The sequence below is a fragment of the Paramisgurnus dabryanus genome, chromosome 12, assembly GCF_030506205.2.
Source record: "Paramisgurnus dabryanus chromosome 12, PD_genome_1.1, whole genome shotgun sequence".
Classification (NCBI taxonomy): Eukaryota; Metazoa; Chordata; class Actinopteri; order Cypriniformes; family Cobitidae; genus Paramisgurnus; species Paramisgurnus dabryanus.
This window is the reverse complement of record NC_133348.1, coordinates 2427771-2716128: the sequence shown is the minus strand read 5'-3', so window position 1 is coordinate 2716128 and position 288358 is coordinate 2427771. Positions and strand designations below refer to the sequence as shown.

At 37.6% G+C, this 288358-nt stretch overlaps 12 protein-coding genes across 17 annotated transcripts; 6 read left to right on the top strand and 6 right to left on the bottom strand.

The window, feature by feature from the left end:
* Positions 1 to 24566: 24566 nt before the first annotated feature.
* On the top strand, positions 24567 to 31797 carry angel2 (angel homolog 2 (Drosophila)). The gene is made up of 9 exons (XM_065256164.2): positions 24567 to 24764; positions 25210 to 25688; positions 25774 to 26003; positions 26399 to 26468; positions 28043 to 28464; positions 28548 to 28656; positions 29770 to 29818; positions 30051 to 30217; positions 31233 to 31797. The coding sequence occupies exons 1-9, from the start codon at positions 24715 to 24717 to the stop codon at positions 31394 to 31396; spliced, it is 1740 nt and encodes a 579-aa protein (XP_065112236.2). The 5' UTR covers positions 24567 to 24714; the 3' UTR covers positions 31397 to 31797.
* Positions 31798 to 53365: 21568 nt separating this feature from the next.
* vash2 (vasohibin 2) lies at positions 53366 to 86875 on the bottom strand. The gene is made up of 7 exons (XM_065256163.2): positions 85918 to 86875; positions 80726 to 80814; positions 80383 to 80439; positions 79139 to 79213; positions 73062 to 73443; positions 61370 to 61494; positions 53366 to 56309 (listed from the first exon to the last, which is right to left on the bottom strand). Exons 1-7 carry the CDS (start codon positions 86230 to 86232, stop codon positions 56240 to 56242), a joined length of 1113 nt encoding a protein of 370 aa, XP_065112235.1. The 5' UTR covers positions 86233 to 86875; the 3' UTR covers positions 53366 to 56239.
* A 2279-nt stretch (positions 86876 to 89154) lies between these two features.
* On the bottom strand, positions 89155 to 98003 carry flvcr1 (FLVCR choline and heme transporter 1). Its single transcript, XM_065256159.2, has 10 exons — positions 97022 to 98003; positions 96376 to 96520; positions 94833 to 94973; positions 93832 to 93899; positions 93022 to 93125; positions 92681 to 92791; positions 92216 to 92321; positions 91907 to 92018; positions 91735 to 91799; positions 89155 to 91387 (listed from the first exon to the last, which is right to left on the bottom strand). Exons 1-10 carry the CDS (start codon positions 97685 to 97687, stop codon positions 91319 to 91321), a joined length of 1587 nt encoding a protein of 528 aa, XP_065112231.2. The 5' UTR covers positions 97688 to 98003; the 3' UTR covers positions 89155 to 91318.
* A 477-nt stretch (positions 98004 to 98480) lies between these two features.
* On the top strand, positions 98481 to 99832 carry spata45 (spermatogenesis associated 45). Its single transcript, XM_065256162.2, has 2 exons — positions 98481 to 99431; positions 99741 to 99832. The coding sequence occupies exons 1-2, from the start codon at positions 99209 to 99211 to the stop codon at positions 99758 to 99760; spliced, it is 243 nt and encodes an 80-aa protein (XP_065112234.2). The 5' UTR covers positions 98481 to 99208; the 3' UTR covers positions 99761 to 99832.
* A 65-nt stretch (positions 99833 to 99897) lies between these two features.
* Positions 99898 to 102490, bottom strand: tatdn3 (TatD DNase domain containing 3). Its single transcript, XM_065256160.2, has 10 exons — positions 102287 to 102490; positions 101698 to 101730; positions 101533 to 101606; positions 101304 to 101385; positions 101144 to 101206; positions 100839 to 100948; positions 100647 to 100702; positions 100455 to 100567; positions 100115 to 100195; positions 99898 to 100032 (listed from the first exon to the last, which is right to left on the bottom strand). Exons 1-10 carry the CDS (start codon positions 102341 to 102343, stop codon positions 99901 to 99903), a joined length of 801 nt encoding a protein of 266 aa, XP_065112232.2. The 5' UTR covers positions 102344 to 102490; the 3' UTR covers positions 99898 to 99900.
* Positions 102491 to 102554: 64 nt separating this feature from the next.
* nsl1 (NSL1 component of MIS12 kinetochore complex) lies at positions 102555 to 105530 on the top strand. Its single transcript, XM_065256161.2, has 6 exons — positions 102555 to 102766; positions 103037 to 103115; positions 103386 to 103513; positions 104800 to 104854; positions 104936 to 105003; positions 105120 to 105530. Exons 1-6 carry the CDS (start codon positions 102596 to 102598, stop codon positions 105354 to 105356), a joined length of 738 nt encoding a protein of 245 aa, XP_065112233.2. The 5' UTR covers positions 102555 to 102595; the 3' UTR covers positions 105357 to 105530.
* Positions 105531 to 105999: 469 nt separating this feature from the next.
* Positions 106000 to 110257, top strand: batf3 (basic leucine zipper transcription factor, ATF-like 3). The gene is made up of 3 exons (XM_065255729.2): positions 106000 to 106169; positions 107125 to 107229; positions 107383 to 110257. The coding sequence occupies exons 1-3, from the start codon at positions 106095 to 106097 to the stop codon at positions 107560 to 107562; spliced, it is 360 nt and encodes a 119-aa protein (XP_065111801.1). The 5' UTR covers positions 106000 to 106094; the 3' UTR covers positions 107563 to 110257.
* A 4331-nt stretch (positions 110258 to 114588) lies between these two features.
* atf3 (activating transcription factor 3) lies at positions 114589 to 118311 on the bottom strand. Its single transcript, XM_065256158.2, has 4 exons — positions 118186 to 118311; positions 117182 to 117429; positions 116247 to 116354; positions 114589 to 116142 (listed from the first exon to the last, which is right to left on the bottom strand). The coding sequence occupies exons 2-4, from the start codon at positions 117419 to 117421 to the stop codon at positions 115885 to 115887; spliced, it is 606 nt and encodes a 201-aa protein (XP_065112230.1). The 5' UTR covers positions 117422 to 117429; positions 118186 to 118311; the 3' UTR covers positions 114589 to 115884.
* Positions 118312 to 131813: 13502 nt separating this feature from the next.
* On the bottom strand, positions 131814 to 137345 carry pex3 (peroxisomal biogenesis factor 3). The gene is made up of 12 exons (XM_065256153.2): positions 137121 to 137345; positions 136627 to 136758; positions 136472 to 136553; positions 136335 to 136378; positions 134565 to 134686; positions 134409 to 134475; positions 134273 to 134327; positions 134052 to 134199; positions 132997 to 133067; positions 132769 to 132897; positions 132560 to 132656; positions 131814 to 132468 (listed from the first exon to the last, which is right to left on the bottom strand). Exons 1-12 carry the CDS (start codon positions 137191 to 137193, stop codon positions 132385 to 132387), a joined length of 1104 nt encoding a protein of 367 aa, XP_065112225.1. The 5' UTR covers positions 137194 to 137345; the 3' UTR covers positions 131814 to 132384.
* Positions 137346 to 137735: 390 nt separating this feature from the next.
* Positions 137736 to 141991, top strand: adat2 (adenosine deaminase tRNA specific 2). The gene is made up of 7 exons (XM_065256154.2): positions 137736 to 137975; positions 138449 to 138553; positions 139188 to 139338; positions 140265 to 140371; positions 140467 to 140539; positions 140635 to 140749; positions 141055 to 141991. Exons 1-6 carry the CDS (start codon positions 137886 to 137888, stop codon positions 140712 to 140714), a joined length of 606 nt encoding a protein of 201 aa, XP_065112226.1. The 5' UTR covers positions 137736 to 137885; the 3' UTR covers positions 140715 to 140749; positions 141055 to 141991.
* A 3158-nt stretch (positions 141992 to 145149) lies between these two features.
* aig1 (androgen-induced 1 (H. sapiens)) lies at positions 145150 to 199448 on the bottom strand. 4 transcript variants are annotated; one of them, XM_065256157.2, is made up of 6 exons: positions 199233 to 199392; positions 193831 to 193986; positions 183046 to 183147; positions 150179 to 150294; positions 148445 to 148608; positions 145150 to 145823 (listed from the first exon to the last, which is right to left on the bottom strand). In XM_065256157.2, exons 1-6 carry the CDS (start codon positions 199371 to 199373, stop codon positions 145789 to 145791), a joined length of 714 nt encoding a protein of 237 aa, XP_065112229.1. In that variant the 5' UTR covers positions 199374 to 199392; the 3' UTR covers positions 145150 to 145788. The 4 variants fall into 4 exon arrangements, 3 of the variants coding, with proteins under 3 accessions (XP_065112229.1, XP_065112227.1, XP_065112228.1); XR_010528667.2 differs by lacking the exon at positions 145150 to 145823 and having other exon boundaries at positions 148470 to 148608; positions 183046 to 183106; positions 199233 to 199448; XM_065256155.2 differs by lacking the exons at positions 145150 to 145823; positions 148445 to 148608; positions 150179 to 150294 and adding an exon at positions 182282 to 182870 and having other exon boundaries at positions 183046 to 183106; positions 199233 to 199448.
* Positions 199449 to 210241: 10793 nt separating this feature from the next.
* hivep2a (HIVEP zinc finger 2a) lies at positions 210242 to 288063 on the top strand. Of its 3 annotated transcripts, none has more exons than XM_065256151.2 (9): positions 210242 to 210704; positions 213650 to 213702; positions 268590 to 268749; positions 276689 to 281800; positions 282295 to 282446; positions 282920 to 283095; positions 283313 to 283414; positions 283727 to 284637; positions 285816 to 288063. In XM_065256151.2, exons 4-9 carry the CDS (start codon positions 276944 to 276946, stop codon positions 286557 to 286559), a joined length of 6942 nt encoding a protein of 2313 aa, XP_065112223.2. In that variant the 5' UTR covers positions 210242 to 210704; positions 213650 to 213702; positions 268590 to 268749; positions 276689 to 276943; the 3' UTR covers positions 286560 to 288063. The 3 variants fall into 3 exon arrangements, with proteins under 3 accessions (XP_065112223.2, XP_065112222.2, XP_065112224.2); XM_065256150.2 differs by lacking the exon at positions 210242 to 210704 and adding an exon at positions 212822 to 213224; XM_065256152.2 differs by lacking the exons at positions 210242 to 210704; positions 213650 to 213702 and adding an exon at positions 242729 to 242897.
* Positions 288064 to 288358: the final 295 nt, after the last annotated feature.

Here is a 288358-nt window from a genome sequence, read left to right as displayed (position 1 = left end):
ACAGCTTGTTGCTTTTGACATCCTGATTGTTTCGCTCTGCAGAAAAATGCATTATGTGCAAAAGTCAGTAGCATTGCCACCTGGCACATGTAATACGTGTTTTTAGTTTTCTTCGCAGATCCTTGTTAACATGGATCTTTTTGACAGCATTGTTCTGTGTACCAAAATTTTTCAAAATGCAAAGGAAAAAACACTTTACTACATCCTTTTCTTTACCATATTACATTTCGTGTAAATGTAGCCTTGGTGCCAGATATACTAAACGGGGCAAATTAGCATGAGAGCACAATTCCAAAAAAGCGTCGATGGGAGTGATAATATATAAAGAGGCGCAAATTCACTCTTTCCCCGGACTTTGATGATCTCATCAATTAAGAGAAAACATTCGCATAAAAAACGTGTCTCTGATTTTTTATGTTAATCTGCAAAACTGTGATTATCCACTAGGCGCACTAACCCAATTTATGAAAAAAAACGAAAGCATTATTTACTAATTTTTAAACATACTGTGTACGTTTTGATAATCTGATCTCTAACAAAATTTCTTCACAAAAATGAAATTATTTCAGCTTTTTGCTAAAAAAAATTGTATGTTTAAAGAAAAAACATATTTAAGAGTTTATAAGCAGTATTTTTCCCGTTTTCTTTGTTTATTTTTTGTTTAAAAGCAGAGGGTCTGTTCTTTCATGTGATATATTTGTATGTTTCTATATTTTTTGATGGCGCAAAACCAATCACATCATCTCCTATAAATGTTGCGTCTAAAAGGGAAACTCCTACAAATGCTTATGCAATAAGGTCATTCACAAAAATAACTAGACCACACCTTTTCATCTGTAATTATCTACTGCGCATCTTTAGTAAATCGCAACAGTCGTTATTTAACGACAAAATTATGGTTTGTGCTGGCGTAAGCTGTTAGTAAATCTGGCTCTTAGGACGGTTTCACATTTGGTGCGATTGCCTGGTCCGAACCGGAGTTCGATTGCTCCCCCCTCCCCATGCCCCCCATGGACTGTATTATTTTTTTTGCATCCGAACCGCGGTACGCTTGCATCATCAAGCTGCAGCCGACGCATTCTCATGTTGCTTGGCAACCGCTGTAAACGAGAAGACGACAAACGTGATTGACGAACTGCAAGCAGAGATATGATTTCTGAATGCCACCGCAAAAATTTACGTCGGCGGACTGACCGTTGTCATCGAAACGACTTTAGTATGTTTGGGGCAGACAGACGCAAGTGCGTTTCTGTATTATTTCTTTGAAAACAAAACCAAAGGTTTAAAACAATAAGAACAAAAGTCAAGCAAGCATTCTATGCATTTTGTTGTCAAGGTAAGTGCACGCACACAAACACACATGTCTGTTTTGGTGAGATATTCCATATAATACGCAATTAACAGTGGTTCACTTCCGCGATTTGGTACGATTGCGCTCACATTAGCAGCGAACCGATCTGGAGTTCACATGAACCGGACCCCAGACCACCCTTTTTAAGCGGACTCGAGTACGTTTCGCGGGTGCGCACCCGAGTTCGGAAGACAGCGTTCACATCATCCAAATGTACCGAACTCTGATGTCAATCGAACCCGGGTGCGCACCAAAAGTGCTAATGTGCAAACGCCCTTAGTGAGCACATTGGTTCAACAATGCACAAAGAACCCATTCAAGTGGGGCATCACTTAGTATAGGCAAATGTACAACAAGAATATATTTTATACTTTGTACTAAAAAAAATAATTGGAGTGATTCAGAAAGGACAAAGAAATACAAGACCTGACAACAATATTAGATCGCCACAAGGAGAATGAATGACTACAACACACATGTCAACAGGGAAAGAGCAAGGCATTCTGGGTAAATGGCAGTATTCTTGCAGGATAGGACTCTAATGATTTCTTTCTCTCTCTCCCACTCTTTCTATGTCTGTCTCGGGTGGAATTGTGCAGTAATTCCTGCAGAGGTGGGATAACGTTGAAGGTTTCAGATGAATGGTTAGAAGTGGGCTGATTAAGCTGTTTCATCAGTCTGCTGTGATACTGCGCTGACAGCTCTAAGAGCTTTTCCACTGAAGCCTTGTTATTAAGTTTCTTCAGATAGCTCTAGTGTCTGTGAGCGACACTTTACATTATTCGCAGGGTTCACTATGCTGATGAGTTAGTGTAACATGGGTCGGGTCACTGTGTTATTTCACTTACCCTAGTGTGTCATCTCAAAGCGACTATTTTTTTTATGTCTTACGCTGATGCAGCTTTGCTGGTAGAGGCACTAGCAACACCAGAGTCATGGGTTCAAATCTTAGGGAAGTATTAGATAAAAGATTTCCAAGGCAATGTTGGAGGTTTCAAACAATATCTAATTTATTTACATTTGTGCATTTGGCAGACACTTTAACTCAAAGTGACTTATAGTGCTTGCAAGATACAAAACTGGGGATCAAACCCATGACATTTTGCTAGCACAATATGTTACCAACTGAGCTGTAGGAAATTAAATGCTTAAATTAGGACTAAAATATGTAAAATATTAAATATTTATTATTTATGATATAAAATGATATAATGTAAATTTAAAAATAATATATAAAAATAAATTAATATATATTATTTAACTATTACGCCGCCATTAACGAGTTATCTCATCAATTAAGAGTTAATATTTACCTAATAAATATGCCTTTTTGACGAACTTCTATGAAAAGGTTTAATACCGCTTTTATCCACTGCTTCTAACCACCGAATTTATCAAAAACTGAAGCAAAAAATTATGTAATGAAATTTTTAACTGCATTTATGTTTGATAATCGTTCTGAGTCTGATCTCTAATATAAGTTCCTTTAAAAAAATGCACATTTTTAAGCTTTTTGCTCAAAAATATTTTTGAAGAGAAATATCCACATTTCATTGGTTAAATGAAGTGGAAAAAGTAAATATATAATGAAACATTTTCGTCCCAGTTTTGTTTTTGTTTTTTTGTTTGTTTGAAGAAGATGGTACGTTATTTTATTTGATATATTTGTTTGTTTATATATTTAAAGAAAAAAACTTCCTGCAAGGAATTTTGTGAAACTTTTGTGAAAATCATAAAAATGCTGGCGGGCAACTTAAAAAAAAAAAAAAGACTGGCGGCGAATGAGTTAATTAAATTATGAAATATCAATTCATTAATAAAAAAAAATATTATATATATATATATATATATATATATATATATATATATATATATATATATATATATATATATATATATATATATATATATATATATATATTATTAATGAATTGATATTTCATAATTTAATGTATTTTTTTAAAAGATGCTTTAAAAATATCACCTATATTAGTTTATATTAGCAAATATTAGTTTCCTAATCTGTATTTATATCTTGTTTTCCAGTAAAATTATTAAACATCTTATGCTTTAATGTGTTTACGTATACAAATATGTGTGTATTTAAACATCCTGATAGTTGTGACATCAATACCATGACAATAGCAAGACCCATTTTTACAGCTTAGTTACCATTAACTGTCTCAAATGATTGGATAGGCTTTGCTTTTTAACAGTATGTCTACATAGCACTTCAAAAGAGCAAGAAATATCCTGTTTCCATGTTTCCAAAAGAGTTTCCATGTTACGTCTTTTTAATGCTTGGAATCCAGTTTTATAATAGAAATATCTTAACCTGACATTACAGAAATTATGAACAGATGAAGCAACAAAACACTGTTTATGTCACTTTGTTGTACACTGACACACATACGCATACCCGCAAACACACACGCGGGTACGCACTCACACGCTGCACTACTAAAATGTGGAACAGCTTCAAACAGAAGATATAAGACTTGTTTGAAGACAGGCTGGCTTTGATAGGAAACATCCCACCGATAAAATCACAAGGGGAGAGATTGGAGGCCCTGCCAGCCTATCTGGGCATAAGAAGTTGAAAAAGAGCAGCGCTGATTGATTATTTTGAGGAGAAGAAGAGATAAAGATGTAATTGAACATTTTCATACACACTAAGGAATAAAGATCCTTATGGCTTTGGCAAAATATGACAGATGTGGGGAATACAAATTTTTTTTTCTTTAAATTTAGCTTACACTTAAATTTGATTTAGTGCATTTCCTCAGCTTAGTTAAGCCCCGCCCTTATGCATTCAAATGTACTTTTTTATTATTAAAGGGGCCATGGCATGAAAATCTAACTTTTCCATGTTTACGTGCTTTGATTGGATCACCAGTGCTTCTATAAACCTAGAAAAAGATCAACCCAGTAACTTAGTTTTGGTAAACCGTTATCTGCAAGCACATGAAAAAATAGGTTGTTGAAATTTGGCTCTCCTTATGATGTCATAAGGAGCTCTTATTATAATAATACCACCCCTTAATCTGCACTATCCAACCACAGCACTGCCATTTAGTGCAGAATGAAAGAGAGAGAGAGAGAGAGAGAAAATAATTCACAGCCCAATTGAGTTTCAATTGCAACAAACCACCATCATTGTGATCAGTGTTTGCACTTCATCCTCTCATTTGCATTTTAAAGGACACACCCAAAAAGGCAAATTTTTGCACACACCTACAAAGTGGCAATTTTAACATGCTATAATAAATTATTTATGTGGTATTTTGAGCTAAAACTTCTCATATGTGGTCTGTGGACACTAAAGATTTATATGACATCTTAAAAAAGTCTTGTGACATGACCCTTTTGAAGTTATTCTGTACTGTTTTTTATTACTAAGAAAGAGGTGATCGAACCCACATTTCACTGCAAGTTGTATCCTGTGTATAACTGTGTTTGTGACAAATAAAAAACTTTAATTTTTATATTAAAAAATAAACTTTTTCCAACATTCACACTGCATATTGTAAAATTCACCTTTTGACGGATAATAAAACTCACCTAATGAATTTTTGCTATTGGATACAAACGTGTCATTGTGTTTCTCTTACAGTATACAGTAAGGCATAACCAGCGTACTTAACATCCCACATGAGCAGAATGAAGCTCTGAATTCCCGAATCAATACAATGTCCAATGTGCTGAGAAGCAATAGATACATTTAATGATAGTAAGACATTACGCTGAGTGCTACGGCCGATCGTCTAAGCACATTGCAATTTGTCAGTCGGTTGTTAAATGCAAGCAATTGCAGAAAACTGCCTTACACAAGAGTACCCAAAGTACATTTGTGTGTGCTATACACAGCTCAACTTGTCCAAGCACTGTGCTAGCGGCACAAAGGTCATGAGTTTGATTCCCAGGAAACACACAAACTGATAAAAATGTATAAAGGAGTCTGCCAAATGCATTAATGTAAATATACCGTATATATAATGATAAGGATAATGATCCACTAAGTCACAGACTGACAGAGAATTCACTAAGAGGCTCTTTATGATCCCTTAGAGACAACGGATTTGGCTTTTAATGGACACACACCTTATTTAATGTAACCCTTGACTATATTATTACAGTGTCAATTGATTACAGCACTCAGATGGGTGCAAGCAGCTTGTGAATTGGGTTAATGTCCTCATCCTGTGCGGGTTACACAAGGGAAACCTTAATCGAACATCCCGGCACATAAACATCTGTCTCAGGACAGGACTCGAGGACTGGCTGGCATCCAAATAAAATGTTGATTATACCCTACAAACTGAAAGTGGTTTCTAATAGCAGTCGGGAATGCACAGTCAATCATAAACAATGCTGTAGTTGACAATCAATCTGACTGTCTTGATTCTTGGCTGCTTGTTGAATGTAATGTAATATAATGTGATGGCATGCTTCCATTTCTAATACTGAAATTAACATTTGTCACTTAACAGATTTTTAGATTAGTGGCTCACTGCCGATATCCCGGAAGCAGGGTTAGGAAGTCATGAATACAGAAGCGTGCATGTGCTGCAATCAATGAAAGAGATGAAGTTCAGTTTTTTATGCAAATTCATGGCCAAATGCTATTTGAGGTTTTGCAGGGGTTAATGCATATGACCCTGCACTTTTGTCTATCTGTACAATCCAGCCTGATCTCATGGGAATGGTGAATAGATGCCAAAATTAGCTCTGACAGTTTTAACCCCTTAAAGGTCACATTTTTCCTGTGTTTTATGATTGTGTTCATGTTGTGCAATATAACGTGTTTATGTTTTGTGTGTAAAAAAAAAACACAAACGGACTTCAGAAATACGTAAAGAGTTCTGATTGTGTTGTTTGTTTAGTGTGTTGTGATTCGACAGCAGTTTAGCTTAGCCGGAGCCATTTGAGCTTAGCTGGCGGAGTGGGCGGAGTTTAGTCAAAAACTCTTCTATAGACGTCATTCAACCGGGAAGTAGAGGGCTGTAGTCCTAACTGGCCATTCGCTGTAGGCTTGGAGAGGGGGATTCTGTCAAAAAATATCTCTCTTGGTATTGTTTTTTAAGCTTTATAATTATGTTGGTATTATTTTCGCTCTAAAAGCAACATTACACACTATCTAAAGTTTGAAAAAGGGATCAGGAAAAACGGGACCTTTAACTGGCGCTGTGCTGAGAGCAGGACACCTGAGTTTACTTCAATATTATGCATGCAAATTTTTATATATCATGAAAAAAACGATATGGGGCACTTTCCCGGACAGGGATTAGACAAGTCCTAGACGAAAATAAAAATAAGAGCTGTCCAAACTGAAAATAACTTGCACTGACATATCTTAAAATACATCAGTGCCATTTGTTTTGCCTCAAAATGCACACAAGTAATGTTTTTAGTAAGGCATGTTGGTTAAAACAGTAGTTATATTTCCTAATTGAACTAAAGTCTAGTCCTGGCTCAAGCTAATCCTTGTCCGGGAAACCACCTCTAAATCGTTGGAAAGGTCAAAGAATATAGTTTTCATATTTCAAAATGTTTCAGTAGTAATAATAATGCAGTGACAGTAATTTATTAATTTTTGACAAGGGTATGCAGCAAACCGTTGACACTTAGTGGCCATTGTTGGAAAAAACACTAAAAGTGTAACACAAACCTTATTTTTTGTGAAAATTTTATGAATAAAATATATAGTTTATTACATTATTTTTATTTATTGCAATAAATGTAAACTGCTATAACAATTTTTTTTTTAAATATTTTCACCTCTAGACACTTCCGTGAAAAAACTTAAAGTGACAGTAAGTAGGATTTTCCCCCATCTAGTGGTGAAATTGTATTTTGCAAACGAATCATGCTCTCTAGCGTCTTGCTTTTCCAAATGCGTGTTGCAACTACGTTAGCTGTTATGTACTCACTGATCTCCTTGTCCGTTTCAGCTGGTTCACGTGTTCTGAACGAAAAAGCATTGTGGAAACGCGTTTTGGTAGGCTAGTGCTTTTGTCCCTCTCTGCTATTATAGTTTATCAATATGGCGGAACGACATGGAAGCCTTCTTGGACTTACCCGTTCAATGTAAGTAAAGAGAAGAAATTTTTAAGCTTACAAAAAGCCAGATCATTGGCAGAGGTCATTTGACACCAATGAGGACATATTTATGAATAAAGACATTGATTTTCACTAATAAAATACTTTAAAAAACTACACATTGTCCTTTTAAAGTGTCTTCTTTAAAACAAGACCGAGATTAGGCTTATAGACCAAAAAATGCAAGAGTTATAATTTTAAGGTCTATATCACCTTTTCATATCCATGCCCCCCCACACACACTCAAAAAGGGCTGCGCCATTTAAGGGGTTTAAACGAGGGGTCTCCAACCTTTTTGTGAGCAATGGCTACCACAATGGATAAAAAAATCTGGATGGCTACTTTTTAATATAGTCTACTCAAAACACATTGGAGACCACTGTGTTAAAATTAAACACCACTTTTATAAGCTTCCACTTTTATCAAAATGTATCATTGTCATTTTTTAATTACTGTGCTACAGAGCCAATTTTCTAAGGAAAATCTATAGGATCTATACTGAGTGCTGCAGTATTGGAAATGTACAGTACACTGCAAACTCTGTTAGCGAGAGCTCACTCAGCATCTTTCTTTCTGCACCAGGAAACAGCAGAGAGCTGACAGCACCTGCAAGGTACATCTAAGGCGATCAGTGTTTCTCTGCAGAAACAAATGCTGTGACAGGTGTTCCGGCTGGCTGGGCAAAGCTGGCCTCAGCCCGAACGCTCCGGAGGTGAATGTGTGGAAGTATCAGAGATTCAGGATGTGTGAAGCTGAAGCCAGCGTGCACATGTTATCCTGATTATTGTGCGATGCTGTAAAGTGGTTCTTAACCGAATTGAATAGCGGAGAATAACAAAGCATAACTGTGACTTGAAAGTGACTGCAGTAGTATTTGGATTTAAATACTCATGAGAATGACACGCTGCTTAAAATGCAAGTCGTGAAATGGGGCAGTAAGTGCTAGAATAGATTTTGCTAATTCCTTAAGAAGATTAAAATAGTTTGAACAAAAAAGTTAATGCATTTATAAATACTGAATCTGTATATTACGCCTTGCAAGGCCAAAAAGCCATGTGGCTGAGGAGGACTTTATTCAGACATTACAGTAGGCATAAAAGCAGTATTTAGAGTATTTAGACTTTAAATAATTTTTCCTACACAATGGGATGTTTGGATTGAAACTGCTTAGTAATTCAAATGATTGCTTGTCCATCTGGTGAACATATAGGATTTAAAGGGATAGATAAAAAGATAAGGCCTAGTTTATTCACCCTAATGTTGTTCTTAAACTGTATTTTTCTTTATTCTGTTGAATACAAAAGAATATATTTTGATATATCATGGTAAGCACACAACTACAGTAGTGATCATGAAGTGGAGCCGCGGTAAGGTCCCTACTATTTTCTAATTTGACTCGATCACAGACACACAAATCGTGATGTCGCATCCTTTTTGTTTATCCGGGGTAGCAGCTGAGTTTTGCATGGGTGTTTGATATGCTGGAATTTATTGAAAAGTCCTAACCGGGTCATGAGTTGCATGCGGTAAGTTATCCAGTCAGTGTTGTATAAGGCGTTGACTCGTGACTCGCTCCTCCCGCAGTTCGTAACTCCTCCTTCTGAATTTTTTCATACGTTATCGGAAAGAATCGGTAAAGCAGATCTGTTTTTTATAAATCTCATAAAACTAAAGATTCTTAAGGGATATGAAGAATGTAATACTACTCTATATGTAGGCTACTCAAGATTAACATCAGATATGCAGAAACAGTGTGTGTTATGGACGCTTTAACCTGATGAAGTGTTGTAAAAGATCAAACTCATGAGACGCATCACCACCACCAAAGGCACTGGTCCAATGCATGTTTTCAAGGGGAAAAAACTAAAACACTATACACAATATTGCCCTTTGTGTGAACACAAAGTCGGTTCTATTGGAGCGTGTTTAAAAGCAGACCAAACCATACGCTCTTATGTTTTCAAAAAATCTGTGATTTGGGTCAGAGGTTGGCAACGCGCCTGGTCGTAACGCCATTGTGGCTCTCAGGAACTGCTGTTCAATGGTGAGTAATTTGACAGCAGGTTGAATTTTGTTTTGTGGAGATAACAACAGGCTATGAAGATGATTACGGTCCACAGACTAAAAGCACAGCTACATGCTGGTAACTCCTGTGGGCTTTGCAAACTCTCAGATCAGAATGGAGTCTAAGGACTGCTGTCTGTAAAAGAATAGTAGGCTTTTGATTCAGTCATATACTGGATGCTATCATACAGCATTTTATGTATTCATACGCCACATATTTATACACAGGGTTTGGGAGCAAAACTAATGCTTAATTTTAAACTTTGTTGCATAACTTATCTTGCACAGGTTGTACTACAAACATGAAAAACACAAGATAAGCAATCCAGACAGTAGACGACTCCGGGCCAGATATGCACCAGATCCGTGCCAAAGTCAGCAGCCGGTTTGTAGTTAACTTGTATACATTATAGTACACATTTTACACAGCAACAGTATTTATATACGCTTCAGCTATGAAATACAAACTATAAAGTAATCTACTTCTTGTTTAGTTTGCTTGTTATTAGAAATAAAGTACTCTAAAAGGACTTTGTTGTTATTGATTCTTAGTGGAGTTTACCGGAAGTTACGTGTGTTCCACGAAAGCCGTTTGTTTATGTTGTTACTAGCTTCTGCAACCGTCTATAAAGACACTTGTATAATACAAGACACTTACTAATACAACACAATATATATATTATCTAAACTCCACACTCATTTTACCATCCTTCCACTTCCTCCCATTCAGGTCTATAATACATGTCCCAATACACGTGATGTCCCCTGAACGAGTGATCAATACCTGAAAGGAAAGAGAGATAGATTTTTCCCCTGTTCCCATCCATCAGTGTCTCCAAAACGAATACATCCATCTGTAAGCATATTGCTTATCGACCCTGGGTAAACACAGATACAAAGCAAATGCACAATTAACAAGACGCATTATGGTGTTGTAGGAGGCTGTTTGTCATTTGACAGGTGATTCTTGACTGAAGAATAAAGATTATACCTGTGTCCAACTGATTTAAAAGCTTTCGTAACTACTGTACTTTGTAAAAATGAAAAAACCTCAAGGCTCAATTCTTCTTTCGCAACACTGGCAAAACTAGATAAACATCTAGGCACCAATTAACTCATTCCCCGCCAGCCATTTTTTGCAAAGTTGGCCGCAAGCATTTTTTTTTTTTGCTTTTCGCATAAGTTTTACAAAATGCCTTCCAGGAAAAAAATTTTCTAAAAATATATAAACATACAAATACATCAAATGAAAGAACAGACCCTCTGCTTTCGAACGAACAATAAACAAACAAACAAAACAGGGAAAAAACGTTTTTTTTTCCCTCAGCTTATAAACACTTAAATATGGGTAAAATACAATTTGTTTAGCAAAAAGATGAAATTATTTGCATTTTTTAAAGGCATTTTGTTAGAGATTAGATTCAGAATGATTATAAAAACATACATAGAGTTTAAAATGAGTAAATAACGTTTTGGCTTCAGTTTTTTCATAAATTGGGTATTGCAGATTAACATAAAAATTCTTCAGAATTTTCAGAGTTTTTTTTATGCAAATGTTTTCTCTTAACTCGTCAATGGCGGGGAAAGAGTTAAAAGGCTCAAATATCATATGTGACCCTGGACCACAAATTTTTGAAATGTATACATTACCTGAAAGCTGAATAAATAAAAATAAGCCTTTCATTGATGTATGGATAGGACAATATTATAAAAGTTATAATACTCGTTCTTTATATGTTTCCACATAACATAATAATAATAAACTTGTCCCAACTATGGCCTAACACAAATGCAACTGTGGGAATTATGTTGGTGACTGAAAGCATCCAAAATAAATCAAAATATGTTATATTTTATCATCTGAAGTGCAGTCAGCCTTTGCCTAGAAATTTCCAAACCGTACATTGTGTCATTTACTTTAGACTGAATTTTTAGGACTTTAATCTGGGCTCTTATTGACATTTTTTTCTGTAATATTCAGTGCAAGTCATCTATTTAAAAACTATATTTTAAAATAAATTTTTGTTTTCTAATAACAGAAATTAATCTGTTTGGCACAGGTATAGTTTTTTCTACAAACATAATTTCATGCATTTAACCATACACCTTCAGATTAAAAGATTTTTAAAATCATAGTTAACATTTTAGTCAAGTGTGTCCAAACTTTTGACCTGTATTTATATAATCGCCTTTAAAGTTGTCAAAATGAAGTCCTTAGCAACACATATTACTAATGATAAACACATTTTGTATTTATTTATTGTAGGAAATATACAAAATATCTTCACGTAACATGATCTTTACTTAATATACTGATTGTTGGACATAACAATTTATATTTTGACCCAATACAATGTATTGTTGACTATTGCTAAAAATATCTGTGCAACTTGTGGTCCAGGGTCACATATTTATGTTCAGTGCTTTCAAACTAATTGTATTTGCCTTAAAGTCCATATGATGATAAACATTGACAGTATTAAACGGATAGGTTACCTCAAAATGAAAATTCTGTCATCATTTACTCACCCTCATGTTGTTTAAAACCTGTATGAGTTTCTTTTTTTCTGTTGAACACAAATAAGATATTTTGATAAATGATGTATCCATGATATTTAATATAAAGTCAATATGTACTGTCAACTGTGAATCAAACCCACAACCTGTTGTGCTGCTGATGCAATGCTCTACCAATTCAGCTATACAAACACCTGCATTTGTTCTCAAGTTTCTCAGAAAACTGACAGCTTTACTGGTAGAAAAAAGCAAGCATCTGCCTACTAAAATGTTAAAATGATGCGGACTGGGAATCTAACAGATGTGTTGATAGCCTCATCTCACATTTCTGATACATGATGTAGTCAAGGCTAGCACGACAGAAGGAGGCTATAAATGAGAGACTTAGTCACTAGATTAACTTCCTAGTCTACTGTCACTCTTTGGGGCAATCACACTTTTGTGCTTTTTTTTCTTTTCACATATACTGAGAATTAAGAATTCTTGGGATCCTTTGATTTAGAACAGACTGTTGTTGTAGTCACACATCTCATGCCTTCTGTGTTGCCTGGTCTTGCAGCGCGAGATAATGATAGAAAAACAGTGCCGAGCAGCATTGTGGCAGATTGCCTGTTAGGTTTGTGCCTGTCAGATTTTGTCTGATAAAAGTGAAAAGGAAATTAAAACATCTTTAATAGGCATCATGTTATTGCTTGTTCTATCTGCAATGCATCTGTCTCTATAATAGTGTAGTGTATCAGAAATCTTTTCATAGAGGTTGAAATGAAATTCTGAGAACAAGATGCTTGTCTGAAACAGCAAATGTAACCTGATCTGAAACTGACATGCCGGGTGCATTGTGCCCATGGGCATCTGAACCATGGGTGGGACAAGACCAACCTATTTTTCAAAACCAATGATATTAGAACCACTCATTTTTTCTCTAAATTTAGCGCATATGTCTGTTGACTTGTCAAAATGCCGTCAGTCAAATCCATCCCACGACAGGAATGCCCTAATGAATTAAACTTCAGCTACAGAATTGACTTCCATGCTGCTGCTTTCTTAAATTCATTCCATCACTCATTTAGAGTCCATATCATTTTAACTCCATTTCGTTGGCCGTGACTCAAGCTAAACAAAGCTTTCAGCCAATACATGCAAGTGTTTAATTAAAAGGCACAATAATACAAGAAAATGGCATCTACTCCAGTAAATGTTTTGGACCCACCCACATTTTTTTTTTTTTTTTGCTTCTGATGCCCATGATGGTGCCTGATGTTGGGTTATGTAAATCTTCTAAATGCCCTCCAGTTATCAGATCATGCAAAAGTATTTAAACCACAACTTACACTTGCACAATAATGGCCTTAAAATTGAGAATTGCATGCAAGTCTTTTTTTTACATTCAAATGCCACTAAAACCTTATGAATATACACGTTAAATAAACATAGCTTTTCTCTTCCACACAATGAAGAATGCATTATGGCTCCATAGTATAATAATACCTGAAAATTGAGACAAAAGGTTGTGTCTGAAAGCTGAAAATGTTACCTTAGCCGGCAATCTACGGAAATAGGCATGTCCAAATTTGCATTCTGCAGAAGAGACGTGGCAGAAATAAGACCCACAAAAAATATACAAAAGCTGCCACTGGGGAGATACTCTTTCAAAAAGTACATGTTTGTACCTAAACAGTGCTTATTATACCTCTGAGCTACATATTTGTACCAAAAAAAGAAAAGATACAAATGCTGTCACTGGCGGTACACCTCTGTATCTAACCAAATGTGTGGTGTGAAAAAGTGTTGCCTGCCTCCAGATTACTTATGATCAACAAACATATTTAAATATCAGTTAAATATAACACAAAATGAAGATTTTTTTATTATTAGGAGAAAACAAAGTCCAAAACAACATGGCTCGGTGTAAAAAGGTATTTGCCCCCTGAACCTAATAACTTGGGTCACCCTTAGCAGCAACAATTGCGATAACTTTGTTCGATAACTTGCAATGAGTCTGTTACAGCTCTGTGGAGGAATTTAGGTCCACTCTTTGCAAAATTTTTGTAATTCAGCGACATTGGAGGGTTTTCGAGCATGAACCGCCTTTTTAAGGTCATGCTACAGCATCTCAATAGGACTGAGGTCAGGACTTTAACTAGGCCACTCCAAAGTCTTCATTTTGTTTTACTTCAGCCATTCAGAGGTGGACTTGCTGGTGTGTTTTGGATTATTGTCTTACATACGTTTGCTTCAGGTTGAGGTCACGAACTGATGGCCGGACATTGTCCTTCAGGACACACACCTTCCAAAAAGTTTGACTTTTGTCTCGTCAGTCCACAGAGTATTTTCCCAAAAGTCTTCAGTGGATTATCAAGATGTTTTTGGCAAAACTGAAATGAGCCTTTATGTTCTTTTTGCTCAGCAGCGATTTTGGTCTTGGAACCCCATGCAGACCATTTTTGCCCGGTCTCTTTCTTATGGTGGAGTCATGAACACTGACCTTAACTGATGCAATTGAGGCCTGCATTTCTTTGGATGTTGTTGTGGGGTCTTTTGTGACCTCTTGGATGAGTCGTCGCTGCACTCTTATAGGCTTTTCACACCTGAAATTGTTAACCCTGGGTAATTCTAAAACCAGGGTTAACGGAATCCTGGGTTATTTTTTTAATGTTTCACACTGTTCAAATTTAACCAGGGGTTAAGAGATAACCCTGGGTATTCATAAGTTGACGTTTCACACTGTGCATTCCTAAACCCTGGGTCAGGAGTCTCCAACCCAGCTCCAACACACCTGTCTGTAATTATCAAGCAACCCTGAACACCTTGATTAGCTACTTCAGCTGTGTTTAATTAGGGTCATAACATTCTAACCCTGCTTCGTTTCACACTGCATGCGTTTGGCACCGCAATGCGGGGTTAACACCACAAATGCGGTGCTAACCCTGCTCCGGAGCAGGGTTTCATAACCCTGGGTAAAAAGCGGTGCTAACACCGCTTTCAAATTACAGGTGTGAAACGCTCCTTAACCCAGGGTTAAAAGCAGGGTTTAGAATGAAGATAATCCAGGGTTAAGCGCAGTGTGAAAAGCCCTTTAGAGTAATTTTGGTTGGCAAGCCACTCCTGGGAAGGTTCTCCACTGTTCCATGCTTTCGCATTTGTGGATAATGGCTCTTTTTCTCTTTATCTTGTCAATTAAGAGAAAACATTTGCATAAAAAACATTTGCATTTCTGATGAATTTTTATGCTAATCTGCAATACTGCGATTATCCACTAGACGGCGCACTTACCCAATTTATGAAAAACTGACCCCAAAACGTTATTTAAAGGAATAGTCCATTTTCTTAAAAGAAAAATCCAGATAATTTACTCACCACCATGTCATCCAAAATGTTGATGTCTTTCTTTGTTCAGTCGAGAAGAAATTATGTTTTTTGAGGAAAACATTACAGGATTTTTCTCATTTTAATGGACTTTAATAGAACCCAACATTTAATACTTAACTCAACACTTAACAGTTTTTTTCAACGGAGTTTCAAAGGACTCTAAATGATCCCAAACGAGGCATAAGGGTCTTATCTAGCAAAACGATTGTCATTTTTGACAAGAAAAATAAAAAATATGCACTTTTAAACCACAACTTCTCGTCTAGATCCGGTCGTGATGCGCCAGCGTGACCCCACGCAATACGTCATGACGTCAAGAGGTCACAGAGGACGAACGCGAAACTCCGCCCCAGTGTTTACAAGCGTGTTGAAAGAGGACCGTTTCTACGTTGTTGTATGTCAACTGATAATAATTAATGTCTTTGTGTCAGTTTATTGTTTACAATGGTCCGCAAATGTGCGTTTTATATATGTAACACGTGACCTCCCTACGTCACTACGCATTTACGTTAGGTCGCGCTGGACCGGACCTAGACGAGAAGTTGTGGTTTAAAAGAGCATATTTTTAATTTTTCTTGTCAAAAATGACAATCGTTTCGCTAGATAAGACCCTTATGCCTCGTTTGGGATCGTTTATAGTCCTTTGAAACTCCGTTGAAAAAAACTGTTAAGTGTTGAGTTAAGTATTAAGTGTTGGGCTCTATTAAAGTAAATTAAAATGAGAAAAATCCTGCAATGTTTTCCTCAAAAAACATAATTTCTTCTCGACTGAACAAAGAAAGACATCAACATTTTGGATGACATGGTGGTGAGTAAATTATCTGGATTTTTTTTTTAAGAAAATTGAATTTTCCTTTAATAATTTTATACTCTGTGTATGTTTTGATAATCATTCTGAATCTTATCTCTAACAAAATTCCTTCACAAAAATGCAATTATTTCAGCTTTTTGCTAAAAAAAAATATTTTTAAAGAAAAATACCCATATTTAAGAGTTTATACGCAGAAAAAAAATATAGATAGTATGAAATGTTTTCCTGTTTTGTTTGTTTGAAAGCAGAGGGTCTGTTCTTTCATTTGATTTATTTGTATGTTTATATAGTTTTAGAAGAAAATTTGCCTGGGAGGAATTTAGTGAAACTTTTGTGAAAATTAAAAAAAATGCTGGCAGGCAACTTTTCAAAATGGAAGAGTTATGTGATTTCTTGATTGTAACTAGTAACTAGACCTGGGTGTGGCTAGAAAAGCTGAACTAAGGTGTGATTAACCACAGTTATTGTTTTAACAGGGGGCAAACACTTTTTCAAACATAGCCATTTTCGATTTTGTTTTCCCTTAAAACCCTTTATTTAAAACTGCATGTTGTGTTCACTTGTGTTATCTCTGACTAATATTTAAATTAGTTTGGTGATCTGATGTGTGACAAATGCAAAAAAAAATAAGAAATCTGGAGGGGACCAACACTTTTTCACACCACTGTATGTGCACATAAACGGTACATATTAGGACTTTTTAAAGGGAACCATCCCATTGACAGCTTTGTACCTATGAACATAAAATATAAACATGACTAAAGATCAGCCGTGTGAAAGAGATGCATTAAATAATACAGATCAGGCAGAGGCTCGATCTCCAACCGGCTGAAGAGTCACACTTGATTACTATACAATCAATATATCTGAGCCACTGGTGGACCGTCTATGCAGTAAGGTCATTATTTTTTCATTCAAGTCACATTTTACACTCAAGCTTGATCCTATTATAAAGTGAAATGCGGAAGACCTTTGCCCATAAAACTACTAATCTGGCTTTGTGCCTTCATACACCTGTTTCTCCAAAGACAGAGTCATTATAAACCTCTAGGCTTACAGAAAAACAGAGCCAAGCAGTTTTCTATTGCTTTACATAAACGGAGAGAGCAAAATTGCTTTAATCTTAATAACTCTGAAATGAGAGCACTATACTGTACATTGAAGAGAAAAATTGTGTGAAATCTCTGTTAAATGCGCAGATTGGCGGTTAATCATGTAATATGCATCCTTTGCAATTTTTTGTGAAAATTAGCTGATTGGCTTAATGTTTTTTTTTTAAATATCACATTAAATTTTCATTTTCACTGTTATTGCTGTAACAAACTAAACAGTTTTTCTTGCTTTACCAGTACATAGTTGGGACATTTGCGGAGTCTCTATTGAGATTGTATGCCTGTCAGTGTTGACCTTTTTGCACATTGTCTCCTAGAGTAAAAGACTTTAAAAGCATTTCACACATCAAGCTAAATAAATACTTTGACACTTCCTTATGCAGCCCACCTAGCTTTAATATGTGAATGTTAATATTTGATATGCGTGCGGGTCAGAAGGACCAAGGTGAACCTCAAGACTGCTGACAGTGACAATTGTTATATAAAGGAAGCTGTTAATTTTTCATCCCCAGGTTTTTGTGTGATCTTTCGTTTGGATAAAAAATCTTACACCAGAACTAAAGATAATAATTCCTGCTGAGATGTCTTTTTTTCATATTAGACAGCTCATTTCAACAGACTGTTTCAGTTAACTGTCTCCTAATTATAGTCTTTCAGTCAGTATTACCTCCAATTACAACACAACACCTCCTCTTCCAACGTCCCTGCTGCGTCACCCAGATCAACACATTTTTAACGCCAAATTACACCCACCACCCAAGCCAGGGGCGTCGCTAGACCCCTTTTACTGGGGCACGTGCCCCAGTGTAAATCTTTTGTGCCCCTGTGTAAATCTCAAGTTTACATTTTAGCAGTTAACTAGTTTATTCCTTTACAAAGACAATCGCGGCAAAACGGATCTATATGCAATGTAGTTACCCAATTCACGTTTGAAAAAGCGACGCAACAGTCGCACTGACGCGTGCACGCCTCAATTCATCTCCGCGTCCGCGCACGGACATGAATGAAGGCCGCGGTATACTTTTTTTCCGCGTCCGCGTCCGGCTCGCGCGCGCACGCGTCCGCGCAGCTTTTCGAGTATACTCCCCGCGGCTACACGCGGATGGCCGCGTTCGACACTATACGCAATACAAATGATTTCTTATTCAAATTATTACTCTACCAGGCTGTCAGGGCAGCACTGATTTGGCAACATTTACAGTACATTAAAACATTATGGTAGGTGAAGAAAAGTAACTCATCCACCATTGCAAACACAGTTTAGAACAAACAACAAGACAACAAAGAACAGGAATCAAACAAACATGCTCCAGAGCTTTCTGTTCTTGGAAGAAGTTAAAGTTAAAGAAGAAAAATCATAGTGTGTGTGCAAATGCTGTCTGTTTCCTTTGTATAATTGTTTATAGTGGAATGCACTGTCTCAATATTTTCACGCGCATGCGCTGTTGTACGCGGACTGTACGCGCACTGTCCGCGCGGTCTCAAATTTTGGGCTGCACGCGGACGGTCCGCGCGGCCGGCCGCGGACCCTCTCGATGACGAAAATGACGTCATGCGGACGGCGCGCATACGCGGACGTCCCTAGTATACTTTCGGCTTGAATGGGTGCGCGGACGCGGACATGAATTGAGGCGTGCACGCGACTGTTTTGCCGTGCGCAGCCGCATACAAAGTACACGCGATTGAGTTGGTTTATGAAAACATGGCGAGACTAAAGTAAGTTTCTAAATAATAATGAAAATCTCATTGACGCATGTGATGGACATCAGAAATGTTTTGTGCAAAGCAGGAAAAGGGAAGGAAAAATGATAGATGATGAATTTAAGGGAGTAAAGACACATAACATCCTACCCTGTCAGGGCTTAAACATTAGAGGGAAAATTTCAGGAAAACCTCTGTCAATAGTCTATAAAATTGCATTGTTCACATACAAAAACTGTGTTATACTGTTCTGTATTTTCAGATATGAAATTAATATTTAGTTCACTAGCTCTAGGTCATTACATAATCAGTTAGCAGTAACTAAGATAGATTTTTTAGTAGTCATAAAATGAAAATATTCTTAAAAATAAAAAAAGAAGTTATTAATCATTGTTATGTAAAATGCAAATGTGCATAACATTTTTTTCTCTCCAGCAATTATTTCCAAACATTTTATGCCTTAAGACATGTTAATTATGTTGTATATATGTATATATGAAGATGATACTTAAATATTTTTAAATAAATGTTTGTCTTTCCCAGTACTTGTTGCAATGTTGGAATAGTGGGTTAAGCAAAGGAAATTGTATCTTGCACACCGCAGGCTTTCAAGAAAAAGTAAAAAAAAAAAAAATGGGGGGCCTGTGCCCCAGTAGAGCTTTATGTCTAGCAACGCCCCTGACCCAAGCATTTTATATTAAGTAAATGAAGTTATGTGAATTTATTTATCTACTTATTGGTTAGACAGCTTCAACAAATAACGATTGCAAAGAAATGTACTTATGCAGCAAATTCACAGATGAGCAAAAGCTAATGGGCCGTAGCAGGGGGTATGGTCAATCTCTAAGGCAGATGGCTGGTCTTGATCTGCAATAAAACAAAAAAGTTACGTTTTTGGGACCATATCGGCACAAAAACTGATGCTCCTGTAGGCTGACAAATTTTAAACTTAGTAGGCCAAGCTTGGCACACATGACTAGACAGTTTATCTATAGGTATGTATGTTTTATTCATCTTTATGTTGAAACGTGAAATGATTTGTTGGTAACTTTATTAAGGAGAATTCATGCTCAATAGTTCTGTCACAAATTTAAGTAGAGGTGTAATGTTGTTCTTTTCCTTTTCCTAAAAATTTTCCTACAAATAATTGGTTGGTAATATTTAGTAGTTGATATCAAATTATTAGTAGTCAATACTAAATCACACACTTGGTCAATTGTTTAACCTTTTTAAATGTTATACATTTTATTTAACACGTCATGCTTTTCTCTTAAGTAGGTACATTAAAGCTTTACCTGATAAGCCAATAAAATATATTTATAAAAGACTAGACTGACCTCTAGTGGTTACAAACTTCAAAGACATGTTCCAAGGTTCTTTGAAAAAATTGATTTTGACCCCTTCCCATTATTATATTTCTGCTTTTTAAATCTTTAGATGTATTTTAGTCTTAATGTTATGGTTTTAACATTATATATTCTATTGTGTCATCATGAGTTGCATGCAATAATACGAACATTAATAACAAGAACATTCCCACATGAAACAATTTTTTAGAATACTTCAGTTTTTATTATAGTTTTACTATATATATTCTACTATATATTAACTGTCATCAACTTCGTGTTTTGTAATAATAATTACACTTTTCAATATTCTGTATACTATTATGAATTTATAAATTACGACAAATTCTGTGTTAATAACGTTAAAAACACTATTGTATATAGTAATTTTATTACAGTTTACTATAACAAGTACTTTTTAATTCATCGCATTTGTAAAGTTTCGCACAATAGGGATTGTTAATGTACGTCACCGCAGTGTTGCATTATGGGACGTGGGCGCCATGTTTAGAGGCACCGCAGACCGCTATGCCATTTAATTGTGGGTGTGTTAAGCTAAAACTAGGTAAACTTCAGGGGCGTTGCTAGACATAAAGCTCTACTGGGGCACAGGCCCCCCAATTTTTTTTTTTTTTTTTTTTTACTTTTTCTTGAAAGCCTGCGGTGTGCAAGATACAATTTCCTTTGCTTAACCCACTATTCCAACATTGCAACAAGTACTGGGAAAGACAAACATTTATTTAAAAATATTTAAGTATCATCTTCATATATACATATATACAACATAATTAACATGTTTAAAGGCATAAAATGTTTGGAAATAATGGCTGGAGAGAAAAAAATGTTATGCACATTTGCATTTTACATAACAATGATTAATAACTTCTTTTTTTATTTTTAAGAATATTTTCATTTTATGACTACTAAAAAAATCTATCTTAGTTACTGCTAACTGATTATGTAATGACCTAGAGCTAGTGAACTAAATATTAATTTCATATCTGAAAATACAGAACAGTATAACACAGTTTTTGTATGTGAACAATGCAATTTTATAGACTATTGACAGAGGTTTTCCTGAAATTTTCCCTCTAATGTTTAAGCCCTGACAGGGTAGGATGTTATGTGTCTTTACTCCCTTAAATTCATCATCTCTCATTTTTCCTTCCCTTTTCCTGCTTTGCACAAAACATTTCTGATGTCCATCACATGCGTCAATGAGATTTTCATTATTATTTAGAAACTTACTTTAGTCTCGCCATGTTTTCATAAACCAACTCAATCGCGTGTACGTTGTATGCGGCTGCGCACGGCAAAACAGTCGCGTGCACGCCTCAATTCATGTCCGCGTCCGCGCACCCATTCATGTCCGTGCGCGGACGCGGACATGAATTGAGGCGTGCACGCGTCAGTGCGACTGTTGCGTCGCTTTTTCAAACGTGAATTGGGTAACTACATTGCATATAGATCCGTTTTGCCGCGGATTCCTTTGTAAAGGAATAAACTAGTTAGTTAACTGCTAAAATGTAAACTTGAGATTTACACAGGGGCACAAAAGATTTACACTGGGGCACGTGCCCCAGTAAAAGGGGTCTAGCGACGCCCCTGGTAAACTTGAAGAAGAACCGAAGAAATTTAGGAGTTTGAAAGAAAAAGAGAAGGGACCCTATCGGGAGAAACTAAGTGCTACTGCCAAAAAACTTTATTTGGACAAATAAACAACAGATCCATGTGATTTAGCAGCCCATGACTGGATTACGGATCCAGACGCACTACCTCCGCTCACATATCTGTTATTATTACCTTGTTTTTGGATTGAGTGCATACACTTTGCAGGAGTTTAAGAGCTATAAATCCCTTCAAGCTCATAGTAAGATGACATTCTTCTTTCGGAGTTTTATGACGGTTGGCAAACCAGCTAAAAGATATATGCCATTTACTTACAATGTATACGTATCTTAATGAATCTATAAAAAAATGTCCGTTTTATTCTGTGCAATGAATCAACACATGTATATAAGATGGCTCTTCTGTTCTTGGCCAAGTTATTAAAACAAACAAAATGCTAAATATTCAGCTAACGTTATGTTATTTCAAAGAGTCACAAGCAGTGGGTTTGAGCAGTTGCATTTAATAAAAAATATTTGTTATAATCGTCAAAATTGTCTAAAGATTTATTTTTATAACTCTTGTGGTTATGTTGATCAGAAATGAATGAATAACGTTACATAATTTACATTTACAAGTTAGTTTGACAGTGTTAGCATAAAACAAGACAATTTAAGTGGTTCTGCTTTTATTAATCACAAATTACTGAATGACTGAAAATGCAGCAAACACACTCTATAGCTGATGCAGGGATTTTTTTGAAAAGTAAAAGTTTTTTCTCCTGATTGCGGCAGGCAAACCACGCGATCCGGCGTCTTTTCGTCAGCTCCTCCACCGGCTTCCCCCAAATAAAAGCTGAAAAAACGTATTCCGTTGTTCAGTTTCCTCCCTGAACGATCGTGTGACCTGCTGTGGCAGTTCTTGATCGAGCAGTACTAACCAAACATATCCAAGTTTATTAAAATCTCGACAGAAAATACAAAAACAACCTCAAACACACTAACTCAAATACAGCGGGATAGGAGGCGATCCTGCAAATATGGCGGATTACTCATAATGCCACACGGCGTGACGTCAACTCCACATTCCCTATATACTGTATTTGTCCCATATTACAGCACCCAACCATCCACATTTCAGTGAAGCCAGCCAGGCAAAAGCTGAAAACCGCCCGCGTGCATTTCACTGTCACACTAACATTCATTTCAACAACCATCATAGCTCGTATGATCGAGATATCGACACTATAGGCTATTTAACGCAAATTATCAGGTAAGCAATAACAATATATCTGTAGATCGCGTCGGTTGGATGATTCAATCAAGCCCCACGGTGCGAGTGCATGGCAGTTGATCCTAATAATATCGTTACCCAGGATTTCTAAAATACTGCACAAAACACCTAAAGACCACGGCAAATTCACATATGCTGAGTCCCAATTCGCATACTATCCGTCCTAAATAGTATTCGAAACTAGAATTAGTACGTCCCAAAACGTAGTATGTTGAAATGAGTATCCCAAAGATACCCGGATGGTCTACTATTTCCGGTTAGATTTCGAAGTGCAGATCGATCCACACTCTAACGGCTAATATTGCCCACAACCCATTGCGTGCGGGAGGGAGGAGCTTTGTGGTGATGTAAATATGGCAGCCAGACGCAGCAGCGGAGATGCCCCCTCAGCTTTTAAGTGTAAGAATTTAAATGTTTAACCCTAATTAAAGTTATCTTTCATTGTCTCGTAATATTCGGTTGATGTTGTGAAAATAAAGTACCATGGCTGTAGTACTGTGTCATCCACGTGTCTTTTTTATGTATTTCTTTTTATGTTTCTGTCTTAGATTTATACCTTACTATAAACCCTTATGAAAAAAACACCTTTTACTACACTAATCATAGTTTAACCACACTGACTTATTTGTAGTAATACTGTGGCTGTACAAATGTTAACTTTATTAAGAAATATGGTTACTAAACTTTTACTATAGTAAAAGCATGGTTCATTTTCATCGCGGTATTTCTGATTTGCAAACATAAGTATAAAATAACCATAAAATACGTTAAACAATAGTTATACTATAAACTTTAACTATTTTGACTTTAAAATAAGTAGCTTTCATTTCACATGTTGCACATGAACATCATAACCAGCCGCCTCACAAACGACCTGCGTTTGGTGTGCGTAACTAGGCAACCACGTTGTCGTTCACTTTTCATGACGTCATCGAAGTACGTCCCAGAACGTGCATACTCTTTTGCTACACACTCAAAAGTACGTACATTTTCCTCACAAAAACAGTACATACTTTTAGGTCGTAGTATAAGTAGGCGAATTGGGACCCAGCAATAGAAATAGCTTGAGATTAAACTTTCTGTGTATGTGTGTATTTTGTCATAACGCGCTTTCCGTTGCGACGTCATATTTAAACGCCATTGCAGCTGTTTTGATTTCACTCAGCGCTGCGGCTGCACAGATAGGGCGGCCTATGACATCAAAGTACAGCGAGAGCGACTCGAAAGCTGTGCATTCGACTTGATCTCGCGGTATATTGTCATACTACGGTCGGTCTGCGCAGCGCCATGTGAAGTCGATCTGACCTGTTTGTTTTGCTAGCATGTAGCTATCCACGCTAGACGTATTTCTTTACTGAAGAATAGTGGGTTTTTTTTATTTAGTAAAGAGGTTTTTATTCAGCAGAGATTATGCTTAAGAAAAGTATGATATGAGGATATTACATGTCTCGATACAGATATGTTAACTATGACAGACCCGGTGTTTCCTCGGAGTAAGCTTCTTTCATATCTGCTGCTAGCTAACGTTACATTGTTTTTGTGTTGAACCCAAATTTTTGATTTTGACAATATTGTACTTCGTTATGATCCTTGTGTTTTAACGTATAGCTTTTTGTCTTTAAAGTTATTTGCTTAAAACCTTTCAATTTTAATGTAATAGGTTTTTGGGGGGTAGGGCCAAAAACACAGTTAGGTGAACTCCTAACCTTTTCATCTTTGGTTTAGGCTAATGTTGTAATTTTGCTTAATGCATTTTTTACCAAAACAAACATTGGCCCATTGAAGGTCCCTTTATAGATTAATTAATATAAATCTTCAATATTTCTAGCAGAATTACATGGGTCCTACATGTGGTGTTACCATAGTAAAACCCATGGTATTTTTCCCTAGGTGTTAGTATTGTAGTACAGAGAATAAGATTTATCTGTCTTCTCACAGACATCCCATGTTTGGCCGTTACCTGAGCACAGCGGGTTCTCCGCCAGCTCGGACTGTTTTAAGCCACTGGAGACACTGGTATCAACCTGGTTATTTATGGTCGACACGACCACCACACGTTCAGCATCGCTCTACTCCTTTCAGCAGTGCCCGACACCCCTCTTATAATAGGCAACCGCGGCCTCCTGGTCCATATAACTGGAGCTCCTGGAGACATTCGGGTGTCCTGCCACACCAGACTCATCCCAGACAAAGCGTTCATTTTTCTGGAGGTCTGATGGACTGCTCTGCTAAAGAGCCTCCACAGAAAAGGAGAAAGAGCACAGAAGGGGAAAGATCACCAGGGGAAAGATCTCAACGCTCACCAGAACGTTCATTTACAAAAGGCACCCGGGGTCCCAAAGGAAGTCCTGAGTGGCTTCGGAATGTGCCTACTGGGAAATTTCCTTCAAGCCCAAAAAGTATTCCAGGCACACCAGGTGAGGCAACCCGATTAATACAATTTAAATTGACTGATGTGTGTTGTAATAAAAAGCCAAATTCACTTTTTCTTGTCTTTTACAGAGTTGAGGAGAATTTGGGAGGATCTTTCTTGCCCCCGTAATGCTAGACCCTCTGCAAAAGGGGGAAAACAAAAATGTCCTTTTGATTTCTCCGTAATGTCGTACAATATCCTCTCCCAGGACTTGCTCTGTGATAATGCTTACCTTTACAGACACTGTAATCCCCCTGTTCTGGACTGGCAACACAGGTTTTCAAACATAATCAAAGAGTTGGAGCAACGCAGTGCTGATGTAAGTGACTGAATATCCTTTATTGTGCACTTGCATTATTTTAATTGGCCTTTATATTGGATTTTTCACATTCATAAAAACTATTAAATTGCAGGATTAGCTTTTCTGGTAAAGGTGTCACATCTGTTTTTTTATCCTTTCTATGCGTACAAACTGCACACATCACAAAATGCCATCTAGGATTATGTGATTTTATGTCATGACTTTGTTCACACAGCATTTAAAAGCTACCCCAGCAATATTACAACTCCATGATCCAGGAAATAATGTATACATACGCCCTATGTGTATATGAGATATGACATAAGGTCGTATTTAAGTAAATGCTGTTACATTTACTGCCAAGGCTTATTGTGCAAATGTGCTGATATTTCTGCAATAACTTTTCTGTGCAGATAATGTGCCTGCAGGAGGTGCAAGAGGACCACTACAAGGAACAAATCAAGCCTTCTCTTGAATCTTTAGGTATTTTTAGTGTCATTGTTTTAGGATTTAATTTTTTGTGTAAGAATTTAGATTTAAAGTTTTAATTCTTTATAATTAAATAATGAATCTCTTTTTATCAGTATGCATGAAAATCTGATATTCATTTATATGGGTTATTATATAATTGAAGGTACTTGTTGTGCACAGTCATTATTTTGTTCTGATTTTTCATTGTGTTACCAGGGTAACAGTGTTGACATGTATGTGTGACACAGTGTGCGTTTTCCTGTTTCCGGTTTCAGCACTAACAACATAAACAAACAGCTTTCGTGGAACAAGTGTAATTTCCCATAAATAACGCAAAGGATCAATAACAACAGAGTACTTTTAGAGTACTTTATTTCTGATAACAAGCAAAATAAACAACAAGTAGATTACATTAGTTCATAGCTAAAGCGTATTGGCTGCCAAACCTCCCTTCAAAAAGTGGTGATCCACTGTCTCCCCTCGTCTTTAGGAAACCAAAGCATTTGTTATTTTCGACAAAGTATTTGTTGCGTTCCAGAGTTCAGTTTAGACATTAGTCAGACCATTAAACAAACAAAATCGAAATTTAAGTTCTGTTCAGACTAGGGGTGGGTAATAAATCGTCTGCGATTCTCGTGCGTATCTCATCAGTAAATCGCCATCACCTGCTTTCAGATGGAGCGGCATTTACTACACAGAGCCGTATTTCACTGAGAAGCTCGGCAAAATCGCATAGTGGTGATTTGTCCACGATTATGAACGCAATTTTGCCTAGCTTTTTGGTGAAATACGGCTATGTGTAATAATTGCCGCTCCATTTGAAAGCAGGTTATGGCAATTTACTACTAATCACGAAACCAGCTTTACTGATGAGATACGCATGAGAATCGCAGGCGATTTGTCGCCCACCCCTAGACCAGACACGTAACTGTAAGATTTTTTGGTTCAACTTAACTTATTCCCAACCATTCTTTTTTTAAAAAGTTGCCCACCAGCATTTTCTTCTATAAATATATAAACATGTAAATATATTAAATGAAAGAACATACCCTTTGCTTTCAAACAGACAAAACGGGAAAAAGTTTAATCCCATCTTCATTTGTTCTCTGTTTATACCATATTTTTTTAAAAATTGAGTAATAGCAACATCTAGTGAATAATAGCGTAATTACAGGTTACCATAAAAACTCTTCAGGTAAGCGTCATTGGTTGGGAAATGTTTTCTCTTAATTGACGAGAAAACCTGTTAACGGCGGGAAAAGAGTTAAAAAAGTACATAACCAGTTTGCCTTAAAGTTATTGCGGAGGATTTTCTTTTTCCGGGTGGATCATCAAGACTATTGGTCCTCCTAGTTGTCAATTAGAAGTGTTGCGCAATTGTATTTTTTTTTAAAAGTGGAGAAGGCAGTTCTTTTCTAAAATTCGAGAAAATCCTCCGCTACAGCTTTAATTTTGGGTAAAATTAATATTAGTTAATATTAGTTAGCTAGTTAGTTTTTGTTTTAACAGTGTGCACATATATGATCACAGATACATGATAATAACACAGTAACACAGTAGAGCATCTTTATCTGTCATTGAAACAGGCTACCACTGCGAGTTCAAACGGAGAACAGGTGTGAAGCCTGACGGATGCGCCGTGGTCTTCAAACGTGAACGCTTCTCTTTGGTCTCCTGTCATCCCGTGGAGTATTTCCGTCGTGGAGTCCCTCTCCTAGACCGTGATAATGTGGGCCTGGTTCTGCTGCTTCGACCCATCGACTCCAGCTGCTCTTTTACAAACGTCTGTGTGGCCAACACACATTTACTGTACAACCCCAGACGTGGTGACATTAAACTGGCCCAGCTGGCTGTGCTCCTGGCAGAGATAAGCAAGGTGGCTCAGTTACCTGATGGCAGCTTCTGTCCTGTGGTGCTTTGTGGGGATTTTAACTCTGTTCCTGGGTCTCCTCTATATCACTTTATTAAGGAAAGCAATCTGGAATATGATGGCTTGCCGACTGCGAAGGTGGGAAACGGTTCCTAAAAATATAGTTTATAGTTATAAACCCTGGAAATGTTTTTAAATTTATGTTTATTTTTATTTTGCAGGTGTCAGGGCAGGAGGAGAACGCAAGAGGGCAGCGTATTCTCACTGTGCCAATTTGGCCCAAAAGTCTGGGCATCTCTCAGAAGTGCCAGTTTGAAAGCCCAAGCAAAGGTGTTGTCACAATTTATTTCTTCACCATGTATCACCAAATGTAATATAAACAGACACTGATTTGTTAAGAAGAGGTGGCAAAACATTTTTAATTTGACAATTGACGGAGAGGCAATACTCTTAAGGTATCAGAAGTAACAGATGAGGAAAATCACACACAATTTGTCATCATTACCATCGATATTCATAATATACACAGGGTTCCCATGGGTCAAGGCACTAGGAAGTTTTTGAAAATATACATACATAGATACAGGTAATTGAAAGTGCTGGAATCTATTTTATGCAAGAAGTTTTCTGGGGGAAAGAATCCATATTATTCCCTGTTTAGTGTAGGATAATATCATAAAATTTCTAGACTGTTTAAGCACACGTGCTAAATGGTTAGCTTAAAATGCTTATATCTTCTGAATGCGAATGTTGATTCATACCCAAATGCTTTTTTGCATAGTTGTGTTTGACACATGAAAACATCTCTGGTTACGTATGTTATTGTTCTTCCCTTAGAAGGGAACGAGACGCTGCGTCTCACTTGCCATACTTCCTGCATCCCTGTAACACCGTCTTTGACAATATGTCAGATAGCGATATTCTTTCTGGCTCCGCCGTCACCCTGTCTTTGTCGTTAAGCCTCACCATTGTTTAAATTTGATATACACATTCAGACACACTTACCATTGGAGACATCCCCAAAGTGTCACTGCAGTGACGCAGCGCGAGTTCCTTCAAAAGGGAACTGTAACAATGTATCTTAAAAGGTAACACGATGTAACCTTGCTCTCACTTGAAATGTGTCCCCACATTTAGTCCTTGAATTTAAGGGTATTGGACCTGGAAAGTCCTTGAAAGGTCCTTGAATTTGAAGTTAATTAAGGTGTGGGAACCCTATATACAATGCCAGGTGTCATGTATTAGAAAATCTGAACATTCATATTGAGAAGATTCGTAAAGTTCCCTTTAATGCAGAATATGATATTAACTATAGATATCTTCTGCTAAGTTTGACAACTAAAGTATATTAAAAGTGCACAGTATTGCTATGTTGAATAATAAGCAGCAGTAACATTTTTGAATGGGTTGAAAAGATTTCATGTTATATAATTCCTTTCACAGATCCCGAAGTGAAGGATTTGGAGCAAGAGGCTTTAGCAGAAATTGATGGGTAAATTCATGAGCCTGTATTCATCATTCATGACAAAGACAATTGCAAATATATCTTTCTCCCTTTTCTCAGCATTCTGCATATTTAAAGCAAATTGACTTGACAGTAGGCGCTGTTCTGCAAATTTAGGAAAATGATTTGATGGCTAAAAGCAACTGAAACGTTATTCCCTGCATGTCAGTCTTTATTTACAAACATTAAACATTGCGTTCTCATGTGATCTGTTTTGTAGATTTACCAAGCCAAGCATTCAGCACAGTTTGCAGCTGACCTCTGCATACTCCCACTACCTAAAAGAGAGCGGTCACCCTGAGATCACCACCTGTCACTCAAGGACAGCCATCACTGTCGATTATATCTTCTACACCGCAGCCATGGGAGATGTGATGGCTCATCCAGGTGTGATTTATGTCTCTAAATGTAATTTTTTCCACTTTAGCTGCTGTAGTATCTATGTGACCTTGTCGAATGAACATGTATTTGTATTTTTATTTTTAATAAAAGTACTCTTGTAGAAAAGATGCCGGTAGACTACTAATGAAGACGTTACGTCACCACTCTTGTAAACATGTGAGCTGTGATGCTGCAGTTTGATGCAGTGCAGTACATTTCACAGAAAATAAAAACTGCTGCTGGTTACAATGGCTCAAGAAACTTCACAAAACTACTGATCATGGTCAAAAAAACTGTGCTTTGTTAACCCCAACAACACACAGACACATTAACATGAGATCATTTTAAATCTTAGATTTTAAATTTGTCATCAAAATGCACAAAGTGTTTGTGTTTTGTAATGCGGTCACTCAAAAAAACAAATATTTAACAAAAAGGGGTAGGCTATAATAACACAATTTTGTTATTTATATGGCTGAATGTGCATACCATAATCTTTTTTTTTTTGTTTTTTTTTTTTATAAGTTTCTTTTTGTATTTCTATACCATTATAATTTTTGTTGCTATTAATGCTTATTAAAACACACCCATCCTAGATTATTATGTATTTACTTATGATTGTTATTATTATTATGATGATTATTATAATTACCATTATTTTTTTATATTAATAATAATACTATTGTTAATAACAGAGATATTGAATAGTGTTGGGAAGATATTTTATTTTGTATAAGGACAGTAACGATTCAAATGAATATTATAACACTAAATATACATAATTAAAATACATAAATAATAAACTATAATCATTATTATTATTATTATTATTGGTATTATATAATTGTCAATGTTGATAAACACACTCATTCTAATAATTATGTATCAACTTATTATAATTATTATTATTATTACTATTATTGTTATTATTATCAAAAATATTATGCTTTTTTAGCCTACCATAATCCAAAAGATTGCACATACACATACTAATTTGTTTTTTTTATTATTTCTAACCCAGAATGCAGTGTGTCACCAGAGATGGGTCTACAGCTGCTGGGCAGACTTGCCCTGGTGGGGGAAGCTGAACTCGAAAAAGTCAATGGCCTTCCTAACCAACACAACTCTTCTGATCACCTGCCTCTTCTGACATGTTTCCGTTTACACCCTCGAACAGACAACTAACAGATCTGCAGTGTTTACTTGCATCATACAGCCTTGCATTGTGTGACCTCATCAACAGTATATGAACTTGCAGTACGGTTCAGTCATCATCATGTGGTTTTTTTACAGACAAGTGACCTTCATACAGTCAGGAACTTTAAAAGAAATTGCATCACATACCTTTATCCTATGACAAACTTGAAGCAGAAGTGGAGCTTGTCTATAATGGGACAGTCTCACGCACACTTCACTTCAACAAATAGGGACATTTTATTTAATAAGAAAGAAAGAAAAATGGCAGCTTTCAGACTAAGAAAGTAAATAAATATGTTTATATTTTAAGTTTAGACTGATTTTACAGTGCATTTCTGTTTCACACATTTTAAAGACAAAGAGCAAAAAATAAATAATTTTATCTTTAATGAACTGTTGATATGCGTCTTATTTGTTTGTGATAAACATATTATTATTGATATTGGGGACATGTCCAAGTTCAATAGTTAAAATATCATTGAAATGAGGTTTTGCTGCAAAATCGAGACATTATCCATTGAAAAAGATGTTGAGTAGTTTTAAGTCTAGATTTTACTTAAAGCTAAGACAACCTGACAGATTTTCTTTTCTCACTATGTCTGATAACGCCACCTCATATGTGAAGCAAGAAGACAGTCTGATGATTTCTTTGTTGCATCCTAATGATTCATAAAGGCACTAAGCATGACTTGTTTCCCTCATAACTTTCCAACATGGCTGTCTGTCTGAATGAAATATTACAGTACAAATAGGTTTTGAAAGTGATAGCTGCAGTTCAATGGGATTTGCAAAGCACTTTGTTTTATCAAAATCCAGTCGGTCATGCGTTCAGTCAATGGAGTGTTCTTTAACAAGTCCTGAATATTTGGTGTGTGTTTTTGGAAAGCTCAGGAGATTTTTTTCCCTAAAATTTGCAGCAGATCTATCCCAGAGACATTGCTTTTGTAAGCGGATTAATACTGGCACATTTCTTCTATGCTAATGAAAAGGCTTCACTCAGGATAGATTCTTTATATTGCTGTGCACATGGCCATGAGATTTATGAACATAGGCGCTGGCCTGTGTTACATCACACCTTGTTTAATCTTAAATCCCTTATTTTGCAACCTGCTGTTTGTCATAGAAAGAACCGCCTATATCCAGATGAAAGCCTGCATTTGCACTTGCCATTCATTGCACTTTTAGCCCGTGTAACCTAAGTTTTGTTAGAAACCCCTGGTCAGAGCCTGACTCCACCCACTGGCAATATTTGAAAAATGCAAGAAAAATGGGCAGATCCCAACGGAGATAGAGGGGACGAACTAAGTGTGTGGTGAGATCGTAACAAGGGCGTGGTGAGCTTGAACCTGCTTACGTCACGAGTAATTTTTTGGACCCAACATCCAATTGGAAAATTCAACTGCAGTAGCCACCGTTCAACCTGAAGAGGGCAGCACTCAGACGTTTTTACACCATATATTGTAGTATTGAAACACTTTATATCCAAATGTCAAAAAGCTTACTAAAATCAATGAACAGCACTAACAAAGCATAATTTTTACAGATCATTAATTTAAAAAAGTTGGTTTAGTTACTCTTTAAGCTTTACAAAAAAAATGCAAGGAAGAATTCCTCTTAAACTGAGCATTTTATCTGGTAAAGTCATCCAGTATTTATCATATCGCAATATACATCGCAGAAAAACATATAACATTGCAATGTAAGTTTTTCCCCACTATTGTGCAGGCCTACTGCGCGCTAAAGATGGTTTCAGATGTTATCAACCATATATGTATAATAAAAGTTATATTTGTTACAGCGGAGTCTCTAACATCATCACCTGACGGCTATCTTACCACAGGCAGCTCGTTCACTCGTAGCATTGAGTTTTAATGGTGCAGGTACTTATAAATGGACAACTTCAATTGTCTATCAATTTTCAAACGGTTTGGTTTCTTACAAACGTTATTAACGTGGCTATAATTCTGGATGCTTTAACAGGTTTCACAGGGTTTTTTTTAGTATACGTATGCAGTGTCATAGGTATATATTTGACGTTTATAACAAACCAAACCGTTTCCCCTAGCAACAATGTCTTTATTTTCATTTTAAATTATTTAATTTTGTGTTATTTTTGTTAATTTTTCATACAATTTATATTTGGATACACTGCTGTAATATTTTTATTACTGTCAATTATTCAATAATAAAAAAACAAACCGTTTATAAATCGGTAGAAAATAAAGCAAGTTATGGTCGTCATGTAGCTTCGGGTAAACTCGGCAAAGAATCAATAACATCGAAGTCCTTTTAGAGTAGTTTATTATTGCTGAACAAGCAAAATAAATAAGTACTTACCTTAGTTCAAATTATAGCTATCAAAAACTACACCGAGCTCTCGGTACTGTTTTAAAAATGTACTATATAATGAATACAATGTTAACGATAAACCTCCCTTCACATAAAATAGTGGTTATCCATGATCACCATCTTTAGGAAACCAAAACATTTGTTATTTTTGATGAAGTATTTGTTGCAGAGTTCAGGGCTGCGTTCAGCCCCGACAAAACGTTGCACAACGTTTATTAAACAGAAACGGTGATGCATTGAACACCCTGTTGTGATGACGCAAGAGTTGCAACTACGGTAGCTGTGAGGCCATTCTTTGTGTTCTTTTTTAAATGTTTCTAAAGCCTGATGAAATCGTTATAAATGTGTGTTTAATACTGTAAAATACCCTCGATGTTACAGTCACTGACCTTGCCGTCCAGAATGAAAGACAACATTCCAACTTGAACCCATTGAGCGAGCTGTCTCTTTACTACCGCGTGGTTTTATACATCTTGCCGCTGATTGGGCCGACATTTCTGACACACCCACCAAACAAGAGAAAACGCTTCTAAAACCTGTTGCATTCCGTTGCACGCCGTTTCCAGGAAACATGTCGTTCAACCCGGAAACCGTAGCAAAACGTTGCGCACCGGTGTGAGATTGAACGTGCCCCAGTTTAGGCCCTGTCCCTAAATGGCACACTCCGGACTTGTGGTCCTCCTCAGAGTCCACACTTTGATGACATCACGTAGTCCAGACTTTAGGGACCCTTGATGTGAGTCCACGTGGGTGCACCGGAGTCGTATTTTGGGACAGACTCGAGCATCACCCCGGAAATAGGAAGAGAGGTTGCCCGTCAGTGTGAACTCCTCCCTTCCGTCGCCTGATTGGTCTGATTGACCTTTCGCAAGGACTTCTGGGTTGGCAAAGTGCGCGAAGCCTGCTGCAGTGCGGGCTTCGCTGAAGACCGCATCAAGGGGGCAAAGGAGGCGCTGATGAGCACACTTCAAAGCGTAAAAATGACAGATGGGACACCCTACGGACTCGTAGACTAAGCGGGAACGCGCAATTTAAGGCCACAAGACCGAAAGTCCACATGAAGTGCGCCATTTGGGACAGGGCCTATGTCTCTAGTCAGACCAATAAACAAGCTGCCCACACGCATGACAATGCACGTGTGTCCAATGAAACCGCCACGTGACACAGACGCGTTTCAGGGAATTCTCCTTATTATGGTGCGTTCCAGGCAGGTTTTTAAACCCGTGAGTTACGACTTCAAAACCACGACTCACGACCCTATGCGTTCCAGGCAGCCTGTAACTCGTGTTTTTACAACCTTCTACTGGTGAAAGTGCTCTGGAACGGCAGTCAAACCCGTGACTTCCCACCCGTGAACTCGTACTAGATCGACGTACTCCCAGTTCAAAGTCGTGAGTCGTGGTTTTGAAGTCGTGAGTTACGGGTTACAGGTTGCCTGGAACGCAGCATTAATTCCCCCATTATGACGTCATATAGAACGTTCACTCAAGCGTGGTAGAACGATAACTGTCTGGATTATTCTATCATTCTGAGGTAAGTATCAGAACAGTAAAGGTGCAGAAAACAGGTGTTGCGAGACACTCGTGTAAGTTATTTGCTTTAATTATTGTAATCATTTAATCTTAATTATTTGACTTAATTATTTACCTATGTTAGACACAAATAATATAAATAGTTTTTAAGGTAATTTAAAATATTTTTGCTGTGCAGTGGGCTGGGAAAGCGCCAAATACGGATGATGTACTGAATCCAACAGGTTTTTAAAAGCTGTGTACTACTGTGTAAAACGTACTTATGATCTTAAGCCGTTTTTGTGAAAACATACAAGGGGCACTGCTAGTCGGAATTCAGACAGTAATTATTTGGAGGTTGTTAAATGTTAAGTGAATTGTGTGTCAACACTTGTCTCTTGAGGTGTCTCCCCTCATCCCATCCTATCACACGAAGACAAACAGGACGGCCCAAAGACGTAACTGTTAACTTAAGTTGTGAATTTATTTGTGAAATAACACATAACTTTAGTTATTAATCGTGGTCATAAAGTTAGCCAGTTAACGTTATAAGGTCACCGAGTTAAATGTATCATTTCAGAAATAATGTGAAGTCCGCTGAATTAAGGATTAGCCTTTTAAAACGAGTTATATTGGCATCTGCGTATATAATCAAGTTTTGATGGCTAATTACTTTATGTTGTAGTGTAAATGATGGGGATTTTCTCAGGCCGCTGTGAGGCAATTTTTCCTTTACCGCTGGCGGAGCGCGCGGATGCAGCATTCGCAGTGATGCCAGGTCCCATTATTAAAATCCTCTTTTGACCTTTTATTTAGTATTTTAGCAATTAATGAGACACTTTAACAAATTTATAAAGTGGCGAGTTGGTGCAGGTTGGTGTTAGCGATGTCTCTGAATTATTTACTTAGCCAATTTTGATATGGTTTTTTTCCGTTTAAATATCTGACAACACTGGGTGAACTGACAGAGTTAGCACATCACTTAGTGCGACAGGTTATTGCTGTTATTGGTACTTTAATGTTGACTGGCAGGCTTTACAGTCGAGATCAAAATTTAAGAATATTTATAAACACTTTATAAATTTGTTTGGGTGGTTATTAACGCATGTTTCTGTGGTGTGACAAACTCAAAACACATATTTAATATCACTTAACTTACACAGACTTTAAATGGATAAATATAGAAAAGTTGCTGAAACATGCCTTACATGCCATTTTTGCCAACAGAATAGCAATTGCCAGTAATTGAATTAAGAGGTGATGACAGTGGGAGGTGGAGGGACATATACACAACATTTTTTCCTTTCAGGTTTGTTTATTATACTTTGTATCTTGCGTAATTATTATAAAGATTGAAACATTTAATGAAAAAAAGCTAAACAATGAACTTTTTCCCCTACAGATTTATTGTCAGCATTTTAATTCAGAGGTGGATTCCAGTGGGTGGAGGAGGGCCAATATACACAATTTTTTTTCTTTCAGGTAATAACTTGTTTGTTTGTTTATTATACTTTGTTTCTTGCGTAATTATTATAAATATTTGTATATGTTTTTATTGAAACATTTAATGAAAAAAGCTAAACAATGAACTTTTTCCCCTACAGATTTATTGTCAGCATTTTAATTCAGAGGTGGATTCCAGTGGGTGGAGGAGGGCCAATATACACAACTTTTTTTCTTTCAGGTAATAACTTGTTTGTTTGTTTATTATACTTTGTATCTTGCGTAATTATTATAAAGATTGAAACATTTAATGAAAAAAAACTAAACAATGAACTTTTTCCCCTACAGATTTATTGTCAGCATTTTAATTCAGAGGTGGATTCCAGTGGGTGGAGGAGGGCCAATATACACAACTTTTTTTCTTTCAGGTAATAACTTGTTTGTTTGTTTATTATACTTTGTTTCTTGCGTAATTATTATAAATATTTGTATATGCTTTTATTGAAACATTTAATGAAAAAAGCTAAACAATGAACTTTTTCCCCTACAGATTTATTGTCAGCATTTTAATTCAGAGGTGGATTCCAGTGGGTGGAGGAGGGCCATTATACACAACTTTTTTTCTTTCAGGTAATAACTTGTTTGTTTGTTTATTATACTTTGTTTCTTGCATAATTATTATAAATAATGTATATGTTTTTATTGAAACATTTTATGAAAAAAAAGCTAAACAATGAACTTTTTCCCCTACAGATTTATTGTCAGCATTTTAATTCAGAGGTGGATTCCAGTGGGTGGAGGAGGGCCAATATACACAACTTTTTTTCTTTCAGGTAATAACTTGTTTGTTTGTTTATTATACTTTGTTTCTTGCATAATTATTATAAATATTTGTTTATGTTTTTATTGAAACATTTTATGAAAAAAAAGCTAAACAATGAACTTTTTCCCCTACAGATTTATTGTCAGCATTTTAATTCAGAGGTGGATTCCAGTGGGTGGAGGAGGGCCATTATACACAACTTTTTTTCTTTCAGGTAATAACTTGTTTGTTTGTTTATTATACTTTGTTTCTTGCATAATTATTATAAATAATGTATATGTTTTTATTGAAACATTTTATGAAAAAAAAGCTAAACAATGAACTTTTTCCCCTACAGATTTATTGTCAGCATTTTAATTCAGAGGTGGATTCCAGTGGGTGGAGGAGGGCCAATATACACAACTTTTTTCTTTCAGGTAATAACTTGTTTGTTTGTTTATTATACTTTGTTTCTTGCATAATTATTATAAATAATCAGGGTTCTAAATTAACTTTTTTGACCACCAGCCAAAGTGGCTGGTAACTTTCTAAAGTTACCAGCCAAACAGCATTTCCACTAGCCAAATTTTTTCCGGTGAAAATAAGATAAATTATGAGTGCCACTGAATGCAACAATGATTCGTTTTTTCTTTCGCGTGCATGCGACAATCCTGACAAAACATGACAACATTTTTGTGATGAAACATAAGTAGTTATAACGGGGCACCTCTCGTCAAACTTTTATGACCCCCTCCCCCACCCGGTGACAGTTGCTATCTGACAGGTCGTTTTTATGACCCTTTGACAGGGGGGCGGGACCATCAATCAAAATCTGGACAAGTTGTCAACTTTAGACAGAAAGTATTTAATGGGTTTATGACGGGTCATTTAGAGTGATTGTTTTTCCTGAGTGTGTTTTATGTTAAGCGTATGGTGTCATGTTTAATGACGGATCGTGTTTCGACATTTACTGTTTATTGACATTTGATGTCAGATCTCAACCATCCTCCCACCTTTGCTCGCCCCGTGCGCTTCTCAATACTGACTTTCACACCGCGGGTGTGTTGTTGAATCTAAAGTTTTGCAACAGCATAAGTTTATTTAAAGGCAATCACTAATCATATATATATATATATATATTAGATGTACCATGCTACGCTTAAAGCCGATGTTTTCTATCGAGCTATAGTTTCTGATCAGACACAAAGTCTGAACTAAATAAAATTTTAAACGGTTCACGAAGTCCGGGAATCTTTTCATGACCTGGTCTACAGTTTCACGCGTATTAAAGATCCGGCGGTGTCTGACAAAGCGTCGGGTGATTGTTCATATCTGTCATTTAAAATAAAGTTAATAAATGTAATTCTGTCCACTATGGCAAAATAGGAATTTATTTTAGATTTAGACAAATCATGAACAATGCTACGATTAAAACATTTGTTTGTAACATCACAAGTTATTTAATGAAATATTCCGTATACGTGTATAGTTTAAGCAATGATCTGAGCCATAACCTTCGGAGCCGGCAATACTACAATCTTTAGACGAAAGTCTAAACTAAATACAATTTTAAACGATTCATGAGTTCCGTGAATCTTTTCATAACCTGCACTATAGTTTCACGCGTATTAAAGATCCGGCGGTGCCTGACAAAGCGCAGGGTGAGCGTTCATATCTGCCATTTTAAAATAATGTTAATAAATGTAATTCTGACCACTATGGCAAAATAGGATTTTATTTTAGATTTAGGGGAATCTTTAACCAGGTCTCTGATTAAGACATGTGTATATGTGCACAGATGGTGACAGAGAAACTTATATATGACGTTAATAAACTTTTAAATGTTTTTAAGACGTATTCACCCCATTTTTGGGGGTTTTATTTTTAATTAAAGGCTTCTTAAAACATGTGTGAATATGTGTATATTATACAAAGAGTCTTATATTGTCTGCTCTGACAAAAATAAAGTATTATTCTAGACTTAGGGGAATTGACTGCATGTGTCTTATAAATACAACTTGATAATACGTTTGTTTTGTAAAGAGACTTCTTTAAAGTCACGCAAGAATAAAATATTTTAGTTGTAACTGGTTAAACTTAAAGCCGATATTTTCTATCGAACTAGTCTATTTTCTGTACAGACACAAAGTTTTCTGATGCTGATATTATGTCAGTGTGTGTTTGTGTGGGGGTCGTGTGATGTAATCTTTGCAAAGTTTATGACCGAACCTTTATTGGGGAGCGACAAGAGATCCCCCGGAATCAGTTTGGATCGAGCAGAGCTGTTATACTCAAGTCTATTGGTATGTATGTGTTTCGCTGTGTTCGTTCCAGTATTTTGTCTGATTTATTTAAAAACTAAAAATTCGATCTCTGGTATTGCAGCGAAATTGTCTAAACTGGTATTAACTATTCCTGGTAAATCGCGGAGAAGAGTGGCCAGAACAAAAAAGTCAGACCGAGACTAGAACCTCCCGCAGCTTAACACGGAAATCTTGGAACAAAAGAGACGCCGACTGGCTCGTGTTGTCCGGTGTGTTTTTATTTAATCCTGTTACAATAGATTTAAACAAACTGGTTTGGTTTAATATTTTCTAATAACATGTGTTATATGTTTTAAAGGTTTGGATATCAGAGGCAAAGCGAACGTTGTGTGTACTATTGCAAAATATATAGCGGATCTCCACGGTACGTTTATCTTGCATAAGAAAATTGTTTTATTTAGATATTTGTCCTAATAACTTGTTTTTATATGTTTACAGGTTAGGATACAGACCACAAAGCTTTGGACGTATCTTTAAAAAAGATTAAAATCAGAGACTTTTTGGATTTGTCTGGGGACATTTTAAACATTTTGTGGCAAATTGGATTTAAAACATTTAGGATACTGGATACCTAGTTTGATTTGTCCACAGAGTTTGTTTAAGACGTTTTCACCGCATTTTAGGGTTTATTTTTAATTAAAGGCTTCTTAAAACATGTGTGAAAATGTGTATATTATACAATGAGTCTTATATTGTCTGCTCTGACATAAATAAATTTTTATATTAGATTTTAGATCAATTGACTGTGTGTGTTTTATGTCAAGCGTATGCTGTTATGTTTAATGACGGCTCGTGTGACAGCTTGTGTTTAGGCATTTGATGTCAGATATCACCCCTCCTCCCTCCTTTCGCACAAGACCTGCATTCTTTCACAGGGGTGCGTGTTGTAAAGCGATTAAAGATTTCTAAAACTCAATGTTGGTAAAACAATCCCCCCATTACGGTGTCAAAAAAGTAAAATGTTTATTTTAGATTTAGACAAATCATGAACAATGCTACGATTAAAACATTTGTTTGTAACATCACAAGTTATTTAATGAAATATTCCGTATACGTGTATAGTTTAAGCAATGATCTGAGCCATAACCTTCGGAGCCGGCAATACTATAATCTTTAGACGAAAGTCTAAACTAAATAAAATTTTAAACGATTCATGAGTTCCGTGAATCTTTTCATGACCTGCTCTATAGATTCACACGTATTAAAGATCCGACGGTGCCTGACAAAGCGCCGGGTGAGTGTTCATATATGCCGTTTTAAAATAACCTTAATAAATGTAATTCTGTCCACTATGACAAAATAGGATTTTATTTTAGATTTAGGGGAGTCTTTAACCAAGTCTCTGACTAAGACATGTGTATACGTGCACAGATGGTGCCAGAGAAACTTATATATGACGTTAATAAACTTTTAAATGTTTTTAAGACGTATTCACCCCATTTTGGGGTTTTATTTTTAATTAAAGGCTTCTTAAAACATGTGTTAATATGTGTATATAATACAAAGAGTCTTATAGTGTCTGCTCTGACAAAAAATAAATTATTATTTTAGATTTTAGGACAAATGACTGCGTCTATCTTATAAATACAACTTGATATATACGTTTGTTTTGTCAATAGACTTCTTTAAAGTCACGCAAGAATAAAATATTTTAGTTGTAACTGGTTAAACTTAAATGTACTATTATCTATTTAACTATAAGCTATATTTTCTGAGCAGATATTTTTCTGTTTCTGATGCTGGTCTTATAACAGTGTGTGGGAGATGATGGCTGTTCACAGCAGGTGGCGGGTTGTAAACTAGGGTCTTTTTAAAACTGTAGTGGTAAAAAATGTAATAGCACATTGACAAAAATAAAGCATTTGGTTGTAACAAATTATTTAATGAAATATTCAGTATGTGTATAGCGATGAACGGTGTCAAAATCACCGGGGTCCCAACAATACTATAGTCTTTAGACTAAAGGGTATTTATTTTAATATAAATAAAATCTTAATCTTTTCGTGCACAATATTCTGATCACGCCATTAGATTGTGTACCAGCGTTTACAATAGAGAACATACGCGGATGAGTGTTCATATACACCGTTAAGAAACTTTTTTTTTAAACGATTAAAGACATTTTCAAATCATCTTATGGGGTTTGTTTTAAATTAATGACATCTTAAAACCAACAGGGAATATGTGTTTATTACACAATAAAATGTAATTCTGGCCGCTCTGACAAAATAAGGGTTTAATTTTAGATTTAGTGAATTCTTTAATCAAGGCTCTGATTAAAACACATGAATGCGCGAACCACAGTTGCCAGAGAACGTACGCCGAGGCGCTCTTATGGCGTTAAGAACCTTTTTATTGTTTAAGACATTTTGCCCCCATTTCCTGGTTTTGTGTCCGCTGTGGATCCCAACCTCTATGTGTTTATTATACAACAAATGCAATTCTGTCAGCATTTCTAATTTAGAACGCCTTTGATTTAAACATGAGGGTTTTAAAATGAAACGGCCATGTGACTTTTATGACAAAAGCTATTCGATCTTAATTTTTTGTTTTAACATCCAAAAGTTTTATACACAGTCCATAATTAAACAACTAGGTGTGTATGAGTAAGATTATATCTTATGTCACACGAGCAGCACCAAATCGCGCGTGTGTCTGTGTGTGTGTGTGTGTGTGTGTGTGCATCCAGGCTGTTTATGTGTGGGCGTGTTTATGAGCCTGTGTCTTTGCAAGGTGTGTGTGCGTGTGTGTGTGTGTGTGTGTGTGTGTGTGTGTTTGCATGGGGGTCTATGATGTCTCTGTTTGTTACTAAAGTTTTGATATTAAGTCTGTGTCCTCATTGACAATAAGTAAGGGTTTTTAGATGTAGGCTTTATTACACAGATACTGATTAAATCATGTTATGCATTATTTGCGATTTAAAGAAACTTAAAAGGTTTAAGACATTTTATCACACATTGTGGTGTTGTTTTTTAATTAATGTAACCTTAAAACCCTCTGTTATCCATTTAGGGAACAATAAAATGTTAGCAAATATTATTTATCAAAGTTGACGATGTTATAAGCCAGGAGGTCACTAACGTGACAACAAACATTTATTTAAAGACAAAACATTTTAACAAAATTGCCATGGCTTACAGAGACACACTAGACTTAATAATAAAAATAAAAATATACTATTCGAACATCCTAACCTGGTATTAGGTTAGATTAGGTTTTAAGGTCAATCAGCGTCTTTAGCTTTACAACTTACAGCACAAAACCCCCAATGACAGGATTTTTATGAAGTGGAGCAGACCCTTGGTATGCCTGTGGGGTTAGGTACAACTAAGGTCAACATCTATCAGTGCATAATAAGCAAACATGAAATTATATTTTAACTATGGTTTGTTAATGATGTTGCTAGGTTCGCGTATTTTTTCTGAAACAAACTTTTCTTTTCAAACTTAGTTAGGATACACATGTTTGTCGCCTCAAACACCTGATCAAAGTTTTTCTTCGCTAGCGACAACTAATGTCTGAGATTTTGTAAATTCATCAGATGTTTCTTACTTGTGTATTTTCTTAAACAAGCTTTTTCTTTTCAATCTTAGACAGTCTTCATACGTTTGTCTTTCGATAAGTTGTTCATAGTTTTTCTTCGCTAGTGTCAACTCATGTATGAGATTTGTAAATTTCATCATATGTTCTTACATATGTATTTTCTGAAACAAATTTATGCTTTTCAAACTCAGGTAGTCATCATACTTTTGTCTCTACATACATTTGTTCAAAGTTTCTTGTAGCTAGTGTCAACTGATGTCTGAGATTTTGTAAATTCAACAGATGGTCTTACGTGTGTATTTCTTAAACAAACATGTTGCTGTTCAAATTTAGGCAGTGTTCATACGTTTGTCTTTTCATAAGTTGTTCATAGTTTTTATTTGTTAGCGTCAACTAATGACAGAGATTTTGTAAACTCATCAGATTCAAACAAAACTCATTCATTTCTGTAGTTTATGTAACACCTTGTCAAACTCTTAAAGGTAGTACTATCTGTTTAAAACAACAATGCAAAGTATTTTAGATTTACTTGATAAATCTTTTACATCAAAACAAACTAGGATAGCAATATGTTTGAATCTGTAACAGGTGATACCACCAATACCGTGTTGTACATAACAAAGTCTGTAAAATAATAAAGATTGATTAGGTTTTTATTTAGTAAACCTTTTAACACAAAGTGTAGAGTCTTTTGTATGTAACAACAAAGATGCGATGAAACAATTTATATGTGTTTTAACAAACGCATCCTCTCTTGTTTTGCGTTGTTTCATCGCATCTTTGTTGTTACATACAAAAGACTCTACACTTTGTGTTAAAAGGTTTACTAAATAAAAACCTAATCAATCTTTATTATTTTACAGACTTTGTTATGTACAACACGGTATTGGTGGTATCACCTGTTACAGATTCAAACATATTGCTATCCTAGTTTGTTTTGATGTAAAAGATTTATCAAGTAAATCTAAAATACTTTGCATTGTTGTTTTAAACAGATAGTACTACCTTTAAGAGTTTGACAAGGTGTTACATAAACTACAGAAATGAATGAGTTTTGTTTGAATCTGATGAGTTTACAAAATCTCTGTCATTAGTTGACGCTAACAAATAAAAACTATGAACAACTTATGAAAAGACAAACGTATGAACACTGCCTAAATTTGAACAGCAACATGTTTGTTTAAGAAATACACACGTAAGACCATCTGTTGAATTTACAAAATCTCAGACATCAGTTGACACTAGCTACAAGAAACTTTGAACAAATGTATGTAGAGACAAAAGTATGATGACTACCTGAGTTTGAAAAGCATAAATTTGTTTCAGAAAATACATATGTAAGAACATATGATGAAATTTACAAATCTCATACATGAGTTGACACTAGCGAAGAAAAACTATGAACAACTTATCGAAAGACAAACGTATGAAGACTGTCTAAGATTGAAAAGAAAAAGCTTGTTTAAGAAAATACACAAGTAAGAAACATCTGATGAATTTACAAAATCTCAGACATTAGTTGTCGCTAGCGAAGAAAAACTTTGATCAGGTGTTTGAGGCGACAAACATGTGTATCCTAACTAAGTTTGAAAAGAAAAGTTTGTTTCAGAAAAAATACGCGAACCTAGCAACATCATTAACAAACCATAGTTAAAATATAATTTCATGTTTGCTTATTATGCACTGATAGATGTTGACCTTAGTTGTACCTAACCCCACAGGCATACCAAGGGTCTGCTCCACTTCATAAAAATCCTGTCATTGGGGGTTTTGTGCTGTAAGTTGTAAAGCTAAAGACGCTGATTGACCTTAAAACCTAATCTAACCTAATACCAGGTTAGGATGTTCGAATAGTATATTTTTATTTTTATTATTAAGTCTAGTGTGTCTCTGTAAGCCATGGCAATTTTGTTAAAATGTTTTGTCTTTAAATAAATGTTTGTTGTCACGTTAGTGACCTCCTGGCTTATAACATCGTCAACTTTGATAAATAATATTTGCTAACATTTTATTGTTCCCTAAATGGATAACAGAGGGTTTTAAGGTTACATTAATTAAAAAACAACACCACAATGTGTGATAAAATGTCTTAAACCTTTTAAGTTTCTTTAAATCGCAAATAATGCATAACATGATTTAATCAGTATCTGTGTAATAAAGCCTACATCTAAAAACCCTTACTTATTGTCAATGAGGACACAGACTTAATATCAAAACTTTAGTAACAAACAGAGACATCATAGACCCCCATGCAAACACACACACACACACACACACACACACACACGCACACACACCTTGCAAAGACACAGGCTCATAAACACGCCCACACATAAACAGCCTGGATGCACACACACACACACACACACACACAGACACACGCGCGATTTGGTGCTGCTCGTGTGACATAAGATATAATCTTACTCATACACACCTAGTTGTTTAATTATGGACTGTGTATAAAACTTTTGGATGTTAAAACAAAAAATTAAGATCGAATAGCTTTTGTCATAAAAGTCACATGGCCGTTTCATTTTAAAACCCTCATGTTTAAATCAAAGGCGTTCTAAATTAGAAATGCTGACAGAATTGCATTTGTTGTATAATAAACACATAGAGGTTGGGATCCACAGCGGACACAAAACCAGGAAATGGGGGCAAAATGTCTTAAACAATAAAAAGGTTCTTAACGCCATAAGAGCGCCTCGGCGTACGTTCTCTGGCAACTGTGGTTCGCGCATTCATGTGTTTTAATCAGAGCCTTGATTAAAGAATTCACTAAATCTAAAATTAAACCCTTATTTTGTCAGAGCGGCCAGAATTACATTTTATTGTGTAATAAACACATATTCCCTGTTGGTTTTAAGATGTCATTAATTTAAAACAAACCCCATAAGATGATTTGAAAATGTCTTTAATCGTTTAAAAAAAAAGTTTCTTAACGGTGTATATGAACACTCATCCGCGTATGTTCTCTATTGTAAACGCTGGTACACAATCTAATGGCGTGATCAGAATATTGTGCACGAAAAGATTAAGATTTTATTTATATTAAAATAAATACCCTTTAGTCTAAAGACTATAGTATTGTTGGGACCCCGGTGATTTTGACACCGTTCATCGCTATACACATACTGAATATTTCATTAAATAATTTGTTACAACCAAATGCTTTATTTTTGTCAATGTGCTATTACATTTTTTACCACTACAGTTTTAAAAAGACCCTAGTTTACAACCCGCCACCTGCTGTGAACAGCCATCATCTCCCACACACTGTTATAAGACCAGCATCAGAAACAGAAAAATATCTGCTCAGAAAATATAGCTTATAGTTAAATAGATAATAGTACATTTAAGTTTAACCAGTTACAACTAAAATATTTTATTCTTGCGTGACTTTAAAGAAGTCTATTGACAAAACAAACGTATATATCAAGTTGTATTTATAAGATAGACGCAGTCATTTGTCCTAAAATCTAAAATAATAATTTATTTTTTGTCAGAGCAGACACTATAAGACTCTTTGTATTATATACACATATTAACACATGTTTTAAGAAGCCTTTAATTAAAAATAAAACCCCAAAATGGGGTGAATACGTCTTAAAAACATTTAAAAGTTTATTAACGTCATATATAAGTTTCTCTGGCACCATCTGTGCACGTATACACATGTCTTAGTCAGAGACTTGGTTAAAGACTCCCCTAAATCTAAAATAAAATCCTATTTTGTCATAGTGGACAGAATTACATTTATTAAGGTTATTTTAAAACGGCATATATGAACACTCACCCGGCGCTTTGTCAGGCACCGTCGGATCTTTAATACGTGTGAATCTATAGAGCAGGTCATGAAAAGATTCACGGAACTCATGAATCGTTTAAAATTTTATTTAGTTTAGACTTTCGTCTAAAGATTATAGTATTGCCGGCTCCGAAGGTTATGGCTCAGATCATTGCTTAAACTATACACGTATACGGAATATTTCATTAAATAACTTGTGATGTTACAAACAAATGTTTTAATCGTAGCATTGTTCATGATTTGTCTAAATCTAAAATAAACATTTTACTTTTTTGACACCGTAATGGGGGGATTGTTTTACCAACATTGAGTTTTAGAAATCTTTAATCGCTTTACAACACGCACCCCTGTGAAAGAATGCAGGTCTTGTGCGAAAGGAGGGAGGAGGGGTGATATCTGACATCAAATGCCTAAACACAAGCTGTCACACGAGCCGTCATTAAACATAACAGCATACGCTTGACATAAAACACACACAGTCAATTGATCTAAAATCTAATATAAAAATTTATTTATGTCAGAGCAGACAATATAAGACTCATTGTATAATATACACATTTTCACACATGTTTTAAGAAGCCTTTAATTAAAAATAAACCCTAAAATGCGGTGAAAACGTCTTAAACAAACTCTGTGGACAAATCAAACTAGGTATCCAGTATCCTAAATGTTTTAAATCCAATTTGCCACAAAATGTTTAAAATGTCCCCAGACAAATCCAAAAAGTCTCTGATTTTAATCTTTTTTAAAGATACGTCCAAAGCTTTGTGGTCTGTATCCTAACCTGTAAACATATAAAAACAAGTTATTAGGACAAATATCTAAATAAAACAATTTTCTTATGCAAGATAAACGTACCGTGGAGATCCGCTATATATTTTGCAATAGTACACACAACGTTCGCTTTGCCTCTGATATCCAAACCTTTAAAACATATAACACATGTTATTAGAAAATATTAAACCAAACCAGTTTGTTTAAATCTATTGTAACAGGATTAAATAAAAACACACCGGACAACACGAGCCAGTCGGCGTCTCTTTTGTTCCAAGATTTCCGTGTTAAGCTGCGGGAGGTTCTAGTCTCGGTCTGACTTTTTTGTTCTGGCCACTCTTCTCCGCGATTTACCAGGAATAGTTAATACCAGTTTAGACAATTTCGCTGCAATACCAGAGATCGAATTTTTAGTTTTTAAATAAATCAGACAAAATACTGGAACGAACACAGCGAAACACATACATACCAATAGACTTGAGTATAACAGCTCTGCTCGATCCAAACTGATTCCGGGGGATCTCTTGTCGCTCCCCAATAAAGGTTCGGTCATAAACTTTGCAAAGATTACATCACACGACCCCCACACAAACACACACTGACATAATATCAGCATCAGAAAACTTTGTGTCTGTACAGAAAATAGACTAGTTCGATAGAAAATATCGGCTTTAAGTTTAACCAGTTACAACTAAAATATTTTATTCTTGCGTGACTTTAAAGAAGTCTCTTTACAAAACAAACGTATTATCAAGTTGTATTTATAAGACACATGCAGTCAATTCCCCTAAGTCTAGAATAATACTTTATTTTTGTCAGAGCAGACAATATAAGACTCTTTGTATAATATACACATATTCACACATGTTTTAAGAAGCCTTTAATTAAAAATAAAACCCCCAAAAATGGGGTGAATACGTCTTAAAAACATTTAAAAGTTTATTAACGTCATATATAAGTTTCTCTGTCACCATCTGTGCACATATACACATGTCTTAATCAGAGACCTGGTTAAAGATTCCCCTAAATCTAAAATAAAATCCTATTTTGCCATAGTGGTCAGAATTACATTTATTAACATTATTTTAAAATGGCAGATATGAACGCTCACCCTGCGCTTTGTCAGGCACCGCCGGATCTTTAATACGCGTGAAACTATAGTGCAGGTTATGAAAAGATTCACGGAACTCATGAATCGTTTAAAATTGTATTTAGTTTAGACTTTCGTCTAAAGATTGTAGTATTGCCGGCTCCGAAGGTTATGGCTCAGATCATTGCTTAAACTATACACGTATACGGAATATTTCATTAAATAACTTGTGATGTTACAAACAAATGTTTTAATCGTAGCATTGTTCATGATTTGTCTAAATCTAAAATAAATTCCTATTTTGCCATAGTGGACAGAATTACATTTATTAACTTTATTTTAAATGACAGATATGAACAATCACCCGACGCTTTGTCAGACACCGCCGGATCTTTAATACGCGTGAAACTGTAGACCAGGTCATGAAAAGATTCCCGGACTTCGTGAACCGTTTAAAATTTTATTTAGTTCAGACTTTGTGTCTGATCAGAAACTATAGCTCGATAGAAAACATCGGCTTTAAGCGTAGCATGGTACATCTAATATATATATATATATATATGATTAGTGATTGCCTTTAAATAAACTTATGCTGTTGCAAAACTTTAGATTCAACAACACACCCGCGGTGTGAAAGTCAGTATTGAGAAGCGCACGGGGCGAGCAAAGGTGGGAGGATGGTTGAGATCTGACATCAAATGTCAATAAACAGTAAATGTCGAAACACGATCCGTCATTAAACATGACACCATACGCTTAACATAAAACACACTCAGGAAAAACAATCACTCTAAATGACCCGTCATAAACCCATTAAATACTTTCTGTCTAAAGTTGACAACTTGTCCAGATTTTGATTGATGGTCCCGCCCCCCTGTCAAAGGGTCATAAAAACGACCTGTCAGATAGCAACTGTCACCGGGTGGGGGAGGGGGTCATAAAAGTTTGACGAGAGGTGCCCCGTTATAACTACTAACATAAGCTTTCTTAATTTCTCTGTCGATAGACATAAAGCTTTACTGGGGCACAGGCCCCCTATTTTTTGAAAGCCTGCTGTGTGCAAGAAGTGTGCAACACTTCTATACAATGCCCTTTGCTTAACCCACTATTCTACAGTGCAACAGTTACTGTGAAAGATAAATATGTATTTAAAAATATTTAAGTATAATCTTCATCATACCTAACATTATTAACATGTTTGGAGGAACACATAGCATAAAATGTTTGGTAATAATGACAGCAGAGAAATATTTTCTACAATATACAATGATAGCAATGATTAATAACTTATTTTTACAAGAATATTTTATGACTGCTATACTAAATAATCACAGTCATAGTTACTGCTAACTGTTTATGTAGTGTCCTAGAGTTAAATATTAGTAAACTAAATATTAATTTCATATCTGAAAATACAGAACAGTATAACACATGCATCTGTTGATTTTCTAAGCAACAATGCAATCCTATAGACTTGACAAAAGGTTTTCCTGAGATTTTTCTCTAATGTTTGAGACCTGACAGGGTTAGGATGTTTGTCTTAACTCCTTTCTGCTTCCCTTGCCCTGCTTTGCACAAAACATTTCTGATGTCCATCTACAAAAGCCAATAATGATCGAGTCAAAATAAGGTTAGCATTATTATTTAGAAACTTACTTCTCGTCATGTTTTCATCATTACTCATTCGCGTTGCGTCCCCTTTGGATTCAGTTGCGCGCGCGGATAAACGCAAAGACGCGCGTGGACATGGATACATGCGTGCACGCGTCAGTGCGACTGCTTTGTCGCTGTACAAGCGTAAATTGGGTAACTACATTGCATATAGATTTGTTTTTGCCGCTATTATCTTTGTAAAGGAATACACTAGTTAACTGCTAAAATTTAAACTTGAGATTTACACCTGGGCACGAAAGATTTACACTGGAGCACATGCCCCAGTAAAGGGGTGTGGCAACACCGCTGTCTTTTAGTCTATCCTCCCTGCTCTGCCCGTTCGTTCTCCTTCTTCCTTTAGTTTTCTGGTGGACGCGCTCAGTTCATTTCCATGGTTTCTCGCGCTGGTTTCTCTGCAAACTGCGCGCAGCCAATTGGTGTATTAAACACCATCACGTAGCATTACGGCACAGTGTTCATGGGAAATGTAGGAAGTAACGCCAGAGGGATAAATGACCGAGAACGAAGCTTTATGTATCTTGCATGCAATACCTCATGCATCACCGGCCAAACTGGCTAGTAAGTTTTTATTAACACCCGCCAAAATGAATTTTAACCCGCATTTGGCGGGTTGGCGGGTGTTAATTTAGAACCCTGTAAATAATGTATATGTTTTTATTGAAACATTTAATGAAAAAAGCTAAACATTGAACTTTTTTTCCCTACAGATTTATTGTCAGCATTTTAATTCAGAGGTGGATTCCAGTGGGTGGAGGAGGGCCATTATACACAACTTTTTTTCTTTCAGGTAATAACTTGTTTGTTTGTTTATTATACTTTGTTTCTTGCATAATTATTATAAATAATGTATATGTTTTTATTGAAACATTTAATGAAAAAAGCTAAACAATGAACTTTTTCCCCTACAGATTTATTGTCAGCATTTTAATTCAGAGGTGGATTCCAGTGGGTGGAGGAGGGCCATTATACACAACTTTTTTTCTTTCAGGTAATAACTTGTTTGTTTGTTTATTATACTTTGTTTCTTGCATAATTATTATAAATAATGTATATGTTTTTATTGAAACATTTTATGAAAAAAAAGCTAAACAATGAACTTTTTCCCCTACAGATTTATTGTCAGCATTTTAATTCAGAGGTGGATTCCAGTGGGTGGAGGAAGGCCAATATACACAACTTTTTTTCTTTCAGGTAATAACTTGTTTGTTTGTTTATTATACTTTGTTTCTTGCGTAATTATTATAAATATCTGTATATGTTTTATTGAAACATTTAATGAAAAAAAGCTAAACAATGAACTTTTTCCCCTACAGATTTATTGTCAGCATTTTAATTCAGAGGTGGATTCCAGTGGGTGAAGGAGGGCCATTATACACAAAAAAAATTATTTCAGGTAAAAACTTATTTGTTTATTATACTTTGTTCCTTCGTAATTATTATAAATATTTGTATTGAAACAATTAATAGAAAAAAATGCTAAACAATGAACTTTTTGCCCTACAGATTTATTGCCAGCATTGTAATTTAGACGAGGAGGACCATTATACACAAAAAATGTTTTCTTTCAGGTAATAACTTGTATCTTGCGTAATTATTATATTTTTTTGTTTGCTTATTCAAACATTTAATGAAAAAAATGCTTACCAATGAACTTTTTGCCCTACAGATTTATTGCCAGCATTTTAATTCACGGGTGCCTTGCTCAACGGCACCACAGTCACAACTCATTGGCCGTGAAACTCAAACTGGCAACTCTCAGGTTAAAAGCCCGACTCTCACCACTAGGCTACAACTGCCCCAGCTGAATTGTTTTAAATATTTGAATGTTTTAATTGATCCATTTAAAGGAAAAGTAGAAAAGTTGCTGAACATTTATATTTTTTCCATACAGATTTATTGCCAGCCAGTGGCGGCTGGTCAATAGGGGGCGCTGGGAGGAAAAGTTGGCCAGAGAGGAAAGCTACTTTTTACATGTTACCAAACAGTTAAATAAATAGTGAAAAAAACGTTTAATCCTACCTTCAGTGGTTCTTTTGTAATCAGCTTTTGAATATGGGTAGGTTTCTACAAAAACACCACATTTTGAGCAGAAAGCAGAGATAATTCCATTTTTGTGACGGACTTTTCATAGAGATCCCATTCAGAGCGATCTTTTAAACAGACACGGACATGCAGCCGCTTGCCATAGGGCAATACTTCCGGGTTTAAAAAGTTGCGGAAGGGCGCCACCTGGTGGATAATAGCGGTATTGCGGAAAGACGGAAAATCTCGTCATTGGCGGGGAAGCGTTTTCTCTTAATTGACGAGATATCTCGTCAATGGTGGTGAAAGAGTTAATTATTTAAAAATAATGCACACCCAAGGTGGTAATGCAGCACAACGTGATGTGGGCATTATTTCAAATAATTTAAAGGACTGGAGTCAATTTTTTTCGCTTTTACCACGGTCACCACAGACATTGCTCTGGTGGTTATTTTAAGGCATTTGACAGGTCCGGTGTGCGTTTATCAAAAAAAAATAATGCATACCCGTGAAACATTTCTCAACCAATCAGAATAAAGCATTCAACAGACCCATAGTATAATAAGTAATAACATCTGCTTGACATCTATGCTAAGCACACTGAACAGCCAAGCACAGACTTATACAAAAACAGACGTTTATTAAAACAGGCTACAGAAGAAAATAAATGCATTACAGATGTATTTGATCGTTAGGGAATGCAGGTGTCCCCAAAACGCTAATTTATCACAGAAACAAGGACTTATGTACAAGCTGTGGGTTTAGGAAAGAACAATTGAGGGTCACTGTAATTCATTAACTTCAAGTCATTAAAACGGTACATTTGTAATAACAGTCTGAACACAAAACTGAGGCTTAGTTTGATCAGAGGGTTAACATTCATAAGAAACACCTCCTTTTAAAAATATATTTACATTAATTATTTGTACAATTCATCAACATTGATTGTGTTTTCAGACAGGTCAAGCTTGCATTAGAGCATACAATTTCACAAAAGCATCTCATGAATATTAAATTCACCCACGCAGTAATGCTTAAAACAAAACGTGTATATCGTCTTGAATGAAGGTCACCTATGTGCTACATTTGATCAATTTAATGTGCTCTTTCGACATGAAAATAACCAAAGCTAAAATAGTTATTGAACTCTTTAAAAACAGACTAAATGTCTTACCATAGCACCTTTAAGGAGAGATCATTGCATTTTCCTTTCACCTTTTTAAACGTCTGCATTCACAACTTCACATACATTTGATTAGATACCAAACAGCAAGTTATAAATGGTCAAATTTGTAACGGTGTGATGTTCTTCAGGGCCAAGTAACCAAACACTTCTTTTCCATGAAGTGTCGAAATACTGTGGTATAAAACAGTCATAATTAATTATTAATTAATTCAATAATTACTTTAATCATTATATCAAACCTTCAGTCTTACATGTCAAGTTTAACGGTCTGGCACTTGTGTGGTTCAATAGCTTCTGATAGAAAGCTGGTACCAATAACAAGGCAGAATAAGATATAATGTAGTAGTTCAATCAGTCAACAGCACCTATTAAGTAACGTTCAGAGAGGAACCGTTCATACACCTTCAAAGAAACTGATATCAATGTAACTGCTACAATTTTAAAGACAGGTGTACTGTCAAGGTGAACAGATCCATAGACCTGCTCCATGTGCATAGCTTATTCTCATACATCTAAACTAAACAAGGCGGGGATGTTTTAACTATTAAGTGAAATGCTGTTGATCAAGAGATATGAGATGTATACTTTTAAAATAAAAAAGTGGCACAATAAATCATGACAATTGATGTCTCAAGTCTTCGACCATATTCTTCATAAAGCATTGATTGTTATAATAGCAAACAGATGTTTCGTATTAATGTAAAATTAAACGGCAAATGACATAATATTATAGAATATACTGACATGTCATACAACAGCGTATCAACCACACCTCTTACAATGTCAGAATAAATGTACAAAAGCTGCCGACGGGACGGTACCCCTACATTTAAATGGTGCATATTGGTACCTCATTGATGTACCTAATGGTGCTTTCCATTGCATAGTACCCCACGGTTTGGTTTGGGTCAGGTCTGGTCAGCTCACCTCCCTTCGGCTTGGTTAGCTTTTCATCGAGTTTAGTAACACTTCGCAGTGGGAGGGATTATAAGCGTGTCGTTATATTTGCGCTGCCTACTGCTGTGAAATCATACAAGTGAGAGTATTGTTGTACATCCCCATCCATTCATTTATTTCTCAGTCTGCCACAAAATTAAAATTGACCACCACAAATAGATGTTTGCAGATCACGTTTATCACTACCTTTGTCTCACATGATAGTTTCTGTACAAACACCCGTGACCTCGGGCGACACGCTCCGCTGAGCCTCATTTAAGCTGCATTTAAGCATATATGCGGACGTGTGGATGTTTTTCATCGCTAAAAGGGAGTTTGGGAACTTATATAGCAGAGCAAAGATGACAACATGTTTGGTCGAGACAGCGCAAGCTAGCATGAAGGTAAAGCTAATCTTTTACATTATAGCGATGACGCTGGTAGTGACGATTCTCTCAGACCAATCAGTGATCTACGTTGTTTTACGTCACGTTTTGGTAACAGATCCGGTCGCTTGGACCCCGATCGAGGTGGAACTAAAAAAAGTATCTGGTACTACGCACTGAACCCAGTGGAAAAGCTCACAAAAGTAAGCTGACCTGAACCAAACCAAACCGTGGGGTACTATGCAATGGAAAAGTGCCATTAGGGCACTTTAAGAAGTATTGTCCTAGTGACAGCTTTGTAACTTATCTTTTGACCATGTAAAGAATTTGATAAAAAAAATACAAAGAAAATCATAACACACTGCACTTGCTAAAAACCAGTTAAAAACAACAACAAAATCTTACAAAATAAAAAAAATACTTCATGTAAAAACTGTAACTGTGATGTTTTAAAAACTTTCATTGTACGTTTGATTTGTCAATAAACCATGTTGCATTCATATTACAGGAGTGTCGTGATTGTGTACAGATAAAAACACGTAATAATGCAGGTACAGGACTTTTGGGCAAATGTTCTGATCCATTATGTCCTCACACCTCTGGCAAAAAAAGCTTCGGTCTTCACCAAAAGCGCCAACCAGTCTATAAATAATCTACCATCACACCACCAAGGTTTATATCTCTGCCAAGCACAATGCAAGTTTTACTCCTGCTACTCACATTTTCTATTTGCTTTTATACTGTATTTAGTTGTCTCTTATAAATGTTAAAAATGATTTGGGTATAAATGTTTTGTATTTTATATCAATCGAAGTTACTGTGAAATGTAGTTTTTGGCTTACTACTCAACTTTCTAAAATTACTAAGAAATATATTTCATGCTTGACTTAAAACCTTGTTTTAAAAAGCTAAAATACAGTTCACAATGTGCATTAAACAGAGTTCGAAAAACTGAGGGAGGTGATGGAGATGAGGCTGGTGACTCAGATTCGGATCTGATATCCATCACTTAGGGTGCTGAGCTCCGCTGGCTTTCTGTCGAGCGCTGCTGGCCTGCAAAAAAAAAAAAAACACACTGATGTCAGTTTCATATCAGATTAGGAGATTATTGTTGCGTAATCACACAGCTTCACCAGCAGGTTTATGGACCAAAATGTTTGAGAGGAGAATCGAGTTTAAAGGAATAGTTCACCCAAAAATGAATCATTTGCTCGTTCTTAACCATTTTGGGGCACATAGCTAAATATGTAAAAAAATAATAATAATAAATTGTGATTTTAGAAAAAAACTGCCAGGAGGTGTTTAAAACATGGCTATGAAGGGATTTTCCTAAAGGGACTTTGGTGATACCAAAATAAGAGAATAGAGGATTTGTAATACTTCAGGCTAGGCTGAATGTTTAGAGCATTGTGTTAGCAGTGCAAAGTACACAGGTTTGATCACAGGAACATGCATACGAATAAAATAAATGTATAGACTGAATGCACCGCAAGTCGCTTTGGATACATGCATCTGCCAAATGCATAAATTTAAATATATTGTAAATGTACATTATAATCAGTGACGCAACAGAAATCTATTAAAGCATTTATTCAGGACTGGGCATCATAAGACTCATTAGATACTCATTAAACACAACAAATCTCTGAAATAATTGACATAAGAATGACTTTAATAATGATTTGCACCAAGATAAATTGATAATGCTTGTGTTTTATAAATAAGACCTAATGATTTATGAGATGAAACTAGTGATGTGTGACATGCATGCAGATTCCAGTACAGGCATAACTTTAAAAATAATTGGCAACTAACTAACTGTTCTTTATGTATGGATATCTTCAGTAATGATTGAGAAAAACCTTCAGTAACATTATGGAGATTTCAAGCAAGCATAAAGCAAAATTTCTTTACAGTCACTCGTGGGCACATTTACATTTGGCAGATGCTTTAATCTAAAGCGACTTAGAGTGCATTCAATATTTTTTATCAGTTTGTGTGTGTTCCCTGGGAATTGTACCCCTGTCATTTGTGTTGCTAACGCAATACCAACTGAGACAGAGGAGGTGGGGTTGATATCGCAGACAAACATCCTGTATAGAAATAGCTCAGACTACAGATAATGCACTTTGACAGAGAGAGGACTCAGGAAAAGGGCAGACGCAGCTCTGTTGTACCAGAACTAAATTTTTGTTCCCAGTTGAGCCCTGTTAAAAGAGCAGGTTTACTGTTGAACGTCTGCAATGGTATTTTTGTTTTTATATTTTTAGGGACTTTTATGCCTTCATTGGAAAAATCGTAGGTTGGACTTGAACATGCACTTCCACTGGATCGACCCTTTCTTCAAATGTCAAAAGCATTCATGTTATTGCTGCACCTTGGCTCTGATCAGATGGTATTTGGAAAACTTGTTCCCATATGACTATGACCAACCGAAGCACCTTTAAAATCTCAGCTTGCCCATCTGAAGCAATCGATTTAAAATGGCAGTTGTTGCAATCCCACATGGGCATGCTTTAAAAAAAAATGTTTGCTTATTGACAGCTCTTGCCATATTGTTCACTTTTCTTCAAGTTTGTCAAATTCTTCAAAATATACTTTCCGAGAGTTTATTTCTGTGACAGATTTTCATAATTCATATGGATTGGAGAGCGATTTCTTAATTCTTCCCACTAACAATATAGACTAAATATCATAATCAGATCGGGTAAGTTAAAAGCAAAATTTAAAATGAAACTCATGGCAAGTGATGTGTGTGCTGTGTGTAATTGAGGGTGATACTGACATTAAATGGGTGTTGTGATTCACCAGCTGCCTTGCAAACTCGCATGTGGAACTTAATAATTAACATCTCAGAGTATGTGAAGGGAAGGGGGTGAAATGAAACCGTAAAAATAGCTCAGATTGGAAAGCAGAAGCTCCAAAGATTTATAGTCTAAACTTTGGTTTAATTTCATTCCATGTGCAGCTGAGCTGTTTTGCTGTTGCATTGCATTGACTAATAAATTACAGGAGGACAGAACAATAACGCTTGTTTTGTAAGGTGTCAACTGCAGCGCTTACAAGAATAACTTGCAATTAAATAAAGCTGAATAGCTGAAGTTAAACAAACAATAATTACAGCATACAGACGTAATTTGATCTCGTAAGGTGTTTTAAGGGGTGTAAAAGCACAGAGAAATTACAGTTTACAATAGACAGCATGCATACCACTGTCAAAATGTAATACAAAAATAAAATTATCTTGCCAAAATTATACTTATATATAAGGAAATGAGGAAAATGGCATTCACATTTAGATGTACTTGATTTAATAATACATAGCCTAAAGGCGGGGTGCATGATCTCTGAAAGCCAATGTTGACATTTTCAATAACCTAAACAAACACGCCCCTACCCCAATAGAATCTGGACCTTCTTTTGGTAGACACGCCCCACACATATGCAACCCAGGTAATGAATGTCTGTTAGTAGACACACCCCTTACTGCTGATTGGCTACAAGTGTGTTTTGGTAGTCGGCCCGACTCTCATTTCCAAAGTGTTTTTTAAAAATCATGCACCTCGCCTTTAATCTTCAAATTAAATGACATTGCTTTAGGTCAAAGGCTTAAAGGGATAGTTGACACAAAAATGAAAATTATGATGATGTCATCATTTACTCACTTTCATGTTATTAACTCAATTCACGTCAGCCATTTTTTGAAAAGTTGCCCGCAAGCATATTTTGTGATTTTCACAAAAGTTTCACAAAATGCGTTCTAGGAAAAATGTATTCTAAAAATATATAAACATACAAATATATCAAATGAAAGAACAGACCCTCTGCTTTCAAACAAACAATAAACAAACAAACAAAACAAGAAAAAACTTTCATCCTATCTATTTGTTTTCTCTGCTTATAAACTCTTAAATATGGGTATTTTTCTTTAAAAATACATTTTCTATTTAGCAAAAAACTGAAATAATGGCATTTTTGTGAAAGAATTTTGTTAGAGATCAGATTCAGAACGATTATCAAAACATACACAGAGTTTAAAATTAGTAAATAAGTTTTTTATAAATTGTGTAATTGCGGTATTGAAGATTAACATAAAAATGAATCAGGATCACGTTTTTTTGTGTAAATATAACTCGTCAATGGCAGGAAAATAGTTAAAAAAAATAGTTCTGATGAACCCAGAGGAAGATATTTTGAGGAATTTTTGTAACCAAACCAAACAGAAGCACCATTGACTTCCATAATATTCTTTTTCCTACTATGAAAGTCAATGGTGCTTCTGATGTTTGGTTACAATCGCTCCTCAAAATATCTTTCTTTGTGTTCAGACCAAAGAAATGTAATCAAGTTTGTAACAAAATGAGATAAAGTAAATGATGACAGAATTTTATTTTTTGGGTCAACTATCCCTTTAAGACCTTGTCAAAAAAACCTAGTCATGCATGGTCAAAAGACAATAGTTGTGGCAAAAAAATAGTACATTATTAATAATCATGACTATCATTGTACTAAATTATAATACTGAAATACAAATACTCTAGTACTTTTCAATCCTGGTTGTATTAAAGTATAATGTGACATCATCAGTTTATCTTGGTGTGATATTTTTGTGATACCCGCACTCACCCCTGCTGTTATGCTTGACTCAGATCCTATTAAAGTGAATGCCAACCCATGTAATGCCTGAGGGCAGCTTGTACTGACAGTAATGCAGTGTCACATTAGCTAAATCTGTTTGAAACGGCAGTCTTCATAACTAACCAGCTCTTACCAACGGAGTTATTTCCACAACCTAAGGACCTTGTATCTATGTCTGGCTACCACAGCTGACTTTTTCTCAACAGAAAGAGCAAAATTAACACTGTTAGAAAATATGATCATATACCTCAGCTGTCACTGGTGTGCTACCCTTTAAAAGATCCTAATATGTACAATTATGAACAGATATTTATACATTTGGTACTAATATGTGCATTTGAGGTACTAATATGCACTCTTTAGTTACAAAGATGTACTTTATGAAAAGGTACCGCCCTAGTGATAGCTAGGGTACATATTTTGACCATTTTTGTGCATACGCTACAGTACTGTTCAAAGATTTAGGGGGGCACATGACTGAAATGTTGATGATCTTAATCTCTTAATCTAAATGTTTATGCAAAATGATTAGAGTTTAAAGTAGATGAAATATAAATAATGTATGTATATGTGTATCTTTATTAAAAAGATAAATCTCATTGCTTGTGCTCCCTGTGCGATCTTAAAACAACTGTCATTGCTTTGTTTGCTAAAGATGGTGTGCTGTGCCGATACTCCCAAAGGCACCACTAAAAGGAAAGGGGTCTGATTTCCTCAACACCACATACAAAGCAGGCCGGCGTCTCGCTTTGTAAACTGATCTGCGGGCTGAGAGCGGCCTTGTGCACTTTTCTAGTACTCGTGTTGTGCTGCTATAGAAACTCTTAATTCGTAAGTCAACTGCCTGAATGGGAGACGCATGCCTGAATAGTAACCCGAGACAAAGGCAACCGCTTGCAGCTTTGCAACGCTATCATCAAAGCTCTAAGGGGAATGAAAAGTGTTAAGACCTCTATGTGAACTTGACACATGAATGGACAGTATGTGTAATGTCCAATGACGGGTTCAAAAGAGCACAAATCTCGAAAGTAAAGGTGCTGACAGTGATCTGCGAGTCTGTCATTTTCAATAAGAGCTGGCAGAGCAACAAAATTTACCTTCATGCAAATGCACAACAATGCAATGTGACAACAGAAGCAAAGACAGTACAGCTTGTGTATATGCCTTATAATTAGGGATGGGATACAATGGTGGGCCATTAGCCAAGTAAAGTTAACTTATCTAATTCTATTTCATAATCACCGGAAAATGAGGATTAATTGTGTCAACTTTAAATAGATCCCAAGTAATTATGATTTAAGCCTTTATGGCTTGATGTAAGTGATGGGTTTACTGTATTTGAACCATTACGATTGCATTTGTATTTTTATATATACATTTTCTTGGCAGTCTCTTTTCTACCAAGTGACTAAAAAAATTTGATATATTGAACCGAATATCTCTCTATATTGGAAATCAGAGTGTCTATTACTCACGATTTGTCTCTTCTGTGGATGTGTTGCCGTCTTTGGGGACTGGTGCCTGGTCGACGGTGCGGTGATAAAGATTTGCCTCGGGTTCTTTCTTTAATTGGAGACTGAGCGCTGGATGACTTGAGGATCTGCAATTAAACCCAAATAGACATTTAGACATTTCATATATTTTTAATGAGCTAATATAAAGTACGTTTCGGGGATTTGAAAAATGTCAACGTTATCACATATAATATAAAAAAGAAAGATTCTGCAGATGTTCAGGTCACTAGTCTCGAATAAGGTCTTTAACTCATTCCCCGCCAGCCTTTTTTTGAATAGTTGCCCGCAAGCATGATTTGTGATTTTCACAAAAGTTTCACAAAATGCCTTCCAGGAAATTTTTCTTCTAAAAATATATAAACATATAAATATATCAAATAAAAGAACAGAACCTCTGCTTTCAAACAAACAATAAACAAACAAACAAAGAAAGAAACAAAACACGTTTCATTCTATCTATATTTAAAAAGTAAAAGATTTGTTAGAGAATGATTATCAAGACATACACAGAGTGTAAAATTAATAAATAATTTTTGCTTTAGTTTTTTTATAAATTGGGTAAGAGATATTATTACAGAAAAAAACTCATCATGAACACGTTTTTTTCATGCAAATGTTTTCTCTTAAGTGACGAGATAACTCGTCAATGGCAGGGAAAGAGTTAAATTAAACATAATACAATGTTTAATACAATACCTTTTTGGGTACATTACTGTATATTAATGATCTAAATTGTTCTTTATACTAAACAATAGATCCTTGGGCTGTGGCGGCTGGTCAATTGGGGGCTCAAAAGTTGTCCAGAGAAGAAAACTATTTTAACATGTTAAACAAAGTTAAATATATGGTGCAAATTAATACAAAATAAAATCATTTAGGTTTACTATTTCACTGTAAGTCATGTTATCATTTATAAAAAAAAAAAAATCAAAATCAAAACGGAGTTAGTTGTGTGTGTGTCATGTTTGTGTGTCTGGGGCGCACCCCAAACGAGTGTCTATGTAGGTCAATAAAAATAAAATATGTGACCTGAGGCTGAGCTCTAATTGGCTGGTTTCGGATCCGCCCTGGGGCGCAGGACTGTACGCCCCAAACCCTACCACTTATGTTGTAAGCGAATCAATATTGTTTTTATGTCTTGTGATTGGATCGTTCTCAGAGTCTTATAACCGCGTTTGTGATTTGATTTGTTCATATTTGCCTGTTCAGCACAAAGTTTGCGTTTTTATCGCCTCAGCTGTCTGTCACTGCGAAAAAATAATAATTTATTAATCTGCTTCATGAGATGTTAAACATGTAAAGTGATGCACAGTCTCTGGTCATCTGTTCTCTTCACAAATAGACACATTTGAACTAGAATGCTCATCTTGTAAGTTCATGAATAGAAAAGGGGAACGCAAACAATTATTCGCATTAAAACATGACAGATATGACAGATAATTGACTAAGACAGGATTTTTAAAAGTGAAAAAGTATAATCCAAACTCTGGTGTGTTTGTGTGTGAGTGTGTGTGAAGGATTACCGTACCTTAATTAGTTAGTTACTGATAATAAACTCACATTATACTTATACTCAGATTTATTTCATGCTTTAGTTGACTTCAACAGTAACATTTTTAGCATTTTAGCTAAGCACCAATGATATTTATCACTTGATAAACGGCTATTTACAGACCTGCATTACTACAGTAAAAGTTTAATTTCAAGTTTGTATGCGCCCCCCCCCCCCCCCCCCCAAAAAAAATTTTTTTTGCACCAGCCGCCACTGTCCTTGGGGTATATTATTGTACTTTAAAAGGTACAACATTTCAATGTGTTATATACCCAGAAAGGTACAAAAAAGAACCTTAAAGAGGATACCACCCCAAAATCTGTTGCAGGTGCCAAAATGCAAAGAGTGAATTGTGAAAAGAGAAATGGATAATGAAGATTGCCTATCATCAGCCCGACAGGGGGCCAGTGCTGAAAAATAACACGACTATAATCAGTATATTAAATAGGTAAAGCTTGAACACTTGCACACCACGGGGAGTAAAAGCTGAATCACTCTCACTGCGTTTTCTTATTACGAGTTACTGCCGTACAGATGTATCTAGAAAAACTCCACATTCCGTTCATTAACTTGATGATGCTCATTAACTCCATTACGCCACAAGTCAACAGATTTCCAAAACTCTCAATCGTCTATAATGTTTTTCCCAAATAAACAGCAAACGCAATGAAGAGTAACTTGTAAGGATGCATTGTAATGTTCTCAGTTGTATCCTGCAGATGCTAAAGCAAATAGGATCCATTTGAATTGATGTTTGACTTTTTGATAACATGTTTGATTAGGTGTTCCTCCCTTCCTTCATTCCTTTCACGTGCTTTCAGATCTAGCTAAAACAGAACAGACAAAAACATTTTGAAGGGCAAATCCAAAATGTCTCATTATTTATAAATCCAGAATTCCTTACAGACATCTAGAGCAGAATTTCCACTCTTTTCCGCGATGAATAGAAAATGTGTCACAGCTGACTGCGGTCATCCATGTGTAATACTTCTGACCTAGATTTAACTATCTACATGACAAATGTGTCCTACGTTACAGGCATACACCTGATCTCTAGAAAGTCGACTGTCCGAACTTCGTCCAAGGACAAAGACGGACTCTGATGATCCATGGATAAGTCACTCGGGATTGCACAAAAATCGTATTAATAACCTAGATGCACAACAGCACTGCAAGGCATTTGGTATGTGTCTCTGTTTCCACACAAGAAATTTGACCTTATTTAGCTCTAAGAGTTTCCATAAGTCCACTCAGGGTTCCCACTCTTAATTCAAATTCCCTGACTTTTCCCTGGCTAAAAAGCTGAATTTCTATGGCCTGTGTCCAGGATGCAGTAAGCCTGGATAATGTAGTGTACACCGTGAGTTTATAAAAATGTAGCTTAAATGTGTCAAATGAATAAACAGTTCCAATAAACAGCTGTTTAAATTGTAGTCTCACTTGAAATCAACAGATGCTTGAACCTGGGAATTGTATCCCTTAAGTCACAAGTTAACAAGCGGATTACATTGTGATAAATGGAAACTTAAATTTTAAGCAACAAACAAAAACCCTGATATTCCATGACTTGGACGAAAAAATTAAATGAAATTCCCTGACTTATAATGTCTGGAAAAGACCTTTTAAAATTCCATGATATTCCAGGAATTCCATGACCTGTGGGAACCCTGTCCACTGAATGACTTTTTGTGAGCAACATTGGTTATTTGATACCACAAATAAGCTATTTTTCTGGTTCCATATTTCTAGGCTCAGTGGACAAAAATGCTTTGCTCGCGTACAGCTTGCGACGCAAATTTTGGATCCTCCGAAAGCTAGACCGTCTCTTTTCAAATCCCTTTGTGTTCTTCAGAGGCTGCAACCTTTAAAGACCGAGTTTTCGCCTTTAAGATCGCATCCTTAGAAGGTCGCAGCCTTCAAATTGGGACACAATTATAGAGTACAAAACTAAATACAACCATGAGGTTGGTCAATTTTAACACAATCTCATACCAATTTATAAATATTTTATGAGGTGGTTAAATTCGTACCACCACATTTGTAAGTTTTTGTATGATTTGCTTTTGTTCCTGTGATGTTGGGGTTAGGGGTGGGTTTTTCTTATCTTTTTTAATAATCGTATGTATTTGTACGATCACACAAATTGGCAACCCTGTTACCATAATTTGTTATTTTTGTGATTTCGTTATTTTCAAGGAATAAACATTGAAGCTGCGATCCGAATTCATAATTTAAGCTGTTGGGTGCGATTTTGCGTGAAATGTCAGTGTGATGTCACACTGATGAACACACCTACACAAAGTAACCTGCAATGTTTTTCAAAACATTGATGGGGATAGAGAGGCAAAATTTACAGACAGCAGGTTTATTTATATATAGGAAAACACCAACATTTTTCAATATTTTACTATGTTCTCAACTTAGACAAATTAATACATATCTATCTTTTTTCAATGCGTGCATTTTTAATCTTGGTACAGCACCTTGTTAATGTGTTAGCATTTAGCCTAGCCCCATTCATTCCTTAGGATCCAAACAGGGATTCATTTAGAAGCCAACAAACACTTCCATGTTTTCCATATTTAAAGACTGATACATGAGTAGTTACACAAATAAGTATGGTGGCACAAAATAAAACTTTTGTTTGGAGCCATAGGAATAAATGGGGCTAGGCTAAATGCTTACACATTCAAGAAGTGCTGTACAAAGATTAAATGCATGCATTAAATCATCTAAGTTGAGGTAAGAACATAGTAAAATATAGAAAAACAGTAGTGTTTTCCTTTTATCTTTGTACAGTGTGTTGTGAATGTGTTAGCATTTAGCCTAGCCCCATTAATTCCTTAGGATCCAAAAAGGCATGAATTTTGAAGCCACCAAACAATTGGACCTCAGGTGCAGTAAAATTGACGGAAGTCACAGGAGTGGGATGGGGAGTAGTCAGGAGTGATGATGTTACTGCACGCTGAGGCTGTGCTTTTCCACCATACCATATAGTTCTCATTTTGTAGAAGCTTAAAAAATCGACACGTTTTATTTTGTGCCAACATACTTACTTGTGTAACTTCTCTTGCAATAGTCTTTAAATAGGGAAATGTTTTTTGTGTTTATATTAGAGTATATTATGCTTTATATATTTTATTTTGGTCTGGTGTATGGAAGTTACTTTGTGTGTGAATAAAAGTCGTTACAATTTCCTTGGCAGTGTGAGTGCAATGTGTGGTGTCAAACCTTTGAGGCTACTCTTCCCTAAAATCATATTTTTTTTTTCAATTTTATACACAATTGTATTCTGTTAGCTAGACAAAAAACAGTACAGTAACCATTGTCAATAAAGGGCTAAGACTGAAAGGTGGACATAAGAGATATTTCAATGGTCCCCTGCCATAGTGACAAAACATCTAAACATTTCGACTTGCAGTGCTTACACAATGCCAAAGGGACGATGCATTTTGGGGGCACTGACTGTTAAAATGAGAAGGATATTTAGTTTTGACACATGAGTGAACTATTTTGGGAGAGGTATGAGCTTTTGCAGGTGAACCATGGTGTTGTGCCGAACCATCCACTTTATTTTGACAAACGCACCAAGAGTGTTGAGAACGTCCGGTCTGTTTCAAGAAATGAGGCAAAACAGTTGAGAAGGATATTTGCCATTTTTGTGGCACTGACTCTTTATATGGGAAAGGAATTTAGTTTTGAAGCATGAGTGAACAGTTTTGGGAAATATATGAGCTTTTGCAAGCAAACTATAGTGTTGAGCTGAACTGTAAGACTGTTTTGCCAAATTATCTTAGAGTTTTGATAATGTAATTTCTGTTTCAAGAAATGAGCCAAACCAATGGAGAAAAACGTCTCGGTTACGGATGTAACCCTCGTTCCCTGAAGGAGGGAACGGAGACGTCACGTCGTGACCGACGAATTGGGAACTCGCTTAGAGAGACCAATCTGCTTCGAATACTACTAAAACGCCAATGAACTTGGCATTGAGATATTTGCATAATGCTGGCGCCGCCCCGCCAGGTGCGTATATAAGCAGCAGGTGCAAATAGGGAAATTAGCTTCTTATTCGCTGAGAAAGCCGGAAAGTGTGACCGGCCGTAACAGCAGGTGGCAGCACCTGTGGCGACGGGACGTGACGTCTCCGTTCCCTCCTTCAGGGAACGAGGGTTACATCCGTAACCGAGACGTTCCCTTTCAGTCGGTCACTACGACGTCACGTCGTGACCGACGAATTGGGAATCCCTATCAAAACGCCACTAGGGGCTGACCTCTTCCAGTGACTGCGTAAAAGCCCTCCGGTTCCACTTAAGGAGGAGGAGGTAGGTTTTAAGGCAGAAGGCCGGGCACTAGATGTTCCTTTAACCCCACAGAAGTGCCAGCGACTGGGAAGCGCCCTACCTGAGCGGGATAGGAACGCTGCGGAAGCCACCACCCGTCTTAAGGGCTAATGGTGGGCGAAAGTCAACCGTAGTTGAGGAAATAAGACAGCCGTGGCTGTGTAAGCAAAGCAGTGCTCTGCTAAGGGAAACGTGGGCTAGTAGGATTAACCCCACGGAAAAATACTCACAATGGAACCCGGTGGGACACAATGTGGAGCCCGAGCCAGACACGTAGGTTCGCGAGGATACAGCTAGTGAAAGGCTGACTGCCAATGCTCCGCAACAAAGGCTGCCAAGGCAGCGGAGGAAGAACAATTCAAACCATTACGCATTTTTGTTCTGAAGGCCTTCCATACTGACACAGTTATGAAGCATCAGTTGGAGGCTGCAAGCCGACCTGCGAGACTGTTCTCCGTGCTCCCCCTGGTGAGGAAAGAACACGAGAGGATACAGGCTCGATACGAACACTGTAGAATTTAATGAACGTATTAGGTGTCGCCCAACCAGCAGCTCTGCAGATGTCTGTTAGCGAGGAACCACGAGCTAAAGCCCAAGATGAGGCAACACTCCGTGTGGAGTGCGCTCTCAAATTAAAGGGGCAAGGAATACCCTGAAGATTATAAGCCAGGGCGATAGTATCAACTATCCAATGAGACATCCTCTGCTTAGTGACAGCTTTCCCTTTCTGCTGGCCACCATAACAAACAAAGAGCTGGTCTGAGGTCCTGAGGCTTTGCGTGCGGGCCACGTAGAATCGCAGTGCGCGTACGGGGCACAACAAAGCCATGGTTGGGTCTGCCTCCTCCGGGGGCAGCGCTTGCAAGCTCACCACCTGATCTCTGAAAGGAGTGGTGGGAACTTTGGGCACGTAGCCTGGTCTGGGCCTCAATGTTACACTCGAGGCAGCAGGACCAAACTGAAGGCACGAATCGTCAACAGAGAATGCATATAAATCCCCTACTCTCTTCACTGAGGCCAAAGCTAGAACGGGGGGGCCTGAAGGGCTTTCAGCACCATGGACAGGTCCCAAGGAGGAATAGAAGGAGGGCGCGAGGGGTTTAGCCTGCGAGCGCCTCTTATAGTGTAATAACCAAATCATGCTGGCCAACTGATCTGCCGTTGATAAGTGAGTGAGTGACGAGCAGAAATAGCGGCGATATCAACTTTAATGGCGAAGGGACAGCCTACCATCTAACCTATGTTGAAGATATAAAGCACAATGTTAATGGGGCATTCTCTGGGGTCCTCGCGTTGCAAAGAGCACCAGGTGACGAAAAAGGTTTCATTAAGCGCGTAAGCCCGTCTTGTGGACGGTGCTCGAACCGCGTCGATGGTGTTAGATACTGTTTGCGATAAATCACCTAAACCTTGCGCGCGCTCAACGACCATACATGGAGATCCCACGGGTCGGGGCGCGAGTGCCAATGTGCCCCTTCCTAAGAAAGAAAGTCCTTCCTCAGGGGAATCCGCCAGGGAGGGCTGTCGCGAGGAGCATTAACTATGAAAAACCAATTCCCAGTCGTCCAGTACGGACGATTAATAAAAGGCTCTCCTCGTCCTGCCTGACTTTGCACAGTGTCTGTGCGATTAAGCTCACTGGAAGGAAAGCGTATTTGCGCATCCCCCGAGGCCAGCTGTGTGCCAATGCGTCCACGCCGAGGCTGCCCTCGGTTAGTGAATAAAATAGGCGACAGTGGGTATCGTCTGGCGACGCAAACAGGTCTGTCTGCGCACGACCGAACTTCTTCCAAATTAGCTGGACCGTCTGGGGGTGGAGTCGCCATTCGCCGGGGCGCGCAGCTCGAGAAGCGCGTCCGCTGCTGTATTGAGCGAGCCCGGAATGTGAATGGCACGAAGGGACCTCAGATGCTTCTGACTCCAAAGGAGGAGATGACGAGCGAGATGCGACAGGTGACGAGAGCGCAAAACCGCCTTAACGGTAAATAACGCAACAGTCGCAATGTTGTCGGTGTCGGCTAATACATCCTTCCCTCGCATCTCCACAGCGGAGCGTACAAGTCCCAGATATACAGCGCACCGCTCGCGGCAGTTGGGGTGCTATGCACACCCCTGAGACTGCAAGCCCGTCATACGTGGCGATCATCCCGTGCTAAGGGCATACATGCTACAGAATGCCAGGAGACCTTTCAGGGGCGCATTGTCTATCGGAAATGCCGGGTCTACCACGGGGAAGTTGGAATGACACGCAGGTGTAATGTTTACACGGTGTATGCCGGTGCGCCACGCTCTCCTTGAGACTCGATCGTAAGCCAACGCTGAAGCGGTCTCATATGAAGCAGCTCGGGCGGTGTCACAGCCGCAGCATGCTGTCATATGTCCAGGAGCTTCTGAAATTGTTTCAGAGGGACCGCGTACTTCCCTCGAATTAAACCGAGGCAAGTCAGAACTGACTGGTTGCGCGCTCTTGTAAAACACGCCATTTAGTCGATCGAGTCTAGTTTCCATACTGAGAAAAAGGATCCTCTGCACGGGGCAAAGTACTCTTTCCCAGTCGACCTGAAGACATAAACGAGCGAGATGCCGAAGCATTAACTCTGTGTTCGCGCACGTCTGCCAAGAACGGGCTATTATAAGTCGACGTACATAAAAGCAGAATGCGAACAACCCTCTCTCTGATATTTTAAAGCCGTGACTAGCACATGGAGACACGGAGAGAGAGAGACAGCTCGAATGATGTACTTAGTATTAATATGCCCACCCCACGACGCAGAGCGAAAAACGGTCTAAAGCGAGGGGAGATGGACACATAAAGTACACGTCTTACAGGTCTAAGGCTGCAAACGATCTGAATATTGAAATACGAGCCTCGGCGTTATCGTCCAAAAGAACACCTTTGTAGAGCCGGTGCGTAAATCAAATCGATCGTAACCCGCCGCGTATTTTGGGTACTATGAGATAAAGGCTGGAAAAACCCTATCATCATCATCATCTCGGTAAGAGGGACCGGCTCGATACATCCTTCGCCAACAGGACATCGACCTTTGCACGCAGTACATGTGCATCGGGCGCTTTCACCACAGTGAAACGAAAGCCCGAGAATTTTGGGGGTGCCGGATCTTGTAACCGAGGCGGATTGTGCGTAAAACCCAACGAAACGGGCTGGGAACTGAAGCCAAGCACCCAGGCACCGTACGAGGAGAATTAACGACACTACCGAAGTACCCGCGGTGGGGCAGCGAAGCGAGACAGGTGGGACTGCCGGTGCGTCTGCTGTGACAGCATAAGCATCTACAGTATGTGTGTGTGACACTGACCTGAGCCCGCTGAGGGTGACGGTCGTCTGGTCTCCTCAGCGGAGAGCACAGACTCCGAGGAGGGTGCTGGTGGTCCCGTCTCCTCAGCGGAGAGCTGGAACTCCTCAGGACACCCGCTGGCGATAGAGGAGAGGGAGGAAGAGCACGTAAATGCCCGCTCACATCTCTCTCGATCCTCTGGAGACCTGGAGAAGGAATAGGAATGCACTCTTTTTGTGGTTTTGTGGGTGCCGGCTGAGAAGCCGGCGGAACAGAACAAAACGAAACCAAAGATTCTCCACCCGGCCCTCTACCGGTGGAGGGAGCGATGCCATCACCGTCTCCCGTAGAGTGATCCCATCCGAATCCAGGTCGCCCGTCTCAGGGCCGCTTCGATTTCCGTTTACCACGGGAAGCGGGTGGGGCGGGCGGGGCGGGCTGCCGACGGCTGTTCCCCCTCTGTGGCCTGGAAGATGTTCTAGTGGGGGGGATGGAGGCAGCCGCCGCAGGGCGCCCTCGGCGAGGAGCAGACGGGGCCGCCGGCGCTGGAGGGCGAGATGCAGGTCGCTTGCGCCGGGGCATGATCTGAGCGATCGCCTCCGTCTGCTTCTGGGCGGCGGAGAACTGCTGGGCAAAAGACTCCACCGACTCACCGAAGAGACCAGCCTGGGACACGGGAGCGTCTAAGAACTTGTTCTTCTCCGCATCCGACATGTCCGCCAGACATAGCCATAAGTGGCGTTCCTGGACCAGCATCGTGGACATGGCACGACCAATCGCCTGCGCTGTCACCTTCGTAGCGCGAAGAGCCAGATCAGTGGCAGCCCGGAGCTCCGAAAGGACAGGCGAGTCGTGTCCTCCCTCGTGCAGATCCCTCAAGGCCTTCGCTTGATGAACCTGCAGCAACGCCATTGCGTGCAGGGCTGAAGCCGCCTCTCCACATGCCTGGTGGGCAGCGCCCGTTAAACCGGAGGACTGTCTGCAGGCACGAGAGGGGAGGGTTGGGCGGTCCTTCCAAGAGGGAGCGTGAGCTGGACACAGTTGCATCGCGACAGCACGCTCCACGGGAGGGATCCCCGTGTAACCCTTAGCGGCTCCGCTGGTGAGGGAGGTGAGGGGGGAGGGCTGAAACGGCCGTAATCTCATGGAAAACGGCGACTTCCAGGTTCTAGTCAGCTCCTCGTGCACCTCGGGGAAGAAAGGCACCGGTGGAGAGGGTTGTGACACCCGGGCAGCTCCAAAGAACCAATCATCCAGGCGGGACGGCTCGGGCTGAGGGGGGGGAACCCACTCTAACCCTACGGTCTCCGCCGCTCGAGCGAGCACGGCCACCATCTCTGGATTGAACTCCGGCGTCCCAACCCGACCAGAGGGAGGAAGGGCGTCGGGGTCCACGTCAGGGGGAGGAGGCCCACCCTCGGATGCTGCGGCGTCGGTGGACCCGGAGGGAGGCACAATGGATTCTAGAGACATCGTAGAACACGACGCTGAAGTCTCCATAGGCACATCAACCGGCTGTGGATGAGGAGGCTGAGAGCATGAGGACGAATCCCCCGACCGGCTCAGCACAGTGATGCGGAGGTCGTCCTTTGAGAGCTTTACAGCCGCACCGTGGCGGCGTTCAGCACTCGCATGACGAGGGTTGCGCTTTTCCCGGAGGAAAGACAACCGTCTCCGCAAATCCACAAGGGACATGCTCTCGCAGTGAGAACACTTACCCCCAGCGAACGCTGCCTCTGCGTGCTCGATGCCCAAACACGAAAGACAACGCTCGTGACCGTCCTTCGGACCCATGTATTTGCCGCACCCAAGATCGCACGGACGAAAAGCCATCCTGAAAAGGACGCTGATGTCCGGATATACGAGAGAGTGGCTGCCTTTAACAAGGCACAAAGCTCTCTCGTATCACTCTTTTAGGGAAATTCACTCAGATGCTTAGTTGATGAGCGCACAGGAAGGCAACGCACACACTAAACTCAAAAACAACAAACAGATGTAGAGCCGTGGAATAAGCGAAGCGTCCGCTGTGGTACTGCTAGTACAACCAACTTCAGCAATCAGATCCCAACAGAGTAGAGTAGCTTCTCAGTAGCAGATACTGCAGGCTTTCGAAGCGAATAAAAGCTAATTTCCCTATTTGCACCTGCTGCTTATATACGCACCTGGCGGGGCGGCGCCAGCATTATGCAAATATCTCAATGCCAAGTTCATTGGCGTTTTAGTAGTATTCGAAGCAGATTGGTCTCTCTAAGCGAGTTCCCAATTCGTCGGTCACGACGTGACGTCGTAGTGACCGACTGAAAGGGAACTGTAATTTGTCTAAGTTGAGGTAAGAACATAGTAAAATATTGAAAAGCAGTGGTGTTTTTTAAACATGCCAAAATTCCCACTTTGAGTTCATCATCGAAACAAAATCATAGAAAAACCAGAAACGAAACTCTCATCCCCATGAGTGATGTCCTCACCTTCATCCTCATGTCACGGCCGTGCTTCTCCAGCTCTTTGCGCATGTCTTCCCGAACCTGCTTACCGGCATTGATCACCAGGTAGTTCCATTCGATTGGTTGAAAAACATGTGGATTGTGGGGCACATACAGGCCGATCTTCACCTTCTTCATGGTGTGCTGATAACGGCGGTACGAGTCCTCAAAGTCGAACACCAACTCGCTGAGCGTACGGAAAGTCAGGGATCGGTCCATGAGGTCAGCACGACGACTCATACCCAGGGTGCCGTAGCGGCCGTTGCAGTAAACGCCCAACACCACGTGATGAAAGTGGTGACCAGAGAACTGGGTCTTAAAGCTGATGGGGAAACGTTCAACCGAGGTCAGACCGTTGGTTAGGTAGCTAGTGAGAAACAGTCAAGGTTCTTTCTAATAGTCCATTTTAATTTCATTAAACTATGAAATTCATTCAATAGTAAGTTGATTTAAGTATGATGTGTAAAATCAGGAAGAACTTCTTGAATATATTCATTTAAGTCAGCTCCCTGATAATTGAATTGATTGTAGAGACACTATTTGAGTTTTTGGGTGAAATACACCTGAATAAAAATACAGTAAGCTAAGTGTTTGCCAACACTAATTCTATATTGTGAATCATATCATTGATGCATATTGGCATAGTTTATTGTGAAATCTCAATACAACATGAATCGTTACACCCCTACCAGTGAGTGTTCAATTCACAATAGTCTAGCAACCAACCCAGAACAAATCATCAACCAATCAGCGACCCTTAACCACACTTAACTAGCATCCATCTACAACAACCTAGCATCATGGTAACAACTTCTGCACGAGCAAGGAATGCTTGCTTCTCAAAAAAAGTTCACAACTAGTTCCCAAAACTAATGTTCTTTCCTTCTGGGCTTCTCCCCGTCTCTGCTTCATCTCTTCTGTAGTGTTATGTAATAGTGATCAGTGTTCACTGCGGCATGGACACATATAAGCAAGCACCAGCTTGTGAATCTATCAGCAGGGTTCATACCAGACCTCATCTGCAGCCAGGAGAAAACCTCCACAGCTGTGATGACGAAGAAACGCATGCTCTTACCGCATCAATTACAGCAGCAAAGACGCCTTAAAGGGACACTCCACTCTTTTTTTTTTAAATGGGCTCATTTTCCAGCTCCCCTAGAGTTAAAGTCTGATTTTTACCGTTTTGAAATTCATTCAGCCAATCTCCGGGTCTGGCACTAGCACTTTTAGCATAGCATAGCTTAATCCATTGAATCTGATTAGACCATTAGCCATTGTGCAAAAAATATAACCAAAGAGTTTCGATATTTTTCCTATTTAAAACTTGACTCTTCTGTAGTTACATTGTGTACTAAGACTGACGGAAAATTAAAAGTTGAGATTTTCTAGGCAGATATGGCTATGAACTATACTCTCATTCTGGCGTAATAATCAAGGACTTTGCTACCGTACCATAGCTGCAGGAGGCGCAATGATATTACGCAGTGCCCGAAAATAGTCCCGATATTGAAAGTTACAATGCATATGTGAAGTGCCGTTTTTGTGTGTGTCCTTTTAAATGCAAATGAGCTGATCTCTGCACTAAATGGCAGTGCTGTGGTTGGATAGTGCAAATTAAGGGGTGGTATGATCCCCTTTTGACATCACAAGGGGAGCCAAATTTCAATGGCCTATTTTTTCACATGCTTGCAGAGAATGATTTACCAAAACTAATGGCGCTTTTCCATTGCATAGTACCCCACGGTTTGGTTTGGGTCGGGTCAGCGTCAGCTCACTTTTGGGGGCTTTTCCACTGGGTGCAGTACGTAGAATTCCAAGCGACCCGAGCTGATACCAAAACATGACACAAAAACACTGTAGATCACTGATTGGTCTGAGAGAGTCGTCACTACCAGCGTCACCGCTATAATGTAAAAAATTAGCTTTACCTTTATGCTAGCTTGCGCTGTTTTGAGTAAACCTGTTGTCATCTGTGCTTTGCTGTAAGTTCCCAAACTCTCTTTTAGCGATGACAAACATTCACAGGCTAAGAATCAGGAACACCATAACAGTTTTTTTCCAGACTTGCAGTTTGCGGCGGCATATTCGCGATGCAAATGTCCGCATATATGCTTAAATGAGGCTCATCAGAGCGCCGACCGACACCACAGGTGTTTGTACAGAAACTGTCACGTGAGACAGTGGTAGTGATAAACGTGATGTGTAAACATCTATTTGTGATGATCAATTTCAATGTTGTGGCGGACTGAGAAATAAATAAACGTATGGGAATGTACAATGACAGTCTCACTTGTATTGTGTCACAGCACTAACCAGTGCAAATATAACGACACGCCTATAATCCCTCCCACTCTGAAGTGTTACTAAACTCGATGGAAAAGCTAACAAAGCCAAAGTGAGGTGAGCTGACCTGACCAGACCCAAACCAAACCATGGGGTACTATGCAAAAAAAAGCGTAAGTTACTGTTTTTTTTTCACATTTTCTAGGCTGGGCACTGGTGACCCAATTATAGCACTTAAACATGGAAAAGTCACATTTTCATGATATTCCCCCTTTAATATAGTCCCCTTTAATAAGTGGAAAGATCCTTTTGGCATAACAACTATTTTGAAATCTAAGCACTGCGTAGCTTCAAGTTCAAAATGACGAAATTATGCTTTATACTTTGCAACCACCTCTTAAATAAATCATAATCGTCACACTTGTCAGTAAACAGCATGTAGTTTTGCCGTTGGGTTAAGCATAAGCTGCCAATTCAGCCAAGGGCACAGGCAACAGATCTGTTGAGCCTGTGCGTCTGACAACACAACGTTAGGTCTGGATCTGTCTTACTGCTTTGCCATCTGCCTTTCAAAGACAATCACAAGTGTGCCCGTTCACAAATTCTGCTAGTATACCATAACACAAGCATATCTGTTTAACATTCGCCCATCGCAGATCCCACACTGATCAGTCATATGCAGACTACCAACACAAGCAGAATATTCAGTAGAAAGTTTTCCTGGAGCTCAATTGCATTAGCAAAACAAAGGTCATGGGTTCGTTCGAACCCTAGGAAATACAAATACTGCCATTTGTGGAAAAAACTAGCAGCTCTTTGCTGAGTTTCCTTGTGCTTCTATGTAAACAAAAATACACACACCCCAAAACCGCACAAGTGATATAATGAGAAGACACTATAGGATCACATTACCCATCAGCAAGATAACGTGATCCACTGCTGTGAATTTCTTATCTGCAAGTTGTAGAGAAAACCAAAATTGGCAGCATGGTGTCACTTTTGATTTATGTCTACTGAATATGCAGACAGCTAGCAAGTTACGACTTCACAAAACAATGCACGTCTATCCTAAATACAATGTGAACAAAGACTAACCAAATACTCCCTGTCCTTGAGATACACTAAATGAAAAACTGCTGATCTGATCAATGAAAATGAAACGTATGCCCTCTCAGCACAAGCCAATACAATGGATTACAAAGCTGAATCTTTTACTGGTACTATTTTCCTCTGTTTTTTCCTACCTAACCAGCCCATTCTACTAGCCTAACCGCCAGCATGCGAAGAGATAACAATTAGCTATTTCCCTGTATCTTATTCCAAAACTCAACCACCATCGTAACCTTAAACTTCCAGCAGGGAATAGACGTAATCTTCACCTCTGCGTTTTCTGATACTCTATTACAGTCACCTGGGACCGTACACCATTAAGTCTCTCAGCCATTAGAGAAAATAATCAAAAAGCGGCAGATTAAAAGACTAGTTTAGTACACAAAGACAATCACTAAGTGAAGTTAACTGGAACTCTTCTTTCAATTCCTGACAGAGCTACAAATCTGAAAACGGAGAAACAATCTGTTCTTGACTAATGATCCATGAATTGCCGTAGTACATACCAAAGTCTCTTTATCTCACAACAACCCCATGAAAGGCGGCACACTTGGCAAAGCAGATCTCTAAAAGACTTCTGCCCAACCCACATAAAAAATTAAGTATTTACTACACTAAACTGTAGCATACTGTATGTAGTATATAGTACATTCTAGTACACTATAAATTACTACAATTTGATAAACTGTAGTGAATACCAACACAATCTGAGGGGAATTTGTGATCTCATTCGTATGTTTTTGTATGATTTGCTTTCACCCGTGACGTTTGGTTTAGAGGTGCGTCTTCCTCATAATTGCACGTTTTTGTTTTGTATGATTTGCATACAAATTTATACAAATTAAGCACCTCGTAAAATGCGTATGAATTCCTGTGAGATCAGGTTGTGAATACTAATAATTACTGGTAATGGTAAAGACCAGAGTACAGTTTGTTTTTTATGTGTACGCAAACCGTACGCGCCTTGCAAAGCATAGTTTATTTGACTCGTACATATACACAGACGTTCTCATGTGCATTGTGACAAAATGAAAGGCATCTCCTGGGCTAACAAGCTGCGGTTTCTTCTTTGTTTGTGGGTTAAACTGGCCAAGCTGCTTCTTCATTGACGATCGTACTGCTATTGTGGTAACGCGCTGCCGTAACATGGCTGCAGCAGGCGCAATGATATTACGTTAGGGTGGCCATTCATGCCAGTTCCGCCGGACACGTCCCGAACATGTTTTCGGGTTCGTTCTCCGGAAGTCGCGTTGCTCGATCGCATACGTCATCAAGGTTTAATATTTCAGGTTTAATTAAAGAAAAGCAACCGTTACATTTCAAGGTAAAAACGAAACTACAATGATTGTATGTCTTAAAAGAAATAAATCTTAATTTTCTAAACGCAACTTCGGGAGAACGAATCCGAAAACATGTTCGGGACGTGTCCGGCGGAACTGGCACAAATGGCCACCCTATATTACGTAGTGCCCGAAAATAGTCCCCTGCTATTGAAAGTTACCAAGGGGACTATTTTTGGGCTGTGCGTAATATCACTACGCCTCCTGCAGCCATGTTAAGGCAGCAAAGTCCTTGATTATTACACCAGAATGAGAGTATAGTTCCTAGCCATATCGGTCTAGAAAATCACAACTTTTAATTTTCCGTCGGTCTTAGTACACGATGTAACTACAGAAGAGTCAAGTTTTAAATAGGAAAAATATTGAAACTCTTTGCATATTTTTAGCGCAATGCTAATGGTCTATACCGATTCAATGGATTATGCTAAGCTATGCTAAGAATGGTAGATCAGCTGAATGGATTCCAAAACAGTAAAAATCAAATGTTTAACTCTAGGGAAGCTAGAAAATGAGCATTTTTTTCAAAAAAAGTGGAGTGTCCCTTTAATAAGTACACTAAAATTCAGTGGTGCGCATACTATTCTGATAACAAACTTTGTGTCATGCGCACTGTACACGAACACTCGCGTAAAAACAGAACTATACTTTGCGTTAAGTTCAAAAACAGTATGTAAGAATTTTATTAGTTTACTACTAATAGTGCTTCTGTTCGAACCCGGACGGCATTAACCTTGTGTAAACCCGTGACCTGAGTCTGATAGAGAACGCTACCTCCCGCTGATACTAAATGGCACAGATGCATCTACTGCATTTTGAGGAAAACTGACTGACTTTAAGAGGAGAATCTTGTATGACTCCTTGTTTCCTAGCAACAGCTGAATATAGGAGCCTCAGGCTGAGTTGAAAGGGTGGGGGATCATAAGGAAAAGAGCGATGTGAAGCACATTGCCTTTGAGAGATCTGCTGATGGAGTCCTCCATCTCAATAGTGCAAAATGAGTTTTCGGCAACAATTATGTACAGTGTGGGGCAGATGGGGGTTTTCCAAGTAAATGAACTTTCCTGCGTGTGTTTGCTGGTAGTAATTACATTAATGAGCATTAAATTACGGTATACCATAGGGAAAGAAGAAAGGCATGGTTTATTTTAAAGCCAGTGGTTTATGTTAGGATGCTGCGATGTGTTTAAGTTTATTGCATACTGGGCAAGTTAAAATGGCTAAACCCGACTTTCTATCGTATTCTGACGTCTAGATAAAATCCTATAACAGTGATGCAGGCCTGTGGGATTTCACCAGTGTATTAAGAAAGAAAGTGAGTTGCAAGGATACATTCCAAGGATAACTGCTTCAAGGCATTTAATGGGAAGTGATTCCCGTATCATCTCTCTGGCGGTCTCCATCAACCTGAAGGACAGAAAAACAGATTAGAGAGTTGTATAGTACTTAAGTATTTTTACTTTCTACATAAAAGTACATTTTCAGTTATTCTTATTTTATCAGTGTTTTTCTTTGGAAAACATACATTCCAAAACATATTATCATAATTTTTACTCCACTACATTTCATAATTTCAAGTTTTTGGTTTATATTTAATATTTAAGTACATTAAACATCTAGTAATTTTACTTTTACTTAAGTAAAAAAAATCGTACTTTTACTCAAGAAAGTAAAAGTGCACAATTTATATGTAATTAGGCATTAAATCAATTTTAATATGCAATATATAATGAATACACAGTATGATTCTATGCTTTAGAATGTAGTGAACATTTTTTAGTAAAGAAAAGTAAAAAAATTTCCAAGACAAACACAGATTTTCCAGATAAAGCACAGATGCTTGGAAAATTTTACTTATATACATAAGTATTATACACCTCTGGATCAATGTAACACACTGACTGATTTAAATAGAAATAAATATATGATACACTGTTGTTGTTATAAAGTAGCAACCACTCGAAAACTGTTGTCTAACTATGGGGTGGTTTCCCGGACAGGGTTTAGGTTAATCCAGGACTGGGTCTATATTAGGACATTTAAGTAGTTTTTACAAACATACCCTACAAAAAAAAAAATGGTGTGCATCTTGAGACAAAAAATGGCAGTGATATGTTAAGATACAGTATGTAAGGGCCAGATGGTTTTAAAGTAAGGCAGCTCTAGTCTGGGACTAGAATAAGCCCTGTTCAGGAAACCGAACTAAAAGTCTGGATAAAAGGTCTTAAAGGGTTTTCACGTTTTCCATCTCAGGTTTCATACTGTTCATATTTACACACTGTTTATTTGTAAACCCCGATAACATTAAATATACATGAATGGATGAATAACATTGACAAATACAGCAAACCCCAGCAAAAGTGGTGCTAATTCTGTTTCAAAGCAGGGTTTTATAACACAGGGTGAAATGCTGTTGTACCTGGCTTTAACCCAGGGTTAGGAGCAGTGCTAAAAGCCCTTCAGTTTTTTTGGAGAAAAAACAAAAGGGTATTTTCAATAGTGCAAAATTAGAAAAAGAGTACAAGAATAACAGGAAGAAGAGGGGTATTCATTGCCAGGATGATGTCATGACTCACCCGCTCAGAGGTCTCGTTTTCTTTATCTCAAAGAACTGAGTTCCAGTATGGTTGTATCTGTTGGCAGTTAAGGAGGTACGTGAGGACGTGAAGTTTTTTCGCCTCATTTAGGAAGCGCATTTTTCCTGTTTTTTTCATTGTGATTCATGCGTGTCTAAGCGCACAGCTGCTAACAATATCCTGTTAAAACCTTCATGCTCATTTCCCTTTACAGATGTATTTCTGGGAGGAAATTTTGACACTGAAATATTACTCACACACACGATGATGAACGTAAATACCCACAGCAGCTAAGAATGAAACCGTACTGTAGTATGAACGGCGTGTGCAGGGTAAAGGATACTGTAGGTTTCTCATGTAGTTCTGGACGGCGTGCAGCCAATCAGGCACTGACATGGATGGCTTAAAGTTTGGAACCGATGGCACGGGATGCTAGAAAAAATACAGAGATGGAGATAGTGAAATAACAGCAGTGTTTAAATCATGTAAAAAAGGGACAAACGGGTTATAAGCCATGCCAATGGGTTTTAATTTAACCTGTGCTAGGTAGTTTCAACCCAAAATGCTGGGCTATTTTTAAACCCATTTTTGGGTCAAATATTACATTTTTCAGGGTTAATTTAATCCAACTGCTGGGTTTGTCACTTTTTAAACCAACGCTGGGTTGAGTGTATTGTTTATACTGCTTAAAAAGATCCCAAATTTTAAGGATGAACTGGATGTATCCTCCACACGCCCAGAAGACAAATGTTTATTATGGATATTTTGTATAAACAATCCCTTAATAAGGAAGAGACATGGATCCAAAACATAGACATCCAAGCAAGCAAAAACTTAGACAGTGAAATGATGGCCATATAAAGTACTGTGCAAAAGTCTTAGGTCACCATGCCAGAATTAGATTTGTTGTTTTAGTGATCATATATAATTGTTTCTCAGTCTCTTTAATATAATACATCCAGGAAATACAGGAAATGTGTATACAGTATTAAACACTGTATAAAAATGTAAACTGATGTGTCAAGTGTTTAGGGTAAACTCCCCATCCACTTGAGCAATAGCAGGAAACTGCAGGATCTCTTAAACCAAAATAAAATTAAATCCTAATTTCCAATTTTGAAAAAAGAAGTATTTTTACTTCATTCTGCTCAAAAACGTTCAAGAGAGGTCACACTGAACACTGACAAAGACTAAAAAAGGCATTTAGTCCTGTGTTTTTTTTTATATTTCCTGTATTTTCTGTTTGTATCTTGATAAAATAGATTGAAAAATAAATATGGAAGGACATTAAAACTTCTAAAACAACAAGTCTGGTGATGGTGGCCTAAGACTTTTGCATATAGTCTGGCTGTGAGTAACATCCCAGCAAGCAATTTGGGCTAAAACCAGGCTAAATTTGGGCTGTCAGTGAAAATCTAATAGACGTCTACCATAGCCCAACAATAGACGACACGTATAAGTTTAAAACAAAACAAATGAAACCTTGAACACCTGTTGACTTTGCCTACATGTTGGAATATAATACATCTTCAAGTTATTTTGGCAAAAATGGCATGTAACCAAATTCAAGGCTATTTAGGGTAGAAGTGGGTTACTCATGGCCGGTCTATATTGGGTCTATAGTTAGCCATCATTTCAACGTCTTGGTTTTTGCTTGCTGGGATACATCTACCTTTTAATAACCTTGAATTTGGTAATAGTTCTTTATGTAAAAAAGATGTATGATATTCCATCACTTGAAGATGTATGATATTCCATCATGTTAGCAAAGTCAATAGGTATTCAAGGTGTTTGGTTTCATTTCTTTTACATGTTTTAAAAGTATACGCATCGTCTATTCTTGAGCTATGGTTAGACGTCTATTAGACTTTCACTGGCAGCCCAAATTTGCCTTGTTTTAGCCTAAATTGCTTGCTGGGATGTCACAATCTAATCCTTTAAAATCCAGCAGGAGTTTCACAATAATAAAAACATAAACTTTAATGACACATCAATCAGATTGAATCTGATGCTTGAAATGTCGAAACATCGAAACATGACTGATTATTGGCATGTATACAATGTCAAACACTTTTAACTGTATAGCCCGTCAAGAGACGAACAAAAAAAAAATGTCTTTCACACAAACCTCGAGATAATTAAAAATATATATTTTTACAACACATTTTTTTACATAAAGAACTATTATAAGTACATATTTTTAATAAGCTCTACCATCAGAGTCGGATGAGGAAATGAGAGTTAAAATCCAGTTTCCTCTTTATCTCTCTCTGCTCAATGCCGAGGAATGAAAGACTGTAGTTTCTTAAAGAAGAGAAGTGTTATCTTGTCTTGTGCTGACTTTTGCAGCCCGATACAAAAACAGAAATACTGCAGCAATGCTATGACAGCAGAATACCAACGCTGTTGATCGGAGGTGCTATATCTGAGCTGCTATATTGAGGTGTTATAAATGTCACATGATCCTAAAGCTTCATTAAAACGTTCAAAAAGTTTGTGAACAGTGTAATAATTCTTTGAAGAAACCCGCACCCCTATTTTTGGACTGTGACCCATCTGTTCTCAATGATCTTATCACAAAACTGGTAACTGGTTTAGTTTAAATTCAGTGTTTGATGCATGGTACATTTTGAAAACTGTGTCTAGATGCAAAATCACTCTGAATATTGATTTTGACAGTCCGAGGACTATAAAATCTCCTCCATTGGCTTTCATCTCAATTGGGTCTATCCTACCCTGAAAAGAGGTCAACAAAAAATAGGACACCCTTCACAACCACAGAGCTGTTAGATGACCTCTGACCACTCATGGGACTGTACCGAAACTTGAGACTGACTATAGATGACACTACAACCCTCCCAGAAAATCTGTCTGTATATAGATGTGTACCATTTAGTTATGTTAGGATTTTATATCTTTAAAGTAGTTAGTGGTATATAATACTAACAAATGCTAGTATTTTTTGGGTATGCACCAAAATATATACTCTATAGGCTGATTCCATTACCGCTCTGTTTCACTTGATTTATCTGAAATTTTGTTAATGGTTTTGATTTTCAATGAATATGAACTGGATGCATACAATCAACAAGCCAACGCTAAATGCCAAATGATACTTGCTACAGATTTTATATTGTTTTGCCAAGTATTCATTCATTTACACAGAGAAAAACAACAGACATTATACAACAGAGTGCCTTCACACAGTTATTTAATAAACTATCAGTTTGTTATATCTGACTTTTTCATGCTATAGCCTAGTGGTTTGGTTGGTGTAAAAGTTAAAGCGCTAGTTCACCCAAAAATGAAAATAATGTCATTATTGACTCACCCTCATGTCGTTCCAAACTCGTAAGACCTCCGTTCATCTTCGGAACACAGTTTAATATGTTTTAGATTTAGTCCGAGAGCTTGTTGACAAAAATTACGACTTTATTCAGCACTTGGGAAGTGTATGCGCGAGACTAAAGTGACGGGGATGATGTATGACACGGCTGACGTGTTATGTGGTGCGCCCCAGCTGTTTTTTTTTTTGCTTTTTTGTGCGCCCAGGTTTCGTTTACAGTCGGAGGGAGATGCACGCTGTAAGTTTGGAAAAAACTTTGCAAACATGTCTGAGGATAACATGTCATCCGCGTCACTGCAGTCATGTGACTCTAGTCTCGCGCATGCCCTTCACAACAGACGCTGAAGACAAGACAATGCTGAATAATGTCGTAATTTTTGTTACTTTTGGACCAAAATCTCATCTCATCTCATTCCAACTGACCCACTGATGTCACATGGACTACTTGATGATATTTTTATTACCTTTCTGGACATGGACAGTATACCATGTATAGATTTTCAGTGAAGGGTCAACAGGACTAAATATAAAACATCTTAAACTGTGTTCTGAGGATAAACAGAGGTTTTAGAAGTTTAGAACGACATGATGGCTAGTCATTAATGACATTATTTTCATTTTTGGGTGAACTGGAACTATCCATTTAAAACACTAAACAACTGGATTGATTATCCCAGCAAATCTAAATAATGGATTATGTCAATCTCTCAAATCCAAAAGACTATAGACAAACACAACAAAAAGGTGTTTTATGTTTTATTACATAATTTTCCAATATTGTTTAAGATGGATACCGCTGGTATGCGATTTGTTTGCATATAACTGCAGTGTCCTCGCATCCAAGGTTACCACCACAGGACAATCTGAGAGTTCCTGTAGCTCAATTGAGAAAGCGTTTTGTTGTGGCTGTCGCAAAATGTCTTGGGTTCGATCCTAGTAAACATATACTGATAAATTGTATTGCTTTGGATAAAAGTGTATAAATGTAATGTACTGAATCTTTGTCAATGAAGGCACTTGTGTTTTCCTCAATAAGACTGTGACTCTCTGTCCATCAGGATTTAAGCAGAGCGTCTGGCTTACGCTCCAGTTGTCCGACTGACTCCTAATCTGTCTGATCTGATGATTCAACTCTATGCACCTGTTCAACAACTGCTGGTGAGAAATAAATCACTATAACATCTGGGGGGACAAATAAACACTTTTGGCCATTTGGATGCATTTGTTTTGCACTCATCAGCACAGGAAGGAACAACTGTGTTAAATAAGAAAGACATACAGCATACAGCTGCTATAATCATACAGCTTAATGCTATAAATACTGCTTGTTTGAACACTAAGGAACTACATAGTCTGTAATTAAGAGTCACTTTATCCGCTAATGTCATTTTATTTATTTTTTTAAAACTATATCAAGGGTCGCCAGACCTTGTGTTTAGAGGTCATGGCATTATTTTGACCAAATTCTACAATTCCCCTATGAAATGTCACACATTACGATCATTTCTAACATAATCTATTTGGTCTCTCTATAGATGTGTATATAATAATCTTATCTGAATAAACAGAGGAATCTATATGCAGCTGTCATAGGTTCGATCAGATTTCTTATTTGCCTGGTTTGTAATTAAATTATACCACAAGGGACAATGTGACACATTGTTGAATGCCATAGGGATAAGTAGATCTGTCCACATTGGAATCTGGGTCACATAGCTAACAGTTTTATGATGCCCTTTATTTATTGAATACCTTTCCTAAATGACTCGGATCTTTCGTTGGCCAACTTTGAGGTTCAATTTGATCAACATTCCTGCAGCATTCTGCACCCACGTACACTCTTTAAAAAGGGGGTTCATGAAAAGATCTTTGTGGGTATGTACTAAAGGTTATTTATAGTGGAAAAAGGTATTTTGGAGTTTTTAAAGGTAAGAAAATATGTTTCTTTAAAAACTTTAAATGAATGTCTCTTTTGGTAACCAAAAATTGGAACCTTTTTGACACCTTACCGTAATTTTCATAATACAACTATACTGTTCAAACAAGTACTGTGGTACTACAATATTGCCATACCATGGGTAACTATGGGATTACCATAGTGTACATGTCCAAATAAACCATGTTATAACACCGTGTCTTCTTTACCAAGGCAAAACAGTTGGCAAAAATGCTCTCTCGGTTCAACTTACTTTAGGGAGGTGTGTTGCATTCCTTATTCTCTCAACCATGTCTTGTCCATCAGGGTGAACTTTGGCTACATGAGACCACATTCTGTCCCAGGTGACACTGTCTATAGGAAATCCCGTCCTGTTTACATAAAAAGGAACCCCTCCGTCCTTCTCGTCTTCCTCACCGGACGACCTGCCGGCGCTGTTTGCGCCATTGGACTGGGAGGATTCGGCAGACAGACCGGTACTATGACGGTAGGTACTGGTGCTTTTGGACCGACCGGATCTGCTGACCTTGGCCGTGGAGCCGCTGGTTGCGGTGTTCGGTCCGGTCATTGTTTCAGAAGTCTTTAACCGGGGAGTTTCCCTTGCTTATCCCCAGATCACTTACGCTTGCACAGCATTCATACAAAAAGACGTGTTGCACCGCATGCTTGCATATTAATGTACCGAAACCACCTGGCCCAGTCCAGCTCACCTGTGAAAATTCGGATAGCGCTGACACTGATCCAGTTAACGACCATTTCTGGAAGCTCTGGCTGATTCAGTTCATATGAATGTATTTACAGTAAGCAGCCACGGAGGTGCCCAAGGTTGTACAGTACCGCATATTGTAGCCGATCTGCTCCAGATCTCCAATGTGAAACTGCTGTGTGATGTTCCCGTTAAAGGTCTGATAGTCCAACAGAGTGTCTAACAGTCCGTCTGAGGGACTATGGTCCAGTCCAGTTGAGGGTCTTCGTCTGGACGAGTTCTGCCACAGAAACTAGCCTAATAACGTTACTTCTTTATCCTTTGCACCGTGGACGCGCCCGACTCGGCGGATAACGGGCGGAATAATCTGAAGACAGTTTATAACGTTTGACTATGTACTAATTTTGAACCGCCTATGTTATTCGGAGGGGTGTAACCGTACCCTCTAATGGTCTCAACAAATGGTTACTCTCTCTCTGTAATGTTCTGTGTTATTGTATCTCTGTGAGCGACAGCCAACCACGTTGCGACATTTTTCATTGGCTAAACCAACAAAGCGAGGCGGGTTCAATTCCATTTAAAGGCAACCGAATGGTTTAAATTGCGGAAGTGGGCGTGACCCTGAGTTTTGTAGCCAGTCTGTTTTATATTTAATTTGTTAAATTGTAGGCGATTGTGTGTATCATACAATTAAAAATAATATAATATGTTTAAATAAAAGTAATAAAGATTTTGAATCGAGTGGATTTTGCTCTCTGGTAAAATATTTGATAACTTTAAAAAACAAACATACTTTAAATAAATACATAAATAGAATATTAAAAAAGCTCTATGTTGTGATCAGTGAGATCTTACTCAATCTTAATTACATATTTATACGGATTCATACCAAAACCACACATCCGCAATTCACATAATCACATGTACAGCAGCCTATTCGTTGTTTCTTTCGTGATGCTTTTATTGTATTTTATTTTCTTTTATATTGTCCTATATGTAAAATAATTATAAAAATTGACGTTATTCAGCAGTCAGGAACAAGCATTTCTAAACGGCTGAAAGAAATATGAATTTGTTCCAATAGATCACTAGAGGGCGCCAGAGGTCTAAATTTGAAACCCTGCTATGGGAATCCAGTGGTGAGGCCAGTGAAGGCCACACATTTTAAACTGAGTGGACCTCGGGAAAAAATATGGTGGACCTATGCCTACTCTCAAATTACATAATTTTACAAACGGATTAAGGAAAAGGGAAATAGGGAAATAAGAACAAATCAAGAAATTATAAGTATACACAGAAAAGAACAAAGTTACAAAAAAAGTCTCTAACTGTATTTAGGAACAGACATAGAGACAAATGAATAATAACACTGTCTTAATTTTCTATAAATTAAACAATTAATCTTATTTAGACCGAATCGGATCCATACACTGACACACATTTCTTATTTTTAGATAATTTTGTGTCCTGTCAAGCGCAAAGAGATTCTGTGTTTGTGTGCTTTATGAAACGCGTGTCTGTGCATGCGTTTACGAATATTAGCCACTGCTTAAATTGTTTAAAATGTCTTGAATGTTAACATTTGCAAGGTTTAGAAACACGTGCAAATGATAAACATTCTATATAAATAGTTATTTAGGCTATTTCTTAATGTTGCGTATTTGAGCGATCATTATTAAAGATATAACGATTTATGCCACCTGGCCTTAGCCTTGTCACTGGTTCTAATAAAAGTTAGATGTTTTTCAACATTTAATCCAGTTGATCCAACACCCATTTCATTGTTGCTAAAAAAAAAATTATTTTGTGTATTTGGTAAAATACAAAGTGTTTTTGCGTGGTTCATGGCTAAAAAACATTATTTTCCACATACCATAAATTTTTATAGCTCCAGATTTTACTCTCTTCCTAAAAGACATGAACTTGATAAGCTCGGTTTCCCTGATTGGCAAGCTAATCTGTATGTTGTGATTGGTCTGAAAACCTCTGACCTCAGCCGAAAATGTGACGCTCCTTACCATGTTTTAAAGATTCGCGCACAATGCAATGCTAACAAGAGTGAGTCTGTGAGTCCAAAGTGAGAGGAATTAAGATAATGTTGGTCTTTACATCATAAATCCCAGGAAGTAAAATGTTGCCTACAATCCGTGTGTTTGTTGCAGTCCAAGAAAAGAGATTTATGTTGGAGACAATAACTTGTACCTTTTGCATATCGTTAACATGTACTAATACCCAGTGTTGGGAAAAGTAACTTTTTGCGTTACTTAGTTACTTTTCATGGAAAGTAATGCTATCATTACTTTTGCGTTACTTTTTCTTATTTGGCTGAGGCTTGATCCCTTTCAGGCCTTGCAGGTGGTTTTATGATCGCAAAAATGTCAAGCTCTGGCCTGCCATATCCGTTTCTGACTCAAACTGTTTGGTCCATAGTTCTTGAAATGGATAAAACGTCCCATGCATGTTCAGGCGCACAGAGTGCCTAAATCTACGCTAATATATTCAGTTTAATTTATTTTATTATTAAATTTAATTAATTAAACTGAAAAGTAACTCACATTACTTTTTTTTAAAAAGTAGCTCAAATATTACCATGTACATTTAAAAGTAATGCGTTATGCACGTTACTTTTAATGGGTTACCCCCAACACTGCTAATACCTACACACCAAAGGAAATGTAAAATTATGAATTGGACCATTGGTGCTCTTTAATACTTTGTAATAAATAACAATAAGTGGTGGTTATTCCCTTCCCTTCATCCAAAGAAATGCATCAGCCACACAGCAAACTTTAGCCTTTTATTATTTACAGAAATTATGGAACCATGAAACATTCCTTCAATGTTTGGAGTGTAATGCGAATAATTGGAAAGTCTCAAGTTTTGCTTCTTCGTGCTGCTGCCTTAAAACATATGTGATTCCATTTACATATGTTTAAGCTTACAGTAAATTTCCCAGCATCATTTACAATCAGCCACATAGCCGCTTTTAATAAGCGAAGAGCACTGTATAGCAACAGTAAAAATCTAAAGCAAAAATGTATAAATAAGAACAATTTACAAAAAAGGCATTTTTTTCCCAATAAATATGCATCTAAAATACAACAGTTAGTTACTTAAAAAAGCAAAACTAGGTTTATAAAACACTGGAATTAAAATTAATGTGATTTTTTTACCACATATAAAAAAAATCTTACTATCATAAACCTAACCAAGTCACATTCCTTTAAACTAACATACGCTTATGGGTTGGTTTGATTTGTGCTATTTATAAACCAGTAAGACAAGCATAATCTGATACTCCAGTCTTTGTTACTGATCAGAAAACGTGATAATTTATCACTGCAATGAAAGCTTAAAAGCAGTTTAGTAGCACGAGCACTTGATATGCCTTTACATTGTTTTGTGCGTTACCATTGTGCATAACTCAGCATTTTGAGTTTACAAAATACTTTAAATGGTATAGGGACACCTAAAATGTAAATATTACAATCAGATGCACCCGTATAATGGTACCACACTCGGACAGGTCCACTGAAACAACGCAAACACACAAATACACTACTGTGCTGTCTTTCTCACACAAACAGGATTGTACATATAGGCATTACCAGTATCAACATCCCATATTTGGTCCATAGTTCTTGAAATGGATAAAACGTCCCATGCATGTTCTGTTATTAAAATAATTCTTTATCCACATTTTACAGCCCAGATTGTTTGAACTGTAAACAAACATCACTGGCAACTTTACTACATTACTGACTATTACTACATTACAGCAAAAATGAGATTTCAAGTAGGGATGTTCATTTCAGTTCATTTTCCCGACCGAAAACCACGGCTTGATAACCGAACATTAACCGTTAACTGATGCAATTTTAATATTAAATTGTCATTGAGTAAACATACAGTTGACGGCTGTCTAAGACACGGTAAACAATACAAACATTTAATTTTAATTTTAATGTGCAAACAGCAGCAACAGATCAACATCAGAACCAGGATTTACGGCACATTTAGTGTTGCCAGACATATGATAATGTCCAGAGGATTAATATCCAAAGATGCCAAATTGTCTCTTTTCATCTACCACAGTGATTATTTCTAAAGCAGGACACATTTCAAAAAAAGTTATGCTTTTGCATCTTCTTTTTTTGTTTGTTTGTGCAAAAAGAGAGATGTTTTGTGAACACGCGCTCGTCTCTGTGCAACTTTCAAACTATACTCAAGTACGCACACATATGCAATACAAATGATTTCTCCTACAAATGATTACTTTACCAGACCAACAGGGCAGCACTGATTTGTGTCATTTACAGGCCATTCACAAATTAAAGGGGACATTTTACAATACTTTTTTAGGGATGTAAAATAAATCTTTGGTGTCCCCAGAGTACATATGTGAATATTTAGCTCAAAATACAATATAGATAATTTATTATAACACGTTAAAATTGCCACCTTGTAGGTGTGAGCAAAAATTTGCCTGTTTTTAATGCAAATGAGCTGAGCTCTGCTCTTTATGGAAGTGCTGTGGTTGGATAGTGCAGATTAAGGGGCGTATTATCCCCTTCTGACATCACAAGGGGAGCAAAATTTCAATAAGCTATTTTTTCACATGCTTGCAGAAAATGGTTCACCAAAACTAAGTTATTGGGTTGATCTTTTTCACATTTTCTAGGTTGATAGAAGCACTGGGGACCGAATTATAGCACTTAAACATGGAAAAAGTCAGATTTTCATAATATGTCCCCTTTAAGGATAGAAAAGTGGTGAAATGTCTGTAGGGACGTGTCGACACTGTTCGTCTTTTAAAACGTATAATATTAATCGGTCATAAATTCTTACCTTCGGTTAACCGGTCAATATGAACATCCCTAATTTCAAGTAATCTCAGGAAAGTCTATAATCTGTTTTTTGTGATGTTTCATGTGCTGTTTATAAACATTTACAGTGAGGTGTCATGAGGTAAACTGGATTCCAGTTTGGCAGCACAGGGTTCTTTCTCTTCAGGAACCTTAAAGGAACAAAAACACATGCAGAGTTGAGATCTAACATGTCCAACATTGCTGTGCCTCTTTTTATATTCATTTTTTATATATCATTTTGTATAACGCCATTTAAAACAACACTTTATTTTCAAATTGTACGTGAATATTCCCTTTTGATGAGCTTTGTTTGGTCTCAGATATCTCACTACTTGGCTTTTGTCTCTTTTGACTTTAATCTTAAAAACACTGATATATATATCTTTACATTATCAGATACACCTTTTAATTTCACAAAAGTTACAATGATTAAAAGAACAATGGTCTTTGTGAATGTAACATCTAAAGACGCATAAAAAAGAGATGTTTGACTTACTGCTTGCCCTTTGTCAGTGTTGCCCACATTGATGTTGTGCCTTTTGAGGTCTGATTTAATCAAAGCTGTAAAAACAACAAGATACATTCATACAGTCGTTCATCGATAATGCTTGCATATCAGTTGGAGATTTGGAGATGTAAAGTAGGTGTCCTCTAAAAAAAATAGTAACCTGTTAGAATGATGCCTAGGAAGGTCCAAGCGCACAAGAAAATGTTTCCGATGAGTGGGTTGTAATCGGTGATGAGCTGTCCTTGGATGAGAGTAAAAATAATCCCAAAAACCTACAAATAAAAAAGACAGTACAGTAAAAATCTATGACTCATTTATAGTGAATGATTCATTTATAAGGAATGTAAACCTGTTAGTCAACAACACAGAGGGAAAAAAAAGGCAAACAAAAAATGTTCATCAAATATAGGCGTACATGACTTTAGCATCTTATATAACCGGCTCACTACATGTAATGAATCTAATGTACCTGTGCGAATGCATTCAGAAGACCAGAGGACGTGCCCTCAGACTCCGGGTAGGTGATTTCGACCCCAAACTCAAAGCCAATGGGAAGATAACCGGTCATAAAAAACCTTACGGAAACAAAAAAGGAAGTAACGTGAGACACGACACACTGAGTAAAAAGTTAAGCTAACATAAAGCATGCACAAACATGTTTAATTACGTCGAATAACAATAGCAAGTTAAAACACCTGACTCCTGCTGTGGCTTTGAAAACTCAACTTGGACAATAGAAAGCACTTTATCATTGAACTTCTATTAAAATGCTTCAAACAGATCTGTAACAAAATGTTCTAAAACATTTATATTATGTATTAAAATAAATATTGTTAAGATCCCTTCATGAACCGGGTGTTCATATGAACAATGTGTGAGAGACGAACGAAGGAACAACATGTTTGTTTTTACAGTAAGGCTCAAGCAGGCTTACCCGAGAACTCCAGCATTTATGAAGATCACAAGCAAATATCCCAAATCCAGAGTGAATGTGAACACGACCATTCCAACGAAGGACAAGATGTAGACGATCAATGTGGTCATTCTAAAGAGTGAGAAAAATTCAACAACTTAAGGTCTGAGTTTAATGAAAGTGAAAAGGGTTAATCCTATTTGAAAGTATTTTACTCAACCAAGTGTAAAAAGATTTAAAGATTACCAGCTACTAATCCAGATAATCTGACACATATATGAAAGTACAAAGCCATTTCTAGTAAATTGAAATGAAAATACTGGAAGAAAGATTCCTATTAGTAAAGTCATCAACACACATACTTATAAGTTTTAGTACGATCCAGCCAGAGTCCACAGAGTATTGAGCCAACCATTCCAGCCACCACCAAAGTCAAGCCAATTCTACCAGCATTTAACTCTTCACCCTAAAATTAAAGATGTAGATCATAGGAGTTAGATCATATACTACAAAATCTGCAGCTTATTGTACAGTCGGCCATTGCGTTACTGTATATTCAGCAGAATGGACCTTAGTCAGGACTCAGGACAGCTGCCATATTTAATTCAACATCTAAATAAAGCAACATCTAAATATTTCATCTAAATAAGCAAGGTCCTGAAAGAAGCAAGAAGACAAAAAGTACATGCTGAAAACAGGTAAGACAGCTTAAGATGATTTTATAAGGTTGTTTAAAATGCTGGAATTTGTGTCCTCCAGCTATTTTTTATGTCAAGATTGTGGGACTGAATGCTTACAAAGGCAATTGCACAGGCCTCATTGTGAACTTTCAGCTTTGTCTACATTTTGCTTTTACAATCACTACCAGAGATAGGAGCAAGGTAAGTAATGTCACATGGTGTGTGCAGCAGTCCCCAAAATATAAGCCTGGTGGGAAAGCCTGCCAAATATTATGTGTGTACAGAACCAAATGTCTTTTAAATTTGGACTCTTTCGTGAGTACCAGGCATGCAGAAAAGTGGCTAATGGACTGCAAGAGCCAGCACAATAAATCAGTGACCATCCCGTAAAATAAGTACCATGGTTTATCTGCTCAAAGAGTCTCAGAGCCATATACAATGGTCTAATTCATGTCAGTTTCACTGCAGCTGAGTTTATCAAAGTTCACTTACCGGATAGTGAGTAATTATCATTCGATTTAAGAGGGTAGATACGGAGTAGAATGTGCCCGTCATAATGCCTGCAAGAGGTTTAGAAATGTGACATTTTTAAAACACTTGACTGTTTGCTAATGTTTAAAAGACTGAAGAATTAGTTGGGTTTTTAGCTGCATTCATTTTAAAATAACATGAATTATTAAGGGGGGAAAAAAATTCACTTTAAGGGAAAGTTCAACCAAAAATGATATTAAACCCATGATTTACTCACCCTCAAGCCATCCGCGATGCATGTGTCCATCATTTTTCAGACAACACATTTTCTGTTATTTTAGAAAAAATGTGCATTCATTCTTCACAACATAAATCAAAACAGCTCCACGATGATAAACAAAGAGTGATCTGTGCTATTTTGTTGTAGAAATTTCCATATTTAAAACTTTATAAAAGAAAATAACTTCCTTCCGGTAACGCCGCCCTCTTAGACTTCTCTGTATTCAGGAGAGAGTATCAGCGTCGTGACGTATGACAAATTCGGAGAGCGGGGGCACAGAGCAGCAGCCCAGAACCCTCCATGAACTGCGTACGCTCTCATCTTGAATGCGGACATAACTAAGATGGCGGAGTTACCGGAAGCTAGTTATTTTCAATTATAAAGTTTTAAATTTGGATATTTCTTCAACAAAACGGCACGGATTACCCTAAGAAGGCCTTTGTTTATCATCGTGGAGCCGTTTGGATTTATTTTGTGAAGGATGGATGCACATTTTTTGGACTTGAATGACATGGACCCCATAACTTTACATTTGATTAACTGAAACATCTAAGACATTTTCTTAAACAACTGAAAATGTGTTTGTCTGAAAAATGATGGACTTATGCATCTCGAACAGCTTGGGGGTGAGTAAATCATGGGTTTAATATCATTTTTGGCCGAACTATGCCTTTAAAGGTGTTTTTCTCTATTACCATGCACACATATAGACTAAGAAAAGTTAAACAATTAGCTTTTTTACCATAAGAAATGAGAAGCAGAATGAATGGCTTGTTCTTGAAGAGGTTGATGATGGACTTCTTGTATGAATAATCTTCATCAGGTATTCCGCAGAGTACAGCTTGGGCCTTGCTGGGTGGAAGTGGAGGTTTGTCCTTAATGACTGACAAAAAGAAGGTGAGAACATCGGGTTTACTCCTAAACCAGGTCTGAACTTTTGTGAATTACAGAAAGAAAACACAAGAATGTGGTGAAAAACATATCACATGTGCACTCTGAGAAAAAGGTACAGAAGTTGTCACTCAGGCAGTACCTTTTCAAACAGTACAATTTTGTACCTAAATGTGCTTATTAATGTGCAGATATGTACCTCAAAGGCAGGATTTAAATTGGGCTAAGTCAAGAAGGTTATATGATTCTTATAACGTCCTTTTCTATAAGTTTGATCAATTGTGCAGGATGGCATGTGCAACAAATGCATGTAGGGTATCAGATTCATAGATTTGCATCATTTAATGCAAATTCAGAAGCTCTTTATAAAATATTTTGGTTCAACCTCTTGCACAGCTTTAAACATGTTATTGAAACACACAAGTGGCTTTGTGGTCATCAGTATTAAACATGTTAGCCCTCAACCACCCCCCCCACACACACACAACCAATCTCAATGTAACCAATGCTGAAAGGTATACATATCTGTACCACAATTGTACATTTAAGAGTTTTGTTGCAAAACGAGATAACTCCGTTTTTAACATTTTTGTCAAAACATGTTTATTAATATGTTATCATGTTAGTACTTTGTTTTATGGTGCTACTTAGCTGTATTTAGTTATGAAGGTTATAAAGGTTTAAATCAAAACAAACCAACTGCAGTTGAATTGATATTAATTGGAATGCACAACCAAAAAACGAGATTTCTGAAAAATAAAAAAACTCTCTCGTTTTGCAACGAAACTCTTCATATAATAAGGACCATTTTTGTAGCTTTTATTCTGAATCTGAAGTGTGCATAAGGTATCACCACATGTTTCCTGTGTGATCCCAATGACTTTTTAAGTAGGAATTTACATGGGATTCACATGAAAGTGTTCCACAAAAACACACATTTGCACATGTAAATTTTATATGGCTTGTCAAATTAACTTTGAAAATCATTTTGAAGGATGAGCTGTATAGTTGTATTTTTTTAATACTCTTTAAAATATTGTTGCCCCCACATTGCTGCCCATGTGTATAATAGTGTTTGTTCTAATGATCAGATGACCTCATATAAATAAAATATGCATTTTCTACATTAGACACTGCTGGTTTTAACTTATAAATACACCTCTAGTGTGTTCCATATCAACCCATTGATTTACTTTTCTCTGTATTGCATGCTCTAATAACAGTATGCAAACTAAGGATGAGGTCAATTTGCATCACATGCTTAGATAAGGAAAACAAACATTCATACAAGTATTAACAATCGTCATGTCCCCTAGTGCATAAATTCTTCGTTAGCCTCTGTCTTTCAATTGTTAGAGCAAAGTTCGAACTTCACACGCAATGCGGACACTTACCAAATACAGTTAAAAAGAAGAGCAGAGTTGAAATTGCAGCTGTCCCATAAAACATTATGCTGATGTTGTGGCCCATGAGCTCTTTGTCATCTGCAGTATTGGGAACCAGAACAGGTGGCAGCAGGAAACCAATAGCCACACCAAGCTGAAAGGAAAACGCAGAAGACATTAATAAGGTTTCTCTTACACATTATTTAGCATATACATACAATCTTTAGGCAAAAGTAATACAAGTATTTCAGGTCATATTTATATGTGTATTTGAATAAGAAAGCTTTAGGTTTGTTACCACTAAAATGTACCACATTAATATAGTTTCATACATTATCACTGTTAGTTTGCATTTAAACCATTATTAAATTCCTTGTTTTTGGATTCTATTCTAGTAGGATGGTGTTCTGTATGATCTTATTCTCCCACCAATAGGACCCAACACATTACCAGGGGGACCCATTATAGTTTCTATTAAAACCAATGCAGTTCCCATTATAACCATTAAGTCCATCAAAATGTCTGTGATTGTTTCTATGGTTACCACATTAGTAACGTGTAAAGTGTGTGTGTGTTCCATAGGTGATGCAAATGTAATATTTAACTAAATTATCGCTATAAGACACGTCATTTCACGTGCTTTTATGATACACACCTGATTGCCTAACACAGCAGTGGCACACGCCGTGGAAACTTCACTGGGCCCGAACCACACCGATGCGATTCTGGAGGGGAGTCCCAAAATAAACACCTGTGCCACAGAACATATAATCTGTGCGGTCATGGTGACCCAAAAGAGATTAGGACCCACGCTGGCGCATTTCACCCAAGCCCCCACTGCATTCAGCCCGGCCCCTAATAACGCTGTCATCCTCAGTCCCTTTTTATCCAACAGCCATGTAGCGGGGAAGATCAAGGGCACGTACGCGACCATATAGACCACGGAGAGCCAGTCAACCATCACGTCTGATACATTATAATAGTTCGTGAAGATGTTTGCGATGATGCCGTATTGGATCCACTGAAAGGCGTTGACGAGCGAATAAAGGCTGAACACCGCCAGTACAGCGAACCTCGACAAGTACCGTTTGGTTTCCAAAGGTTTATTCTGGTCGTCGGGTAGCATCGCGTCTTTTTCATCCGGTGCTGGAAGCTCCTGCTCCAGCACCTTTGGATCCAAAGTTATATGAACGGAGCCATTGGAAAGCGTCTTGTAGTGTTCTGTATTTCCTCCATCAGGCGTCTCGCAGGCAGTGACACTCCCGCCAGGTGTTTTGTCGGGCAAAATATGTTGTTCTTGAAGCAACTCTCCCGCTACCATTATGATTATGATGACAAGTACAGTTTAGATGAAACGAGCTGGCCGCGCGCTAGATTGTATCCGACACATTTGTAACGCTATTGAACATTTCCTGGATCCGTAAGTGTTAAAGAAGTATATGTGTCAAACAGTTTAAGCACGCACTTGATAATAACTCAAATGCAATTGTCAATTAATAGCACCACCCACGTTTTCGACTACTACCGGCTTGTACATGTGGAAGATTATGATGGCGTGATGTGCGCAATCCTCTTCTATTCGCTTACTATGCATGCTTGCCCGTCACTACTGTAAGCGGTATTATACGGACGGTTGGACCAATGGGATTGCAGATGGGGAGGGGCAAAGAGGGCGAAGCCTAGCTTCCGTCTGTTCCCTCCCCCTCTATTATAAGTACGCTTCCATCGTGGAGCATTGAAAGCGTTAAATCACTCACATGGCGTGATGAAAAAGGCAAGAAGCACATTTTCAAATATTTTTAATTGATTTATGCACCTATTATTGAACACTACATTTACATTTGTGCATATCACATCCAAAGTGACATTAGAACATAATCTTTATATTTGTATTTTTTTATGCACGTATAAATACTGTGGTATACTTGTTTTATAGTTAACTATACAAAATTATAGTATATTATAGTAATTACAACACTTTGGTGATGTATATTAGTACTTGTAACGATGGTAAATAGAAACTGTAGGCTATTATGCATGAATATTTGCTATGTTAGGTTCATAACACTATCTAGAAATTTTTCTACATTAAAAATATTACAGTTATACTATTATACAGAATTTTTTTATCTGGTAAGTATTATCCCTATCCTTTTTTATTTTTTAAATCATTATACATATTCTTCATTAAGGGTGTCATGATTTCGATTTAATAAAATATACATAGAAGAAAAGCCATAGGCCAAACAAAAAAGGCAAGGTTCAGGGACTGACATATATTATATCAAAAAGGAATTCAAAGACAGAAAGAAAAATAAATAAATAAAACCTCCTCACAAAACATCAAATGATAATAATAAAAGGAGTAAAATAAATAAATTATACAAAATATAATCCCTATCCTTTCGAAAACGAAACATCGTTAATGACGTCATCCTAAATATGGCAATTATATAGTGGTATTTGTAGTAAACCTAACTTACCACTGCCTCAAGTTCAACTATAGTAAAAACTAGTAGTAGGCTACAGCTGGATTTCACAGTCACATTTATCTTCTCGAGCGAGAACCTATTGTGAAACGATCTAATGAAAAATCTGAATAGATTTTACTCATAAAGAAAGCGTTTCTGTACAGTAATGGCAGTCTACTGTAGGCTACTTATTAAAACAGACTGCGAAGCTTCCAGAACACGTGATGTTACAGTTTCCAGTTACACGTGTTATTGTTGAAAGGCACGCAGCATCCGTGGTCACTATGGTGACTTCGGTCTAAACAACTACTGCGTAGTCCGCGCGTTCTTCCGGCTTAAGATTGTTTGGTTTATTTGTGATACAATAACAAATGTCAAAATCAAAGCAAGATAAACTGTACGAGTTAAATATGCGCAGAGAGACCTGGTGTGGCGTGGAAACAACCAGTAAGTTCTGGAATCTACCTGAAAGAAGACACTTCCGGTGTCACCTCCAGGATACCCATGGCTCAAGTTCGACTCCCGAGCAACGATCGTCGTGGATGCAGAGCAACAACACCAGACATCCAGAGAGGAGACACTTTGAAGAAAGCTGTATGATGTCCTTTCATTGTGTAATCTTGTTGGACTAGGGCTTTCAGCACGATTTATATATTAACATCCTATATTTAACAATTTTATTGTAAATGTATACATTTTTAAATAAACATGAATTAGTGATTAGTTATTAAAATGTACAAATATAATGTACTATTATTTCTAGTCATTATAGTTTTACCAAGAAAATCTAGCCCTTCTACTAGGCCTGTATATGTTGAAATCAAGAAATATCAAGAACTGTTTTTGGAATTTTTGGCAACTTTTATTTTGAGAACATTAAAACATTTTCTTTTTTTATTACAGATGAATCTCATCTGGTATGAAGAACTGCATTCAACCACATTTCTAAGTAAATGTTTGCCTTCAGGCAGTAATAAATGTGGATAATCAAACAACAGTGCTTAATTTGATTTTTTATAAAATATTTAAATGCACACAGATCATTGTCACATTCAAGAACATTTTAGGCTTTTAACTTTGGAAACAATCGAAAGGCATTTTGGGTTGTAACCTCCATGACTCTATCTAAAGAGACTCCCTTCAGTTTCGCAATGTATTCGCAGCCGATCATTATGTTTTGTGGCTCATTTCTAACCTAAAGGAGGTAAATGAGAAACACATTAAGATTAACACATGTCTGCCATGCAGAATATCAGCTTGCACAGGTCATAACTTACATCTTTGTCAAGTCCCAAAGCTGGTGAGTCGGTCTCAAGGCAAATACGTTCCAGTGGAATTTGTTTGATTAATTTTGCTCTCTGCATAACAAGAGTCAAATATATTAGCGTAAATAAAAGATAAAACCACTGTCTGATTCAGACATGCATTATGCACATGCAAGTGTACAAGATGTCCTTATATGTTTAATTATTGGCAACGACTTGAAACAGGGTCATTTCAGATCGTACAAAATGTTTTATGGCATACTTATCATGCTTATGATAAGTCTGCCTACTCTGCTCTGGCAGACTTGCATGAATAGAAGTGCTGGCGAGTAAATAAGAATCCTTATCTGACCTGTTCATTTCTGACAACCGCAGGCGGAAAGGAGAAGCAGAATCCAGCCTGAACCCCTTCCATGGCAACTGATGGCTTTCCAGCAAAATTATGTAATAATGCTTGTCTTATCCCTAAAGATATAAAACAAGACTGTAATTTTCAAGGTCAAAGTGAACAATGACGTGTAAATTACTGCCTGATAGCTCTTACCTTGTTCTTTCATTGTGGTTATGGTAACCTTAGCTGCAGAACGGGAATGTACATTCCTTTCAAGACAAGAGAGAGAACAGAGCATTAAAGAGGCTACAAAATTGTACTGTAAATTTAAGATGTCCAATATGTGTTACAAAATATAGCAAATCTTGTTCAGCTTGTTACTTTTTAGTACATCACTGTACTCACACTGGCAAATCCAGTTCTTTAGATATTTCAAGTTGTTTTATAAAGACTTTTATCTGTTCATCACGCTCTTGAGTGGTTTGAACAAACCAGGGGGTAAAGTCAAGACCAATCTGTGGAGAAATATTAGATTCACATCTTTCGATTCATCCCATATTCTTCTTATGTAACAATAATATGACACGGTCAAAAACGGAATGTAAACAATGTAACTAAAGTAAGTATTGCATGTTTTGGTAAGTATTTGATATGTTGGTTTAAATTGTTATCATTTAAAAAAATGTTTAGGTCATGTTTTCATACTCTACCTCCCCCACTGCAACAATATCATCTCTATACTTCTGGAACAAAGAAAGAGATGGCTCCAAGTCCTATCAAAACAGAGCAGCTATTTTCATTATCACCAAGCGGTCGTTAATGGAAATGTATAGCATATGAAGAACAGCAAGCAATCTTTATAATATTCACCTGGATCTTGACACTATGCAAGTCTTGCCCAGATCCTTGAAGGGGATGAATGCCAAAACAAGGGAAGACAAATCCAGGATACCTAACAAAAACAATAAATATTAACTCAGTGTTTTGTTAGCTGTGTAAGTAGAAGCTCATCTTTCACAAAAGCTGCATGGGGGGAGGAAGATTCAATAAACACCTCAGTACAAAGTGCCCCCATTAAAAACTTTTACTGCAAACTTACACCTTTGACAGTTGAATAACTTTCTCAAATTCACCGGCTCCCTCTGTAACTGCAACCAGAGCTTTTACTCCAGCCTGAAAATAAAAGAAATTAAACAAAATAGGTTATAGTTGCAAATTTTAACCCTTAAACTTTTTTTGGTGTATTTTCTTGACAAAGACTTACCTTTTTGGCTCTCAGTATTACATCATCCAAATCCTAGAAAACCAAAAATATCTTAATATATAAACAAAGACTTTCTAGAGCATGTTATGTAACAAATGACTTGGTGTGGCAACAAACCCATTGACTGTAAATAGTTTATATAAACACTATGATACAATTACAGAGGTTTACATAAAACACATATAATCATATCTTTGTTTTGATTGGTTAAAGATTCAAGCTTATAATGTATGTAACACAGGGTGATTTTAGGTACATACAGTACTGGTACAGCTAAAAAAATTAAAATGTAATGGTAAGGCTACTGTAAATAATGTTAAATAGTTTTTGTCATAACTATGGGGTTTGCCAAAATAAGCAAAGGCATGTTTAACATGAGGGGATTTTCAGTATTTTCTAAACAAATAAATAAATACATTTGTGTATCTTTAACATTCTAATGCAACTTACCAGTACAATTTAACAGAAACAGTTATGAACTGTAGCACACATTCGAAAAGCCTTTAAGACTTTAATAAAAACGTATAGTGTTTATTGCCTTCAGATAAGAACTACACAATAAAGTTGATGACTTCGGGAGCTTTCTTACCTGTGTGAACTCATTTGCTGACATGTGACAGTGACAGTCAATGAACCCTCTAGCCATGACGTCACTGCTGTCAAAACAACCCAAATATTCCTATGTACATTTTGTTGTGCAAATGCAACTTAACTTTGTTCCCAACCGCTTGCTCGTTGTTTTAAGGCAAATGTTTGCTGCGTTGATCCTGTTTTACCGTATGACTGTTTAGTTGTGTAAGGTGGAACGTTTCTTTCGCTGAAGTGTTTCCACTCAGGCTCTATTTCGTAGTAGGACATTCCGCTTCCGTTAGGTTTGTTTTGAAAATAAGCGGCAATAATGGAAATAGATGATCGTGTGAGTGAAGCAGATTTTAGAGTAAATTTCAAGTCAAAAGCAGTAGTTCGAGAACAGCTTGAAAAGTATAAAGACTTATTTAAAACGTTGCTAGATGGCCAAAGTCAAATTTCCGAAGAGGACAAGGCCAAACTGCTGAAAGAAATGGTTGTGGTAAGTCTGATAACATAATGACAGATTAATATAGTTACATTTATCATTCTTCAACTACATGTATCAAATATGACATTTTGATTGAAATGCCAATATTACAGCAGTATTCGTTTCTATTACGTGTTACGAGTTACCTTATTTGTAGTTATAATACTGTTACTAAAATTGTACAGTAATATGGTTACCATGCATATGGTTATGGTTGCATTATTAAGGCCTGACTTCTTTTTGTTTTCATTTATTCACATTTTGGTCTCGCTTATCTTATAGAACTTTGAGTTTGCAGTACAAGAAAATATAGTTATTGGTGGCTTAACATGGGATGAGGCATCAGAGGAATATTGTGAAGGTAAGTTACTCATAAACACCATACAAATAAATCATACAAATAAGCAGTTCATTTCCTAGATGTTTTTCCCCCATAATCAAGACAAGAAATTATAAACCCCCCTCCCCCCCACTTAAAAAACAATAATGAAAACATAATGTATAGTTGATACACCTAATGTTCAAACCACAGCTTTGATGATTTTTTTGTCTACAAAAGTTTTGCATTACAAAATGCATATATGTGTGAACTATTGTTTTTATATATGACTATTTTAATTTCAACATTCAGACAATGAGAGCAAGTTAAATGACACATTGGATGAGAAGATTGTTGAAACTGCGTTGAAACGCAGCTCATACCCGAAGCAAATACGCAACCAAGTTGTGCGCTCACTGAGAGCAGAGAGAAAGCTTATGGTAAGATTTCTTTCTCGTGAAAGATCTGGCTAGGATCAAGTACAAAAAAAAATATTTTCATAAAGAAACAAAAAACTCATAGATAGATAGATAGATTCGCGATTAATCTATAGCAGAATAAAAGTTTTTGTTTAGTACATATATGTGTGTGAACTGTGTATAATAATTATTTATATATAAATATGCACACATGCATGTATAATTTTAAGAAAAAAAATATTTAGATATTAAGTATTTATATTTATATATAATATAAGTCATACATAAATATACAAATGTATACACCCATGTAAACATTTCTTAAATATACATGCATGTGTATGCAATTATCTATACAAAGTTATTATACACAGTTCACACACACATATATTAAGTAAACAAAACCTTTTATTCTGCTATAGATTAATCTCGATTAATCGTTATGCATCCTTAATTCTATTTAATTATTCTATTTATAATTGTATTCATATACAGTATTTGTACCCAATTCATTTTGTTTAATATTATTGAAACTATTTATGCTGTTCATTTCTTCCTTTTGTTAGGTGTTCAACTTGTGGCCACTAGATGTCAGTAAATATTGTGATAAAGTTTTTTTATTAATTGCATTTTTGTTGAACATTACACAAAAGAAAGACATACATCATGACATAACATAACATTTATAGAAGACGGAGACAGATAACTGACCTTACTTAATTAACATAACAATAGAAGATAAAGGAGATAAAGAAAAAAAATAATAATAAAACATTTTCATTTTAAAGTCTACAAGATCTAGAACAATATAATCTATTCAAGATTTTTTCCACTGTAAGAGGTGTTTTCATCCTTTTTTTATTTGTAACATTTGTTTTAAGAGACTCATAGAAGATTAGGGTATTTTGGCTTTATGCAAATGTAACTTCCCTAATAGAATAATCAATTTAAGTGCAAAATCAACAGTAGATGAGCCAGAGTTACATTCCAGAAAATTATGAAGTTAGGTCTGTCATAAATTTAATGGGAAAGAGCACAGCAATAACTTGTTTCGGTTTTAGAGAAAAACTCAACTGGAATATCCCCTGGTGTTGTAAAAAGCCTCAATTGGTATTGACTGAAAATGTTTATTTCTGAGCATTATATGGTCAAACTTTTGTCTTTTCTGTATAAAAACACTTTATAATTTAATCCTATAAACCCCTTTATTAATTAAACCAACTGCAAATAAAATGGAAATGTAATGTTTCAGAATGGATATACAATATGTTTAACAATATATGTTTACCCTTCATCTTTTATTGTAGGGTTTGTATGAACAGGCAGTGAAGCCAGAAGACATAAAACCAGACCCTGTTCAAGGTTTGTTCCCCCTTCCCCTTTTTCTGCAATTAGTTCTTTTACAAAAAATTTACTGCAACTTGTAAACATATGTTTTCACAGAAACTATCATGAAAAACGTATCCACCACTGCCCCCACCATGTTCAAACAAACCAGTGCAGTTATGAAGGTACCAATCTGTGACATTCATATGCATTTTTACCCCCCCCATGCATAAGATTTAAGCATTTTACTACAGCAGTTACTTGAAAGCCATATTAATAAAAACACTGGATCTCTTTTCAGTCTCTAAGAAGTCTGAAGCAGGCTGCCGACGGCTTGCGTCAAGCACTAAACGTGCAGCCGGTTTTGGAGTCGGTGGAAATCTATAAAGAAGTTTTGGGAAGTTCAGAGGGAGCTAGCTGTCCAGATCTTCACCACAAGCTTCCCTCTACCATCAAAAGAGCTGCGTCTGATGCAGAATACAGTGCAGATTTTGTACCTGCTCCAAAAATTATTCACAATGAGACTAGTGATGAATAAATACAAATGTAGCGTGTGTGTGTTTGTGTGTGAATTAACTGTGTGTGAAAGAGGTGTGTAATCTTTTGTATGCTCAAATCTTCAAGACAGATATGTTGTGCATGTGGTTTTCATTGAATTAGGTGTTACTATTTTCTGTTTCCTCTAAATCCAATAAATTACACTTTTGGAGAACCGTGTCTATGATGTGGTCAACGTTCACACCACAATGTGTTTTTGGTCAACCAGAGTTGGTTTACCAGTTTACTGACTCCTGATTCTTGTAACTTCTTTGTCCTTATCCAACCAGAATTATTCATTAAACACTGAATCACTGTCAGATGATGAGCAGTAAAATCGTGTGGTTGCAATAACGCCACAACTTAGTCCATCTAAATTCACAGCTTTTAGTTAGACTGACATTGACACCGAGAGCACCACGTGACTTCAAAGAACATCCTTTGCAAGGTTTTGCAAGAAAGTGCAAATAGGCGCTGCGCAGACTGACCGGCGTATGACATCAGAGTACCGCGAGAGCGGTTGGTCTCTAATCGCTCTCGCGGTACTTTGATATCACACAACGAACGGTCTGAGCAACGGCGCAAGAAGTCGAACACACTTGATGTGAACCAATAAGACGATGTTTTACAGACCGTTAGGACAAGTCACCTTTTAGTTTTGCACAATTGCTTTAACTTTTCGTCTAGTCTCGTGAATGTAAGTGTACTGTAGTTTCTGTCACGATCTGTTTGATCTGTCATGTCACTTTTCAATGTGACGAGTAACTTGACTCAAAATGCTGCTGCATCTTTACGGATGTGTAGAAAAAGCGAGGTATGTTACACAATATTGTTCTTCTTTTGATGCTTTTGCACAACATTCTACAATTTACCTTTTATATTTGTCAGAATATTGCATTTCTTTGATTTGTAATCTATGATTTGTGCATATTTTAGTTTATCTTTGTTTAATATGGTGATTTATGTTTTAAATCCACTTTAAATTGTTTTATTATTTAGCATTTACTAGGGTGAATTGTAGTATACTGCAGCATATTAAAGCAATTACTACACTTCAATGTATACTACAGTATTATGATTTATTAACTATAGTAAAAACAGTAGTAAATACTGTTGTATACTTTAGAATTTACTATGGTATGGTTCACAATCACAGTAAAGATTACAGGAATTATACTACAGTTTACTATAGTAAATATGTACTTCCATATTTCTGTACTGATGAAAATTCAGAAAGTACTTCTATCACTGGTTACGCTTACCCTTTATAAAAACTAACCATGGTTTAACTAACTACAGTTTTTTGTTTCAGATATAGCCAAGCCATAGTAACCACAAATGTACTACGCTCTAAAAATGCTGAGTTATTTTCAACCAATAGTTGGGTCAAAAGTGACAAACCCAGTCAATGGGTTAAATAAACAAAAAAATATTTGTATTATTAAAACAACTCAGCATTTTGGGTTGAAACAACCCAGCATAGGTTAAAATAAAACCCATCAAGTTGTGTGTCATTTTTAGACCCAACGCTGGGTTGAAAATTACCTAGTTATTTTTAGAGTGTATTTTCTTTAGCCTACTATATTATAATTTTATAGTTTAACCATATTTTATTAACAGTGAGATTTGAAATAAAACAAATTATAATAAATGCACCAAAAACATGGTTTATAAACATTTACTATAGTAAAACCATGGTTAATTTTCCTAAGGGTCCACACACAGTGCAAACTGTGGTCCTCTGACAGGACAATGCTATTATAATTTAGAGCTCTGATGATGACGACAAAAGGTTAAAAAGAAGAGAAAAGAATCGAGTGGCTGCACAGAGGAGCCGGAAAAGACAAACCCAGAGAGCCGATGAGCTTCATGAGGTTTGCAAACCGTCCATTATGTAACACGTAAACAATGCTGATTTGTTTATTTTCTGAAGATGCATGTCAAGTTTATTTTGGTGTCTGTGGGCAGACATTAAAAAACACAAAATGACTGATGTTGATGTGGTTTCTCAAATATTTCCTAATCAGGAATATGAGTGTCTGGAACAAGAGAACAGCTTGCTGAAGAAGGAAGTTCAGTTGTTGATAGAGGAACAGCAACATTTGACAGAAGCCCTCAAAGCCCACGAGCCCCTGTGCCCTGTCATGAACTGTGGTACAGCCTCAACTACAAGGTGCACAGTGCCATCTGAGTTTATGTCTAGATAGGGCCAGGCCACTTACATCTGATCAGTTTTTTTTCTATTTCAAAGCGAGTCTTTAAACTCTTGAGTTCAGGATATAAGTTAATTCTAAGATTAATTGGTTGGTGGTTCAACAGTTAACATTGCCATAACAATTTGAGAGAAAAGTTTTACGTAAGTATCTGGATTGTCCCGCTAAGCTTTGGCTTTAATAGCAGCATGTGCATGTCCAAAGAGCATCTCATGTGCTTCAGGTACTGTAAATATGGTCATTCTTAGTGAAATGATGGGCAAAATCTTAAACATTTTAATTGTATTTTACAACACATGTTTTTGCTTTAAACTTGGCAAAATCCTAAAACCATATTTGTAATGTGGACTTAAAGGAAAACACCACAGTTTTTCAATATTTTACTATGTTCTTACCTCAACTTATATAAATTAATACATACCTATCTTTTTTCAATGCGTGCACTTTTTATCTTTGTACAGCGCTTCTTGAATGTGTTAGCATTTAGCCTAGCCCCATTCATTTCTATGGCTCCAAACTAAAGTTTTATTTTGTGCCACCATACTTGTGTAACTACTTATGTAACAGTCTTTAAATAGGGAAAACATGGAAGTGTTAGGTGGGTTATAATTTCATCCCTGTTTGGATCCCAAGGAATGAATGAGGCTAGGCTACATGCTAACTTATTCACAAGGCGCTGTTTTAACAAAGATGAGATAAAGTTGAGATAAGAACATAGTACAATATTTAAAAACGGTGGTGTTTTCCTTTAAAGGGACACTCCACTTTTTTGAAAATATGCTCATTTTCAAGCTCCCCTAGAGTTTAACATTTGATTCTTACCACTTTGAAATCCATTCAGCCAATCTCCGGGTCTGGCGGTAGCACTTTTAGCATAGCTTAGCATAATCCATTGAATCAGACCATTAGCATCGCACCAAAAAATAACCAGAGAGTTTCGATATTTTTCCCATTTAAAACTTGACTCTTTTGTAGTTACATCGTGTACTAAGACCGACAGAAAATTTAAAGCTGCAATTTTCTATGCAGATATGGCTAGGAACTATACTCTCAAACTGGCGTAATTATCAGCGACTTTATCGAAACTTTTTGGTTATTTTTTAGTGCGATGCTAATGGTCTAATCAGATTCAATGGATTATTAGTGCTAGCGCCAGACCCAGAGATCAGCTGAATGGATGTCCCTTTAAGGTTTTGAACCCCACTGTATATTCAGAATACAGAATTTAGTTGTCTTATGTTGTTATACCCATCGAATGTACTACTGTGAATGATGTATGAGCTTCTGCTTTATGAGTGATATCTGACTAAAATGTGACAGCAGTTTTGTTGTGCCTGCATCAAAACTAACAATAAGAGATTAACACAATTGTGACCCTGCCTGTGAAAACTAAAGTAATTTTTTGTGATTTTCTCTTCATAAAGAATATTCTGTAATATATAACCTTGATATCTTTAATATTGACTGAGTAAGGTCATGTCGAAGATTGAAATCAATGATGTGAACTTAATGCTCCCATCTCATAATTAGAGACTTTTGCTTTAATTTCACAGAGTCACAATTAAAAGCTCAGACATCAGTGTTATTTAATGCTTGTTATTTAATTTGTTTGGTTTATTGCTGGTTTTTATAAACCATTTCATTTTTTACATCTCATTTCATTTTTTACGACACTGTTTAATCCTGTCCTGTATAATATTAGTTTGTACATACTGTGACGCAGATTCAAATTCAGTGAATTTCTATTTACTCACTGTGCGTGGAAATGGGTGGTTGCGGTAAGATGCTGGTCAGTTTTTTTCCAGATTGTATCACTTCCTCTAACCTCCCTGTACTTACCTTCCTAACCAGTGTAGGGTGCACACTTCTACATTTCTCTTCCAGTTTTCTCTTCTCTTCTGAAAAGTCCTAGAGCTCCACATGGCTCAGCTTACTGGCATTTTAACATTTCAAATATAAAAAGAATATGCTGGTGAATGTCAACGTGTTAAAAAGCTGTTTAATACCATGTTAAGTTGCAGTATATTGTTGCTGAAAAAAACTAATATTTATAGTATTTTTTGTACCTAAGGCTGGATATTGATACCTCAAAGGTACATTTTGGTATTTAAAAATGCATACTTTGTTAATATAAATCACCACAACTTTGTTAAATATAATGTATTAGTTTTGTGTAGGATGAATAGTTTGGACCGAAAACAAATGTATTGCTTTTTATTTTAAATTTAAGACAATTATTGTTTTATGTCTTTTTATACTGGAGAAATAGCAAACATGTATAAAGTTAATAATATATTTATGTGCATTCAGCCTTTTAGAAATATATGGTATAGATATTTTATATGAGAAAATATTTTTATAACTTTCTAAACAAAAAGATTTGTGACCTTTTGGCCAAATTAATTTATTTGATTATTGTGCCCTCTAGTGGACACCATGCATATCTATTTTATGTATGTACTGTATTTTAATTATTTTAAAATAAATCTTTTAAAACAAAGTGTTTGCCTTGTGTGAAGGTCACCGGTTACTTTTTTTTAGAGTTCATTTGAAATAAAATCACCATTTTTTTGTGTACCTTATTAACAAAAACTGAACATAAACAACCATTTATACACACCAACCTAAAAATCATTAAAATCACATACTAGTGCTTTAAATGTACACCTCTGTTTTTATATTATGTAAAAATTTACTAAAGTATGCAATTTTTCACTTAAAATAAAATTCTCTAAATAAAATATATATAAACTCTGCATTTATCTTTCAAATGAGAAACATACAGACATATGTAAACATATATACAATCTAGATAAATGTTTATATATGCCAATATTTCCATATTATAATTAAAGTACAGTGTAAAAACTAAAAAGTTGGATAAACTTTAAGATAGTTACTTATAATTATTGGTAACACCTAAAAATGTGAGTTGTTTCAACTTAAAACGTTTACTTAAAGTATTTTTCACTTAAATATATAAGTTGAAACAACTAAATTTTTTAGGTGTTACCAATCTAAGTATTTTTTAAATTAACACTTTTAACAATAAAATATTATATTCATTATTATATTTTATGAAAACTGGTCATAGCATTTTAAAAATGTTATATTAAGTTTATTTATTATTTTCGCTATTCCAGCATCTATGGCGTTATTCATGGATAGATTTATTAAACTTTTTGAGATATTTTTTAGGTGTTAACAATTTAAGTAATTTTTTTTTAGATAAGTTTATCTAACTTTTTACTTTTAACAGTGTATGGTAGTACTATATGTCTACTGATCACTTCACAGAGTCTCTATGAGGAAATGAAAAACATTGTTATTTAATATTTAACATTCTCCTTTGCATTAAAAATGTTTTTAAAAGTGCGGGTGTAGCCTGCGTTGCTGTAAATGTCAAATTTATTGTAATGTCCTTCAATTCTTTCTTCCTGATCTGTCAGTTCCTGGTAGCAGCTGTAGGTGGTTACCCTCCCAGCTCAATCTCTTGGAACGCCTAGAGGAATTTTTTGAAGAATTTAAACTTTGAACTTCCACTGAACCATTACTTCCTTGAGCTCTCTTATAAAAAAAGAACATTTTCATTGTATTGAAAAGGATGTGGTCTAGACTTTATTTTTTTATTTGATCATTGACCTATGCATCTTGCAAAAGGGAAGTTAGTCTTAAATTGAAATGTTACCTAAAATACCTTTGTTATATCTGAGTAAGACATTCCTGATATCTGTTGCAAAAACCTGTCGGTCATGTCATGCTGTTGCATGAATAACAAACGAATGATGTCAACGCTTTGTATGTAAATGTTAAAATCATTAATAATCTGTTACCGAAGGTTATGACCTTAATATGTGAAATAAAACAGTCAGGGTTGCAACACCCTAATTTGACATCTGTAGATTCCATTGCAACAGTTTTAAATAGTTGCATCAGAGTGTGAAGTTTCCACTGATTGCATTTATTGCCAAGTGCCATGACCATGTTAGTTAACATCCTGGCAGGGCAAAGTGTATAGTTGCATCATGATGGATGTCAGGTCACTGTGTTAGGATTGGGGTCACTTCCAGCTGTATGATGTCAAAAGAATACATTTACATAGAATCAGTTTCAGTTTATGTCACTTCTTGTTTATTGACTCATTGCTTTGTATGAAATCATTTCTTTAACCTCCTAAGACCTGGATGTCCACATATGTGGACATCACTTTTTTGTTGTTTGCACCGTAATATTTAATTCTGTTATATGGACAATTACACTGCTTCATGTTCAATAAAAAATATTTGATTATTACATTCGTTGGTTCTTCCTAACCCCAAAATAGCTGCAAGAAATCAGAAAAAAGGCAAACCAAAGCTAAGATTTTGCAAATTTTATATTAAGAAATATTTGAGTAACAGTTTACTTTAAAGTTGTATTAGTAAATGTATTACAAAATATTAACTAACAATGTGTAATATACACTGGAAAAAAGATTTGTTGGTTCAACTTAAGTTAGTTGAGTAAGTACACTGTAAAAAAAAATGCAGCATGAAGTTAAAACATCTTGGTTTTTAAAGTCAATTCAACTTATTATTTTAACAGGTTTTGACCTGTGAATAATTGACATTACTTAAAAAAATAAGTTAAACAACTGACAAAAATGCTGAATTTTTTTTTTTACAGTGAAGAAAAATTTGAGTTCATTCAACTTAAAAATATTATTTGACTCATTAGTTTGTAAAGTTTGTTGTCAGCTAATATTTTTAAGTTAAATTAACTCAAAATTAAGGCAACTAGGTATTTAAGTTTTTTAAGTTGAGCCAACTATTCTTTGAACAGTGTAATCATTTTTGTTATTGTTAGTTAATGCCATGCACAGTTGATCATGTTAATTAATTGTGCATCAAGTAAGAAATAATTGACGACGAGCCGTTGAATTATAAGAAAATAATGCACGCCCAAGGTGGTTATGCACTGATTGCCGTTGAATCGCGGGTATGCATTATTTTCGAATAATTCAAAGGACCGGAGCAAATTATTTCGCTTATAACCACGGTTACCAAAACTATTGCTCAGGTGCTTATTTTTAAGACATTTTAAAGGTTAGGTGTGCGGTTATTGCACATTTAGTAAGGAATAATTGATGACGAGCCGTTGAATTATAAGAAAATAATGCACGCCCAAGGTGGTTAGGCACTGATTGCCGTTGAATCGCGGGTATGCATTATTTTCAAATAATTCAAAGGACCGGAGCAAATTATTTTGCTTATAACCACGGTTACCAAAACTATTGTTCAGGTGCTTATTTTAAAGACATTTTAAAGGTTAGGTGTGCGGTTATTGAAAAATAATCAACACCCATGGAACATTTCTCAGCCAATCACAATACAGCATTCAACAGCCCCATAGTATAACTAATGTTAAGGTTACAACTTTTGTTTTAAAAAATGTATTTGTTTATGTTGAAATGAGCATAACATTTAATAATGGTGTAGTACTGTTCATATTAATGCATTACATATTAACAAATACAACCTTAGTGTTACCAATATTTGTTACTTTCATAATGTGTCTTTGATAAGATAACATTGTCAGAATAAATTGTTATAAATGGGTCCTAGTTGTCAGTTAGGCAGTCCACTTAAAAAATGAAAGTTAAATCCTAATATGTACCACCATATGTAAAGATAGATATTTGATACCAATTTGTACCTACTCTTCGGGTGCCATGCCAAGGTGTACTTTTTGAAAGGGTACCACACCAGTAACAGCCAGAGACCATTTTTTGACCATTTTTGTTTCTGACAGTGTTTGTAGTAATATTTGAACTGGTTTAATACAACTTTTAAAAGACCATTGCCGTGTTTACCATTGTTTATCAACCATAGTTAACGTCATTCATTTTATGGCTCAGATCAGATAAAAACACATTCTTTAGGTGACGAATGCATGTTATCTAACCTACAGTATGTTTTTGTCGAAAGGTGGAAGTTGTCATTGAAGAATCATTTCCAAGATCCACAAAACCACATATTCATATGACATAATTCCACATCAGCAATGATGAAGCAACATTACAGCTTCTGTCGGCCGATTGCAACATAATCATGCTTTTTATTGATGTGATACGAGCAAACAAAACAAGATGAAACTGAACTTGAGAACAAATAAAGAGGTCAAATACAACTATTTTTATGATGTATTATACAGAAAGGGTGGAGTCCAAAGCAATGACTTGCAATGAAAGATTACGGGGCATTGTCCTATAGATGTTTCACAGTGCTTGTTTGTTGAATTCATATTACAGATATAAACACATTTTGTTAATGCTTAGTATTGTAGCATTTATCGTTAAATCTTACCAAATAGAGAAATACAATGGAAACTTAAAGCTTTAGTCTGTTTTTTTCTGTTTTTATCCAGCAGCTGTGAAGCAAATTGTAATGTTGTTGTGCTAGGTGATAACTAATGATAAACTCTACTTGTCCCACATGTATAACCAAATATGTAATTCCTTATCAGGAACACGGTTGAAATTGCACTTTTAGTTCCTTAAGTGTGGGTTATTATCTAGTGCTGCTAGGCAAACCTGGGCATTTCCTAGCAATTCATCAAAACTTTCCCATAGAGGAAAAGCCTTGACAATGAAGTTCAGTTGCACCTTGGTTGTTTAGTCACACATTTCTGGAGAATTTCAGTTGGAGGCCATAACAGAGTTTTAAACTCGTCTGATATCCGCTTCTTTTATTAATTCATACTTGTTTAGTGTATTAAAACCACTAAGCTGGTAAAAAATGCTGAATCATTCTTCTCCGGCAACATGGCTTTGATTCACCCTTTGCACATTGAGTCATCACCTCTATCAAGTTTTACATGTGTGGACTTGTCTTACCACTTGCTCATATTTCTGAACACAACAATAAACAGTGCTGTGTGTTTGTATGTGTCATCCGTCTGATTCAGTCTGATTCTGTCATATTGTTTTTGATGTTTTTACCACGTAACATTTGTGTGTAGCAAACACTGACACCAACTAAATGTAGTATACGTTTTTATTAATAAAGTATCAAAAACAAAACAACATACAGTCAAGGTATAAATGAATGTTACAGCACAGTATCTTCCCATTTTGGATATAGCATTGTGACAAATAAAGCATGGTTGAAGCACAAATAGTAAGCATAGCTTTGTTTTCAATACACGTTTATTGTCAGTAGTACACGTTTTGTGATTTGGCATGCCTGTCTGAACAATCACAAAGAAAGGCTACCTGACGCCAGCGCCATTTGACCTTTCAATACGTGACTGATGATAAATATAGTCTATTCAGAAACATTACGGGTGAATTGAGTGAAAAATATCAGGATCGGTTTCGCTGAAATGGACTTATTTCATACACCTTTGAGTTTAATGTGGTAAGCTTGTCACATGGCTTGATCGGATGTCTCGTGGTATGTGTTTCTTCAAAACAGACACCAGCGACGCGGCGTGACACTAAAATCGCTTGACACATGATCTGGGAACATAGCCAGGCAATTAATAAGAGCTTTACTTCAAGTTTTTCTTTAGAATAAGGTTTGTGCATCTAGACAATAACAACAACACGCAGCTACAGTATAAGGTAGGCCTATGTGAAAAATGCAACATCAGAAAATAAGTATACATGTCCCTTATTAATACAAACAAAAACACCCTTTGTACAGTGCATTATTGTTGAGGTGATAGCACAGGCATATAGTACTGAATGTTCAGTCTCTGATACTGTAAATCCTGCTCTATTATACAGTAAAGTCCACTTTGTGTTAACATCCCATTCATTCTAGCTATTTATTTAGCATGAGTAAATTTCCTTTGACATAGACCATATCCTGAGAGATTAGCAGCTTGAAATACTTCACGTGGCATTTTGTGTTTATATTTAACAAAGATAAATATGTTACAACTTCATCCATCACCCTGTTTATGTCTTTAGCATTTACTGATAAATGAAAAAGATACACGCATTTACTATAGGTTCTACTTGTTGTCAAACACACCACCAGGGTTTCATTCGACTAACACAATGATAAATAAATGACATCATGTTGCTTCAACATGACATAACGCTACAAAAACCATGTTAAGCATCTATGGTTAAATAAGAATAAGAATAAGTGAAAACGTATATCACTAGTCCTTCATCACTTTAGTGCTTTAGTTAGCAGTCCGTTTCAGTGTACATCAGACCGACCTTGTTTGGCATGACAGGTACCCGCATGTCTTTAAGTCCTTTATAACACATTCCAGTGTTCATTGGCAACCGCCGAACCTTTGGCTTCTTGCCTGTACAGTTTGTCAGAGATGCCCACAACTTGTTGCTATTGTGGTGTGTGTTGGTCCGCTTATGGTAAGGTTAAGACCTTGAAGGGTGGTCTCCTTGATCTGTTGGATGAAAAGCTTTCGCTCGTCCTCAGGGGTCTGACCGTTCTGAGCGCGGACGATACAGGTGGGCCTGTGTAGGTTCAGCATGTAAACTAACTGTTGCTTTTGGTTCTTCAGCTCCTCGATTTGGGCTTTCAGCTCGGCATTGATGGACTCAAGTTTCTCTGACTCCTATGTTAAAATAAAACAAGAAATAAATATAACTGTGAAGTTCAAGTTCGATGTAAATTTATGAAATGCTGTTGAGCTTTAAAAAATAAGTAAATAATTGCTACCTTTTGTAAATGGTCGGTTTTCTCCTTTTTTTTGTTTCGGCATTTTGCTGCTGCAATTTTATTTCGTTCCCTTCTTCTCTTTTTTCTGTCGCTCTCTTCAGGAATAATCTGAAAAAAAAATTGCACATTATAATCCACCCACATTGTTTAATAAATAAATAAATAAATAAATAAATATATATATATATATATAATATTTTTTTGAGAGGCTTAAGCTCAGGTCATCAATTCACCCACAAGAAAAAAATATTGTATTGTACTATACCATACTGTAGTAAATTTTACTGCATAGAAGTTAGAAAAAATGAAAAGTATAATTATATACATGTATAAGTGGTTACTAGACTATAATAAAGTATACCACTATGTACTTAGGCTATCTATATAATATACTATAGTAAACTGTAGCAAATTATACTGTACTATAGGCCTATAGTAATTAAACTATAGTATAATTATATACACATATACATTTGGTATGTTAGTATACTATACTATGGTATACCACAGTTTACTTTACTATATAATAGCCTATACTATAGTAAACTGTAACAAATTATACTGTACTATAGGCCTATTATAGTAATTAAACTATAGCATAATTATATACACATATAAATGTAGTATGGTTAGTATACTATACTATAATTATATACATACGTATGTGTTGTATGGTTTTATACTATGTAAAAATAAATACAGCAAGTAGATAAAATGTAGTCAATACTGTACTTTAATACTTTAATATTTACAAGTAGTAGTAATAGTAGGTTACAAAACATATTTTTTAAAGTTTACTACAAAAAACACTTATGTATATTACAGCATTTTTATGTGGTAAGTTAAGTCTGTTGTGTAAGTTTTTCTTTACCATTTGGTTATTGTAACTAATACGAAAGCAAAAAAAAAAAAAAAAATCAATAAATGATCCGTACCTCCCGCTTCATGATCGGCAGTTCTGTGGGTCTCTCGGAGTTGTAACACCGATCTGGTGAGATCGCGCTCATGCCGTTGGACAGCCGCTTGTTTTGGATGGCGTATCGCAGCTCCTCTTTGACTAACGGTGTGAAGTTTGTGAAATCGTCCAGCGTGAGAGATCCCGGAGGGGAGAGGCAGGGTACCAGAGCCGAGGCACTGATCTCAGACGGACCCAAACCAGGATACTGAAGCATCATTCCGATATCTAAAACATTAGCAGATTTTAAATCTAAACGCGCGCTTGGTTACAAACTCTGCACACTTTTCTAACAAGCATTGATTAATGCTACTGACTTTCCTCTAACTTTTTTATACCACTTTTACATACTTACTACATAATAAACTCGTATAAAACATAGTCTAAAATACATTATTTATATTCAATCACTATTTAAAAGTGAGCTTGTTGATGACATAACATCATTAAATTAGCGTTCTTTGTTAGACCAGTAAAAAGTAGCCTAAGTGAAAATGCAAAAAGTTTTCGCCATCAGGCTGATATTGAAATAATTAACTTAGTTATTCAAATATTTCACAAACTTGAGATGAAATTCACACAGCAGCATTGTTTATCACGTCCTGAACTAAAGCTATTAGCCATAGCAACCATATAGAAAATGTACGAATCTTTTAAGCTGAAAAACCTTTTCGAAATCGGTTTATAAACTCATTCATACTGTCGCTTAGGTAATTAACCATGGTTTTATTATAGTAAAAGTGTTTTAGGCAGAATGGTTGATATTTGTATGACTATAGTTTTACTACAAACTTCGTAATTATTGTAGGCTATACGCGGTTACGTGAGAAGATTGAAAAATCGCGAATTTACTACAAATACACGTTTAAGCGTCACTGTAATAAAACCATGGTTAAATGCGTAGCCTACGTGGTTGTACCTCAGTTTGCCCTTAACTGTTAAAATAAACATCAAAAGCAACATCTGACAGAATTTTTGACTCACCTTGTTTTGACGGAATGGTCCACGCGTGTTGTGATGCTCTGCTTTGGCAGGAGTGTGATCTCTCGCTCAGCTGCTAAAGTTACAGTTCTCGCCGGCTCGTTGCATCACCCGCTTATATGCCGGGCGAGATACGATCTACTAGAAAGAGGCGGTCCCAGTGACGTCATCCTATTTATAGCAACAGGGAAGCTGTCTTAGCGATGATGCAATTCGGCAACCCTCTCTGCGCACCATAACTGGGCAAGCTCTGCCCCCCTTACAATACTCTGTCATGTTAACCTAATGCGCAAATAAAGACATAGCCGTCTAATGACATTGGATCTCTGGTATGCTCTAATGTCATCTATAGTATAGTCATGAAAAAATAAAACGTGGGATGAGAGAGAGATTGACAAGCTGCTTGGTCAGAATGAGACCAGCAAATCTGACAAAAGTAAATCTCTCTCAGTCTGTAAAGACACAGTGTAAAGTTTGGTTAATGGAAAATTGTGTGAAGATGAAGAGATCACAAGGTAAATGCTGTCTCCATGTCCTTTATTGTGTTTAATTCACTTGTCTTTTATTAAGATCAAGTTCAAAAGTTTTGTAGTCAAGTTTAATCACTTGTTTTTGTGAACTTTCCTAACAATTTCACAATTTTTTTATTTAAAAATGTATATGGTTACTTAGTAAATATTTTTCATGATTCATCAATTTAAATAAGCTACAAAATTCTGATATGATACTGAGGATATACTGATATACACATTTGTCTGATAAAAGTTTTTTTTATAATTTGTTGATATCAACAACACGGTGGTTAGTTGATGAGTTAATATTGTTATATTATGTAGCAGTTATATTGTTGATAAAGATGGTTTTGGGCCAGAATTCACAGGGACACTTCTTCATCATTTTAATTTGTCCAATAATCTGATAATGTTATGTGGTTAAGCAATTGCTTGCACTCATGGGTTTTGTTTTGTCCATTAACTGTGTTTTGTGCTGGATGGAAATTAAATTGAATAATTTTAAAGTGATTTCAGGGAGTGAACAGTCAACAGTGTCGGCATTCCTCTCCTGAATGTGAATTATTAGAGCTTTCTTGCTCTAGTTGGGTCGTACCCACCCCACTTGTCTCTCCTACCTCTATGTTTCTGGAAATTTCCAGTGATCTCTCTTAAGTTCTGGTGTAATCACCTCAGCCGTAAACACTCCCTTATTACACACAATCTTATTTGTACACAAAAAAAGTTACAAAAAAGTTATGTCTGAGCTTGAGTTTTATTTTTCACAGGGATAAATTGACTGTCAGGAAGTCATGGATATTACTATAAAAAGTAAAAATTACCCAATTCTGGGTTGTGCCAACAGCTAGGTAGTTACAACCCATGGTTGGGTAACAAAAACCCAGCATTGGGTAATTTTTAACCCAGCGGTCTAATATTTACCCAGCCATTGGTTACAAACAACTGAATTTGACTAATTGTGAACATGTTTAGGTGTTAATTATTTTTAATTAAATTTGTTGTTGCTGCTCTGGCATCCACAAGCATATAATAACTTATATGAAGAAAAATATGAATAAATTATATAAGTTCTATATCATTTAATATTTAGTTTTTGCTTGGTCTTGTTTTTTATTGCTTGTTTATTTATTAAATTAAGGAACTTGTTGAATTAAGTGAATTTGTTGTTCCTTTTTTTTGTTTATTTACCTATATGAAAATATACAGAAATAATGATGTATGTTATAGTATAAAAAAGTCTAGGCAGCTTTTTTATAGAATTTGTTGTTGTTTTTCTTGTTTGTTTATGTGCTTTTGTCAAAACACACACACAGAAAACAACTTTCAATAATCACATTTATAGAAAGTTTAATTTAAAACTATACTTTAATTAACTTTCATATAACTTTTTGTTATTAACCATAATTATAATAACATGATATTAATTTAAGTACAATGATCACAAAGATGGCATGTTTGATGACACGTTAAATTGTGCCTTTTATCCTTGTGGGGTTAAAAGTAAAAGAAATGAAAGAAATAAGTATTTTAAAGTATATCAATGTTTTGTAAATTAATATTTAAAAGTTTTAGTCATCATCTCATAAGAGATCATCTTCAGGTTATGTTTTTTAGATCTTGGCATGTCTTTGGGCTTCTGAACGATCTATATCTTAAAACATACTCTAATCTTAATATAGCAGTATACACCATCTAATTGGACTTGGATCGAGTTCTGGTGTAGCGCCATCATATAAAGTTAGATAGTCATATAGTTGTTTTAAGGTCTGTGGCCATCGGGTGTTGTCCGAATGATTCAGGGACATGGATAAAGCTGTTATGACATCAATATTGACCTGTTAGTTATTAATACACGATGAGGTTTAAGGAGGACAAAAATTTGGGGACTTAATAGTTTCACTAAGGGTCACACACAGTTTCATACTTTTTATCAGGTCTCAACAATTTCCTGTTAAGTTTCTTTATGATGCAAAACATAATTTACAATCTTAAGTTATGTGTCTTTCAGTTTTGTTTTGACACATTCACAACAAGTTGTCTGACCCTTACGAAATTTATGATACCATGATAAGTATAAACACATAGTAAAGGTTTTAGAGGAAGATTGTGATTGTTGTAAAAAAATGCTGGGTTATTTTAACACATAATTGGGTCAAATCTGAAAAGGTAAATCGTAATTTCTCCCCAAGGCTTTATGTTAATTTTGAAAATTGTGCTACATTGTTAATGTTTCACTTTTCTTTTTACCATATATTAATATTTTAGGTTTAACCCATTACACACATAATTACATACTTTGTCTTTTGTGTTTTGACAAGGAAATAATTATTAAAAACTTTAATAATTATTATTACATTGCATTAACCTTTCTATAATTATTCGTATTGCTGTTACAAAGATTAGATATAGTAGATATTGTCTAGTCACCTTGCACCATACTGTACCATTTATTTACTATTTACTGCAATATATAGATCCAGCTGAAAAACATGACTCCTTATTACACTTACAAAAAAAATTTTTTTGTTTTTTTTTTAAACACTCTTGCTTCAATATCTTTTCATTTTAATGTTTCTAGTTGAGGCACTGTGAAAAAACATTGAGTGGTTCGACTAACAGTTAGTGGTTCAAGTTCAATACAAGAATTGTTCAAAATGTAACAAAATACATTTGATATTTTTCATCTAAACGTTCATTTACTATTGATGTTACATAATATAATTTCAAAGGCCTTTGTGCCACATAAATAGGCTTATGGGCTTAGTTTTTGAAAAAGAAACAAAGACTGTCCAGACTTTTTCTTTAAAAAACAGCAGGCGTGTTTGACTTTTTGCAGAGCTGCGTGTGACGTCAAGGGTCGCGAGAAGCTCGTGCTTTCGAATCACTTTCGCGGTACTTTGATGTCATACCCCGTTTGTTCTGCGCAGTGCCGCATAAAGTCGAACACACCCAACTACTTAAGTATTCTTACAAGGCGGACGGGAATGCGTCATTCTTCCGGGAAATGGAGATCACAATAATCCTGACACTGTTTTTCTTTATTGGGTAGGAGGTGAGAGAGCAAATCACTTGTTCCCAAAACACCATCTGTACTAAACGAAACACATATTGCTGGAATTTAAAAAAAAAGTTCGGGATCGATGTTTTGGTTTGCACTTTCGGTCTGACACATCTCTGACACTTCCAGTCAAACGTTAGTCATCGAAAACGCCTTCTGCTTTCTCTTTGTATATGACATTAAATATACATAGCGATTAAGTGCGTATAGTACTCTAGCCACAGGACTATGCTATGTAGTATAGACTAGGCCTACTATGTACATGCAGTCAGTATCTTTTTTTTTAAGAATTAGCACGGTGATTACCATGATAAGATTGGGATAGTCTGTGGGCTACTGCTATTGTTACTTACACAAAATTATAAAAAAATATTTCTAAGGTTTCTCACACATTATAAGTAAATCACATTGTATAGCTTTACAGGTTTTATAGTATTGTACGTGTTGAAAAGAAAGAACTGGTCATCTGGTACCATACTGTACCAATTATTTAAAATTTACTGTAATATACAATAATTCTTCGGAAAGTTTAATAAAAAATGGTATCTTAAACTTTAACTTTTAGTTTTTTCCCACTTATTTTAACATCCTACATATAGGCTACAATACAGTAGTTATTTTTATTGTTAATTCAATAAAGACATTATACGTATTAATAAAAATGGTCCTAAGTAGGCATTGGCTGGTTACCGTTTTTTAAGGTATAGCGGTTTCAAAACCACTACAATTTTATGTGATACCGTTTTCAAGGTATAAGCTGTGTTTACACAAAATTAGTTAAATAATTAAGTCATGTAATTGATTTGCTGTTTACATTAAATATTATATTATAATTTTATAATTTTTGTAATTTTTTAAAAGAATATTTTAATGTAATGTTTTATTTTTACCTGAAATACATGTCCTGTATTGTGTCCAGTTGAAAAGTTGTTGTTTGTATATGCAGACATTTGAAAATAACACATTTTAGTGTTGCAATGGCAATACTGCAACAACGTGAAACCGTAGTATTTTTGCTTAAGGTTATCATACCTCCACAATCTATTACCGGCCCATGCCTAGTCCTAAGGCCTTCTACATTTCTGAAGTAAATTGCTTACTTTAAAAAGTTTGCTGTAGTTGCCAATAACTTAATGTAGATTTAAATTTATGTTATTTATTGGGAACAGTAAGTTGAAAGGTAGATGAAAATTAAATAAATTGTCTTTACAAAATTAAACTATAAAATAACATTCTGGGAACCAGAAATCCTCATCAATCATTTTTCTGTTTTTTTTTCAGATGTTGGTTCCCAGAATGCTTTGCATGAGGCTGTTATTTTAGTTTTATTCTGTAAAGATAAAATCTGCGTCCGAAACTGCCTACTTCCATACTATATAGTAGGCAAAAGGCAGTACTTCGCCTATATACTATGGAAGTAGGCGGTTTCGGACGCAGATAAAGACTTTTTTTTTGCATGAGGCTGTTATTTTATAGTTTTGTTTTGTAAAGACAAAGACTTGATATTTTTTCATTTTCATTTAACTTTCAACAAACTATTCCCAATAAATAACATAAATTTAAATCTACAGTAAGTTACTGGCAAGTAATACTGTAATTTCAACAGAAATGTTTACAGTGTATTATTGTTTTTGGTTTTTACTGAGATTAATTTGACCTTGAGCACTTGTTTGGGAATTTGAGTTGGCGTTATGTTGGTCCTCTTTTATCATGGCCTGGCATCTTATCTTTTTTTCGGGTTGCCTCTACAGATTATACTTTAAAATACAATGATACAGTTATATAAATTATCATTTGAATTCAAATTGTGATATTAACAACTAAGCTTATTACAAATATTTTCAGACAAAAGTAAATGTATTTGTTGTAAATGCAGTAGTGTTTATTGGGACAAACCCTGGGGTTTACTTGTCTTTGGATTTAATTTCCTTATAGATAAAAAGCCTGAAATGATCTGATAAGCACGTCGTACCATTTCACAGATTTGTTTGTTCTTCTATAATAATAAATATAATAAAATAATAAAAGTTTGACTGTTCAGATATATAAGATGAATACTTTCCGCCTTATCATTAGACTAGAAACTATTACTACCATGTTGTATAACTTAATTCATTTACATTTTATATCTAGCTGACGCTTTTCTCAGAGAGCATTTAATTCACACACTCATCATATAATCCTTTGTAGTGTGTTATCGAATAATGTTTTCTTTTAATAAGCTAATTTTGGAAAGATTATGTCGTATCAATCTACGATTAAATGACTCAGCAGCAGTGGGGCCAAAATAATAAGTATAGCATCACTCGCTCAGTATAAGGGGTTGACACTGCTTTCTCTAAATAATAGTTTATAGATTCTCTCTTACATATGTAACATAGACAGCTGAAGGACTCAATAGTTATTTATAAAGTCACAGTTAACCAAGTGCTACCTTCACGTTGCCCTCGCCCGGTACACCCACCAGGGCACTGTGTACATGTTTACACGGCTGCGTCCATAGCGACGGACTCCCGCCCAAAGGACTCTCGGCCCAGACAAGAGGAAAGCCGTAGCCAGGATTCCCAACCCCGTCACAGGCCGTGACCTCATTTCTCTGGCCAACGTTTTTGTTATTTCTGTCCTATGTGCAAACAGTTTGTATAGGGTGGGAGTAAATACCTAAAGGTCATTCCTAACTAAACTACGGATGCCTTACGTAATTCATAAGGAAACCAAATTAGACCACGCTTGGAACATATGTCATGAATCTCATTCAGTAAAGAGACTTCCTCTTATTTGGGCCACTCATTTTGCTTTCTGCCGTTCCGTTTATAATGAAACTTCTACGTATGGTAAAGAAAATGACTTCCTCTACTACTGGCTTCCTGGAGATGTGAAAGCAAATTGGTAACCTACACGTTTACCCTTTTGTCTGACCAAGGAAGTTTCTATAAAATTTCACATACAGACATTCCAGTCACCATCTGAATAGGCCGTTTCCTTGGGCAAATCACAATTCATTTCCCATTCCTTGCCGACCATCACTTCTTCAATTTGCAAAGAATTCAAAGAATTTTGTTAAAGACATTTTACTGGCATGCAAAGCTTAACAGGCTTTCTGGTATTATTTCAAGCAAGGAAATGCTGTGAAACATCTCAGGCCTATACTGTAAACCCTTGCACTTTACCAGCCACGTCACGTTTGAAAAGTCATGTGACTGCCTGTAAACGATCCATCTCAGAGTGATATAAAATTGATACGGTGAGCACAGAGCTGCTTGGAAGCCTCTAGCCAATCGGCTTGCTGAAAAGAGGTGACATCATCTCACCGGTCAGTGGTGTGACTGCAGAATGCATCATTGCTGCATAGGATTAATACTTAATGATAATCCCTTGAGATCGGCCAATCAGGATGGTGGAGAAAGAGCATGGTCAGGGCATGTCCACAACAATCGATGTTGTGACAGATTAAACCCTTTATTGCCGTCCTTGGGTGTACCTGTGTTATCTCTGTAATGTCTAAATAATATGATTTTATATGAAGCAAGGTTAGTGCATACACACAGTATTCATTTGCTTGTCTTAAAATGAGCATGTTTTAACATCATATACATTACATTGATTACTGCATTACTATATATATTTTTTAAAGTAGTAATATTTCTTATTTAAAATGCTGAATGTGACAAGACTGTAGAGTATAAAAAATGACAAAACATGTACTATATGCTCTTTACATTACTTGCCCGCAATTAAACATTGTTGCAAGGCTATTAATATGTTTTGACCAAATATTAGTTCATACAAGCTCATGTGATGGTGACTTCAGTCTATGACATCATGTTGAGTCAGACATGGAGAGTGTAACATATAGGAGGACTCTTGAAATGCAGGTAGAGGCAGATGAGTCAGAATCTGGAAACCTGAGGATCAACATTGCAATAAAAACACCCAGTGCCATCTTTTCCTTGATCATTGTTTATCTGACATACATACAAAAGGAATGCATCTTGAATCAGCATAGATCAGAAATATTTTAATATTTTGTCATCTTGTACTTACCTTCAATTTTTTTTTACCTGTACACTGTAACCAACTGTTTAACCCAACTGTTGGGTTATTATAACCCAATGTTGGGTAACTACTACAACCCAGCATTGGGCAATTTTTAACCAAGCATGCGTTCTATCCAATATTTACCCAGTATGGGTTAAAAACAGCCCGGCTATTTTTAGAGTGAAGCTTAATTAAATTGTCTGTGCTTGTCTGTTCGACTTTATATTACATTTTTGACTAGTGACAAGTTGCTAAAACGTATAAAAACAAGATAAAATTTCTTAATTTAATTTGATAAGTTAGAGTAACATGAAAAACATTGATATGATTTATTAATCACATCATTTTAACAATGATATTACGCAGCGCCTGAAAATAGTCCCATTGGTAACTCTTAAAAGCAGGGGACTATTTTTGGGCACTGTGTAATATCACTGCGCCTCTTGCAGCCATGGTACGATAGCAAAGTCCTTGGTTATTTCGCCAGAATGAAAGTATATCCTAGCCATATCGGCCTAAAAAAACACGCAACTTTTAACTTTCCGTCGGTTTTAGGACACGATGTAACTACAGAAGGGTTAAATTTTGAATAGGAAAAATATTTGAACTCATTGGTTATTTTTGAGCGCGATGCTAAGGGTCTATTCAATAGATTATGCTAAGCTATGCTAAAAGTGGTACCGCCAGATCCGGAGATCGCCTGAATGGATTCCAAAACAATGACTGAGCAAAAAATGACTTTCTTACTTAGTATTCTTGTCTTGTTGTGAGTAATATCTAAAAATTCTTAAATTAAGATGCTTTTTTTTGATGAGCAAATAGACCTAAGAAAATAAATCTAGTTTATAGACAAAAAAATATACAATTTAAGTGAATTTGTACAGAGCCCCTAAGGGGACATGGAGCAAAAATTAAATAAAGTTTAGTTTCACGTGCACACGTGAACCTATCACGTGCGCACGTGAAACTTCCGCTTGCGCACTTGAAATTATCCTACGAAAAATAAATCTAGTTTATAGACAAAAAATATACAATTTAAGTGAATTTGTACAGAGCAAAAATAAAAAAAAATTTAGTTTCGCGTGCGCACGTGAACCTATCGGGTGCTCACTTGAAACTATCGCGCGCGCACATGAAACTATCCTAAGAAAAATAAATCGAGTTTATAGACAACAAATATAAAATTTAAGTGATTTTGTACAGAGCAAAAAATAAATAAAGTTTAGTTTCGCGTGTGTACGTGAAACTTTCGCGTGCGCATGTGAAACTATTGTGCGCATGCGGAAGTTTTACGTGAGCATGCAATAGTTTCATGGGAGCACATGAAACTAAACTTAAGATTTTTTATACTCAAATGTCACCTTTGGGGCTCGGTAAATTTGTGCTTAAAACACCCCATTGGCAGATAATTTTTCTTGTTTTAAGCACAAATTCACTTAAATTGTATTGTTTTTGTCTAAAAACTAGACTTATTTTCTTTGTCATTTTGATTCAAGAATTTTTGATATTTCTACTGAAAACAAAACAAAAATACTAAGTAAGAAAGTAACTCTATAGGGAGCTGGAAAATGAGCATATTCTAAAAAAGTGGAGTGTCCCTTTAATATTCCAATATTTAAAAAAATTAATAGATTATTGATTGATCAATACGTTTTAAATTTTATAACTAAACATTTTGTCCCCTCTTTTTTTTAAAAGCAAACTGTTTATAATTTAGAAAATAATGCAAAATTGCTCAGTCATGTAGTATTATCGTAAACCATAAACAAATAAATAAAGGTCATATGTTATTGATTACCAGAAGATATTTCCCCTCTATATTCCTGCACTTGATGTAAACAGTTTCAGTAACAAGGTCATGGGACTGAATCAAAGACCCGCATCATGTGATGAAGGGGAATTTCCTGTTTACAACAAAGAGCATGTTGAGCACAGAACGAGTCATGTGACTGGAGGTATTACAGTGCATCAGGAACGTGCACTGGAAAACACCCTCATAGTTATTCAGCACATTCGAGAGGCTTATGCAACAAGCCAATTCTCGTTGTTTACTGTTACTATATATAGCTTATCTTTTGTTAAACAACAGTAATTAACATTCAATCAGGTTCTAGCCTCCTAACTCATAATCAATGGAAACTGTTGTCATTTTTCCATAACATTTAGGTAATAAATTCCCTTACCTCATTCTGGGCAAACAAAATAATTGGTCTGTAGGTTCGGCAGTCTTATTAACCACAAGCTGACCGATACAACTGCAATCTGATATTGCATCACTCAGATTATTTACTTAGTCAAGGTACTTTTGTTCATCCCCAAGTTTGGTTGTTACAGAAACTGAGAGTCACACGTTTAACATCTAGACACTTCCTTTTTTGTTAAGTTTATGTGAAAATGTAGAGTAGCTTACAGTTACAGGTCATCATGTTATTAAGTGTAAAAATTAAGGCCAATAGATTAGAACCAATTTTTGCCTTATGGTTGCAGTATTTTAGATTCATAAACAATTGTGTTCTTGCACGCCTATATTAAAGGTGCTATAAAAGGTTCTTCACCGCAATGTTGTAAAAGAATGTTTTTTTTTTTGCTTCCCCAAGAAACTTTCCCTCCAAAATTTTTTAAATAACCATTTATCTTATACTTTTTATACTCTAAAAAAAATATGTCACTACAAAGAACCTTAGTAAAACAGAAATCTTTACTAGAATATCTTGATTTATAGTGATGGATTCCTTTTAACTTATAAAATAAAGTTGAATTAGCTTAACTTATTTTTTTACTTTTTTTATAAGTTACATCACTAGTCAAGATAAATAATAAAAGTTGACTCGTAAATCCAAGTTGATTATTCTTAAAGATTGAAATGTAATTTTTTTACAGGGTGATATTTTGAATCCAGTGTTGGTTAAAAACAGACAAACCCAGCCGTAGGGTTAAATTAACCAGAAAATGTTTATATTTGACTCACAACCCAGGATAAATTACAACCTAACGGGTTGGGTTTGTCGGTCAGGTGCCTTTTTGACCCATGCAACTTTTTCGATAGGCAATGGCTACACCATCACACTGTTAACCCAGATATTTTCTTTACTTGAACAATGAAGTAGACATGACTTAATATTTTGTGTTTTGCACAGATATTAAAAAAATCTTAGTTTATTTAACTTTTAAGCGTATACAATCCATTAAACGGAAACATTTAAGTGAAATTAACTTAAAATTATCAGTACATGTTGTAAGGAATACCCATAATGCCTTGTGCCTAAATATTTTGAATATTTAAGCTTTTTCACCGAATAAGCTAATAAAAACTTAATTAATATTTGTTAATTAAATGTCATAGAGGTTTAAGCTATTATATTTATAATGTTGTTTTGTTGTAAATTATAATTTTGTGAAATCACATTTTATTGTATTTCTCTCCACAGTACTGACAATTCATGTAAAACATGCAATTTTGTGTTTGTTTATGTGTTTATGTTTATTCACTGACTGATCTAGTCAGTAATGAATTTAGTTATAATGCAATTTATAACACTAAAAGTAACTGGGTAAACTAAATGGAGATGTTAAACAGAGCAATTGATATAACAAATTATTTCAAGTTAAATCAACTTAAAATTAAGTTTACTGAACTTGCTGAATTAAGTTGGAATTACTAGAAATTAAGTTAAACATACTCCTGTTTTAGTTCATATTACTTAATTTTTTAGGGCAATAACTTTCCTCCATTTTTTTTTTATAAATTCAACTTCCAGTGCAATACAAACTCTACATCCATGCAGACCTGCTTGCTGTGTTTATATCAATCTTTGACATTTAACATTTAATTTTCCCATCACTACAAGAGAGCTACAAAATCAAAATAGAACCTTTTTTTACCATGTATACACTGTAAAAAGTGAAAAGTTGGTTCAACTTAAATGACTTCAATCGGTAACACCTAAAATATTCAAGTTGTTTCAACTTAAAATGAAGTGTTTTCACGTAAACATGCAAGTTGTAAATATTCATTATTATATTTATGAAAACAGTGGCCATATCATTCTTAGAATTATATATTAATAAAAACAAAATGTATTTATACTTTTTGCCATTCCAGCATCTATGGAGAGAAGCGGTTGTTTTATACACAAATAAATCACACAAGTCCAATTCAAATAATGTGCATGATTTTTGGCTGTTGGAGGAAATCAGAGTACCCAGAGTAAACCAAATCTAAACATGCAAACTCTACACAGAAAGGTGTGCTTCAAAGCAGAGACCTTCTTGCTGTGAGGCAACAGTGTTACCCACTGAGCCAATGTGCCAGCCCCAGAACTAAATAATAAATTCATTTTAAAAAAATCTAATTTTGTGACTTTTTTCTTTTTACATTCGCCAAAAATGATTCACCCATATATGCACAAAGATCGGATTTGGACCGACTGTATAAACATAGTCGTAGTCTTATTTAAAAGTGTCAAGTACGTATTTAGGTTATAAGGAAGTTTCATCAAGGGTGATATCTTGTGCAAGAGCCGTCTCGCATCATATGCTTTCCTCATGTTCAGCCCTCATACATTCTGTGAACTATGTCAGATATTACTTCATTTCTTCCTGTTTTAGTATTTGTCAACACAGTGAATAAGATGTTTATTGTTTGAACCTGATGTCACTGAACTGTTGTCCAGTTAACATAATACTGTACAACTCTAAACATGTGTCGCCCTCTAGAGGAATCTGTGAGAATTTCATTAAAGGGATAGTTCACTCAAAAATGAAAATTCTGTAATCATACTCACCCTCATATGTTGGCACAAACCTGTATACATTTCCTTGTTCTGATGAACACAAAATAAGATATTTTGAGGAATGTTTCTAACTAAATCGATCAGAAGCCCTATGACACCCATAGTGGGAAAACTAATACTATGGAATTCAATGGGGCTTCTGGTCAGTTTGGTTATGAGCATTCCTATATCTTCTTTTGTTTTCATCAAAACAAAGAAATGTATAAAGGTTTAGAACAACATGAGCATGAGTAAATGACGACATCATTTTATTTGATCCCTTTAAATAGACCAATAAGTGCACCAATACACATCTTCTTCAATTATTATGACAATGCTCTCAATATATTGTGGTACTATTCTACCATGATATTGCACATTATTAGTTTTATTAGTTTACAGACCGTACACTGTTTTCTAATCAAATAAGGTCTTTTTAATTAATAGGTCCAGTATTAATACTCACATATTTTTTGACATTCATGGGTCATGATACAAAAGGAGTAATATACTACAACCTGCAAAAGTTCTCATCCATAAGAAGCATCCGAATCAAAGTCTACACAATGCTCCTAATAACAAAAACCATATGCAGCGCTGTAAACCAGAACTACTGTAAAATAATGTTAAAGGAACACGCCCACATTTTGGGAATTTAGCTTATTCACCGTATACCCCAGAGATAGATAAGTCCATACATACCTTTCTCATCTCCGTGCGTGCTGGAAGTCTGTCTGACGTAGCCCCTGCTAGCTTAGCTTAGCACAAAGACTGGAAGTGAATGGCTCCAGCTAGCATACTGCTCCCAATAAGTGACAAAATAACGCCAACATTTTCCTATTTATGTGTTGTAATTTGTATAGTCACATCGTGTACAATAACAAGGTCATATGAGCCATCTTTTAACAGTATACATACTAGGAACTATATTCTCAGAAGGCGAAGCACTGCTACTTGGATCACACAAGTAGCAGTGCTTCGCCTTCTAAGAATATAGTTCCCAGTATGTATATGGTTAAAAGATGGCTGTGTCTCATATGACCTTGTTATTTGTACACGGTGTGACTATACAAATCACAACACATAAATAGGAAATGTTCATGTTATTTTGTCACTTATTGGGAGTAGTATGCTAGCTGAAGCCATTCACTTCCAGTCTTTGTGCTAAGCTAAGCTAGCAGGGGCTGCATCAGACAGAGTTACAGCACGCACAGAGATAAGAAAGGTATGTATGGACTTATCTAACTCTGGGGGATACGGTGAATAAGCTAAGTTCCCAAAATGTGGGCGTGTTCCTTTAAACATCAGCAGTTCAAATATCATGCGATGTTACTGTTCAAATTTAGTTAGGGAATCTAGGGGCAGTTATTTTAGAATTAAAAATAATACACCTTCTCTCCTTTAAAGTTCACAATGCAGGTTTAAATACATGGATCACCAGCCAGTGAGACATTCATTTGCACAATAATAAAGTGAGAATGTTATGCTACAAGGATTAAAAATAAATAAAAATTCATTACAGCCTGTAAAAACTTGGCATGCCTGGGACGACATCGACAGTTATTTGCAACTATCCTGTTTTGTTAGGAAGGTTAAGTCAAACAGACAGCACATCTGGCAGGACATAAGAAGTTACTCCATACTGAATGCCTACTAAACAGAGGATGCGATCAGCAAACTATGCACTCATCTCTTGGGTCAACCATGTGTTGCCATTGGGCCTGGTCGATATCAGGACATGGTGTCTTTTCTGCACGGCACGAGAATCTCTTCATAAAGTGAATTTGGAAGGAGTCAACGTCTTACTTGCTTTATCCCACACTCACTTCTGAAGATCCTGGGGTGTGCTAAATGTTTCATACACATTGGCGGCAAACTCTTTTACCTGGTCTATCAACAAAAGATCCTAAAATATACAAAAAGTCACATACAGTTTGTATGAAAATGTATTTATCGTGCAACTTATGTATAGAATGAAAATAAAAACAGTCTCTCACCTGAACAAAGTGACTTGGTATTTCACTGCATATTGAATGTATCTGTCCGTTAATGATGGGAATGATTTTGGCAAGCGGGAGGCTCACAGGTGACAATCTGTAATAAAAGCACATCAAAAACAGTTCTGACTGAACTAAACTAGCAGAGACGTAAATCCACATAAGAACATAATAAACATAAGATATCTTTCGGATTACTGTGCACATACACTAAGCAATCAGGTGAGTTGCAGGTGGTGGCGTCTCCTTGTGGGGGCCGGAAGAACTCTGCCAAGTTGTCGAGGAATCGGACAAAGCCTCGACTTAAGCACGTACTGAGTACAGTACTGAAGTCCGGACTGGAAAAACAAATTTGACATCAATGAATGGCCAGCCAGAGTAATAAAACAATAGGGCTTACTAATGGTTCACACCCTAAAGTCTGAACTTTATCTTACCTTTCAAGCATGTCTCTCGTTTCATTGAGCAGTTTTATTGTTGTGATATCATTCTCAGTGAGACCACAGGCCTAAAAAACACAATGGTATCAGATTTGTCCTTCATTGCTTTTGTCTAGATGCAAATTTTTATTAAAGGATTAGTCAATTTTCCTAAAAAAAAAAAAATCCAGATAATTTACTCACCACCATGTCATCCAAAATGTTGATGTCTTTCTTTGTTCAGTCGAGAAGAAATTATGTTTTTTGAGGAAAACATTACAAGATTTGTCTCATTTTAAAGACTTTAATGGACCCCAAAACTTAACAGTTTTAATGCAGTTTAAAATTGCAGTTTCAAAGGACTCTAAACGATCCCAAACGAGGCATAAAGGTCTTATCTAGCGAAACAATTGTCATTTTTGGCAAGAAAAATAAAAAATATGCACTTTTAAACCACAATTTCTCGTCTTCCCCCTGTCCCGTGACGCGCCAGCGCAACCTCAATTAATATTTCATCACGTCAAAAGGTCACGCATGACATATGCAAAACTACGCCCCAGTGTTTACAAGTGTGGAGAAAGAGGACCGTTCCGACGTTTTGTAAGTCGAATGATACTAATTAATGTCTTTAAGTCAGTTTATTGTTTATAATGGTCCGCAAATGTGCGTTTCATATATGTAACACGTGACCTTTCCACATCATTACACAATTACGTGAGGTCGTGCTGGCGCGTAAGGTCCGGAGGAAGACGAGAAGTTGTGGTTTAAAAGTGCATATTTTTTATTTTTCTTGCCAAAAATGACAATTGTTTCACCAGATAAGACCCTTATGCCTCGTTTGGATCGTTTAGAGTCCTTTGAAACTGCAATTTTAAACTGCATTAAAACTGTTAAGTGTTGGGGTCCATTAAAGTCCATTAAAATTAGAAAAATCTTGGAATGTTTTCCTCAAAAAACATAATTTTCTCGACTGAACAAAAAAAGACATCAACATTTTGCATGACATGGTAGTGAGTAAATTATCTGGATTTCTTTTAAAAAAAGGGACTTATCCTTTAAGGTCAGTGACTTACCTGTGAAGCTAGCGTGTTCTCTTCATCAGGCATCATGTACCAGGAAAGACTTTTGTGCTTAGAGGAAGTACTGTCTTCAACTATGTGTCTGATCCGAGTTAACTGTTCCTCCAACTCTTGCAGGGATAAACTCTGCCTCAGTGACATCCTAAAAAGAGTCAGAAGTTAACTGTATTGCTAAATATTCAAGATCAAAAACACGAATCATCCAATCAACGTACGGTCCAAGAACTTCCTGGACAGCTTTCTTCACCACAGTTATCAGTTCAATGAGTCCTGTAAAGGCAGAAATTAACATCAGTAACTCTAACTATATACAGGATTGACGCTCTTACACGGGGGAGACATTGTACTCACCTTCTCCAAGAAGGTGTTGAATACTTGACAGATATTGTTGCTGAACATCAGGAGGGGCTAAAGGGGTCTAAAATAGCAAAAGAAATTGATCAGGACCCCTGAAACATAAAATACAGACTAAAAGATTGTGATTTGCAGTGAAAAGGCTTGGAATACCGCTCCGTTCTTTGTCACAGAGTTGTCCAGGTACAGATAGCCACCAATTATGTTGAGCTGAACTCGCAGCAAGACCACCAACATACAAGTGCTATAAATAGCCACAACGCTGCGAGTAAAACCTGAAGGGTAATGATAATTATTGTAAACAATAAATGGACGAGACATCATTGACAGTAACAGAAGTGGCAGTCATACAAGCACACAAACAAGACTCTTACTCCACACCTTTATTAAATGAACTTATTTTGAATAGTATTTGCACAAGCAAATTTTTTTTAAGCAACTGCAGTGCACATTTACAGCTTTTCATTTGTATGCAAGTGCTGCAAAAAGATTAATCGCGACTATTAGAAATCACGATCATTCTCTAAGTGAAGAACTTCTATTCACTTCAGTATTTTTATTACACTTTACAGCCATGTATATAATATTAGGCTATATATATGTTATGTATTATAAAATATTTTATAGTTTTGTAATATTCACAGCTCCCATTCTCTTTTTAAAACATTTAAAATCATTCCGCAAAATTCTGCATAGATTTTGCAAAAGAAATCAGCAGAAATAGCAAAAATAACTCCTTATACTCCTTATCCACTCCGTATACTCTGACTCCACCCATATCAAGCAAACACATTGCTTGATTCTAGACCGTCTGCTTTGTGCTTGGTCTTTACTGATTAATCGCGACGATTGTCTTTAACTAACCGTGGGGCGCACATATCGTTATCATGATAAAAATACGATTAATCGTGCAGCCCTAGTTTGGAGTATAAAAGTTATTGCTTACACCATATATGTGTGTGTACTGTTTATAATTTATATTTATATAAATAAACACATGCATGTAAAATTTTAAGAAAAACATCTATTTATTTATTAGGTATTTATAATTATATATAGAGCTGCATAACGATTAATCGAGAATAATTGTTTGCAGAATAAAAGTTTTTGTTTACATCATATATGTTTGTGTACTGTGTATAATAATTATGTACATATAAATACACACACATGCATATATAATTTTAAGAAATTTTTTATTTATAGATTAAATATTTATATATAATATAAATTATATTTAAATATTCAAATGTATATACACATGTAAATAGTGGTGATGGCACAGTGGATAAGACACTCGCCTTTGGTGTTAGAGACCTAGGTTCGAAACCACTGTGACACACCATTGTGTCCCTGAGCAAGACACTTAACCCTTAGTTGCTCCAGAGGCGTGCGACCTCTGACATATATAGCAATTGTAAGTTGCTTTGGATAAAAGCGTCAGCTAAATGAATAAGTAAGTAAGTAAATATATACATGTGTGTGTGTGTGTTTGTGTGTGTATTTATATATACTGAATTATTATACACAGTACACACACATACATGATGTAAAAAAAACCTTTTATTCTACAAATGATTAATCGTGATTAATCATTATGCAGCCCTAATATAATATAAAATATACTTAAATATAAAAATGTTTTTACCCATGTAATTAAATATATACTTGCATCTGTGTGTATTTATATATACACAATTATTATACAAAGTACACACACATAAACAAAAACTTTTATTTTGCAAACGATTAGTCGCGATTAATCGTTTTGCAGCCCTAGCTCTCATTATAATTTTTTATTTTTATAGCATATTTTTTGTATTGTATTGCAATGCACTACATTTAATTTATTGGCAATATCATAAAGATAATTTTATCACGTTGCATCTGATCTAATATAACAATGAAAGCTCTCAAACTCACTGATTATCTTTAGATCCTCCCAGATTTCAAGCTTATTGGCTGGCCTATGTGGAAAAAACAGGATAACGTTACTGTAGGCTAATATCAATTAATGATATAATGTAGATAATCATCTATAATGTACATGAATGACTCACTTAGTCTTAAGCAAAGTAGTGAGGGTCTCCGAGTTGAGATGATGTATGATCGCTTCTCTTAGAGTAGGAAGCATTGATAACACTACAAATAAAAATACATACAGTAAGATAAAGTAAACACAAAAATACAGTAATCTGTATGCATTTCATTTTACCTGTCATGTTACATGTCCTCTGGTTACTTTCAAAATGAAATTGTCTCCGAGCTTGAGCAATATATTCAGCTGCCTCACGCTCTTGTATATCCTGAATTTTTCTCTGTGCATATTTACCAAGTAGATAAACACCTGGGTTAGAAAATAAAATGCAAAGTACATGTTAAAAAAAGTGACATGCATTATACCAGATCTATTCAGTATCAACAATTTCTGTTGCTTTAACTACCAGTCCATTTTAGTTTTCCTACACACTTCACCAATATGTAAATAAAGAAAACTAGGTGACAGGTGAACTGAGATTGATAAGATAAAATGAATGAATGAAATTTAAATGCATAACACTACAGTAACAGTAACCAAACACAATTCATGCAGACATTTAAAACAAGCAACACTTAAACATTCAGCCATACACTGAATACATGTGACATACAAGAATTTGTGATGTACATAGGCTTAAGCAAGCAGGTGATCTAAATGGCCCACGTTACCTCCAACAAAAACTCCCGTAAAGATGAATTTCCTCTTATGGCGTTTGATGAAATTCCATGTCGAACTCAACATTTTTAAAAAACCTACACGTAAAAATGAAAGCTAGATGTAATAGCGTGTTAATTCGTAACTCATCAACTAGCACGTTGCTACATAGCAATAAGTTCTCATGTTAGCAACGGACACAGGCGAAATGAAGCTCACCGATCCAATCGATTCATCGAATGTGCGGTTTTCGATTTCACGCTGCGCAGACCGACCGGCGTCTGACACCAAAATACCGCGAGAGCATTTTAAAACGTTTCGAAGCGTATCGCCCTTCGCGATACTTATGCTGCGTTCCAGGCAACCTGTAACCCGTAACTCACGACTTCAAAACCACGACTCACGACTTTGAACTGGGAGTACATCGATCTAGTACGAGTTCACGGGTGGGAAGTCACGGGTTTGACTGCCGTTCCAGAGCACTTTCACCGGTAGAAGGTTGTAAAAACACGAGTTACAGGCTGCCTGGAACGCATAAGGTCGTGAGTCGTGGTTTTGAAGTCGTAACTCACGGGTTTAAAAACCTGCCTGGAACGCACCATTAGACAGCAAACGCGCATCATGAAATCAAACACGCTCCTCCTTCAACACGTGCACAGATATGACAAACATGTTTCTCGTTCCTGGTTTGCGCTGCTTTCGTGAGTGTAATTTTCACATTTATACGTTACGATAACTAATTAACTTTAATACTTTTAAGTAAGCACGTTGATAGGGAGATGGAGGCAGAAAATGATCCCGGGAAGAGAGACTTTCTACAGCCATCTGATAGTGAGATTCATACATGGATGTCAAAGGCGTTTGGCATGGTATGGTAATAACACTGTGATGCTTCTTGTTTACCTTCTTTCATATATATTGTGTTATTTTAAGTTTTCACTTATCTATATTACACTAAGTACAGTGCTTAGCACAATTATTAATTCTAATGTAAATCATACTTTTATTTGAGCTGTCTTCCAAACTGTTTTATTACAGTAATGTCCATAAAAAAACATTAATCTTAATTTATCTTATTTTCAGCATTTACTACTATATTATCCAAATAAAAAGTTGTAGTTAGTGCACAATGAACATGAATTACTGTAACATTTACAAAGATTAGTAAATGCTTATAAACTATATTGCTCACTGTTGGCATTTACTTTTAACAAACTTAACCTTGTTGTAAAGTGTTACCGTCACAGTTTATTATATTTGTATGTTATAATAACTATGGTGTCATGGCAAAATATTATGGGTTGTTTTAAAGAAACTATTTAGTTTTTAATTATTTTTAAAGGCATTGGAGGCTCTTGACAATGGAGAGGTTCCAGTTGGCTGTCTGATGGTTTATAACAATGCAATTATAGGAAAAGGAAGGAATGAGGTGAATGAAACTAAAAACGTAAGTATTATCATACTTTACTTCCTAATAACATAATTTATGATTTTTAAGGCAATATTGTTATGTTTTTATATAGGGATGCAACAATAAATACAGATATACACTAATAATAGCTGGCCAATAACTATTCTGAATCGCACAGACTACGGCTTTTGATCAGTAAATCCTTATCGATCTGAAATCAATAAAAGCAACACTCGTCAAACATAATCATTATACATATTCTATACTATCATGAAAATACCTGAAAAGGTTTGAAGAACAGCAATATAAATATATGCTTAAGCCATTTACTGGAGCTGCGTGCCATAGCTGCGTGTGTATGTTTTTTTCTTCTGCGTCCCATATTAAGTTTCTGCACGAGAGCGCCCTCTGGCTTTTGGATGTAGCGGCATTTCACCATAATTCATTTAGAAGCATAGCATCATCGGCTGATTTATCGGTTTGATTGTTTTATTGTATATTTGCGTTATTTACTTACTCTTGACCTTGGCTTTTTTAAACACGATGCACAACCAAGTGATCTACAGGAACACATGTATGTTGTATAATGTAATATCCTTATCATTCTTGAATACCTCTTTTTTTAATATGTAACTCTCTATAGCCTAATTTGTCATCTGCTTTGCTCAAGGCTACACGTCATGCGGAAATGGTGGCACTGGATCAAGTGCTCGATTGGTGTCGTTTTAGAGAAAAGGACTCAAAGGAGGTTTGCAGACAGACTGTATTGTATGTGACAGTGGAGCCGTGCATCATGTGTGCGGCTGCTCTGCGGCTGCTACGTATCCTTAAAGGATGATGTTTCCTATGGTTTGTTAAGAGGATAGTTCACCCAAAAATTGAAGTTCTGTCATCATTTACTTAAACCATTCAGAAGCCCCAATGATTTCCATACTAGTGTTCCTTTTCTTACTATGGGAGTGAGTGGGGCTTCTGATTGGTTTGGTACAAACATTTCTCTCAGAATATCCGCCTTTGTGTTCATCAGAACAAAGACATTTTTACAGGTTTGTAACAACATGAGAGTGAGAAAATTATGACAGAGTTTTCATTTTTGGGTGAACTATACCTTTAAAGAATATGGGAATGTTGTATTTAAAGGGATAGTTCACCTTAAAATGAAAATTCTGTCATAATTTACTCATCCTTCTCATGTTGTTCTAGACCTGTATGATTTTTTCTGATGAACACAAAAGAAGATATTTTGAGAAATGATGGTAAACACACAGCAGATAGTGACCATTGACTTCCATAGTAGGACAAAAATATTTAGGAAGTATTGTGATAAATGATGAAGAAAATATTTTGATAAATGATGGTAAGCACACATTTGACGATACCCATTAAATTCCATCATATTTTTTTATTTCTACTATGGAAGTCAATGGTCACTATCTGCTGTGTATTTACCATCATTTCTCAAAATATCTTCTTTTGTGCTCATCAGAAAAAAAGAAATTCATACAGGTTTAGAACAACATGAGGATGAGTAAACAATGACAGAATTTTCATTTTAAGGTGAACTATCCCTTTAAATAAAAAACAACAGTATACATGTATGCATTTGTGTAAAACATTTATCTAAATTGACCAAAGCACATTCACAATTTATTTTTTATATTTAAACCCATGATCTTTGCATTGCGCAACGCAATGCTCTACCAGAGCAACAGGAACATACGTGTAGATTCATTTAACATTTAGACAGACATACCTTTCGTTGTATATGGGTGCAAGAATGAACGCTTTGGAGGCTGTGGCTCAGTCCTGGATGTCTCCTCAGATGATTTACCAAACACAGGCACTTCATTTAAGGTAAAATACTTCCTGCATGAAATGCTGAAATATATTTCTTGTCATAAAAATTGGGCATATTTTCCATGAAGTATCCGTTTATTTATTTCATACAGTGCATCTCCGGCTACAGAGCAGAAGAGGCGATTGAAATGCTCAAGACTTTTTATAAACAGGAAAACCCAAATGGTAAGAGAAATGGTCATCTCTTGTATATAGATGTCATTAATGTTTTTTTATTGAAATTTCTAATGCTAATGTTTTTCTCCCATTTTTTTTTTTAGCTCCCAAACCTAAAGTGAGAAAAGATTCAAGTAGTCCACCAGGTGGCGATGTAGCCATTGAGATAAAACCTCAAGAGTAGAGAGAAACAAAAGCTCCTTTGAGCTAAATTGAAAAGTAAGGTTTATTTTTTTGTCAAATATATGTATCCCTGTCTGTGAAATCCAAGCTAAAGTCTTATAATCTATGAGATTAGGGGCGTCAAAGTTTGATTTTATACGTTGACATGACCTTAGTCAATGTTAAACATATCAAGGTTATATTTTAAGAAAATGTCGTTTACATTATTTAGGATGATTTTATGTATAAAAAATGGCTTTTGGCTGGGTTTTCACGGACTGCGTCCCATATAAAGACTTCATACTTCACAAGCTTTTGCCAGTGCCTGGACCTAAGTGATTTTCAATTGCCCTTCTTTGTAGATTGGAGAGGAACCAGCGACCACATTGCCTCATTAGCTGGACCACATACTAAATCTCTGAATTTCTGCGTACTTGTTGGCTTTTCTGTGCGGCTAGAAGCTGTGTGTGATTTGTTAACAGCGCAGCGAGGTGATAGACTGAGTCTGCAATGTTATAACAGCACCAGTCGCTCTCTCCACATGTCCTCATTTAACCCAGAACGTTGCTTTTGAAACCTCGATGATCTCAGTCCCGGGCTCATCAAGCAGATGCATGGACAGATCCTGGAGGAGTTTCCACTAACCTCATATCGAAAGAATTTAATTTGAAAGTTCACCTGTGGTGCAGACTTGCAGAAATGCATTCAGGATGTGCTTGAACCTTCATCACTTCCACTTGTCGTGAAACTATTCGTGTCGTGTTGCATTTGTGGTTATGAAAGTTTACTGTAGCACACATGAACAATACCGTAATGGTATCTGAACCCCACATTATTAAATTGCCATGTAAGGGGTTATTAGTGGCTGGAAGTGGGATGCTTGTGGGTGTGTATGAAATAGAAATCAAGCGGTTTTGGAAGTAGATGTGAGGTGTTTGAGATGGTTAGATCTGTTCTGTTGTATTTCAAAGCCTGTCATCTTGCGTGGTTAAGGGTTCGTGTTTTTAAAATTCACCCTCATCATTCGGTCACTGCTCTGTTTTTGTCATTTGAGATTGTATGGATCTTATTGTGTTTCGTGATGAATGATCTGACTTTTACTTATGTTCTTATTAAAATGATGAATAAATTAAACTCATTGTTATGGTTTTGATAACCTGGCCACTGGTTTCACACCTGGTCTGGCACACCTGACAGGTGTCACACCGAGGCCGTTTTACGCCGTGAGTCAGTGCGAAGAAGCAAAACATTGTAAAACAAGCTGTGTCCACCTACGCTCTCCCTGTTTGCATGCAAAAACGATATGCAAGATCTCATTTTATTTAAAGTATGGTTTATAGATATGTCGTCATAAAAAAAAGTTGAATATATCAGAAATACCTGTAAAGAAGCAATTTCGTAGGGTCTTACTCATTACACGTGCATCCAAATCATTTGCACTGTTAAAATTCAGTTTTGCTCACCTGTCTCACTCCTCTTTTGCCCAAATCTTTGTTTTTTTAAGTTTGTTAATGCACGTTAGGGAATCGTTCAGTTTGGCACATCTGCTTGCAGTAGAGGTGGTGTTAATGAGGAGAATATGAAGTGTCGTACCAAAATTAACACGCACACACACAAACACCACACATCCCTCCAAAAACACACACAGCACCTAAACTGAGTCGAGTGTTGTCGGGCAGAATTCTCCAAAATGTATCTTAAAGAGGAAAATGTCTCCGCCTCCGAGGTGTGTTGTTTTCCTTTAAGACAATAAGGAATTCATTAGGATGGAGTGTGAACGTGACTAAAAAGCGAGAATATTATGACAGTATTGGTTAATACTTAGATTTATGATTACTTTCATACCGCCTTAAGGGCTTTGGGTCTCACAGTTCACAAACTTTTCTGACATTACAGGGCTCCAGACTGCCCCCAAATGGTGGCATTTTGCCCCTAAAATTTGAGAGAGTGCCACTGAATTTTACATCCAGTCGCACTTGTGCAACAAGTAAATTTGACCTTTTTTTCCCAAAAGTGCACAATAAAATGTGACACTGAATTTGAAACAGCACGTTGCACTTTCTGCATCTATCATTAAAGTATTTATGTGAATATTTGGTTAGCATGTTGATTTATGGTGTGTGCCCCTAAATTTTCTGGTTGCGCCCCTAAAATTTTCAGTTGGGGGCCACTGTGCTCCTAGTGAAAAAGTTAGTCTGGAGCCCTGCATTATAAACAAATGAGTTACTATCCTCTAAAGTAACTGATGGAACATGGATGACGTGAAATCCAAGCTTCACTCCCATTGGTAGTCCCTCCAAAAAAAGGTTTTTCAACTTTGTTGTCTCGCTGGACACGTGGTCGGCAATGATCACTGTTGCCAGCGTTCCATACAAATGAATGGGATCGTGTCACTTTGTCGCTTGTAATGTGAACGGGGCATAACGTGTAGATGTTTGCTTTATAGGGACACGGTTAAGCAGGGCCTGCTTGTTTGCATTCGTCTGTTAGTAGGTGACTGTTATTTCTCATTCAGCAGGTTCTTTTTCTTTAGGTCTGGGTTGCGTGTCTTTCTCATTAAAAGAACGTCCGGCTCCACACAAAGGAATTGTTATGTTTGGGCAACATCTGTGTCTTTAAAAGTAAAGGAGAAAAAGCCAGAGAAAATATCAGACAAACATTAAATCACAAGTACAGACATTTTTCTTTGTAATTGAAAGGTACTTTAAAAGGCGGTAAAGGCGTGTGCGTGAAAGGAGAAAAATGAGCATAAAATAGCTACATAAAAATTCAAGATCTGATTTCACTTCTGCTTTTCTATTTACTATTAGAGCTTTGCAGGTAGTTTTCATTCATATTTTATTTTCAATTTAGTTTGTTAGCAAACAAAAATTTATTTCAAAATTAACTGTAGTTTAAAACTCATAAAATATACATTTTGTTTCAGTTAAATGTAAAGCCATTTTAGAGAATTGTTTCTGAACACATTATAAATGTAAGAAAGTTATTGCTGCATCTTGTGCAAAAACTGAACTATGCACTGGCTGGTTTATTTATAACCCATACACTGAAAATAATTCAATTTACTCAATTATTTTAAGGTAAGTGGTTGCAATCAATTTATTACGCTAAATTTAAACAAAAGTTTTTTTGTTTTATTTTACTAAATTTTTTTTTGTTTAAATGTAGCTTAAATAAATTGATTGCAACCTTTTACCTTAAAAAATTGAGTAAATTTAATGATTACAATTTTTTCTGTGTAATGGGTAAATATTGGACAGAACACATGCTGGGTTAAAAATGACCCAATGTTGGGTTGTTATGCAACCATGGTTCATAATAACCCAGCAGTTGGGTCAATTTTAACCCATTCTGTCCAATATTTACCCAACGTGGCTTAAAAATAACCCAGCCATTTATAGTGTGTAGTACCAAATTGTGGAGTTAAATCGTTAAACAGTTTTTCCACATTTCTGAGTTCAGGATTATTTGGGCGGGGCTTAACCGATGGCTCAATGATGCACTGGAGCCACCGAGCATGGCCCCGCCCCTAACACAATTGCGACGAGCATCCATTCAGGTTGTAGCTGTATTTCAAAGTTAATAAAGATGCAGAGTGGGTGTGGTTTCAGCGTCAACAGTGGACACGCCCCCAGCATTTAATTGAGAGCAGCGAATCCTGTCTGTTTTTCCAAGATTTTGAGAGCTTATTTTATTGGCTTGGCTGGGTGGTTAAACGGCACCTAGGGTCCGATTCACGATTTTACATTTTATTTGGTGTGTAAGTGTGTATTAGTAAATGTTAACGGTATGCAAAAGGTACATAACCCGAAGTAAACGATGACGTGAGTTATCGTCTCCAACGTAAATCTCTTTTCTTGGACTACAACAAACACACGGATTGTAGGTAACAGTTTACTTCTGAGATTGGTGATGTATAAAGACCGACATTATCATAATTCATCCCGCTTCTGACTCATTCTGTTAGTTAACTCTGTTAGCATTGCATTGTGGCCGAATCTTTCAAATACGGTAAGGAGCGTCACATTTCCGGCTTAGGTCAGAGGTATTCAGGCCAATCACAATGTATAGATTAGCTGGCCAATCAGGGACACAGCGCTTTTCAAATCGATGTGTTTTGTACAAAATCTGTGCGTTTCAGAAAGAGAGGGAAATCTGGAGCTACAAAAATGTACGGCATGTGGAAAATAATGTGTTTTTTTAACCATAAACCACACAAACACATATTATACCAAATACAAAATAATGTTTTTTAGCAATGAAATGAGTGCCCTTTAATAACACATTTTTCTGTGGTGTGACAAATTGAGAACACATTAAATAACGGACTTTACACTGACTTTTACAAAATGTATTCATTTAGATTATATTATGATAAAACCACTGGGAGCAACAACAAAAAAAATCGCCTGAGAAAGTTACTTTTTTATAATTTATCATTTTATTAATAAAAAGAAAAAACAAGTGAATAAACTTAAATAAACAAGGTTACAGTCATATCCACATGATATGAAAAAATACATCCCTTTAAGATAACCAAAAAAGGCCTATCAATTATTTCATTGTCAGTTTCTCATGCACCAGTATCTGCTCAACAACAACCTGTCTTCAGAAAGATCACGTGACCTGCTTCCAACAGCTTTATCAACAGCCCATTTAAGCAAATGATCTTGTGCTCATCGTCAGCTGGCATATGCTATAGTGGTAAATATAAAGCTGTTGCTTATTTGTTTTACAGGGATGAATCAACAATACCTGACACAAGTTGCTTGTGATACTGGCCTTGGAGTACAGCATGTGTACAGTAAATATCATTCAGTGCTCGCACAAAACTTGAGGTATTCTGAAATATTGTAACATTCATACCATAAATTAAATACATGAAATATTTGCTTCAGCAAATATTCAAGCCAATACAGGTCTGTGCTTTTTTAGTCCAATGGCTGTAATGAAAATGAGATAAAAGGCTCAAGGGACCAAGAGAAAATTAAATATGTATTCGGGGTCTACGGTTGATAACACAACTCTTGATTATTGGTTTGAACCCCTGGGTCAAAATGATACAAAAAAGTGTCTGGGTAACTTTTACAACAGGTTCATTCAGTTTTGGCTTTGTCTGATTCCAGTGAGCCTGTAAAAAGAAATAAAAATTATCTTTATGTCTGATTATATGGATTTTATCAGACATACATTTTATTAATTTATGCATTTGGTAGATGCTTTCATCCAACATGACTTAAAGGGACACTCCACTTTAAAAAAAAAAGGCAAATTTTCCTGCTCCCCTAGTTTTAAACATTTGATTTTTACCATTTTGGAATCCATTACCGATCTCCGGGTCTGGCGCTACCACTTTTAGCATAGCTTAGCATAATCCACTGAATCTGATTAGACCATTAGCATTGCGCTCAAATAAAGATCCAAAGAGTTCCGATATTTTTCCTATTTAAAACTTGACTCTTCTGTAGTTACATCGTGTAGTGCCCGAAAATAGTCCCCTGCTATTGAAAGTAACCAAGGGGACTATTTTCGGCAGTGCGTAATATAACTACCCCTTTTGCAGCCATGTTACAGCAGCAAAGTCTTTGATTATTACGCTTTTTGAGAGTATTGTTCCTAGCCATATCTGCCTAGAAAATCGCAACTTTTAATTTTCCATTGGTCTTAGTAAACGATTTAACTACAGAAGAGTCAAGTTTTAAATAGGAAAAATATCGAAACTCTTTGGTTATTTTGTAGCGTTATGCTAATGGTCTAATCAGATTCAATGGATTGTGCTAAGCTATGCTAAAAGTGCTAGCGCCAGACCCGGAGATCAACTGAATGGATTCCAAAACTGTAAAAATCAAATGTTTCCAGGGGAGCTAGAAAAAGAAGATATTTTCAAACAAAGTGGAATGTCCCTTTAAGGCCAAAGTATGGTCCACTTTTTATGCGTAGGCTACGTGAGGGTTCATGCATGTGTGCATCAAAATGCAAGACATCATCTGGGCTCCTGTACATACTACATTCTCCTGTGCGCGCATACATGCCCTACACGTACAATGTACGCAGGGTTTTAAAAAATTTGGCGGTGCATGTACAGTAAGCGTGCAACCTTCTGATATTTTGACCTTGAAAGTGCTTTCAAACTACACTGATTTATTGTGAACCTCTAAATATGTTCTTGGATTCTCAATGATTTCTTCTTTCATCACAATGTTTTTCTGTTATAGGCTACTATTAATGTTGGATATTGCAGTGAGATGATGAGATCAGTAGTCTGGGCAACTGCATTTCAACAAGCCGTTAAAACTGTGAGTCATCGTGAAAAACAGTGTGATGTACTATCTACGGTTTCTGGCTAGTTTTGCCGGAGGAGTCGATGCTACCTTGGGCGTAATCATGAGATGTAGTAAAGGTGATAGGAATATAGATCAGCTTCATAGGAGAGATCCTGAAATGGGAGTATTTGTACGCTCGCCACAGCCTGATTTACAGTTCAGGGTCAAGCAGGTGGGAGGAGGAGAAACCTTCGCCGTCTGCTGCTCTCAGACTGCTCACGGGCTCCGTTCCCATCTGCTTTGCACCGATTTGGGCGGCACTACACCCACAATGCACTGCTCCCAGGCTATAGCGCTAACAGACGGAGGAGTGCACGTGGGTGTATCAGGAAGCTGTGAGTGATGTATATGTACCCGGAGAGAAGTGCATAAGTGTCTCTAGCCATTATTCTGGCGTGGGTTGGAAAGCATAAAATATGTAGATAGATGTACAATTTGAGAGAACTGTACGCTTGTATACAGATGTTGCTTACAAAATGATTCCCAAAAAGGATGTAAACACAGCTTCACTTAAAGTCAATGTATCACAATCCGAAGCCCCATTGACTTCTATAGTATTCTATGTTCCTGGATTTCAATGGGGCTTCTGATCGGTTTGGTTACAAACATTCCTCAAAAGATCTTCTTTTGTGTTAATCAAAGCAAAAATAAATAAACAAGTTTGTTACAACGTGAGGGTGAGTAAATGATGACAGAATTTTCATTTTTGAGTGAACTATCCGTTTTTCCTCAGCTATATATATGTATACCAGTGGCGGCTCGTGACTGCTCATCCGAGGGGCGCAAATTCAAAATATGTGTTAGAAGTGTCATGTGTGTTGCTTGTGTTTTCAAAATATGTGTTTGTTGCGTCATGTGAATATCACGTGGTATGTCAAAATAAGTGCTTGCGGCACACGGGTCAAAACCATTTATGATAAAAGAGACGCTCACGTTCACAAAATACACGCAAGACACTCCTTTAACAGTAAACTCTGATTACGCATGAGATTATGAGAGTATCTGGCAAACGCGAGCGTATCTTTTATTATAAACCCTTTAGACGCACACAAGACACGTGATGCACATAGGATCACTCGACACGCAGAGCATATTTTTGAAATTACGAACCACACACATGACGGGCTACATACATGTTGTGACGAACTTAACATCGTGCGCCTTTGCAAAAAGAAGTCACCGGCCGCCACTGGTAAATACTATATAGTATATTCAATCTTTGTATGTTGCATTTTCAATTTCAATTTGTGACCCAGTCTGTGAAAACTAGTAATTTTTTGCAATTTACTGTTTTCTATAAAATCATCCTACTTAACCTAAAGAACATACTGTGAAAATATAACCGTGATATGTAAAATTTCATTTAAGTCACGTGGGTTACATAGGACATCTTTTTTGTTTCAGGGTGAATTGTTTATTTAAAACTTACTCTTTGAGGAATCCCAGATGTAGTTGTTCAGAATCTCTCCCAGGATATAATAGACATTGATCAGTACGGTGAGGCAGATGAAGAAGAAAACTCTGGCCGTTGGCCCAATGTGCTCCAGCAGAGGATATACCCACACCCCTGTCATACTGTGTACCCAGCACATCCTAAGAGAGCCAGAGAGAAAATCTGTTACCTTTGCACCCGCTGTCTAACACCATGTCCTTCTGTCTAAAAATCTGTCATTTAAAAACCTGCAAAAACAGTCAGGCTGTCAATGTGTCTACCATCCACGTCTGTGAACCTTAGACGCTGCTGTTTTTCTCAAAACGTGGTTGAGCTTCAATACATTTTTTAACAGTCAGCCAGTCTGTTTAAGTAATAAATTGTATTTGTTTAATTTCCTGCACTTACAATTTGATTTTAATTTTTGAAAATATTTTCCAGCTCCCCTAGAGTTAAATTTGATTTTTACCGTTTTGGAATCCATTCAGTCGATCTCAACCACTTTTAGCATAGCTTAGCATAATCCATTAAATCCGATTAGACCATTAGCATCGCGCTCAAAAATGACCAAAGAGTTCCGATATTTTATTAATGACATACGCAGTGCCCGAAAATAGTCCCCTGCTATTAAAATTTACCAAAGGAACTATTTTCGGGCGCTGTGTAATATCACTGCCCCTGCTGCAGCCATGGTACGGCAGCAAAGTCCTTGATTATTATGCTGGTATGAGAGTATAGTTCCTATTCATATCAGCTTAGAAAATCACAACTTTTAATTTTCCGTCGTTCTTAGTACACGATGTAACTACAGAAAAGTCAAGTTTAAATAGGAAAAATATAGAAACTCTTTTGTTCATTTTTGAGTGCAATGCTAATGGTCTAATCAGATTCAATGGATTATGCTAAGCTATGCTAAAAGTGGCACCACCAGACCCGGAGGTCAGCTGAATGGATTCCAATACGGTAAAAATCAAGTGTTTAACTATTTTCAACAAAAGTGGAGTGGGATGGTACCTTTATAAAGGTCCTAAATTATACCATTCAGGTACAGATATGCTTACATTTGGTAGCAATATGTATACCTTTGAGATACTTATATGTAGGCCTACTTTAAAAGTGTACCACCCCACTGACAGCTTTTGTATCTTTATTATTGTACAGATGCAGAATGTCTGCATTTGTATATGCATTAACAGAGCTTCAGGAATGAGGGATCTCTCTCTGGCCGTCCCTTCAAGGTAATCCGCATGTAAAGCTGCCTATGGATTTACCATCGGCATGCGTGACTAAATGAAATGCATTGCTTAATCAGCTTAATTTAGATAGGAAAATAAGAAAGATAAGCGTGTTTTGATAATCTTGAACTTTTGGTGATTTCGACAGACGCCAGAAAACCTGTCTGAGTGCTGTCAGGCGAGCTTAGTTTTTTTCACATTTCCAATGAATCCGTTCTATTCAAGACTAATAAAATCCCGATTATTTTCCAAAGATTTAAAGTGTGTTGAAACAAGGGGTCAACGCGGTTCAGCTCTGCTCTGCGAAATCTAAGCAAATGTATTGTCTATTACAACATAAGGGAACGATTTAAGGGTCAAGAGGATCAGGCGGCCACAAATGGAAGTTGATTGACACCACGCACAGTCAATTTCTCCCGATGATGATGTCTACAGGGAGTCATTTGTAAATGAACCCGGCATATCGAGCACGAACGTGCTAGATAGAGACATTTACCATACAACATATCCCACGGCAAACGTGCACACCGCCAAGAGTCCAAAAGACCTGCTGGGATATCGATGCCGTGTTGTTCTCATCTCAATTATGATGAAAGGAAGAACCGTCGTGTGCTGAAAGGGACAGAAACAGAGCAGTTAGCTTTACAAATCACTCTGCAGATGATAAAACCCAGCTATCATCAGCATTTCAGGCAAGTGACTGTCGCAAAGCCAAATTCCTGCGTATGTCAAGCGTGCTCTGTTTGCGAACTGTCTAATTGTGGTTTTGCTGTGGATTGATAGGTCGTAACTCTTATACCCACAGTATCTGTCTCCAGTTGCGATCACCTCATTTGTTAGTCTAATGTCCTTGCAGACAGGTCTTAAATGATACCAGATTGTAAATATATCTACATGCATTCCCTCATGTATGCTTAGCATTCTGACCTGCTGCCCGTATTTTTATCAGTCATGCTTATATATTATTTTGTGTTTTATGTACTAAAAATGTTTAACATAAATATTGCTTACCAACTTTATGTATTTTGCATTATTTTGATTTATTCTTTTAAAGGCGCAGTGTGTAATTTTTAGAAGGATCTTTTGACAGAAATGCAAAATAATATACAAAACTATATTATTAGTGGTGTAAAAAGACCTTTCATAATAAACCGTTATATTTTTATTACCCTACAATGAGATGTTTTTATCTACATACACCGAGGGTCCCCTTACGTGGAAGTCGCCATTTTGTGCCGCCATGTTTCTACAGAAGCCCTTAAAGGTGCAGTGTGTAAATTTTAGCGGCATTTACTGGTGAGGTTGCGAATTGCAGCCAATGGCTCAGTCCACTGCTCACCCCTCGCTTTTGCAACGCACAGAGAAGCTACAGCAGCCGCCTCCAGAAAAACATCTCATTGTTGGAGACAAATTAGGGCTCTGTTAGGGCTTCTGTAGAAACATGGCGGCACAAAATCGCGACTTCCACGTAAGGGGACCCGTAAGGGGTGTATGTAGATAAAAACGGCTCATTCTAAGGTAATACAAACATAACGGTTTATTATGAAAGGTCTTTATACACCACTAATAATATCGTTTGGTATATTATTTAGCATTTCTGTCAAGAGATCCTTCTAAAAATTACGCACTGCACCTTTAACAGAAAAACTCTCCAACGATGAGATGTTTTTCCGGTGGCGGCTACCGTAGCTTCTCTGTGCGTTTCAAAAGCGAGGGGTGAGCAGTGGACTGAGCCGTTGGCTGCAATTCGCAACCTCACCACTAGATGCTGCTAAAATTTACACACTGCACCTTTAACAATGCTTTTTGTTGGATATTTATAACAAACAGAGTCGGTCATCGTGGCATCATGTACAAAACAAGCAGACAATCGACAACTGCACCTGTCACAAAAACATGAAGATGTTTTCTACTAACTAAGATTCCTTACATCTTAGGTAGTTTAATGTGAGTATTGAGTTCTTAAAAAAGAAAACTGTTGTGACAGTCACAGATGTTTTCCTTAGCAGATGGTTTATGTGTCGTTTTTTAAGTCAAGCACGCTGCACACACAACAGTGAATTGAGTTATGCAGCATTTTCCAATTTAGCAACCACCATAATTTTATATTAGTGAAAATGTAAGTACCCTTTGTTGAATCGCTCAACTCGCCAACTGGAACCAAAAATCTATACCTGAATGCCCTGTAGTAAAAGCATCTTTCAAATGCCTACATGTAAATGTAATTGAACACCTGCATTTTAACCAAAAATCGAAAGGTTACACAACCAAAATTATTGATTTAATAAGACGTGAGAGGGAAACTGCGTGTGGATTGAAGCTGTTGGAAAGCACACCGGGCGAGCCAAGTTTGGGCGGGCTTGAAATGATGTTTCTGAGGCTTCTTCTGCTATTTAATTATGGGAGTAATGTTATGCGTGAGCTATGATCATTTTAACTATTACCATCGGTATACAAGCCAATACAAACACATAAAGAGTCAGATAGTGTCATAAACTTGGTTTATGGTTATTTAAACTGGGAGCCGAACAAGTGCTTTATTTTATGAGACTTAAATGATGTAATATCAATGATATCATGTGCCTCATGTGTGAGAAAACATTTATGGCTCATCAAACTTTGAAGCTATGGTTCTGCAATGTCAAAGGGATAGTTCAACCAAAAATGAAAATTCTGTCATCATTTTCTGATCCTCATGTTGTTGTAAACCTGTATGAATTTCTTTTTTCTGATGAACACAAAAGAAGATATTTTGAGAAACGGTACCCAACCTACTATAGAAGTCAATGGTTACAATCAGCTGTGTGCTTACCATCATTTATCAAAATATCTTTGAACAACATGAGGATGAGAAAATGTTGACAGAACTTTCATTTTTGGGTGAACTTTCCCTTTAAAATCCCCTTGCCTTCTGCAGCTTTAATATGAAAAGACGGTTATAAATAACACACTTTGAAATTCCAGTTGGTGATGCTAACGGTGCTCAAATTACAAAATTCAGGTTTACTTTGACATTAGTGAATGCTAAGAATTGTAAACAGGCATTCAGTGGGTACTTTTATGGGCACTAGCTATTACGGGCAGAGGCGTGGCTATGGATGGGCAAGGGTAGGGAGTGCATAATACGGGATTTACGGGAATCAAACCTGGCACTATAATAAAAAAAAACTTTAGTCCAACAATTCTGTAACTTCCCACCACCACAAATGCAACGTGCATGTATTCAAATGAACTATAACACCGTATAGTGTTGTATATTATTTACAATAGTAAATAGTTTTTCCTGGAAACATTTACATTCGCCCCACATATCCAAATGCCCTACAGTAGGATGGCATAGTTATGCAACTCAAATGGGACTCTCAACATTGCACGCCCATTCCCCCACTAGTCACCAGATGGCACTCATCTTACATATCAAAGCCCTACTGTTTTTGCCTCATTTGACCTCATAACTGCTGTAGAAAAGAAAGACTTATGAGCCTTACCGAAATTACATGACGATAATCAGATACGCTTTGAACATGCCACCGCACGGAGATGTCAGCTTTTAATTTAAACCCCCTTCGCAGCACACAATCATGTTTCCACACTAAATAAAACACAGAGCATATTTATTGGGCTTTTCAACCCGGCCATTTAGGTCTCTTGTGTGTTAAATCTTGGATGTCTGATAACGCAGGCAGGTCTCAACAGATCTGAGGTGGGGAAGTTTATCATCGTTTTTGACCGGTGTCGGAAGTAAGATGTACAGTCAGCGAGAAAGCAGCTATTTTAAATAAACCGTGCAGTTTGCATGTGCAAGCTCCATAAGTGTCATTGTGTTGTGAGCCAAACCATAGCTGGTGTTTTGGTTACCAGTTATGAGTCAATGATTATAACATCCAGGATGTTATACTATGTAACCATTGTTAATAAAACAGCATACAATCATCTCTGATTCTAATCATTAGTACTATTAAGAGCACCATATACTGTACAAATAGAAATACTAAATCCATAAACTGTATTAACAATTGTTCTTGGTAGCAATTTAAATCAAATAGTTCACTAATGCAAAATGTCCATTGAGTTAATACATTCTTATTAAAGCATGCATCTAAAGATGTTTTTCTGTTCTGTCGTAATTTTTTCACCCTCAAGTTGTTCCAAACCAATATGATTTTTTATCTTCTGTGGAACACCAACAATGTGACTGTCAGCCGGAGTCCCCATTTGGTTTCCTTTTGAGTTCCGTTGAAGAAATAAAGTCAAATTGGTACGGAATGAGGATGAGTAAATGATGACAGAGCTTTTGAGCTGTTAATGCACCCAGTGCACCGGAAAAAGATTTTCGACACAGTTCACTTTATTAAAACAATTCATTTGGATTTAACATCAGTGTAGCAGACTTCTCGTTCAAATACAAATCCATTATGGTAAACTGACATTTTAAACTTAATACTTGAAATAGTAACTCTTTGGCACTTGATGTTTTTATTCAGTCAAGTGGCTTAAATGGATTTAAACCCCTTGGTCCAGTTTACTTAAAGGATTAGTCCATTTTCTAAAAAAAAATCCAGATAATTTACTCACCACCATGTCATCCAAAATGTTGATGTCTTTCTTTGTTCAGTCGAGAAGAAATTTTGTTTTTTTGAGGATTATGTTTTTTTTCTAATTTTAATGAACTTTAATGGACCCCAACACGTAACAGTTTTAATGCAGTTTAAAATTGCAGTTTTAAAGAACTCTAAACGATCCCAAACCAGTTATAAGGGTCTTATCTAGTTAAACGATTGTCATTTTTGACAAGAAAAAATTCTCGTCTTCCTCCGGTCCTGTGACGCACCTGCGCAACCTCACGTAATTGCGTAAGGCAATGGAAAGGTCACATGTTACATATATAAAACGCACATTTGCGGACCATTTTAAACAATAAACTGACACAAAGACATTAATTAGTATCAGTTGACATACAACAATGTTGGAACGGTCCTCTTTCTCCACACTTGTAAACACTGGGGCGGAGTTTCACATATGTCATCCGTGACCTCTTGACATGAATACATATTGCGTGAGGTCGCGCTGGCACGTCACAGGATTAATCCTTTAATGAAAACATAATAATACACACCGTTTAATTTCTTAAAGTCGCCATGAAACGGAAGTATTGATTGCCTAATTTTCCCTGTGTTGACGTATATCCGAGTGAAACCGGCTTCTGAAATGAAATAAGGCAGGGCTGGATTTGAATTTGTCCATCGAGATCTGACTGGATCTTCGAAGTTGGGCCGTGTTGCTAATTGCTAATCCCAGCGATCTTCTCTTGGACCATATGACCGGAAGTAAAGAGAGATCGTTTTGAGGAGGGGAGGAGATTTTTTTGCATTTTTGATTAAAGATTATGAGGGCACTTTAATTTTTCAAAAATAATGAAGCCCACAGATAAGTAATTTGTAAAAAAAAAACACAATATTCCAAACAAATAACAGTTTTTCATTTTTATTCATGGCGACTTCTAGAAAATTTTATTTTCTACTAACTTGGGCTGGATCCAAAAGCTACAGAGTGGAATGACATATTTTTGTAGGCAAAACCCGGAAGCGGGTTAGCATTTTAGCATTTAGCACTTTCGTTTTCATCTTTCCAAAGTTAATGTTTCTTTAATGCCCTTTTTTAACTCCCTAAATAAAATCTTGGGTTAGCATAAGCTAAAGACATTTTCAAGTTTTATTCTACGACGTAAAACACACCAGTACCAATACCCCACCTTTTAAAGCTTTAACGGTGTCTTTTAACTCTTTCCCCACCAGCATTTTTAAAAAAAAGTTGCCTTCCAGAAAATGTTCTTCTTTAAATATATAAACAAACAATATATCAGATGAAAGAACATCTTTCAAACAAAAAAAAACGTTTCCTCCTACCTTCATTAGTTCTCAAACATGGGTAGGTTTCTTCAAAAACACCAAATTTTGAGCAAAAAGCTGAGATAATTCCATTTTTGCAAAGGACTTTTGATAGAGATCAGATGCAGAGCGATCTTTAAAACATAAAAAGAGTTCTTTCACTTTCACGCGAGGCGCTACTTCCGGGTTGTATCAACCCAGTCTCACCCCATTTCGTCAATATTTGACGACACTTGACCATTCGTCATATGTTGACGTGAAGGGTATACCTTTCGCGTCATTTTTTGACGAACTGGGGACTTCAATACTATTACGTCCGTTGCATTCTCTTTCCTATTTTATTACCATTTGCGCGTCGGTTTAGGGTTAGATTTACATAATGACATCCCTACCCAAACCTAACTCTAACCCCAACGCCAGGTGACAACTGCTTCTAACCCCAACGCCAGGTGACAACTGTTTAATTTCGCGTACACTGTTTAATTTCGCGTACACTGTTTAATTTTGCGTAATTAAAAATGGGGTGAGACTGTGTTAGTTGTATAAGTTGCAGAAGTGCGCCACCTGGTGGATAATAGCGGTATTGCGGAAAGACGGAAAATCTCGTCATTGGCGGGGAAGCGTTTTCTCTTAATTGACGAGATGTCTCGTCAATGGCAGTGAAAGAGTTAAAGGGCGGTTGCTAACAAGTGTTTTTTACTAAGATGGGACTACAGACTTTGTCAGGGACTTTAAACATCATCACGCATGAGGATCTTGAAAACAACTCCACAATGGCACAATTCCCAACAAAGATTCATCCACAGAGTATTTTCTTATCAGGGAACATGTTTTTAAATGTGTTTTATATAAGTTTGAAAGAGTTATTGGAAGCTTGATGTGATGACGTTGATGTCGAGAGACCATGGAGAAGTTTCTCTTAAGGTTAGTAGAAAAACCAGCATACCAGCAAGACCAGCACATGTTGTGTTTTGGTGCTGGTTTAGCTGGTGGTCACCAAAAACACAACATATGCACAACCAGCATGGTCATAAGCATACCAGCACCAGCATCCCATGCTGGACATACCATCATGTTGTGTTTTGTGACCACCAGCTAAACCAGAACGAAACCAGCATGGACCAGCATGTTTTTTTTCAGCAGGGAAAACATTTGTTAAACACAGAGCTTATTTCTGGCGATAATCCAAAAATCTATGGGAAAAATGAATGGGCTTTTTGGCGAGGAAACCAGTATGCTGCTAACTTCCGAATTGGCCTACAAAAATACATCATCCCTGCGGCACTCTATAAAATGCCTTCGGAGGCTGCATTTCAGGGCAGGAAGGCATCAAGGCACCTTCAAATCCAATGTTTGCTTTACTTCCTGTCTCCTGAGATACCTTTACAAATAAAACTAAAATAACACCCTCATGCAAAGCATTCTGGGAACAAACATCTAAAAAAAGAAAAGGTTGATGATTCTCAGAATGTTTATTTGTTCATTTAACTTTAAACAAACTGTTGCCAGTAAATAACATAAAATTAAATCTACAGGCAAACAGCTGCACTGTAATTTTTTTTTGTGTAGAAATTACAGTATTACTGGGTATTACTGAAAACTAGCTGCCAGTAACATACTGTAGATTTTACATTTATGTTATTTACTAGCAACAGTTGTTCAAAGTTAAATGAACATGAAACATTTTCAGTCTTTGGGCTCTATCTTACACCCGGCGCAATGCAGCGCAATGCGCGACGCAAGTGTCTTTTCCACCCTGTGCAATTATCATTTTCATGTTTAGCGCCACGTTGTTTAAATAGCAAATGCATTTGCGCCCCCTTTTGCGCCCATGGGTGTTCTGGTCTGAAAACGAGGTGTGTTCAGGCGCATTGTTGGCGCGATGCTATTTTGAGGCAACTAAAATAGACTACGCTTTTGGCCAACAAAAACCTGCTCTAAAGTCTAAAGTCAGTGGCGCAATATGTTTTTTGTTATTTAAAGAGCGCATTAGTAATATGCGCCTATAAACGGGAAGACAACGCGGGTTTGCTTATCACAAGGTACATCAATGCGCAGCAGCACAAAAACACTTTTAAATATGAAAGATTAAAGGATTGAATGTAAAAGATTATTACTGAGTCTCTTGGACATAAATGAGGAATAATTATGAGACGTTAGAAGGCACAAAGAGCTGCTTCACCTGTAGCCTGGTAAGTTAATAAATGCTTTGCTTTTATTTGTGGATATGGTGAGATGAGAAACATTTTAAGTATACTTTGTAAAAAAAATCCCATGGCGCTGTTCTAGTGCTGAAACGCTTCGGCTCTCCGCACGTTTGTAAATGTTTGTAAAAACAATCTCTTGTTTGTATTTTTAAATTACAAACCTTTTCTTGCATATTTGCAAATTATTTTATGAGATTACATTGATTATGTAGGATATCAATACATTTACAGCCATTCAAAGCCTGCTATTTGTACTTCTATGACTGAAAGAAAAGGCTTTTAAAGGTTTTAATAAAAAAAAAAAAATGAAAACAACACATTTTTAATATTTTTCTTAAACTGGTGGTCTTCTTCCTCCACTTAGTTTTTCAGTTTACAAGGTCCATCATCTAAATAGGGATTACGCACAGCGCCAGCGCAACTGGCTTTTAAAGGGGATGAGAGCTGAGACTCTCATTGGTTTATTGCAAGTTACGCCCAAAACACACCCATTACTCATTATGAAAATATGTACAACCCCTTTCGACCATGCGCTCGGCGCACAAACCATTTTTCCTGTTGTTAAATTTGCAAAAGTGGAATCGGACACGCCCATTTAGACCATGCGCCGTGCTTAGATCGTTAAAATAGGGCTATTTATCTTCTACAGTAAGTTACTGGCAACCAGCCGCATAATTACAGCAAATTTTTACACTAGAGGAAATTGGTTATGGTGTAGAGAGTTATTAATGGTTAAAGCATTTCTTTAAAAGATTACCATGCTGACGACAAAGCATTTGCTTAGGGCTTTACCAAAGAGTTATTTTATTCCATATAATAGCAACTACAACAACAACATTAAGTCAACAAACAGCGAAGATTAAGCTTTACTGTAGCTGAACAGGTAGAGCATGCTGTCACCAACACTAAGAAAGCCAGATTCCTAGAGATTGCATGAACTGATAAAATGTAAAGACTGAATGGATTGTATGTAAAGGTATGTAAATGAAAAATGATGTTAGGCTAGTCAAAAAAAAGTTGAATATTTACCATATCTTTTGACTCATAATCTCCATTATTTATCTCTAAACAGTTGTGTGTTCGCCATTCTTCGTGTGCGTACACGTGTTGGCCTCTGTCTAGTTCACCCTAATGATTTTTCCTTCATCTAGTTCTCTCAAATATTTACGAAACATGTTTGTGACAAGTCTGAGAGATTTGAGTAAACCTTTTCATCTATTCCCACTAGCTACTGTCAGGGACTCAAAGTTGGCACTAGGATAATAGGCAGTTGCTCTGTTCATTATGGTGATTATGGTTTAATTGCTATAATGCCAAACCTCTGCAGAAAAGACAACATGCCTCTGGAGATCCGGAGATATGTTTCAGCACGCGTCAAACTTTAAAGTGTTCTCAATGGTGCATGCTCACCCACATACATTCCATCTTTCAAATCGCAGCGAGGGGTACTCATTAATGGCCCGCTTTCAAAACCCCCTCATGTTCCTCGCCAATGACTCTTAAGCTTTTCAGACTGATCCTTAAAGACTGTGGCCGTAAGCACTTGTGCAGAGATTGGCGTGGGCCTGAAGCTGCATACCGGTATTGTGACTAGCGCTACCACATTCAGTATACATGGAGATGACGGCAAAGACAGCCAACAGTATTTTAATATGAAACACATCAAGGGGGGCAACATTATTCCAAAAAGTTCTCTTTTTATTAAAGAGCACCTATTTCCTTGCTAAAAACTATGTTATTTTGTGTATATTGTATAATACAATGTGTTCGCCTGGTTCAAAAAACATTATTTTTCACATATCGTACATTTTTGTACCAATAACAAATACTTTTGAAATCAGCTAAACAAACACGCCCCTAACCCAATAGAATCTGGATCTTCTTTTGATAGACCCGCCCCACACATACGCAACCCAGGCAACGATGCCGGTTGGTGGACACGCCCCTTACTGCTGATTGGCTTCAAGTGTGTTTGGTACTCGGCATGACTCCCTTTTTTTTAAATCATGCACCCCGCCTTTAAATTTATACGGCTTGACTTTTCTTCTGACCTATATCACAATGATTTTTGGATTCTTTGTGCATGACTCGTGTTATAAGAAAATGTTGCATTATTGACATAAATCATGACCAGGCCCATACGAAATCCATGCCCAGATTTAATGCCTGTCATTGACAAGCACACATACCCCGCGCTTAAGCGTGTGTGTGAGCAATAGCCATCATTGACAACAGGCACACATATCCAGTGCGTGTTTGTGAACAGTCACTGACAAGCAGTACATAAACCTTGCATGTGCTGTTTGCTGTGACCGTTTATAATGACTATTTGATATTTCAGATGAAATAAAACGTACAGCGGAGGAAATCTCACTTGACTCTGTTTGCACTCAGCACATGATCATTATTTACAAGACGAATGCTCTTGTTATGTTTAATTTAAATTTAAAATTGCTTTTAAAAATTTATGAAAATGTCTTAATACGTGCTAAATGCATAATGAGAACATATTAACACAAGCTTAATATATAAACAATAATATATGTTATTATAATTATTCTATACAAAATATAATTATATCTTGACATGCACATTATCTGGTTAATGTTGGTCCAGTTTCATTCAGAGAACTGATTGGTTTGGTGTATTAATTTTTATTGTAAGCCTTGAAAAAGTAATTAAATTCTCTAATATCTTAACTTTATGTATGTGCACAATACATTAAAAACTGAAAACTAACAGAACTTTTTCTTCCTTACCCAGAGGGTACTGAAATTTTATGACATAGAAGGAAAATTAATTTAATCAGTTCTTCCAGAAATATAGTTTGCTGCATGGCTTAACCCATTATTGTACTGTTTTCATATAATTTGAGGTGAATCTGTCTCCAAATGTAATAAAATATAATTGTATTAATTATTATTATTATTGGATAATTAATTTCATTTCTTAAACACCTGGAGGAAACTTAAAAAACATTATAAACTGAAGAATATTCATGATGCTGTTATAAAACTATATGACAGAGTATTAACACTTAATGACATTTTAATGACAAATTACATTTGTACCACTGTAGTTGAGGTCAAGAAAAATATTCATGATGCTTTTATAAAACTATATGACACAGTATTAACACTTAATGAAATTTCAATGACAAATTCAATTTGTACCACTGTAGTTGAGGTCAAGAAAAATATTCATGATGCTGTTATAAAACTATATGACAGAGTATTAACACTTAATGACATTTTAATGACAAATTATATTTGTACCACTGTAGTTGAGGTCAAGAAAAATATTGATGATGCTGTTATAAAACTATATGACAGAGTATTAACACTTAATGACATTTTAATGACAAATTACATTTGTACCACTGTAGTTGAGGTCAAGAAAAATATTCATGATGCTTTTATAAAACTATATGACACAGTATTAACACTTAATGAAATTTCAATGACAAATTCAATTTGTACCACTGTAGTTGAGGTCAAGAAAAATATTCATGATGCTTTTATAAAACTATATGACACAGTATTAACACTTAATGAAATTTCAATGACAAATTCAATTTGTACCACTGTAGTTGAGGTCAAGAAAAATATTCATGATGCTGTTATAAAACTATATGACAGAGTATTAACACTTAATGACATTTTAATGACAAATTATATTTGTACCACTGTAGTTGAGGTCAAGAAAAATATTCATGATGCTGTTATAAAACTATATGACAGAGTATTAACACTTAATGACATTTTAATGACAAATTATATTTGTACCACTGTAGCTGAGGTCAAGAAAAATATTCATGATGCTGTTATAAAACTATATGACAGAGTATTAACACTTAATGACATTTTAATGACAAATTATATTTGTACCACTGTAGCTGAGGTCAAGAAAAATATTCATGATGCTGTTATAAAACTATATAACAGAGTATTAACATTTAATCACATTTTAATGACAAATTATATTTGTACCACTGTAGTTGAGGTCAAGAAAAATATTCATGATGCTTTTATAAAACTATATGACACAGTGTTAAAACTTAATGACATTTCAATGACAAATTCAATTTGCATCACTGGTAAAAAGTGGTCAGTTATGTTGTCTTGGTAAGTCAAGTTGTCATGACAAGTTATGATGTATTGGTTAATGTCAAGTTGTCTTAACAAACAATGTCATCTTTGATTGAATGAATGAAACTTAATGACAGTTGTCATAAGCGTGCAAAAAATATCCTTCATGTTCATGACACGTGTCATGTCATGATTTTGAAGGTGTCATGTCAGTCTTATGAACACCCCTTTAAGTAAAGTGTTACCATATCTTTTTAAAACATTTAAATTGTTCTGCAGATTTTTCCAAATAAGCAGATTCCATCTGGCCATGATCATGACATTAAGTCTTTATCGATTGATGATTGGTTCTTTCAACTAGAAGGCGGGATTTGTGTAGCCAGAACAGCTATGTTCAGCGTTGCATTGTCCACATTCATAGTAATAGGAGTGCTTACTCTTGTATATCTTATATCTTTGGTGTTAAGCAGCCGTTTAAATCCTCCCACAATGCAGTCAGAGCATGTTGGATGCCCCAGCTAAGTTTTGAGGTTTGGATTTAACCCAACAATTTGTGGCCTTAGTTACTGTCACATTATCATCTGTCTGTTTTCTGCAACTCTGACCTTGAACTGAGGACATCCCAGAGGAAAATATTATAGCTCGGTGGTTGATCTTTCAGAACACAGGGGACTTAATGGAGTCCTCAGTAATGCTTAATATAGACATCACCTTTGAGGTTTCTTCTTGGGTTTCCTTAGATGTTGTTGACATACAGCAAAAGTATAGAGTTACAAAAATATTGTGCACAGTATAGCTCATAAGTTCATATTAAAATCTCTGACTGTGCATTGTATATAATGTTCGTTGAATAATGATATGTCATTTAAATACGTGCAATACTGCAGCTCGTTTAGTGTTATGTATATAGTTACATGCCAGTCATTGCGTTAGGTTTAGGGCACTGGTTGTGTTTGCCTCTATATGAGAGCTCAGCTCCCCTCATCTGTCAAAGCCACAGAGCTCCATGGAATCCGAACAGGAGATATAAGTGCTAACTCGGTCCAGGGCCGCCCGATAGAAAGCTCACCAAGGGTTTAGTGTGACAGAGAGAGAGTGCTACCAAGGTCAGGTGTCGCCTTTCCTTGTCTAAGCCTCCCAGGTCGGTTGTAATATACTCCCTACGGCTCCCAGTCAACAGGGACTCACATGACCTCTTACCTCTTTTGCCATTGGCAGCTGCAAAGTCTCCACTAAACACCACCCGGACTGCATTTCTTCTCTCCCTGCGCCGCAAACAGCCACCACCACATAGGCAGTTTAGGTCCACGCTCAGCTGCATACATATCTGTAGATTTAGCCTGACGCTGCATTTTTTTCCATGCAAGGCGAGCTTAAATATGATCCAGACGTGTTTTATTTTAGCTTGTGTTTGTGGGACCCTGTCTTAATTTAACATGGCAGCTCTTATTGTCTGACCACCAGGACAGAGAAGCTCTCATGGTCTTGTGGTTTTGGCCAGTGTGCCTGGAGTGTCGGTGGAAAATCCCCTTTAACCAAACGGCACAGAGGACTGTTTAAACAGGACGGTAAATGGACACACCCACTCTAGCGAGAGATTGACTAGTTAGTTACAAAGAAAGGGCAGCACTTCAGATTGATGCTGTTTGAGTGTCACACATTTCTTTAATATATCAGTTGTTTCTCCAAGACAGCGAAAATGGAGAGCAAATTTGCTTGTCTCCAGCATTTCATATGCAGTATTTCGAAAGACACAGAGATCTTAGAAATGTCTCTATTAGCGTTTCAGAAGAGATCTAAGTCTGCAAAAAAAAGTCAATTAATAAAGTTACATATCGAGGGGTGAGAACCAGAGGGGCGTAAGTCACAATTTATTTACTTTACAGGAGGGCGAGACATATTTCTAATTTCATTATTTTATGGCGGAAGCTAGTTATTTTCATTTGTAAAGTTTTAAATATGGATTTTTTTCTTACAAGTACTTTATTTATCCCTGTTACCATTTGGAGTAATTTTTTAAGTTGATCCAACTTTTACTTTTTATAGTGTATATTTATCTCCACTTCACCCGAGAAAATATGACACTTAACCGCTGGAAATAAAGACTTTCTTATTTAGTATTTTTGTCTTGTTTTTAATATAAATATCTAAAAAAATCTTAATTCAAGATGCATTTTCAATACAAAAATTGAAATATAAACTTGAAGTGAATTTGTGCTTAAAACAAGCAAACAAATTTGCCAATGTGGTAAGAAATACAACTTAAAATAAATTTGTGTCATTCAATTTGCCATTAAAATGTCATTTAAGTGTTAATACTCTGTCATAGTTTTATAAGAGCATCATAAATATTTTTCTTGACCTCAACTACAGTGGTGCAAATGAAGAGTTTGGTTCCAAAACGCAATAAATGCCATTTTTGAAAAAATGAGTTACTGCCAAAATCAGTATTATATCAGGTCAGTACTTAAAAGTAAATTCTTAATTTTACGTGAAATCCAATATCCGCCGTGTTATTCTGTCATCTTTTCTCCCTTTTTCCCAAAACGCAATAAACGCCACTCCTCCTTTTCTACAGAATGCAATAAATCTGCTTAATAAAATTACAGTTTAAGATTCCACACCATGTAAACAAACAATGGCGGCGCGTTGAGTACACAGAGTCCTAGTTTTCCTCATCTACTTTGTACTTCGTGATCAACAAACAAACAAAAACAAAATAATACTTAGCATTGATAAACCTGTGGTTTTCTGTGACGGGAAAGAAACGTAAGCCATCAACATCTAATAATTTACGCGAGAGGCACTCGGGAGATGATCGCTTGTTCTCCCGACAGCATCAAGCTCTGTCATGCTAACACATTGACTCCAGGGGATCTTATGAAAAACTTTACATTATCTTACTCAAAGTCAATGAAAATCGAGCAGGACCGAAACAATTTACAGCTGATCGCTGTCAAAAAAGTTAAGCGACGACGTCAAGTATAACCACAGCAATGACAGTAAGTGTTTTGATTAATGCCACTAATGTTTATTTTTTTATCAGTGTGTACAACTGTTCAACTAAATAAATATTAAAAGGCAAAGATGAATGCACATTTAAACATTGATTATATAGATTTATAGAATTTTGAAAAAAAAACTTGTCATGGATTTACTGCATTTTGTGGAAAAATAATCCGTTTTTATAATAAATCTTTGAAAATCAAGTTATGGATTTGAATTTTTAATGTTATTATAACCTAAAGATGCCATGTGAAAGTTTGTAACAGAAAATAGTGTTTTTCATCTTGTTACTTTCTTGGTATAGAAAACGCGTTTTTACCGAAATTTGTCAAAATGGATTTATTGCGTTTTGGAACCAAACTCTTCAAATATAATTTGTCATTAAAATGTCATTAAGTGTTAATACTCTGTCAAATAGTTTTATAACAACGTCATTAAAATTCTTCAGTTCATAATGTTTTTTTTTAAGTTTCCTCCATGTGTTTAACAAATAAAATCAATCATTCATTCAATAATAATAATAATAATAATTTAAATTAATAAAATTGTATTTGATTGCATTTGTAGACTAAATCACCTAAAATTTAATTAAAACAATACAATAATGGGTTAAGCCATTGGGTCCATAGCTGAAAAAACAGTTAATCATATTAAATTAATAAAATGTTTTGTTCGTTTTTTTCTTCTATGTCAGAAATTTTAGAACCCTCTGTGTGAGGAAGAACAAGTTCTGTTTTTTATGTATTGTGCACATACATAAAGTTAAGTATAATCTTTTGCCGTGTCTGTTGCATTTTGTTAAGGTATTTAAAATTATTTGACATCCAAAATCCAAAAATTGTTGTTTAGTTAAAATCTACATAATTTTTTTTTAGCTTCATACTCTTAATGTATTTCAACAACTGACTCATTCTATTTATCCAAAGCAATTTAGGAGAAACAACTGAGACAGAGTTGATACTTGAACGAAACACAACGAGTACTTCATTAAAATCTCCTAAGCAACTTATAAACAGTAAAAAAATTTCTTTTGGTGTGTGCTCTTCAGTTTTGCACAAGACAGGGTCAGCGTAAAATAAACAACTACATTTTGTGTGAGATTTCACAAACTCATTATGCGCCGTTAATTGCACCTCACCAGCCGTCTGCTATATCAAAACTGGTGCGAACACAGATGTTCCTATGTGCAAATTAAAAGCAGGAGTCGCCCTACTGTCAAAAACACTCCAGGAATTTTAGAGTTAGAGAGAATAGTTTTGCAGTCCCTCTGAAATGCAACTTTGCCAACTTTGTTAAAAATATGCAAGCGACGAATCTTTCAGTGGGTTGAGATGGGTAAATATTTTCCCAGTTGTTAAGGATGAGCTAGTGGTCCAGCTATGTGCTCGTTTTAATGATGGGGTTTGGATGGAAGACATTCACCTAGTAACTTTTCCAGGCTTAACATGGCAACTTAATCACTGACGCGAGCTAGACATTGTACACCGCTATAGTGAAATATTAACGTCCAGAAAAATGGACCTGCAATTATTGATCTTTTCAAAGTAATCCCCTAGCACTTGCGAAAAACCAAAGGAAATAGCTCAACACAGAAGACTTCAAACCGGGGAAGGATTATTTCCCCGTGGAGAATCAATATCATTAAAAACAGTTGTTTTTCTCCTCTTTGAATTAGTTGTTTAAGACTTTGAGGTCATTCTGTGCAAACCCAATCTGTCTCTTGGTCTTTGCGAAAAAACACATCTGTTTCCTTTGCGCCATGTAAAAACCAGTTTGGACCACGTAGAATCACATTTTCTGTCAGCTGAAACCTCCCTGGTTACACCAATGATACGCACATGCGTGGATGAATATATTTTGGCTGAATATAGGGTCTTTTAGTTTGCTTGTAAGAGTCACTGCTCTTTGGTTCTCATGTCATCACCAGAAGGTTTTCTTTCTGACACAAGCTTTGAAGGTATTCAAGAAATCATCCAAGCCATTCAGGCAGAGCTCAGGAAACAGCCACCCATCACAGTCTAGACACCAACTTTAATAGAGTTTATAGCTCTGAGACACTGACGTTGCTGGGAGTATCTCATGAGAAACATACTATAGCAAAATATATATATATTACAAGCTTTGGGGTTTAAAGGAAACAATCTGTTGAATGTGTGACTTGAAAGGACTTGGCAAATTTAGGGGCTGTTTACACGTTAACATTTTCAGCCAAAAATGGGGAAACTTTTTTTGTGTTTTGGATGGCCATTTACAGTGAAAATGCAAACTTCGGGGTTCCCGCACCTTAGTTAACTTCAAATTCCAAGTCCAATATCCTCATATTCAAGGACTAAATGTGGGGACACATTTCAAGTGAAAGCAAGGTTGAATTGTGTTACGTTTTAAGATAAATTGTTACAGTTCCCTTTCGAGGGAACTAGCGCTACGTCACTGCGGTGACACTTTGGGGACGCCTCCAGGGGTAAGTGTATATTAATGTGTATATCGAATTCAACCAATGGTGAGGCTTAACGACAAAGACAGGGTGACGCAGGACCCAGGAAGTATATCGCTTTCTGAAATATTGCCAAAGATGGCATTACAGGGACACAGGAAGTATGGCAAGGGAGATGCAGCGTCTCGTTCCCTTCTCAGAGAACAACAGTTACATACATAACATGAGACCTTTTCATGTGTCAAACACAACTATGCAAAAAAGCAGTTTGGTATGAATCAACATGATATGTATGATATTATCCTACACTACACAGGGAATAATATGGATTTTTCAAGAAAACTTCTTGCATAAAATAGATTCAAGCACTTTAATGACCTGTATCTATGTGTGTATATTTTCAAAAACTTCCCAGGGCCTTGAATTTTTTTCCCCCAGATTTACAAACTTTCAAGGATTTTAAGGAGCTGTGGGAACCCTAAAATTTTTGGAAACCGGTTTCAAAAAGTACGATTTTAAAATTGACGCTGTTTTAATTTCCGTGTAAATTACAAAAATGCAAATCTGTAATAAAAACGGTGACGTCACATGCGTATTACACATTTAGAGGGCGTGTACACCAAGACGTTTTATTTTCTGTGGTTGCCGTATGTTTTCAATTGTTTCCAATGGAAGTGCTGCGCTTTTATAAAATGGCAACAAAGGGCGGTTTTGGTTTGAAAAATGTTCAACTTTGAGTGAAACGCTTAGCTTGTCAATGTCACTTTTCACTCAAGACTTCCAATCACAGTGGAGAAGCGACGGGACAAATACCACAACAACCAGTGCATCGTACAAAGATTGAATCCGAAGTATCATAGCAACAAAGCACTCACTGTAGCTAAGAAATGTTGGCAAGTGCATTTTCAGAGGCAATCGCGTCACTGCGCCCATACTGACCATTGCCCATCATTCATAACAATACCAGTGACGCATCTTGGTAATATTAAGTATCTTTGGTCCACCTAGTCTACATGCATGCAAGAGTACTTGACAACCATAACAACAACAGCGGCCTAGAGGACTGTTTGTGCTACTCAAGATATATTTAATGCTTCTCCAACAAAGTTTACAAAATGCAGCTTTATAGTCCAGGTAATATAGCTACCTCATTGTCCATCCAAACAAAATTGCTTGATGCTTTTGCCATCTTGATTGTTTTTTTATTTATCGCTCTGTAGAAGAATTTGTATGTTCACATGCATGTAGTGTTTGTTTACAAAGTAACAACCATCGCCAACTACAGGCCTGGCATGCATAAATGTAGCATTTTAGTTGTTTTTGCAGATCCACGTAAAAACAGGGGTTGTTTTGACAATGTTGTGGTGTGTGTGCAAATTTACCAAAAATTGACTAAAATCTACTTATATTTAAAATCTACTAAGTGCATTTCAAGTTTAAATAGTTACTATCTTTAAAATATAGTTAAAATATAGATAAAGGGCAATATTAACCTCTTCCATCTGTCAATATAAATATGGGTGATTCTCACGAAATCCAGATTTAGAAGGTGTCCAGCATCAGATTTTTTTTTTTTAAACCTTGAAGCCAATTTTTTTTTGCACATATAAGATTAAGGTCTGAACTTACTATAACCATTACTTTAAGAGGATTGAAAAAATACTTCCTATAGAATTATTTACAATTTTTAGATTATCATTATCAAAAATGATCATGATATTACATTAAATATATGCATTTACAAACTCATGTTTCGGTAATGAGAACTAAAAAGTTGTCTAGGTACTATGAGAAACAAAATTTTAACTTTTAATTGGAGAGAAAAAATAAGAACTGCTTACCTGGTAGCATTCTTGAGTGTCACAGTCAATTATGTCCCTTCCAACATTTTTTTTTAAATGTTAGTTCCTTGAGGGCTTAAACAATGATTGAAAATTGTTGCGGGGGATGAGAAAATTGGTCTTGGACACATTTATATTCCTTATTATTGTCTCAACATTTACCAATTATCACCAAATACCACATGTTTCTTTACTGTAAATGTTTATAGTATAACATGCACTGAAGCTTTTTATTTTTTTAGATTTTTTAATTATAAATATTTCCATGTCAAAGAACCAAATCCAGTCTTGGACACGTTGCGGTAATGAAAATGTACCCCTTAAATGTGGAAAAAAAATTGGTTTGTATGATGTCATTTGAAATCATGTGCAAAATAGTACATGAAGATATGTTTTTAACTGTATGCTTCTTATTTCGATATTTACTTTTGTATCAGAATGTTTCATGACACCTCATAAGTCTAATTTCGCGAGAATTACCCACATATGATTATGATATAAATATATATGAGCTTAACAATGGAAAAACGGTAACTTACTCTAATTGATTATCCATTAAAGTCCTGCTCAGCAAATACTGGCTCAAACAAGTAGTGAACAATATGAACACTGTCTCGAAACATCTGCTGTTTGCATTTAATTCACCTGCTATATTTACAAGTCTCACTGGGATACACAAGTCTTTAAGCGTAACTAGTGCAGACAGAGTACACTCTTAAAAACGCTTGACGGCAAATTTGGCCGCTACGCTTGGGTCCCAGAACCAAACGATTTTAAGCAGGTGTAAAAGCGTTTAAGATGTGGCCGACATCATTTAAAGCAAGCATCATTTAAGACTTGTTGGGGTTCCCGGAGAGAACTAAAGACCCAGAGCTTATTTTATACCGGGAGCTTCAAGCTGAGCTTATGACTGTGAGCTCTGCAGAAGATCGTAATCACAAAGCTTTCCACTGAGCTTTCCACTCTCAACGCTGTGAAACAACCGCACCATGTGTGTAACCATTGTTTCATCCCAAACAGCAGAATGCCGCTGGCATGGCTTCCTGGCACCTAGAGATGACCAGGATTTGGCAGAATAGCAAGAGGACATCGGGAGGTCACACCGCCTCTTTGTTTTTTGTTCACACCAGTGCAAAATCTATGATTATTCCACTCCAACATTACAGACATAAATGTAATTAGTAAAGAAAAACCTAAATATTTTTCCATTTCTGTTTTCTTGATAAGAGGCAGCTGTGTTTCTGCATACAGACAAAGGCCTGGACTGCACTGGCAGCCTCTAGAAAAGATAATCTCTTGTTATGACAGGCACTTTTGGCTCTGTGATTTTGGTACAGCTGCAGGGATCTTCTCTGGCAGGCGTGGATACAGTACTGGCATGACGGGACTGTGTATTTTCCTGTGCCAAGAAGTGTGTTGGTTTGGTAGCTGATCTTCGCCCATTCACATGATGGGAAGCTGATCTAGGCTTAATTTGTCTCTCAACACTATAATGCAGGTTCAAGTCATCTTCCATCACGGCTTAACTCCCCTTAATCCATAAAGAATTAGAACCGGACCGCTGTATTCAGATCGTATTGCATTTGAGGCAATCTACCTTTAATGTGGCATGTAATAAAAATATCAGGTATTGAATAAAACATCATGTTTTATCAAAACATCACTTCATAGGCTGTGAACCTATGTTGCATAAGACTTTAGTACATTATGTCCCCAGTAAGTGGCTGGAGTCGTGCCAGAAAAAACACGCAAATCCATCCTGTCAATCTGGAGCTTTAGCAAGTGTTGTGGTTGCCAAGCAAAACAATAAGACTAACACCACAGCACGATGACAAAGAAAACAAGAACCGCCACTCCGTAATGCGGCATGCTGTACATAGTTAAGTCACAAAAAAGGGAGTTTACAGATATGTAGTGAAATGCATGTTTTGCGGTCTAGTGTTCGAACATGTACTCTTGAGCAATGCAGTTCGTTGCATGCACGAGCCCTGTATTTAAAACACTAGTGAGCTGTCTATGTAGGCAACATTTTAGGGCATAATGGGCATGCTCCTGATGCAAAGGCTGTTTCCTAAAATGCTTAGTTTGGGCTAATTTTATACCAGCATGGACTGTGTCCGACTCCTTTGCAGAAAAAGCTTTGATATAAAATAAAAACAAAAACAACATGATCTCAGATAAAGTTGTGTTATAGTTATGCAAAATTTGATCCATGGCACAATATTCAGCACCATGCCTTAAGCAGGAATGTCTTTTTCGTGACACTCGCACAAATTTCTATAAATAGTTTCTTGTGTCTGTGGCATGACTTTCTTTTTGGTGTCATTTTATGTGATCAGGACCCTGACCCTGGGCTTATTTCACAATAACAACCGGCTGCCTATACATTATCCTGCTTATTACATGGCAATTATATTATACCTCATAAGTAAGGTAAGGAACATTAAGGGCCCTATTTTAACGATCTGAAACGCAAGTGCAAAGCGCAAGTGACTTTGTGGGCGGATCTTGGGCGCTGTTGCTATTTTCCCGGCGGGAGAAATAACTCTTGCGCCAGGCGCAAATCAATAAGGGGTTGGTCTGAAGTAGGTTCATTATTCATAGGTGTGGTTTGGGCATAACGTCAAATAAACCAATCAGAACGTCATCCAACATTCCCTTTAAATGCAAGTGCGCAAGTTCCATGGCAGGTTGCTATTATTATGACGGATTTTCCAGGTGCACGCCAGAAGCGGTTCACAGCCGAGGAGAACCCCGCCCAAATCAGCGTCGGTTAAACAGGCGTGGGAGGAAATAGCCACAATTGTCTCATCAGCTGGCATCCCCAGGACGTTGCGCCGCAAGCGCTACAATGATGTCAGGAGACGGGGGAATCCCAAGCTTGCCAGCATAAATCGGGCACGCAGTGTAACGGGAGGTGGATCTGCCTCAGTCCCTTACGCCAGCAGAGGACATCGCTGCGTCCACCCTCACCGCTGAAAGCCAAGAAACGCAAGCAGTCCTACCCCAAAGTACACTTACAAATCAAGTTCACATACATTAAGGTTTCTTTATTATTAATTATTATTTACATAAAATAAACGTAATACAGCCCCACAACAAACTTATGAAAATATTTTAATCGTTATTTGCATGATAATTTTTTTTAATGCAGCCACACAATAAATAAAAACTATCACCACGATGCTCACCACAATGATTTCCCTTATCTCATGTGTTAATATTTTTATTGTAACAATTTATGATTTGCAAAAATAACTGTTGCATCTGTGTAGATTATATAAGCAAATTGTGTGCGCGTTGTGCACGCTATACATTATGGTCAAGCATGCGCCCTTAAAATAGCATAATGAACAACGCGCAACGCGCCACTGACTTTAGACTAGTTTTTTCTGGTCAGTGGCGCAATTGTTTTTTGAAACTGCAAAATAGCATCAGGGATGGTTTGCGACGCAACACGCCTCCTTTTTTTCGCTGAACCGCCCAGGGAGCGGCATTCCCTAGTTTGCCGACGTGCGTCTGTGGAGGGAAAAACCTGCTGTGCGCCGATGCAAAATACGAATGATACATGCATCACTGACAAAGTCAATTGCGCTGGGTGCAAGATATGGCCCTAGATATTGATTTGAAATATTTTATTTGCTCATTTTTAACTAATGTAGACCTTCCGTAGGGAAAACCTGCTTACTTTTGGTTTTAAGATAAGGTTTGATAATTTATGAATTAAAATACATGTTTTTTATTATTGTGTAATATTAAACTCTACCTATCAAAATGATTTGCAGCATCGAGGTTAATGTGTGTTATTAGTTTTTGAGTGGGTGTTGTCTTAGAATAACACTGCGACTGGCCAATCAGAATCAAGCATTTGAGAGCGCTGTGTAATAACTAATGTTAACAAATACAACTCTATTGTAAAGTTACCATTATTTTTTTTATTAGAATATTACATGTTTTTGTTATATTTGCATCTCAATTGTATATAGAGTGTCATTTGAAGTAGTTGTGGATGGTTCAAAATAAATTATACTTCATTTAGTATGCAGCCGCAGAAGGCAGCTACCTGTGTAGGTAGTAGTTCAAGGCAGGTTACTAGATTTTAAAACGGAGCCACAGATGCACAACAGTGCAAACCACCGTACAATGCTTTCCAAAACAATTCTAAAATGCTTTGTGTTCCTCATAAGATCAAAGCATGCATTTTCCGACGGCGTGTCACAGGATCAACAAGTGATTTTTCAAGGATAATAATGGCGGTGCAAAGTAAACCTAGTCTGTCGTAGAAAACACCACAAAAATGATAATTTATTTGGCCTGACTCTACATCATTGCAAACAAGGAATGGCACGCCACAGGACAAAAGATTTTGCAGGGAAACCTCAATGGCCATAATGAAGGGGAGCCTTGTTTAAACATGTCATTATAATGAATCTGCATCTTGCAGCAATCTGCTGAATTACAGTGTGGGTTTGTATGGTACCAGTACCAGTTGGCAACGACCACTAGGTAACAATCCATCAAAATATTCACTATGTCTTCTTATGGTTTAGTTGGTAGAGCATTGCACTACACTGTCAGAAATAAACATACAAAGATGTCACTATTAATTATGGTCCATCTAAAAAGTCCTAATATGTATCATTTATGTACAGATTTGTGCCTTTAACGTACTTTACCAGTATGTAAAAGTACTAATATTCATTCTTCAGGCATTGTATCTTTATTTTTTATATTGTAGTAATGCAAATCTTGTCATCATTTACTCACCCTCGTGTTGATCTAAAAATGTATTTTTGATAAATGATGGTAAGTACATAGACAAATGAGCTGTGAACATGATGTTAGACTTCAGCAATAGTAAAATGGGTTATTAACTGTATATCTTTCTCAACTGAAATCTATTCATGCACCGCAAGGGATGCTTCCAGCTTCATTTATTATAACAGTTTGGTTTTGACGCATCACATTCACATCCGGTGTAGACAGTTTAAGTGTTTAATATATAGTGTAGAAGAGCTAGGAAACGTCTGATACATATATTACAAACACATCTGGTTTTTATCCTCCTGGTGTCCTAAAGACAGTCTGGGTAATACCATTGGTTAGGCAGAGACAAGTCTGTCTGGCACTTCTGAGGTTTATCTGACAGTGGTAAACCAAACATGTTATTAGCTGCAGAGAAAACACCACTGGAGTGCCTCAAAAGCCAGGATCACTTTAACCCAGCTATGGACGGCGACGACGATCAATTTTAGTCACATATTTACTCGGAGGATACGTTCTTGTTACTGTAAGTGGCGCAACGCTTATCCTGACAGTCTAAACATACTGGTCCTCGCAGCGGGAGCGCCCGGTTAGAGACGATTTTCTAAGGAGAACACACTCCAAATTGGTCTGTGGGCAAAGCTATTTTCTACTCTAAACAACATCCCACAAATCCAGCTGAAGGAATTTTAGAGAAATGCCACAAACAGATCGAGAGACAATTTAAATTAGGGCCTGCAAAGCCTAGTTGCTCCCAGTGTGAATTATGCTTCACAGGCCAAAGGAAGCTATATCGGTTATTGTAAATCATAACTGGAATTCTGGAAGAACTGGAATTGCTCGGGTGCTCTTGTAAAATGTCTTGAATCTGTTGAAGCAACGTATGCTAAAGTCTAGGGAGGCATATATTGAAATTATCGATGGCAATAGTTTGCAATAACTGAATCATTTTAAAAATAGGCAAAAAAGCTTAGTTTCTACTCATGAATATCAGTCATGTGACCTTGCCTGCCGCCATCTTGAGTACCTACTGAGTACCAGTAGGCTACTGACAAGCATTGGCTAGCTTGCTACGATTTATGGATTTCTTATCTTTTACTGTCTATGATTTTTATGGATACGGGAAATGGCTACAAAGGGAACATTTCACACCTCGATTGTCATGGAAAGAAACGCTACTTTAAAAAATATCTTTGTTAGGGTGTGATGCCTACTCGATCCCTGATGCGTTCTTCCAGCTGATGTAAGCTGCTACTGAACTTCCACTATTTTTACAACACTAAGAAGGAAACTTTGCTCGAAGTATCACCTAGATCTCTTCACATGAACGTGAGCATTGAGAACATTGTTTGTTTACACAGAGTTTACTTAAAGGTTTTGAACAACGGACTTTGGCTGTTATGGTGTCCCCTCGCTGTCTTTGCCAGACATAAAGAATCGATCTCCGAATGCGAATGAATGAATCTCATATGAGGCTCCTTTTTCAACTAGAAGGTCAATATTGTTTTTCACTTGCGACAAAACAATTAATTATCCGTGCATTTATATGGAATTATGCTTTAGGAGCTATCCATCTTTACTCTCCTCACGTTGCATTCGGAGATCGATACATCTTATGGCAAGATGGCGAAAAAATAGCTGTCAAAGGCTGGGTATTGTTTAAGAACTTTCGATCCGGTGCCAATTTCGATACCTCCGTTTTGATACCGGTTCCTTACGATACTTTTTTCGATACCACCTGATTTAAAATCCATTTAAACATGAACAAAAATACATTAAACACACAACTTTTGTACTCAAGTGTACTCAACATGTGTCCGAGGAACACGTAAAACTTTTAGACCCGAACCAGCTCGGGTCATGGGTCAGAGCTTGATCTAAGTGGACCCGTGAAGACCTCTACTTCCAAGGTCATGCCCTGAAAAGGCAATTGCTATGTATCATGTTTGTTTTCTCCGAACAATTAGTAGCTTGAATAAAGTCCGATGGAGGACTTGGGGTTGTTTACCACAGGTAATCAGTCATAAAAGCCCCTGTGCACAATGACCTGTATCTTTCAAATCTACTGAAGCTGCTGAATTAAATATGAGGAAAGTTAATGCTAAGAGCTTAAGCCGAGCTTGCTCAAGCAATTCGTCATTCCAGTCCAGAAAATACCTTCAACTTGAAAAGTTTGAAGTTCTCTGGCTTTTTTATGTACAGGAATATTGAGTTGTGCAGCAGTTGTTTCAAGGCCGGTCTTTTGAAAAGGGCTCTCTAAGGATGTGTAAGATGTTTATTTGTGGTACACATTTCAAGCGAGATGCTTTGAACGTGAAGGCTGCACAGCAGGAGTCTGCTGGCATCAGCATCTGAGTACCACACGGCTTCTCTGACAGGCCTCTCTCCACAGTAATTGCACATTGGAGATGGGATTATTGTCACAGATACTTTGACGCAGGTAAACTGCCTCACAACAATGCCGTGAAAGTCTGGTACAGGCCTTTTTAAGTGCTTCTGAAGTGGCTTGCTCTGATTGTTATTGCCATATTAAGTCTTCTTGATAGGCTTGCCAAATATACATCAGCGGCTTTGAAATCTGTCTATTCGCTGACATGAACAACTCTCTTTTCATGTGACATCCTGCCGGCACTAGTACTGTACAGACACCGTTTTCAAATAGCTCTAGTGATGTGATTTATATTCACAAATATTTGCATGTGTCTACATAAATTTAGAAACTCCCTAAAAAGTTTCAGGTTTCTTTGTAGTTATTTGCCTTAAAGCAATACAGTAGCAAATATGGAAGTCTGTATTGTGCGATCAAATCAAATGACTTTAAAAGAGATGCTTTGCCCTATTTTCTCAGAAAAAAATCTCTTCTTGCATTGTTTTAGCAATAAAGGATAAAGGCCTTATACTGTACAAAAGAGAAACCTCAGTTAATATCTCAATTATTTAAACTTAACAATGAGATTGAATGGAGTGCAAATGGAAACGTTTCCTGCATCTCATATATATCTACTGAGAAAAAGACCCAGAAATCGTACAAATATCTTTATTATGCTGCGTTCACACCAAACGCGAATAGAGCCTCTGGCGCAAAAGATTTCAATATTAAGTCAATTTTAAAGATGCGTTTATTCGCATCTGGAGGTCTCATGTCGCGAATGAGGCGTTTAGCGTGGCACTTGATGCATGAATGACGCGAATTGAGCATTGCCGCTTGAAACATGCGAATTGAAAAATCTGAACTTTGGGGAAAATTGTGCCGCGTTAATCAATCAGGAGCTTGCTCTAGTAGTGACGTGATTACAGGAAGTGAGCAGAGTCGCAGAATCCCTTGCCATGACGCGAATTTCCATGTGAATGTCTCAAATTACTAGAATTTGACGTGCGGCTTTCACGCACGAATGAAGCTAAGTAAACTTACTGTGGGTTCACACCAGACGCGAGTTCAACGATTTGCGCGAGTAGATTACATACAAAGTCGATGCAAAGATGTGACCAGACGCATGCTCACGTGGGGCGATGCAAATGACGCGGTATGGGCGGCGTGTTTGGCGCAAAAACACGCGCAATTCGCCTCAAACGGGTCTTCGCCCATCTAGGGTTGCCGTGTGACAGAAATTTCCCACCGGTTAATCGACGCGTCACAAACCCGGTGATCCCGTATGATGGTGGGAGGCGCTTATAAATGCGCATACAGACGGTCACATTTTACTTTCACTTTTGAATTACGCAACTGTTTAAATGCAGTGCTTGGGTATGCTGCGTTAAATTGCGTATGAATTTGCGTGCAATGCGAGTGCAACAGCTGGTTTAATTAAGTGCTTGAGTCAATGTGCGCAGAACCCGCCAGTCCCAAGCAAAGCAACCGGCTACTTCTCCATAAAGCGCTGCTAGAATGATGGGTTTATTATTTGTCTTGATGAAAAACACAACAACAAAACGATCTCGCCTATATTAAACATCATATATGTATATTATAACAAAAACGATTAAGCACGCGGCTTCTGCCATCGTCTGGTCGGTCAGCTCGCCTCGCACACTGACAGAAATATATGAAACCTGACACCGGCTGCTCTGTGACGTGACGCGAGTTCAGCACCGCTAAATTCAGGCAGCAGACACATTCAGTTGTTAGTGTGTTTGCGCTCTCTAACGAAACTAAATGATTTAATTACACAAAAATATCAAAACGACGGTGAAAGACGGTGTCGCGGTGGGCAAGTGATCTAACCGGTGAGAGGCTGAAGCACCGGCAAGCACTGTTTCACAGACTATCGCGGCATGCCTACGCCCAACTTGAAAATATTCTAATTGAGCGATAAATTCGCATGACACAAAGTCAAATCCCGCAAGAAATCTAGAGTGAGTACCGCGCGTTTGGTGTGTACGCATAAAAATGTTTAAGCGTCCAACTACGCGTTTTTGCCGCCTCTACCGCGTCTGGTGTGAATGTACAGTTAGAGTTTCAGAAGAGATCTCAACAATGTCACAAACTGAGCTCAGATCTGCCAAGTCTGCAATCAAAAGTCGATATTATTGATTTCAATATGAACTGAAACATTTCTCATCAAATATACCCAAGTCCTCATTATTTTACCTTTACTATCTACATTCATTTTACAGCTCCATACTCTTAATGTATTTAAACAATTGTCTCATGTTTGAATTTTTTTTTTTCCTAAGCAACTTTAGGCTAAGTTGGTACTTAAATAAACAAAACTTAGAACTCCATCGTGAGCTACGAAAGATCAAAGCTGAGGGATACATTTTTTCTGGGTTGCCGTGATGGCCTGACTGATACAGTAAATGCTAAGTCTAGAGAAAACACAGTTGAGATATAAGACTCTTGACTGATTGTACTTCCTTGTTTGTCAGACTTAGTCACAGTTTCTTTGTCAAAGCGGCCTGTGAACAGAAGACAGTTACTATGGAAGAGTGGGTAAACAAACAATTGTGGTACCATGGAATGCTTCAAAATATTTACAATGGAGTAACCGTCCTTCAGCCGTCGCATAGCAGACGGGATAATCTGGAACGTTTCGCATATCTCAAATTGTTCTCAGCTGTAAGGTTCTCCCCTCCCGTGGGTCAACCCTTAGCAACCAAGTGTAGTCAAATCACAAGGACTCTGTATTTCTGCTAGCTGGAGAAAAACATCCTCTTCGGGGAAAATTTGGTATTATCAACTAAATTGAGATCAAATTGACCAAAACAACACGCATGCTGTTGCAAATGTTTTGGGAAGTTTTTGCCACACAGCTTTCTTATACTATGTGGTACATCATATGTGACCCTATTCGTGAAATTCAGGCTAAAGTCTCAATTTAATTATAAGATAGGAGCATCAACGTTTGGTTTCACTTATTGATTTCAATCTTTGATAAGACTTTATTCAGTCAATATTAAAGAATTTGTTCACAGAATTTTTTTACATTATTAAATTATATCAATGAAGGATGATGTTATGTAGAAAACAGTAAATCACCAAAAATGGCTTTAGCTGGGATTTCACAGACTGGATCACAAATGTTCTGACTGCTCCAAAATCTAGTGACCTGCCAATGAAGGCAGCGTTTTAAAGCATCAAAAATTTGCAAAAATGTAAATGTAGATTATAATTATTATTAGTGATGCACTGATATTAAGTTTTTCCACCGTTAGACGATTATTCAGACTGATATCGGCCAATAACGATAGTTTGGTGGTTATATTAACTTGCATTAACTAAATTCTGAAGATTATTTTTATTTTATTTTATTTTATTAAAGGCAGGGCCCATGATCTCTAAAAGCCAATGTTGACATTTGAAATCACCTAAACAAACACGCCCCTACCCCAATAGAATCTGGACCTTCTGTTTATAGACCCGCCCCACACATACGCAACCCAGACAACAATGTTGGTAAGTAGACACGCACCTTACTGCTAATTGGCTACAAGTGTGTTTTGGTAGTCGTCCCGACTTTCCTAAAGCGTTTTTCAGATATCGTGCACTCCGCCTTTAATTCATAAAATGACCATTAATATTGAATAGGGGTGTAACGGTACGCAAAAATCACGGTTCGGTGCGAACCCCGGTTTTGAAGCCACGGTTCGGTTCATTTTCGGTACAGTAAGGGAGAAATGCAAACATTAAACTGCAGGTTGTTTATTACTTTAAACTTTTTTTTACAATTTGTTTACACTTTTTTAAACACTTTATTAAAGTATAAAATATATATAAAATGAAAAAATAATAAATAAAATACTACTGCAAAGTTATTTTTTACATTATTTTATAACAGAAGGTAACTCTTATCTTAACCTTCTCTTAAACTTTTTCTACTAAAACCTTGAACTAACAAATTCAATTCCTGAATACATTTATGAACTATTAGCCTACATTTTTGCCACTAAAAATTTTCTGTTTTGATTTATTTTGGATTGTTTAACTCACAGAATTGAATTGGCTATGTACCATCTCTGTATAAAAATAATATTACTGCTCTATGTGTAACTGCATAGCAAGCAACATGATGATATACTTATTATACACTCATTTTGAGATTAGTGAGCTGCATACATAGCCATCTTTGATCTTTTGCACGTTTCTCCTAATCTTTGCTTGTGTCATCAATGTAAGCTGTGACTTTACTTACGAACCCCTCCGCAGCTGAGTAACAGCTGAGTAAGCCCGGGTTACAGCTCTTCTCTGTCCCGACCAGCTGATCGCATTGTGACAATGATATGATTGACGTGATATGCAGATGAAAAATCTGATCACGCATTCCTTATTCTTGCTGTCACAGAAAGCGCGTCTCATGAATGCGTAGCAACGAAAGACGTGCATCCTCTCACGCACTTTTGAAAGAACAAAGCAGCGCGTTGACACGCGTTTAACATGCGCTTTTAGATACGACACGTAAACGTTTACATCAATAATCAAACGGATATACAACTAAGTAAATAAAAATCTTTCTGCGGGCCGAATTATGTTATATGTTTGACAGAAGACTTGCGCTGAACGCGGAGACTTCCGCCACTTAATATGTTCGTGCGGAAACGCACGTATTATGTTCCGCACAGGCGCACACAAAATACTTTCGGTGCACGTGCGCACCGTGCCGAAAGCCCTGAACCGAAACGGTCCGGTTCGAATACACGAACCGTTACACCCCTAATATTGAACATCAAACTAGTGATGTTTCTTTACATTTCCTATACACAAATCACAAATTCATTGCATTTTCATGTATATAATCCATATATTGGCCATGACTATTGGCTGTTTTTAAAATATCAGCATATAGTGTTAAAAATGGCTACCGATACCGATTATTGGCTAATATATTGATAAATCTCTAACTATTATTATTGCCTGGCTTCACAGACAAGGCTAAGCTAAAGCTAGGACCAGGCCTTAGTTAAATTAAGATGTTTAAGCATCTTTTATTAACATGCCTTAGAAAAAGAAATTACTGGTTTTGAGGCTTATAGTGTTGTTAGCTAAGGAACATGCTAAACTTTGCATATCATACATAGTTTGGTACATTGTCAGAAAAATGGTCCCTAGCTGTCACTGGGGCAGTACCCTTTAAAAACGTCCCAATCTGTAGCATTTAGTTACAGACAAGTATACTTTTGGTTCCTATGTGTACATCTGAAGTAGCCTGGCTCTGAACTCCTACTGTACGTGCTTCCGCTTAATATTCATTTCACTTCAGTACTACGTCTGGGACCGCTGTGTAGAGTTTCGTTTTCTCCTGCAAAAATCTGCAGGTCCAATCAGCGAACAGAGGGGTGTGGCTAAGAAAGATGAAGTTGAGGTCGTGCGTCAGTTTGAGTTGTAGTTCAGTAATGGCAGCGGAGAAAAACGTGAGAAAAGCTATTCGGTCCGTTGTTGCAAAACTGCCGAATATACAGAAGTTAAAGCCGGAGCAAGAACCAGGTTTGCTAAGTTTTGTTGGTCTGATTATTCTGACTTGTTGTTTCCGGCCGGTTTCGGTGCATGATATACGTCACGACCGCACGTTAGCGATCGCCTATGGCAGATCCTGAGTGACTCTGGGCAGATCCAATAGTTTTAAACTTCAACAGAGGACCCTCCTTAGCGGAAGTAATTTGCAATGGAGCGTGGCCAGACTCTCTGTACAAATGAAATGAATGTACGAAAGTCTGGTTGAACCAGGCTACATCTGAAGTAATATTACTTTATGAACTTTTGGGGTACAAAGGTCTAATTTTGCCCCAGTGACAGCTACAGTAGGGTCAATTTTTTTGACAATTTTTTTTGTCAAGTGTGTAGTGCCTTTTTAAATCAGTAACTTAAAAGGTTGCTATAATATATCTTGCATTAATGACAAATGTTCAAAGGTCTAAAAACCCTGCAGTCTTTTATCAAATTGCATGTGCTTTCACAATTCCACTTAGCATTACAGATAGACACAATTTAAGATTAGGCTCAAAGGTTACATTCATGTTGATTAATAACTGTTTCCTTAGCAACAGTTATATACAGTATCTTTACATTGGCCCTGGGCTATACCCAAGTCAAGTAAATAAATCCTGTGGTTAGCGACGACACAGACAGCCAAACACATTTCCAATAACAGCCTCATTCTGCATTGTGTTTCAATATACAGTATTACAAGCCTCGAGGTCCCCAAACCTCTTTGCTTATGGCCACATCAAATCATACAAGTTGGAAAGACATTTTCTTTAGCAATAAACTATCTATGCAACACATCATAATGTAGAAAGTGAATTTTGGTTCCATTATACATAAATGGCAGCGCTCACTGCTGCAAAAACAGAAACTATTAGAAAATGGTGTCTGTGGGGTTTGTAATTTGATACTGGAATTGAACATACCAAATGGTTACAAGTCATCAATCCACCTGTCATAAAAACAATACCTGATACAACCTGATCTCAGAGCTTTGTTCCACCAGAGTGAAATTGACAATTGGACACACCAACTATTTTCACATCTGACGTCAATATGGCCCAGGAGAATGAAAAAAAAAACAAAGTGTGCTTGTTTGTTCCTTTCTGATAATCTCTAGACATGTGTTTCTTGTGAAAAATCATTGTTCTTTAATAATGACATTTTTTATTGAAGGATACATTTTGTACAAATATACATATTGTAAATTTTACACTCACCATGCCATGATTTAGCCACTGAGGTATAAAGTTGTCCAGAAGTCTTGGGTAAACCAGATCTCTGTCATACAGGTACAGAGACCAGAACATTGTCACCACAAACTACAAAAACAAAAATATTTTAGTTACATTTAACACATGATTTATGATAAGAACGTCTTCTACTACATTACTAAATGCTAAAATAATTTTGAAAGTCTATATCAGTGGTTCTCAAACCGGGGCCCTGTGATGGTGCCAGGGGGGCCCCGGTTTACTGACATTTTATAAAATAAATTAATTGATTAAAAATTCTGTTTAATTAAATCTTAGACAGCACTACATTAAATAATTTAACATGTTTTGTTTAATATAAATTTTAAGTTTTGGAATGTTTCATGTCATAAATTTTCTTTGGGGGGCCATTAAGTCATGCACCGTATACTAGGGGGGCACACACTGAAAAAGTTTGAAAACCATTGGTCTATTTTGTCATTAGTGTTGCACGATATTTCCCCTATAGTAAGATTGTCCTATCGTCAGCTTGTGAGATTGCCGGTACACAATAGTATCGGGGGACAGGCAATAGTTTACTTATTTATTTATTAGTTCATTTTTTTAAATTTATGACAAGTCACTGGATTGGTAGAGAAAAAAGAAAATAAGCTCAAACTGGGGGCTGCAAGATGGTGCCAGGGGGACCCCAGTTTTGTGTCATTTTATAAAATACATACATTTGTTATGAATTATGTGTAATTTAACTTAAAAAAAATAAGGCTACTAACCAACAGCACGCTTTGTATGTATGTTTTGTCTAATTAAAATGTTACGTTTAAAAAAAAAAATTCATACATTTTCTTTGGGGGGGCTGCGAAGGAATGCACCGTACAAAAGGGGGGCCGCACACTGAAAAAGTTTGAGAACCAATGCTTTAAGGGTAGCTGGCAACACTGTCATGACCGCAACCTTTTTAAACCTGATGCCATTAATCCGAGTGCGTCACTGATGCCCAGGCTCTCAAATTTCCTATGTGCCAGGGAGCACGAAAAACACACTCACTGGTTTTAAACCCCTGCATGCCTCTCTAGTGCACGGAAATGGCAGAGGCACGCGTATTACAAGCTCATGTGCAAGGAAGAGTCTGAGTTCACGGTGAGAAGGAGTTTGTGTCACACGTTCAGGTGCGAGCAAGAGTCCAAGAAACGCGCAATACAATTTCAGGTGCAAGAAGGAGTCAGTGTTGTGCACATTGCAAGCTCTCTTGCGCAAAGAGAAGCCCACAAGCCCTCTCATGCAAGGAAAAGCATCTAAAAATGTAAAACTATTATGAAGAAACAGGCCATATTTCTGACTATTGTCGATAGGCAAAAGTATCGTCTATCGGCACAACCCTATTGGTGATGATGTCATCTTAATTGTAATAAGAATTGCGACTAAATTGCATCCTTACATAAACACAACATTTTGAGACCTCTCATTTCCAGCAAAGATTTTAAATCCGTGCCTGAGATTCCCTGCAGGTTTTCCGACAGACTGCCACATGGCGGCCCATCTCATTATGCCGAAAACTTGAACTTGTCTAATATCCTCTTTGATCCCCACATCTTAAGGACACAATCTCTAGTGCAAAAACCACGAGGAACATTAAAACCGTCGATGAGAACAGCTCATATTTTTCTATCAGCATACTGTAATTAATCCCTAAGAGCTGAGTTCTTATTTCTTTCATCCAGTTTGTACTCGGAGCTACAGATGTCTTGTGTAGTAAGGACAGCGTTAAGGACATCACACACTCTGTTAAAAAACAAGTAAAGGAGCATTTAAAGAAGTTTCAAAGCAAGAAATATCCTTTGCCATAATTCTGAACTGCTCAAAATTATTTGCAATAATGGGCATCATATATAGGCGTGACAGTTTCTTGTTTAGATTGGGCGTCTTTAATTATTTTGGTATCCAGGACTTTTGCAGTGCCCAAATAAACAGGCGGGACTGAGGATAAATCTTGTAAAAGAGAACTATTGTGCTTGAACAGAATATTTTAAATAAACTGTGAAATTCATTTCGAAAGCATAGAGAGCAAATTAAATAAGTTCTCTGTCATACATGTGGTTTATTGGATTTTGGTTTCTATACTCTTATTATGCAATATCATATGCAATGCAAAACCTAAATATTATCCAGCCAATAAATGCACCAACAGGGGGATTTTATAAATGCACCTGCAAATTTATAGCTTAATGCACTGTAAGTCGCTTTGGATTAGTTTTGGTCAAATGTAAATGCGGGAACCAAATATGTTATCAACAAAACGTAAAATGAATACAAAATTGTAGTATTAGTGTATTAAAGGGACATTACACTTTTTTAAAAAAAATATGCTAATTTTTCAGCTCCCCTAGAGTTAAACATTTGATTTTTACCGTTTTGGAATCCATTCAGCCGATCTCTGGGTCTAGCACTACCACTTTTAGCATAGCTTAGCATAATCCATTGAATCTGATTAGACCATTAGCATCGCGCTGTAACATGGCTGCAGGAGGCGCAATGAAATTACGCAGTATCCGGAAATAGTCCCCTGCCATTGAAAGTTACTAAGAGGACTATTTTCGGCTGCTGCGTAATAATATTGCGCCACCTGCAGCCATGTTACAGCAACGAAATCACTGATTATTACGCCAGAATCAGAGTATAGTTCCTAGCCATACCTGCCTAGAAAATTTCAACTTTTAATTGTCCGTCGGTCACACGATGTAACTACAGAAGAGTCAAGTTTTAAATAGGAAAAAAACTGAAACTCTTTGGTTATTTTTTAACGCGATGCTAATGGTCTAATCAAATTCAATGGATTATGCTAAGCTATGCTAAAAGTGGTACACCCAGACCCGGAGATCAGCTGAATGGATTCCAAAAAGGTAGAAATCAAATGTTTAACTCTAGGGGAGCTTTTTCCAAAAAATATACGCACATATAGCGTAGAGAAGCTACGATAGTCGCGACAGGGCAAACGTGTCATTGTCTGACAAAACATACAGAAACATGGTGACGCGAAATAATGTAAGGGGACTAAATAAAAAATGGCTCATTCTGAGGTAATAAAAACAATACAAGTCATTTTATAAGGTCTTTATACATCACTGATAATATAGTTATGTATATTATATTGCATTTCTGTCAAGAGATTCTTCTAAAAGTTACACAATGCACCATTAAAAATGTTAAAGCAACACTAAAGAGTTTTTACTCTTTGCTCCCCCTACAGGTTGGAAGCGGAATTGTCCATTACCACTGTCGTAAATAATTTAGCCTACTGCAGCAAAGCTGGCTCTGATTGGATTGTAGGTCTGCCGTAAAGCAAGTTTTTGTAGATTTCACTCAAACTACAGGACCGCGACCCGACGGTTGGAAACTTCCTTAGTGCGGTTTTGGCCGATAGAGGGCTGCAAAGCAAATGTGAAAGTGCCGTCCACCCTGTTTCGAGAGGAAGAATGATTGAAATTTTTTTGGGAACGTTATTTTAAGGTTAAAAAAACTCTTTGGTGTTGCTTTAAATACTGTAAAAGCATTTTAAATAGTGATCTTATACTTATAGACCCCATACTGTATATACCAGTAAAAGGTGCCAGTTGGTGACCTACGGCTAACAAAGGATGATTATCACTTGAACACATTACAGCTTGTTTTCCAATATTACCGTCAACACAGACGATGGTCATTGTGATGGCTGTAAACTGAGCTTCATATCCAGCTCTTAGACCGAAGGCCAGGGCCAAGTCAAGCATCAATTTTGTGTTCACATCCCGGCTGTCTGGCCGCTACTTTTCTTACACGCCAACAAGAAAGCATCCTCTGTCTGTCATCACCGCTTATTTACACCGAGCTATTTACACTGTTCAGAATGAATTATTACTTATAACTTTGAATTATTTATTTATTATTTATTACCCATCGCTCTGCTTAGTCTATTGCTATTGAGAGCAGGCTTCTGTTATCTGTGATACTCGGCAATGATACGGGGATTGCCCGTGTCTCTTTCATTAAAATAAAATGAGCAGAGTCGATTTTCTTTCCGCTTAACGTTTAGGTCACTTCGACACTGTTCTTTGACATCTTAAACTTCCCGCTTACATTGCGGCATGCATTATTAAAAAAATCTTTAGCCAGGCGGAGACAAAGCGAGACATTTGCGACCACAATTTAAATATTTTCCATTCAATTATCTGATGGCCACACTCATACACACACAAAACCTAGTTTCCTTTTACACTTTGGGGAAAGCGAACTTGTACTGTAACACAGCTGGTTATGGGGGTAACGCCATGCTACCAATGCAGATAGATGGTATTTGAGCTTGGTATTTGCAACGCAAATTGACTGTACTTTTAAGATAATGTGTGATGGTGTCTATAGTCCCCTTATGCAAAGCAACATGTGTGAATGCATCTAGATATAGCACAGATGCTGTCTGACCCGACCTGCAGGCTTATGACTCTTTCGTCAGCTTCCCTATTGTGCCTTTAAGGTATCAGATGATTCAGTGTTTTGATGGTCTAAATACAGACCTAAAGGCACCTACTGTCTGTTTATGTCTGATGAATAAGTCGAAACCTACTTTTCTGGTTGTCAGACCTACAACTGACAACTGTACAACTGTGTTTCCTCAGTTAGGACATCTGTGTGAACTGGTGGGTAGCTGCTTTCATCCACTATAAATCACTCAAAGTTTACCAGCTGGTTAAAAGAAATTATATATAATATAATATAATATAATAATGACTATAGTATATTTACATTTTTAGGCACAGACCTGGGACCTATGTAGAATTAAAATTGAGATTAAAATAATACAATGTGATCCTGTCTATTTGAAAAAATATTGAGAGAAGTCCTTAGCAACACATATTACTAATGATAAATATAACTTTATATATTTACAAATTATATATTCTTTACTTAATATCCTAAATTCCTAATGATTTTGAACATAAAATATATTTTTTTATTTGATTTAATGTATTGTTGGCTATTTCTTCAAATATTCCTGTTCTACTTATTAGTGATTTTCTAGTCCAGGGTCACATACAGGTGCTGGTCATAATTAGAATATCATCAAAAAGTTGATTTATTTCACTAATTCCATTCAAAAAGTGAAACTTGTATATTATATTCATTCATTACACACAGACTGATATATTTCAAATGTTTATTTCTTTTTATTTTGATGATTATAACTGACAACTAAGGAAAATCCCAAATTCAGTATCTCTGATAATTAGAATATTGTGAAAAGGCTCAATTTTGAAGACACCTAGTGCCATACTTTAATCAGCTAATTAACGCAAAACACCTGCAAAGGCATTAAAATGTAGGCCAAGTAGGGCAAGACACAAAAGGTCATTGCAAAAGAGGCTGGCTGTTCAAAGAGCTGTGTGTCCAAACACATTAAAAGAGAGGCGAAGGGAAGGAAAAGATGTGGTAGAAAAAAGTGTACAAGCAATAGGGAAAACCGCACCCTGGAGAGGATTGTGAAACAAAACCTCATTCAAAAATGTGGGGGAGATTCCCAAAGAGTGGACTGCAGCTCTGTGCTTCAAGAACCACTACGCACAGACGTATGCAAGACCTGGGTTTCAGCTGTCGCATTCCTTGTGTCAAGCCACTCTTAAACAACGGACAGCGTCAGAAGCATATCGCTTCTGGACTGCTGTCGAGTGGTCGAAAGTTATGTTCTCTAATGAAAGTTGGAGTCATTTTCCAACAGGACTTGGCACCTGCACACAGTGCCAAAGCTACCAGTACCTGTTTTAAGGACCATGGTATCCCTGTTCGTAATTGGCCAGCAAACTCGTCTGAGGTTTGTGAAGAGGAAGATGTGATATGCCAGACCCAACAATGCAGAAGTGCTGAAGGCGACTATCAGAGCACCTGGGCTCTCATTAAACCTGAGCAGTGCCACCAAAAGATTGACTACATGCCACGCCGCATAACTGCAGTAATTCAGGCAAATGGAGCCCCAACTAAGTATTGAGTGCTGTACATGCTCATACTTTTCATGTTGATACTTTTCAGTTGGCCAAGATTTCAAAAAATCCTTTCTTTGTATTGGCTGTAAATAATATTCAAATTTTCTGCAATACTGAATTTGGGATTTCCCTTAGTTGTCAGTTATAATCATCAAAATTGTGTGTAATGAATGAACATGATATACAAGTTTCACTTTTTGAATGTAATTACTGAAATAAATCAACTTTTTGATGATATTCTAATGATATGACCATCACCTGTACTTAAAATGTTTATAAAATTTGGACTTGAACCAAATAATGAAGTTAACTCTTTCCCCGCCATTGAAGAGATATCTCGTCAATTAAGAAAAAACGCTTCCCCGCCAATGACGAGATTTTCCGTCTTTCCGCAATACCGCTATTATCCACCAGGTCCGCAACTTTTTAAACCCGGAAGTATTGTCCTATGGCAAGCGGCTGCATGTCTGTGTCTGTTTTAAAGATCGCTCTGAATGGGATCTCTATGAAAAGTCCGTCACAAAAATGGAATTATCTCTGCTTTTTGCTCAAAATGTGGTGTTTTTGCAGAAACCTACCCATATTCAAAAGCTGATTGCAAAAGAACCACTGAAGGTAGGATGAAACGTTTTTTTTTTTTTTTTGAAAGCAGAGGGTCTGTTCTTTTATTTGGTATATTGTATGTTTATATATTTAAAGAAGAACATTTTCTGGAAGGCATTAAACTTTGGTGAAAATCATGAAAAGCGCTGGCGCTGGCTGGCAACTTTTTAAAAAAACGCTGGCGGTGAAAGAGTTAAGAGCCTAAGGGGGGCGTGCACACCAAAGCTTTTACGCCCGCGGCCGGCGCATGTTTTCAATTGATTCCAATGGAAACTTAGCATTTTTCAACAAAGCCGGCGCTCTGCGTTTTTCCGCGCTCTGCGCTGAGCATCGAAAGTTGAAAGAGATTCAAATTTTGGGTGAAAAGCTCCGCTCGTCAATGTCAGTTCTCACACGGCCGTCCAATCACAGTGGAGGAGGGGCGGGACAAGTATCACAACAACCAACTGGCTCCCAGCTCAAGTATCACAACTAAAAAATGCTCGGCTGAAAACGCCTGGACACCGAATGTGATATGCGTTTTAAAGTTTTGGTGTGCACAACCCCTAATGGATGGGAACTCCTTTAATACTGTTTAAAATGCATGATAGGGAAGGATAGACCTGCAGAATTTGTCTGGTAAATTTTTTTTTACAAATACTGTGCTAATATGTAATATGCATTTTTGGAATAAAATCATTTCTATACATTTGTGTTTTCTATACATTTCGAATAGTTTACTATTACTCTAAAATGTAGAAAAACATAAAGAAGGAGCAAGCAATCCAAACTGTTTTGGTATGGAATGTATATTCAAATTTTAAACTGCATGGTCGCCTTTCTGCTTAGCTTGCAGATTACGACAGCATTTGTCAGGCATTTTGCAGCGTGCAGTGTTTTACCTTCTGCAACCTCTACCGATGTGCTCTTTACACAACCCTCCGGTTTTTGGATCTACTGAATGATTGCTCGAAACAAGTTTTGAATAGTCGCCTCTGTTTCCTGTGGTTTCAGATCTTAATGTCATTGACATGAGTGGGAGGGGAAGGGTAACTCTAGACAAAGTATCGCATTCATGTTGCATTACAGTACTATTTTATTCGTTCCCACACATTAACAATGGAACTTGATGGCTCAGAGTTTACTGTAGGTTCACACACTTCAAGCCAACCGCACTGTAAGTCACTGCCAGCCAATGACTGGAGTGCTGAATTAGCAGTATACAAAAAGCAAAAAAAATGTTTTGTTTGCTTGTGAAGGGTTATCATCGGCTTTATTTCACTTGCAAATAACTGTATGACTATTTTAAATGGATGAACGTGATGCTTATATATAATTTAAATTCCAGTTTTCAATATTGATTCCCGGTAGTGATATTATCTGCACAGGTTATCTAGGGCTACATTCACACTGCAGTCAAAATCAGATTTTTGCTCATATGTGACTTAGGTTTGTTGTTTGCATGAAATCTGATCTTTCTGATTCTGATTTGACCTCAGCATTAATTCCATAAAAGTCGGAACTCATGCACTTTTACATCATTCTAGATCGATATATATCCTCAGGAAACATGCGGCAACAGCTGGTTTATACAGCATGATCTCACAAATTTCTGTGTTACAGTCACAGAATATTTTGCTCAATTATCCGTGTCATTGTCACGGATCTCCGCATTTTTTCTTTTCCATGTCAGTTTAACAAATTGGTTGCTCAATTGTTTTTCCTATTTTCTTACCATTGTCGCTTGGGTTAGAATGACTTTCTGTTACATAAAATGACATCCTAACCCAAACCCAACTCTAACCCTAAAACCCCAGCAACGACAATTGTTTAAAAATCCGTAAAAAATAGTATAAATCAATAGTTAAACCCAAACCCCAAATCTAACCCCAAAACCCCAGCAACAAAGGGTATAAGTAACCAATACATGACACTGACACGAAAAAGAAAGTCTGTGGTACGGACACGGGAAAATGCTGAGATCCGTGACAATGACATGGATAAATTAGCAAAATATTCTGTGACTATTCCACGGAAATTTGTGAGATCAGGTTGGGTATATACCAATAACTGTCTCCATGCACAACCTGGGAGCAGACTGCTCTATACCAAAAGATATAGGATTTAACAAGCACTCCTATCACTATGAAAAGGGGGACAATGCAACTCTCAATATGGTCGCTCTGGTGTTGTAAAACTGGCTTTATAGTTTTGTGTAGGTTCTCCGCTGTAGCTACGTTATAGGCTATGCGTAGGTTGTGCATAGTCTGACGTGCACCTCTGCAAAAATGTGATGGCACATCCGTTCTACACGTGTGGTGTGTGCTGTGATTGGTCCGCTAGAACCCCTCTCGTCAGGTAAAAAATATCTGAATCGCTTTCCTCATACGGATTTCCGCTTATGACAATAAAAACAAACATAGTTCAAGTTGAGGTTCTGATGAATAGTCACTGTCCATGTACCTCCATCACAGATGGTCTTCCTAAATAATATTCACTGAAGGTGCTTTTTCTTCTTCATTCGTGGGTTTACTGGCCAAGATGTTCTTCTAGCGGCGAATGTATCAATACATGTCAAACGGATGCATAAATAAAAAGCAACGTGTAGCTTATGGCTTCGAGGCTACGCCGCAGGACCTACGCAGAACTATTACGAGCCCTTAATTTCTGCCTTTCCGTTTAAAGAACCAATCATCAATTTACTGATGATTCTCTGGGGGAGGGGATCTATACAGAGTCACACAAGGCACTTTCCAACCTTTGCACATGTAGCTAAAACGACCACAAAAGATTTTAGCGCAATTTGAGCTTACATCTTTCCCCGCCCTTGACGAGTTATCTTGTCAATTAAGAGAAAACATTTGCATAAAAAACGTGTTCCTGATTTTATCTTAATCTGTAATACCGTGATTACTTACCCAATTTAAAAAAACCTGAAGCAATTTTTTTTACTAATTTTAAACTCTAGTGGCCCTATTCTAATCTAAGCGTATTGTCTAAAGCGCACAGTGCACGGTCTTAACGGGCATGTCCGATTCCTTTTTTGCTAATTTAACGACGGGAAAAATGGTTTGTGCGCCAAGCGTAAGGCCTAAAAGTGTTGTTCCTATTCTTGTAATAAGTAATGGATGTGTTTTAGGCGTAACGTGCAATAAACCAATGAGAGTCTCAGCATTACTAACGCGCTCATTAAATAACAAAAACAATATTGTGCCATTGACTTGAGACTTTAGAGCAGGTTTTTGTTGGTCAATGGCGTAGTCTATTTTTAGTTTAAAAAAATAGCAGCACGCCAAAAATGCCCCTGAACACACCCTATGTATGTTTCAATAATCTTTCTGAATCTGATCTCTAACAAAATTCCTTTGAATGAAATTATTTCAGCTTTTTGTTAAAAAATTTTACTTTTAAAGAAAAATACCCATATTTAAGAGTTTTTAGGCAGAGAAAAAAATATAGATAGGATGAAAGTTTGTTTGTTTATTGTTTGTTTGAAAGCAAAAGAGTCTGTTCCTTCATTAGATATATTTGTATGTTTATATATTTTTAGAAGAATTTTTTTCTGGAATGCATATTGTGAAACTTAATAAAAAAAATGCTGGCAGGCAACTTTTCAAAAAAACATGGTTGGTGGCGAATGAGTTAAAAAGCGTTATGGTACAGTTGATGTCAGGTATTATTGTTGGTCAGAAATATGTTGCTTAATTGTGATTTTAGCCTGTGATATCTGCCTTTCCCCATTCAATTAGATAGGATTTTAGTATTGCATGACTGAATTAATTGCCTGCCAAACATGGCCGCCTAGTGGCGCGACTTCCCTAAAGGGACTTTGTCTGTACACTTTTGTATCGCTTGTTAGGGCAGAACCCTAATCACCCACGTTGACTTCAGTGGTCTCCCATGTTTATTTCAGTATGACAATGTGATCTGTTATTATTCTTTTGCGCATGCGATCCAGTTCAAGAATATGACTCGTTCACAATGGAATCTAAACCTGGCCACATAATATGAACAGACAAACAAAAAAATCTGATCTGAGCAATAAATCTGAATTTGGCATTAAGGGTTGCAGTGTGAACGTAGCTTATGAGTTGGCAGTGGTGCTTAATCGTTGGCTGTGGGTGCAGCTAACCCAAATAGAGACAAAGACAATTTTTATAGATCAGTTTTTGTATGTGTGCCAAAATAAGAAAATCTGACGTACCACACCAACAGGGAAGGCCAGAACAGCCATTATCCAGTCCCGTAGGCCAATTAGCTTTCTTAGTTGTCTCTCTTGCTCCATATTGGCACTGCCTTTCGTCAAAAGGCTTGATAGATCGGTCAAGACACACACTCCGAAGAACACAGCCTGAATGACCTGAAATAGAAAATCATAAGACATGTAATGTCATATACCCATACCGACTCAATACAAAGTCTCATATATAAAATATTCAACTTGAACAAACATTGAACAAACAGGAAGTGCATTGTATCACATTTTTATCTAAAAATAGCTGAAATGGATGATACACTTATTGAAGGTAATATTGAGGACCTCTTTTCAACATGCAAAATCAAAGCTGTCTTTAAACTCAGTGTGAAGTTTAAGGGAAACTTGATGAAAGCTTTCAGTCTCAAAATAGATTTCATTATTTCTAAGTACTAGCATTTTCCAAGTGCAAATAGTCTCACATCACAGGAAACAGAACAATATATAGACACAGTTGACAGGTTTTTATAGCTACTATGCACAACACAACTATTCCTCCATAACCTAGTATTTCTCTATAGATAATATGCCTTTTTAGGCCCTCTTTCCATTAGTCATGATGAGAGCGTTAAGAGATTGCTTTGACATTAATTTACGATGGAATACTATGAAATTATCTCTACCACAGATATTCAACATATGAAAATGTCTCCCATTAACACGCTCTTTAATATTTTATTCCTCATTATCTCTCTGGTCCTAGATTTGTTTCCTGGTGTCAGAACACAGGAGAAACCCAGCTAAGATCCTCCTCACATGCTTTCAGGGCTGAACATTAATGTTTGATTTGTCCAAAACCATCTTTTATGGAAAGTCTTAAACCCCCATTACCATTCCCCCAAAACGACCTATTTTTCTTACTCGCACTAATGTTTTTGATCTTTGCTTTAGCTGAGCTAAAAACTGATGCATATCCTTTCCTAACATCAATTGAACAAGATAAAAAACAGCCTAAGTACATGGTCACAAAGCTATTAAAGCCATAACATTTATTATTAGCTATACAGAGGGTTATTTTGTTCTTATAAATAACCACAATGGTTCATGGACCATGAGCCTCAAGTCCATGAAATCCAAAGATTTGCTTGCTTGAGGCTGGGAATATTTCAACTACATTCAGGTTCTTGCAGACAAATTCTGCCTATGGGAACTGTCAGAATACATCCAGTAAAAAAAGTCTCAAAAGTATGTTATATTTTTTGGTTATAAAACACTGTACTTCCCAACATGCTTAAAAATATACATGCTTTTTAATGTTCCACTTCTAACTTTATTTTCTAGATTTTGTGCAAGAGACAGATTTTGCACAACAGTTTTTACATTGTTTTGTAAAAATGGTTGTATAATATGCAAAATTCATGTTTTTTTTTCGGGTTTTCTAAGTTGGGTGTGTACGATACCAAATCCAATGCTTTGTCATATTAATCAGTGTCTTGTTGACTAAAACATAGCATCGTTTTGAAATATGTCTGCAGCTCCTAGCTTTTTTGGTTGGCTTGAAAATATTTTGACCCAGCGAGGTTAATTGTAACGTTGTGTTACAACTAACCCCTCAGCACTTACAATATGAAAACCGTTGTTTTAAATAGGCTACACACGAATGATTACTGGATCCCAACAAAATAAATGTGCCTGTCTTTTCAAAAATCGTGTGTCAGATTTGTTTGTTCATATCTTTAATACTGCTTGAATAAGGTCACGTCAAAGATTAAAATCATGATGAAATGAATGGCTAAAATCAGACTTTGATGCTCATTATCTCAGAATTTGATTTTTGAAACTGTAGTATGGTTATTACAGACTGGGCCACATATAAAAAAAAATTTGTCAAAATTGTGCTGCTTTTTCTCACATATTTACACATTTGTATCCATTTATAATTGAACTATTGTTAGAAACGGGCTGGATGAATGAATACAGTGTGGATACCTGTCTATTATAGACAGATAATATAAACAATATCCAATTCAAGTATATAGACAAAATAGTATTGAAATATTTGCTTGCAAACTTAATTTTTAGTGTTACAACTAACCCCCTGCCTGTTACAATTAACCCCACCTATGGGGTAAGTTGTAACATTTGCACTTCGGTCACGTTTGGTGTAATTGTCCAGGAGTGGTAAGTACTAGAAACAAACTTTAAATGTTCATTTGTAGCAGAGATGTGTGTGTTGCTTGTGTAAAAATATAATTCATCAAACTCAAATATTTTTTGAATGATTGAGCCAAAACCAAAAAGTGTTAGGTTGTGCCCCGCTGTCCCCTACTAATACACACTTACACACCAAAGGATATAAAATCGTGAATCGGACAATAGGTGCTCTTTAACAAATCCAACCTTACTGTAAAGTGTTACCAACTCCTCTTACAGTCGGCTGTGAAATAACCACCTTTCATCATAGTAATGATACACAAAGAATACCTGTGCATCTCCACTAATTAAACCGTTGGTATCTCAATGTCAGATCACTGAAAGCTTCAGCCACACTTGACCAGGTGCTTTATGTACGATATTGAGAGCTAGGCCCGTTGTGTAAACAGAAACCCAAATCTGAGCCCCTGTATTTAATAGTTAATGAAGTCTGATGAAAACATGGTTGAAATCAAAGTGGCACGGTAAAGGCAATCAACACAATGGTAGTTACTTAGTGTTGATAAATTTAACAATACTACAATGGAGTAGATCTATTGTGAATGTTACAGTGAATGTACCGGCATTTTTTGTGCCATGCTGAGATAATCTTTATAAACATGACATGGGTATATTATCTGTTCTAATAAAAATATTACACTACCTCTCCCTTAACAAGAACCATTCAGGTTTATTATAGCAAAGCTATAAAAAAAATGATGTCAGAGGTCCTTAAATTAGGACGCACTTATTGCAATGTCAATGCAATAATCACATCGCAGAACATTCAGAGCATACTTTTTTTAGTATAGGAAAACTATTTCGAATGCCTTTTCCAGTATTACACTATACGAGAACGGCAAAAAAAGAAAACCTAACAGAAGGCATGGTGGTATCAATTAAAACGGTCCCAAAGCAGATTGTAATAACACAATCTGGTCACTGACAAGTGGTATGTAATACTATCAAGCAACTATATTTCTCATTGAGCTGCCATCCCAGAGCTATAAGATTAATGCAAGGTATAAGTTAATTAATCTCAAATAGAGCTGTTCAAGTTATTTGGTGAAGTCCTTTAGCATTTCTCATATCGCAATATACCAATGGCTGCCGGTGACTTCTCTTCAGAGAGGTGCAAATTCAAAATAAGTGTCATGTGTGTTACTCATCATATCAAATTATGTGTTTGTTGCATCATATGTGAACCATGTGCATCATGCCTCTTGTCAAAATACGAGCCTGCTGCACACATGTCGAAAGGGTTTATGTCTTTATGATAAAAAAAACCCTTACGTTCATAAATTACTCGCAAGACACTCATTTAACACCAAACTCTGATTTCACATAAGATTAATTGCGTATCTGGCAAATGCGAGCGGGTGATTCTCGCGAAATTAGACTTATAAGGTGTTATGAAACATTTTGATAAAAAAGTAAATATAAAGTAAGAGAATCAAAATAATAAGCATACAGTTACAAACATCTCTTCATGAACTATTTTGCACATGATTTCAAATGACATCATACAAACCATTTTGTTGTTTTTTCCACATTTAAGGGGAAAATTTTCATTACCGCAACGTGTCCATGACTGGATTTGGAGCTTCAGTGCATGTTATACTATAAACATTTACAGTAAAGAAACATGTGGTATTTGGTGATCATTGGTAAATGTAGAGACAATAATAAGGAATATAAATGTGTCCAAGACCAATTTTCTCATCCTCCACAACAATTTTCAATCATTGTTTAAACCCTCAAGGAACTAACATTTTCACAAAAAAAAAAAAATTGTTAGAAGGGACATAATTGACTGTGACACTCAAGATGGCAACCAGGTAAGCAGTTCTTATTTTTCCTCTCCAGATAAAAGTTGAAATTTTGTTTGTCATAGTACCTAGACAACTTTTTAGTTCTCTGAGTTTGTAAATCCATATATTTAATGTAATATCATGTTGCGGTAATGATATTTTTTGATGATGATAATAAAAAAAAATTAAATAATTCTATAGGAAATATTTTTTAAATCTCCACTATCATAAATCCTTTAGACGCACGCATCTGCAGCAGGCACTTATTTTGACATCACACGTGATGCACATAAATTTACATGCCGTGCCGAACACATATTTTGAAATGACAAATCACACACATGAAGAGCTACATACATGTTGTGATGAGCTTTGCATCATGCACCCTCAAAAAAGAAGTCACCGGCCGCCATTGCAATATACACAGCAGAAAAACAAAATACTGTAATGGTTTTCCCGCCCACCCAATTTCGTGCACGCCTACTGTACTGTAAATGCTGTATTGTGTGTGAATACAATAAATCACTCTCCTTATCTCTCCAAGCATTTAGAGAGTGACTCAAGTTATGTTTATGGACTATTAAATGTATATAGTTGTACATCAATTTATTAGAGTAATTACATTACACTTAGGCATTTAGCAGCCGCTTTCATCCAAAGCAACTTATGTACAAAAATCGAGGAAAACAGCAAATCGATTAGTGTATTCTAGTGTATCAAAATTCAGCTCTACACTTATTTACCAAAGCATTTCCAAGGAGAGAGAGAGAGAGAGAGAGAGAGAATAACTTGAAAGTAAATGTGGGAAAAGTGTTATGAAACAGAACTGGACATATATGTGCATAAAAAGTATTCCTAGAAATTATCAAGCAGTGCCCTGGAACACATGTGGTGTGAAACAAAACAACTTTTATTGCTGGTCTCCATTCAGCATTATTAAAAAAGGGGAGAAAAGGGCAGTTTATGTGGAAAACATGAGTCATTGGCTCGCAGGCTGTTATAACAGTCCATGCATATGTGTGTGTATACAGATTCACTCTAACAGACTGAAACATAATGGTGCCATAAGACAATATGCATATGCAAAACTATAAATGCTTCCATTGTATATATCCTCCTTATTGAGAACTGGCCTTAATTCAGCATAACCTTTTAAAATAAGATTCATTATTAATAAGGATGTGAGGAATATGGAAACCATTACATCACCTAGAGAATAAAAAGCCATTACGTCATGTGATAACCTTTAATGATCAGTAAATATGACGTAAGGTCATTTGCGCTGGTCTGATTATAGGAACCTGACGTATTGTACCATAAGAGGGGCCTGTCTATATTTAATGCATTATGGAGATAGCGTCTCATACAAACAGGCACTGCATGGGAACGATGCACACACGCACTTACCAAATCTATGAACGTTAGAAACTTCCAGCTACCGCCGTATGTTTGATGCGCGGGCATGTCTATGGCTTTGTAATTGCAGAGGATGGAAAAATAAGACAGGAGTATCGCTACTCTTAAGATCTGAGATGGGATGAGCGCCATTTTCCTTTCCCCCGTCGTATTTCCGTCTCTGGAAATATCGTGTTGACAGAGGGACGCTGATGTTATGTGAGCCGCGTGGCGGTGGGGAGGGTCGCGCGTAACTGTGCGAGATGTTGCTGGAGGCAGCGGATGTGAGCGAGAACGAGGAGAGAGGAAGGCGGGAGGCTGTTGCTATAGTAACACGCATCCGCACGTCACTGTGCAGTGTGGTGGCTCGTGCCCGTCCTGAAATGTGCCGGCTACTTGTGCTTAATCTTTTTAGGGTCATAATTTTCTGCATTTTCCCTCATTATAGGGACTAATTTAGTGCGAAAATAGACCAAATTCGTAATTAGCTAAATTAGACTAATTGTTTATTTTTTTCAGCTACACTAGTAAACATTTGAAGTGGATCAAAACCGTTCATATGAGTTGGCTTAAAACCAATACCCAATACCTGTTCTTGTCGTAGGACAACTTTTTTGATCCACTTCAAATGTTGAGTATAGTTTGAGTATAGGGACATATCTTATACTACAAGTCTTGGCTACAAAACTATTGAACATTTGAAGTTCAATTGCACAGAGAAAAGAATGGAAGTAAAAAGTATAGTCCTTAGACACGAAAACCTTATAATTTACTTACCCTTACACCATGGCAGATGTGTAGCCTATGACTTCCTTTCTTGAATTATATACAAATAAATAATTTTATATTAAAAAGCTCTCATCTTATAATCTAATATGGGGCTCAATATGGCCAAGCTCTATATACGTCTATCAAATTAATCCAAATGAGTCCAGTGGATTATATGTTCTCTGAAACGTATCCATAGCAACATACAGTACATATCAGCATGATAAGCTAAAATATATTGACACAAGTCGAATCTAACTTGTTATTGCGTGTCATGTGACGAAACACAACTTTAACTTATTGCACCAAATAACATGACTGCATTTTATTACAAAATTGTTTTAAGATCTGGGATATCATGATGGTAAGCAAATTATGAAAATAATTCAAGAAAGGAATAGTTATAGTTACTCTACTATCAAACAGCCTGCATTTGTCACTTTGTCTTTTGTTAAAGGATTAGTCCACTTTCTTAAAAAAATCCAGATAATTTACTCACCACCATGTCATTCAAAATGTTGATGACTTTCTTTGTTCAGTCGAGAAGAAATTATGTTTTTTGAGGAAAACATTCCAGGATTTTTCTCATTTTAATGGACTTCAATGGACCCCAACACATAACAGTTTTAATGCAGTTTAAATTGCAGTTTCAAAGGACTCTAAACGATTTCAAACTTGGCATAAGGGTCTTATCTAGCGAAACAATTGTCATTTTTGACAAGAAAAATAAAAAATATGCACTTTTAAACCACGACTTCTGATCTATGTCCGGTCATGTGATGCGCCAGCGCGACCTCATGCAATACGTCATCACGTGAAGAGGTCATGGAGGACGTATGCAAAAGTACGTCCCAGTGTTCACAAGTGTGGAGAAAGAGGGCCGTTCCGACGTTGTTGTATGTGGAATGATACTAATTAATGTCTTTGTGTCAGTTTATTGTTTAAAATGGTCTGCAAATGTGCGTTTCATATATGTAACACATGACCTTTCCACGGCATTACGCAATTACGTGAGGTCGCGCTGGCATGTCACAGGACTGGAGATAGACAAGAAGTTGTGGTTTAAAAGTGCATTTTTTTCATGTCAAAAATGACAATCGTTGATAAGACCTAAAGCCTTGTTTGGGATTGTTTAGAGTCCTTTAAAACTCAGTTGAAACTGCAATTGTAAACTGCATTAAAACTGTTAAGTGTTGGGGTCCATTAAAGTCCATTAAAATTAAAAAAATCTTTGGAATGTTTTCCTCAAAAAACTTAATTTCTTCTCGACTGAACAAAGAAAGACATCAATTTTGGATGACATGGTGGTGAATAAACTATCTGGATTTTTTTTTTTTTTAAGAAAATGGACTTATCCTTTAAAGCTCTTTATCACATTATTTTTTTACTTCGAGGCCATTTTTATATTAAATGTACAAAAAATGAAAACGTGCATTTCCTTACAGTCTTACTGTAATCTATAATTGCCCATTTGGGTCCATCATTGTTTTAGTGATGACAGATGGTAGAACGCAAAAATGTTGCCCCCGTTCAACCTGAATTATGATTCAACAAGGCAGCCAAAGAGGTTTACAGTGGAAAATCCCTTGCCACAGGCAAACAAATGGTTTCCAGAACCCAGCTATTAGGAATGAAGATTAAAGAACTACGCCTTCCTCCACTTAACTCAGTACTGGATGGGCCGGTTTTACTTCTGTGATCTGAACTATATTCCCTTTTCAGTTTTATCCCCATATTACCTTAGGATTATTTTTTACTTCAAGAGATATGATGCATAATATACACAGACTTAGCCATCACATTTAATATCGTTTTGTAAAATCAAAGGTGTTCATGTTTTGACACATTATGTAACATCCACATTTATTCACAGCTGCAGTGTTCCTGTAGCTCAGCTAATGTTGCGAAGGTCATGGGTTTGATCCTCAGGGAACGTACATAGCTACTAAAAAAAAACGTATGTCTATACGTACTTAAAGGCGGAGTGCACGATTTCTAAAAAAGTGCTTTGGAAAAAGGAGTGGGCTGACTACCAAAACACACTTGTAGCCAATCAGGTGCGTGTCGATCTACTAGCCGACATCGTTGTCTGGGTTGTGTATGTGTGGGGTGGGTCCATCAAAAGAAGGTCCAGATTCTATTGGGGTAGGGGCGTGTTTGTTTAAGTGATTTCAAATGTCAACATTGAGATCATGGACTGTGCCTTTAAGTCGCTTTGGATTAGTGTGTTGGCCAAATGCATAAATACAGTATAACAAACATGCTAAAGCTTTTTCATAAATACATCAGGCCCCTGAAGTGCTTAAAATAATGTGTGTTAAAGTGTTTCAAAGCCTCATATTTATCTAACTCAACCCAAGCCCCATAAGCAAAATGAGAAACCCTAAAGCAAATACAAGACACGCTAACTGCTGCGCAGGCCCTTCACCTACCGTGGGGTTCGATGGGGTCTTCCAAAGTGCATGAGTGCTTCGCAGTTTGCGGTTAGCTGTGGGGAGCGTGCAAGAGTTTCCAAAACTGAGGTATACTTGTTCACAGTAAGTGCACTTCAGTGAGATGTGCATGAGGCTCTAGATGTGTGCACCCACCGGTCATTCAAAACATCTTTAAGTTCAGTCGACCCCAAACTCTCTGGCATGCGAGTGTGATCCTACAGTGTAGATCTTAGTATTATGCAATACAAAGCTAAAGGTCAAATCTATCTAGTTAGGTGCCTCGATGTCTGACACTTAATTTCTAAATAAAGGCTTGTATTATTCAAATTCAAATTTTAAACTCAACATGTATGATGAATTAACATGATAAATAATAAAGCCATAGTAAATGCAGCAGAGAAAAACATCTGAGAGGTTGTGCACTTGTGGCTTTGTGGCTGGCCTGCTATACTGTCTATGTCTGTTTCAATTTTCTGTTAACTTAAAAAAATTCACAGCCCAGGTTATAGCCAATAAAATGCATGATAGCAACCATTATTCAACCACATTTAAAAAGACAGTTTAAGACACCGAACCACAAGTTATAATGCAGTCTACAGTCACAGTATAGAGCAATATATCTGACTTTTGGATACATCTCGCCACGGTTGGAGTCGTGCAGGGGAAAATCACTCTAATCCTTTTTTCCCTTATCAATCTCTGGCCAAATCTGCAGCCAGATTTCATGCACTTAGGGTAATATGCTCTTGTGCATGCAAACCTAAAAGAGTTACTGAAGTATATTTGGGCCGCTGGTTTATTAACAACATCATGCCATGGACCCAAACACCGTGAGCATTGATGTTTGGATCTGCAGACATTAAAGAGAAAGAATGCACACATTTGCTCACTGGCTTTACCTTTGTTTTAGATTTTCCAATTAGATATCCCTTTATAAGAAACCAACCAACCAACAGATAATGAGCAAATATTATTTATGCATTATAATTGTCTCCAGATTTAAATTTGGTTTCATGTCCTATTGTTAATGCTCCTCTATGCTCATTGCATTAGCAGTGCAAAAGGTCATGGGAACACACACACTGGTAAAATGTATACGTTGTAATGCACTGTAAGTCGCTTTGGATAAAAGCATCTGCCAAATGCATAAAATATAAATGTAATCATATCACATACACACAGATAGGATGTTTGCAAAGAGCATGGATAGCCGACTGATGTTTCAATAGACGCACTTGTATGGCTGTTTTCAGGAATGACGCATATTCATCTATCTATATTGACAAAATAAACATTTATTTACAATAATCTATAAAGTATTAAATAAAACGCATGACCTTTGTGCTGAAAATGCAATGCTCTACCAAATAAGCTACTACTACAACAATGCAACTGTGACCTGGACTAGTACACCATTTCCCTTTAAGTTGGAGACAGTCTTACCTATTTTATGCACAATTTAATGTTTATTGTCTTCGCTCACACAAACCTTTAATGCATCCAACCATCCGAGAAAGTTTTAAAGTTAACTTTTGGGGTTGTACCTTTCTTACAAAAAACCCCATAACTTTACATAGTACAGTAAAAAAAACTCCTTCCTTTGTTTCTCAATTCTCTAATGGTTCATTTGCTTAAGAATGAAAGATGCATGTGGCAAGTTATAATTGTTTTTGTGGAAGTGAAATTTGAGTATTACTGTGCCAACAGCTTTCTTGGACAAGCAATAAATGATACTGTTCATAAAGCCATTACTGAAAGCAACCGTGTTTCTATAATAATGCACCATTCCGTATTAAAGTGTTTGAAGCTACATAGACCCAGACCCAGTGAGGACAGATAAGTTTTAAGCATAAAGGGTGTGGTATTTGGTGTTTAATGGAGAGGTGTGAAAGCCAGGTGGCTGTGAAGAGGTGTGTAAACACTTCACTCGCACTGGTGTGGAGATAAAGAAAGTGTGTACAAAATGCAAACATCCACCTTGACAGCATAAGAGCTTTGCAAACAAAATAATGAGCAATAATAACACACAGATGCTATTGAATGTGACAGCTAAATAGGATTAACTCGCCTCTTCTTGCCGAACTATTTCAATACTTTTTCACATACTGCACTGTCAAAAATAAAGGAAGCTGTCACTGGGGCAGTACCCTTTAAAAAAGGTCCTAATATGTACCATTTACTGTAGGTACAAATATGTATCTTTGAACTGCCAATATGTACCTTTGAAGTACTAATATGCACTCTTTGGATACAACTTTTTTTTTTCAACTTACTTTTGAAAGTGACAACTTTTATACCTTTATTTCTGAGAATGTGTAAAAAAAAATGTCAAAAAATGGTCTCAAGCTGTAGTGGGGCAGCTTCAAGATGCCATTTAAGTAAATGTGGTACCAACATGTACAGTACCATGCAAAAGTCCAAGGCCACCATGCCAAAATTTGATTTGTTGTTTTTGTAATGTTATAGTGGTCATATATAATTTTTATTCAGTCTCTTTAATAGAATAAATCCGGAAAATATAAGAAATGTGTATATAGTATTAAAAACTGTATAAAAAAAAGTTAACTGATGTGTCAAGTTTTTAGGGTAAACTCCCCTTCGACTTAAGCAATAACAGGAAACTGCAGGATCTCTTAAACCTAAATTAAATTAAATCCTAATTTCTAATTTTAAATAAATTTGTCTTTTTACTTCATTCTGCTCAAAAACGCTCAAGATGTGTTTAGTGCCAAGAGAGGTCATATTAATCACGGACGATGGCTAAAGAAGAAATTTAGTCATGAAAATTTTTTTTTTTATTTTTTGTACATATTTCCAGTATTTTCTGTTTGTAAAATAGATTGAAAAATAAATATGGATGGACGTTAAAACTTCAAATGTGTACTTTTTGAAAGAGACTTTTTTTGACTGTTCACTTTTCTCCAAAACTTTAGCACAAACCATTTCCTTTGTTTTATTGGTTCTTATGAATCAGTATTTAAAGTTGTTAGACTGTTCAGTATAATGTTTTGATAAATGAAATAAATTATTCAGCTATTAAATTGAATCTCAGGTTGTCTTTGGAAGGTGCTGCCATTTTATAATCATCTCATATCCCATTACTTCCAGAGTTGCACGGATACATGTTTAACACTGTATTGTTATTTAATAATTTAACGTTCGGCCAATTTTTATCAATGAATTGTGCAGAACTAGATTTTTATCAGTATTAAAATGTGTTGGGTCCTGTTAATGATATATTGATTGTTGTCACTAAATCACTAAGGGGTAGTTTCCCAGACAGGGTTTAGATTAATCCAGGACTAGGCCTTAGTTATATTAAGACATTTAAAGGGATAGTTTACACAAAAAGGAAAATTATGTCATCATTTACTTACCCTATGTTATACCAAACCTATATAAATGTATTTTTTTTCTGATGACCACATAGGAAGATAATTTAAGGAATGTTTGAAACCAAACCGATCATGAGCCCCATTCACTTTCATATAGGAAAAAAGAATACCATGGAAGTGAATGGGGCTCATGAACAGTTTGGTTACAAACATTCCACAGAATGATGACAGAATTTTCATTTTTGGGTGAACTATACCTTTAAGTAGTTTTTACAAACAAATTTACAAAAAAACCATACTGTTGTGGTTCTTGAGATAAAACAATGGCCTTGATATATGTAAAGATATGTCAGTACAAGGTGTTTTAAATTAAAGGATTAGTCAATTTTCTTAAAAAAAAATACAGATAATTTACTCACCACCATGTCATGCAAAATGTTGATGTCTTTCTTTGTTCAGTCGTGAAGAAATTATGTTTTTTGAGGAAAACATTCCAGGATTTTCTCATTTTAATGGACTTAAATGGAACCCAACACTTAACACTTAACCCAACATTTAACAGTTTTATACAACAGAGTTTCAAAGGACTCTAAACCATTTCAAACGAGGCATAAGGGTTTTATCTAGCGAAACGATTGTCATTTTTGACACGAAAAATAAAAATATGCATTTTTTAAGGCAGCTCAAACATTAAGTCTGGGACTAGGATAAGCTCTGTCTGGGAAACTGCCCCTAAACGACAAATATAAATTCTTTTTATAAGGAATAAGCAAAATAATATTTAATTAATAATTATGTTCATCAACCCAATAGTGGTCAGTGACATTGCAATATCATTCTCAGCCACCAGAGGTCTTAAGGCCATTCCTCAATCAGAGAGAACAAGTGACCTTCAGCAAAAAAATTCATTAAAAATCTGTAAATCTATAAAAGTTTTTTTTTCAGTCTCGAACTGATACAATATTAGTTCATGCAAAACTCAACAGGATCATTCAGATCCTGTTCTTTCAACAGATATTTAACATGTGATTCATCAAAAGGTAATTTAGGCAATATTCCTGGAAATGAACACTTTAATAGTCTCTCTCTCTTTTTTAATAGTCAGCAGACCCAGCAATGGAATGAGTTTGAAATGTTAATAACTCTGAGACTTTAGGTGTGTCTGCTTGTCAGGCATTTGTCAGTTTTACAGGGCGGTTTTACAGCTCACAGGTACATTACATAAGATGAAAGGAATCGTTTAATGAGGATTCACTGTCATGCCACATTAGTGCCCTGCCTTATCGTAGAGACCAAATGACCTTTGTCAACTGTAACATGCTCTTATGTAATTTCCTGGCAACCGCAGAAAAGAAGTGTTGGGATTCCTGTCATTGACGTATTGCTGAGGTTAATCACAGGTGTGTGAACACTGCACACAATAGCTGAGGATTTCTTGGGGGAAAACTCGAAGGGCGAGGTCGTTCTCTTTAAGTGAGCATTGGTGAAATGAAATGTGGTTCGAGGCAATTTTACACCATCTCTTCTAGAGAAACAGATACAGCCTTGGGCTATATTCATGTGTCATACATAGTATCTTTATGTGAGATCTTTTAGGTTATATGTGCAGCTTGAAATGGGCCTCTATGTAAGTCAGGAGGAAATTCAATGCTATTGATATTCGGTCTTGCTTTTAACATCTGAATAACAAAGAACACAATTGTAGAGCTACTGTAAAGAATAAAAGTAAAGATCTCCAGCCTGATCTCACAGGAATTTGTACGTATTTTATGGGTCGGCATAAAAAGTGAATCATACAAAAACGTACAATTATTAGAAAAAAAACAACAATAATGAATCCCCTAATCCAAACTTCATAGGGCTGAAAGCACATTGTACAAAAATGTACTAATGTGGTCGTACAAATTAGCCTACTATGAATTAGCCACCCCATAAAATATGTACGAATTGCCATGAGATTGTGCTGAGATTTCAGATTTTGCTAGAAATGCTATTATTTTTTCATTTACTTGAAAAAAAAATCCAGATAATTTACTCACCATGTCATCCAAAATGTTGAAGTCTTTCTTTGTTCAGTCGAGAAGAAATTATGTTTTTTGAGGAAAACATTCCAGGATTTTTCTCATTTTAATGGACTTTAATAGACCCCAACACGTAACCGTTTTAATGCAGTTAAAAATTGCAGTTTCAAAGGACTCTAAACGATCCCAAACGAGGCATAATGGTCTTATCTAGCAAAACAATTGTCATTTTTGACAAGAAAAATAAAAAATATGCAGATTTAAACCACAACTTCTCATCTTCCTCCGGTCCTGTGACATGCCAGCACGACCTCAATTGCGTAATGCCGTGGAAAGGTCACGTGTTACATATATGAAACGCACATTTGCGGACCATTTTAAACAATAAACTGACACAAAGACATTAATTATTATCATTCGACATACAACAACATCGGAACGGTCCTCTTTCTCCACATTGGTAAACACTGGGGCATAGTTTTGCATGACCTCTTAACGTATTGCGTGAGGTCGCGCTGGCGCGTCACAGGACCGGAGATAGTCGAGAAGTTGTGGTTTAAAAGTGCATATTTTTTATTTTTCTTGTCAAAAATGACAATCATTTCGCTAGATAAGACCCTTATACCACGTTTGGGATCGTTTTGAGTCCTTTGAAACTGCAATTTTAAACTGCATTAAAACTGTTAAGTGTTGGGGTCCATTAAAGTCCATTCAAATGAGAAAAATCCTATTTTCCTCAAAAAACATAATTTCTTCTCAACTGAACAAAGAAAGACATCAACATTTTGAATGACATGGTGGTGAGTAAATAATCTGGATTTTTTTTAAAGAAAATAGACAAATCTTTTAGTTAAAGTTTAATTAAATATAAATTAATTAAATTAATTAAGTTATATTAAAAATTACTTTCAAAACATTTGCAAATTCAAGTTTCAAAAACATTCAGTGCTTTAGTCTTTTAAGTTCTTAAACTGTTTATGCTGATCCATAACATGAATTCAACCAAATTTACAGTAACTTACTGGTTACTGTACTGTAAATGCACACACAGTCATAAACAATGAGCTTAGTCACATAAAGGCATGCCTTTTGTTCTCTTGTACAAAGCTTTTCTTTTATTCTCGTCTTTGCTGACGTAGTTTAACGTCTACATTAGGCTAACTGTGCACTATGGTCATAAAAAATAAGTATGTAAATTATTTAAAAAAATGATTTTAGTAATCAGAGTCATAGGAGTTTTGTTCTGCTTTTAGTAAAGTCCACTTATGTTTCTGGGAAGCAACAGTGCAGCGTGATTCATGACATTCAAACATTTATAATAGCACTGTGATTTTATCCGGTCCACTGGTGATTTACTGAGAACAGCTCTGGGCTGCAGGGAACACCTTAATGTCCTTGAGCAAATGACTCTGCATGTTGAATACGTGCAGGCGCTCTCCAACAGTAAAAGCCAAGCAGTGCAACAAGATGACTTGATAAATGTTGATGAAACATGCCCTTTGGGTCAAGAACAGACATTTTCATTTCCTTTTATTTCCTGCAGGATCGTGCTATTGACTCTGATTGTCTAAGCAGGTCCGGCAACGCTGATTTATTTGTGTGCTCTGTCAATTACGCTGGAGTGAATCAGATGCCAGGTGTCTTTGGGGATGCCCTTGCTGACGATTAGAGAGGAGCTCCCTATTGAGAATGCGATGGGAACTCCAGGACTCATCTGATGATCGCAAGCTCTTTATGGGAAACATAAAGTCCTATCCAGTAACGCATTTAACACAATACAGAAAGGACAAAGCACAGAGAGAGAAAGTTGGAGCAGCTTTGTAAATTATGCAAGAATTCTGTTGTTTAGTTTGTAGACTTTAGTAACCAACGTTGTTTATTTGGTGTTCTCGTAGCTCAGTTGGTAAAGTATTATTTTTTGCAAGGTTGATCCCATGAACACACATAACAATGAAAAAATATGTATGAGTCAATTTGAATGAAGTTTATGCATAAATATAAATTACGACTTGGGCCTAAACAAGAAGTACAGTCACATGACGCAGAACTGACAATGAACTATGCTGTACATCTGCATTTACCACATGCATTTTTCTCATGCAAGAATGGAGAGAAATCCAAGGACAACAAGGAAACTATTAAATGCTGAAAGAAGTTACAGATTGTAAAGTACACCATAAATGATTACAATTGTGCATTATCTACAGGTTTATCTTGGGACAAATAAAAAATCATGACTGCAATATAATATTATGAAGCGGTATTTCAATGACGTCTTACTCCGGTACTCTAGCAAGATTTACAAGTCAAGTAGACCTAATGTCATGGCGCGTTCCCGCAACGCCCTGCAAAATCAAATACAAGCAACTCTCAACATCTGTCGCGGTTTGCAGTTGCGCGCACCCGCAGCCAGTTCCGAGGAAATTTCGCCAAGGGAGTTCCCTCCTCCTATCAAGAAGACTAGGAAGAGGCCGGGCGGGTTGTCTCGGTCAACCCCATTCCCTCCCTCCCTCCTCCTTCTTCCCTCTCTGCCGCTCCAAGGGTTGTACCTCACTCCGGGACGCGCGCTGGGGGATCCGATGACGTCACAGTCACGCTGACAAACGCCAGCTACTTCTCTCCTCTTCACTCATGCGCTCACGCTGCTTTTCTATTCTGGGAAGCGGCGCTAGGAATAACCCTGTCTGTCCCCCCCTCAAGCCCCAGCCGAAGCGGACTTACTCACTTTCATCTCTTCCTGAAGCAAACGCGCAGCGCACATCTGGCTTTTGCAGAATCGCTACAATTTCCCAGCGAATTTAAACATTTCGAAATTAAAGTGATACATTGAGAGGTAAGCGTCACTGGAGTTGACATAAGGAGGTTGACATTCGCCTGAAATGTTGTGGACCTTTCAAAGGGGGCGGATTTGAACGCGTTTTACCGGTAAGTGAACGCGCACCTTATTACTTTGTATCTGAGGCAATGTCATTCTTTTATAACCGTAACCGTGTTGCGAGACGCGTCTCCTCCGTTTAATAGGATATTTGGGGAATACCCAGTGTTCTTGCAGATAGTGAAGATTGCGTAACAAACAGCCAGAGGAATTTGTACGGCTGGTGAGGGAATACGACAATAAGTCGACCTTGTCCTAATTCTTACGATGGTCGCCCCCTCAAAGGGTCAGTGTCGTTTGTGTTATTGTGGACTGTTGTTTTTATCGGCGTCCTGTGTAATGTTGTGATCTGTATTTTCATGTACACAGTGCCCGTGTATGTGTGTGAGCAGGAGAGAGAAGGTGGGCGGGGCTTTGGCTCGTTCCGGGAATGTTCCATGACGTGCTCTCAGTCAGTGAAGGGCCCATCTTAGGGGGAACCTCTACGTACGATTGTTGCTCACATCAGATGTTATCTGAAACGAATTACTGTATTATGATGATGTGCTGGAACATTTTGTTGTTGCTTTTTATTGGTGTTATTTTTAGATTCACCATCTGTTCTTCAAATGAAAATGCTTGGAAAGTTATGTTTTTTGTTATCTGCATATGAATTTCTCAATTTTGACTCCAAAGCTAAACAGAATTATTGTTCTCCTGTTCTTGTATTATAAATAGACGCCTTATGCAATGTGTGTCATGTATGGACAGTAGCATTATGTAATTGTGTAGAGCACAGCAGTGCAGAAGGGTCAAGGGTGCAGCCAAGTATTTACAACCCATCAGGCAAATTAGTTTATTTGACTATGCCAAACAGATGAGCCAGTGCTCCTTTCTCTTGGTTGATATATGTGTGTAATGCAATGCATAAACACACCCCTCAGTATCTCTTCCTGACACTGACACATGATGTATAAACATAATTTTCTTTTCCATCACCTGAGTTCTATCTATCAAGAGGAAACAGACAGAGTTGGAGGTTTGATAAATGTCCTTACACATTTTTTCCACAACAAAATCAATCAAATTGATTTCCTTCTTCAGCTATGACACATCTAGGCTTTCTGGCAATTGGTTTGTAATTGTTTCTCATGGAAAGTTGTTTTTAAAGTTAAACTGACCCACTGTGTGTTTACACTATACATTCAAACAGATTCGGTTTTGGAGTGACCTCCAGATAGTCTTTGTTGTGAAAGCCAGTTCCCCAGACCAAACTAGTCCTATTGCAGGCAAGCTTAGGAAGGCCCTACTCGAACCACAACACTGTATTTGGCTGCAAAGCCCTTTATGTATTATAAATGATTCTGTAAGTGAACTGTTTGTGGCATGTGAGCTAATTTGTACATAAGTATTGTACTACTATTTAATTGCTAACAAAATGAAGTGAACTGAACTGAGTAGTATACTGTAATTACTTCTGCATGCTGCCTTATCAAAAATGTATATGTGTTACCACTAAAATTGGTGTGCACCAGTTGTGGTTAAATGCTAAATTGTGCAAAAAGCCACTGTTGTTTTTCGTGTGCATGATAAGAGGAAGGGGATTCACTCTAGAAGGAAATGCTTGGTGTATCACCATTGCCAGGAATGTCACATGAATAGAGGCCTATATCTGGGTCGTGCTTTTCCACCTGTTGTGTCAAGTTACATAATTGGATTTCTTCACAAGAATGCAAGGTTAGGATGAAAGATAGCGATTTAGGTTTGTCATGTACAAGTGTATGCCATGGGGCTGATAGCTTATCGAGGACAATCTGAGATAAGTGAAAACGGTGGATGTGCTTTTAATAGATTCCCTCAACTGAGAGTCTGCTGGTATGCACACACTGCAGCATTTACAGGCTACAGAATGAATTTATAGTATTAAATTCAACCAGGTACACGTCAGGATGCAGGTCTGTTGTTATCCTGAAGCCGCCGTGAGAGTTGTCAAGTTGAGCCGGCGTCTGTGTTGACACCCGCCAGGGTGCGAATGCTGCGAGTGACGTCCTCGCTCGCTTCAGCTGCACAACAGGAAATACTCACGGCCTCCCCTCCTTCCTGCTTTGAAAAAGAGGTAGTCTCGCACTCGCTCTCCAACTCGCCCCCTTCTTTTCTTTCGTTTTCTGCAGCAGCAGGGCAAGGCGAGACCTATTTTAATGCCAGTTCTCTGTCTGCAACCATTGCCTGTGTGCCCGACACCCCCTTCGCTCCATCTGGCCAATCGGAGAGCAGCAGCTTATGCCGAAGAAACATGAGCGTTTCTTTCGCTCTTTCGTGCTGCTCCTTTCTCTGAGCGAGTGAAGGTGGCAGAGTGCGAGCAACCAAAAAAATAGTGTGTGAGCGAGAGGGAGGGGAAGGAGGAGGGAGAGAGCGAGTGAGTGAGCGAGCGAGCGAAAGAGAGAGAGTGAGAGAAAGCTGCAGACAGTGGCAGGGAAATAGCTTGTCGCACAGAACGTGAGCAAATGGTGATTGTACGGGCTTGCGCGACTGGCAACAGCAGAGAGGAAGGACGATTGGAGACCCCGGGGATCTGCAGGATGCAATGTCAGGTGGGCATCTGGCCAGGGCAGAGAGATGTAGTGGTGGAGGAGAGGGATAAAATGAGAATGAAAGTAAAAGAGATAAAATGCTGGTTACACTGTAACTAGTTTTATTTCAAGATGCGTACTGTTTGTTTTCTGGTTGAAGTGACTGGGTAAGTGGGCTGTCAGGTACGGATAGAGGGTCTGACAGATGCTGGACTCATTTACCGTTTAACTGAAAGTAGGAACAAGTTTTTCAACCCACTGACGTACCTTTGCTGATACTGTGAAATTCGGATACTTTGCCCATTTTTGATTAGTGAGGTCTTTGGTAATAAACAAATGAATATTACTGCGTATTGCATATTTATAGTAAGGTTTACATGTTTGTGATGTTGTAGTAAAACTAGCATGCTTAATGACATAATTTTAATTTTTTTCTTTTTGTACAGGGTGTGTGAGGAGGGTGTGTACCTGGATTTAATTCCAAGGATTGCAACTTTAGGTAAAGTATGTTTTAAATATGTTGTGTTGAAGTTACACTGTGACATATTTATGACAAATTGTTTCTGTTATGGCGCAGCACATAGGTGTTAATGATGTGGTTTATGCTAAAATGATAGCCTTTATTGACAGCAACGTCATCAATTTCTGTGTATTTCTGGACGGTCAGAAGAAACCAGTGCTAATCTGTTTGCAGAAATGCACATACAGTAGGGTGGTAGTTTCGGCATGAATGTTTTCAAAAGGAACAAGCAAAAAGATTACTTGGTACCCATCACACCTTTTTTAGTTTCCGTGCTTTGTTAATAGGGCTACATTATTAATAAGCAGGTAATTGAGTTGGACTAATTATTCATTATGGGTATGATGAATTTCATTGTAACTGAAAGTCTTACTCAGTTCTCATTATTTTCTGCCTCTTCTGATGAACTTGTAGTCAACTTTGTTCAGATGGAGTGCGAGATAACAAAGAACACGAATTAGTGGGACTAAAGGAATGAGGAAGTGAAAATAGTAAAAGTATTAAGAACTTTCTAATCTGTTACACAAATCTATAATATAGCCCTCTTCAGTTGCATGCATGCACTGTTTATGTGAACAGTGTTGGTTCGAGGTAGGCCTACAGTTATTTTCATATACTATATTGCTTTGTTCTGAAACCTAGTGTGCTGCCTACAGTGACCATATTTTAAGATGTCACAGGCGTACTTTGTTGTTATGATACCTCGCTTTGGCCAAATTCCAAGGCAGCATCGTATGTACACAGAGAAGGCAATCCCAGAATGCATTGCACCAAGCTCAGTAGAAAAATTAAAGATGGCAAACAAACTGAAGAGAAAGTTTATATATTTTACTCAATGCTGAGAAGTATTAATACAAAAAGTAATATGTTATATAATATGTAAATATGTCAGTTGTATGCCTGAATAACGATTAATCGCAACTAATCGTTTCATTTTTTTGTTTATATATCATATATATATATATATGTGTACTGTGTATAATAATTATTTATATATATATATATATATATATATATTTACATGTGTGTATATACATTTTTTTATTTATATGTAATTTATATACATATATGTATACATATAAATACTTAAAATATAAATTTATTTTCCCATTAAAACTATACATGTATGTGTGTGTATTTATACATAATTATTATACACAGTACACGCACATATGCAAAAACTTTTATTCTGCAAACGATTAGTTGCGATTAATCGTTTGCAGAAGAAAACGATTAATCACTTTATTAATTGTTTATGTTTGTTTTTATGTTTTTAAGAATATACTGCTGGTAGCTTTAAGCTTTAATACCAAAAGCTGGTTGTGGCTACGTGCGTGGTGTGCACTGTAGCCACGATAAAAAATAAGCAAATGAAACACCGCTAACCATAAGGCACCACACAGGTCTGCCAGTGGATCAACAACACTGAGACAGCAGCCACACAGTGTAAACTCACTGTACAGTATAAGAGTATAAAACTACGTGTAATGTGTTTAGGTTGATTAGGTTGTGGTGCTCACATCCATCATGATGTGTGTGTGTGTGTGTGTGTATTTGTCGTTTGTGGCGTGGTTAAAACTGGGCCATGGTTACTTGAAGTGTTGTGACTGTCTGGACTAGAGTATTGTGGGTGGCAAATGTTGATCTATGCCTGAAGCAATCCAGTGAGGTAACCACGGGTTGCTTGAGGTGATAGAACAGGCAAACTATTGAACTTTTCTGTTTACCTTTTCTTTGTGCATTTCAGATAGCGTTGAGCAACTAATATTGATAGTTTAAGATTGATTTTGATGTGTAATACTGAAGTATGAATAGCTGAAGTTATTTAACTGGTTATTTGGTCTTGTTTCTCATTGGCTGAGAATGTTGGACTCTTGTTTGTCATTGGTTGAAAATGTTGGGAAGCGGAGTCTGATTGGTCTTGCTTCTCACTGGCTGAGAAAGTTGGGCTCTTGTTTGTCATTTGCTGAAAAAGTTGTGAAGCAAAGTTTGACTCTTGCTTGTCATAGACTGTAAATGTTGTGAGTCTGATTGGTTTTGTTTTTCAGTGGCTGAGAAAGTTTTAAAGCAAAGTTTGACTCTTGTTTCTCATTGGCTGAGAAAGTTGTGAAGCAAAGTTTGGCTGTTGTTTCTCATGGGCTGAGAAAGTTGTGAAGCAAAGTTTGGCTGTTGTTTCTCATTAGCTGAGAAAGTTATAAAGCAGCAGAGTTTGACTGTTGTTTCTCATTGGCTGAGAGGGCTGTAAAGCAGAGTTTGGCTCTTGTTTCTCATTGGCTGAGAGGGTTGTAAAGCAGAGTTTGGCTTTTGTTTCTCATTGGCTGAGAGGGTTGTAAAGCAGAATCTGTTTCTTTTTGTTTTTCATTGGCTGAGAAAGTTGTAGAGTGTGATCAGTCTTGTTTGTCATTGGTTGAAAATGTTGTGAATCAGAGTCTGGTTGGTTTTGTTTCTCATTAGCTGAGAAAGTTGTGAAGCAAAGTTTGGCTGTTGTTTCTCATGGGCTGAGAAAGTTGTGAAGCAGCAGAGTTTGACTGTTGTTTCTCATTGGCTGAGAGGGTTGTAAAGCAGAGTTTGGCTCTTGTTTCTCATTGGCTGAGAGATTGTGAAGCAGAGTCTGATTGGTTTTGTTTCTCATTGGTTGAGAAAGTTGTAGAGTTTGATCAGTCTTGTTTGTCATTGGTTGAAAATGTTGTGAATCAGAGTCTGGTTGGTTTTGTTTCTCATTAGCTGAGAAAGTTGTGAAGCAGAGTTTGACTCTTGTTTCTCATTGGCTGAGAAAGTTGTGAAGCAAAGTTTGGCTGTTGTTTCTCATTGGCTGAGAAGGTTCTAAAGCAGAGTTGGCTCTTGTTTCTCATTGGCTGAGAAAGTTGTAAAGCAGAGTTTGGCTTAGGGCTTTTCCGAATACCATTTTTTGAGATTCGAAGCTCTAGTAGAAATCAAATCGAATATTCAAAGCTTCGGAAGGAGGGGCTGAACATATTTTTCTCTTTCATAAAGGCAGGAATCTCTCTGTGCGTGTGTTTGTCTGTCTGTCTGTCTTATTGTTTTATTATGTGGCGGATGTGTTGCTGCGGACTCAAGGGAGTGTAGTGCCTTTTTTCGTGCAATATGGACATGTAAGACATTTAGAATGAATAAACTTTTAATAAACTACAGAACAGCGCAAGCCGGAAGCGGCGTGCCTCACGCGTCCTGCGAGAACAGCATTAGTGAAACAAAACACAAGAGCAATACTTTCAATAAGGTAGCCTAACATTTTTCTAACAAACAAAGACTCCCGTATCAGAAATTAGCAGCACAGTAATGACAACGTAAAGCGTACGCCATTTAAATAAAACAACGAAAATAAATGAACGAAATGCTAATTTAAAGTGACAGTAACATACAGTGTTAATTGTAAATTGACATGCTTCTGTATGACACTTAGCTCAGTGGCATATGCATTTGTCTTGACATGTGGGTATAAAGGTCAAAAGGTCATTCTGAGAATTCTTATTGAGCAGTCTGCATCATATATGGGTAAAATGACAGATGATAAGCGGAACTTTGACAAAGGTCAGTGTGTTTGATGTGTTCTAATTTTGATCAGGATGATTTTTAGATTTGTACTAAACAATGCAACCTTCTGAACAAAGTCACCTTTTTTTATATTTGTTATTGTACATTTAATGTTTAACGTTTTCATAGCTTAAAATACAATTTTGCATTGCAGTATACATGTGTCCATGCATTTTTGCATTCTTAGTTATTTAAAGGTGACAATCATAGTGACACAGATGTAAACAAATATTAAAGAACAGAGTTAGAAATAACTTTTGATCGAAAATATTCTGATCACATCTTTCTGGCTCCTGGGTCACTGCTGTTTGTCAATAACTGAAATGTTTTGCAGCCAAGTTAAGCTTAACATCACCCGCCAGCACACATTTTGCTACACCAGGTTAACACTTCAGATCAGAAATAATTCTTGCTTTGTCACTTTAAACAGCATAGAGAACAGGAAGTGCACGACGTGGTAAATCATATGGCAGATGTTGAGAAAGTGTCTCGTGGTGAAATGCTGACTGATGTCGCAGCCCATTATTGGCATGTCGGTTCAGGAAGGAGGTAGCTGGCATTAAGCATGTGTTGCTTAAATGAAGTTGTGAAAATAACACAGAGACATTCTGGAATTGCAAAAAGCATGCATGTTTATTTCAAAAACTGCTGATGTGTCATAATTACGTTGTTGAAGTTAGCGGAACCCAAATTTACTGGTTGAACTTTTGACCAATGTGAGGATGATGACATCATTCACTCAACTCAAAATCAGTCCAGTAAGTCCACGCTTTTTATAATGACTAATAGTTACGGAAACTATATATCATCTGTGCAGCTGTCAGTGTTTCATAGCCAACTGTGGCAATGGGGGATTTTGTTATGGATTACAGTTTAGAAAAGTTGGGGCGTCTGCCCGACTTGTGTGTATGGAAGTGTTTTGTCCCAAAAGTGCATGAGTTTTTTCACCTGTTAGTCAGCCTGTTAGTTTCTATCCAAGTTGTGTGTATTTCTGGATCACATGCATTTGAAAGTAGAGCAATTTGTTCAGGACAGTAAAGTACAGTACCAGTTATTTAGTTCTGTTAAATATGCACATTTCAAAAAAATACAGAAAGAGTGTTTGTATCTGATGTTAAACTCTGTCTCAGACATAGTAGACAGGTATTACGGCATAATTTACCGAGATGCACTGCCTGTTTATGGTTCCTTTATGCCATCTGATATCACTTAAATTGTTTCTTGATGCATTTAGTCCTCCATTAGCTCTTAAGTGAAGTAGGCGGTTCAGTATAAGCGGCAAAATATACGACACAGCAAAAACACTATGCTTGATGGTTATACAAAGATCCTCCTTTGCCAGCGCTTGCATGTATCATACTAGTGAAGGATTTAACTCATGAGATCTTTATAGTATCTATGCTGTGATGATGGCAGGTATAACAGGTCTAGAGGTTAAAGGAAACGAGAGCTGATGGTCAGCCCAGCGCTTTTGTGCAATCCCCGACAGAGACAATGCACGAGAGCCCCCTAAAGCAGGAACACATACTCTGTTACTATGGGAACCTATCAGAACTGTGCTTTGTCCTTGACGGAATCAGATGGATTGAGATGTGAACGAGAAGAAAAACAGGAAGTGGCACGAGTGAGTATGAACCGAGGTGAGATCACATTTTTTCGGAAAATGGCAAGGAATGGCCAGCGTGTGTGTTTCAGCACTCTGAAACCCCAACAGATGGACTTTTTTGACAGTAATGTCTCCCCCCATGTCCTCCTTGGCTTGATCTGCCTGTATCGATTCAATACATTAAGCATTTATTCTGCCGCTGAATCTTTCGACACGTCTCTAGATTACACAAGCTCTTTTCTGACTAATTAGATGCCCTGGGCGAGACCAAAATAGACAACAATGTATTGGGTGGGCAAGATAAAAGTAAAGGTTTCTACACACAGGGACCAAAACTAGTCTCATCTTTCCCAAGCAGAACAATGGTACCTGCAGGTGTTTCATCTGATCAGAAATCGTGCCCCCACCCAACCACCCACATACACGTACGGTTATACAAAGACACACGGAAACACACACACACACGCGTTCTCATTCACCTAAACCATATTCTCTCATGAGCAGCCTTGCATGTAGGCTGAACACCTTTTTTTAGACAAAGGTTGTGTGAAAAAACGACAGTGTAGTGCGTATATTGTGGCCTGTGTTAGCACCAGGGTGTACAGTGGATTTTGGTGAAAACCCTTTCTGTTTTGCAAAAAATTGTGAAAAAATGTTCTAGACTATAAAAGGTTAGAAGCTTTGACTGAATAGTTCTTTGAGGAACCAAAAATGGTTCTTTTATAGCATCGCTATGAAGAACCTTTGTAGCACCTTTATTTTTAACAGTGTAGATATGATATTCAGTGCAACACATCCCCTCAGCTGTTTCATTTTTCCTCTTGCCACTTCCAGATAACAGAGCATTTGAATTTGAATAGTCCAGAGTCGGACAACAAGCGCGTGCACTTCCTGTAGCCGGGCAGAGCCATGAGACGTGTGTCCGTAGGCAAAGCACATGGAAAGCAGGGCGAATGCAAGCAGGAACTGTCCTGCCCTCCTCTCCCACGCATTTCACTACACGGCACACACAACGTGCAGGCGGAGAGCCGAAATACGCCCTGATTTCATTTCCTTCTCTCTGCTAATGCAAATCGTACACCATCCAGACGTTGCACGGTTGCAGCGGAGCACGCTTCCTGTTTGACGAGGTGCATGCGCGAGGTTTTGCAGAAGTGGAGGGATGCGAGCTGATGATGGATGTCAAAGACATGACGGGCCTGTGGTTGTCTTGCCCACTCAGTTGCCACATGCAAGGGCACACGTGTACGTGTGGGCGCTCAGTCGAAGGAGCCGCGATAAGGTCAGACACCGACGGCTGTTTTTGGTGTGGTGTTGCATCACAGCGTTGGACCAGGGTACAACTTCGGCTCGTCTCTCTCTCTCCGGATGTGTGCCGTGTAATAGGCAGACAAAGAGGCACTCATGTGGTGCCTCTTTAACCTAATACTCTGTTTTAATCAGCTCAGGAGAGGCTTAATCTATATCTTCTCATTGTATCAAGTTGGCATCTGCAGATGACCCACAGAATGCATTGCTAATTTGCATGAAAATCCACATCATTAGATTACTTACATTATTATGCAACTAAACCCAGTATGGATGTAAAATAGCACCAGGTGGCCTGTAAACTATAGATTCTGTTTAGTTTTATTTGTTTATGCAATCTCACTCTTGGGATATCACTTGACGAAGGTTGACTAGTTGTCCAAGGACTGACTTATCTATTAGCGAGGTTAAGTAGTTCATCTACATTCATAAAAATAAATAAATCCTGCTGGCAACAGCAATAAAAAACATAGCTGGCAAAAATATTATAATATTCAAAAGTTAAAAAAATATCTTTAGACTAAAATGGTGTTAAAGATTTATGCAAGTTGTGTTCTCTCTCTCTCTCTCTCTCTCTCTCTCTCTCTCTCTCTCTCTCTCTCTCGGGTGTGTGGTGTTTGTTAATTAGTTAGCACATTTTGTATATTTCAGTGTCATTTTTTTTAGGTAGGATTTGGTAGCCACTGACTTCCACATCGTTGACTTCCATAGTACGTGTTTTTCCCACTATGGAAGTCAGCGAGTAACGTCAACTGTGTGGTTACCATAATTTAAGTCAATGTTGACGAAATAATATTTTTGGGGAAACTATCCCTTTAAAAGAATACTCTACTTTCATAAAAAAATACTCACCTCCATGTCATCCAAGATATTTATGTCTTTCTTTGTTTAGTCGAGAAGAAATTATGTTTTTTGAGGAAGAGATTCCAGGATTTTTCTACATATTATGGACTTTATCTTTGCAGCTTTAAAGGGCTCTAAATGATCTCAACCTAGGCATAAGGGTCTTATCTAGCGAAACGATCGTCATTTTCTCCCAAAAAATTATTGCGTTATGCGCCAGCGTGACCTTACGTATTACGTAATCACGTCAAAAGGTCATGCGTTAGATGTGTGAAACCCACACTTGCTGACCATTTTAAACATTAACAGACACAAAGACATTAAAGAGCACCTATTGTCTGATTCGCCTTTTTACATTTCCTTTGGTGTGCAAGTGTGTATTAGTACCTGTTAACAATATGCAAAAGATACAAACCCAAAGTAAACGATGACGCGAGTTATCGTCTCCAACATAAATCTCTTTTTTTGGACTACAACATACACACAAATTGTAGGCAACAGTTTGCTGGGATTGATAGTTTTTCATATGTTATGACCTTTTAACGTGATTACGTAATATGTAAGGTCACGCTGGCGCATTACACCGCTAGTGCAAGGCTAGAAGTTGTGGTTTAAAATATTTTTGGTAGACAATTACAATCCTTTTGCTAGATAAGTCCCTTGTGCCTTGGTTGGGAACGTTTAGAGCCATTTAAAGATGCATTAAAAATGCACTGAATTGAAACTGTAAACTGCTGAGGCCCACTATAAGGAGAAAAATCCTGGAATGTCTTCCTCAAAAAATTTAATTTCTTCTTGACTGAACAAAGAAAGTCATATACATCTTGGATGACATGGTGGTGAGTAAATTATCAGAATATTTTATGAAAGTGAAGTATTCCTTTAATATCTCAGTTTTGCAATTTCACACATAATTTCAGCTTTCTCTTAATTTTTATGGTAAACACATATCCCTGAAATATGTTTGAATATGAATTTACCAGTTAACCATTGACTTATCTGTATTTGCACATGATCGTGACTTTTTGGCCAACATTTGTCAGAAAGCTGGATAAAATAGGAAACCCTAATTGGGGGGTTATTCAAGGAGAGCTCTGTTTCACTCTTTCTCCCTTTCTGTGGTGCTTGTAGAACAGGTGGTGAGCTGAGCCTGGTAGGATTGGTTGGCAGAGACTGTCGAGTTTCTGCAGCTGCGTTGAGCACTGAGCAAAAGTAGCGCGCCCCCCTTCACTTTCAACACACCCACGTGCCACCCTCATGCCAAAAGAAAGCTGCTCTCACCCTAATTTTGCTACGCCAGGCTGAAGGTGCGAGTGTGTGATGTTGCAATCAGTGTAACGATGAGACGTGGAAAGATTTCAGCAAATTTGCTGTGCAGGAGTCATTTGACGAATAGCGTTGTAGTGGCACATCACACATTCATCGCCTTGCCTATGTTTTTAATACAGGATATTTATTATTTTGATTTTCTTTGGATGTGACCTATGTATTAAAACTAAAGGAATGAAGTATCGCTCCTTTTTGTACAGTTTGAGCCAAGTTATCCATACTGTATGTTATCTGTTAACCATCCATCTTGCATATGGAGGATTTGGCCAGTGATGGGGATATGGAGGGGACAGGCCGCCCCCCTGCCTCCATCATAAGTGCCCTGCCGGGAAAGGAGCATCCCTGACATTGGCCTGTTGGCTCATCTACCCAGGTCATTAATCCAACATTCTGTCATTAGCGGTCCCACGCTGTTCCTCAGCAGCTGCCCTTCACACTCGATAGCAGTACATCGAAGAGATTATTTAACAGAGAGCAGGCTGGACAGCGTTTCTCTGTCGACACAAATGAATGGCGCGTGTCACTCGGCTTCCCTGCAGTCAGGAAGGGTGCTTGCGATAAATTAGCGCTGGTCTCTCCAATCAAGGATGCAGCCAAGAGGTGTTGGACAGTGAGATGTTTGTAGGTCAGGAAGTAGACAACAGCACATGGATGTGTGGATGCTGAAATCATTTAATGTCAAACTAAATTTAAAGGTTTTTGTTACATCAACAAATTTGGATATAGTCAACAGTACCAGTCTGAAATGGTGGATTAATACTGTATATTAGCCAGGATGATTCATTTAATTCATTTTCTTTTTTAAATTTAGGGCCTGTATGTGTTACTGCCTGGCATTTTCTTGACATGTAACACACACAAGTATATACTTATTTTTCAAAATGTTTTTTGTGGAGTATAGGACCGAAAATGGTAAAGTTATTATGTGATATGCCAATTTAAGGCAGGGTGCACGATTTTTTCAAAAACGCTTTGCAGGGTTCCCACGGGTCCTTGACATCCTTAAGAGTTTGTGAATCTGGGGGAAAAAAAATTCAAGGCCCTGGGAAGTTTTTGAAAATATTCATACATAGATTCAGGTCATTGAAAGTGCTTAAAGAAGTTTTCTGGAAAAATCCATATAATTCCCTGTGTAGTGTAGGATAATATAATAAAAATTCTACACTTTTTAAGCACACGTACTAAACTGTTAGCTTTAAATGCTTTTATTACACGGCTCTCTGGAATGCTTGATTCTGATTGGTCAGTTGAGACATTTGCAGGTTCGTTCTTTTCAAATAATAACCGCTCCAAAGTAATAACGCATAGCCTGTACTACTTGTACGATTAAAATCGCTCCGCGCCAATAAAGATTACTAGCTGTTTGGTGCCATCTTGTGACAAACACTGGACAACCATAATTTTAACGTACGGAAAAAACAATAACATTTAAACAGTGGATAGAAGAACGAACAACGACAAGACACAGAGAGCTTACTGAGACTGAACTTGACAAAATAGAGCATGACAGCTACGAAGCCAACACACAAAAAAATACAGAATGGGCATTAAAACTTCTCAAAGACTGGCTAAAAGAGAAAAAATGGAGACAGACAAGTATGAAGCAGAGGATCTTAATAAGGTATTACGATCATTTTATGCATCTGGGCAAAGTTTCGCGGAAGGATAAAAATTAGTGATGCACCGATATATCGGCCGCCGATATTTATCGGCCGATTTTTGATGAATTTGAAACCATCGGCATATCGGCAATAGCACGAGAAAGGCAGATACCGTTTGTTTATTAATTAACTGCATAAAGAAATCCATTATATGTAAAAAATAAGTTAATGTCATTAATAAAATAAATGCTGAATAGCAAAAAACACCTTTGAAGGTTGTCATGTTGTCTTATTATATTTGTTTTAGCTTAATTTGTGCCTGTCTTATTATGTTGGTCAGTTGAATGTTAATTAGATCCAATCCGTGTTCAGGTAAAAATAATTTGATGCAGAAATAAACTAGCTAATAGACCAACTGTATAGTATTGTATACAAGTGTTTAATATCGGTATCGGCAACGTTATCGGCCAGAAGTTGTCTGTTTAAATCGGTATCGGCCCAAAAAAAAAAATCCTATCGGTGCATCCGTAATAAAAATGTTAATTTAAAACAAATATGCCAATAAAATGTTTCAAATTCATATTCATGTCCAGTTTTTTTTCTTATGTGGCAAGTAGCCGTGTAATAAGCGGGATAATGTAGAGGCAGCCGGTAGCGGAGCTTCGCGTCGGGTCCTGATCACACTGTCTGGGCTTATTTCCCGCTAACTACCGCCGGCTGCCTCTACATTATCCCTTACATATCTTCTGTATGCGAAAGTTGATTCATACCAAAATGCTTTTTTGCATAATTGTGTTTGACCCATGAAAATGTCTTGGGTTACGTATGTAACTGTTGTTCCCTGAGAAGGGAACAAGATGCTGCGTCTCCCTTGCCATACTTCCTGCGTCCCTGTAACATCTTTGGCAATATTTCAGATAGCGATATACTTCCTGGCTCCCGTGTCACCCTGTCTTTGTCGTTAAGCCTCACCATTGGTTGAATTTGATATACACATTCAGACGCATTTACCCCTGGAGGCGTCCCCAAAGTGTCACCGCAGTGACGCAGCGCGAGTTCCCTCGAAACGGAACAGTAACAATGCATCTTAAAAGGTAACACAATGTAACCTTGTTCTCACTTGAAATGTGTCCCCACATTTATTCCTTGACTTTGAGGGTACTGGACCTGGAAAGTCCTTAAAAGGTCATTGAATTTGAAGTTAACTAAGATGTGGGAACCCTGGCTTTTGAAAAGGGAGTCGGGCCGAGTACCAAAACACACTTGTAGCCAATCAGCAGTAAGGGGCTTGTCTACTAACCAACATCATTGCTTGGGTTGCGTATGTGTGGGGTGGGTCTATCAAAAGAAGGTCCAGATTGTATTCGGTTGGGGGGCGCGTTTGTTTAGGTGATTTCAAATATCAAAATTAGCTTTCAAAGATCATGCACATGTATTTCATATAATAACATGTTATAGAAGTCTTCAAATTTTAAGACATTACTTTGTAGCAGACATGATTAAATAGAGATTACAAAAAAGTGACTTTGAGGTCAAATGCAAAATTTGTATTTTAATTAATTAACTAAATTAAGTGTTAAATTGATAGACTTAATTATGAAAATAATAAATTATATCATGTCAGAATCATATTAGATACTAGCAACCCTGCTCCCTAGACATCAGTAATGGATATTGGAAAACCCACATTGGTCGACCTCTATCTATCATCTGATTTTAATTAACAGTTGCATTAGATTGAGAAACAGAATCCGTTTTGAATGCTGAAAGTTTGACTGCACCCTACGCAGGTGGATCTTTTGTCATTTGTGATGGAGGATAACAGTTGAATTTTTATAGTTACTCAGTGTTCATTTATATAAAATGAGACATTTTTACTGTAGTACTGTTATTTATTGTTGTTCTTTTCTGAAATGAAACTCGACTTTGGAAAACCTAATAGACTGCTCCGAATGTTTTTATTAAAACTGCCATCTTCACAGACTCGTATGATGAATGGCCGGCTAAATCCTTCCCTTGCTCCAATTTACTTCAGGGATTAATAGAAGTCAAAGTTTAATTACGGCAGGCGGACAGAGCTGCGTATTAAAGCTCTTTGTTCTCCCTGTACATGAAAGGTGATTTCAGGTGTAGTACAGCTTTATGTATCACTGCCTTGGAAATACACCTGTATAAGTCACCTTTAGTCATATTTAAAGTGAGGATAAAAGCAAAGAGGAGCTTTTATGGTGCTGACTATGTTTTGAAGACTTTAAACTCTGAATAGTGACTAATAAATAAAGTTTGGCTGCTGTACAGAGATGGCAACTTATCTTGAAAAGTCAAATCTTGAGATTGGAACCCACATGTGGTGTTTGACGTATAGTTTAATTTGTTGTTTAGGTATTGTCTTGACCTAAAACTTTTGCAGTTATCCAGACTGTGTGAATTAAAGTGCAAGAACACAATGTATTACTCAGCTGATGTCTCTTGAGTCGCCGAGTGTCTTTTTCCACATCAGCAGTCCCTGCAGACAAGGTCAGATATTGACATGTTGGAAACAAGATCATCATGGGATTGGGTTTTTCTAATGTGCCTTATAAAGCAGCTCTATTATTTTTTTTCTAATTTTTTGAGATTATTTTCAATATTATTTTGTTTATATATTACATATTTACATGGTTATGTATTATATTATATTATGTTTGCATTTGCATGTATGCTCCTGTATAGTTTAGTGGTACAGCATTGCATGCAAAAGGTCATGGGGTTTGAAACCATGCAACACACATGAATTGTATAGCTTTGGATAAAAGCGTCTACCAAATGCATAAATGTAAATATAAGACACTTATTCAAAGTGGCTTACAGTGCATTATAAGGTATACTTTTATCAAGATGTGTATTCGCTGGGATCTCACCAAGGGGTAACCTTCCGATCTCTCTGATGAAGCCATTAGGGAAGTGATTTAAACTGCAATTCATCGACCGGCCGCTAGAGGCTGGCTCCAAAAGGGAGTCAATTCCCATAGACCCCAATGTTAAAGGGGCCATGGCATGAAAATCTGACTTTTTCCATGTTTAAGTGCTATGATTGGGTCCCCAGTGCTTCTTTCAACCTAGAAAATGTGAAAAAGATCAACCCAGTAACTTCGTTTTGGTAAACAATTTTCTACAAGCACATGAAAAAATAGGTCGTTGAAATTTGGCTCTCCTTAAGATGTCATAAGGAGCTCTTTTATAATAATACCACCCCTTAATCCAACCACAGCACTGCCATTTAGTGCAGAGAAAGAGAGACAAAATAATTCACAGCACAATTGAGTTTCAATTGCAACAAACCACCATCATTGTGATCAGTGTTTGCACTTCATCCGCTCATTTGCATTTAAAAGGACACACCCAAAACGGCACATTTTTGCACACACATACAAAGTGCCATGACCCCTTTAAAATGCCGATCTTTATAGCAGAAAAAAACATGGTTACAGCCTGGTACAATTTTCCTCTTTTGTTTTGGTCTGTATAGCTAATCTTGCCCTTCATGACAATTGTGAGGGGGTGAATTTTTATGCAAGTCAGCCGTTTAACTTATATTAAGCCTTAAAGTTCTGCATAATTAAGGGTGTGGCCATTTGAGTGACGGTTGAACAGTCACTGCTGTCACTAGAGTCGAGCTAGGTGGGCGTGGTTTCAGCAACTAGCCACCGCAGCTTTATCCACATTCCTCTTTACCCATTTTCGGATATCTGCGAGTGATGCGTGACCAAGATGGCGTCGGCAGGCACAACTAACCTACTATTGGGTTTAAAAATGATCTTCAGAAACCTATGTGTGACGTCTTTTTTACAGTCTATGGATCTAACACATTAACTTTTGGATTGCTAATGCAATGCTCTACCGACTGAGCTACAGGAACACTTAATTTTGTCAGTGATATATTTTTGCATTAATGAGAGATGTCTGATATTTGCATAAAATTGAGAGAATCCTTTTTGTTTCATTAAAGAAAAATAAAGTTCTGCAGAAAAACGCTTGGTGTCCTATCCGGTGTGTTTGTCTTGTAATGGAGGCATTTAGATGCAGAAGCTGATGTGATTTTGGATTTGATTTGTGTTAAGCCTCTCTTCATTACAGGAGGACAGACGGAGAGCCTTCAGTCCTCCTCCTTTGAGTCTGAATCCCTTGATCTGCACACCGCCAAATGCACTGTCACGGGTTCTGACGAGCCCAACCACTCACAGTATCTGTGGCACACGGCTTCAAAGACTGAGCTGTCTGCTTCAGTGAGCTAAATCTGATCCCCTTCTCTTCGACAGCGTCTCGCAACAGTGAAACTGACAATGTTAGCAAAAGAGATGAGCCCTTTACTTGACGTGTGTCGAAACGCGCGCTTTTCGAGCTCACCAAGCGAGCGGTGCACCACGCTACATTCAATCTTGAACGTTTGTTTGTTCTCCGGTAAAAGAACGCCTACTTGGTTTGTTTGAACAGTATGATCAACCGGCTCGCCAAGACCACTGTGTGACAGGACACATTACAGATAGAGACGTTATCACACTAACAGCCAAAAAAAAAAAAAAAAAAAAACACAATACAAGCCTTATGCTACGCTTACCTCCTCTTAATGTGTGTGAGTAGATAAAATGGACCTGTGCTTATCAGTGTTTTGGCTTTATTGGAGTGTGTTTATTTTATTTAATCCATCTGGTCTTCCTCACAATTGACCCCATTACTATACTTGTTTTGAGAGAGACAACATGATCCAGACTCCAGCACTGTACCTTAATCTGGCCAAAAATCATCAGTTTGAACCGGAAATCTGAGTACTATTTAAAGTGATATAGTACATAGTAGCTTAGTTGCGCAGGTCATGGGATACCAACACATACTAATAAAAATTTCACGCAGAACTTATTTGCATCTATTTCATTGCTAAAACACTGTTATTTTGTGTTTGTGATATTATACAATGTGTTTATGTGGTTAATGGTAAAAAAACACATTATTTTCCACATACTGTATATTTTTGGAGCTCCAGATTTCCATGTCTTCTACAAAACTGTCCCTGATTGGCCAACTAATCTGTACTTGTGATCTGAATACCTCTGACGTCAGCCGGAAATGTGACGCTCCTTACCATGTTTGAAAGATTCGCTCACAATGCAATGCTAACAGGAGTTAACTTACAGGCTGTGAGTGAATTATGCGGGAGGAATTATGATAATGTCGGTCTTCTCTACATAATAAATCCTAGAAAGTAAACTGTTGCATATAGTCCGTGTCTTTGTTGTATTCCAAGAAAAGAGATTTACATTGGAGACGATAGCTTGCGTCATAGTTTACTTTGTGGTATGTACCTTTTGCATATCGTAAACATGTACTAATACACACTTACACGCCAAAGGAAATGATGTGAAGTGAATCGGACAATAGGTGCTCTTTAAATGTTTAACAGTATCTAACAGTTTTAAATCAAAGCACCTTCGTTAAGCCTAAATTCTTCACACCTGCTCGGTGTGATGTCATCGATGTCTGCCTTCTCGTGCTCAACATGTGGTGTGATGTAGGGTGATCGAGCGAGAGGAGGTGTCGCTGGTGCACATAGACTCGCATGCACACCGTATTGGAAGGCTTTAGGAAATGTGAGCTGCCACTGTTTCGGGTCTCTGGTGCTTCCAGCAGCCCATGCCAAAAACATTCAGGCTTCCTGTCTGAGCTGACGATCTGCTCTTTGCTGACTGCTTATGCGAGCATGTGTGTGTGTGTGTGTGTGTGTGTGTGTGTGTGTGTGTGTGTGTATACAAGCACAAACACTGTGAAATTCTGTTCCTTTGAAATGTCAGGTGTGCAGCTAATGCAAAACCGTGTTAGTCACAAGGCTTCTGTTTGTTTCTTGAAAAACTGCAAGAAAGCAAATTTACAGTCTGCGAAAATTGCAACTTGCTTCCATTTGAAAAGCTTTTTAGTCTGAAACATGCCCGCCTTTGCCTGGCCAAAACAAATTGTGTGGCGAAGCAGGGACATTTTAGCTGAGACTTGAGGCGTCGTCCCCGGAGGTCTGGATGTTGGCAGTGCTGCACCGGTAGCGTGGCAGGAGGGGGTTTTCACTTTATCTCAATTCTGTCTGTTTCCTCGTTCCATCTGTGAGCTTGGCAGGCTTGTTAAACTGACATTGCTAGTCTCCTATCTCACCTTCTAATTTGGTACCCGCAAACCATCCAAGAATCACAAGCGCATCCGTTCTCCCGTGCTGCTGGTTTCCATGGCGTTGAGGAACAGGTCTGTTGTGGCATGCCGGTTTGGTGTACGCTGTGGTCCCCCTTCCTAAAGTAAAGTAGCATACTGGGACAGCTTGTTTTCTTACAGAGTGCCCTCAAGCTCCGGTGTGAAATACTCTCTGTGTTCATGATTAATGTCAGTTGGGGAATTTGGGAGTGAAGAGAAATCCAGTAGCAAGACATAGGTGAAGACAGGGACACATTAGTTGATAACCCTTATTCCACAGGCCCTCTTGAGCTTTCTTCTGTACTCCTGTTAATATAAATGGTTATTGCATCGTGTTGAAGAATGGTGGGCAGGTAGGCCAAAAAAACCAAAACAAAGTCCGATACAGATGGTTTTGTTTTTCTCGTGCTGATGGCAAGATTTTTGTGACAATCATGGTGATATTTTGGATTTGAATCACTAAATAAAATTTATATTTAATGTTTTGTTTAATGTTTTGCAGTATAAAAACTTGACATTTTGTAGCATAGATTATAGTCTTACAAGACTGTGTTGAGTTTTACACTCTTGGTCTGGGTTTATGATCTAGGTCTGTAGTCTGTCATTGAATTTAAAGCTGTAATTTTGTTGTATGTGTGTTTGGGGGGTTTAAGGGCGCACTCACATTATCCAAACCAAACCAAACCATGCCCCAGCGCGATTGACACCCCTCCCTACTCCCCCAGGTGCACGCACTCACATTGTACTTTTTATTGATCCGTGTCTGTGTGCGCTTTCGTCATTAAGATGCGATTGTTTTGAAAAAAGCAGGAAGTAAAGCGCTTTCTTAACACTGGAACCCACCGTAATGATAAGTCTGTGTTTTTTATTCTGAGTCGTTTGGTGCGCGATTACAGACAGCCCTCTCACATGTCATCATATTGCTTAGTTGATCTGTCACATGTGCAGCTCGGACATTCACGTAAACCCGCTGCTCGCATCAAAGGTTTTTACAGAGGCAGATGAACGTGAGTGGTCGCGCAACTGACGTCTTCACCTTTTGAATCGCGCTCAGGCGCGATTGCGCTCACACCACAGCCTTCTGCGCCTGAGCCCAAGTGAACCGCGCTCCGGCCCACCTCTGCAACCCGGCCGCGGCGCGATTAACCAATCCACACCCGGGCACGGAACGGAGCGATCATACTAGTCAAACAAACCAGGCTTTGGGGGTCAAACGCGCCCGAGCGCGGTTTGGTTTGGATAGTGTGAGTGCGCCCTAAGTCGCTTGTTGATAAATGAGACCTAAAGCAGCTCTGCTTTGCTGAACATATAAATATTGAGGCAGCAAAAGCTCAGAACCGTAATCCTGTCAACGATTGTTGCAATTTTGCAGAGGTTAAAACATTTATTCATGCAGTGCCTGTTTGAGGTTTCGTAGCTGATTTCAACACTGTTGTGGACAACCAGTTTACACCATGGCAAGTAATGTTTTTAAGTTTTGCTGTGTTAACCAAAGTTAGATGAGGTGATGAACCTTACTCTGTATCCCTCAGAGATCAGGGACTGGTACAGGAATCATAATTGTGTTAATTAGCACTAAATAGAAATGGCAGTGTTCTGCCCAAATCTCTTTGGGATTGTAGGGACACGGCGGCACACTCCCGTTGGTGAGGGGAACTCCCAATTACCGTGCAGAACCTTGTATATGCTTTCTTCGTTGATGTGAGAAGGTGTGAAATATTCATGTCTAGCTTTATTTGTCGAAGTTTGGATTGGCACGGTCAGAGTAGATTGGCCCCTACGTGGAAGAGAATCGCAGTCTGGCGTTTTGCATGTGTCCTGCTGAGAAAGCACTTTATTGGCTTAGAATGTCAGCTTTGTAAATACACAGCCCTGGCAGTGGCAGGGTGAATTGATTTCCTATGGCGGGACAGACCTTGGTTCTGTGTGAGGAGTAGCAGTCAGACAGCTGGCGTGCAGGGGAGATTCTTCTGTATCTTTCTGCATCAAGGACACTTCTTGACCAATTCTACACTATCGTACTGTTTACTGCTCGTTCTCTGCCCACACTTCCTCTATCTTCCCAACTGCCTTTACCCTTCATCATGTTTTTCCTTTCTGACACTTTTTTCCCCTCTGAATATATTGTCGCGTCTGGATATGCGTGTGCTTTAAGCACTTGCTGTAGCCTTGAAAGATGTTTTCTCTCTTTCTCCGACTCTTTCTCATTTTCTCCATCCTGGCTGCTGCAGGTCTGTATCTCTCTCCCCAACAAACTCGGGCTGTTTTCCCAGTGTGATGTTAGATGCGGATCTAGGCGAGCAAATGGGCGTCCAATCGTGCGCCTCCTACCGCTTCCCCCACTTCTCGTTCTGCAGATGGGCTCAGGGAGGATCCTAAATTTAGCCGCTCAGCGTTCCGTGTTGTGCTTGCAGTGCATGGCATATTAAGCCATTACACACAACACAGCAGTGTACGTCTTGTGCAACGGATGCATTATATAATGCGTTATATAATTGGATGCATATTTTATGTTTTATGTTGAATGAGAGAGAAGATATGTTATGTTTGTTTATTGCTTACATAAAGCATCAAATCTCCAAGATTTTTTTTACCAATGTTGTTTTAAGTCATTGTAAAGTTACTGTGTCTTCTTTGTTACGCATGATTATTTAGTCAAAAACGCTTTATGAAAAAATCAATTCAAGATGTTTCTGGTAGAGTGTTCTTTGTAAACTAACAAGTCTCGTTGATTGTTTGGGTAATTGCTGTAAGCATCCATGAGTCATTTCTTTTCCCGAAAGCGAAAAGGTTTACAATAGATGTTAACAAGCTCATGGCATGGTACCAGCCTACAAATATTTGACTGGAAAAGGGCTGCAACATAATAACCCCTCAGGAGAGATACATTTGTGTCGTTTACAACTGGAACATTGAGCGTGTCATGACCTGGCCGTGATATTAGAATGTAACGTGAGATAACAGAGATACACCCAACTTTGAGTTTGTTCTCATAGTCTAATAAATAAAACTGCATACTTATTTCATAATGTCGATCACAATGGTGACATGGAGAAAATTATGTGTGCGAGTGCAAGCTGCGGTTTTGCACGAGTGAACTGCCTTGAACTGCTTTGGGGTTGCAGTGGAATCTGCGGGGTGCTCGGAGGGGGAGATTGTGACCAGGCCACCGCTTGGTGAGTGGATCACGTTTCCAAAGAGATGGATATACTGTAGCCCGGCTCATTGACAGAGCTTCATTTGTTTGTTCTCTCTGGCAAACTATAGATGTTCAGTAAACTCTCTGCTTACAGATTCATTATCCTTGGAAAAAAAGTCCTCTATAGAAAGCCATAACATCAGAGTAACTGTGACCGAGATTCATTCAAGGATTGCCCTTATATGATTTTTTTTACAATTTTGTGTGTGTGTGTGTGTGTGCAGTCCAAAGCATTCTGTTTCTGAAGAATAAAAAAGCTTAAATCTAGCCAGCCATTAATAACCATATAGATAAAAACAGATTGTACTGAGCTGCTTTAAAATGGCAAGCCTGATGCACATCCATTGATAAAAATCTCCTGCAGTTTCACCTGGCAATCTGTGCCTTTAGAGTTTGTGCTTGACATTTTCTTTTTAATTCATGTGGCTCAAACGTGTTGCCAGAGCAATTGATTTAATTTCAGCTACTAATGTTCTATTCACAGTAATTGTTCGGAAGTGGAAAAATGTAATTTCTCAAATTGCCTTCATATAAGGTCATTTTTCAAGTTGCATCCGGAACCGGGTGCTAAATAGGTGGCGAACGGCACATACAAAGCCCAAATCTGTTGGCGTGTGCTTTTAATAGAAGCCTTGTTCTTGCCCTGGCCGTGTGGCAGTGAGCGAGTCACCTGCGCTGCAATGTGTTTTGGTTCTGGGAAGCAACGGGGAATTGAGCACAACAGTGGGGCTTCTGTTTGGGAAGCCCCCAGTGTTCCTTCCCAAAATTAGCCAGCTGATCTGATTCAGGGCCAGGGCTAAAATTGGTCGTGCTTGTCTGGGTGTTTTTTGTAAACCGACACTGTGTTGCAAGGGGCTGTTTGGGGGCGTCCGTGGCCCTCCCCGCCTCCCCTCTATAGCAACAGGTGCAGCGTGGCAACTTGAGCCCGCGATGGAATGATCATGGAGCGCTAAAAGAACCGCTCTGGGGAGTACACTTGGAGGGCTATTCACTCCAGAGGGATGCTTTTGCCGTTTTTTCCTTCGGGCCAAATTGAAGACAGCTGCCAGGGAGCGCTGCACATAGGAAAACATGTTCCCGGGTTGCATAACAGGAGAAAGCAGGTCCCTGATGGTGCACTGAGTCTTGCACTCCAATGAGCAATTGTGCAGCGATCGCATGAGAGTCTGTTTGTTTTGGAATAGCTGCTGAGTGACTGTTTTCATCAGCTTATGCGCATGGCCTGTCAGACTACACACACACCCCTTTAAACTCCCTTAGGGCGTCCTAGGCGAATCACTCCTAGCGTGAGTCACACTGGGGTTGGAAGGTCAAGTGGAGCACTGACACAAATTTCTGCTCGGTTCATGATGGGCTAAAGTGTGAGATGTCAGAAACGTGTGACTGAGACACTGAGTAAAAGACTCTTCATTTTGATTTTAATAAACGCTTTAGCTTAAAAGGTCATCATTCATGTAGATGCAAATTATTAAGTAAATTATGATGAATAGATATAAAAATTCTGTTGTTGATTATGCTCTGTGTGTTTCCGCAGTTTGTTTAAACATTGGGTGTGTTGTTATAAGGGAAACTGGGACTACTGTAGATGTCACATGATTAAGTTGTCACAAGGACTCTATATCTCAGCCAATACATTACCATACATTCAGGCATGACTCAACTATAACTTTTATTGATTTTTATAGATCTTTAATGGATTTTAATAACTAAACTGCCCCACATATTTCACATTTTAGAAATCTATTCAATTTTTACATTACATTTTACATGTTCTGCTATTTTATGAGTATTTGTCTACTGGCAGGTTTGGCAGGTTTCCTTGGGACAACAAAAGCCAAGGTGTATTTAACAGAGGCCGCAGGGATGACGTATTTTGTAGGCAAAACCCGGAAGTGAGTTAGCATTTCAGCACTTTCGGTTCCATTGTCCCTAGTCAAATGGGTTTCGAATGGGGTTTTGGATAAACGCCTCAAATAAGATCTTGGTTTAAAACAAGCCCCAGATATTTTCACATTTATTCTACAACATAAAACACACCAGTAATGCCCTTTTAAAATTGTCATTTTTTAATTGTCAATTTAACTTTTTAAATTGTCATCTTTCTGTGTCCTTCTGTATAGCTCAGTTGTAGAGCATTGCGTTAGGAGCACAAAAGGTCATGGGTTCGAACCCTGGGAACACATGATGATAAAATGTATACCTTGTAATGCACTCTAAATCACTTTGGATAAAAGTGTCTGCCAAATGCATAAAATGTAAAGTTTAATAAGTTGCTACATGGGACTACAGAAGTTGTCTGGTCGTCATCACGCATGAAGATCTCAAAAACAAGGCAACAAGGGCACAATTCCCAACAAAAATTCATCCAGAGTATTTCCTTACCAGGGAAAATGTTTTAAAATGTGTTTAGTAAAGTTTGAAAAAGTTTTCAGAAGCTTCGTGGTGATTATGTTGATGTCAAGAGACTATAGTGTAGTTCGCTTATAGCCTAAGGTTAGCTTTTTATTTCTAGTAAATGCATTTAGACTCATAAAAAGATTATCTTGTTACCTGTCTTAAATGTTTGTTAAACAGAGTTTATTTTTTGCGATAATCCAAATGTCTGTTGGAAAAATTAATGGGCTTTATGTCTAGGGAACCAGTGTCCTGCTAACTTCCTTGTTGGCCTACAAAAATACATCATCCCTGCGGCACTCTTTTAAGAGCTTAATATTCTGTAGCTTTTTAAAAAAATACTTAACAAAAAAATCCCGATAATATACTCACCCCCATGTCATCCAAAAGTTGATGTCTTTCTTTTAGGGATGCTTAACGATTAATCATGATTAATCTATAGCAGAATAAAAGTTTTTGTTTACATCATATATATGTGTTAACGGTGTATAATAAACATGTATATATAAATATGCACACATGCATGTATAATTTGAAGAAAAAAATATATATATTAAGTATTTATATTTATATATAATATAAATTATACATAAATATACAAATGTATATACACATGTAAACATTGCTTAAATATCTACATGCATGTGTCTACATTTATTTATACAAAGTTATTATACACAGTTCACACACACACACACACACACATATATGATGTAAACAAAAACTTTTATTCTGCTATAGATTAATCGATATTCTGTATTTTTCTCAATTTAATAGACTTTATTGGACCCCAACAGTTTACAGTTTAAATGCAGTTAAAAATCAGTGCAGATTCAAAGGGCTCTATACGATCTCAAACGAGGCATAAGGGTCTTATCTTGCAGAACGATTGTCATTGTCGGCAAGAAAAATAAAAAATATGTACTTTTAAACTAGGGATGCACTGATAGGATTTTTTTGGGCTGATACGATACAGATTTAAACAGACAACTTCTCTCCGATGCCGATACCGATATTAAACACTTGTATACAATACTATACAGTTGGTCTATTAGCTAGTTTATTTCTGCATCAAATTATTATTACTGAACATGGATTGGATCTAATTAACATTCAACTGACCAACATAATAAGAGGCACAAATTAAGCTAAAACAAATATAATAAGACAGCATGACAACCTTTAAAGGTGGTTTTTGCTAATCAGCATTTATTTTATTAACAACATTAACTAATTTTTTTGCATATAATGGATTTCTTTATGCAGTTAATTAATAAACAATCGGTATTGGCCTTTCTCGTGCTATTGCCGATATGCCGATGGTTTCAAATTCATCAAAAATCGGCCGATAAATATCGGCGGCCGATACATCGGTGCATCACTATTTTAAACTGCAACTTTTCATCTTGCACCTCCATTTTCTGTATGGAGGAGCGCTGTGTGTGCCGTAGGTACATGGGTGGACTGGCCATCTGGCATACCGGCCATTTTCCCGGTGGGCTGCGGAGCTATTTGGTCCAACAGTCCCGAGTCCGACACTTTTTGAATCTATATATTATGGTTTCTGACCGGCCCCTAAATCCAGACAGTTGACCCAATCACATTGTTAAGCACCAACCTCTTTCACTTTGGTCCTGCTGGCGTAATGCATAAAAAATAGCGTAAATAGAGTAATCAAATTACAAGGCCGAGCAAGATTTTTAACCAATCAAATAAAATAAATTGAGTTTTTGTTAAGACAAACGTGAATTCCACCTAATCACATGATAGAGCTAAGCAGAATTTCAACCAATTAAATGAAAGAAGGCGGGAGTTTAGCGTTTTTATAGTGCTTAACACATAAATGCATATTGTTTCAAAGCTGCATTACAGAAAATGCATCCTTATATTAAAAAATACAGACAGTTCGCAAATCCAGAGATGCAAACTACTTAACTTTAGGTCAATTTTGCAGTTTTAATTTCTAAGTGACATTTAGATTATTTGCCATGTTATTTGCTGCAGTGACTGTTAGTCGAGCAAATAAAAAACAATAAATGTTTATAGCATACAGTATAAGATAAAGTATGAATGTGTGCAAATTGTGGATTAAATTAGAATGGAAGAATTCACGAGAAGGCAGAACTGTAATCACAAGTTATAAAAAAGACATTTAGGGGTAAGTTTGTGTTAATTCGATTGAAACAGTTTTTAGTTCAAATATTTTTTTAGAAAGAGATTTTGTGAGTACGTTTCATGTTCCCTTTAGCTTAGATTTTGAACAGTATATCCAAAAACAGTGTATCCATAAATAGACCTGTGTTTCCTCATGTTGACAAAGTCCGTCCACACCTTTAAACTTTTTGGCTATTCTGGTAGCTTTCAGTAAATTAATTTGTTTCTCGATAATGATTTATAAAACTTAGTGAGAGATCTTCACCCTTAGATCTGACAAACAGAACAGAAAGTCAAAGCCTCAGGTTTAACCTTGTTTTATGTCATGGTTGGTATACACATTCAAGAGACCAAAAGAAAAAGAGTGAAAATGTGTGCGTTATCGAATGCCAGGGCGATTTTTTTGTCCCAATCCGTGCATGCGTAGGTATGTGATAGTTGTGTTTTGTTGTGATAATTGGATACTGCAGTGTTTTTGATGCACTCTGCCTCAGTTCGTCTTCAGGTTAACCACTTGTGAATCTGCAAACCCCCCTGTATGGTTAACATGCTCTAATTGTGTGATTCATGTGCTCTTGTTTTTGAGCAGTTGGCAAGGCATGTGCTTGAGGGATGGGATGGAAAATACTATGCAGCATTACAAATTAGTCCCAGCATAGGTTGCATTCCAATTTACTCCGCTCTAGTTATCCACTATTGCATTATTTCCTTATTTATCTCTTATAGGTCCGGTAGCTGCATTTGCAGTACTTGTATATGAATTACTTATAAAGCAAAACAGGCTCAGAAGAAAAATTCTCAGTGCCACCCCCTGCAGAATCTGCTCCTTTTTTAGTTATATACAATTTAACGCTCTCTCGCCGATCATTACACTCGAGGATTGATGGTTCCTGAAGGCACAAGCTTCTGTTGTCAACAGAGCAAAGAAACACAATATCCCTCATTTCCTTCTGAAGTTCCTTAACGCTTCAGACTTTTCATTATGACTCCACAAATAGATAAGAAAGAAAGCCAGCCGTGGTATGATGCGTGTCCTTTGTTACAGAGAAATGTTGAATTATTCAGTATTAATACAAAACCACTTTGATAAAGATATCAGAAGATGTCTTTCCTTGTACACCTTAATGGGAATACAATACTTACAGCAATACTTAATATACATTATTAATGCCATAAAGATGTACATAGGGAATTCAGGTTCTCAATTAACAGTAGATCTGTTTCACTGTAAATGTTTCTTGCAGTTTAAGAATCATTGCAGAAGCCAGTTTTTCCTCATCTTTAAAATGTTGTTTATATGTTACTGTAGTTGTGTGCACTGTATCTGCACTAGATGAGCGAGTTGTTGACACATACAGCATGCTGCACCATCAGGCCATAAACCTTGTCCAGATACCTCTAGCTTGCCATGAGCTATGAGTTTCATCCTCAAATGAAACGTCGACTCGAGATAAACTGCAGGAAACGTCCTTGGGGAACCCGACAATTGATTTTGCTTGCAAATATAATCCTCTTGGAAAAGTATTTATTTGGCACAGACTCATTTCATCTTAGAATGAATACATGCGTAATATTTGGGAAACATAGGTTGACATATCTCGCACTATTCTCAGTACTCTGATGTAGCAATAATAATATGAATAATACTATGAGTAATAATTTGCAATGTCAAACAGAGTTCAAAGGTTTGAAATGCCTGAAGCTCAATTGGAAAGCATTGCGCTAGCAACGCAAATGCCATGGGTTCGAATTGATCCCCAGGGAATGTTCATATACTGAAAAAAATGTATAGCTCAAGGTGGGATGGTGCAGTATATTTGTCATTGACATCAAACTTCCATGGGAAGCGGAAAATAAAGGCAAATCCCAGCTGGGGGTTCGGTGAGGTAAGCAGAGTTCACTTTGGTGATGGGAGGATCCTTCATTTCCCATGTGCCTTTCTCTACATTGCAGCCTGCTGATTAGAGAGAAGCACTTGGAGATTGGCAAATGTCCACGACTGCATCTCAGCCATTAAAGTGTTCATTCAGCAGTAATGCCAGCTGAGATCTTATTCCTCTTCTATTGTCCCTGGGCCACAGAGCCGTCAGCCTGTTTATTTACCTATAGGATGATGCGAAAAAACAGACGACGTCTGTTCTGCCCTAGATTGTGTCTAGAGACAGAGTCTCATCACTCACTATTACCATGACTGTGAAATGCTTGTGTCTGTCTATGTGCCATTGTGCCACTTTTTATATTTAATGTGGACTTGGTTCTGCTATCCATCAGATACGTCGTATCTCTGCCTTTTTTGCTCTTACAAATCATTCACACTGTCTTATATCAGTAATGGCTTGGATTGAGGTACGGTATACCTACATTTCTGCTCACCGAGGCTTATTTTAGATCAAGGGCAGTCATATTCTGAGTTGTTAAATATTAATGAAACTTCACCTTCCTAGTTAGCAAGAAGAATTCCACTATTATATGCTAATGTGTTTAGGGAAAATTTGTTTATGTGATATGTATGTATGTGACCACAGTTATCGGATGAATAATTGATTTGTGAAACATGTTAGGACAACAAACATTGGGATGTATGAAACATGCTCTTTGTTTCTTCACAGTAAGCAGATGTCCTGTTCTCTAAAGCACAACTTACTGTTTAACACAGAAAAGGCTGGTTTAGATTGAGATCTCATCTCAAAATCCATCTCTATAACATGGCAGTTATGGTTGCAATAAAGTGCCATGAAACAGCATGTCAGAACTTTGTTCCGTATCAAAATCAATTTAAGGGTCTACAAAGATTTACATTCCTATTTACGCATTTTGGCAGACACTTTTATTTAAAGCAACTTTAAGGGGACATTTCACAAGACTTTTTTAAGATGTCAAATAAATCTTTGGTGAGTACGTATGTGAAGTTTTAGCTCAAAATACGATATAGATAATTCATTATTGCATGTTAAAATTGTCACTTTGTAGGTGTCAGCAAAATTGTGCAGTTTTTTTTTTTTAAATACAAATGAGCTGATGAAATGCAAACATTGATCACCATAATGGCGGTTTGTTGAAATCGAAACTCAGTTGTGCTCTCAATTATTTTATCTCGCTTTATCTCTGCACTAAATGGCAGTGCCGTGATAGTTCCAACTAAGGGGTTAAATTATTATAATAAGATCCCCTTTTGACATCACTAGGGGTGCCAAATTTCAATAGCTTATTTTTTCACAGGCTTGCAGAGAATGGTTTACCAAAACCAAGTTACTGGGTTACTAGGTTACTATTTTCTAAGTTACTATTTTCTAGGTTGATGAAAGCACTGGGGACCCAATTATAGCACTTAAACATGAAAAAAGTTAGATTTTCATGATATGTCCTCTTTAAGGCCGAAGTATGGTCCATTTTTTCACATACATTGTGTGTCAGAAAAGTGCACACGTACTGATTTTTGAAACCCTTCGTACATTGTACATGTAGGTCGCGCATGCACCTACAGGAGAATGTAGTATGTAGCTCAAAAGATGCATTGCATTTTGTCGGAATGCGCATGCGTCAAACATCTGTGTTCACGTAAGTCAAATAAACTATACTTTGCAAGGCTTTATGTTCAACCGTGCATGTGCATTACTATACTCTGGGCTTTACAGTGCATTGATGATTTTTCTTTTTAGCAGCATTGTATGTTCCTTGGGATAAAGTCAAAAAGTACCTTAACCAGAAGATTTGTTTACAAAGATACTTGTTCAGACAATAAGTGAGAACCCCCAAGGAGCTCCACATTTTTATTCCCACGTCTCTTAGCTGTAGATGTCATATGGGATCTCATCTTCTAGTCACTTTGTAGAGGTCAACGCTGGTCAAATATATTTAGCTGTGTAAATTGGATTCTGTGGTATAGGCAAAAGCGTGCGGGACAGCTGTGTATGTTAAGCGTAGAAACTTGATGAACTGATTCATCTTGGGATAACCGGCATAGTTGTTATCACAGTGGCACTTGACAGCTTGATGTCATCCCAGAGGTTTGAATAAATGCTCTCCGGAACGGTGCCGCTGCTGTGCAGAATGTGGCCATAACTCTCAAGCCAGGTGACCCTCAAAAGGGCCACATTGCTGTCACTCAAGACTCATGGAGCGGAGGTAAATATATTAGCGTTAGAATTAATCTTGTCTGCTGTCAAGGGTCGGGAAGGAAGTGTTTGCTCAGCAGGCTTTTGGATCTTTATCGTCCCCTCTCTGGGACTGTCGCAGTGCACTCGTACAATGTCACATTTTGTTCAAGTATGATAAAAATAACCCTTGCTTATTAAAAATGCACAGGCATAAAATAACACGTCATGATCTGCAAGCTAATCGTATCAGTATCGGGGCTAGCCAGGAGTGAACGGTGAAAGCACATCTATAAAGGGATTTTGCAAGAATTAGCCTGGTGAGCTATTTATAGGTCCACGGGAGGGGGGTGAGCGGTGATACCGCCGTGTTATATGCACTCTGTGGACAATCCCCAGGTCAAAGGCGCCGAGGCCAGACTGCAATTAAATCTCAGTCCGATAAAATTCTGCGTCATTACACACAAACACTCATGCAAACATACAAAAGCTGCCTGTAATCCCACTCCACCCTTGTACCCTGACCTCTTTTATTTGCGGTCAAGTGCAGCTTTCCAGAATTAAAACCTCTTTTGTGACAAGGCACAAAAACAGCAAAGAAAAACAGGCATTGCGAAAGTACCTCTCAGCGTAGCCTGTTGTGCAACCCCTTTTGGGGCCCCAGTGCTATTTTTGTTCCTGGATATGCGTCACGACTGGGTATTTTCTCTGGTGACTAGCTTACATCAGTAGGTCTCCTAGTATACGCTCTATCAGCGAGAGCCTTCTGATTGATGGGAGTTTCGGCTGGCTGCCTGGTGTTTTATTCCTAACCTCGTAGAATGGACAAGGGGAATTCGAGATCAGGGGAATGTTGTGGATGACCAAGGACCTTGAGAAGCCAGGTTGGTTCTGAAATCTGTATTTTTTCCTTCTCCTCTGTGTCTGTCATTGTGTCTAGTAGCGATCAGAGAGGTGATATCCCCCTCCGGGCTGACGTGACCGTAAGGCAGTGGAGATATACGCTTATGTTTGCTTTTCATCCGCGGCTGAAAGCAGAAGGCTTGGCTGCAGTAGGCTGTCAGAGAGAAAGAGTGTAAGAGAGAAAGAGTCTCACATCGCCTGCTTGTACTGCTTGCATGCTGAGCTATTGATGCCATCTCTGTCTGATAACAACACTAACACCTGCTTCTGGAGAAACAGACAAAGCATTAGATTGTATTACTCTTTCTGTTTCTCTTTGCATAGCGTATGATAGACATGCACTTGTTGGTTACATCGGTGTACATAAGGTACAGTAGCTGTTCGCAGTATCTGTCTGCGAAGCTTGTGCAGGAATGTCAGTTGCCTTTTTGGTGAAGGGACACCCCCAACCTTATCACCCAGGTTACAATACCTTACATCGTTTATCATTCCCACTGGGAATTATTAAAAATGCTTTTTTGCTAAATTAAGTATCCTATATCTGCGGACGTGCTAACCTCCCCCATGCAGCTGTTTGATTTATGAGCATGGCATTTAAAACGTGAGGAAAGGCTTTGACAGTAAGACCAAGGGAACACCACATAGACACTGGGCGGACATCACAGATGCATATATTTGCATTAACAGCTTTAGTTAAAACTAACCTCATTTAGTAAAGATTTATTTCATAAAGGCACATATATACATGCTTGTCATTCAGAAAACCTACAACAGGGGAACCCAGGGTTTACAGTGACCTTGAGATGAGTCTCTTGATGCAGGTCAGGAGAGCACACCCTCCACTACTCCTCGTGTGTCTACCTGTACTGAGAGAACTGTAATACTTCTGTCTAATAACAGAGAAATGAACCGGCCCGAAGTGTGCATTTTCCATTCACAAATACTTTGACTTTATTATCTCATTGCTCTGAATTTTTCTCTCTGACGAATTGTCTCTCCGACTGAGTTTGGGAAATGCCCAGCTCGACACGCATCGAGAAATATCAATCGCTTTTTAATAGAATCCTCGGCGTACAGATCAATTGTGTGTTGTTTGCGTAAACGTTCCGTTACGAAAACCCAGTTCGTGTTTTCCTTTGGGTTTGAGTAAAGCGGGTCAGCTGAGGGAAGCCTGATATCGCTGTGGCAGATTCTTTCCTAAGGTGATGTGCCGGCCTGCCAGCTGAGGGGAAAGCAATTACCAACCCGTGCGGGAGCTCTGTCTGCCTGTGACTACAAGAGTAATGTGATGTTAGCTTGCCGCCAGTGCACTCACGGGATTACAGAAGACCCTCTTCCGCAACAACCTGATACAGACCCGCTACATCAATTGCACTGCCTTGGCAGCGGGACAGGGAGTAATTGTGTCCAGGTTTGGGTGCTACATTCCTTGCTGCTTGTTTTTGCTGGCTTATGTTGTTTGTGTGTGCGGATGTCACACCTATCGAATCGTGTACCCAGAAGCCCTCAGAAGGGGGTCTTCTCTTTACTGCGTTTAATTTTAAACCTACCATGGGGGTATAAACAGTAAAGATGTCAGTATTATAAAAATTCTTTCTAGCACAACTGAATTGCACTGTTTTAGGATGTGACCTTGTGTCTTTTGAACACATTTCCTCTTTGGATGAATTGAATTTCTCCACTGAAAAGCTTGCCACTCGCTTTCACACATCGGTATGCATTTCCTTTTAATCATGACACATTATCATTGCTTTTCTAGAAAGAAGTGGATGTTATGCAAGACGTCTTCGCATGGTGATTAAATCCCACCATTCAGTGGTTCAGCTGAAAGCTGTTCCATTTAAGACAACATGTCTGAAATAAATGGAGAGCTGTAGTTTAGATCAGGGGTGGGCATTCCTGGTCCTGAAGGGTCAACGTCCTGCAGAGTTTAGCTCCAACCTTAAATCAAACACACCTGAAAAATCTAATTGCCTATGTGTTTGAGGGGTTAGGGTTGGAGCTAAACTCTGCAGGACTATGGCCCTCCAGGGCCAGGAATGCCCATCACTGGTTTAGATGGTAGATGGAGGCCACCTGTGCACCTGAGAGGAATAATCCTCTGTGACCTTGTGCCAGGATGTTCCTCTGTTGAAGAGGAGTAAAAGAGACCATTAGCACATCCAAGGCTGATCCTCCCGAATAATCCCCTTGATTTCTCAAGTGTCACTTTGGTGACAAAGAGACCCTTTTTAGTACCATGTGTCATTGACAGATACAGATGGAATGACAAAAGATTTGTTGTTAATATTCCTGAATAGATCCATAGTGGCCATCAGGGATAGTAAGAATGTCCATGGACATTTTTATAAGTAAATGTGGCTGTTATATTAATTTATTATTTTGGTGTATATTTGGTCTGCGTACTAGGCGCTGCTGAATTTTATGCCCTGTTCACTATTAATTCATTTCATCATTTGGTAAATAATTATTTTATTGACAACACAGAACTTTAGATGAAATCTTATCAGGGCACTTTCAGAATATTAAATTACACTACAATTAAACCACAACTTAATCATAATATGACTCATTTCATGGCTTGCACAGATAAATACCACTGATTTTACGTTTTTTGCCTTTTCCGTGTTTTTTTGGAAACATGACAGCATTATGAATCATATTGTTGTACAATATCTTGAAGGCAGATGGTCCACTTGAAACAGCACTTCTATTATGACCACGAGTGATCAAAGCCTAAAAAGAATTAAGGAGCTTAAATGCAAAAGCAGCTAAACGCCACGTTATATCAAATGAGATAATGATATAAACCGAATGCTTTTGGCACGTATTATTCGTTCATCAAATACTTTTTAATCCGCTTAATCCTCACCTCAGGCCATTCAGAAATACTTTTTTTTTTGCAGAATCCATTGAGAGAAAAAATGCTAATTTACTGGAAAACATGTCAGATGAGCCCTTAAATTATTCTCCTAATTTTATCATCATTATAAACCTGGGTCTGATCGAAACGGCATGGTCAGGTTTTCATAATGAAGGCTTAGGGTTTCATTCAGATCTAATCTAGCTGTGCCCTGTGACGCAAATGCCACTGATCCGAGTGCCAGAAGAGTGTGAAGGTGTGTGGATAGAGGTTGGACCGACCCTGACTGTGTCCCCTTCTCTGTGTCTGTGGCCGAGGGTCCGACTGAGCTAAGCTCTCCATACCTTCTGTTCAGTTTTGGTCAATGCCAGAACTATAGCAAAGACAGAGACTTAGATACCCAACCTGTGCCAAATGGGCAAACACTCTGTGGCTCACACTTCAGTGTAAGTGCGAGAAGGTGGAAAATCCAAGATCTTTTTGTTGTTTGCTGATTGTATGACTTGATGAATATTTTTGTAATGATTTTGACTATGTTGTACATGGATTACCTTGGAATCGAACCTTTGACCTTGGCATAGCTAGTGCCATTTCTTACCAATTGAGCTACTGTTGTTGTATGTTTGTAGTGCAGCTTTATGGCCTGGGCAGGGAGTTTACATTTATGCATGTGGCAGATGCTTTAATCCAAAAATATGATCAGTATGTGTGTTCCCTGGGTTAAAACCCATGACCTTTTGCGCTGCTAACGCAGTGATCTACCACTGAGCTATTCAGGAGCACAGTTTAGTCAACCTAACCCCTCGCCTTATTGCAGATTTTGGTGTTTGGGCATGTACTGTGTCATCATTAAGTTCTACCAGCCGGGAGCATTTTGTGTTTGTGTGCATTTTATGTGTGTGTTCTTGCCGAGCAGTGGCCAGACCCAGAGTGTGGGCTTAACTCAGGAAGTAGGCAGGCAGGCATGTGGCCTTCTGCCACTCGGGCCCCAGGGTTCCTATCACAGATGGCCCACTGACATTAGCCCAGGCCTGGGGTCAGCTAAGACATCATACAGAGAGCAAGAGAGATTCATGACATTCACAGCCGAAAGGATGAAAAGACAACAGTGAGATACTCTTAAGCGAGAGCAGTACCGAGGCAATTGGCCAGCGCTCAGCTGAGACGGCTTGCAGGGTTGGCAAATTTAAGCCAGATTTTGGAAAACGAATATAAAAAGAGAGATAGAAAGAGTGGGAGGAACTTCACGTGGAGGTGCGAGGGATGCATGAGAACAGCCAGGAAAATAGTGGGTTTTTTATTCCATGGCGTAACACTTTTGAATCACAGGTGAGACCACCTGTCTCCGCTGGCTTGAATCAACCACATTCCTGGCAGCGTTTATGCTGTTTGCACCGATTGAGATTCGCATAAAAACAATTTACGATCCAGATCTATCCCAGGTACAGATTTGACGTTACATATATTTATAGACTTTTATTGCACTAGCATCAATTCATCCAGCAACCTTCTCTGAACCCACTCTTATTCCGTGGCACAATCTGTTATTGTTTTGACCAAAGTGAAAGACTTAGTCATGCTTTTATTATCTTTTTCATCTCATTATTCCTAACAAGAGATTTTTGTCCATATTTCTCTTCTTGGTCTCACCCAGACTACCTCTGCGGGTTTCATTGTTAATGCTGAAAAAAAACTGGCTTTACTTGCAAAGCTGGTAGACTGCATGTTATTAACATCATCCAGCATCTGAATCAAAGATTTTATAGCTAATACAAAACTTGTCGTTTCAACTCTGGGGTGGGGAGTGATGGTTTAGAAACCTGGTAGGCACACCAGCCTATCAGCATCCGAAAGTGGATTTTCTTAATGCAAGATCATTTCTTTAGTCAGACGCAGAAAGATACATCATTTCTGTGCCCCGGAGAGTTAGCATGTGCCAGTATTTTCCAGTAACAGTCGAGTTTTCAGAACATAAAAGTGTCTGATTAATGGATAAAGAGAGCTCACCTGCATCTCAAACCAACGAAGAGGAGAACAGCTGACGTTTATTCAGCCTACTAATGCTCTGACGCCCTGACAACAAGGCAAGGTGAGGACCTCACTTATATTTTTAGCCCGTGAATGGAAGCGGCAGAGAGTTGAGTCAGAGAGAGGAGAGGATGGAGAAGAAATGGAAGGAAATGTGAAAAAAGGGTGCAGGCTGATGGAGAGGCAGCAGCCGTGGGTTGCTGTGACTGAGATTGTACTGCTCTATTTAGAAAACCGCAGGAGTTTGTGAATGCTGCCGTGGGGCGCATGGTATGAGTGTGGAGATGAAGAGCGAGCAGGACGGAGGGAAGAAAACAGAAAAAACTTGGTAGCAGTGCAGCCGTCATTACAGCGACCACATAATGTGTTCCAATGACACTTATCCATGATGGTTTATAGCACAAGCATCCGTGTCCTATGCATCCAGCACTTGTCTGAATATGCAATATGTTGATTTTTGAATGAGGTTAGCAGTCTTGGGACAGCGAGACGACCAGTAAGAGGAGGGAAAATGACTTGATGATCTAAATTACATTCTTGACCTGATATTACATCTCATGTAAACAACCCACAAAGGAATTAGTCATTGTATAGAACAGTTCTTGTATTTGGTTAGTTAGTAGTTGTGGAATGTAAAGTGCACAATTTTATGTAATACAGTACATTTCTTGGCATCAGCTTTGGACCCGTGCTACCAAATTATTTAAAATGCTAAATTACAACATTGAAACTGACGAAAATAGTTATCCTGAAAAAGAACATCTCCGGATCGTTCGATAATTGCTGTAATAGATGGTAACGCGGGGAGAGCTGATCTCCATATGTCACATTGAATATGCTTCACATCAGCCACCTCCCATCACGCCAACACATGGGAGATCGCTTTGTGACCCGTCCGTCTGCGAACGTCCGCACCGAACAAAAGGCAAGCAAAAAGCCATACAGCAGTGGGAGAAACTAGATCTTTCCTTGGTTTCTGTCTGCGTTTATCACCCGTGGAGACGGTCTAGGCTGCCTTGGTCGGAAATAAAACTGCGTCCTTGGTGAAATGGGGTATCGGTTTTTGGCTTCACAGTTGCGCGGTATTAATATAGCAGAGTGGTGAAGCCAGGATCAGTCAGGATGTGGCCTTCAAGAACGAAACCTCAGAGGGCATTAGAGACCATGTTGGTGGCTCAAGAAAAGCTTCAGTGTGATATGTAATACCTTTCCATGTTCTTTTAGCTGTCTTGAGTTGATGCACTTATAAATGGGTGTTCCTGTAGCTTAACTGGTAGATAATAGTGCTTGCAACACCAACGTCATGGATTTATTCCCACTTGCTGTTAATACACTTTCAGTGAATTTGGATAAAAGTGTCAAATGCATAAACTAAAAGCATTTACTTGCACAGCAACTGATAGTCCAAAAACAGCAGTGGGCTGCCTGTGGGAATATCCCATTATCAGGGAGACATAAACACACAAAGAGATCCTCAAACACTCTTACACTCCACTCGAATTCCCAGGCTAAGGCATATGCAGTGCACACTCGTCTGGCCCATGGAAAGGGAGGAATGTGGAAAACCTCGTAACGCACCTCTGATTTTCCACTCCTGCTGTGTACACATCCCATTATCAGTTTTATATGAAGGCTGGAAATTCCTCCAGTGAGGTGACTGCGGCGCCCAAATGCCCTGGGCGGCAGTGCCGCTGCATTCCTGACTGGGGGGCTTCCTTCCAAGACAACTTAGGGTGGCCCTTCATGGCTCATTTAATAGTGATATAAAAAAACTGGTATGCTCTTTCTCCCCAGCACCCCACTCATCAACTTGCAATGCGGCACCATATAATATGTGTGTTGAGTTGCGTGCATGTATGTGTTTGTGTGTGCGGTGGACTGTGACCTCATGAGCTGGCGGGTCAGGTCTATTGCTCTCCGCTTGTTGATCCAAAACTAATTAAATGCCGGTTACGGAATAATTGTTTGTGGTAATGGCAAATTGTTAAAGAACTGTTGATAGATTTCTAACGTGTTGGAAGAGGATTGGCTTTATAATATGGAGGGTGAAAAAAGTTTTATGCCATATTGCCAGACCTCAGTTAAAATGTTTTTGCATTTTTGATTTTAGCAGAAATAAGTGTGGCTGTAGGCTTGTGTGTCAGAAGAACACTAAAATTGATGTCACGAACATTACAGACATGATGCCAACATTGGGTTTTACCTTCTAGAAGTGACATGCTAGTATTATTTGTGTCAGATACATGAGGACAGACAGAGTCCACATAATAAAGAACGATGTGAATCAAGCTTATTTAGACAGAAATGAGACATAGTTTAGTAGATTTTGTAGCTTTACTCAGTGTGAACTCAAACAATGCTGTCACATATTCAGGTTTTTTCTGGAAATACGTATTAGCACACATGGAATGTATGACGTCTATGTTTAAGATTCCTGAACAGATTTGACGTAGTCGCCTTTTGCTACGATTTCACAACTGATGTACTTTACACAGAAAGCTGATTTGGGTTAAAATGAGCTCAGACTTGTTTTGCAGTGTTACAATCCATTCTATATTTACCCCAAAACGACTTCTAGATTATGGAAAGACGTGTAAATCAGGTACGGCAATGACGTGGCAGCTTTAGCCGTACTATGATTGTTTTTTACAGGAATTAGTACAGATTACATATTATTTGGGTGTTCCTCTGTATATTTACCCCAAACTAATTTTAGACTGCAAGGCGTTTTAGTCAGGTGCTGCAATGATGTGACTGCTTTAGCAGTTTTAGGTTCCTGGAAAAAATGATGACATATTACTTGGGTGTTTTCTTCTATATTTATCCCAAAACTGTTTTTAGATTATAGCAAAACGTCTATCATCTTAAAATAAAGGTGCTACACTGTCAGAATAAGGTAGAGAAGCAATATTGGTACCTAAATGGTACCTTTTGAAGTAATTATATGCACCCCTTAGGTACAGAGGTGTAGTTTAAGGATTACTTGAGTTTTATAAAAAATCCACATAATTTACTCCCCCCAAGTCATCCAAGATGTTTATGTCTTTGTTCTGTCGAAAAGAAATTAAGTTTTTTAAAGAAAAACATTCCAGGATTTGTCTCCATATAGTGGTTAAAGGATTAGTCCATTTTCTTTAAAAAAATCCAGATAATTTACTCACCACCATATCATCTAAAATGTTGATGTCTTTTTTTGTTCAATCGAGAAGAAATTATGTTTTTTGAGGAAACATTCCAGGATTTTTCTCATTTTAATGGACTTTAATGGACCCCAATACTTAACAGTTTTAATGCATTTTAAAATTACAGTTTCAAAGGACTCTAAACGATCTCAAATGAGGAATAAGGATCTTATCTAGCGAAACAATTGTCATTTTTGGCAAGAAAAATAAAAAAATGCACTTTTAAACCACAACCACACGTCAAGAGGTCACCGATGACGTATCGAAACTACGCCCCAGTGTTTACAAGTTTGGAGAAATTGGACCGTTCCGATGTTGTTGGATGTCGAATGATACTAATTAATGTCATTGTGTCAGTTTATTGTTTAAAATGGTCCGCAAATGTGCGTTTCACATGTGTAACACGTGACCTTTCGACATCATTATGCAATTACGTGAGGTTGTGCTGGCTCGTCACACAGCCGGAGGAAAAAGAGAAGTTGTGGTTTAAGAGTTCACTAGATAAGACCCTTATGCCTCGTTTGGGATCATTTAGAGTCCTTTGAAACTTTGTTGAAACTGCAATTTTAAACTGAATTAAAACTGTTAAGTGTTGGGGTCCATTAAAGTCCATTAAAATTAGAAAAATCCTTGAATGTTTTACTCAAAAAACATAATTATTTCTCGACTGAACAAAAAAAGACATTAACATTTTGGATGACATGGTGGTGAGTAAATTATCTGGATTTTTTTTAAGAAAATGGACTAATCCGTAATGAAATACGGCAAGGAAACTAAATAGGTAGGAGCAAGGCACTAGGCAGATGTTAACAGTAAACACTTTTAATGTTGTCAACCGTGCACCCTGTGGAATTGTGGGTAAACTATAATCAGTCATGTTACTGTGGCTGCAGTTCTTCAATGTCGCAGTGGGGCAGAAAGATCACTCATCAATGAGACCACTGATCTCAGCTGCCAGTTCCTGGGCTACAATGCCGGCAAACATATCCGCTCTTTGCTTTAGGGGAAAAAGAATCAACCACGGCGTATTTGCCTATGTGGTTTGTTTATATGTTTACGTATTCCTCTTACCCCTAGTCTGATGTGTCTCCAGAGATAAATGTAAATACACAAGTACAAACAAGCTCTCTTGGGTGCACGCACACCCACGATAGATGTGCACGTACAGGCATACATAAACACTCAAATATTCAGGAGGCCTCATGTGTGCGATCGAGCTCGGGCCAGATGATGATGACTTGTTTGCGATGGGGGCCAGCAGTGACCTCAGATGTTTAACAGAGGAGCTAGTGTACCCCTCCACCCCTCTGACACAGCAGAGTATGCATACTCCTCCACCCAGCGAGACAGCACAGGATCTGTTATGTAAGTCACACACATGCATGCGAACACACTTCATGTTCAGTGCCGACCCTAATGAAAAAGTTCACACTGTCCGAGAACACCCAAACCTGGGTGTTGCTCAATAGACTCGCATCTCAGGGCTTGCATCTTTGTTTCCCCGAGAGTCAACTTATGAGATGAACTTTCCTCCCATCCAGCGTCACTTTCAGCTGCATGTTTCTGCATGCAGAAAACGGAAAAATGGTTTTGTGTCTGGCGCTTGAGATGAATGATCAGGTTGTTTGAGTGCGAGAGACAAGAACTACATTGTGCATATATATATAAATCAGGGAAACTGGACTAAGATGTTTGATTTGTGTCGGGGCACGAGGGTTGTTTTCATATGAAGAGGTGCTGATAGGCAATACTGTGCTTTTACACACTTTGTGTCGCTCAAAAGTCATGGAAAGAATGTTTAAGTAAATAAAAGCTTTTTATGTAGTGATATTTTAAAAAGCAAATAGTGGTTTTAATTTGGTGGTTCAGTGACCTTGTTTACTTGGACAGAAGTAATCTAATTATTGACCTTATTCTGAATGAGACAATAATCTAGGTATCGCGTTTACAGTTGCTTTTAGATTAGTCCGATAAAACATAAATCGAATAATGGCAAATCACAATTACGTCCCCATGCCATGCCATGCCATGCCATGCCATGCCATCTGACATCAGTCCAAAATTTAAAGGGGCCATACAAGATTTTTTTAAGATGTCATATAAATCTTTGGTGTCCCCAGAGCACATATGTAAAGTTTAAGCTCAAAATACCATATAGATGATTTATTATAACATGTTAAAACTGCCACTTTATAGGTGTATTAATACATACATATCTTTTTCAATGCCCCATTAATTCCTATGGCTCCAAACAAAAGTTAAATTTTGTGCCACCATACTTACTCGTGTAACTACTCATGTAGTCTTTAAATAGGGAAAACATGGAAGTGTTTGGTGGCTTCTAAATTCATCCCTGTTTGGAGCCATAGGAATGAATGGGGCTAGGCTAAATGCTAACACATTCACAAGGCGCTGTACAAAGATTAATTGTATTAATTAGTCTAAGTTGAGGTAAGAACATAGTAAAATATGGAAAAACTTTTCCTTTAATGTCCACGAATAATGCAACTAAAATAGGAATTCTCCACCTGTCTTAATTCCATTTGTGTTTACTTTGATTATGACTTGATTATGTCGGATTATGGTAACCAAATAGTCCTGTATTGTCTTAATCTAATTAATATTGACTTATTGTTGTCCATGTAAACGGATCAGTGTCTCATTCTTCAGAAGTTCACAAAAGCACCTGCAGACATAGGGCGGTTTGTGCCGATTTACTGTATCATCAAACCTGCCAAACATTACTTCAATCCGATTTTTTATTTTTTTTGCTGTCCCCTGGTATCACACACGACTTAGCGGAGCTGAATGTGACAGTGGTACGATCATGGCACGGAAAAGTCAAGCAGAAGACGTGTGACCGAAACGTGTGTCAATGGAACTGGAAAAAAACAATTATCTTAAATTCATATTGAATGGTTTTGCCCCTGTGCTCGGGAAGAAATAGTGAATGAGAGGTTTAGTCCTGGTCGAGTTTCCTGTGTCTGTTAATAATGGAAATTCACAGTCAGATTACACTATAGACCTGTTTTTGGAAATAAACATGCCCATGGAGAGGAATTATCTTGTTATGACTGACATGGAAAAGGCAGAACGCTATTTGATTTTCCCCCTTTCCTTTTGCTAGGACAATAATTTCGAAAGAGACTGTCGCAACAAGGGGAAAAATACTACAATGCCATCAGAAAGTGCTTCGAGCTTGTTTGTGCAAAAATGTGTGCGTGCTAGTGCCCAGCTTTTCCATGGGTAACATTTGGTCAGACCTATTTCTCAATTTCTTTCTCCTCCAGTGGAACCTCGAGTTTCCAAGCCTGGAACTATTACTGAGTGTTTGTTCAGAGCCCAAGTGTGCGTGTCAGACCCCTTCTTCACAGACGGAAAACTAGGGCCAGCCCCTTCAGTCAGAGCGAACACAAAGAAGAACAATTCTTCCTCATTCTTAACCTCACTTCCTTTGTCTCCTTACTAAAAGAGAGCTATAGAGATTTGCTCTTGCATGTGGGCGGATGTATACGTGTGTTTGCGAGCGAGCGAGTCGTCTGCACTGTTGTGGTGTTGTAGCCTGCAGTCTTGTGGGAGTTTAGTTCACACCTTGACGTTACCACTTCCTGCAACGTCAACGGCACGGTTCCTGCCTCAATGTGGTAATCGCTGTGCGGATCTGAGCGTGGGGTTTGTGCCCTACAGGTGCATGCTGGGATGCCCCTCCTGTTCAGAAAAACTGACTTCCTGTGATTGTAATATATTACAGCGTTGGGCATATAGACATTTCGGTTTCACAATTAGCCTTCAAGATTGTTGAAAAACGATGTGAAAATGATGCTTGAAGATCACAGGTCAGGCTTTAGCAATGACTTTTGTTCAAAACATTTCCTGTCCGTCTCTGTGTGGTTCTGCAGTGAATTATCCTAATGCAAATCTCATGCTCCTCTCTTCTCTCAAGAGGTATGAAAGCTGTACTGAAAAATGAAAAATCTTCGCAGAGCACACATTTGAGGCTCCTTTTGGAAACAGATTTAGATATAGGAACAGGATTATTATTGTATATTGTTGGCTGACATCTCTTTTCCCACAAAACTGCTCTTCAAAAAGAGACTCCTGTGGCTCGGCGGGTTGAGAATTGCGCAAAGGTCATGGGTTCGATCCTAGACACACAAATCATAAAATAAATATCCAAATTAAATTCTTCGGATAAAAATTTAATTTGTGTTAAAAGATGTCGTGTAGGGATTTTTTTTAGTCGTCACTTTGCCAATGGATTTTTTTGGGGGGAGAGTCTATATATTTATTCTACTTAAAGCAATATATAGATTATTCACTATTTATTTTGAATTGATACATTTTATTAAATAATTAGTTTTTTTTTAACAAAATAATTGAATACATTTTTTTTACATGTCATCTGTACACTGTTGAGGCATCATCCATTTCTCAATCAAAAATGGCATGAAGGCGTAAAGACTTGAGCGAAGAACATCCATGTACAGGAAATAGACATGCTGTCATTTTACTGAAGATGCCATAATTATGATGCCACAGCGGCTTCCTCTTTTCCCTCACACAGCTGTGAAAACCCCACCCTCTGCACTTGAGCCAGACACCCAAACTGCTTTGTCTCTTTGTCAGATTCTTGGAAGTAAAGGCTTTAATCGCATTATACAGTACAAATAGGCCCGAATTGCGGAGAAGGTCTTACTCCGATAAAGATCTTGGCATCTGGAATTGTTTGCGCTTGAAATGTTCCTCTGGTCGCAGTTGCAAACATGATGCTGTGTCCATTATCTGTCTGTTTAGCGGCAGGAGGCGGAAATGTAGACGAGGCGATTCCTGGGAAGTAATTTGGCACCTGGACAGTATGATGAGGTGTGACTTTGGTCCCGTTATTGTGCGCGTGGGACAAAGACTACTTCACAAGCTCTTCCCACGGGGCAGAGCATAAAAAGAGAGGGTCGTGTTTTGGAAAAGCAACCGTGTCCTTTAGACTCGAGTGTCGGAAAATGCCCTCCGTCGCTTTCCTTCCGGATGGATTATGTGGCCTTGACTGCCGGGCTTGTCTGAAGTGGGCCACTTTAGTGCTTTAGCTTAGCTGCACTTCAATATTAATGCATCAGGAGGGTTATAGAGGGGATGTTATTATCTTCCGTGCGTGTCTGACTCCAGCAGTGTGACAGTTAAAGGGACAGGCGCCACAGAGCAAACAAGCCTGTATTCTCTATGATGCGCTCCAGCCAGCAAAGCCCAGAGAAACACTCAGGGGTGACAGATTGATATTCTTGGCCCCCAAAATTCTCCCCCGTGGCTTGTATTCACTCTTAATTATAGGAATGGTTGGAGGGCAAGGCGCTCTCTATCCAGTAACAATATTATTCTATTGGGTCTTAGGGGAGAGCCGCAAAATGTCAAACTTTCTCAGCTCCATTAATGCTTCGGTGATGCACTCTGATCGTTGGTGAAATTCCTGTGTAGTCTGAAATTGAGCGTGTTCAGTCGAGGTTAAATCAGATCTGCTTTATGTCTGCTCTTAGCCACAGCAATGGTGCTTAGCGGCGTGTGAGCAACTGCAATTACACGTTTATGCGTTAACCACCATAGTTTCCTCTCATCTTTTTATGTCGGAAGACTGGGCTGTAACGTCGGCACACAGCTTTCTTGATGCTGGTACTGGTTTGAAACAGCTGTGCAATGCAAGCACAGCAGTGTGGATATATATGGCCAGTGAACAGCATGACCATGGTAACGTTATTCCCACAGTGCCGATTCAGCTCTTTACCCCTAAAAAGAGCTTTTCTCAGTGTTTGTGGTAAAGCAATACCAGATTCACTCTTGACAAAAAGACAACAGGACGGGTGTAGTAGCTATTTTTGCAGAGATGTACAGTATGTGACCACAGATCTAGTCATAAGTCACACGGTTATATTTGAAGAGTTTGGTTCCAAAACGTTGGTTCAAAAATCTTGTTTTGCATTCCAATTAAAGGCATAGTTCGGCCAAAAATGATATTAAACCCATGATTTACTCACCCCCAAGCTGTCCGAGTTGCATATGTCCATCGTTTTTCAGACAAACACATTTTCGGATATTTTAGAAAATGTTTTAGATCTTTCAGTTGATTAAATGTAATGTTACGGGGTCCACCCATAGTCCACGACCTTCAAGTCCAAAAAAGTGCGTCAATCCTTCACAAATTAAATCCAAACGGCTCCAGGATGATAAACAAAGGTCTTCTGAGGGTAATCCGCGCGGTGTTGTTGTAGAAATATCCATATTTAAAACTTTATTAACGAAAATAAATACCTTCCGGTAGCGCCGCCATCTTAGTCGCGTCCGCATTCAGGATGAGAGCTTACGCAGCCTACGGAGGCTACTCTGCTGCTGCTCTGTGCCCCCGCCCTCCTAATTGGTAATACGTCACTAAGAAAAGTGCGTACACTACGCTAATAGTCTCTCCTGAATGCGAACGCGACTAAGATGGCGGCGCTACCGGAAGGTATTTATAGCTGCAATCAAAAACCCAAATTCCTTGTTGCAATTAATTGTTTAAGTTGTTTAAACAACTTGAATAAATAAGTCATTTCAACTTATAAAACTAGTTAGAAGTTGCTATAAATTATAAAAATAAAGTTGCCAAAAGTCATTAGGATATTAAGTAAAAATCATGCTCCATAAAGATATTTTGTACATTTCGGTAAATGTATATAAAAAATGTATTTATCCTTAGTAATATGTGTTCCTAAGGAGTTCATTTGGGCAACTTTAAAGGGGACATTTCAAGACGTTTTTAAGATGTCAAAAACATCTTTGGTGTCCCCAGAGTGTGTGTGTTAAGTTTTAGCTCAGAATACCATATAAGATCATTTATTATAACATGTTAAAATTGACATTTTGTAGTTGTGAGCAAAAATGTGCCATTTTTGGGTGTGTCCTTTTAAATGCGACTAAATGACAGTTCTGTGGTTTGATAGTGCAGATTAAGGGGCGGTATTATCCCCTTCTGACATCACAAGGGGAGCCAAATTTCAATGACCTATTTTTTCACATGCTTCCAGAGAATGGTTTACCAAAACTAAGTTGCTAGGTTGATCTTTTTCACGTTTTCTATGTTGATAGAAGCAATTGAGACACAATTATAGCCAGATTCTCATGCTATGGCCCCTTTAAAATTGTTTTGTAGTCAAAGATTCCAGTTTTTTAAATAGTTGTATCTCGGCCAAATATAATCCTAACATGGAAATCTTATTTATTCAGCTTTCAGATGATGTATTCATCTCAATTTAAAAAAATTAACCTTATGACTTTTGTGGTCCAAGGTCACATACTTATGTTTCCAAGTCATGTTCTTTATGTGACATTTAAGCATTCCCACTATTTTAATATTTGTGTTTTGGTAGACATCAGTTTGATCTTGCTTGGTGGCTCTCCAGATAGTTCCTGTACTACATAACCTTTGACCTAGACTGAAGCATATATTTGAACAACTTGTGATTCACTTCCCTCCAGTGTGAAACTCCTTTACTTCTTGACACAGGCAGCATGTCACCCAGTGTTTGACCTTTTATATAGAAAAAGCATACAGTATGTGATGTTTTGTCATAGATACATTCTGAGGTTGTCGCAAGTTTAAAACCTGTCAGGGCAGTGACTGTTTCTTCTAGAATTACTGAAAGCTGTGCTTTCTAGGTACGGTATTAAGTTCCTCTAGAGCTTGATGCTGGCAATATTCCAAGGTTAGAGGTTTGATCCCCAGGCAACTGATAAACTGCACATCTTGAATGCACTGTAAGGTCATCATTTCATTTATGCATACGCCAAATCTCTAATTTCTCATGGAAACTCAGCAATAAAGCCTAGACCACACATTGTTGAGATGTTTCCGGACACAGTCATTGATTGCCAGTTCCTACAGATCGGTCTTATGTCTCACTTGTTAGTTGCGCTTTTGTGTATTGCAGGTTTCAGGAAATTTCATCATAAATCAGATTTGAAATCAGAGTTAGATGGAAGAAGTAGCACTGTGTTTTGAGAGTACCGCACAGGAAGAGCCGTTTTACACCCCTGAGGAGAGGCCAGTGGGTTATTGTTTAGACCTGCAATGAGAAACCAGCTGCTTTCACCCACATCCTTCATCAAAGACCAATTCAGGAAAACACACTTCCTGTTCGTCCTCAACACCTAATATCCAGGAAAAATGGCCTGCGTCTTATCTCGTTCTCAAGATAGTTTAGTTAAAGGCTTTTTAACTTTCAGATTTCTGTAGAAAATGTTTCTTAAGATCTTAAAAAAAACTTGCTAAGATATTATTTCCTTCATTAGAAAACTACCAAGACCATATAATTAACTCTTTCCCCGCCATTAACGAGTTATCTTGTCAAACGCTTCCCTGCCAATGACGAGAATTTCTGGCTTTCCGCAACATGTGAGGCGTGACTCAGTGTATGTTTTAAAGATTTCTCTGCATCTGATCTCTATCAAAAGTTCTTCGCAAAAATGGAATTATCTCAGCTTTTTGCTCAAAATTTTGTTTTTGAAGAAACCTACCCATATTTGAGAGGTGATAAAAAGGTACACTGTCAGAAAAAAGTTTTTTGTCACTGGGGTGGTACCCCAAGGTACCCTTTTGTACCTTTACAGGTATATAAACATAATAAAATGTTGTACCTTTTGGGGTACATTACTGTTCCTTAAGGATCCATTTTGTACCTTTAAAGGTACAGTTAACTGTTTTGTACCCCTAAAATTTAACTGGTACAAAACTGTTCCTTAAGGTACACAATTGGTCCCTAGAGTATAATATTGTACCCCATAAGGTACAACATTTCAATGTGTTTTATACCCATAAAGGTACAAAAAGGTACCTTTAAGGGTACCACCCCAGCGACAGAAAAAGGAACAACTTTGTACCTTTTTTTCTGACAGTGTAGGGTCTGTTCTTTCATTTGATATATTGTATGTTTATATTTAAAGAAGAACATTTTCAGGAAGGCATTAAACTTTGTGAAAATCATGAAAAATGCTGGCGCTGGCTGCCACCTTTTTTTTAAACGCTGGCGGGGAAAGAGTTAAGAAACGCAACCAGTAAAAGCCACAGGAAGTCTTTCAATACTATTTAAAAAGCATCCCAAGGTAAGACAGGTTTATAAAATGGCAAGAGTAAATTTTACAAAGTGTAAGTAACAGGTGACTACTCTGAAGATGCTAAATATATAGCAGCTTTTAGTCAAAACATATAGTGCTAGTTGAGTTTAAAAAAAAAATATATTTCTAGAATAATTGTTATTTTACATTTCCATTATTGATTCACTGCTAATAGGTGTTGCTGCTTACACTAACCTGACTCCTCTACCTTACGTTGAGATGCTTATATATGTTGTGCTTCTATAAAAGGAGCTCATGTCCCTTCCAGGGTAATGGCACTGCGCTGTACTGCCTGAGCTCATCAATAACAGCTATAAAGCTCTCATTTCAACCCAAAGGATATTGCAGCGTCCCTGCCTGGGTACATTTAACAGCTGCCCTCGCCAATACCCCCTGGCCTAAGAAAATTGTTGAAAAGGCATGTTAGAGAGAAAATGAGTGGAAACTGGACAGACGGGGCCTGGATGTATTTTACGGACTGACTCAGACACCAGCTCAGCGCCAGCTTCTTGACTTGTATAACAGTGCAGGGATTGGAACTGATAGAGCAAGATTGACTCACGGTGCTATCATGAAGAATCTGCTCTTGTTTTTCTTCAGAAGAGGAAGGAGAGAGAACAGAAGGACAAGTGGGCGGACTCGCTTTGCACAGCAAAAGACAGCCGAACCCGGTGACCTCACAGTGGTCCTCGCGGAGCATTATCTTCGGCCCTCGGCCAGCGTGGGGTGTTTTACAAACAGGTTCCCAATCCCTTTCTCTCGTGGGGTGGTTTATATAGTGCCGTGTTACTATCGCACCCGATCTAGTGTGCTTATTTTGTGCGATTTGTCACGCCTCCCCCGTTTAAAGGATTCTTTTGGCAAGGGATGCACATGAACTGATGCTGGTGAGATGCGTTCGCCACTGATCTGAAAAGTAGCGCTGTTTGTGAAAAGGGGCGAGAGGGACGCTAACCGGTCCACTCATCCCCTAATGACGTAAATGTCACTTCCCCCTTGCAATCTGGGCATTGGAGTTATAGATACATTGTGAAGGGGATGGGTTTAGGAAGATGACACTGATTAGCTTGCTCTGGGGGCGACTGTCGTGGCTTACGCAGAATGGCCGTGGCACTCTGTGATTAATGCCCATTAAACGCCATGTGGCTCCAATTTGTTGCAGCCCAAATCCTGTTTCCCAATGTGCTGATTACAGACTGAAAGGCCTGCGCTTCTACACCTGCTGGATTGAGCGATGCTTGTTGTGCCACGTTCTTGGTCACGTGGTCCTGCTAACGCTTTGGATAAACAAGCCACGAAGAGACGTCCTCCCGTTTTGCCTAATCAACATTGTGTGATCGGGGTTTCATAGCTCATCTGAATCACAATAAACCATGAAGCTTAAAGATTTCTTTCCAGCAGTTTTGTTTAACTTGAAGACCTCTAGAGGTATTTGCCTTGCGATGTTTCAAATTAGTCGTGAGCAATGAATCAGTTTTTCGCCTTTTAAGAGCAGTCAGCTTATAAATCGTTGAATACCTAACATCATTTTTTTAGCAAAGGTATGCGGCTGGTTATTTTTGATGCGTTACTTTTTATTATCTCTTATGTTCTTCCAGTGCTTTAAAACATTTTGCTTTTATCAAATGTTTCTGAATTCACCAAGCAATTGTCATAACACATAGAAGTGATTTAGGTGAAAGTACTGTTGTTTAAAGTACAAAGGTGATTGGATGGCCACTGACCTGGAGTAAACCCAGTCTGAGTCCATTGGAAAGATCAGACACATTAGTTAAAAGCACAGGAGGCTCCATTTTTTCCCACTTTGACTTTTGGTCATAACTTTGGCCCTGTTTACACCTGGTTTTAAGATGCATTTTGGTCAATTGGATCACAAGTGGACGACACTAAAGACAGGTGTAAACAGGTTGTAAAACATTTTAAGTTCGTCCACTTTCGACAACATTCAGAAGTAGTTGTAAACGCATTCGACCAGATTGCTTTTTAGGTGTAGATGGGTGATTTCAATGAAATCCAGATTTAGAAGGTGTCCAGCATCAGAATTTTTTAAAAGCCCTTGAAGCCAATTTTTTGCACATATAAGATAAAGGTCTGAACTTACTATAACTATTATTTTTAGAGGATTTTAAAAATATTTCCTATAGAATTATTTAAATTTTTTTTTTATAAATTATCAAAAATTATCATTACCGCAACATAATATTACATTAAATATATGCATTTACAAACTCATGTTTCTGTAATGAGAACTAAAAAGTTGTCTAGGTACTAAAATTTCAACTTTTATCTGAAGAGGTAAAATAAGAACTGCTTACCTGGTAGCCATATTGAGTGTCACAGTCAATTATGTCCCTTTCAACTATTTAAAAAAAAATGTTAGTTCCTTGATGGCTCAAACAATGATTGAAAAATGTTGCGGAGGATGAGAAAATCGATCTTGGACACATTTATATTCCTTATTATGGTCTCTACATTGACCAATGATCACCAGTGTAACATGCACTGAAGCTTTTTATTTTTTAGATTTTTTAATTATAAAAATTTCCATGTCAAAGAACCCAAATCCAGTCACGTTGCGGTAATGAAAATTTCCCCCTTAAATGTTGAAAAAAAAATAATTGGTTTGTATGGTGTCATTTGAAATCATGTGCAAAATAGTTCATGAGATGTTTGTCACTGTATGCTTATTATTTTGATACCCTTACTTTGCGTTTACTTTTTTTATCAAAATGTTTCATGACACCTCATAACTCTAATTTCGCGAGAATCACCTTTTAACTCTTTCCCCGCCATTGACGAGATATCTCGTCAATCTGCAATACAGCTATTATCCACCAGGTGGCGCTCTTCCGCAACTTATAAAAACCGGAAGTATTGCCCTAGGGCAAACAGCTGTATGTCCGTGTATGTTTTAAAGAGCATTTTCTGGAAGGCATTAAACTTTTGTGAAAATCATGAAAATGCTGGCGGTGAAAGAGCTACCACAAAAAAATCCCTCTTCTTTACTCTCTGTTTATTTACCGTATGTGTGATGTACTGATCACAATGTATTTACATCAGCCCTGACTTCTAGGTTTGCGAGGGAAAGTTGTGCGAGCTTATTTGATCAATTCCTCTAAAATATCTAAGAAAGCCCTAACAGATACATTACCAACACAAGCAGCGGATTGTGACATAATATTATCGCATGTCAACTTAATGCGATTTAACAACTCGCCCATAGACACTCCCCTCTAAAGAAATCAGGACCAAAGCGGTGTTTAAAAGAGACACCAGGTGTGAACTGAAATGCGTCTCTCTTGTACACTTGCTATCCGATCTACCAAAACGCATCTTAATACCAGGTGTAAATGTGCTCCGTGTCTTAGGAGATAATTTGAGTCAGCCAGTATTATCAGGAAATCCACTTAGTCCAATTTCCCGGTTCTTGTGAGGGGTAACATGACACCGGACCCCGGCTGTCAGGGGAATACTCAGGGCCCAACAATAAAACGTGTGACTCTGATGTCCTGACCGCAACTATGCGCTGAATTCCTTTCTGATGTACTCATCTGTCAGCGCTGCTCTTTCTATTAAAACGCCCTGTCATGAAGAGACATGGGAGTCATGCAGTGAAAAGAGGTAGACGGAAAAATTGAAGGGGGGATTGTGTGCAGCTGGGGCTGTTGGAGAACAACATAGCCTACTGGTTTGTTTGTTTGCACTGGGAGACATGTATGGTTTAACAGAGTCTGTGTTCGTTTTTTCCAATTTCTTTTTTTAGGACGGAGCTGAAGTGGGGAGCTGTCACCTTTGTTGGTTGTGTCATTTGTCAAACGTACTTTCCCGTTTCCTTCCATAAATTTTTAAGCCGTCCCATTAAATATAAGGTAATTGCATTGTCTCTTTATGGGGCCTGGAGCTACAAGTCCTATTAAAGAGACACAAAAGCCAGTGAATGTTAAGAGTATTTATTAAGAAGAATGGTATTAATTATGGAGGAGGAAAGAGCTAGATAAAGAACATTTGCTCGGAAGTGATCATTCGCCGAGACTAAGAAAGAACTGGTCATGATGAGTGCCATTCACATTGGGTATATTTGTACATACAGTAAGGCTGTCAGTACAGCGCATGTTGATGACAGTCCAAGGTTCGGGGATTTGGGCAATCTATTATTGGCAGTAACAGAGTTCCTCCTCACCCTGTTATTTGTCCCCAGCTGGGCTTCATTAAACTGATTTCCTCAAGTAAAAGAGGTTCAGTTTTGGAAAGGAATTGTGTCATGACGTGCAAGAGAATGCAAAATGATTCACAGGCAAAGGAAAGAGACCCAAATGAGCAAATACTGCCATGGTAGATGCAATGGAGGTGTCAGGCAGAGCCAGGTGCACCTGACAGAGCGCTCATTGGTTCCCATGGTTGCAGGGTCGGTACAATGATTGGCGAGTCAAAATAATGGCAGCTCGGCTTGCCCCAGGGCTCTTCCTCCTCCGTGATACATTTAACTTCTTAATGCCACCTCAAATGATCTCGCTAACTTTCCTGTATTACTCGGCATGAATTTTTTAGCACTCTGAATAATGTTGTGGAAGTGAGGCAACAGGAAGGCTCATCGCCTTGACGAATTTCATTGGGAGGATGTGGTCTGACCACATGCAACAGTAGCGCCAAGTCAATGTAAATAAGACTTAATGCATTCATACACTGTGCAGCTTAGTTGTTTTGTAGGATGTGCTGGCATCATGGCGTTTGAAACGTACTTGTAGTGCAAATCTATTTTTAAATGCATAAATAAATTAAACCTTGCCTTTTAACTGTTCATCTTTGCATGCAAGACATACAGCATCATTAACAGATTCTTGCTAGTGTTCACTCGAAACTAGATATAAAAATGTTTAATTTTAATGATTCCATCTAAACAGGACTTACATCCAGACTGCACAGATTTTGTAGTTATGAAGAGTTTGCGTTCTGTCAGTAAATGGAAACAGATTAGGGGATGAACAGATTTCCCGTGTCAATACTGTAATCCTATTCACGTTAAGATAAAACGGCAAAAAATGGTGTGAAGATGTTGGGAAAGAGAGTAAGGTGGGGGTGTAAAATGCATTTATGGTATGACATTATATTGCACATTTTCCACAGAAAAAAAAATGTTTCTCAGAAATTACTCAAGACGATTTAAATAGAGATGATGCATTCACTTTTCATTTTTACGTTTTATTTCACACACCGTGAAATGGCACGGTACAGTCTGTGAGCGCTTTTGATAAAATGTGCCACATGTCCTCAAGTACTTTCAAATGATAATTTCCAGGGGAAAACGCAGAGGCATATCATTAGAGACAGTTATTTATACCATGTACATCTCCAATTCATTCCCTGTTCGATAAACTAACAGCTCCATGTTGGGTATCCATTTTGGATTAAGATGTAATAGTAAGATTGTTTTTTGTGCACACAAAAGAATAACAAGTCCACAAGCAACAGGTCAGACGTTTTTTGGGGAAATAGTTTTTTTTCAGTGTACAATGACTTTTGTGTGGTGGACTATTACTATTGGAGTTTCTTCTCATTCAGTCAGAAAAAAAACTGACTGAAAACAAAGATTCAGTGAAACAAAGATTCCCTAACTGTAACTGGGGCAGTACCCTTTCAAAAGTACACCTTTGTACCTAAAGTCCAATTTATAGTCGTGCGTAACCTCTGCGTAGCCTGACGTGCACCTCACCAAAATTTAAACAGCACATCAATTCTACGCAGAACGCAAGCGCTGTGATTGGTCAACTAGAACCCCTCCCATCAGGTAAAAAAAATGTGTCATGGGTATTTCCGTTTGCGACGGTGAAACAAAGATAGACCAAGTTGAGGAGTGATTTTACTCAAACTGCAACATTAGGCGCTGTTTATTTACTTCCATCACTGCTGGTCATCTCAAAACATTCACAACAAGTTGCTGTTTCTTCTTCGCTTGTGGGTTAAACTTGCCAAGCTGCTTCTTCATTGACGGTCGCGCAGCTACTGTGTGTTTACACGTCGACGCAAAAGTATAAATGAAAACTGACGCAAAACCTGCGCCGTCGGGGCTACGCCGTAGGACCTACTCACAACTATAACAAGCCCTTATAGAATTCATAATAGTACCTCAGAGGTACATATTGGTACCATGTCAATACATCTGTACCTTAATGGTACATATTAGGACCTTTATAAAGAATACTGCCCCAGTAATCGCTAGAGAGGGACCATTTTTCGTTTTTTTTTTTCAGTTTTTCAGACAGTGTAAATACGCTCACTCTCGCCTAAATGTGAATGTACTCTGAGCCCTGTTATGGGTTTCCTGGCACCTTAAACCTATTTGAGCAATCTAAAGACTCTCCATTCCCTTTAATATTAATGATTTGTACTTTTTAATTATAAAGAGCTATAAACTTTCCTCATAATGGCGTCATTATGTCTGGCGTCTGCGTTTTGATTTTTGATGTTTTGATTCGCAACCCACCCATGTTTTGGAGCGCAGTGAGATATACAGTATGTAAGGCCCGGTGACAGATATTTTGCGGGTGAGAGGAAGTGCTGCCTGTGTTTACCCTGGGTTAGCTCCACTGCAGATCGTGATGCAACCTCACAGAAATGTCTTGTTTTTCTGGGTTAGCTGTGCTTGTCTTAGTGCAGCAGAGCAGCATAATGGTGTTTGTAATATCTCCAGCCCTGCGGCACATTTTAGATTGCGAGGCTACACGGCACAGCTTGGCTACGTTTTGGAGGAAAGGGAAGACATGAAAACATTTGAGCAGGCTTTTGGAAAGCAGGCCTTAATTGTGCTTACAAAGGCAAGCAAAGGTGTTTAACTAAGAATGTGATGTCCATTACGGGGTTACTTACAGTTGTGGAGTTCTGGGACGACATCTTTAATCTTTATTATCTCGATTAATTACAAAGAGGGGTGTGATGTGCAATGTGTGTTAGTGAGAGTTCTATACAGTACCTTAAACCGCTTATGATCCTTAAGTATATGCTTAGATGGATGCTAGCTTTAGGCTCCATCATTAATTATAGATTTTAAGTGTCTTTAAATGATTTTTTGCATGCCACGTTACTTTTTTCAGCCTGGTATCTGTTTTTTAACCAAACTATTTTTGTAGCAATCCTACAGCAAGATTCTTTATATCTTGCTGGCAGATGTTCAGTCTTGGCCAAGCACAAACAGAGAAGCCCTGTGGTTGTTGTCTGGATTCTTTGCTATTTTAATGTCTTCGAGGTCATTTTCTGCCAGTTTAGTGTCTGTAATTTGTTTTAAAAGCAACGGATCTTTGCAAACAATTTTCGGCAAATGATAAAGATGTGATTATATAATTTTGGCTTACTGTGCTGTACAGTATGTTGATAAGATTTTTGTAATTTGTTAAAGGAACAGTATGTAAGAAATGTATATCAATTAATCATAAAATGGCCCTGATATGTCACTAGACATTGAGAAACATTTTCATTTTAAATACTTATATCACTGACAACATTGGTCTGGCCAGGATATTGTCATTTAAAAAGTGGAGTTGCAGCCCTCAACTGATGTTTATGTTGTCATTTTCTGTATTGGCCACCAGTTGTGTGATTGCAGTACCAGTTTTAGCCACAAGTTTTGTGATTGCAATGCCAGTTTTGGCCACAATCCTACATACTGTTCCTTTAAATAAAGTCACCTTGCATAAAAGGGGGATAGATCAGTATGAATCTGTCAAAAGAATGGCAAAAGCCCAACAAACATTTTAGGGAATAATGTGGACGGTACTAGAGTTAAAGGAAAACACCACAGTTTTTCAATATTTTACTATGTTCTTACCTCAACTTAGACGAATTAATACATACCTATCTTTTTTCAATGCGTGCACTTTTAATCTTTGTACAGCGCCTTGTGAATGTGTTAGCATTTAGCCTAGCCCCATTCATTCCTATGGCTCCAAATAGGGATGAATTTAGAAGCCACCAAACACTTCCATGTTTTCTCTATTTAAAGACTGTTACATGAGTGGTTACACGAGTAAGTATGGTGGCACAAAATAAAACTTTTCTTTGGAGCCATAAGAATGAATGTGGCTAGGCTAAACAAAGATTAAAAGTGCACGCATTGAAAAAAGATAGGTATGTATTAATTCGTCTAAGTTGAGGTAAGAACATAGTAAAATATTGAAAAGCTGTGGTGTTTTCCTTTAAAGCTGTTCCTGGTTCCAAAGGTTCATATTTGATCAAGATCTGTATTGCTATTCACATTACACTTGTTTATTATACTATAGATGGGCTCCTGATTGCTACAACGTTGTGCATAAACACATCAGAGGATTGCTATTAATAGCGCAGGATTGCTCCACTGGGAACAGACTTATTGTCCTAGCAGATGCTCACTGTAGTTCCAGTTTATTCATTCAATACGAAGATCTACCCTCAGCAATGTAGTATTTTTATTAAACCTGTCTGTTCTTTTCTCCATACAGCGGTCTGTATAATCTCAGCACCCTGGCCAGTGGATCCTTTCTGTCACCACACTGCCGGGCTTTGCCTGCCCAACCCATCTGCCCGTAAAGGTAGCAGCGCGAAGCAAAACCCTTAGATCCTAAATCCGCCGGCTGGCCTCGTCTCGCCAAGACCCTTCCGGTGAGTTTACGATGTCACAACACACGTGTAAAAACAGCGAGATGTGAGTGAACACATGGGAGCCCATGAAGGACCCAGGTGTTTACTATGGAAAAATGAAAAAAGAGAGGTTAGGGAAAGACAGACATGTTCCTCGGGCTGTGCATCTGGGGGGGCTGTGTGCTAAGACTGCATGATTCACAGATGCAGTGGGAAGATAAAAGTGCATCGCTGATAATGTCTGATTTACCACAGCTGATACAACTCACGATTAGACTTTGTGGGGCATTTAATCGCATCAGCCGTACCATTTGTGACAGTTAAAACTGCTACCCACAGCATACCGCCATATATCTTAAAAAAAACAAAAACAAGCAACAACTTTTAAAAAGGTCCTACTATATACCATTTAGGTATAGATATGTGTACATTTGGTACTAATATGTACCTTTGAGGTTTTAATATGCACACTTTGGTACCAATTCCTACCTCTGAGGTACTAATATGAACTTTAAATGATAGGGTTCCTTTGATAGGGTACCAGCTCTAGTGACAACTAGGGACCTTTTTTCCATTTTTTTTTTCTGATAATGAGCTATGACAAATGTGACCCTGGGTATGGGTCAAAATTATCGTTTTTTCTTTTATGTCAAAAATCATTGGGATATTAAAGGAGAAAATAATTCCCAGCACAATTGAGTTTCAATTGCCATCATTGTGATCAGTGTTTGTACTTCATCCGCTCATTTGCATTTAAAAGGACACACCCAAAATGGCACATTTTTGCACACACCTACAAAGTGGCAATTTTAACATGTTATAATAAATTGTTTATATGATATTTTGAGCTAAAACTTCACATATGTGCTCTGGGGACACCAAAGATTTATTTGACATCTTTAAAAAGTCTTGTGCCATGACCCCTTTAAGTAAAGATCATGTTCCATGGTAAATATATCCAATAGTAAAATATATCAAACATTTATTTATTATTGTTAATATTTGTTGCTAAGGACTTCATTTGGACAACTTGAATATTTTTTTTTTTAATTAATAATTCCACTTTTTAAACGTACATTTTGTCAGTTTGTGTCCCCTGTACATACTAGAATGTTTTTGATTGATTTTTCAAACCTGTTAAGCAACCTGTCAGTCTAATATTAGATTTAGGCACAACTGAGTACAACAGAGTAAAGATCAAAGCCCACACCCAGAAGGCTTCTCAAAATCCACTATGGTGTTTTCGTGGACGTCACAAATGCTACAGCTTCAAAGCCTGAGCCAAGAACAGTGACAGAGTTTATTTTCCCTGGTGCTCAGAGGAGTGGCAGCTAGACGTCCATCTAATTCATGTTCGCCTACCAATGCTTAAGCTTTTAACCTTGGTCAGTGACTAGAGTCATTTATTTGGTCTACTCCATGAGGCCAGGGCACACTGGTGGCAGATGTTTCAACTCGGGATCACAGCTTCCAGATGGTCTACTTCTTGTTTTGTGCCTTCTCTTTAGAATTTTGGCAATGGAAAACTTGTGAGGTATACTGTTCCACTTGGTTTGGCCAAGCATGTGCACCCTTTTATTTTGAAGTACCAGTACCCAGCAAGTTTTTTACAAAGCTGCAGGGTGAATGGCATGCTAGTTAGATAAGTCTATAGTATTTTAGGCTATAGTTTCCCATTTGATAGGGTTTAAATCAAACTGTAAAATTCATCATAATTGAAATCCCTGAAGGCATGCAGGCTATCTTGTTGGCACACACTACAGACTGTAGTCGTTTTTGGGAACACATAGTGATGAAGAGGACATCTGGCTGCTGTCTTCGTATTCTGACACACCCGGTTTAACTAATCAGGTGTAGTAAAAGAGAGACATCCAATAAGTGGACTACTGTGGGTTTACACAGGTTTAAAAAGGAAATTAACAAATACCGGTCTACAGGATCTGTGTCCAAAAGAAAACTAGCAAAAACCTTTACAGGTAGCCGTTCCCCTTGTGCTTCTGGCTTTTTAGATTTTGTGCAGCATACTTTACAAAGTTAATACTGTTTGTAGATTAGAGGAGGTGTAAAAACAAGGATACAATTTTAATGAAGCATAATGTTATAAGTTGGAGACAAATAAAAAAGAAAGACAAATGAATGTGTCTCCACAGCTGCTTCCTGAAATTTCTGCAAAATGTTGTGGAAAATTTAATGAAGGCTAGCTTGTAATGGGTTCAAGCTTACCAAGTGGAAAATATGACAGTCTTTCCATAGACAATTAGGACCAACATGAAGCCCTGTTTTTTAATTCCTGTCTTTCCTTCCATAGGGCAGCGTTCCGTTTTAAGCCAAGCATAAATGGAAACATGTACGTTAAAACAGATACAGCTGTGGAGTCTGAACAACCCCTAGGATTGCTGGCGCTTTGCGAAGCAATCTTAACTGTTGCACCTACAAAGAAGCTTTAGCGTCAAATGTTGTTTTGTTTTTTTAAAACGCCTCCTCCAGGAATATGTCATAAATCCATCTAATGACCGACCTATACATGGTGGTGATAATCTTCCCCGTCCACGACGTTTTCCAGCATTGCACCAGTCCACAAATATGCAGCTCTTGTTTTGGGAACGGGTTATTCACGGAGAATGTTTTCATCTGTGCCGTTTTCAATTATCGAGCCATCCTGTAATTACAATGCACTGCACCATGTTTGAGTGCTGGTGTGCCTCAGAGTCCCGGGCCAGACCAGGATACATTTTGCTATTCCGGGCCTTTTTCTCTAGTGGCCAGTCCGGGCACTTATTTGATTGGTAACAGTATCTTGTGCGGGGGGAATTGTGTCTGGGCTTTCAAAGTGCCAGTTAAATTAAGCATGACCTAATGTTGAAAGGGATTTATTCTCTTTTAAATAGCTGTTGTGTTTTCTTTCAGCTGGCCTTGCTTTTTGACCCAAGACCCACAGCACTCTAACCATGAGACAGTGACCATCTAAGCCTCTTTATTCAGTGATAGGAGACCCTTTCAATTACTGTCAGACCCCTCCAAATTGAAATCATGAGCATTATTAATATTACACAATTGAGGAAAATAACAGCTAGCTACTTTCAAGTATTCATTAGGATAAATCACAACATTATAAAAAGTCAAATTTCAGCACGTAGCAATTTGCTGAGAGAGCGCGCATCTGGACAGATGATGTTATTTAAATAATCATCATTGATATGATTATAATGACAAGCTAATGGCTAATGTGTCCCTTCCGCTGCCCTTTCCCAAAACTAATCAGAGCGATCGAAAGATTTCTCCCTCTTCTTTATGCAGCGATATTGTCCTTATGAAAGAATTGCCCATCATTTCCATGAATGCGAGTCTGTTGATGCATAATTTTTCCGGTACATTCAGTCTCTCGTTCTCGCCTAGTCGCTGGCATCACAGCTGCTGGATAATTACGCATTCGACCGAATGTCTTGAAGGGTTGTATGCGCCTCGTTTCCGGCAGCGCGCACATCGCTGCAGCGTTGCCATCCTTCTCGGCCCACACAGGCAGAGAGTTGGATGGGCCGGGTTGTGTAACTGAAGCCCCTTTCATAACGCAATTCATCAACACCGTAACCCTGCATGGTATTCATGCCTTCTCCACCCACACAGGAACAGTCACCCACTCTCCTCAACCCGTCTCGAGATGGCTGTAGATGCGTCCCACGCATGCTTTCTCTCTCCGCACGTTAACGCTCTGGCTCTCCTGTGCAAAGTGTTAAAAATACTTCCCCTTCACTTTAATGGCTTCCTCTCTCCTCAGTGTAGCTTTTAAAGGCCGGTTGATTTGTCTGAACTGCGAGTGCAACTGCCTTTTCTTGTAGTGCTTTTCTATTGAAAGCTTGCTTTGTAGCTATTGTTGAGGACCGAGATCATGGAGGCCTTGTGCACTTGGAAGGTGATCCCTGCTTACCATCTGGACATGATTTTAACAGGCCAGTGCACGTGAAACGGTATAAAACCAGGATTCAACTTTAGGGTTTTAATGAGCAGTCGGTACGACACTCCAGGGGGCTGACTCGCACACATTTTGGGCGATACATCCTCCCGTCCTGCTAACACAGACCAAAATCATACCACAAAAGTTGCTGGATGAGCAAAAGGTGAGTCTTGCAGGGAGCTGAGATAAACTGCCGAAACTAAAGTTTTGAGCGGGTAATGGAGAGGTCAGGTGAGGATAGACTTATTGGGTCAAATTTTGTCTTGGAAGGAATGTCTTGGAATTTTTCCTTTCCCAGAATGAGCGGACGCGGTGCCTTTTGTTACCGTAAGTTAGTTAAATGAAAGAACAGCTATTCAGATCATTCCCTAATACAGTTGAAATTGCTTAAATAATTAGTCTGCCGACACAAGACTTTATTGTCATATCCTTACCTCTATTTTCAGACATTTTCTTATCTATGCCCAATGATAAAGCCAGTTACGGTAGTAAAACTTCCGTCACTAATGAGTTGGGATAGTTGGGAAAGAGCCATGGAAAAAACAACTCCTCTGCAGGAATAGTGGTAGTTATGCACACTTGAAATTCCCTTACGGCAGTAAAGTCCCTCTTGAGGCAAACAAGCAAACACAAGGAGTAAGCAAAATGTACTGTAACAATACAGATAAGGTAGAAATAAAGAAAAAATATGAACTGGAACCGACCATGATTGTATTAGCGACATTACTATAACATCCATAATCGCTAAGTGGAAACAATTAGCAGCTTGTTGAATTATTCAGCGTCTGCCCTATACAAGGGACATAAAAGTGTACCATTTGTACTTAGGGAAATGAGATCTGGCTTGTGTACCTCCCCGGCACCGTGGCTGTGATGTCACAGGGGAGTAGACAAAAGGTGGAACTTAATCTCTGGAACATACCGCCCAGTGTGTCCAAGTGCAGCGAAATAGATGATCTAGTAACCCAGTCTGCCTCCAAAGAGTCCATTAGGTTAAGTATGCAAGCTACAAAGTCACATACTGTACATATCTCCTAATTCCTCCCGAGCCACTAGTAAAACTGTGTATCTTTATGTGCTTAAACTAGCAGATCATAGCACACATTTCCTTGCATTGTAAAACCATCCCTTAAAAAAGTGGTTAACGGGAAATAAAGAAGCTTGACTAAATTGCCATGTTTATTGCTATAACCCAGCATTATTGGCAGGAGTTAAACAGCTGGGCAGCTGATAGTCACTGTTAAAGAGAATACTTTGGCAAAACGCCTTTTTTCCAGGTCTGCTTCCATTTTACCCTTTGCTTATTTGTTCTTTTCTATATTTATTTGTTTGCAGTCTAGAAGTGTCCTGTAGTAACCTTTAGGGAGATTAGGCATGTCTGCTGCATAATGGCTTTGAATTTGACACTTAAAAAAGACAGGGAGTCTCCCTTCAAGTGAAAAGGATATCCAAAAGGCTTAGAATGTGACATGTTTTCCCAAATCCTTTTAGGACTGTCATACCATGCAGCATCCATTGACAAACGGACTCAGTTTAAGACTGTTGTTAATCCCTTCACTGAAATCTGACAGCAGAACTGTAAAATCCATAATCCTTGCATTAAATTAGGCAGTGTGTTTTTATTCACAAGCAAGTGTCTTCGTACGGGTTTTTATGTTCTTTATTATAGCGGTAGTGTGCATCAGTTGGAGAGCTTGATGTGACCCCGGGCTAAGAACCTCCCACATTTGGTATAGTGAAGAAGACAGCAGACAGCAATGTACTGATCTCAGCCACACACTTAGATCACCGTAATCTTTAGTAGGGATGAACGATATATCGGCCGGCATACCGTTATCGGCCGATAACTGCTTATTTTTAATATTATCGGTTATCGGTCTGATAGCAAAATTATGCCGATAAATGAAAGCCGATAAATTATGGATTATTTCGGTTTGTTGAACCACTTCACTTGCTCATTGCTGGCCATGTGGAGTTTTGATTGGTGCTTTCTGTGACATAGCACGAAGATGACACATGTTGCGGGCTTAAGAAGAGTATGCTAGTCTAGCGCAAAGACAAGATGTCCGCGGTCTGGGAGTTTTTCATTGTGAAAATAATATGAATATTTATCGGCCTATATATATCGGTTATCGGCCCCAAAATATAAAGAGTTATCGGTATCGGCCAAAATTTCCATATCGGTGCATCCCTAATCTTTAGGCATGAACATGTTTCATAAGCATCTAGCAAGTACAACATGGGGTGGATAAAAATATGTTTTGAACCGTGTACGTGTTGCAATGCATGTAAAAGAACAGTAAATATTGTGGGTTCGCAGGGTACTAGTGTCAGTACGAAGGACTCGTGTCATTTTAGATGGATTCCTGTAACCTTTTTTGCTTTATGTAATTTGACTTTCTGTTCTGAATTCTGATGGATTTGCTGTAAATATGGCTGCTCTCATCATTCTGGCAGCGTTTGTGTCCCACGCATGCACTCTTTAAACTGTGAGCACATCCTTCTGCCTATTAAAGTATTTTTATCCTGACTTAAAATATAGATTACGTAACTCATTCAGTAGATATAGTGAACTGAAAACCCACTGTCTCGCATTCGGTTACGAGACTTAGAGAGATGTAGTGACAATGGCATGCCATGTGTGTTTAATACACTAAGTTAAAATAAGCACGTGTGGAAAAAATTGTGTGGTAGAGTAAACATAAAAATTATAGTGAATGATGATACAAATTTTGACTTTTAAATTCGTGATCAGGAATCACATTAAATTTTGGCCTCATTCTTGTCACATCCTTTTGTACAATAAACCAATTTTTATTTATTAATATTTTTATATTTATATTTATATATATTTATATTTTATATTTATTTTATATATAAGGTTATTACTAGTATTACATTTGTGCATTAAATGAATGTATTATTCTTGAATTCCTTTAATTTCTGAAATTATGGGTGGTACTATATAGTACTATGCTATAGTTTGATACAATAAAATCTGTAAGTACAGCTAAGCCATTATATTTAGGTAACATAAAGGTCTTTACATAATTAGGCAGAATGTTGTTAGGCTTATTTCTGTAGGAAGCTATGCAAAGCTGATATACATTAAAAATGGCTACCTGGTGCTACATCAGCTCTGGAGTCCAGCTCATGGTTTATCTTGGTTTGTGAACGCATACTTTCCTGTGTCAGACATGGAAGAATATGAAAACAAAACTAACCAAAAGTTGATGTTTGAAGTGCTATAAATACCAGTGGTTTTCTGCCCTGCTATTTTTAGCTCTCGCATCGCCTTCTAGATACCAGCGTCACACAGTTTCCTCTCTCATATTCAGGCATTGCTGTCTGTTGCAATCAGAACAAATCAGATTACGATATACAGTACGTTGTACAGAGTGCATGTTCAGTATCTTCCCTTGATGAACCCATCCATTCTGTATTTATTGGGAACATGCTGTACCTTGAGGGTGTATTTTGGTCTGTGTCTCTCCCACATTTGTCCTCAGTGTTGTTTTAAAAAGCAAAGAAAAAGCGTGAAAATCTTAAGGAAGTAAATGCTCAGAGTTTGCCCTTTAAACACCCACACACATTACATCGAATGTCATTTGCATTCCGTGGGCTATTTTTAAATGTTTGTGTCTTTTTAGGAAATGAGTGGGCAAGGTTGTTAATGATGACTCATGAGCAGAGGGAGGTGTTAGCTCCACTGCATCAGTTCATTGAAAAGTCTTGACACGCTTGCTAGGCGAAAAGTACACAGCTGGTATATCTGTGCAGATGCCTAGATATCAAGCTAAAGGAATGAGACAAGAAAGCAAGCTGCAATTTAAGTATGACTAAGTCACGTGAATCAACTGTCATTTTTTCCTCAGCAGTGCTACAGCAGACATCACCTTTACAATCTAAAGTTAATCAATACTGTTGACGAATAGTAGTGCTTATTTTTCTTTTAAAATGTTCATAAGATTAAAATTGCAACTTATTGTTACGTCTTTTCTCATTTAGATACTGAGGAATCAACAGACTTTGACCTAAAGAGAAAGAAGCTTGGATGAAACAAACAGTGAATGGACTGCCGTATGCTGCAATAATGAGATCAACATAATGGCCTGATTGAAAGAGGAACACGTTATTGATTTTAAAGCAAGAGTGGAGAATGGATCTGGACGGACTTTTTGTTTAAGAATCTGGCATGCTAGCCTACATAAATACAATTTAGCAAACACCATCTTAAGAAACCCCATACAAGTACAAAGAAAAATGGAGCCACATGAAACTGCTGCTGGCCAAAAATGCACCAAGGATCAACGGGAAAAGATCCCCTTACAAAGAAAATGGGTATCTGAGCCCTCTGCTGGAACAAAAAGGAGTACTTTTGCAGATCCAGATGTTAAAAGACATTCACATCGTGAGCATAGTCTTACAAGTGGGACAAGCCTTTCAAGCTCAACTCAAAAGTTTAGTTCTGGAAAGCTGTTGTCATCTGCAGTGACACAGTCATCACAAGAAAGTCAGTTTCAACAGGTCTATCCCCGGCCTTACTACCAGTTGCCACAATTATACCCCCAGGAGCCTTTCCTGAGTGGTACAAAGCCACAACCTGGGTTAGAAACCCATGCCTGGCCCTTCTCTGGGCAAATACAATCCCTGCCACGAGATGATATGTTTCATGTACAGTCCCGCACTCACGGGGTCTTTCCTCGTCAGAAGCCTCCAGTCGTGTTTGGTCAGTTTTCCCAATCTGGACCAGAGCAGTCAGATGAAGTTCATAAGAAGGAACAAAAGCCCAAGAAGCCAGGAAAATACATATGTCACTACTGTGGAAGGGCATGTGCTAAACCCAGTGTGCTTAAAAAACACATTCGATCTCACACAGGAGAGCGCCCCTATCCTTGTGGTCCATGTGGATTCTCATTCAAAACCAAGAGCAATCTCTATAAACATAGAAAATCTCATGCCCATGCTATCAAAGCAGGTCTTGTACCATTCTCTGAGTTAGCAACTCGAACAGACACTGATCAAGCATCTTCAGTTGGAGAAGCAGAGGCACATTCTGATGGTGAACAAAGCACTGACACTGATGAAGAAGTTGCAGAAGGTACAGTGTTCCCTGAGAAACGTAGCCCACAAATATCCTTCGACTCTGAAAAGAGCCCAATGGAAAGAGGGCCAGCATATGCTGATCCAGCAGAGGAACTGTCTGTGGCATCTATGAAAGTGCCTATACCTCTACTAATTGTTCCAAAACAAGGGGTACCATTAACAGCCACAGAGTGTCCACAGTTTCCAGAAATGCAAGGTTCCCTTTCTACTGGACAGATAGGCAGAGGGGACGAGTCTCATACTGTTAAACAGAAACTTGCCTTAAGACTCAGTGAGAAAAAGGACCAGGATTCTGAGCCGTCTCAAAATCTGTTGAGCCCTCACAGCAAAGGCAGTACTGATTCTGGTTATTTTTCCCGTTCCGAAAGTGCTGAACAGCAGATCAGTCCACCTAACACCAATGCAAAGTCATATGAAGAAATTATGTTTGGAAGAACTTGGCCCCATAAAACCAACTCCAGACCTAGACAATCAGTCACAGTTGGCATGGCAGCTATTGCAGGTCAGGATACTTATATCCATATAAACAAGACTAGTGCCATGCAGGAGGACATGGAAAAGATATCAGAGGGTCATGTATTTTATCAAAGTAATTTTGGAGAATCACAACTAGTTCCTGGCTGTGACCAAAAACAGTATCATCCTGGCTCTTGCCAAACCAATACAGTTCTTCTGGAAGCACCATCTGATTCGGGACCACTTATACGGAGTAACTCAATGCCAACACCTTCGCCTACAAACCTCAATGTACCACCGAATCTAAGAGGAAGTCACTCATTTGATGAGATGATGAGCCAAGATGATGTTTTTTACACTGCTGGTCTTAAGAGGTTAAGGAGACAGGCCGCTTTTGAACACTCTGCCCAAGAAGGGCATGGAGAATCAGAAAACTACGGGAAGATCACAGGTCCAAACACAAGTTTGAAAATGGGAGAGAGAAGTCTTTATATGCCAGAATTTAAAGGCTCTGGGTCAGAGCTTGCTTGTCCAGAAGTTCGCACAACATATAGTTCATATGGTACAAAGGTGGGAATGACAGAATCAAGAAAGCGACGTATGAAGAAAAGTGTTGGTGAAGAAGAAGACTGCATCGGACAAGATGATGGTAGTCAGAGTGGCTCTATTGAAATGACTGGGGATTATGATCTAAGGCAAGGAAGTCAAGATTCTTCAAAGGCTGCTCCTGCCACTAAGGGAACAATTTTTAGAGCCCATAGCCCATCAGACAGTTTTGACAGAGGCCTGTGTATGACTCCTGAAGATGTAGTACTTGTTCAGGATTCAGACACAAAGACTGCTGGTAATGTTATATCTGTCATACAACATACTAATTCGCTTAGCAGGCCAAATTCATTTGAGAAAACTGAATCAATTGAACATCCATTTTATCAGCCAGAAAAGCCTTCTGGGCATCTTTCTGAGCAATCAGACACAGAGAACATTGATGATGTGCAGAGCCCTGATTCTCACCATAGATCAGAAAGCATAGAACGTCAGCAGCAAGGTGACAATGAACACAGATCATTCTCTTCTAACCCATTGTATCATATACCCCACAAACTTGTACGACAGCCCAACATTCAAGTGCCTGAAATTAGAGTTACAGAAGAGCCTGACAAACCAGAAAAAGAGCCTGAGGTGCAAGTGAAAGAACCAGAGAAACATGTTGAGGAATTTCAGTGGCCACAAAGAAGCGAAACATTGTCGCAGCTTCCTGCAGAAAAGCTGCCCCCAAAGAAGAAACGTCTGCGTCTTGCAGACATCGAACACTCTTCTGGGGAGTCAAGCTTTGAGTCAACTTGCACAAGCCTTTCAAGAAGCCCTAGTCAAGAAAGTAATTTATCTCATAGCTCAAGTTTTTCAATGTCATTTGAGAGAGAGGAATGCTTAAAATCTGGGTCCCCAACTAAGCAGGAAGAGTTTGGTAAGCAGTCTGAGTTCTTAACTGTTCCGGGCCATTCTCTGTCTATTCCAGGGCATCAACAAAGAGAGATGAGACGTTCTTCATCAGAACAGGCACCCTGTGCTTTGCCCACCGAGGTACCGGAAATCCGCAGTAAATCGTTTGATTATGGAAGTCTTTCAACTGGTTCAAGGCAAGGAGAAGTATATTCAAGTGCTTCAGCTATGAAGGAACGTAGACGTGGCTACCTTGTTAGACAGGCATCCCTCAGTGTCTATCCTGAAGTAGTGGTTCAAGAGCCAGTCTCAGAAATAAATATTAAACAGGAGCATTCTGACCATGTTCTTCAAGCTGCCTTAACTGGTACATCCTGTTGTGTAACCAGTGACTTGGCAAAACCCAGAAGAGGTACACAGTTAGCTTATGGATCACGCCACTTGCTGCAACAGAGCATCAGTGAAGACAGCCAAACAGAGGATCATTTCCAAAATACTCCTCGTTTGCCAGCACAACTTTCAACTGATAGTGAGCAGTCAGTTCATGAGCACATGAGCCAGGACGTAATTCAGCACTCTTCACTTCCAAGCAACTTGGCATCTTCACCCTTCTTGCCATTTCAGCCTATGCTCTGGCATCCTGAATCTGCACAAAGACAGAAGCAGCATCTGGCTTTTCAGACACATCAGTTACAGAAACTACATATCAAACAGCCAAATCTACAGCCCATGGTACAGAAACCACACCAAACCCCTCATCAAGTTCAGGTGCAAGCAGACTCAAAAACCGATGGCACTAGTCACAACTATCCTTATCCCTCAAGAGCCTCCCCACAGCAGCTTGGGGTCCTGTCATCAAAAGTTCTTACTACAAGCTTCTTAAAACAAGTTCAACCCATCTTTGCCACTCAAAATGTAGGATCAGCATCATCACCTCCCATGCTAGTCCCAGTCAGAATCCAGACTAACGTGCCATCCTATGGTAGTGTTATGTATACAAGTGTTTCACAAATCCTTGCTACCCAGAGTACAACTTCAATCAGAGTTATATGCACAGACAATGTGTCTTCTGCTTCACTCACAGGTACTGCATCAAAGCACCAAGTAGGGATTAATTTATCCAAAATATTAGGACATTCTGATGGATCCTTACATTTTCCACAGTGGAAAGTTCCTGAATATTTACCTGGAACCCTTAACACAGGAATTCCTCTGTCTTTGACCTCAGGAACTATCTCTACTACAGATGCATCTTCTAATATTGGTGGGAGTAAGAGAATGTTGTCGCCAGCCAGCAGTCTTGAGCTCTTTATTGAAACCAAACAACAGAAACGGGTCAAGGAAGAAAAGATGTATGGCCAGATAGTGAAAGAGCTTAGTGCGGTTGAGCTGAGCAATTCCAGTGCACCAAAAGATATTGATAAGTCCCCTAAACCAGAATTTTCAAACAGAGATGACTCAGTAGATGATCATGAGAGGATGTCCTCATCTCCACCCACTGATTTTGTATCCTCTAAATTCCTTCGGTACCCATCTGCACCTCATTTACCTGATGTCCCACCAAAAGATAACTTTATCCCACCCTTGCAAATTATTACAAATGCAGCCAAGAGGGCAGATTCCCCTGAAGCACTTGATGTAGACGAGTCCACCCCTGATGCAAGCCCAAGCCCTCAGTCAGCGATCTCCTCAAGTGATACTCAGGAAGAATCTAAGCAGACCATGGGTAATAAATTCCCTGTTAACATGCTGGTGCAACTAGCTGCCAATCAGGGTGGAGGAGTTGCTGGTAGTACTCTCCTACTGACTGACCTGGCAGATGTCCATCAGTATTTTCAGTTCCCAAGTCTTCGTACACCAACCAGTGTCAGTTGGTGCTTTCTAAATTATACAAAGCCAAATTATGCACAGACAACTCCTCTAACCTCGGTCTATGGTTCTTGGTGTGTCAGCTCTTACAATCCCAACCCACTCAATCTCAGCACCAAGGCCTCCCTGGCACTTCTCCGCTCCAAACAAAAAAAGAACACAGAGATGTATACGATGGCTGCTATGTACCAACCTGGCTCTGGAAAACTTGTTTCATCCCTCCGGTGGAAACAGAAGTTTGAACAGGTAAGAATAACTCCTGAAATTCTAGAAGAATACAAATAACATATTAAAACACTGGCTTAACAGCCCCCCTTTGTGTAGCGTGCATCCCTTTGTGCCCTCCCAAAAAAAATTAATGACATAAAACAATCTCAAACCTAGAATTTTAATTAAACAAAATAAATTGTTTATTAGAAGATTTTCTTAGGTTTAATTACACAAAATGTATGATAAATTAATGTATTGTAAATGTATTAATAAAATGTCATAAAACTGGGATCCCTGGAACCATCTCGCACCCCCCCCCCAAGATTTAAATTTAAGTAATATATAGATTGATGGAAATATAGAAATTACAGGACATCTATATGTTTATAATAATATTTGATAATACAAATAATACAGATGTTTACAGTATGATAATGGTTGAGTTCATTTGAGTAATTTGGCTCAACAATCGTGTGCTTAATGTATACATTTTAGGGTTCATCATTAATCTGTTTTGTTTACATTTTTAGTTGAAGCCAGAGCTTATACAGTTGGATGTTGGAAAGTTTGGGAAGAAAATGAAGGGAATCAGCTCAAGAGACAGGGGAAAAGAGGACCATGGAGAGAAAGAAGTTTCTTCAAAACAGGCTGAACCCACCCGCATCAAAATCTTTGACGGAGGGTATGTGAAGATATGAGTGTGCTTATTTTTGGACATCTACAATAGAGATAGATTTCATCTTCTAAGGTCCAATTAAATAGTAACACTATATACTGTCAGAAAAAATATTAAGAGCTATGGAACCTAACCTGTACAAATTATGACTTTTAATAGTCCCTTAAATATTTGGACTCAAGAAGAACATTTATTTATTGTTTCAATATTTACTGTATTTCTTGAATAATTGTCCAAAATCTGTTAAATCTTAAAAAAAATCCTATACAGCAATAAAAAAAACTTTTGAATGGGTACAGTTGTAAAAATGTTTTGGTCCAAAAAGGCTGAGATAAGAATCATGGCCTCATGAAATAATTATACCCTCCAAATGTATAATGTGAACTTTGATGTATTTGATTTCAATCCCCATCCGCATTCACAGATATACTCGATACCCTCCAGTGATTTTAATAAATCTTGCCTTGTTTTCATTTTAGGTACAAATCCAATGAGGACTATGTTTACGTACGTGGCCGAGGCCGGGGAAAGTACATATGTGAAGAGTGCGGGATCCGCTGTAAAAAGCCAAGCATGCTGAAGAAACATATTCGCACACACACGGACGTAAGACCATATGTCTGCAAGTTCTGCAACTTTGCTTTTAAAACGAAAGGTGGGTTTCCTTTCCCATTTCCAAAAACCATAAACATGCGAATGTCCACCTAACAGCTTAAACAAAAACATGAGTCATAGACTCAATAGTCATATTTTTCGGAAACCACATTACGCAACTGAGGATCTCTGTACTATTTAATGTGAATAAATGGAGAGAGTTAAACATCACATGTTTCACATATTACATAGTTTAAACACTTCAAATCTGTTTTCAGGAAACCTTACGAAACACATGAAGTCGAAGGCTCACATGAAAAAATGCTTAGAGCTTGGAGTGTCGGTAACCTCTGTGGATGAGGCAGAGGCTGAAGAACCAGGTATGATTTAGACACTGGGTTGACAGTAGCCAATATATTGCAGTATGTGCTGTCTGGAAGTAGAGAGTATTCCAGTATTACAAGGCTATTTAAAAACAGCAGGCCTGCTTCTAACAGTTAAATTAAATAAACAAATTACGATCCCACAATAAAGATTCTCATTCCAATCACATCTGTGTTTAGAGAGGGACAAAGAAACCCTATAACCCTTCTGAATTAACTGAAATTTACCCATTTTGACATCTTAGACAGTATCTGAAAGGTCAATTGAGAATTTGCATTTTAATTTGCTGTTGTTCTTGTTTTTCCCAGATACCGCAGAGGAAGTCCAAAGAACATCTGAGAAGGTGGCAGAACACCAGTTCTCCGATGCTGATGACTCAGATGGAGCTGAAGAAGACGGTGATGAAGTTGATGAAGATGAGGATGATGACGATGAATATGATGGCGATTCAACACCGAAGACACGCTCTCGAAGCACGAGCCCACAGCCATGTGCCATTCCCTCACTCTCCATCACTGCAGTGGCTGCGTCACATGAATCCAACCCAGAGCTTCTAGGTTCAGCCTCTAAGCAGCCTCTTTTCACTTATTTCACTAGTCTGCCCAGTATTCAGATCACCCAACTTATGGCACCCAGTGAGAAAGCAGGGGATGCCCAAATGGCAGAATACCAGAAACTCCTTCGAGGGGCTCTGGGTGAAGATCACAAAAACCGACTGGATGTCCCAAGTTCCATGGATGAAGACTTTGCTCTCTCTCCAGAACACAGCTCATCCTCCTTTGACTTTTCCCCATCCCGTATGTCTTCACCAGGTTGCGATTCCTCCCCCCTCCGAGAAAGTTCACCTTCCTCCAGGAGGTACCTGTCCCCACGAAGGGACCTCTCCCCACGTGGCCATTTGTCACCAAGGCGAGAAGCGTCTCCACTTAGGCACATCTCTCCCAAGCGGGATCCATATAGAAGGGATCTGTCACCAAGGAGGGACCTTTCTCCTAGAGGGCATCTCTCCCCTATCTCCCAGTCAGGACGGCCAACATCCCCAGGAAGGGATCTCTCAGGCAGACTATCTCCCAGAAGCCGACACAGGGGCATGTTTAGACCTGTGTCCCCCAGGAGGAGTCTTCATTATCAGACTGGTCCATGGGCAACCAGCCCCAGTCCACATGCAGAGCTGTTATCATTAAGCCAAAAGACCAAGAGCCATCCAGAGATGGCGAATGTAAGTCATTTTCTTTTAATTCTCTTCAGTCTTTTTAAGACTGTAGATAAGAACTGTAATGGGATAAGGTAATCTTTACTCATTTCAAGCTAAATTGCTTTCTTAAAGGGCTGATTTTAATTAGTTTTTTTAGTTGTTCATTTTAAGTTTTAGATCTACAAAACCACAACAACTCTATTTAAAAGTTTATCCTTCAATATAAAATACTCTTAAACTTATTTGTGGAACATATTGCTTCTTGAACCACAATTGTTATCCAAGAGAAGAGGTATTGTATTGTGAAATTGTAGGTTAATAGCTCAAACAGAGTTGCTGGCTTGACGTTTTGAATATTGCAAATTTAACCCCCAGTTGCTAGGCAACCATACATCCAATCAATCCCAGTTACACAAAATGTCACAGACCGTACTGTAGTTGCATGTGAAGCTTGGTGAGAATTAACCACAGGTATAAAAAGTTAAAGCTATTCACAGTGAAGAAAAGAACAATTAAAGGCTAGCGAAGCAAGAAGAATCCAGCATACATTGGATTTCTTTTTTTAGTTATATTTTAGGGCCATTTTGGTTCAGTATAGTGGAGAATTAACAGAAAAGAATTGGGTTGAGATGGGGGAGCAGGATTGAACTTAGAGACCAGAATCGAACTTGGGTCACTACACTGTATGTTAGCGCTCACCACCGGGCTACAGTATCTGTGCCAACATGCATTGGATTTCTAAAGTACCCAAAACTCGAGTATAAAATTGCAAGACATTTTATGAATGTCTGCTAAATGTAAATGACAATGATAGTCAGTTAACAGTTCTAATAGTAAAAATAAATTAGTTGATTATGAACCTCTTGGAGAAAATGCAGTATCCATTGTGCTTATGCAGTATAGTTATTAATTTCAGCCCTACTTGGCTTGTTACCATAGAGCTAGGGGAATAATAAGATAAATGAGCAATGTCTATTATGTAAGCTTGGCCCTTTTCAGTGGTAACTGATGTTTTTGTTCCTTGTGTTCTTGCAAACTTTCCAAAGAGCTCCAGGTCAAATCACTACAATAATAAATAATTTAGCGTTAAAGTGTTAAAAGTATCAGTGACTAAAAGTTAAAAAGCAGCTACAGTACTAATATTTTCTACAAAATATGATATATTTTAGCAATGTAACCGAATTATGTCTTTCAACTTTTAGGACCAGAGGGATTGCAACACAGACGCCCCCAGCATCAACCAAGGATTATTTAGTCACCTTCCCCTACACTCCCAGCATCAAATCCGCACACCGTTCTCCATGATACCCATTGGTGGCATCCAGATGGTCCATTCTGTGCCCACTTCCATGACAGGCCACGCCCACCCGACCCGCTTTCCCCTCCAGAAGAGCACATCGGAAGAATCCGGCACCAGTGAGGTGTCCTTCCACCTTCCCCAAGGCAGAGGGGCCAGCAGCAGATGCCCATCCGACTCACCCCAACCCCCTGAAAAGTCTGTGTCCCCAAAGGCTCCATCGCCTTCCTTACAAAAGTCAAGAGAGGACAGCACAGACACTTCTGATAAGGAAAGCAAGCAAGAAGAGTGCATTCAAACGTGCACTAAGGCGATTGCCTCCCTGTGCATCGCCTCCGAGGAAACTCCTGAAAAATTATCAGTTCCCATCGATCCTTTCCATCCTTATTCACCTGTGGCTCAGCAAGACAGTCCACCGGCAAGAGCGCAGCACTTTTGCAGTTCGGAGATAAGTCACCCTGTACACTCCAGACCCGAAAACAGTATGTCCACAACATCAAAGAATCCCACGGCAGGCCATTCCACTCTCTACAATACTGAGGTGGCAGAACGAGAGAGGGAAAGAGCGTCTGGCCAACAGGGCCATGGAGATAGGCCAGTGACCATAAAGAAAGGCAAAGATATAAAAGATGCTATAAATAACAGGTGAACAAGGTCAAAGAGGGTAGTAAATTACGCTCGCACGTTTTATATTTACACATGTACACACACACACATACACACACAAAATCAAGTAAACTGATTTAAAGTGGTTTTAATGTACATGTATAGCATGCCTTTTATAACATGGTTTGCTATCTCAACTATAATAACTTTCTTATTTAAAGTTTTAAAGAATATACATATATGTTAACTTATATATGAGCCTGACCAAAATCGCTTATGGACTTTGTCTGGTACTTTTAAATGTACAGATGTGTGCCTTTTCTTTACTTTTTGCTTATATTCTTATAAGCATTAAACGGGAGGATATGTAAATATATCGAGTTTTGTGTATCGGCTTTGTAATAAATGCAATTTACCGTCTTTTTCGGGACACTCGAGTCTGAACGATGTGAAGTATCAATACATGTAAGGTTGCACTAAAACATATTTTTATATGAGTGAGATTAAATGGCTTTTGTGTACAGCAGCAATTCTATAATACTATTTATTGTATCATGTTTCATAAATTGTACATTTTTTTCTTAATGTCGTGGATGCCTTTTCTATGTAAAGCATGGGTTTTGCTATTGCATAATTAGAGCAAAAATTATGTACATGTTATATGGCTTTATATATTAGAAGTATGTGTGCATATACTTCTCAGTAAATTCGCTTTACCTAGAATTCTATGTAATTTAATATATATATCTATATATATATTGAGTATATAGATAAACGAGTATATATATCTGCACATATGGTTTGGATAGACACCTTCATACAGTATGGTAGTTGGTTCTAAGTGCTTGTACCCTTCTCTATCATATCGGCTGGCTGGTAGGCTACACTAGTTTTTTTCATTGTTCACATTTTAAATGTAATACTGTTAAGCATTAAACGAATCAACTTTCGCACTTCTGCATTTCCTCCAGAGCTTACTGAGGTAGATGTTAAAGGTATTTTGATCTTCTGTGAATTGTTGCTTGAAGTACTTGACTTGGTGATTAATATGGGGAACATTCCAACAGATGTAAATATTGGATGCCTACGGTTCTGTACGCTCACAGCCATACATATTCATAAATTGAAGGAGTTTGTCACGGGCCACGTCATCAGTCCATGAACACTTTGTTGTTGTTTTTTTTTAATTGTACATGCAAAAACTCCAATACTGAGAACTCCTAAAATGCACCTTATGTTTTCTAAACCTTCGCAAAAAAATCCCAAATTATATCACTTTTAGAACTGGGATTGGATATACAGATGTTTTTTTCTGTTTTGAATCGAAGCAACCTAACTGAACTGGAGTACGAAGCCAGTGCACTCTTGTGTGTATATCTGTATTTTGTATTGTGTGTATATGATCTATGTAATTTACTCCTTTGACATTTTTGTCAGTAGTCCCAACTATTCACTTAACTGTATTAACTTGTCTTTAAAACCTAAGGTATCAAAAGCACAAATCATTGTATTAAAACAAACAAACAAACAAAAAAAGGAATAAAAGACAATTAATTAAAAATAAAAAATTACTTTGTGATGTTCAGTGGAAAACAATAATATGTACAATCTCGGGTTTGAGAATGAATCACAGCACAGGTAAAAATACAGATTGCTGTTTTCAAATAAATACAACTATGGTAACTTTTGTGTGGTTTTAATGCTTCTCTTTTGCACGGTCAAATCCTCAAATAGTCTTTTGATTTAAATGTCTGTGTAGTGGTAAAGAGGACACAGATTTTGACAGGTATCGGATACTATCAGATGTGATTTACGATTGCAGTACACAAAGATGTGCTCCAT

Coding starts and splice junctions, on each gene's coding strand:
- angel2 (XM_065256164.2), top strand. CDS start 24,715: ATGTCTCGATACAGATATGTTAACTATGACAGACCCGGTGTTTCCTCG. Junction 25,689..25,773: donor AAGTATTCCAGGCACACCAG/GTGAGGCAACCC, acceptor TGTCTTTTACAG/AGTTGAGGAGAATTTGGGAG. Junction 30,218..31,232: donor AGATGTGATGGCTCATCCAG/GTGTGATTTATG, acceptor TTTCTAACCCAG/AATGCAGTGTGTCACCAGAG.
- vash2 (XM_065256163.2), bottom strand. CDS start 86,232: ATGACCGGACCGAACACCGCAACCAGCGGCTCCACGGCCAAGGTCAGC. Junction 80,815..85,917: donor ATGCAACACACCTCCCTAAA/GTAAGTTGAACC, acceptor TATTTTTTCTAG/CATCCCGTGCCATCGGTTCC. Junction 80,440..80,725: donor AACTACATGAGAAACCTACA/GTATCCTTTACC, acceptor AACTGCCAACAG/ATACAACCATACTGGAACTC.
- flvcr1 (XM_065256159.2), bottom strand. CDS start 97,687: ATGGTAGCGGGAGAGTTGCTTCAAGAACAACATATTTTGCCCGACAAA. Junction 92,322..92,680: donor ATAAATGCTGGAGTTCTCGG/GTAAGCCTGCTT, acceptor TGTTTCCGTAAG/GTTTTTTATGACCGGTTATC. Junction 91,388..91,734: donor ACACTGACAAAGGGCAAGCA/GTAAGTCAAACA, acceptor TGTTCCTTTAAG/GTTCCTGAAGAGAAAGAACC.
- spata45 (XM_065256162.2), top strand. CDS start 99,209: ATGTCAAAATCAAAGCAAGATAAACTGTACGAGTTAAATATGCGCAGA. Junction 99,432..99,740: donor GAGACACTTTGAAGAAAGCT/GTATGATGTCCT, acceptor TTTTTATTACAG/ATGAATCTCATCTGGTATGA.
- tatdn3 (XM_065256160.2), bottom strand. CDS start 102,343: ATGGCTAGAGGGTTCATTGACTGTCACTGTCACATGTCAGCAAATGAG. Junction 101,607..101,697: donor TAATACTGAGAGCCAAAAAG/GTAAGTCTTTGT, acceptor TTTTATTTTCAG/GCTGGAGTAAAAGCTCTGGT. Junction 100,033..100,114: donor CTTTGGGACTTGACAAAGAT/GTAAGTTATGAC, acceptor TACCTCCTTTAG/GTTAGAAATGAGCCACAAAA.
- nsl1 (XM_065256161.2), top strand. CDS start 102,596: ATGGAAATAGATGATCGTGTGAGTGAAGCAGATTTTAGAGTAAATTTC. Junction 103,514..104,799: donor GAGCAGAGAGAAAGCTTATG/GTAAGATTTCTT, acceptor CTTTTATTGTAG/GGTTTGTATGAACAGGCAGT. Junction 105,004..105,119: donor AAACCAGTGCAGTTATGAAG/GTACCAATCTGT, acceptor ATCTCTTTTCAG/TCTCTAAGAAGTCTGAAGCA.
- batf3 (XM_065255729.2), top strand. CDS start 106,095: ATGTCACTTTTCAATGTGACGAGTAACTTGACTCAAAATGCTGCTGCA. Junction 106,170..107,124: donor GGATGTGTAGAAAAAGCGAG/GTATGTTACACA, acceptor ATTATAATTTAG/AGCTCTGATGATGACGACAA. Junction 107,230..107,382: donor GAGCCGATGAGCTTCATGAG/GTTTGCAAACCG, acceptor TTTCCTAATCAG/GAATATGAGTGTCTGGAACA.
- atf3 (XM_065256158.2), bottom strand. CDS start 117,421: ATGATGCTTCAGTATCCTGGTTTGGGTCCGTCTGAGATCAGTGCCTCG. Junction 116,355..117,181: donor TGCCGATCATGAAGCGGGAG/GTACGGATCATT, acceptor TTTTTTTTTCAG/ATTATTCCTGAAGAGAGCGA. Junction 116,143..116,246: donor AAACCGACCATTTACAAAAG/GTAGCAATTATT, acceptor ATTTTAACATAG/GAGTCAGAGAAACTTGAGTC.
- pex3 (XM_065256153.2), bottom strand. CDS start 137,193: ATGTTGAGTTCGACATGGAATTTCATCAAACGCCATAAGAGGAAATTC. Junction 134,687..136,334: donor GGAGGATCTAAAGATAATCA/GTGAGTTTGAGA, acceptor ATTACCCTTCAG/GTTTTACTCGCAGCGTTGTG. Junction 133,068..134,051: donor AGAACACGCTAGCTTCACAG/GTAAGTCACTGA, acceptor TGTGTTTTTTAG/GCCTGTGGTCTCACTGAGAA.
- adat2 (XM_065256154.2), top strand. CDS start 137,886: ATGGAGGCAGAAAATGATCCCGGGAAGAGAGACTTTCTACAGCCATCT. Junction 138,554..139,187: donor AGGTGAATGAAACTAAAAAC/GTAAGTATTATC, acceptor GCTTTGCTCAAG/GCTACACGTCATGCGGAAAT. Junction 139,339..140,264: donor GGCTGCTCTGCGGCTGCTAC/GTATCCTTAAAG, acceptor ACATTTAGACAG/ACATACCTTTCGTTGTATAT.
- aig1 (XM_065256157.2), bottom strand. CDS start 199,373: ATGGCGCTCATCCCATCTCAGATCTTAAGAGTAGCGATACTCCTGTCT. Junction 193,987..199,232: donor TTCTAACGTTCATAGATTTG/GTAAGTGCGTGT, acceptor TTTCTATTTCAG/GTCATTCAGGCTGTGTTCTT. Junction 183,148..193,830: donor TGGCCTTCCCTGTTGGTGTG/GTACGTCAGATT, acceptor TTGTTTTTGTAG/TTTGTGGTGACAATGTTCTG.
- hivep2a (XM_065256151.2), top strand. CDS start 276,944: ATGGAGCCACATGAAACTGCTGCTGGCCAAAAATGCACCAAGGATCAA. Junction 281,801..282,294: donor GGAAACAGAAGTTTGAACAG/GTAAGAATAACT, acceptor TTACATTTTTAG/TTGAAGCCAGAGCTTATACA. Junction 284,638..285,815: donor GCCATCCAGAGATGGCGAAT/GTAAGTCATTTT, acceptor TTCAACTTTTAG/GACCAGAGGGATTGCAACAC.